Consider the following 288,358-nt stretch of genomic DNA (forward strand, 5'->3'; position numbering starts at 1 on the left):
ATAACCAACCTGTTTCCTCAATGATAGTGGAAGCGAAAGATGACTTTAAAGAGTAACTTTAATCCAGGAATAAACATCTATCCAATAAGTAGCTGATAACCCCTTTCCCACAAGAAATCTTTACCTTTCCTCAAATAGATTATCAGGGACATATGTATGGCTGATATTGTGGTAAAACCACTCCTACAGTGTGATGTCAGGGCTATGGCCTTGACAGTTTGCTGTCTGTGAACCTTGTTGCACTGTGGGAAATAAATGTCTGTTTCAACTGCCAAGCTAGCAGTATCTCCTTCTGTGCATAGAACTCTCAGCAAACAAACATTCTGCATAGCAGGACTAAACAGGCCACCTGTGATAAATTTAAGAATATAAATCGTGGTAAGGAAAGATTTTACAATGGGCAAACACTGAGTAAATAATTTACATTATAAGTGAATATTGTAAAATATAAGCAATTTTATTAATTACATTATTTTCACTACAGTTCCTCTTTAAAGATTTAAATTAGAAATAAGCTGTGATGAAATGTTCCAGGTGTAGGTAAAGATTCAACATATTTTTCTAGATGATTCACTTTAATGACAGAACACATTTTTTAAAGGGGAACTTCAGCCTAAACAAACATACTGTCATTAAGTTACATTAGTTATGATTATTAAAATACATAGGTAATATAAACTCTTACCCACCCTGTTTTAAAAGAACAGGCAAATGTTTGTGATTTCATGGGGGCAGCCATCTTTGTCATGGGGACAGCCATCTTTTTGGTTGAAAGGAGGTGACAGGGAGCAGGAGACACAGTTCCAACTGTCCTGTGTCCTGATCACCCCTTAAAGCTGCGCACCCCAGGCTTGAAATGTCAAATTCAAAACGTAAAAAAAATAATATTGCACCAAAACAGCAGAACGAGAACAACAACATAAGAAATACCATCATGCTTTGCTCAGCATTAGGGGAAAAATGCCTAGGCAAAATGAGGCTTGTGTAAGAGAAACAAAGTTCTAATGCTGTGAAACTGTTAAAGAAACACCAGGACTTTTCAGTGCTGCTGAGTCGATTTTTAGTCTGGAGGTTTACTTTAAAGGGATACTGTAGGGGGGTCGGGGGACAATGAGTTGAACTTACTCGGGGCTTCTAACGGTCCCCCGCAGACATCCTGTGCCCACGCAGCCACTCACCGATGCTCCGGCCCCGCCTCCGGTTCACTTCTAGAATTTCAGACTTTAAAGGGACTCCGAGCAGTGCAGAAACCATGGAAAGATGCATATCATTTTAAAGCTCTCTTTCTCCTCTTTCCAATGATATACAAACCACCACCCTACGTCTTTTAGTTTTCGCTATTTTCGCGATTGAAATTGCCGCGACCGCGATTTCGATCGCGAAAATAGAGAAAACTAAAAGGTGTAGGGCAACGATTTAGGTGTCGTCAGAAAGAGGAGAAAGAGAGCTTTAAAATGATATCCATCAAGCCATAGTTATATTGTATTACACAGGACGACACTTTCCCCAGTGTCAGCAGCTCCATTCTGCTGAATGCAGCTGCTGACTTTGACAAAAAGTCGCCCTGTGTAATACAATATAACTATAGCTTGATGGATATCATTTTAAAGCTCTCTTTCTCCTCTTTCTGACGACACCTACATCGTTGCCCTACGCCTTTTAGTTTTCTCTATTTTCGCGATCGAAATCGCGGACGCGGCAATTTCAATCGCGAAAATAGCGAAAACTAAAAGGCGTAGGGTGGTGGTTTATATATCATTGGAAAGAGGAGAAAGAGAGCTTTAAAATGATGTGCATCTTTCCATAGTTTCTGCACTGCTCGGAGTCCCTTTAAAGAGAATCTGTATTGTTAAAATCGCACAAAAGTAAACATACCAGTGCGTTAGGGGACATCTCCTATTACCCTCTGTCACAATTTCGCTGCTCCCCGCCGCATTAAAAGTGGTTAAAAACTGTTTTTAAAAGTTTGTTTATAAACAAACAAAATGGCCACCAAAACAGGAAGTAGGTTGATGTACAGTATGTCCACACATAGAAAATACATCCATACACAAGCAGGCTGTATACAGCCTTCCTTTTTAATCTCAAGAGATTATTTGTGTGTTTCTTTCCCCCTGCAGCTATCTTCCACTGAAGTGTCAGGCTGTTTCTTCCTGCAGAGTGCAGACAGCTGTGCCTGTATGTAATTCCTCAGTATGTGAAAACCCAGCCAGCTCAGAGGAGGATTTATCCAGCTTGTAAAAGATAATAGAGCAGAGAGAAGCTGCACTAATCTAAAGAACACACAGGCAGTGTGCAGAGAGGGGCCTGGAGGGGGGAGATGCATCACAGAACCACAACACTGAAGAACTTGCCAGCCTTCCAGACACAGGCCGACAAGTCTGACAGGAGAGAGATAAGTTGATTTATTACAGAGATAGTGATAGTAGAACGTGCTGCAGTAAGCCAAAACACATTAGAATAGATTTTGGAACTTGTAGGATGGAAGAAAACCGGATGAAATTTTTGTTACGGAGTCTCTTTAAAGTCTGAAAGCCACTGTGCCTGCATTGCTGTGTCCTTGTTCCCGCTGATGTCACCAGGAGCGTACTGCGCAGTCACAGACCATACTAGGCCTGCGTAGTACGCTCCTTGTGACATCAGCGGGATCGAGGACACAGCAACGCAGGCGCAGTGGTTTTCAGACTTTAAGGTCTGAAATTCCGGAAGTGAACGGGAGGCGGGGCCGGAGCATTGGGGAGTGGCTCCGTGGGCAAAGGATGTCTTTGGGGGACCATTAGAAGCCCCGGGTAAGACCAACTCATTTTCCCCCGACCCCCCTACAGTATGGGCGGTATGGACGAGCCCAGCTCGTCCATTACCGCCAGAGGCTGCCGCTCAGGCCCTGCTGGGCCGATTTTAATGAAATAAAAAGGAGCACACGCAGCCGGCACTTTGCCAGCCACGTGTGCTACCTGATCGCCGAAAGAGGGTCCCCCCAGCCCAGCGCAGCCAGACCAAACAGTTCCGACCAGCGCGAAGTGCTGGATCGGAGGCGGCTGACATCAGGACCTCGGCTGACGTTCATGACGTCACTCTGCTCGTCGCCATGGCGATGAGGAAAGCATAACAAGAAGGGCCGCTCATCGCGGCCTTTCTTGTTACTTCTGATCGCCAGAGGCGATCAGAAGTACGCATTCGGAGCGCCCTCTAGTGGGCTTTCATGCAGCCAACTTTCAGTTGGCTGCATGCAATAGTTTTTTTTTATTCAAAAAAACCGTCCGGTCGCCAGCCTGGCGATCTTAATAGAACGCCAGGCTGGTTAAGCTATATCAAGAGATCAAAAGACAGTTAAAGAGGAACGGTTTTGAAAATAACATAATGAATACATCTCTTATTTTTTACAATATTCATTTTTAGATTTAGTCAGTGTTTGCCCTGTGTAAAAACTTTCCTTTCGCTGATTTACATTCTGAAATGTATCACTGATGGTGACATGTACAGAATGTTTGTTACTGAGAGTTCTATTCACAGAGGGAGATATGGCTTGTGTGGCAGTTGGAAAAATATGTTATCTCCCACAATTTAATGAGGTTCAAAGACAGCCAAATGTCAGGACCATGGTTATGACATCCCACTGTAAGAGGGGTTTCACTACAATATCAGCCACACAGACCCCCCTCATGATCTATTTGAGAAAAGGTAAAGATTTCTCATGGATTTCTCAGCTGCTAATTGGGATCAACTTCAATCCTTGGTTAATGTTCCTGTTTAAGAATCACATTTCATGCTACAGGATTTAAAGGACTGGGCATTTTCATGCCAAGTTACAATCTGATCTTACCACAATATGTACAAATATTTGACCTATGGTATGATGTAATTTATTTGTTTTCTGAGTTAGGTGATTAATCCAGCAAGCAATGCAAACATTTAACAACTCAGCTATATCAGAAAGAACAAGACAAAGGCCTGAAGAAATACTTTTACAGAAAAAAATCATTGCCCTGATTCAATGTTAAAGAACAACTGTAACAAGAGGGCTATGGAGGCTGCCATATTTATTTTCTTTTAACCACTTTGCCTCCAAGGGTTTTTACAAATAATGAAAATGTATTTAATTTTTCTATGGGAAGGTGTATAATAGGGTATTTGGATGTGTTTTTACTTTTTGGCCATAAGATGGAGATACAGAGTTAGGCTCCCTGCACACTGCAAATCCGTTTTCTGATTCCGATTCCGATTTTCAATTCCGATTATCCCTGATTGCAATCAACAGAAAAACGGAGTCAAAAACGTAGCATGTAGCAACGTTTAAAAATCGGAATCGGATGTAAAACCGATTAAAAATTGGAATCGGAATCGCATGCAGTGTGCAAGAGGCCTAAGCGTGTTCTAAAAATAGAGACAGAACCAAGTGTTTCTATTTGTTTCTATTTGTGTAAATACAGGGACGTAGATACTCTTACTGGTGGTGGTCAAGTAGTTAAACAATACCAGTTGCTTGGCAGCTATTTAGATCTGCTTGGCTGTAGTAGTAATGTCTGCATAATGCTGGGCATACATGGTGCAATTGTGCGCTGGGATCGAACCGCTGGCTGGATGCTGGCGCGTTCCCGCTCGTCCATGCGGGCGCGTGGATTGATTCCCGCTCGTCCCCGCGGGCACTTCCTTATCTCTGCTTCATTTCTTCCATTGTTCGCCCGCGGGGATCGAGCGCGGTATCGATCCGGCACGGTGATCGGACACGTCGGATATTATCAATCGAGCCATCAGCGGCTCAATTGATAATAAAAAACGAGCCGTGTATGCCCAGCATAACACTAGAAACAAGCATGCAGCTAATCTTGTCAGATCTGACAGTAATGTCCGAAACACCTAATTTGCTGCTTGCTTGTTCAGGGTATATGGCTAAAAGTATTAGAGGCAGAGGATCATTAGGATAGCCAGGCAACTGGCTATATGGCATCCACCATATCCCTCTCCTTACAGTTGTCCTTTAAATATAATTTTACCGCCTTTAAAACACAAGGTATATGCCATTATTCAGCTTTATGTGAGCAAGAAGGCACTCCCACAATGCAACACTTTTACTCAATGAATACTTTCCTGAAAAGTTAGACATGCATGTTGTGTTAGTATCCATATAGTCTATTAATCTTACAAAAAAAGAAGGTATGATTTTACAGACCTGCATAAATACATTTTAGTGCAATATTTCAAGTCACTTTTCTGATTGCTTGTTTCACAAATATGCCCCAAAATATAGTGTGTGTGTTAATAAAAGAAAGCTGTAATTTTCCAGATCTGCATAATACCCCTTAGACCTTGTTCACAGTGGTGCTTTGCAGTGCAGTAAAGCATATTTTTAATTGACTGTATGCTTCACTGTATGTGATGCAATGCAGCCATACCTATGACTTTTTCATTCCGTTGTGTTGTGCTCCTGTTATACCAGGAACACAATGCAACATTCCAATGTGAAAGTGGCCTTAGTGCAGGATAACGGCTTCTATTTTTAGCGCTACATGCTACATTAGTCTAATGATTGTCTTTCATAAAAAAAGAAATGGGCAGTTTCACGGATGAACTGCGAAGAAACACAATCAATCAGTTTTCTGTTTGTGATTCATGGTACAATCCAGATTGCATGTCTAGAAACAGGAGAAGGCAAAACCTGGGGGTCTGGTCTATTGCAGCTGGATAAAGCTGCTATTCTGTGGATTACAATATTTTTCTTTAATTACCGGGAACAAAATAATATTTCTTCAGCAGCCCACTAGCAGCTAGGTCCCTTTCATGGCAGAGGAAGCCTGAGCTCAGCAGGAGACCAGAGACAGAGGGGCCACTATGACCAGATTTAAAATAACTGTATTGTATGGTTTTTTTCTGTTTTAAGAGGTGAAATACTTATGATCTATATGAAAATGATATAATTTGATTGCTAAAGTCCGGCCGAGTATACTCATATTTCATTTATGGTATTAAACCTCTCAGGAAGGGAATGTCACACACTTTTCATGTCTGGTATTAATGTGTTCCATATTCTTTGGGGAATGTGAATTTGCTATTATTATTTGTGTGCAATGAATGTGCATTATATGAATATGGTATTTAAGTTCCCCCCAAATGTAAGGGGGTGATTCATCTCAAGGGCAGGGGCTGTAGCCTGGGTTCCACCCTCCAAAAATGTCTGTATAAAAGAAACAGCAATTTCAGCAAAGTGGTCCTTTAAGCACTGTAGAAAGAATCCTAGCCTTTCTGAAGATTCGCTACCTGAAATATTGCAACACCATTTGCACCATTTATGCAACTAAAACTATGTAACTTGTGTGAGTACTGGTAAAATGCCTAGATCGATGTATGCAGGAGGAAAGGGTCAATCAGAAAACCATTGTACAAGTTTATACAGTGTTCTTGCATGCCCAACCAATTGGAAAAATGATTATAATGAACCACTGCAAAAAGGTTGCCCATGGCTCAGCCCCATGTGTACAAGGCCTTAGACAATATGTGCAGGTTAAACATGCAATGAGACTATAATGACTCAATACTAAAATAAACAATGGTAGTATTTCAGAACAATGGACAATAAGTAAAGCTGACAATCCAAGGTGCATAAATGTCAAATGAAGATGAAAATAAAGCATTTTTCACTGTACTGATGGTCATTTTCTGAAAAGGAAGGTAAAAGAAAAGGTGACATTGATTTTCAGTTAGCTCGTACACTAGTGTTAGCCTACTGAAAACATTGCAGGTCACCAGAGCACACAGTGACCTCAACTTCTAACCGGCAAACTGCCAGCTACCAGCAATCTAGATAACATCTGCTCCAGACAGCAAATACACTGCAACAGACGAATCCAACAGTTAGTATAGTATTGAATTGTTGCCACATTTTCAAAGCTTGACTTTGAGGGCGTTTGTGCCAAAATAACATTCCTCAGACATTAAGATCTCAGTAAAACGTACAGTGCAGGAGTGCAACATGTGTAAAAGATTAAATGGAAACAGCAAAAATTAAGTAACAGAGGTAAGAGCAAACATTCTAATGCTCTTGCCTGTCACTCAGCAAGATTCATGTATACATGTCAGGAGAATGTAGAAAACTCGATAAAAAGATCAGGTCTGAGAGATGTCAAGAAATCATAATTATAGAGAAAAATCAGTCCATAAGGGACAAGTGTTTTTAAAATACCATAACAGTACAAAAAGCCAGTCATCATTACTTCAGTGCATTTATCTGCATAGCTGTTAAGATACAGCTGTCTACAGCTACTTCTCGTATGTCTGCATATTTAGCTATATTATACACGCGTGGTTCTGCCATATTTTTTGTTTTGTTGCTTGTGAGGCTCTGTAGGTTTTCAGAGCCATTTCTGGCGAAGCACTTGAACAATCCATTGGGTGCTTGTCACTTTCACATTACTCTTTAAAAGAGTAGCTGTTAAAGAGGAACTGTAAGAACATATGGTAGCAGAGTTAGCTCATCCACAAGGCAAACCTAGGCAGCTGCCTAGGGCCTAAGGAGAGTCTGGGGCCTGACAGATGCTTGCCCCCCCCCCCAGCAAATCTTATTAAAAAAGCCAGAAGACCATCAGCGGTGGGCAAATGCTGCTATCTTGCCTAGGGACCCATGTCATGTAAATCCTTTTCTGTATAGTAGAATGCAGTGAATTATTCAGGATACCCAGTTTTAAATTAAATATCAAGGACTCAGCATCAAAAACACTTCCTATATCTATATATAATGTTGTGTATTAGTATGAAGCCCCGCCCTCCCACTGAGACTTATCCTAGGATGTTTATTATGCACAGTCCCCTTCCCTCCAGCACTCTGGGAGATTACATTTATTTTTGCACTGGCTTTAGAACTCTCAGTAAACAAACATTACGCAGAAATCACTTGCCAGTACTAAAAATGTTGCCATCTGTGATAAATTTCAGAAAGTAAATCAGGGAGAAGAAAGATTTTACTATGGGCAAGCAGTGACTAAATAATGTATAAATTAATGTATGTTATTTTGGTTACAGTTCCTCTTTAACCACTTGAGGACCTAGGGCTTTCTACCCCTTAAAGAGAACCCGAGGTGGGTTTGAAGAATTTTATCTGCATACAGAGGCTGGATCTGCCTATACAGCCCAGCCTCTGTTGCTATCCCAAACCCCCCTAAGGTCCCCCTGTACTCTGCAATCCCTCATAAATCACAGCCATGCTGCTGACAAACAGCTTATCAGAGCTGGCTGTGTTTATCTCTATAGTGTCAGTCTGCTGCTCTCCCCGCCTCCTGCAGAACTCCAGTCCCCACCTGCATCCCTTCCCTCCCTGCTGATTGGAGGGAAGGGACGGGGGCAGGGACCGGAGCTATGCAGGAGGCGGGGGAGCAGCTGAGACTGACACTACAGATGTAAACACAGCCTCACAGCAGGGCTGTGATTTATGAGGGATTGCAGAGTGCAGGGGGACCTTAGTGGGGTTTGGGATAGCAACAGAGGCTGGGCTGTATAGGCAGATCCAGCCTATGTATGCAGATAACATTCTTTAAACACACCTCGGGTTCTCTTTAAGGACCGGCCACTTTTTTTCCATTCAGACCACTGCAGCTTTCACGGTTTATTGCTCGCTCATACAACCTACCACCTAAATGAATTTTGGCTTCTTTTCTTGTCACTAATAAAGCTTTCTTTTGGTGCTATTTGATTGCTCCTGCGATTTTTACTTTTTATTATATTCATCAAAAAAGACATGAATTTTGGCAAAAAAATGTTTTTTTTAACTTTCTGTGCTGACATTTTTCAAATAAAGTAAAATTTCTGTATACATGCAGCGCGAAAAATGTGGACAAACATGTTTTGGATAAAAAAAAACCATTCAGTGTATATTTATTGGTTTGGGTAAAAGTTATAGCGTTTACAAACTATGGTGCAAAAAGTGAATTTTCCCATTTTCAAGCATCTCTGACTTTTCTGACCACCTGTCATGTTTCATGAGGGGCTAGAATTCCAGGATAGTATAAATACCCCCCAAATGACCCCATTTTGGAAAGAAGACATCCCAAAGTATTTACTGAGAGGCATAATGAGTTCATAGAAGATATTATTTTTTGTCACAAGTAAGCGGTAAATGACACTTTGTGACCAAAAAAAAAAAAAAAAAGTTTCCATTTCTTCTAACTTGCGACAAAAAAAAATGAAATCTGCCACGGACTCACCATGCCCCTCTCTGAATACCTTGAAGGGTCTACTTTCCAAAATGGGTCATTTGTGGGGTGTGTTTACTGTCCTGACATTTTTGGGGGTGCTAAATTGTAAGCACCCCTGTAAAGCCTAAAGGTGCTCATTGAACTTTGGACCCCTTAGCGCAGTTAGGCTGCAAAAAAGTGCCACACATGTGGTATTGCCATACTCAGGAGAAGTAGTATAATGTGTTTTGGGGTGTATTTTTACACATACCCATGCTGGGTGGGAGAAATATCTCTGTAAATGACAATTTTTTAATTTTTTTTACACACAATTGTCCATTTACAGAGATCTTACACATACCCATGCTGAGTGGGAGAAATACCTCTGTAAATGGACAATTGTGTGTAAAAAAATCAAAAGATTGTCATTTACAGAGGTATTTCTCCCACCCAGCATGGGTATGTGTAAAAATACACCCCAAAACACATTATACTACTTCTCCCGAGTACGGCGATACCACATGTGTGGCACTTTTTTGCACCCTAACTGCACTAAGGGGCCCAAAGTCCAATGAGTACCTTTAGGATTTCACAGGTCATTTTTGTTTCAAGACTACTCCTCACGGTTTAGGGCCCCTAAAATGCCAGGGCAGTATAGGAACCCCACTAATGACCCCATTTTAGAAAGAAGACACCCCAAGGTATTCCGTTAGGAGTATGGTGAGTTCATAGAAGTTTTTATTTTTTTGTCACAAGTTAGCGGAAATTGATTTTAATTGTTTTTTTTCACAAAGTGTCATTTTCCGCTAACTTGTGACAAAAAATAAAATCTTCTATGAACTCACCATACTCCGTACGGAATACCTTTGGGTGTCTTCTTTCTAGAATGGGGTCATTTGTGGGGTTCCTATACTGCCCTGGCATTTTAGGGGCCCTAAACCGTGAGGAGTAGTCTTGAAACCAAATGTCGCAAAATGACCTGTGAAATCCTAAAGGTACTCATTGGACTTTGGGCCCCTTAGCGTACTTAGGGTGTAAAAAAGTGCCACACATGTGGTACCGCCGTACTCAGGAGAAGTAGTATAATGCGTTTTGGGGTGTATTTTTTACACATACCCATGCTAAGTGGGAGAAATATCTCTGTAAATGACAATTGTTTGATTTTTTTACACACAATTGTCCATTTACATAGAAATGTCTCCCACCCAGCATGGGTATGTGTAAAAATACACCCCAAAACACATTATACTACTTTTCCTGAGTACGGCGGTACCACATGTGTGACACTTTTTTGCAGCCTAGGTGCGCTAAGGGGCCCAACGTCCTATTCACAGGTCATTTTGAGGCATTTGTTTTCTAGACTACTCCTCGCGGTTTAGGGCCCCTAAAATGCCAGGGCAGTATAGGAACCCCACAAGTGACCCCATTTTAGAAAGAAGACACCCCAAGGTATTCCGTTAGGTGTATGGCGAGTTCATAGAAGATTTTATTTTTTGTCACAAGTTAGTGAAAAATGACACTTTGTGAAAAAAAAACCAATAAAAATCAATTTCCGCTAACTTTTGACAACAAAAAAAATCTTCTATGAACTCGTCATACACCTAACAGAATACCTTGAGGTGTCTTTTTTTCTAAAATGGGGTCACTTGTGGGGTTCCTATACCGCCCTGGCATTTTACGGGCCCAAAACCGTGAGTAGTCTGGAAACCAAATGTCTCAAAATGACTGTTCAGGGGTATAAGCATCTGCAAATTTTGATGACAGGTGGTCTATGAGGGGGCGAATTTTGTGGAACCCGTCATAAGCAGGGTGGCCTTTTAGATGACAGGTTGTATTGGGCCTGATCTGATGGATAGGAGTGCTAGGGGGGTGACAGGAGGTGATTGATGGGTGTCTCAGGGGGTGGTTAGAGGGGAAAATAGATGCAATCAATGCACTGGGGAGGTGATCGGAAGGGGGTCTGAGGGGGATCTGAGGGTTTGGCCGAGTGATCAGGAGCCCATACGGGGCAAATTAGGGCCTGATCTGATGGGTAGGTGTGCTAGGGGGTGACAGGAGGTGATTGATGGGTGTCTCAAGGTGTGATTAGAGGGGGGAATAGATGCAAGCAATGCACTGGCGAGATGATCAGGGCTGGGGTCTGAGGGCATTCTGAGGGTGTGGGCGGGTGATTGAGTGCCCTAGGGGCAGATAGGGGTCTAATCTGATAGGTAGCAGTGAAAGGGGGTGATTGATGGGTAATTAGTGGGTGTTTAGGGTAGAGAACAGATGTAAACACTGCACTTGGGAGGTGATCGGACGTCGGATCTGCGGGCGATCTATTGGTGTGGGTGGGTGATCAGATTGCCCGCAAGGGGCAGGTTAGGGGCTGATTGATGGGTGGCAGTGACAGCGGGTGATTGATGGGTGGCAGTGACAGGGGGTGATTGATGGGTGGCAGTGATGGGGTGATTGATGGGTGATTGATAGGTGATTGACAGGTAATCAGTGGGTTATTACAGGGGAGAACAGATGTAAATATTGCACTGGCGAATTGATAAGGGGGGGTCTGAAGGCAATCTGAGCGTGTAGGCGGGTGATTGGGTGCCCGCAAGGGGCAGATTAGGGTCTGATCTGATGGGTAACAGTGACAGGTGGTGATAGGGGGTGATTGATGGGTAATTAGTGGGTGTTTAGAGGAGAGAATAGATGGAAACACTGCGCTTGGGTGGTGATCTGATGTCAGATCTGCGGGCGATCTATTGGTGTGGGTGGGTGATCACTTTGCCCGCAAGGGGCAGGTCAGGTTAGGGGCTGATTGATGGGTGGCAGTGACAGGGGGTGATTGATGGGTGGCAGTGACAGGGGGTGATTGATGGGTGATTGACAGGTGATTGACAGGTGATCAGTGGGTTATTACAGGGAAGGACAGATGTAAATAATGCCCTGGCGAATTGATAAGGGGGGGGTCTGAGGGCAATCTGAGCGTGTAGGCGGGTGATTGGGTGCCCGCAAGGGGCAGATTAGGGTCTGATCTGATGGGTAACAGTAACAGGTGGTGATAGGGGGTGATTGATGGGTAATTAGTGGGTGTTTAGAGGAGAGAATAGATGTAAACGCTGCGCTTGGGTGGTGATCTGATGTCGGATCTGCGGGCGATCTATTGGTGTGGGTGGGTGATCAGATTGCCCGCAAGGGGCAGGTTAGGGGCTGATTGTTGGGTGGCAGTGACAGGGGGTGATTGATGGGTGATAGGTGATTGGCAGGTGATTGACAGGTGATCAGTGGGTTATTACAGGGAAGGACAGATGTAATTAATGCACTGGCGAATTGATAAGGGGGGGGGGTCTGAGGGCAATCTGAGCGTGTGGGCGGGTGATTGGGTGCCCGCAAGGGGCAGATTAGGGTCTGATCTGATAGGTAACAGTGACAGGTGGTGATAGGGGGTGATTGATGGGTGATTGATGGGTAATTAGTGGGTGTTTAGAGAAGATAACAGATGTAAACAATACATTTGGGAGGTAATCTGACGGCGGGTTTGCGTGCGATCTAATGGTGTGGGTGGGTGATCAGATTGCCCGCAAGGGGCAGGTTAGGGGCTGATTGATGGGTGGTAGTGACAGGGGGTGACAGGGGGTGATTGATGGGTGATAGGTGATTGGCAGGTGATTGACAGGTGATCAGTGGGTTATTACAGGGAAGAACAGATGTAATTAATGCACTGGTGAATTGATAAGGGGGGGGGGTCAGAGGGCAATCTGAGCGTGTGGGCGGGTGATTGGGTGCCCGCAAGGGGCAGATTAGGGTCTGATCTGATAGGTAAAAGTGACAGGTGGTGATAGGGGGTGATTGATGGGTAATTAGTGGGTGTTTAGAGGAGAGAATAGATGTAAACAATGGATTTGGGAGGTGATCTGATGTCGGATCTGCGGGCGATCTATTGGTGTGGGGGGGTGATCAGATTGCCCGCAAGGGGCAGGTTAGGGGCTGATTGATGGGTGGCAGTGACAGGGGGTGATTGGCGGGTGATTGGCGGGTGATTGACGGGTGATTGACAGGTGATTGACAGGTGATTGACAGGTGATCAGGGGGGATAGATGCATACAGTACATGGGGGTGGGGGGTCTGAGGGGGGGTCTGGGGAGAATCTGAGGGGTGGGGGGTGATCAGGAGGGAGCAGGGGGCAGGGGGGGGATAAAAAAAATTGTGTTGACAGATAGTGACAGGGAGTGATTGATGGGTGATTAGGGGGGTGATTGGGTGAAAACAGGGGTCTGGGGGGTGGGCAGGGGGGGGGTCTGATGGGTGCTGTGGGCGATCTGGGGCAGGGGGGGGGGAAATCAGTGTGCTTGGTGCAGACTAGGGTGGCTGCAGCCTGCCCTGGTGGTCCCTCGGACACTGGGACCACCAGGGCAGGAGGCAGCCTGTATAATACACTTTGTAAACATTACAAAGTGTATTATACACTTTGTATGCGGCGATCGTCGGGTTAACATCCCGCCGGCGCTTCCGTATGGCTGGCGGGATGTTGCGGCGGGTGAGCGGCGCCAGGCGGAGGCGGAGGATCGCGTCACGGATGACGCGATCGCTCCGCCCATGCCCCTACAAGGACCGCCGCCATTTGTCTATACGGCGGTCCTTGCGGCGTCCACTTCCCGGCCGCCTCTGTGCGTTAGGCGGTCGGGAAGTGGTTAAGCAATACCCCTTCACAGGAAAATATTGGAAACCACTCTCTCTTAAACTAAAGGATCATTTCCGTCCTACTTAAAGAAGAAAATCAAAGCAAAGGAGGGCTGGCGCTCCGGATATGTGATCGTGGAATGAAATGCAGCTGTCAACAGCAATGACTCCAGCAAATTTCTTGTGTTCAAGACAAAAAGTGTCTGGAATCATTTACACATGCAGTATAGGTCAGATCTTGATGTTTTATGTTCCGGTCAACTGGCAGGTTTTGTTTACTTATGTGTATGTGACAGGTGGCATGGGTGTGTAATCTTTTGACCAATGAGGTTCATATAGGGCGCGGTATAGGTTTACCCATGCCAGTTCCCCATCAGGTCGTCTATTTAACATACCTGTTAACTTTTTTTTATAATAAAATGGACAATTTACTGAATCTGTGCCGGATTACCTTTGGTGGATCTTCAAGACAAAACGACAGTACTGATGCAGACAATGGAGTGGAAGAAGTCTGGCACTATGAAGTTTTAATCAAATTTCAGTAAAGTGCAAGTGCATACAGTAACATGGGTCAATACATGATTTCAAAACTGTGCAAGTGCTTAAGTGGTTGTACCTATCATGGCAGGGATAAGCGCTGTTGGTTAAAAATGTATGTGCATAAAGCAGAAAATTCTTACATTACATTCTTATGTTAAGGTCCCCACTGACCCACTGAGTTAAAGAAATCTACAAATGACAGCCACTAGCAGCTGCCAGTAGCTGATGAACAGATCGTCTTCCATTTCTGGGTTAATTGATGTTTGCATGTTAAGAAAATGCTGTAGTCATCACTACTTATCGAGTGAAGAATATTATGCATTCCTCTAAGCTTCATACATACATAAAGCAAATTTAAATATATACTGGTAACAAAGAAAAATGTATTAGCTGAGTGGAAATCTTACTTCCTCAGCATCATAACAGTTCTGTAAATCTGCCTTATCAGAAAATTGTAGCCCTATAAGAACCTCATAGGACTGTTTCTTTTTTGTTTTCATTTTCAAAACATTTTATTGTGGTATAAACACAGATAAATGTGAAGTTAATCACCATTGGCATTACATATTGGTACATCTCTCAAGACCACATCTTTCAAACAATATTATTCTATTCAAATCTTAGCACTATGTTTGGACATAAAGTATATAGATTCTTGTATAATAGATGACAAATCAGATATTTTAGATATTGTGTAGCTTTAGCATAAACCAAAAATAAACAAAACAAAATCAAAATTGAAAATAAAAAGTAAAATGTAATATTAACAAGTTAACAGAGTAACAGATATACCAGTTTGATTTAGTTATAAGTAAGTTAGGAATACCTGACAAGTATGATCAGGAGGTACCCTGAATGAGTTTTAGTTATGGTATGTCTACAATTCAGTCTTGTCTATTAATCCATAAATCCCATCTCTCTTTAAAGCGGAATATAACCCTGCATTTCAACTTTGCTCTAAAACATTATTTACAGCATATTATATGCAAAAAGCATTTTTTTTTACTAGACCAGCATTGGAAGGGTTAAACACAGAGATTTTAAGTTCCGTGCAGACGTTCAGATAGTTACATTCTATTTAGTTATATGTATATATTTAGAAATGTTACACACTCTTTGGCTGTCCTCCAACTCCTTCTCAGTGAGAGAGATTAGTCACATTCAACACTTAGATACATTTATGTAAACAAAATGTATCTAACTCAAGTTCGGATGCGTCTGCAGAAATCTCCAGGGACTTTAACCACCCTGGCGTTCTATTGAGATCGCCAGGGCGGCTGCAGGAGGTTTTTTTTTTAATTAAAAAAAAACTATTTCATGCAGCCAACTGAAAGTTGGCTGCATGAAAGCCCACTAGAGGGCGCTCCGGAGGCGTTCTTCCGATTGCCTCCGGTAAGCAGAAGTAACAAGGAAGGCTGCAATGAGCAGCCTTCCTTGTTTGGCTTTCCTCGTTCCCATGGCGACGAGCGGAGTGACGTCATGGACGTCAGCCGACATCCTGACGTCAGCCGCCTCCGATCCAGCCCTTAGCGCTGGCCGGAACTATTTGTTCCGGCTGTGCAGGGCTCGGGCGGCTGGGGGGACCCTCTTTTGCCGCTGCTCGCGGCGGATCGCCGCAGAGCGGCGGCGATCAGGCAGCACACGCGGCTGACAAAGTGCCGGCTGCGTGTGCTGCTTTTTATTTCATCAAAATCGTCCCAGCAGGGCCTGAGCGACACCCTCTGGCGGTAATGTGGTTAAAGCCCTGTGTAACCCTTCCAATGCTGGTCTAGTAAAAAAAAAAATGCTGGTTGCATATAATATACTGTAAATAATGTTTTAGAGCAAAGTTGAAATGCAGGGTTATATTCCGCTTTAAATTTCTCAGTTGTACTGTTCACATTAGCATGTATTCGCTCATACTGGCAATTAGTATTACAGATTTGTAGGACTTCAGCCACATTGGGACGATTAGAGTCTCTACAATGTCTAGCATAATGTTGGCCATAGGAAACAGGTTGATAACAACCAAGGATTAATTTTACAACGATGACTTATAAATCTCTCTCAGGTGGAATGGGTCTACCAGACTTTTATAAATATTATTGTAACGATTGTGGAATTATCTCCGTGGTCAGCGCACAAGATGTGCGCTGACACTGCAGAAGTCCTCCACAAGCGTATAAAACGACAGAACCCAGCTTTGGTGCAATGCGCCTGTAGAGAGAAAGTGAGCACAGAGACAGAATGTATGTGTGTCCACCAATCTAGTCGCCACCTGGCGACGGTGAACACACAACAGCGGAAAGCAAGTGGGAACGCAATCGCAATAGTGGCGATTGCCAACAGTGACACAAGACCGAGTATAGACAGAGCACAAGTGTAGCGAGAAAGACACAGCAAACAACAATGATCAGAACGCCAAGGAAAATAACAAACGCACTCGGTAACCGAGGTCGCCGCACGAAAAGAGCAACAGCGACAAAACACGCTAATGGCGCGGTCTCCGCACGAAAAGCGCAACAGAGACAAAATGCGCCAACCCTAACTAACCAATGTAACATGAAAATGAATAGAGAACGCGAACGCTTGCTAAACGGTTACCTCACCGAGCCTACAGCAAGCATTCGTTCCAGACAAGACAGACAGAAGGAGTAACCAGTAGCAACCGCAGCTCTGGCCTACACTCCCAGACAGAGTACAGAAGGAACCACCGCCTCTACCGATAGGGCGAATGCGATCCCAACAGACAGAATGATTTCCTGTCGACCGCCGCTGGCAACAAGACAATCGCAACAGATAGACAGACAAGGCAATACAGATAATTACAACCTGACTACGCTAGAAGGAATGCTAGTGCACTCCCAAGGAATTACTCTAAGATAATCTTAGCAAACAATTAGCAAAGGCTGAGACTCCATGTAAGTTAGCAGGAACAAACCTATATGACCAGCAGGGAATTCTGGGAGCAAAAGGTATTTATACTGCAAGCCATCAAAGGAAGCAGCTAAGCAATTTGCATGACAAGTAGATGCAAATTCCTCACCAGCGGAGCAACTCTGAAACTTGCAGAGTGAAGACAGGTCTCCTTTCCAGGGACCTGCAGAACTCAGACCTACAAAATGGTCAAAAAGATGTCTGTCTGTGCAGACAGCAGAGCGGACCATTACAATTATCTCACATCGGCACTAGGTCACTCCAGGAACTATTTCATAAGCTCCTCAGATAAACATTGGCCAAAACTAGAAAACCAAGCTACTTCATACTCTATTACAAGCTTAATTATACAACAAATACTTGGTAAAAATGACCCCCTGGCACAATTTTTAACTCAAAAAAAGCTCTCTCCTTGCATGGAAACAATTACATAACACACTTGTAGATAGATGCGCCATAGACTCTATATTAGTACCCATACAGTGGCTGGAACTCATAACCCCAAATATCAAAATCCAGGCTTGGAAAAATGCCAGTATTAAATGCATACACGATATACAGTACTGTCAGGTGGTGTTATCAAACAATTTGAAAAACTAGTAAAAAAACATCTTCCAAACACTGAATATTTTAACTACCTGAAAATCTATCACATCTTGAATAAGTCTTCACTTCTTAAAGGGAACCTTAAGCCTAAGTCAGTTTTACTCACCTGGGGCTTCTAGCAGCCCCCTGCAGCTGTCCCGTGCCCTCGCAAGCACTCTCCGATCTTCCTGTCCCCCATCGCCAGCTTTCGTTTTTGGCCAACAGGTTTACTGCACCTGCGCAGGCTTGGCCACGTGTCTCCTTCTACGTGTTCCCATCCGCAATAGCATCCTGCACAGGCGCAGGATGCTATTGCCACATAGAAGGCTGGGCTACACATGGCCAGGCCTGTAGGGCCTGTCGGCAAACCAAAAGTAGCTGGCGGTGGGGGACAGGAGGATCCGATAGTGACATTGAGGGCACGGGACAGCTGCAGGGGGCTGGTAGAAGCCCCAGGTGAGTAAAACAATTTTTTTCCCCTAGCTTAAGTGCCTCTTTAAGCATAGAATACATTAAGACATAGTCAACTTCCTGTTGCCTAGATTCTATCACTTACTCAACAAATCAGGCTTTAGAAAAACTGCTGCTATTAGATCATGGGAAGATGAAATATCCTCCACATATTCAACAACCCAATTGTCTAAAGCCATCGCAATCTCAATCAATCTCATCCAATGTGTCAACCACAAAGTATTATACTACAAGCTTCTGTCGAGGTGGTATTACACTCCCAAAATGGCTTTATTCTGCAATAGTGACTCAGATAGGTGTTGGAGAAACTACTCGAAAAAGAGATCACTCTTTCACATATGGTGGAGTTGTCAATACATTAAAAAACTGTGGCACTAAACTTTTTCACTTATCTCCCATATATCAGAATTAAACCTAACCCAGGTCTAGCACTTTTTAATGTGGATTGTTTCTGTTTGAAAGGAAAACTTGAGCATCCAGTGTTTTGAGTACAGTTATGCATACATTATATAACAGTTGGGTTATATCAATGGTGTTACCACTGTGTATCACTTGAAATGGAACACAGTTTAGCAGAAATATGTTCAGAATATATCAAGAGTCGTAAGGAGTGCAAAATCAAGTACAAAAGAGTACAAATCATGAGGCCCAGCAGCAAAACTGTTCCCTCAATGTTACCCCCCACCTTCCCTGTTGTGACCCCCATGGTCAGAAGGCCTGTTTTCCAGTAATCATGTATTAAGCGTGATCACCATGAAAACCCAAACCCCCATAACAACACCTGCTCTGGATTGGTGGAGCCTGTATTGGAAGGAAGTAGGATAAGAAGCTGGGGGAACCTCCAGTCTTGGGCTCCTCTGTGACAGCAGGGACTGCACCCCTATAGTGGCACCTCTGCAGATATCCACCATAACTCCTCCATAGCTAACCCTGAAGTGATGGAAACAGTACAAAACTATGCAGATGCCAATCTCCAACTGCTTCAATTTGTGCTTTATAGATAAAAGGAGCAGAAATGTCTGATCAATATGTTATCAATACAACAATCAAAACTCAGTCAAGAGGTCCCTAGTTTTTAACAGATAGTTGTTCGACTCCGTATTTTTATATATTTTAATTGGAACAGATGTCTAAATGTATATAAGCTTTGCATAGTGTATGCCTAGCTGAAGGTAAGCATGACAATTGATTTATCCTTGACTGTTACATAAGACTGTTCCTTTTATATCCAGTGTGGGCACCAGGTTAGCAGCTGATTCTAGAACTATCGTATGTTAGCTGGAGAATGCTGGGTTCAGACTGAGGTAAGGAGAAGGAGGAAGAGGGCAATAACGGCACAACTACAGCAAGGAGGCCAGCACCATTCAATCACCGCACCAGGCACTCCACTTTTTCTTTATTCCAAAAAAACTAAAACATTTTATATAATTTTACTTGCACAATGGCATAATGGTTTGGCACTCTTACCTTGCAGGTTCAATTCCTGGCCTTGACACTAACTTTGTATGTTCTCTCTGTGCTTTGTGTGGGATTTCCCTAAGCCCCACATACCAAAAACTCCAGATAAGCTTTAGACTATGAACATTAAATTCTTAAACCTACCTATTGAAGGTTTTACATAGTGATCTTCTTGGAGGGGCAATCAGTGACTTGGCTATTTTCTCTTCAAAGTGCTCTGGAATATGTCAACACTATATAAGTGTATAATAATAATAATAATATACTCAAAGCAGAGGAGGATTAAGATAAAATGAAGCCCTAGGCAAGGAAGTAATTTAGGCTGCCCTTTTTGATCCTTTGGTAAGCTGTGGTGGGATATGGGCCAGAGAAGCTAGCCTTTGGACCCCTTGACACCCTTTAAGCCTCAGGCACTTGCCTAGGTTGCCTTGTGGAGGATCCTGCTCGCCTCAAAGTATGAAATATGTTTCTAAACATTTGTTTAAAAAAAGGACCCGGAACTTGGGCTCTTAAGTAAATATCTGCAGATCCAACTACTCAACCAAGCATGCAAAATGAGAGCTGAATGCACTTTATGGTCTTTTAGCATTTTATCTTCTGATAAAGACATAATTGCAGTAACAGAGGAGTACATTATATCATTCACCTTAATGCACTATGTAAGGTTATGTGCTTAGGAGATCAAGGCTAAGTCCACAGTTCCAAGCAGATGCAGACGTTTTATTACTGGCAAGAGGCTGATAATAGCAGTCAGACAGAAAATGAGGCAATAAAATGTGACCAAACAAAAGTTAAACAAACTATGTAAAAAAAAAACTAGAATTAGTTTAACATGGAAATAGTTATAATATTGGTTAAAGGGTTTAGTAACATCATGTGAAGTAATTTTTCTGTCGTGATATTTTTTTTTTTACTTTACAAATTTGGACCCACCGGTTACAACTCTAAACCAATGAAAAGGAAAGCAACTGTTGTATTGTTGCCATTTCTTGTGTTTTTGCTTATTTCTGCACTCACCTTTCAACACACACATATATCAGTTACAGAGGCAAACCTACAGTATACCTTATACAGTATAATCTCATTATAGTCAACTCCGAACGACCAGGAAAAGTGGTTTACTATATCAGAAGTTTACTTCTAGAAATAGCCCAGCATGCCCTGGTATGTTCTCTACTGCTAAGAACCAACTCTGTCCTCCCATTAGAGGTACAGTACAAGCACTTGCACATTTGGTGGACTACAAGGTTAAGTATACCTTAGGGCTGCATAGACAGGCTACACAAATCACTAGTACAGTATCCAGGGCTCCTTTAAAATTGCAACCATCACTGATTAGAGTTAGCCACTCACTTCCTGTGGCTCCGATACCTCACATTTAAGCTAATCATGAAGCCTCTCTTCAAAATGCAGCCAATCATAATAAGACACTCACATCTGTAATACTAGTGGCTCTGATACCTCTGTGGGCGGGACTTAACTCTCTACTCTCCACTCTCCTTAGATTTGCAGCTAATAGACATTCTTTGATCTGCACTACAAAGGAAAGTAGCCTGTACTGTGCTCCACACACTACCCGGAGCATCATTGCTAACAGGGGAAGAGATACCCAGGAGTATGTACAAGCCCGTGGGAAGACTGTGACAATACTTTTATCAGTGATTGAAAAGTGGAAGTGGTAACGCTGCACCCTCTTTGTCTATGTTCACATTGTTCCTCATTTTCCCCAGGCTGTTTATTTGTACAGTACTACATATCTAGCGCCGGTGCCATTCTTCTTGTCTCACAAATGTTTTCAGCAGGGTCGTAACTAGAAATCACTGGGCCCCCCTGCGAATATTTGGATGGGGCCCCCCCATAGGTGCCAAATAATCGTAATGGGGCAGCGTTTCACTGTAAATTAATTGTAAAGTGGGCAGCATTTTACCAGACAATCGTAATGTGGGCCAGAAAATCGTAATGTGGGCAGAGTTCACCAGAAAATCGTAATGTGGGCCTTTAGAAAATCATAATGTGGGCAGAGTTCACCAGAAAATCGTAATGTGGGCAGAGTTCACCAGAAAATCGAAATGTGGGCAGAGTTCACCAGAAAATCGTAATGTGGGCCTTTAGAAAATCATAATGTGGGCAGAGTTCACCAGAAAATCGTAATGTGGGCAGAGTTCACCAGAAAATCGTAATGTGGGCAGCGTTCACCAGAAAATTGTAACATGGACATCATTCACCAGACAATCGTAACGTGGGCAGTGTTCACCAGAAAATCGTAATGTGGGCCAGAAAATCGTAATGTGGGCAGCGTTCACCAGAAAATCGTAACGTGGACAGCATTCACCAGACAATCGTAACGTGGGCAGTGTTCACCAGAAAATCGTAATGTGGGCCAGAAAATCGCAATGTGGGCAGCAGTCACCAGAAAATCGCCATGTGGGCAGCAGTCACCAGAAAATCGCAATGTGGGCATCAGTCACCAGAAAATCCTAATGTGGGCAGCAGTCACCAGAATATCGTAATGTGGGCAGCAGTCACCAGAAAATCCTAATGTGGGCAGTAGTCAGTCACCAGAATATCATAATGTGGGCAGCACACACCAGAAAATCCTAATGTGGGCAGAAGTCACCAGAAAATCCTTATGTGGGCAGCAGTCACCAGAAAATCCTTATGTGGGCAGCAGTCACCAGAAAATCGCAATGTGGGCAGCAGTCACCAGAAAATCGCAATGTGGGCAGCAGTCACCAGAAAATCGCAATGTGGGCAGCAGTCACCAGAAAATCGTAATGTGGGCAGCATACACCAGAAAATCGTAATGTGGGCAGAGTTCACCAGAAAATCGTAATGTGGGCAGAGTTCACCAGAAAATCGTAATGTGGGCAGAGTTCACCAGAAAATCGTAATGTGGGCAGAGTTCACCAGAAAATCGTAATGTGGGCCTTTAGAAAATCATAATGTGGGCAGAGTTCACCAGAAAATCGTAATGTGGGCAGAGTTCACCAGAAAATCGTAATGTGGGCAGCGTTCACCAGAAAATTGTAACATGGACAGCATTCACCAGACAATCGTAACGTGGGCAGTGTTCACCAGAAAATCGTAATGTGGGCCAGAAAATCGTAATGTGGGCAGCGTTCACCAGAAAATCGTAACGTGGACAGCATTCACCAGACAATCGTAACGTGGGCAGTGTTCACCAGAAAATCGTAATGTGGGCCAGAAAATCGCAATGTGGGCAGCAGTCACCAGAAAATCGCCATGTGGGCAGCAGTCACCAGAAAATCGCAATGTGGGCATCAGTCACCGGAAAATCCTAATGTTGGCAGCAGTCACCAGAATATCGTTATGTGGGCAGCAGTCACCAGAAAATCCTAATGTGGGCAGTAGTCAGTCACCAGAATATCATAATGTGGGCAGCACACACCAGAAAATCCTAATGTGGGCAGAAGTCACCAGAAAATCCTTATGTGGGCAGCAGTCACCAGAAAATCCTTATGTGGGCAGCAGTCACCAGAAAATCCTAATGTGGGCAGAAGTCACCAGAAAATCCTTATGTGGGCAGCAGTCACCAGAAAATCCTTATGTGGGCAGCAGTCACCAGAAAATCGCAATGTGGGCAGCAGTCACCATAAAATCGCAATGTGGGCAGCAGTCACCAGAAAATCGCAATGTGGGCAGCAGTCACCAGAAAATCGTAATGTGGGCAGCATACACCAGAAAATCGTAATGTGGGCAGCAGACACCAGAAAATCGCAATGTGGGCAGCAGACACCTGAAAATCGCAATGTGGGCAGCAGACACCTGAAAATCGTAATGTGGGCAGCAGACACCTGAAAATCGTAATGTGGGCAGCAGATACCTGAAAATCGTAATGTGGGCAGCAGACACCTGAAAATCGTAATGTGGGCAGCAGACACCTGAAAATCGTAATGTGGGCAGCAGACACCTGAAAATCGTAATGTGGGCAGCAGACACATGAAAATCGCAATGTGGGCAGCAGTGACCAGAAAATCGCAATGAGGGCAGCAGTGACCAGAAAATCGTAATGTGGGCAGCAGACACCTGAAAATCCCAATGTGGGCAGCAGACACCTGAAAATCCCAATGTGGGCAGCAGACACCAGAAAATCGTAATGTGGGCAGCAGACACCAGAAAATCGCAATGTGGACAGCAGACACCAGAAAATCATAATGTGGGCAGCAGACACCTGAAAATCGTAATGTGGGCAGCAGGCACCTAAAAAATCATAATGTGGGCAGCAGACACCAGAAAATCGCAATGTGGGCAGCAGTGACCAGAAAATCGCAATGAGGGCAGCAGTGACCAGAAAATCGTAATGTGGGCAGCAGACACCTGAAAATCACAATGTAGGCAGCAGACACTAGAAAAAAAATGCACCTGTGAACAAAAAACAATTCACTTACCTGACAGAAGTCTTCTCCTCTCCCGGCATCTGGCTCGCAGCTCCCCGAGTCCTCTTGCAGCACATCTCCCGCGCTGACAGGCAGAGTGCAGGGCTACGGCAAGATGGCTGCCGAAGCCCTGTACTACAGACACAAATAGTCTCCAGTGTAGGGCTTCTTCGGCGGCCATCTTGCCGTAGCCCTGCTCTGCCTGCCGGAGACTATGCAGGCTGCTGGAGCGGGGCTGCGGGGAATGAACTGGCAATAGACGCTGCGGCCAGTTGAGCACCTTGCTGGGGGGTCCAGAGCAGCGCTCCCCCCACGCACAGTGAGCAGGCCCCAGAGCAGCCCCGGGCCCCCCTGCGGCTGAGGGGGTCGCATCCCCGATAGGTACGCCGGTGGTTTTCAGGCATCAACTCACCGGCAGCCAGCCTGAATAGAGCAGCCGACCATGGGTTTCACACTGACATATGACACATGCGCCGCTCACTTTTCACTATATCCAGAGTCAGAGTCACGTAGGGGCCAAAAACATGTTTACTATAACATAAGATAATTATATCAGAGTTTACTATACCAGGCATTGCTCCCACAGACTTATAATGGAGATTGGCCGGGACCTGGAGAGGTAGTTTACACCCAAATGTTTACTAAACCAGAGTTTTTTATAACAAGATTACACTGTACACTGACAGGTAGAGGTACCCATGGGTGATAAAGTACTTACGGTAGATTTAGCAAAAAAAAATATTGAATATATTTCACCAGCAGAATTATAAATACAAAGTACAATAGTACTATGCTAAACCTCACCCACTGTTGAAAGTGTCTGATAAGTGGGTTTCTGTATCAAATGAAGCTTACCACCATCTTGTAAAACGCAAACGCAGCCTGCAAAACACAAAATTATTCTGAGAGAGGTGCTCCCATAAACACTTGCGATCTTGGAACCAGGAGATAGGTGAGGGGAGAGGCTAATTAAATTAGAGGGCAATAGGAGAGAGGAAGGGGAAAAACATATTTTACAGGGAAATCTTTAATATATCTGAGAAAGCCATTAGTGATGACCCCTCATTTCATCTCGTATCCACTTTAAAAAGGACAGGCAGAAGTTTGCTTACCTCTCCCGACAATGCATTTTGTGGGAATAGCCGGCTTCCTCAGGTGAATATAAACATTATTTTTTCTTTTGCTGAAGTGAAAAAGAAGTGACTTAACTGCTGTCCCTATATTTCTCTGGTTCTGAGCTTCTGTGCCATGCTACCTTCCATGATGGGAACGGGAACCTTCTGTGACTCCACACTCATCACCACCACTAGAACTCTGTATCTTATGGACCCCAGTGCAACCACTTGTGATTTCTTCTGATGGGCTCTCTTTTTCTTACTTCAAGTTTAATCAGCCTAATTTTATTTAGTTCATTAACATTAACAAAGTTGTTTCATCAGATTGCACCTTTTATTTTTTTTATACGTACGGTATACAGTACAGGCCTGTTTATGTGTACACAACTGTTCCCATTTAAAATGAATGCTCTGCACTGGAACTAAATTAGTGTTTATCAGCCATGGCCAGCTTCCTCTTACAAAGGAAATTATGAGTGTGTCAAACCAGTGTTCAGGGTAAAGAGCGGAAAAGCACAGTTGAGTAAGAAAATGACACAACAGAGTTTAACGTGTTAAGAAAAAAGAGAGTAGAACGTATTTGTTTCACATATCCGAAGGGCTGCAGATTTAAACCGTCACGTATTTCACGCTTCATCTTAATAAGGTATGTTACGTGCATTTGTTTGATTGATGTAACTAGCCTGAATGTGAATTGTGGTCTTTCAGACAATGCTTATTATATTTTTGTACAAGTACAGCCCTGGAATGAACAAGATTTTCGTCTGAATATATTAACAGAGAAATAATGCAACATGTTCTGTAGGTGAAGTTGGCTAGGCACGAAACAAGCAAATAAGGAAGTTATAATTGTATGTGGCCTTTGGTGCAACCTATGAATAAGCAATGAACAGGCTATTCTAACATGGAGAGTGCACAGATGGCCAATCAGAATTACGTTTACAAACATCAGCGTTAAAAATTAATTATCATTGGTTGGTTGGGGTTTCTGCTCCCTGTAATTGACTTTCTACCTCACTGAGTAAGGGCTGGGTCAGATAGACCGCCCCGGAGGCTTGTTTTGTCATGCTCAAACGCTTTTCTGCTGCTGCCCAGGGAGTACAATGCAGCCGATCCCAGAAGCGGTATGAAGCATCTGGGAAAACTCGATCTACCGCGGTGCTTAACTAAATTACGGTAAACGTTGTTAGACAAGCGGTCTGATTCCTCTCAATTGCGTGGCGGTGGAAGCACCAGGGACATTCGCCGGCAACTGCAACTTGCTGTTGTTACCAAAAGGGCCTATTTCCACTACAAGTGTTTCAATGAAGACTTTACAACACACGCATTTTACAAACTGCAAGGACAATTTGCACATTTTTTAGAATGTAAATCGAGGTGCTGCTTTCCCAGTAGTGTGATCTGATTATTTGCAAAATACTGCATGTTGCATTTTAGTGCATTTGCATCTGCAATAGAAACATACAAGAGAAAAATGTGTTTGTTCGTGATTTGCTTTTTCTGGTGGGAAACAGCCTTTACCCCGTTTCCTCTAGAGGTTTTTGCTCCCGATTGCACACACACAAATCCGGATCGGGAAATGCAGAAAAATGGGCATGCCCATGACATGGTGTGGGCGGAGCAAACTCTAATGTAACTCTGAGGCAGTGGGCCAGAGTTTCCTCCCAAAACACAGATAGGCAAAGTGACCCTAAAGGTAATTAGGCAATGTTCCCCAAACACATAAGAAAGCAGTGTTCCCACAATGATGTGGTGAAATGGGAGATTTGCATCATGGATGTCAGTCCATGACATGACTATGTACTCTGTAAAGTGCTGCAGAAGATGCAACAGCTACATAAATACATAATAATGATATGGCGGGACATAAGACTTTGACTATGGCCGGGATTAGATTGTGAGCTCCGCCAAGGACATGACTACATTCTCTGCAAAGTGCTGCCTTAGATGCCAGTGCTGTATAAATACATAATAATATCATAGGACATTAGATTATAACTATGGTGGGATTAGATTGTGTGCAAAATCTGCAGGAGCTGCTGATGCTACAGTATTAGCATACCATTTAATAACCATTAGCCCCTAAAATGACAAATGCTGCAACAATAACCTCAAGGTAGCAAATGCAGTCTCTATGAACATCAAATAATAACTGCAGCAACCGCTACCTCCGACACATGAATTGCAATAACAGTTACCTCCGACAAATGAAATGCAACTACCGTTACCCCTGACACATGAAATGCAGCAGAAAATGATTTCTCAGACTCTGCAAATGGTAAGTGAGGCAAACATTATTTCATGCGGCCACAGAGTCCCATGGCTGGGACACTCAGCGGCCAAAAGTGGGACATAACCTGGGAAACATTGCAGCCTGGGACAGGGGACCCTGAACCTGGGACATGTCCCAGGTAAAATGGGACGTCTGGTCGGGTTATCATAAGGGAAAGTCTTTCTAGACACAGGAACACAAGGAACACACAGAACCTGAAGTGATGCTCAGGTGGCGACCATCAAATAAAAAAATCCTTATAAAACTTGCAATGCAAGAAGTGAGCTCCACTGCTCACATGCAAACAGGGATTCATAGCAATATGCAAACAGGGATTCATAGCAGATTCCAGCCACTAAATGGTACGGGAATGTCTAAAGGTCCTAGAAGGAAAAACAGTTCTGCAGTCAGAGTCTTGAGCTGGTGGGTTGCCATGGGCACCCACTTGCTGAGGTGTGACATATAATATTTTCTGATTTAGAGGTTTTCTTACCTATAGTATCTAAGTATTGCCACAAGGTGTTCGGCCCTTTGCACAGAAGCTGTGCTTCAGTTCTGCCTCAGAATAATTTGCCTTCAAAGCCTTAGTCCTCTTTTCCACGAACATTTGAACTGTGTGCTTAGCAAGCCGTTACCATGCAGCAGTGAGCAGTTACCTGGCAGTAGTGATCAGTTACCAGGCAGCAGCAAGTAGTTGCCAGGCAGCAGCAAGCAGTTGTGAGCGTTTCAGAGGCATTTCACTGCCTATCAACTTTCCTTGAAAAAGAGGCCTAATTTACCTGAGGTGTCTATGTGTTTCTATAGAGCACAGGTGTTGAACTCCAGTGCTCAAGGGCTATATCCATGTATATAGGATGAACTGAGAAATGGAGAAATGTGCTCTACTTGATGAACCATACTTTTTCTGATTCAGCCCCATCAATTAATTTAAGCTGTATCACAAATGTGTGAGGACATCGGCCTTTAAGGATTGGAATTTCAACATCCCTGGTATAGAGTGTCTGGTTTATTGACCATGGTTTGTGCCTCAAAATTGCCTCAAAGTCTTGGAGACAATTCATTGTACAAACATAAAAAGTTGCTGTGCTGGCAACATTGAGATTGATTGTCCATCTAATTAGTACATAAAGTACTGAATATGCATCATTACAGCATAAATTAATGTTCTGCTAAGTGATTCACCTAATGTTTACTACCACTGTTAATGTATGGCTTAGGGCCCGTTTCCACTAGGAGCGGTGCGATGCGGCTACATAGCCACATCGCACTGCAGGTGCCCTGAAACACATGCACAGCAATGGAGGAGTTTCCACTGCATGCATGTTGTGCAGAGCAATCCGAGAATCTGCAGCATGCTGGAGATTCTCGCACAGCCGCATCTGCCCGCAGCCGCGTCCCATCTCCTCCAAAACACTTCCGCATCGGGAAATACGGAAGTGATGCGGCCGGCAGCAGAAGTGATGCGATGTGGCTAGGTAGCCGCATTCGCATCACTTTGTAGTGGAAACCAGCCCTTAGGCCTCTTTTCCACAGACAGTTGAACTGTGTGCTCAGCAAGAAGTTACCAGGCAGCAGAAAGCAGTTGTGAGAATTTGAGAGGCATTTCACTGCCTATCAACTGTCCATGGAAAAGAGGCCTTAAAAGGGAACCTGAACTGAGTAAAATTATTTAAAATAAAGACATATCATAGCTTCAAATGAATATTACATACTTACCTCACCATCAGTTCCTCTCAGAAGCTCACCATTTTCTTCTTACAGTGATTAGTGATGATCGTAATCAACAAATTACGATTTTGCTACATTTCGCAATTAAACTTATACGTAATTACGTTTTGCAAATTAAATTGATTTTGTGTAGTCATTTGTAATTTCGCATAAAATTTCTTGAAATTTCTTGCCGACTTTAGCATGAATAGCAAAGCCCCCATACATGCTATTGACACCAAAATTGCAACATATGTTAAGGAGAATCGTGGGTACAAGTCAAAACATTGCAAAAAGACCTTATAGTTTTTGAGAAACTTGATTTTAAAAATGCAAGTAAAAAATGGTTTTTAAATTTAGAAAAATTACATTTAAAAAACATTTTTCTTAGCATTTTCAAAATCGAGTTTCTGCAAGGTCTTTTTGAAAAATTATTTTTGTGACTTATACCCACTATTCTACTTAACATATGTAGCAATGTTGGTAGCAATAGCCTGTATGGGGGCTTTGCTATTAACCTCTAAAGCAGTGGTCCTCAAACTAAGGCCCGCAGGCCGAATGCGGCCCCCTGAGGCTTTTTTACCGGCCCCCCCCACACAAATTGTATTACTTATAGATGCGGTCTGCTGCATCTTTAAATATTGGTGGTTCACATTAGAATAGCAGTGCTGGCACCACCCATCCACATGGAGGCCAGAAAGCAGTAACTCACTGGTTTCCAATCAAATTCCACATCAGGTGACACTGCTGTCCAATTGGACTTCACGTTGTCACCTGGGTATGCTTCACTGTCTGGCCCGCAAAGACATCATTTTATGTATACTCTGGCCCCCAGCAGTCTTAAGTATGTTGACCCGGCCCTCGACCCAAAACGTTTGGGGACTCCTGCTCTAAAGACGGCACAAAATTATGCGAATTTTCGCAAAAAGGACACGAAAAATTACGCAAAATTTTGAAATACTACTATTGCATACGAAATTAATTACGATTTTCTCAGAAATTTCGCATTACGATTACGATGCGTAATTGCGAATTTCGCATATGCAAAATTTCGGCCCACCACTGACAGTGATCCCTTCCAGTTCTGACAAGATTTTGTCAGAACTGAAATATACCAGTTGCTGTCAGTTCTATATCAGCTGCTATCAGTTACAACTGAATGTGCAAGGTAATGTCCATGTTTCCCTATGGCTCAAATGGGCGATATAACCAGGAAGCTGTTATGGGGTAATAGCCATTTTCAAAACGGAGGACAGAAAATTCAATCGATCACAGTGGACAAACAGGACGCAGGAAAGGAGAAAGAGATTGATGAGCAGACTACATTCGAGGTAAGTATGACCTGTGTAGGTTTATTTTGACTTTTTATTTTCAATTCAGGTTCTCTTTAAGGAGTGAGTTAAAGCCTGCACAGAATAGGCATTCAGGCCTCTTTTCCACGAGCAGTTGATAGGCAGTGAAAAGCCTTCTTAAACTCTCACAACTGCTTGCTGCTGCCTGGCAACTGTTTGCTGCTGCCTGGTAACTGCTTGCCGAGCACACAGATCAACTGCACATGGAAATGGGCCCTCAGTCATATTGTACAGCAGAACAGCACTTTTGTCATTTAAAATAAACCTCCCTGTTGTATGGATTTTTATATTAAGATATATAAAAAGCATCATGGTAGATTTAGCACAGTAGGTTTTCTCCCAGAAGAGAGGATTCTAATTTTTAACCACTTAAGTACCAGCGGTCTCTGCCCCTTTAAAGGGAACCTGTACTGAGTAAAATTATTTAAAATAAACACATGAGGTAACTTCAAATGAACATTACATAGTTACCTTGCCATAAGTTCCTCTCAGAAGCGCATCATTTTCTTCTGGCAATGATCTCTTCCAGTTCTGACAACATTTTGTCAGAACTGAAATACATAAGTTGCTGTCAGTTATTTATCAGTTGCTGTCAGTTATAGCTGAGAGGACAACTGATGTGCCAAGTAATGTCTATGTTTCCCTATGGCTCATGTGGGCGATGTTACAGTTTAACAGTGTGCTGAACAGGAAGCTACGGCCATTTTCAAAATGGAGGACGGAGAATTCCCTTGATCATAGTGGACAAACAGGACGCAGGAAAGGAGACAGAGATTGAGGAGTAGACTACACGGGAGGTAAGTATGACTTGTGTATGTTTATTTTGACTTTTAATTTTCAGTTCAGGTTTTCTTTAAGGACCAGAGACTGCTAGTACAAGAAACGGCGGAAAACTGACGAATTGCTGCACATACCCACCACAACCACGTCCACACCGCACGACAGGGAACCTCAGGTCACCCAGCACTGTGAGCCAGTCAGGAGCCACTTTCATTGGCTCCTGACCGTGTCTATCAATGTAAGCCAATGGGAGCTGCTTACATTGATAGACAGGGTCAGGAGCCAATGAAATCGGCTCCTGCCCGGCTCACAGGGCTCTGCCGTTATAGAGACGGTGAAACACAGAAACAAGCCCCCAGACTTGTTTTATACTGTCAATAGGTGACCCTTTCTCCAACCCCCTTCCCTCTCACCTGCCTGGCTGCCGGTGCTTACTCTCTGTTCACCACTCCACCAGATATGAAACAATCAAAAAGTTAAAACGAGGGAAGCACTCTTGCTTGGCAATACAGTATATGTACTGTTGTGTACAATGTAAGACATATTGCCAAGCAAGAGTGCTTCCCTCGTTTTAACTTTTTGTTAATTTTATTTTTTGATTGTTTCACATTGTCCTTGTCCTAGAAGGCATAGGCACCTATTACCTTTCCCATGTATATGTACATATAAATGTACCTCACTTCAAAGAAAACATAAAGGTTTCCTAAAAGAGGCAAAGCAATCAATAGCGTATATTCACTAACCAGCGGTACAGTTTTATCAGACATTACGCAAACTACATAACATGCTACACACTTTGCGTGAGGGCTCAATCCCACTACAAGCCTTTTCTAAGCGCTATTTGAAAATGACTTGCTAATGCAATGCTATGGGGGATTTTTCTAAAATCACATCGCCCACGTCGGATCACACCCATAGCATTACATTTGCAAGAACTTTTCAAATCACAAAGCGCTCACAAAAGTGCTCCTCTACATTTTACACACAATGCACCCATTGGGTATAATACGCATAACATTGTTTGCCTAACATTATGCAGTTTGCATAACACCAAGTAAAATGTGTGCGTGCTATGTACGCACATAAATTTCACTGCTAATTAGTGAATATACCTTCATGTCCCTTCAGAGAGTCCCAGAATTGACCTTAAAGAGAACCAGAGACGAAGAACATAAGAGATTTATACATACATGGGGCTTCCTCCAGCCCCATCAGCCTGGATCGCTCCCACACCGGCCTTCTCCACTGCCTCTGTCCGCGGGTACCGGGTCCCATCATTTTAGCCAGTCGACACAAGTGCAGTGCGCTCCCTCCGTACTGCGTAGGCGCATGCGTAAAGAGCCGGAGGGAGCCCCTGCGCATGCGGAAAACTGGTCGCGTCCGGCAGAAGTGACGGGACCCAGTACCGGCGAAAGAGGCAGTGGAGGACAGCGGCGTGGGAGCCTAGGCTGATGGGACTGGAGGAAGCCGCAGGTATGTGTAAAATCTTTTTTCATTTTTTAGACAGTCTTCGTCTCTGGTTCCCTTTAAGGGCTTGTTTCCTTTAGGAGTGATTCGTTGCATTTCCCAGAATGCAAATTTGGATGGGGGAAATGTAGCCTATTGAAGTCAATTCATCATGCATCTGAATCCATATAGCCGTGCATGGTGCAGCCAGAGGAATTCGGATGCATCAGGCATCAAAGCTTTGCTGGCATCGTGTCTCGCAAGACTCCTGAACAGTGGAAATGGGCCCTTAGTGATCCCATAAATGTGTGTACAGAATCAAGGGACCCCACAAGGCTGTCAATTGAAGGATTTGCATATTTCACCATTTTTTTCTCCAGACATGTGGTATGCTTTCCATGATGTTGTTGTATCTGGCTGCTTTAGTTGCCCTCAGAGGCCAGAAGCAATCACCAAAATGTTTCCCCATTGACTGCAATGGTGTTCGGCTTCAAAGCCTTTAGAGCTGTGAACATTTTTACCTTGTCAGGTGAACTGTCCTCAAACCAGACAGAGGCAAAATAACACAACATTGGCTTACTTCTGTAAGTAAGTAGCTGTTCTGTAGCAGTTGAGTATTGTAGACAGTGTTAGCAAACAGTAAAAGCAGGAAGTTTTGGATGATGCCATTTATTGGCTAATTTAAAAGTTAGCCAATAAATGGTAAGGTTAGCCAATAAATGGTATCATCCTGATCAAGAACTTCCTGGATTGGTTACAGAGTGCTGAAATTGGAAATGTAAAATACTGACAGACCAGTACCCCTGGCTAATCACTCCAGGCTGCTTCCTTGGTATAAATGCAGTGGTGGCACAAGGATTAAATGTAGCCAGAGGTTAGCTTAGAAGTGGCTGGGACAAACTGCTCAATTCTACGCATGAACAAACAGGGGTGCTCGGATACCCCTTTTCAAAATGGCCTTTAAATTGCTTTAAAAATGTTTTTTTTAGGGTAAATGAGGCATGTAGCATCATTATTTTTTAAAGGGGAACACTAATTGATGATGTGGGGACTTAAAATCCCCCCCCCCCCGGCTGTCAATTAACATCAGGCCTAGGTTCCAGACAGCGGTCGTGCAGCCCACATTGTGTCCAAAGTCCAGCCGCACAACTGGGACATGACAGTTTTCAGCCAAGACACCTCCCAAAAATTTTGCAGCAGTTGTGTTTTGGGTTAAATATAGGTGGTATCAGCACAGCAGCAGTGGCCTGTGGTACCCTGGCGGTGTGAGCAGCACAGGCAGCAGGAGCAGGGCAATGTAGCAGCAGCAAGTGTAACGTGTGCCAGGAGCATGCCGGATGTGTCATGTGGCACGTGTCACGTGCCAAATGCCAGGTGACACTTGCCAAGTGCCACATGATACGTGCCAAGTGCCACGTGACACGTGCCGAGTGACAGTCAGACAGCAGAGGAGAAGACACTAGTGCACACTAACTGTCACACTGGTATTGCTCACAGCACAGCAGTTCTGTAGAAAGCTAACACGGTAGTACTGCTACTCTAACAACTACTAGCACTGACTGCAGTACTACAGTACTAACTACACAATAACACAGTAAACCTCCTATCCCCTAATCCCTAACCTAAGCTATACTGTAGCTAGCTAAGGCTAATAGCTGGCCAGCAGGCAGCAGCTGGCCTGGTCTGTGCACTGTACAGCACACACACAGACACATAGCAGCTGCCTGCAGCCCTGCAGCACAGCACACACTCTGACTGTCACACAATGCCATCAAGCTAATTAACGATTTAACAATAGTGTAGTGAATGATAGTGAAGGGGTTAATCACTGAACAGCTTTAGGTTTATAACTGTGTACAGCCCTTGCTAGGCCACCAGCACTGGATCATGTCTCTCAGTGAGCATTCATCAAGACGATATATCTCATCATGGCAGCCCTCCTTATCCAGCCCCCCTGCTGGCCAGTGTTCCTTTCTGTGATCGGGTGCCAGGGTTTAGGCTGGGAGCCCTCTGATTGGCTCAATAAGGTCAGGTGGGGCTGGCCAGGGTTCCCCTCTGTGATTGGTGGCTAGGGCTTCTGCTGGGAGCCCTCTGATTGGCTCCAGGACATCATCTCCTTAGTTACAATATTTTGGATCCGGATATCCACGGATATCCACGGTATGTGTCCAAATATCCGCAGATAGCTATCTGGATTTCTACAGAAATCCGTAATCTTGAAACAGAATCGGATAGCTGAAATAAGTTTGTATATCCGGGTTACCCGGATATCCGGAATCGGGATGAGCACCCCTGTGAACAAGTATGTCAAAATAATTTTTGTACATTTTTTATGAAGATCCTATAATTTCGAAAACTGTCTCTGAAAGTGTTATGTACATAAATAGCTTTTTTGTTATAGCTTGTGAAAATATGTTCACGTGAAACCAATCGACTATCTTATGGGCTCACAAAAATACATTCCCATGAAACTAACTGCTTTTCTTATGGGCTTTTTCACGCATGGGGAATTTAGGCAGCAAACTCCTGAAAATCTCACCATATACGCAATTGCCATTTACGCAGCAAAAACTCACTTGTGTAATTTGCTTACTCAGTTTCCTACTACTTCCAGTTGTTCTGCTGCACAGTACATACATATTCTGCAGCCTACTAAACCCATATTTTACCTGTGCATTATATATCACACCATTTATTCAGCTGCTATTTAAGGTAGTATCAACCATTGAACCATTGTTTATGTGTTGGGGTGGGAATGCAGAAGGTATAGTTCTAGCTTCCAGACTAGGCAAAGGGGGTCAATTTATAGACTCCTGTAGAGGTATAATTTCAGCAATTGTAAATATGTTCCTTTTTTCATCTTTTGTTGTTGTTTTTATGTTTGCTTGATTTTATTTCTTTTGTTTTTTTTTTACAAAATGTGCTACACTTTAACAAAGAAAAAACAAACAAATTAATTAAAAAAATGTTCTTTTTGTTACTCATCTCCAATTGCCACTTCTGTTGGGCAACAGATCAACCATACAGCCTGACCAATCCATATTTTAGTTACCAGATTCTTCTATTACGTCATTTAAATTATGTGGCAATACTTTATAAGCAACTACTACATAGTGATGAGACAAAATTTTGCATATGCAGAATTTTGCATTGTAGTTTGCAATTACGATGCAAAATCGTAATTCTTAATTTTTGCTAAATTTGTAATGTCGCATTGTAATTTCACATTAACTTGTACGTGTTTCATTTTGCATTTACTTTTAATTATGCATATACTCGTAATTACACACAGTTTCATGTTATTAATTTTAATTTCATGAAAATTAAGATGTTGCGTAATTACAAATTAGCTATTAAAATTGTAATTGTAACGATTTTTGCTGTTACGATTTAAATTATAAATATTATGCGTGAGCAAAATGTAGCAATTATGATCATTACTACTACTGTTTATTTGGTCAGTTATGATCTACTCTTTATTCGATCAATTATGATCATCGCTATTACAGCAGAACAACCCACTCCCACTCATTATGCCTGAGTGACATTTGTACAGAAAATGAGCAATATTTTGGTATAACTGATTTTCACCACTCTTTTTATAACTGTGTCCAATGTTATAGCTCAATCACCACGTTTTTATTTGTACATAATATTAATACAAAATGCCGACTTTTTTTATCATGAATTGTTAATGGTAACTGAGTATGTTGGGTTGAGATTGTGGCGTAGTGATTAGCACTCTCGCCTTGCAGCGCTGGGTCCCCGTTTTGAATCCTAGCCAGGGCACTATCTGCACAGAGTTTATATATTCTCCCTGTGTCTGTGTGGATTTCCTATGGGCACTCCGATTTCCTCCCATATTCCAAAAACATACAGATAAGTTTGGCTTCCCTCTAAATTGGCCCTAGACTACGATTCGTGATGGTCAATGAGATGCAAATTATTTTAAGTTGCAGGATTTTATGTAGCTTGAAAATGGACCAATCAAATGTTACCTCTGCAGGATATGATTGATTCATTTTCAAGCTACATACATTTGCATACAAAATTTGCATAATGCTGCATCAACTCAAAATTATTTGCATCTCATTGACCATCGCTAACTACGATACATACACGACACGATACATACATAGACATATGACTATCGTAGGGATTAGTAGTGATGTTCGGATACCCCAATCACAAATTCCAAGTAAATACGTCCAAGGCAGAATCGAAATCTGCATATGCCATAATCGTGGTCGATTTGAATCATAGCGTAGGATTAGACTCAGATTTTAGCCGTGACTACATGTAGCCTGTGATCACGGATTTGACTTTAACATTAATAGCAAAGCCCCCATACATGCTACAATCACCAAAATTGCATGGATTATAAAGGTGATCAGTGGATACAACGTAAAAGGCCTAATAGTTTTGGAGAAAATTAATTTTAAATTTTCAAATGAAAAAGTATTCGTGATTAAAAAAACGCCAAAACCCGACAACTTTAGCGGTTAATAGCAAAGTCCCCTTACTTGCTAGAAACACCAAATTTGCAGGATATGTTAAGTAGAACAGTGGGAACAAGGAGACTTTTTTTTTTTCAAAAAGACCTTATAGTGTTTGAGAAAATCGATGTTAAAGTTTCAAAGGAAGTTTCAAAGGAAAAAAGTAGACATGTAAATGCGGTAAATACATTAACTGTCATTTACCGCTATTACCGCATTTCAATGTATACTATTTTCCTTTGAAACGTTAAATTCGATTTTGTCTAAAACTGTAAGGTCTTTTTAAAAAAATGTTTCCTCTTGTGCCCACTATTCTTCTTAACATATCCTGCAAATTTGGTGTTTCTACCATGTAAGGGGGCTTTGCTATTCACCGCTAGAGTCAGGTAATAATCACGGATATTTTTCCTGTGATCACAGCCGTGATCACGGGCGAATACTTGGAATAATGGCTGAATTTGTGATTGACTGCCGTGATCGAATCCCGATCACTGATTCTGATCACGATGTCGGATAGTGAAAAAAAGCTTGTGAATTATGGCTATGCCGTGATTATGGATTGTATCCGAGCAACACTGGGGATTAGACAATATACTCTGTATTACAGTGTTCCCCAACCCTGTCCTCAAGGCCCACCAACAGTACATGTTTTGTAGAAATCCACAGAGGTAGTTAATCAGCTCTGCAGTGAAACTAATTACCTCACCTGTGAATGTTTGTGCTTTTCCACAAAAGATGTACTGTTGGTGGGCCTTGAGGACAGGGTTGGGGAACTCTGCTGTACAGCACTGCGGAAGATGTCAGCGTTATATAAATAGTAAATAATAATAATAATAATAATAATTATATTCCTGATATTCATGGATTTCTTCATAATGTTTACAGGAACCATGGACCGGAAGAGGTCAAAGGGTAGAAAACTGGGTTCCTCTAGAAGGCATTTGACGAGCAACATGGAGGACCAGCTTGATACCAATCCAAAACCTGAAGATGATCCTATCTTTAATGAGATTACAGAAAAGATTAAAAATCTATTATCAGAAGAAGAGATTGCTAGTAATATGTTTATCACACGTAATGACATGGAGGTACAGTGATTTCAGTAAAGCTATTAGCATGGGAAAATAAACCATACATTTTGTATTTAAATATAGCTATTTTGAATCACCATAAAAGTTCCCATTGATGGTACAATTTCAATCAAATTTTTCAGATTGTATTGAACTATCTTAATTGTTCTTTTTCATTGATGATCATCTTCTCAATAAGCTTGAGTAAACAGAATTTCTATTTCGTTGATGATCATCTTCTCAATAAGCTTGAGTAAACAGAAAACAGAGAATCTGGTGGACACAATTGATCCGGAATGATCATATTATGGATTGTTTCCTTAGAGAACAACCATCAGGGCTGAAACCCACTAGCAGCCTTTTCTAGGCTCTAGTGATTTGAAAAAGCTCTTGCTAATGCAATACTATGGGGGATTTTTATAAAATCACATCGCTCAAGTGGGATCACACCTATAGCATTACATTAGCAAGAGCTTTCAAATCACAAAGCACTCAGAAATGTGCTCCTAGTGGGTGCCAGGCTTCAAAGAAACTGTTTTTCTGTAAACCCCACATACCTATAGAGCTTTTAGCCAGCAACGCTAGAATGCTTTTCAGAGGTCTCTCTCAGCACAGCTTGTGCCAAAACAAAAGCCTTGTTTACCAGCTGTTTTGTAACAATTTTGTGTCAGCATGGGGTGGAGAGGCAGAGCTAAACTGTAACCTGGCTGCAAACCAGAGGTGCCTGTTTACTTTACACTGTGTGGCAGAGAGAGACGTACATTTTTACATTGATTATATACACACATTTGAAGCTCTAGTTCTTCTTTCTATCATTCTGAACAGATTCCAGTCAAAGTATTAGAGCCAGTGAAGATTGTTTCTGTATGTTGGATGTGCTGGACACAGTCCTTCACAGTAATGCTCACAGTGAGAACTGTTCTCTGTAAATGTTATTTTCTTCATATAAAACATGAAAAATGAAAACAAACATTTGTATTGCTATTTGCTAATAATTACTGGAAATATATGAGGCATTTAGAATTGTAGTTAAAGGGACTCCGAGCTCAAGTAAAAAAAGAAAGTTGTACTCACCCGGGGCTTTCTCCAGCCCAGTGCTGGTCGGGAGGTCCCACGCCGGCGTCCTGGCTCCTCTCCTAGTCCCCGCTCCGGAATGGCTGACCGGCCGCAGCCCGGGCGACACTCTGCTGAGTGTCGGGCTGTTCCTTCCGCGTATGACGCGGCTGACGTCACACGCCGGCCGCCTCGCGTCATCACGGTGGCCGGCGTGGCAGTACGGCGCATGCGCGCTTTAATCGCGCATGCGCAGTACTTTCACGCCGGCCGCCGTGATGACGTGAGGCGGCCGGCGTGTGACGTCAGCCGCGTCATACGCGGAAGGAACAGCCCGACACTCAGCAGAGTGTCGCCCGGGCTGTGGCCGGTCAGCCATTCCGGAGCGGGGACTAAGAGAGGAGCCAGGACGCCGTCGTGGGACCTCCCGACCAGCACTGGGCTGGAAAAAGCCCCGGGTGAGTACAACTTTTTTTTTTTTCCTTGAGCTCGGAGTCTCTTTAACTTTGATAGTTGTCCTTTAAAGAAATAAGGTGCCCACTGTACAATGTAACCACTTCTATGTAATATGAGGGACTTCCGAAAGTATCCATTCCTGTGTATATTCACTTAGTTTACCCCTCTACTACATAGACTTGTTAAAATTGTACAAAATTGTACTATTAGTGGGCACTTAAAGACAATTGGCATGGCTGATTTTTTTTTACATAGATACAATTGTAACTGGTTTAGATACAATCACAAGTTAAATGCTGTGAATCGGTGAAATACATTTTTTTTTCTTATCCAAAATAAAAATGATCAATAAAAAAATCCCACTGGTTATAGGAACCTTAAAACATATGGGATCCAATTCACTGTAGCAAAGAGCATTGTATAAGGTGGAGTATGCCACAGCAACCAGTATTGTAAAGTATCCATCGAGAGTAAAGCTGCACGCTGTTGAGATTGCAATCCCCCCTTCTGTGTTGATTTGTAAATATGAGTTTACAGTGAGCTGTACCAGGACTTTGTATTTTGGTGCTTCCTGGTAAAATAGGAGTGTAGCCATGCCAACCACCCATCCGGCCCATACAAGCCTCTACACTGAATGTCAGTCTTGCGGGTGGCACCTACCAGAATTGAAACCAGCCTTTTGCAGTAAAATGAGTTGATAGCAGCACAGTGGTTTGTGGCACATACAGCGCCCCTCCCATAGACATTTTTGTGGAACAGTAGTCCTTTTGGTGGACCTTCAGAATTAAGTAGACTTCTGACTGGCTATCCCATTGGCGGGAATATTGGTATCTTTCACTCACAGTGGCGTAACTATAAATCATGGGCCCCACCCAGCACAACTTTGGTGACACCCCCCCATGTTCTCACCCTTCCCATTGCCAACCCCTTTTGACCCTTACAGCCTTTGGGGCCATCTTAGAAGGGTCATAAAACATGTGATGGCACTGAAATCTTCACACCCATAACAAGTGTAGCCACACCTGATCTGGAGCAGCAGGAGTGAAGAAGTAGGTGCTGTTTTTTATTTGTTTATTGAGCAGTCATCAGCTGCACTTAATTTGACCTGGACTCAAATATGATAGAGAGTTTTGTGTTCAGGTCACAGGTAACATGGTGGTATCAATGCGCAATGTCTGAAGTAGATATGGCCTGAACGGTTCGCCGGCGAACGGTTCCCGGCAAACTTCCGGGGGTTCGTGATCGCAGAGAACCGCGAACTTTTGCGGAAGTTCGGTTCGCCCCCATAATGCACCATTAGGGTCAACTTTGACCCTCTACATCACAGTCAGCATGCACATTGTAGCCAATCAGGCTACACTCCCTCCTGGAGCCACTCCCCCCCTTATAAAAGGCTGGCATCGTCTGCCATTTTACTCACTCGTGTGCCTGCAGTAAATAGAGAAGGAAAAAACACACGATTGGTTCGCACGATGGCCAGGGGCCCCGGACCTCTCTCACTGGCCGGGGCCCCAAGGCCGGCATGCGATACCTGGAGGGGAGTGCAGGTGGGCCTGGACCTCTCACACCCAGGCTCTGGACCTCTCACATCCAGAAAACCCGCCAACACTGCCTCCATACTGAATGCTAAATTCAACACACACAAGCAATAAAACACAGCAGTACATGCATCCAGCTACATTTAAGTGGTCAGCAGGTGCTCGTCAGCCATTGCTTGTGTGTGGTAAATAGAGAAGGGACAGCTGCTGCTGCTGCTGCAGACTCTCATAGGGAAAGATTAGTTAGGCTCTTGTAGGCTTGTTAGCTTGCTCCTTGCTGATTCTTATTGCTAAAATAGCACCCCACAACAGCTCTTTTGAGAGCTAATTTTGTTCTTGTGATCTATATTTTTTTCTGTTTGTCCCACTGACACTTGTGTTGCATAGTTGCATAGACAGCCTTGCTAATTCATACTGTGTGTGTGCCACTGCCAGGCCCAGCACATTCAGTGACTACCTGTGTGCGACAGGTGCACATTGTAATACCCATTACTGCATATACCTACCTACCTGTTGTTCACAGTGCACCCACCTACCTACATGAGTTGAGCGCATGCAGTGTCACTGTGCCTGTCCGCTACCTGTCTGTGTGTGACAGGTGCACATTGTAATACCAATTACTGCATATACCTACCTACCTGTTGTTCACAGTGCACCCACTTACCTACGTGAGTTGAGCGCACACAGTGTCACTGTGCCTGTCCGCTACCTGTCTGTGAGTGACAGGTGCACATTGTAATACCCATCACTTCGTATACCTACCTGTTGTGTTCAGTGCACCCACCTCATCACTACATATACCTACCCGTTGTGTTCAGTGCACCCACCTACCTACGTGAGTGCACACAGTGTTATATACCACTCCGTGCATACCTGTTAACTGCACCTGTGTGACTGCACATTGTATTAGTCAAGTCAGTGCATACCTTTCACTTCATCCCCCTGATATGGACACAATGGACAAAACAGGCAGAGGTAGAGGCAGACCCAGAGGAAGGCCACCCGGAAGGTCTGTGCAAGGTCATGTTGATGTGATTTCATGCGGCCCTCAACCAAAGTACAGTGCTCAGAAGAAGGCACGTCCCATCAACTCCCAAGATTGTCAGGACGTGGTTGACTATTTAACACAGAACACCTCATCTTCCACAGCCACCAGCGCTACTACAAGCACCACATCCATTGCATTTGACACTTCGCAGGAGTTAATTGGTGGGGAATTAACTGATTCACAGCCATTATTGTTACAACCAGATGAAGGCGCTAAGCAAGTTACACCACCTCATATGTCTGAGTTAGGCGGCGACACTATGGACGTAATGTGTGAGGAGGAGGATGATGAAGTACCTGCTGTTGGTGCAGTTTTGGAGGTGTCTGAGGCAAGCGAAGCTGGGCAGGATGATTATGATGATTATGATGATACGGATCCCACATGGGTTCCTAATAGACAAGATGACCAAGGGGACAGTTCAGAGGGGGAGTCAGAGAGGAGTAGGAGACGAGTTCCTGAAAGAAGCAGGGGGAGCTCGTCATCAGAAACAGCTGGTGGCAGTGTCCGGCGCCATGTATCGCCACCTATGTACAGCCAGCCAACATGCCCTTCAACGTCAGCTGCTGATGCAACCATAGTGCCATCACCCCAAGGGGGCCCAGCGGTTTGGAAATTTTTTAATGTGTCTGCCTCAGATCGGAGCAATGCCATCTGTTCTCTCTGCCTCCAAAAATTGAGCCGTGGAAAGGCCAACACTCACGTAGGGACAAGTGCCTTACGAAGGCACATGGAGAAAAGACACAAACTGCAATGGGAAGAGCACCTGAGCAAAAGCAACACACAAAAGAAAAGCCACCCTACTTCTCCTCTTCCTCCTTCAGGTGCAGCATCTTCAGCCGCTTTCTCCCTTGCAACTTCACAGCCACCCTCCTCCACTCTGCCTCTGCCCTTGAGCCGTTCCTGCTCCTCTGCCTACAGCAGCCAGGTGTCTGTGAAGGAAATCTTTGAGTGGAAGAAGCCAATTTCTGCCAGTCACCCCCTTGCCCGGCGTCTGACAGCTGGTGTGGTGGAACTGTTAGCTCGCCAGCTGTTACCATACAAGCTGGTGGACTCTGAGGCCATCCGTAAATTTGTGGCCATTGGGACACTGCAGTGGAAGATACCAGACCGCAATTATTTTTCTAAAAAGGCGATACGCAAACTGTACCGTGAAGTTGAGAGGCAAGTGGTGTCATCTCTGGCACACAGCGTCGGGTCAAGGGTCCACCTGACCACGGATGCCTGGTCTGCCAAGCACGGTCACAGCAGGTACATAACTTACACAGCCCATTGGGTCAACCTGGTAACCGATGGCAAGCCGGGAGTACGTGGCTATGCAGCAGACCAACCTGTGACACCTCCACGGCTTGCAGGCAGGCCTCCTGCCACCTCCTCTCCTCCTGCTACATCCTCTTCACTGTCGTCCTCCTCCTCCTCCTTGGCTGAGTGGCACTTCAACTCTACTGGTGCTGGGATCTCCTCTCCAGCTACACAGCCCCATCTCCCCAGGGCCTATGCTGCATGCCAGGTACGACGGTGTCACGCCATATTAGACATGTCTTGCCTTAAAGCAGAGAGAGTCACACTGGACCAGCTCTCCTGGCTGCCCTTAACAAACAGGTGGATCAGTGGCTGACCCGCACCAGCGTGAGATTGGCAACGTGGTGTGTGACAACGGCAGCAATCTCATTTCCGCGTTAAATCTGGGAAAGCTGACACATGTACTCTGCATGGCACATGTGCTGAATCTAGTCATTCAAAGATTTGTGTCAAAGTACCCAGGCTTAGCGGACGTCCTGAAGCAGTCCAGGAAGTTGTGTGGGCATTTCAGACGGTCTTACACGGCCATGGCACGCTTTGTGGACATTCAGTGGAAAAACAACTTGCCGGTGAGACGCTTGATATGTGATAGCCCGACTCGCTGGGTTTCGACCCTGGTCATGTTCTCTCGCCTGCTAGAACAGGATAAAGCCGTCACCCAGTACCTGTACAATTACAGTAGAAGGACACAATCTGGGGAGATGGGGATGTTCTGGCCCCCGAACTGGACACTGATGCGAAATTCATGCAGGCTCATGCGGCCGTTTGAGGAGGTGACCAACCTGGTGAGTCGCATCGAAGGCACCATCAGCGACTTGATCCTATACGCTTACTTCCTGGAGCGTGCCATGCGTAGAGTGGTGGATCAAGCTGTGGAGGAGAATGAAGAGGAACAGTTACAGCACGAACAGTTGTGGGAGCAATTTACATCAGAATCAGATGTTTCCTCAACACCTGCGGCAGCACAGAGGGGGGAGGAGGAGGAAGAGTCGTGTGGGGAAGAGGAGTCAGACTCGGATGATGAAGAAGGTGTTTCTTTGGAGGAGGAGGCGGAGGCAACAACCGCAGCAGGCGTCGCAGGGGGCTTGTGCTGCTTGAAGGTCCCGTGGTATTGCTCGTGGCTGGGGGGAGGAGGAGGACTTACGTACGTCTGCATCCAACTTTGTGCAGATGTCATCTTTCATGCTGTCCAGCCTGTTGAGGGACCCCCGTATAAAAAAACTCAAGAGGAATGAGCTGTACTGGGAGGCCACGCTACTAGACCCTCGGTATAGGCACAAAGTCCCGGACATGTTACCAACTCATCAGAAGGCAGAAAGGATGCACCACTTGCCTCTCAACTTCACGGTGCAGTTGGGGTATGGCCTTTCTCGAAAAATAAGTGCGGCCTGGCATCTTCCACTGCGGTGTTCCGATGGCCACAAATTTATGGAAGGCCTCAGAGTCTAACAGTTCCGCCACGCCAGCTGTCAGACGCCGGGCAAGGGGGTGACTGGCCGAAATTGGCTTCTTCCGCTCAAACATTTCCTTCACGGACACCTGACTGCTGCTGTGGGCAGAGGAGCAGGAAGCGCTCAAGGGCAGAGGCGGAGTGGAGGAGGGTGCCTGTGAAGGTGGAAGGGAGAAAGCGGCAGAAGCAGATAATGCACCTGATGGAGGAGGAAGAGGAGAAGGAGGGTGGCTTTGCTTTTGTGTGCTGCTGCTGCTTTTGCTCAGGTGGCCATCCCATTGCTGTTTGTGCCTTTTCTCCAGGTGCCTTCGTAAGGCACTTGTCCCTACGTGAGTGTTGGCCTTTCCACGGCTCAATTTTTGTTGGCAGAGCGAACAGATGGCTTTGGTCCGATCTGAGGCACACACATTAAAAAATTTCCACACCGCTGAGCCACCCTGGGATGTGGGCACTATGGGGACCTCAGCAGCTGATGCTGAAGGGCAAGTTGGCTGGCTGTACATAGGTGGCGATACATGGTGCCGGACTCTGCCACCAGCTGTTTCTGACGAAGAGCTGCCCCAGCTTCTTTCAGCAACTTCTCTCCTCCTACTACTCTCTGACTCCCCCTCTGAACTGTCCCCCTCTTCATCTCCTCTATTGGGAACATACAGAGGATCCCTATTACCGTCATCATCGTAGTCATCCTGCCCAGCTTCGCTTGCCTCAGACAAATCCAAACTTGCACCATCAGTAGGTCCTTCATCCTCCTGACACGTTACATCCATAGTGTTGCCGCGTAACTCAGACATATGAGCTGGTGAAAATTCATCTGGCTGTAACAACAATGGCTGTGCATCAGTGATTTCACCACTAAATAATTCTTGCGAAGTGTCAAATGCAGCGGAAGTGGTGCTAGTAGTAGCGCTGGTGGCTGAGCAAGATGAGGTGTTCTGTGTCGCTAAATACTCAACCACGTCCTGACAATCTTGGGAGGTGATGGGACGTGCCTTCTTCCGAGCACTGTACTGTGGGCCAGGTCCACACGAAATTACATTTACACGACCTCGCGCAGACCTGCCGGGTGGCCTTCCTCTGGCTCTGGCACTACCTCTTCCTCTACCTGTTTTGTCCATATCGGGTATGCACGGAGTGGTATATCACACTGCGTGCACTCACGTAGGTAGGTGGGTTCACTTAACTGCACAGGTATGCGCACTGATGCGGTGGGTTCACTGAACAGAACAGGTATACAGTGGCGGGTTCACAGAACAGGTATGCAGTGGCAGGTTCACTGAACACAACAGGTATGCAGTGGCGGGTTCACTGAACAGAACAGGTATGCAGTGGTGGGTTCACTAAACAGAACAGGTATACAGTGGCGGGTTCACTAAACAGAACAGGTATACAGTGGCGGGTTCACAGAACAGGTATGCAGTGGCAGGTTCACTGAACACAACAGGTATGCAGTGGCGGGTTCACTGAACAGGTATACAGTGGCGGGTCCACTGAACAGAACAGGTATGCAGTGGCGGGTTCACTAAACAGAACAGGTATACAGTGGCTGGTTCACTAAACAGAACAGGTATACAGTGGCGGGTTCACAGAACAGGTATGCAGTGGCAGGTTCACTGAACACAACAGGGATGCAGTGGCGGGTTCACTGAACAGGTATACAGTGGCGGGTCCACTGAACAGAACAGGTATGCAGTGGCGGGTTCACTAAACAGAACAGGTATACAGTGGCGGGTTCACTAAACAGAACAGGTATACAGTGGCGGGTTCACAGAACAGGTATGCAGTGGCAGGTTCACTGAACACAACAGGTATGCAGTGGCGGGTTCACTGAACAGGTATACAGTGGCGGGTCCACTGAACAGAACAGGTATGCAGTGGCGGGTTCACTAAACAGAACAGGTATACAGTGGCGGGTTCACTAAACAGAACAGGTATACAGTGGCGGGTTCACAGAACAGGTATGCAGTGGCAGGTTCACTGAACACAACAGGTATGCAGTGGCGGGTTCACTGAACAGAACAGGTATGCAGTGGCGGGTTCACTGAACAGGTATACAGTGGCGGGTCCACTGAACAGAACAGGTATGCAGTGGCGGGTTCACTGAACAGGTATACAGTGGCGGGTCCACTGAACAGAACAGGTATGCAGTGGCGGGTTCACTAAACAGAACAGGTATACAGTGGCGGGTCCACTGAACAGAACAGGTATGCAGTGGCGGGTTCACTAAACAGGTATACAGTGGTGGGTCCACTGAACAGAACAGGTATGCAGTGGCGGGTTCACTAAACAGAACAGGTATACAGTGACGGGTTCACTAAACAGAACAGGTATACAGTGGCGGGTTCACAGAACAGGTATGCAGTGGCAGGTTCACTGAACACAACAGGTATGCAGTGGCGGGTTCACTGAACAGGTATACAGTGGCGGGTCCACTGAACAGAACAGGTATGCAGTGGCGGGTTCACTGAACAGGTATACAGTGGTGGGTCCACTGAACAGAACAGGTATGCAGTGGCGGGTTCACTAAACAGAACAGGTATACAGTGGTGGGTTCACTAAACAGAACAGGTATACAGTGGCGGGTTCACAGAACAGGTATGCAGTGGCAGGTTCACTGAACACAACAGGTATGCAGTGGCGGGTTCACTGAACAGGTATACAGTGGCGGGTCCACTGAACAGAACAGGTATGCAGTGGCGGGTTCACTGAACAGGTATACAGTGGCGGGTCCACTGAACAGAACAGGTATGCAGTGGCAGGTTCACTGAACAGGTATGCAGTGGTGGGTTCACAGCACAGGTATGCAGTGGTGGGTTCACAGAACAGGTATGCAGTGGTGGGTTCAATGAACAGGTATACAGTGGCGGGTCCACTGAACAGAACAGGTATGCAGTGGCAGGTTCACTGAACAGGTATGCAGTGGTGGGTTCACAGCACAGGTATGCAGTGGTGGGTTCACAGCACAGGTATGCAGTGGTGGGTTCAATGAACAGGTATACAGTGGCGGGTTCACAGCACAGGTATGCAGTGGTGGGTTCACAGCACATGTATGCAGTGGTGGGTTCACAGCACAGGTATGCAGCCAGACAGGAACAAGTTAAGCCTAACTAATCTTTCCCTGAGAGACAGTCTGCAGCAGCTCGCCCTACTCTCACTAACGCAGGCAGCACACGAGTGACCGTAATGGCCGCCGCTGCCTGCCTTATATAAGGGGGGGTGGGGCTCCAGGGGCTAGTGTAGCCTAATTGGCTACACTGGGCCTGCTGACTGTGATGTAGAGGGTCAAAGTTGACCCTCCATGTGCATTATGGGGCGAACCGAACTTCCGAAAAGGTTCGCCTGCGGGACGCGAACGCGAACCACTGAAGTTCGCATGGAACCGTTCACATGGAACCGTTCGGCCCAACTCTATTCCTGAATTTTTAAGGCCGCTGCTAGCAGCGGCCGCTATACTGATTTTTCTGGTGCATGTACATGCCTGCCTAATTTTTCTGACTGCACTACAGCTGCAACAACAAAACAAAAGGCATGTACATGTGCCCATTCCCCTTCGTGATCATTATCTTGCCGCGGTGAAGAGTCTTGCGTATCACAATGAAGCAATGACCGCTGGCTATATGAGTGTCTCGGGGGGTGGCACACCAAAGATAATAAGGTTGTTGCTTCATTGTGGACAGACCAAATTTGATCAGCTGGACAGTCACTGTTGTTCTATCATTGAGCTACCACAGCCTGGCGACCATATGGGCTTGAAAACCACCACGGCCTGCGCTCTGGCCATGGTGCGCTTCAGTCCAGCATGGCCGTCACTGTGCAAACAGCTGTTTGCGGTGCGTTACACAGTGAGTTTGGTGTGTCAGTGTGAAGCAGTACTCTAATTACACTCCCTGAATGATGTATACACATGCAAGATGTTTTAAAGCACTTTAGGCCTGCAATTTAGCATTCAAGGTGATTTCTGTTCTTAAAACATTGCTTTGTGTCCAATCTGGATTTTTCCCGGGGACTTTTGGCGTGTATCCCACTCCGCCATTCCCACCTCCAGGTGTTAGACCCCTTGAAACATCTTTTCCATTACCTTTGTGGTCAGTATAAGTGTTTCTAGATTTCAAAGTTCACCTCCCCATTGAAGTCTATTGCGGTTCGCTAAAGTTCGCACGAAACAAACTTTTGTGGAAGTTCGTGAACCCGGTTCGCGAACCAAAAATCGGAGGTTCGGGCCATCTCTAATCTGGAGTCCTTATGTGTACTCTTTTTTTCTGGAAATGTTGTTCCCCCTATCGACTTTGGCGCATTCCATTGCAAACTTTTTTCCATCACTGGCATTATGAATCTACTGTTTAAAACTTATCGTTTACCAGCTTAGAGCTAGTTTTATTTGTCTTGTGATTTAAAACACGCTTGAAGCCTCAAAAATGATAAGAATTAGATAGTGACCTCATTAGTACAAAGCAGCCCACTGATCCAGTGCTGGGTCCCTCTTTGTCTTCTGGCTGGGAGCATGAGTGTGAACAAGCTCTGCACTGAGCATGTGTGGGTGTGGTCTGAGCATGCCCAGTAGCACAAAACCACTGGTGCATGGCTTTTTTCCTTGGTGCACGAAAGCTTTAATCTACTGTGCATGCAGGAGCCTTACAAGCTAATGCAGGCCTTACTTGCACAAGCCAATGAACATTAGCTTGTTCATGACTACGCTCCCTGCCAGAAAAAAACATATTCGACCCGCTGGGTAACATATGATTTGAGGGACCCAGGGCTACATCAGTGGGCTGGAATAACCTCTGGACTATCCATTGCACTGGGAAATGTATGCATCATGCATAAATATGTTCCCAACCATGTGACAACACATCGCATGGCAATGCACAGCAAGCTAATATGAATGTCATTGGACATTTATACCACCCTGCATATTGCACACAATGTGCAGTAGGTTAAAGTTGACAGCAGAGCACTAGTGTACACGGGTCTATATCACACCTTTTAACCCATGCATCCAAGGCTACCTCCCAGTGTACACTTATTATGATTCACTGTGGTGTGGACTTCAGTTGCTCTTGCTGATTTGACTACAAAGTGAATTATTTCTTGCAGAAGATCAGTGGAATTGTTTTCTGTGAAGTTGAAGATTTGGAGCTTCTCTTTGATGAGTTAAATACAGAAGGGAAAGGCTACTTGACGCACGAAGAATTCTTTGCAGGACTGAGTAAGTGAGAATTATTAACCACTTTCTACTCAATTCTGCACACTGTAAAGCAACACTTTCTTGTTTTTTTTTTATATCTTCATGTGCCTGGTTAACCTCTTAGTAACTGTTGCACGCAGGGACTTATCTTGGTGTGACACACAGTTCAATATTATATTGAACTAGTGAAAAGGCCCACCCGTTAAAAAACAGGCATGAGGCCACGGCCGTGACCCCTCCCCCGGCAATGCATGCACCGACGCAACTTTTGTGACCGTCCCTTACTGCTGTCTGAAGTCTGCTGGCATGGTGAGCATGTCCACGCAGGTACAATGGATGCATGGACACAGGGACACAGGAGGACGCAGAGACAGGGGTTTTATTGTATAGAATTTAGTCAGTGTTTGCCCATTGTAAAGTCTTTCCTCTCCCTGATTTACATTCTGGAACTCATCACTGGTGACATCTTTAGTTCCACCAGATGATCAGTATGGAATGTTAGTTACTGAGAGTTCTACTTACAGAGGGAGATGCTGCTTGCTTGGCAGTTGGAAAAAGCTGGCATTTCACACAATGCAATGAGGTTCACAGACAGCAAACTGTCAGGGCCAGACACATGGACACAGGAGGGTGCATGGACAGGGGTTTTATTATATAGGACTAGGCGACCTAAGCTCGTTTAATAACGGGCTCTAGGTCTTTCACTGCCGCCCCTGTAGCGGCCACGCGCACACACACATGCCCGCCCGGCCCGCCTCCTGACCCGTCCTGCATCCTGTTCCAACGGCTGTCAGTGCAGGAAATGCACAGTAGCGCAAAGCACTGACACAGGGACATGGGATGCAGAGACACTTGGATATTATTATATAGGACAGGCACTGAAAGGAAAGTGTTTCTATACCATTATGCTGAAATGCACATGCAGAGATGTGAATATGAACCGGCTCTAATAAACAAAAGAAGCCTTAAAGGACAACTGAAGTGAGAAGAATATGGAGGCTGCCTTATTTATTTCCTTTTAAACAATACCAGTTGCCTGGCTGTCTTGCTGATCTATTTGACTGCAGCAGTGTTTGAATTACACCAGAAACAAGCATACAGCTAATCATGTCAGATCTGACAATAATGTCAGAAACACCTGATCTGCTGCATGCATGTTCAGGGTCCATGGCTAAAGGTATTAGAGGCAGAGGATCAGCAGGATGCCAGGCAACTAGTATTGCTTAAAAGGAAATACATATGGCAGCCTTCATATCCCTCTCACTTCAGGTGTACTTTAAGGTGGCCATACACAGTTCAACCAAATCCATCCCATTTTCTCTATAAGAATGACCATTTTTTTCTTCATTGAGGAACAACGATCAATCTTTTGGAATTATTCAGTAAATATTTGATCAGATGTGTTGGACAAATATGTTTTTTTCTCTTTTTTTTTTCTTCTCAATTTTGTAAAGGAATGATCACACTTGTGTGGTATATTGCTTTTGATCGTTCAAATTATCTGATCAAGCTGGAGAATCGATCACATTTTTCTGGTTGAAAAAGAAAAAACATTTAATTATATATGGGTTTAATAACTCCTTAGGGCCTGTACACACTGCTGCGTTGGTGTTGCGTTTTTTTTTTAAATCGCATACAATTTTATTAAAACAATTTTTTATTGTCCTGGTTATGAACACATAAGGATACAGTACAGGAATACATGCAATGCAGATATAAATCATTAGTGAATAAATCACAGCTGTACTATCTGAGTAGACATACACCAGAACCGTTTTCTTAATATTACCTATTCATGGCAAGACCTCAATATGAGGAAGCCACAACAAAAAATAACCAAACTGTGCATTACTGCAGGCACTCAACAACATCTCAGATTGGAATTGAACAAGACCAAGTCCCCTAGACTTAAAACACATGATTTGAAACCTAATTACCCCCCGAAATCTATTGTGGTATAGGGATACAGAGAGGTGAGTTTTATTTAGTCTCCCACATCAAATGCTCCTAAAGTTCCATCTATGTGGCCTAACAAATACCATCTTGTCCATTTGAAAGCTTCCATTATGTTATATTAGCTCCGTTTTTGGAGTATAACGCTTAATAAACTGACCCCATAATTTGAAAAATGTTGCTGTGGACTTGGTCTTATACTGTTCCGTATCAAACTTGGCAATATACATTAAAGTATGCATGGTGTCTACTAATTGTTTTTGTGATGGTGGAAGGGTATAGACCCATAGTCTTAAAATACATTTTTTAGCAGCTGCGAATATAAAATGCTTTATTGGCATAATGCCTTTTTCTCCTGCCTTTTTTTAAGGGATTATTAGTATGAAATAAAGCCTGCCATTGTGTCAATATTCTTTGTTTCGAAGTCGCCATTGAGCACATTTTCTCAACTTTCTTCCAGAATTTATCTATCTGTGGGCACCGCCATATCAAATGAGCCAAATCAGGCGATTGCATCTCACACTTTGGGCATGAGGTTAGATAATTAGAACCTGGGAGGAAATGCTTAAAATCAACAGATAATAGCCTTTTGTGATAATTTTCAATTGCATCTCCCTCCATGTTTCCCCCCGTATGAATTTTCTCATTTCTGTCCAACTTGTCTCCATTGCGGGGGTCACGTTCTCTATTGTACATCCTAAAGATTCTGCCCAGTACCATAAATGCCTTATTGGGGGTGTCTTGGATCTGAAGAATCGCAGATCATTATAAAGTTCTGATATTGACCTATGACTTTCTAGATCCCCCAGGACTTTCTGTAACTTACTATCATCAGGTAAAGGAGACCCTCCCAAAGTGTGAGAAACGTAAGTTCTGATTTGATGGTGGAGAAATCTGTGTGATTCTGCCAAATTAAATCGTGATTTTAGAGATTCAAAACCACAGACTCTGCCATTGTCTTCCAAAATTTTGGCTAAACGGTCTATGCCTTTGAATCTACAGTTAATGGCCATAAAATTCCATTTACCTCTCGGAAAATTTGGGGAAGACCAAAGATGCATGAGAGGGGATAAAAGTCCAGCTAGGCCTAAAAATTTGCTGAGTTCACTTCACGCAATACTGTACATGTATCACTGAGTCATATATTACTTTTAATATGCCACAGAAGGTTAGATAATTTAACATGTAGGATACCAGCAAGAGACCATGGCTTAACCAATTCCTGTTCCAATTGTGTGTTGGTTACTGTTTCTCTACCGCCTATCCAATCTCTAGAGTGTTGCAGGATAGCTGCTAGGTTATAGGCACGTAAATTAGGAAAATTGACTCCCATCTGTTCTGTAGGGTTTTGTAATAGTCTAAGTGGGATTCTGGCTCTTTCCCTGCCACAAAAATGTTTGAAAGGCTTTTGTCAGTCTCTGGTGATGTTTATGTTTTATTAGTAAAGGTAATGTTTGTATGGGGTATAGCAACCTACCAAAGCTAATCATCTTTATTAAGTGACATCTCCCCAGCATGCAATTTTTAAATCGCAAAGCCTTCATGAAAATAGAAAAATCGCATCGCACCAGTGTGTACAGGTTTTCACGATTTTCATGATTTTTCAAAAGTCCTTGCGATTAAAAAACGCATGTGATTTTAAAAGCGCAGCACAAGTGCAGCAGTGTGTACAGGCCCTAAGACTAAAGCCAATTCCTGTTTGTCTCAAGACTGAATACAAGGCTTTAGCCAGGTACACACAATACTTCTACTCTTTCATCACCACTTCTTCACTACATCGTACCGTACTGGCATATTATTACTCTAAGCCACCTGCCATTGTTCTGCCCATTCTCTGACAGTCCTGGCTTAGAGAAAGTATTCATGTGACCAGTCAGAGTCGGGACAAGGTCCTCCAGCACTCAAGGCTGAGAGACCAAAGTGCGCCCCTCCATCCCTCCCACCCCAGCCGTCACACACTGATTGCTATTAGACTAAGAGGCGCCCCAGGCCAGGGCCCCCAACACCTTAATCTCCAGTTATCTGGCTTGAAGTCACTGCTTTGTATACACTTTTCTTATTTCTCTCTGCTTCAAACACAAATAGGGGAACGATAGCAGAGTGAGTTGTGCGCCCCCTCCTACACTGTGTCCTGAGACTGGAGCCTCTCTTGTCTCTGCCTCGGCCCTGTTCACAGGAGAGCTAATTAGCTACCTCTGTAGATTTCTCCAAAACATGCATTGATGGCCGGATTTACCATAAGGTCCTGATGATAGAAAGGCGCCTCACTCCTCACCTCAACATCTGTGCCTATAGGCTCCTGTGATGTAAATCCGGGCCTGACTAATGGGGTACTTGAGGACTAAATGGAGAAATCCTATCATAGAATATAGTAACAATACAGAACACACTACGGCTTGACTGACCAACCTAAACAAAACATGCAGACAAGGTCTCTGGTGGGAGCTAAGCCAGAATAAAGTGGTAACCACTGTGTGTGAGCATTCATGGAAGACAAACAGCAGATCGCTGTTCATTGTTAAAAAATGTATTGTAGTCCTGCTATACTGAAAAATTCTTAAATTATTTCCTTTCTTGTAGATGTTTTATGTCTCTTCTCATCCTACACGTTTGATCTTTCTAAAGTTATTACATACACAGGACATATACAAATTTTATCATAACACGCATATACAAAAATGCTGAATCCATGAGGTCATTAGATAGTATTGAAGTTTTCTTTATTATGCCATGCTGTACTGCTGTCTAAATTCTCCTCATTGTTAGGGGGAATGTACACTATATATTTTCTCTGTTGCAGAAAACGTAATTGGTTCGGGCAACAGTCAATGGGATCAAAAACGTAAAAGAAAATCCACTAAGAGGATCTCAGAGTTTCCTGATAGACAATCACTGGAGGAAGCAGACGCAGAAGAAAGAAAACAATTTAAGTCCTTTATGGAACAACTAGGAGCAAAAAACATATTTGAAGAGTATGAAATTTGATGTAGTTTCAGTTACAGTGATTATTTACTCTGTACATGTCTGCTTCTTTAAATGGAATATATAGTTTTTTTTCAGAATATATGTTCTAGTTATACAGAATATAGCAGTAAAAATATATAATTTTTTTTAGAACCATGAAATATTACAAATAAATGTTTAGGGTTTGTTTGGTGCTGAAAAAGGAGCAATGTCACAGTACACAGCCCATTAAATGTTACAGGTGCTTTTAGCGTCGGTAAAACTTAACATCCTTTTGTGAATACTCCCTAAGATATTATGAATGGACTACATGTCTAAAGCCTTCTACTAACACCAGATTAAAGGAGTACTCTAGGGGGAGGGGGAAAAAGAGTTGAACTTACCTGGGGCTTGTAATAGTCCCCCGCAGACGTCCTGTGCCACTCACCAATGCTCCTGTCCCTGCCTCAGGTTCACTTCTGGAATTTCCAACTTTAAAGCCGGAAAACCACTGCGCCTGCATAGCCGTGTCCTCGCTCCTGCTGACGTCAGCAGGAGCGTACTGTGCAGGTGCAGACCGTACTGGGCCTGCACAATACACTCCTGGTGACGTCAGTGGGAGCGAGGACACGGACGCGCAGGTGCAGTCGTTTTCTGACTTTAAAGACGGAAATTCCAGAAGTGAACCGGAGGCGGGGACCGGAGCATCGGTGAGTGGCTGCTCGGGCACAGGACGTCTGCGGGGGACTAGTAGAAGCCCCAGGTAAGTTCAACTCTCCCCCTACCCCCCTACAGTACTCCTTTAAGCTCTCTGCTGAGAATTTAGCATGTGTACAGTGGTCCCCAATCCCCCACAGCATGTCATGGAGCGATTCGCCTGGTGGATAGACTTGGCTGAGCGCTGGCCAAGGACATTGCTCTCCCACCCCCCCCTGCCAGCTAAGTGACACTCCTCACATGTTTCTACATAGGCTTTCCTAGCCTGGAGGGTAGTGAAACGTCCAAATGACCGAGTCCTGATCCCTCTCTTGCAACATACCTCGTACAGGTGTATGAGGCTTAAGCCAGGTACACACATCCAATTTTGATTGGCCAATGACTGGCCAATTCTACCACCTCCATGTAGTATGAAGGGTCATACACACGTCCAACATGCACACAACCACATGGCCAACATGACAAACCACACAACCTGAAGACTACATGACCTGTACATACACACACCAAGATGGCTAAACAACCAACTCAACAACATACTGCGCACGCAAGAGGATTGACAGACTACACATTCAAAACAAGTACCAGTCTTTCAAACAACTTGTACACACACACAAACTGCGCACCAAATGCACGATACATAGATCCGGCAGTTGGATTGATCAAACCGCCTGTTATCAGTTTCTCATCAAGTTGTTTGCATGCGTACACATGCCTGATTAGCATCCAACAGACTGAAGTCAGATGATAATCAGGCTGCAGGTTGGTCCATGTGTACTTAAGGGCACCTTAACCAAGGGGAAAAAAAAGTTTCACTTACCTGGGGCTACCCCAAGCCCCCTGCAGCCATACACATTGCCGGGTGCCGACTCTCAGTCAGCCGAAAACGAAACTAACCTGCGGGGACCGGAGGACACTCGATGAGCTGCGTGGGCATAAAACTGCTGCAGGGGGCTTGGGGAGGCCCCAGCTAAGTTAAACTTTTTTCCCCCTGAGTTAAGGTTCCCTTTAGCATAAGCTAAATACAAGTTGTGTGTACAAGTAGTATGAAAGACCTGTACTTGTTTTGAATGTGTAGTCCGTCAGTCCTCTTTCATGCGCAGTATGTTAATTGATTTGGTTGTTTAGCCATCTAGGCGTGTGTACATATAGGTCATGTGGTTTGTCAGGTTGTGTGGTTTGTCATGTTGGTCTTGTGGTTGTGTGCATGTTGGACGTGTGGATGAGCCTTAAGGGCCAGCAGATTTTGAATACAATGAACAGATTGTGTATGTAAAGGACACCTGAACTGAAGAGGGATAAGGAGGCTGCTATATTTATTTCCTTCTAAACAATATTAGTTTCCTGGCAGTCCTGTTGATCTTTGTATGCACTAGTATCTGGATCACACACCTGAAACAAGCATGGGGCTAATCCAGTCAGACTTAAAGCAGACCTGAACAGGCTCAGACTGAGCCACCGGGGAGATGGGAATTTCCCCGGTGGGCCCTTCCCCCCTGACCTGGCCTCTTAAGGGGGCCCCTGTATGCCCAAGATCATATAATTCTTTTGCTGCCTCCTCCTTCTCAGGTCTTGTTATTGGCAGCATGCACACAGGGTCCTCCGGTGTAATGTCTGATTGCGCTGCCCGGAAGCTCCCTTCCACACTGAGTAGCACGCATGCTCAGTGTGAAGTTAATTATGCTGCTGATGGTAAAATAATAAATATCTCCGCTTCCACACATCATACACTCCTCAAATTTTCAGGGTAGGGAGAGGATCCCCCGAACGACCTCTATGCCAAATTGCAGCCCCCGAGCCCCGTTGGTTCAGGAGATAGATAAGAGAAACCTATCTTGGGAATCAGTGGGGTCTGGGGGCTGCAATTTGGCATAGAGGTAGTTTGGGGGGTCCCCTCCCTACCCTGAAAATGTGGGGAGTGTAGGATGTGAGGAAGCGGAGATATTTAGTATTTTACCACCAGCAGCATAATTAAATAGGAACTGTGGCAGCACAGTCTCCTACTGCGCATGCGGGGCAGCGCAAATTAACAGGCAAGGTAATCAGACACAACACTGGCAAAACAAATGGCTACTTCCTGAGCTGGAAAAAGAGCTGCTTTAAAGGGATACTGTAGGGGGTCAGGGGAAAATGAGTTGAAGTTACCCGGGGCTTCTAATGGTCCCCCGCAGGCATCCTGTGCCGATGCAGCCACTCACCGATGCTCTGGCCCCGCCTCCAGTTCATTTCTTGAATTTCAGACTTAAAAGTCTGAAAACCACTGTGCCTGCGTTGCCGTGTCCTCGCTTCCCCTGATGTCACCAGGAGCGCACAGCGCAGGCACAGACCATACTGGGCCTGCTCAGTACCCTCTGGGGGGGGGGGGCATTTGTGTAATAAAGGAGGGGGACAGAGGCGAACAGGGGGAGCAGTGGGTATGAGGAGGACTACATCATATACATTCCTGCCCATTTTTATTTTTTAATTCAACTCTGGTATCATTTAAATTAAATAAAATTGGACACTGGGCAAATGTTATCGGGGCATTCTCCCACCCTCCAAATTGGCGGTAAAAGGGGCCACCCGCACCAATCTCTCCTCCAGTGCATACAGCATAGCATTCTCGCCTGTCCTGCAGGCGTGCTACCTGCTCCTCCTTCCTTCAGCGTCCTCCTGTCTCAGTTCCCGTGTTGTCTCTGTCCCTGTGGCCCACCAAGAAGTTGCATACATGCCACCGGGTCACATAGACACCGCAGGGATGAAGGAAGACAGGTGAGAATGCTCCGCTGTGTGCACTCTGCAACAAAAACAGGGGCAGTGGTGCGTTCGCCAAACTAAATTGTAAGGGAATTGCCACCAGGGTGGGGGTGGGGGGGCCATGTCTAAGTTCCACTCAGGGGCCCACTGATCTGTAGCTATGCCACTGCCCTCGCCTCTTTCGCTTTAAAAATGGCATGGCGCCGAGCAGGAGGAGGTAGCAGCGCAGGAAGGGGGAGCTCATGGGCACACAATGGTGGAGAGGGGCCCAACTCTCCGTCTCTCTCACCTGGAGCCCCTCCTTACACAACCCCCCCCCCCCCTCCAGAATTTAGCACAGTGGCAGTGACTGGGCAGGGAACGACTCACCTCTTCTGCATTCCAGGCGCAGGAGATCTGCATGTCACTGGTCTTCTGTCTCCAATGCTGCTCATTGAAGTTTATCTGGGCAGACTCACTCTCTATGAATAACACTGCTACTTATTTTGTGTACTTTTGGATCTGCCTATGACCCATCATGACCACGCCCATGTTCCAGTGCATGGCCACACCCATGTAACCATCTCTCAGGCAGTGAATCCAGCACCTGCATAGCCCTGTCGTAGACTGTCCTCAGAAGAGCTCACAATCTATTCCCTACCATAGTCTAATGTCCTACTGAATCATTATGTATTTATATAACACTGACATCTGTGCTAGATTTCTAGAGCATACTTATGTGAGCTCAACAGTGTATATATATAAATCCTGCAATAAATCTGCAGTGTGTCTACTTCCTGCTTTCATGGAAGGAGACACATTGTTAACATCCTGTGTTTACCAATTAGCTGCTCTGCCATGGCAGCCAGCTGACACAGCTGCAAGATCAAATTACAACTTGTGATTAGTCACAGATGAGGGGGAATTAGAGAGGCTAAACTCTCTAATTAAATATAATGTGCATTTCTCTATGCTTTCCTTCTGTCCTGTGCAAGAGTTCAGGTCAACTTTAAGTCAGAAACATCTGATCTGCATGCTTGTTCAGGGTCTCTGGCTAAAAGTATTAGAGGCAGAGGATCAGCAGGATAGCCAGGCAACTTTTATTGTTTAGAAGGAAATACATTTGGAAGCTTCCATATCATTCTCAGTTCAGGCTTCCTTTAAGCATTCATACTACATGGAAGTGGTAAAATTTCCCGATAATTGACCAACCAAAATAGATTTACACAGTTCAAATGATGTCACTTGGCGTGATCCCTAGGGTGACATTTTGTGGACAAGGCTGTACAGACACACGCCACTAGCCTGAGTTCTGCTGCTATGGCGGGTGGCCAATGTGCAGCGCAGGATGGATGGGGTGGAGCGCAGGAGAAAACAATGCAGCCAGGTAGTGTTTGGGTAAGAGGATTTGGCATAATGGATCTCTCACTGACGTGTTGGAGCCACCATACACATACTAGATTCTTGGCACACTCGGTCTTTAGCGACTGTATCAGTGAGTTTAGTCTAGTGTGTACAGACCTTTAGAATGCAGACTAATCTTGACAAACAGTTTACGCAAGGTGGTGCCATCGATCCTAAAAATACACTTAAAACAGCAGCTACTATTAGCAGGCCATATACTAAATGAATGTGAAATTCACTAAATATCGCAGCTTTATGGAAATACTACATACTCTATGTTGGTGGAGCATTGTTCTTCTATATTTACAATGTTTATTTTGATTACTTAAGTGAAACAGAAATCTGGAAGCTGTGGACCAAGCTCAGTCATGAAGAACCGCGCTTACTGGAGAATCTGGAAGAGTTCCTGGCCAAAGTCACAAGTCAAATCAAACAAGCAAGAAATGAAAAGGAAACACTGGAAATAATGTTAAAAAGGTGAGTCTTCTCCACAAAGAATGACCCTTTCTGATGGATTGCATCTAAACTGAGGAATGTGAGGGTGCAGGCTAGTGTTGTACCTTATTTCCTGGTTGAACTTGAATGTCTTTTTTCAACCCAACTAACTATATGTAACTATGCATACACCTCAAGAGAAGCGCAGGCAATGGGGATGACTTCCTGAGTTTAAAGAGCAGTGGAGACTGCTGGAGAATATACTGTACATGATCCAGCAAATCTAGATTAAGCATTTGAATTAAAGCGGAGCTGAACTCAGAACTTGCTCTCTGCTCTAAAATATAAGCAACAGCATAATAACCTTAAGGGTGTGTTTCCACTGGCATGGTTTCCACGCCAAATCCGCAGAGTCCCCCCCCCCCCCCATGAGAAGATGGGCTAGACCAAAGTCTGTTGGTAATGTCAGATTTCTACTACTTACTGTAAGTGACAACAACTTAGGAGAAAAGTAATTTATGGCTAATTTTACTCTAGAAGAAATGTACTTCTTATTTGTATGTTGTACTGGTCGTACAAGCCCTATCCCAAACAGCCATATCAATCCCTGCCATGTACTGATGAGGGCCAAAAGCCAGAAACAGGCTGTCTACATGTGGGGTTGATGTGGCTGTGTTATATTTAAAGCTATAGGCTTGCTATACACCAGCGGTTCTGGATGCTTGCCTTGCTTACAAGGGCGAAAAGGGATAATTTGCATATTCAGTAGTGGAGCATTGTGGGTAACCACCAATGTTCACTTATAGCTGAATTATTGCAAATTTCCTTCTGTTTTAAGAAGGCAAATTTCACCTAGCATTGATTATTAGTAGGAGAGTTTTTTGGCCTCTTTTATCCCCCTATTCCTTCCTAGTGGTTTGGGTCACCCTTAGCTGCTTGGTTATTCTTTCGCGACAGTTCATCTTTAAGGAATATAGGTTCCGCTGGCTGCTGTGGGTGCATGTAAATAGTACAAATTCTAATTCACTAACCTCAATGGTCTCTTTTGCTATATTCTGACTTAAGAAGATTGCATTATTTGTTGTCTAATAGCAGGCACTTTAAAAAAAAATATGGTCCACAATTGTAGGATTATATCTATGTTCACCACTGCATCTTTAGTAAATTGACCCCATTGCTACCTCTAAGATTGTGTTCAAACAGCAGTAACTTATGGGGACTCATTGTGAACATAAACATCAATAATGTTCAAACCTTTAGTTCAGTAGTTCAGTTACTAAAAAAAAACACTCTTCTCTGTCAATGCCTCTGTAGGAGACCATCCACTTCCTGTCCTTATGATAGGGATAGTTATTGGGACAGATGAGGGAGGTCCAGTTGATCTGGGTGATGAACCTCAGGAACCCGGAGAGGAAAATGGAATCAGAAAACTCCTAGGAGTGCCATGGCCTCAATTCAGTAAACTTTATCAAACACTTTATCAAACGTTTGATAATTTACATCTTGGGTAAAATCTAATTTTTAATTCACTAAGGTGTTATATATTTATCAAATGTTTTATCAATAAAACGTTCAATAAATCTATAACACCTTAATGAATTCAAAATTCGATTTTACCCATGAAGTAAATTATCAAACGTTTGAATAAGTGTTTGATAAAGCTTAGTGAATTGTAGTGTAGTATTTCCAGGCAATGAATTAAGGTGTGAAATAAATACCACTTACAAACTTGGGTTGCTATTAGGCAACCACACTATCAGGCAGGAGGAGAATTCTGTCTTCGGATTGGGTATCCTCTTCAGGATAAGTTGGGTCACATTCCAGAAAAATACCGCGGGGGTGGGGTGGAAGGAAGTGCCTCAGTTTGGTATGCAATGGGTAAACTTGGGTAATGAAAGTCTTACCTCAGGTAGGAGGTTTAAAGATAATGATTTTATAGGACACAGGAAAAGTCATTGGGACAGGAAGTGAGGAGAATTCTGCCCAGTGGAGATGAAAAAGTTCTGACTGTAACTTGCTCTATCTACTACTGGGAACTTGATGTGAGAGGAATTTGGAGGCTGCAATCTTCCTTCCCATATAAATTATGCCAGTTTCCTGGCTGTCATGCTGAGCTTTGGCTTTAATTGTTTGAGTCACACACTCAAACAACTATTAGAGGTAGAGAAGTCATGGTTTACAAGAGAATGAAGAGGGCAAACTCTGTATTCCTCTCACTTCAGGTTCCCTTTAAGAATATAGAGTTCTGTGGGGGGTTTTAACATTAGGATTATGACAATGAGATCAATAGTAGTTCAATTTTTATAATTGATGGTAATAATACCAATGATAATTGATAATGTTGATATTTATAAAAATTATTATAGTTACAACAAAAAATATTGATTACGGTGATAATAATAAGATTTATTTAGATGGCTAGAACTTGGTGTAGGAAAATGTCACTTTCACCTGCATACACACATCCAATTGTGATTGGCCAATCATTGGCCAATTTTTCCTCCTCCATGTAGTATGAGGGCCAACAGACTTTTAATACTATGAACAGAAATTGAGTAGGTAGGCTCTCATACCATATGGTTAAGTTAGCTAATCTAAACTGGATGTGTGTATGCAGTCTGCTTAAAAACAAGAAGAGAATCGAGAGCCCAATATGGTGCAGTATTGTCAGGTAAAATGAAGAGTTCAATACAATTTTATGTGTATATACTCACAAACACAGGTTACCCATAGGCAACCACTTTAAATGCAGGTGGGGAGCATTAAGGACCTGACCCCACTCAGGTTAAGAAGTCGCTCTCTATAGATAGTAGATGGGGATGCACCCCTCCACCCAGGGTGGACTAGAGGATCAGCAAATGCTCGGTATACAGAGGCGCCAGAGTAGAGTAAAACGTTTTAAAAACCGTTTAAAAGCAGAGGTGGATGTTAGGGTGGACTTACCTCCCTCTTACAAAAAAGAAAACTCACTCGAGTCTCGATAAAACAGAATTGACAAATAATTTATTCAACTCCACAAATGCAACGCTTTTTGCGGGCGTGACCCCGCTTCCTCAGGCAAAAATGGGAGCACAACTCTGTGGGTCAAGCAATAGGGCAAACTCTGTATTCCTCTCACTTTAGGTTCCCTTTAAGAATATAGAGTTCTGTGGGGGGTTTTCACATTAGGATTATGACAATGAGATCAATAGTAGCATAATTTTTATAATTGATGGTAATAATAACAATGATAATTGATAATGTTGATATGTATAAAAATAATTATAGTTACAACAAAAAATATTGATTATGGTGATAATAATAAGATTTATTTAGATGGCTAGAACTTGGTGTAGGAAAATGTCACTTTCACCTGCATACACACATCCAATTGTGATTGGCCAATCATTGGCCAATTTTTCCTCCTCCATGTAGTATGAGGGCCAACAGACTTTCAATACTTTGAACAGAAATTGAGTAGGTAGGCTCTCATACCATATGGTTAAGTTAGCTAATCTAAACTGGATGTGTGTATGCAGTCTGCACCTCACATGACCTGAAGTAGAAGAGACAGCAGCTCTGGCAAGTGAAAACAGCTGCAGCAGTGTCACCTGTAACTGGGGATCTTGGTGGAACTTGTACATCATACACCCAGAACCACACATACCAGCTGCAATAAAACTGTATAACTGGAAAGTACCAACATTTTTCACTGATATGCATCACAGGTCTTTAGGAAGGATATTTTATTTATATATTTCGTATTTATATAGAGCTGACATCTTCTGCAGCACTTCACACAGATTGAAGATATGAACATTTATAGGCAATCAGGAATGTGTGCTGCTGGGTAGCATATGCGACAAATGCAATACTGAAGCTGGTGTTATTTTTGTCAATTTATCCCATAATCAAAGCTTATTGGAATCAACTTTGGAATCAACTTTATTGGCCAAGTACTATGATTATGGTACTCAGAATTGTTTATGGATCACAAGCCATTGGAGTTCAGCAGGAGGACAGCTTGAGGGAAGAATGTGCTCCTACACCTGGTAATTCTGGAGGGGGTGGACCTATAACGGCAGCCTGATGGGAAGAGCTCAAAAAAGAGGCTGCCCGGTCATGAGGGATCGCATGAGATCTTAGGGGCCCTCATCTTCATTCTTGCAATATGGAGGAGATCGAGAGGTGGCAGGGATGATCTAATGATCTTTTCCACCACACTGATCATGCTTTGGAATTTATACCTGTCCCTTGCGGTTGCACCTGCATACCAAACGATGATGGATGAGCAGAGGATGGATACGATGGTAGCAGTGTAAAAGCTGGTCTGCAGCTCACGTGGCATACCAAATTTCTTCAGTTGTTGCAGGAACAATAACCTCTGCTGTACCCTCTTCTGAATTTTGGTAGTGTTCTGTCCCCATCTTAGGTTGTTAGTAATACTCTGGAAACTTTGGTCTCATCGATGAGAACAGGATAGAGTGTGGAAGGATGTTTCCAGAAGTCTATAGTTCAATAGTTTTAGTCGTGTTGAGAACAAGCTTATTGTCCTTGCACCAGCTGCAGATTCTCTCAATCTCGCATTCAAAAGTCATTCGGTCTAAGTCCAGTTAGTTCCCCCCCATTTCTGGGTGGTTCAATACAGCCGGTCACTGAAACATTTACTTTATTTCCTCTCACTGTCATTGGTTACCCACAGCTACTTGCCTGAGTGTGATATCAGCTGCAAGGAGATGTACGTCTCCACATCTGTATATTCCCATTAAAGGTTGTCACACGTGATATGATATAATGCAATTTTCCTGCATTTTTTTTATTAAAGAGGAACTGTAACGTCAAAACGTCCCCTGGGGGGTACTCACCTCGGGTGGGGGAAGCCTCCGGATCCTAATGAGGCTTCCTACGCCGTCCTCCGTCCCTCAGGGGTCTCGCTGCAGCCCTTCGTGCAGCGGTGACGTCAATATTTACCTTCCCGGCTCCTGCGCAGGCGCTCTGATGGCTGTCGGCTCCGAAGTAGGCGGAAATACCCGATCGCCGTCGGGTCTGCTCTACTGCGCAGGCGCAAGTTTCCGGCGCCTGCGCAGTAGAGTGGACCCGATGGAGATCGGGTATTTCTGTCTATTTCCGAGCCGAAAGCAGCCACAGCGCCCCCGCTGGAGCCAGCAAAGGTAAATATTGAATCTACAGTCGGGTCTGTCGCCGGCTGTTCGGAGGGCTGCAGCAAGACCCCCGTGGGACAGAGGACGGCGTGGGAAGCCTCATTAGGATCCGGAGGCTTCCCCCACCTGAGGTGAGTACCCCCCAGGGGAGGTTTTTGATGTTACAGAGTCTCTTTAAATAATTGATTGTACAAGAAATTAAAAATAATTGTTTGTTGATCGAGGAAATAAAAAACTGATTTTTTTTCCATTTTTCACAATTAAAATGTGTGAAAAATCAGATACAAAAATACAAAAACAGGCAGTTTTATTCTCTCCTTTTTTTTAATTTCCAGAAAAATCAATCATGAGGGCTTGTTCACACCTAGGGCAGTTTTGCCTTTTTATAATCACCCTAAAAGCACTTGTGCAATGATTCCATATGAGAGTGTTCACATCTGAGCGGTTCGATTCCGATCCACTCACTAAAGCGCTGCCTGTACCATTTTTAGGGCGATTTGCCTCAATGGAAGGTATAGAGAAAATGCAAAGTGCTTGAAAAAATGCTTTGTATAGCGATTTTCCCAGCACTTTCATAAATAAATACATTGGCCTCAATTCACTAAGCTTATCTCCTGTCTTTAATAACTCTTCTAGAGTTGTTACCATGGTGATAAGGCATGTAGTATTCAGGAAACATTGTACCTCAGGCAAACCTAAAGTTAACTCTTCTGTCTTTAAGTTAACTCTTTAATCCTTAAAATAACTCAAGAGTTAAAGACAGGCTGTTCATTAACTGCGTGTGAAAATAACTACAGAGGAGGTAAATTAACTACAGAGGAGCTAAATTAACTACAGAAGAGGTAACGTAAAGAATGAAGAGATAAGATAACTCTCTTACTATGTGGAGGTAAGTTTTCTCTTGCCTTATTATCTCCAGCATGATCTTAGTGAATTGAGGCCAATGTATTTATTCATTTCCGGGTCAAAGAGTTCAGTCAGTCAGGAAGTGAAAAAACAGAATCGCTCTGCAAAAGCGCCTAGAAAAGCGCTTTATAAAACATCACAGCATGCAGGTAACCGCCGGAAGGTGCTTAAAAAAAAAAGTGTAAAAAAATCGAAAACGCTGACATCAGCACATTTTAGATGTGAACAAAGCCTAAGTGTATATTGGGTTTGATATTTAAAAATATTAGATGAAGTGCAAAAATTGTTCAGATTTCTCTGGTCGAACACCCCTCCCTCCCTCCAAAAATGAAACGTGTATAGCCACCTCAAGAGAAACCGTAACCAAGAATTGAACTTCATCCCAATCAGTAGTTGAAACCCCTTTCCCATGAGAAATCTTTTCCTATTCTCAAACAGATCATAAGGAGGCTCTGTATGGCTGAAACCCCTCCCACAAATGATGTCAGCGCATCGCAGCACTGAGGTACTGACATCACACTGTGGGGGCCTTGTTGCATTGTGGGAAACAATAGCTGTTTACAACTGCCAAAAAAACAAGCAGCATTTCCTTCCAGTGACACCACTTGCCAGCAGTAAAAATGTCACCATGTGATAAATGTCAGAATGTAAATCAGGGAGAGGAAATATTTTACAATAGGCAACACTGAATAAATCATTTATACATAATTATTGTAAAAATGAAGCAATTTTTTTCATTGGAGTTTCTCTTTAAGGAGTACCTGAATTCAATTCAGGGCCGTTTTACACTGATTGCACTGTGCTACATGTTATGCAGTAGACACCTGGCAGACAATGGACAGGATGAGCAGATTCATGCCTGGGTGTTTTGTTTTTATTCTTTTACATGTCTATTGTAGTTCTGTCTGCTGCATTAGAGTTACTATAAGATGGTGGCTTACATTACATGACACCAACCACACAAGAGGATGCAGTTCTGGGAGCATAGTCTGCTGTTGCATAGCTGGGATTTGGTGGCAGCACATAATCAGATGAAGTGCCACAGAAGATGGTGATTCAAATTTATGAAAGTGTAACAACAGGTAAAAAAAAACTTATTGTTGAACCCCTCCCTGCTGCATCTTAATAGCATCTCATATCTCAAGAGCTAGGCCTCAAAAGAAGTCAAAGTAACATAAGATATCTGCATCCAAAGTTTACTTCTTAAAGGGACTTGCGTATTAAATAATTAAAGAAAAAAAATAGATTCTCTCTCTGTTCCTATAAATGTTCCTCATTTATTTCGCTTGGCAGCAGTCAAGTGTGTGTACAGAGCTTTAGATTTGTTACATTTTAAAGAAGTAAATTTGATCTGCCAAAAACTGTTCCTGAATTATATTTAAATACAAAACACCTTCTCATTTCAATTTGCCAGTGTGTAACTAGATGTATCTTCTTATAAGCTGGAGAAGTTATTGACATTGAAGTTCTAGGGAAAATGTTATCTCCAGTTCAAAGATGCCTTATGTTTGATGCACATGCCAAAGTAAATAAGTCGTACCCAGCCCGGAGGGAAAACTTGAGATATCTGGTGAAGAATGAGCAAAGACAAATAAGAGTTAAGTAAATAAGAGAGCATGTTATTCTGACATGAATTATTTCATACAACTCTCCATACATTACTGTGCTGATTCAGTTACTCTACATCAGGGGTGTCGAACTCAATCAGAGAAGGGGCCGAAATCTAAAACCCAGCCTAAATCGCGGGCCGAATGGTTTACTGAACAGTCATAAACTGACAATGTTAACCAGAAATGTGAATTTAAAATGAGTGGAACAATCTTTTTCCTTAACAGGGCTGTCAAACCAACTCACATGCTATCAAGCAAAACAGTAATATTGGTATCAAGCAAAACAGTAATATTGGAATGTACCTGAAATGCTCATTGCTATGCTCGCACTGTAGGCCAGGAACTGGCAGTTTCTGCTGTGTATTTGTTATGCCCGCACTGTAGGCCAGGAACTGGCAGCTTCTGCTGTGTATTTGTTATGCCCGCACTGTAGGCCAGGAACTGGCAGTTTCTGCTGTGTATTTGTTATGCTCGCACTGTAGGCCAGGAACTGGCAGTTTCTGCTGTGTATTTGTTATGCCCGCACTGTAGGCCAGGAACTGGCAGCTTCTGCTGTGTATTTGTTATCAGGGCCGGTCCTGGACTTTCTGCTGCCTGAGGCAAAGATCGTAAAGGCGCCCCCCCCCCCCCCCCCAATATTTCTACAAAACATGAGCGGCGGCAGCCGGCGGCAGCCAGCCAGCCTTATCATCATTATCGACACGTCGGCGGCGCTCGCTGCTCAGTGACTGACCGTGACAATCAGCCGCAGCCAGGGCAGCAGAGCGGGCGGCAGCCGCCGCCATCAAATCAGCAGGCTTAGGCACTAGGCAGCGTCACCAGCATGCAGCCTTGGAGGAGACAGGAGAGGCCGCAGAGCTCAGAGTCATCGGACTCGGAGGCCGGCGGCAACAGTGCAGTTTCTAGGCTAAAATGCACCCAGGGCGAGGGTGTAAAAATTGCGCCCCCCCCCCCGGTATAGGTAACCAGCTATAGGTCCCCCCAGAGTATAGGTGGCCAGGCATGGGTGAGCCAGTAAAGTTGCCCCCAGTATAGGTTAGCCAGGTAGTTGCCTCCAGTATAGGTAGCCAGTATAGTTGCCCCCAGTATGTTAGATAGGCAGGCACCCCCCCCCCCCCCGGTATAAGTTAGATAAGTAGGTGCCCCCAGTACAGGTTAGCTAGGTAGGTGCCTCCAATATAGGTAGCCAGTATAGTTGCCCCCAGCATAGGTTAGATAGGTAGGTACCCCCAGTATAGGTTAGTTAGGTAGGTGCCCCCAGTATAGGTAGCCAGTATAGTTGCCACCTGTATAGGCTAGCTAGGTAGGTAGGTGCCCCCAATACAGGTTAGATAAGTGCCCCCAGTATAGGTTAGATAGGTAGCTTCCCCCCAGTATAGGTTAGATTAGGTCGCTGCCCTTCAGTATAGGTTAGATTAGGTAGGTGCCCCCAGTACAGGTTAGATTAGGTAGGTGCCCCCAGTATAGATTAGATAGGTAGCTGCCCCCAGCATAGGTTAGACAGGTAGCTGCCCCCCAGCATAGGTTAGACAGGTAGCTGCCCCCCAGCATAGGTTAGATAGGTAGCTGCCCCCCAGCATAGGTTAGATAGGTAGCTGCCCCCCAGTACAGGTTAGATTAGGTAGGTGCCCCCCAGTATAGGATAGATAGGTAGCTGCCCCCAGTACAGGTTAGATTAGGTAGGTGCCCCCCAGTATAGGATAGATAGGTAGCTGCCCCCAGTATAGGTTAGATAGGTAGCTGCCCCCCAGTATAGGTTAGATAGGTAGCTGCCCCCCAGTACAGGTTAGATTAGGTAGGTGCCCCCCAGTATAGGATAGATAGGTAGCTGCCCCCAGTACAGGTTAGATTAGGTAGGTGCCCCCCAGTATAGGATAGATAGGTAGCTGCCCCCAGTATAGGTTAGATAGGTAGGTGCCCCCCAGTGTAGGTTAGATAGGTAGGTGCCCCCCAGTGTAGGTTAGATAGGTAGCTGCCCCCCAGTATAGGATAGATAGGTAGCTGCCCCCCAGTATAGGTTAGATAGGTAGCTGCCCCCCAGTATAGGTTAGATAGGTAGCTGCCCCCCAGTATAGGTTAGATAGGTAGCTGCCCCCCAGTATAGGTTAGATAGGTAGCTGCCCCCCAGTATAGGTTAGATTAGGTAGGTGCCCCCCAGTATAGGATAGATAGGTAGCTGCCCCTAGTACAGGTTAGATTAGGTAGGTGCCCCCCAGTATAGGATAGATAGGTAGCTGCCCCCAAAACAGGTTAGATTAGGTAGGTGCCCCCCAGTATAGGATAGATAGGTAGCTGCCCCCCAGTATAGGTTAGATAGGTAGCTGCCCCCCAGTATAGGATAGATAGGTAGCTGGCCCCCAGTATAGGTTAGATTAGGTAGGTGCCCCCCAGTATAGGATAGATAGGTAGCTGGCCCCCAGTACAGGTTAGATTAGGTAGGTGCCCCCCAGTATAGGATAGATAGGTAGCTGCCCCCCCAGTATAGGTTAGATTAGGTAGGTGCCCCCCAGTATAGGATAGATAGGTAGCTGCCCCAGTACAGGTTAGATTAGATAGGTGCCCCCCAGTATAGGATAGATAGGTAGCTGCCCCCAAAACAGGTTAGATTAGGTAGGTGCCCCCCAGTATAGGATAGATAGGTAGCTTGCCCAGGTAGGTGCCCCCTCATAATGGCGGAGGGGGGAGCCGGAGCCGCGGTGAGGGCAGCCCGACCTCTCCCTCCCTCTCCCCGGGCCGCCCTCCATGCTCCCCCCTCGGACTTTAGGCAGCAGAGTTAGCGCGCAGGGAAGCGCTGCTGTACACAGTCACAGCCTGTTACTCACCTCCCTGGATCCGATCGCCGCTCCCGCCCTGCTGGTCTCCTCTCTGCCTAGCCGGCTGATACACACGCGGCTGCTTCCTGTGTAAACAGGAAGCAGCCGCGTGTGTAATGTATCAGCGGCTACATTGCAGAGAGGAGACCAGCAGGGCGGGAGCGGCGATCGGATCCAGGGAGGTGAGTAACAGGCTGTGACTGTGTACAGCAGCGCTTCCCTGTGCGCTAACTCTGCTGCCTAAAGTTCGAGGGGGGAGCATGGAGGGCGGCCCGGGGAGAGGGAGGGAGAGGTCGGGCTGCCCTCACCGCGGCTCTGGCTCCCCCCCCCCCCCCGCTCAGTCACAGCCATTCATCTGGTGCCGCCCCTCCACTTCCTGCCGCCTGAGGAACCCGCCTCACCCCGCCTCATGGGCGGGCCGGCCCTGTTTGTTATGCCCGCACTGTAGGCCAGGAACTGGCAGTTTCTGCTGTGTATTTGTTATGCCCGCACTGTAGGCCAGGAACTGGCAGTTTCTGCTGTGTATTTGTTATACCCGCACTGTAGGCCAGGAACTGGCAGTTTCTGCTGTGTATTTGTTATGCCCGCACTGTAGGCCAGGAACTGGCAGTTTCTGCTGTGTATTTGTTATGCCCGCACTGTAGGCCAGGAACTGGCAGTTTCTGCTGTGTATTTGTTATGCCCGCACTGTAGGCCAGGAACTGGCAGTTTCTGTTGTGTATTTTTTATGCCCACACTGTAGGCCAGGAACTGGCAGCTTCTGCGGTGTATTTGTTATACCCGCACTGTAGGCCAGAAACTGACAGCTTCTGCTGTGTGTTTTTTATGCCCGCACACTCACTCTCCCCTCTGCTCTGCCACCCGCACAACCACCTGTGGAGCAGACATTCTTTCCTTCTACCTCACCCGCACAACCACATCGGATGCCGGACTATAGGTCACGCCTCCTGAATCTCGCGTGACTGGTTATCTATGCGCATGCGAGAGATCACAAGCCACCGTGCGTCATCCTGATGGAACGCAGCGGCGTGCAGTGATGACAGCGCGGTGCGGGCCAAATTGCGTGGCGGCGCTGTGCACTCGTGACAGCGTGGGGCGGGCCAAATTGCGTGGCGGCGATGTGTAGGCAGGACAGCGTGGTGCGGGCCACATTGCAAGGCCTCGCGGGCCGGATTTGGCCCACGGGCCTTGTGTTTGACACCTGTGCTCTACATCATTCCAAATGTAAAATTTGCTCTGGAAACAAACTACCATATTGTCAACTCTTTTGCTTTAGTAACATCTTACCATATCCACATTCAGGACTTTTCATCAGCCTTTCCTCATGAGTTTTCTCTTATAAGTGTTTTGGCAATATTCTACCCTTAGGCTGCTTTCACAGTGGGACGTTACAGGCGCATGTTAGAGCAGCCTGTAACGCAGCCCAACTCACAGTAATGAAAAATCAATGGGCTGTTCACAGTGCCCACGTTGCGTTACAGTGTAATGCTGCACGTTCAATGAAGGCGCAGCATGCTGTGTGTTATAGGTGGTTTTAGCTGCGACTGTTTGCACATGCTCAGTAAGGGTAGAGTCCACTATTGTTCCTAGCAACATGGCTAATTAATATTCACTGCACTGTAGTGTTGTCCAGATTATGAACAATTTGGATCTTTGGATCTTTTTTGTGAGTTGAATCATCCGGATCATCACAATGAAGGATTCGGTTCACAGTGGATGTCTGGAAGAAACAGCAACTGCAGCTTCTGTGCACAAGCACAATCTTCCTGCTGCATCTCTCCCTTCCCCATTAGCACCCTCAATCTGCCTTCATTCTCCTGCACCTCTCACTCTGCTGCACCCCTGCATCCTGCTTCCCTAGTAAAATGATTCAAAGATTCGGTTCAAAGATCCGGATCTTTTCAATGATCCGATTCAAATCATCCGAATCATTGAAAAGATCCGGACTTCGCAGGATAGCACCAAGAGCCTCATAACGCCGCTCAATCTGACGTCCAACTTCAACACCACCATTCGTTGCGTTAGGGGCACGTTATGCGACCTTAACGTCCCCTAAAACGCAACGTCTTGGTGTGAAAGAGGCCTAAAGTGATATGAAACTCTTAATTTTGCTAGAAAACCGTAAACACAGGAAAAAATGAATATAAAACATAAAAAGACTGGTCTAATGTCACTTGAAGTCATGTTTACACCTCATTGAAGTTAACTGATTTAATTGCCGTTTTGTAAGACGGTTTGACTTGTAATTAAAGGAATTCTATGAAAGTTGTACTATTTTCTGGCACCAGCATGAATCAATATGGCAAAAACAGTATGAATGGTTGCAGCATATGTTTTTACTGTGCAGTGCTGGTTTTTTTTAATCTACCTTCCTGACGCCGTCCCCTTAAGAAACTGACGGCGACGGATCATGGGCGAGTTAATTATTTGAGGTGATTCCTCTTTTTTAGTGAGGCAGTGAAATCACCAGAGCGCGTTATACAGCGCGTGTCCCTCCGAACTAATAAGTTGCTATGAGGAGCTCTCGCTCTTAATCCTTGTTGTGAAAGGAACTTCTGTGTGCCGCTGCTTCATTGGTTAAGCAACGGCAAACGAATGAGCTGGAAGTGGGCGCGTTATTGCTCCGAATGGAGCAGAATGAAGCAGCGGGCCAGCGGCACACAGAAGTTCCTTTCACAACAAGGATTAAGAGCGAGAGCTCCTCATAGCAACTTATTAGTTCGGAGGGACACGCGCTGTATAACGCGCTCTGGTGATTTCACTGGCTCACTAAAAAAGAGGAATCACCTCAAATAATGAACTCGCCCATGCTCCATCGCCGTCAGCTTCTTAAGGGGACGGCGTCAGGAAGGTAGATTAAAAAAAAAACTGCACTGCACAGTAAAAACATATGCTGCAACCATTCATACTGTTTTTGCCATATTGATTCATGCTGGTGCCAGAAAATAGTACAACTTTCATAGAATTCCTTTAAGTAATTCCTGCGCCAACTGCCAAGAAAACAGGTAACGTTTTCTGCCTTCCCCCGGATATCGCAGAAGGTTTTCTACATTATTTACACAGCTTAGTACACTTCAACACAATCTGATAATTTTGGCTGGCAACACCATTCTTAACAATTAGTTACTAGGTAAAATTGAGGTTTGAAAGAATAACCCTTCCAGTAACTTGGAAACCAGTAATATGTTTTTTCCTATTAGTTTTATGCTGTGTTAAATGCTTTATACCATAGATGAACTTAGAGTTTTCTTACATTTTAAAGCCCATCTCTTTAGTCAAACATATAATCTGACCCAAGACGTGTTCTAGCTATGGGCCCAGCTTGATCACATCCTCTTCTATTCTGGGAAGACACCACTGCAGGCTTAAATACAGTTTATGTACAGCCAATCTCTCTGTACCATATGTCTTAACCTTTAAGTCTGCATTAGCCCAACCCTTATAATGAGTCCAGGGGCATAACAATAGACCATGCAAGGGATGTAGCTGCAGGGGGGCCCAGAAGCCATGGGGGGCCCAAGGGTGGAGAAGTTTATTTTCTCTGTTATGAGAGATTGACAACTAAGGACACGGAGAGAAAAAAACACATTCTGCTCTCTACACAATTGTTCTAATGACTGCATCTGCTCAGCCACTGATAAGGAATCATACAAAGTTTTGCAGACAAAGAGTTGTAGACAGTCCCTATTCAGTGTTTAGCATGGTCTTGTATACAACGCCAAGCCCCCAACCTCTCTATCCCTCCCCAAGTGTTGTATACTGTAGTGATGCTGGAGAAGTCTGTAGAGCCAGTTTTGCTCCATCAGAGATGGGCAGAGTGAGTGTAATAAGCTGAGGCTGGGAGCACATTCGTCTGTCGATTTCCTGTATGGGTTTTCTGCACACCATGTGTGTCTGAACGTGTGAAAACTGAATGGGGAAAACACAAAGTGTGCACTGGCCAATTAAATAACATTGGTTCTCGGTTTACCTATGTGATTTCTAGTTATGCCCCTCAATGAGTCACAGTATTCCTAAATGTATTACCTTGCCATTTCAGCTACAGTATATACCCCTTACTATGTACTGTAGGAGTGTATATTATCTAGCTTGAGATTTGTATGTGTAGATATTTTGTATCACTATAATTTTTATTAAAGTGATTTTATAAAGTGATTTTCTCCTGTAGGACTCAAAGTGCATAAGACCAGTAACTGGTTGAATGGTAAATTGTGGTACACAAAAGGATGAAGTACTACAAAAGATGCTGACATGATTAATAATCATGATTTCTCACATATCTATGTGCCAAGTACAACATCCTGGCAGTTCTGATTCCTTATCACATAACTGGCCACCCTGTAACATACATCTGTAAACATCTGATCTCACTTATCACCTATTTATGCCTGTATTTTACATTTGCTTTATATACTGTAAAAACTTCTACGCACCTTACGATTTTTCTGACGATTTAACCGACAACTGGCGATTGACAAAAAAAAAGTTTACACAATCTCACAATGTGAGTACAGGTGTACAATCATGTAAAAGTCGCTTAGCGATAACGTTAACAACCATCATGGCTCATAGATCATAGGATCTTTAAGAACCCTAACGACTCCTGCACAAAGTACCGCAATTGTTTGAAGACTTGTCACGTCTATTGTGTAACATCATGCATACCCGCCGGCTGGAAGATGGATCAGGAAGTGCTTGTCGTCATGGAGACGTAGCTGGATCCATCTTCCTGCATCGCGAGGTGAGTACTTAGATTTTGAGTTTGAAAAAACAGATGATGTCTTGTTCTGAAAATGTCAGCCCATTGTTTCAAGATTGAGCCAAGTTTAGTGGTTTTCTTACCTCTATTTGTATATGTTACAGAATGTATACCTGCCACAGTATGAAAGTGCCCGAACCAGGGAAGAATGTTGTAAGTGATTCAGGAAAACAGCAGTGGGGATTTGAACATTTCTAATGAGTTCTAAAACCAGACATTATCTTGTCACTACATGTGCCGCTGCTTTTGGCATTTTCTCATAGCTGAATATTTATAACCTGCTTCAGTTCTAATCCAATGAACCTGTACATGTTTTTATACCTAGGAGGATTGGAGAACATAATGAAGAAGTGCAGCGTCTTTATGAAGAGATGGAGCAGCAAATGCGAGAGGAGATAAAGAAAGCCACTCATGAGGTAACTGTTTCTTAAATTGTGGCCCAAGACCAAGAACATTTTGTGATAGTTTTTTTGCTGTAATAAGATGCAGACCAATGGCAGTATTTGGCAACACCACACGTGTCCCGTTTGACATACAGTGACATTACCTGGCAGCATAAGACTTGTCTCTGTCTCAGATGCAACCCCATAGGTGGCTGTCTGTTCACCTCCTGTGCTGAGTGATAGCAAGGGTCTGGCTGCTGAATTGGAGCAGCTGACAGGTGGTGAATTCATCGCCTTTAGCTGCTCATGGAAAAGAGGTCTTTAACTGTCCTATTGACTTCAGCAGCCAATATTTCTGGAATCTGTGGTTACTATGGAAGGCAGCTTTTATTGATTAACTTCTTTTCTCCATCATATACTCAATGTATAATACCAGGGTTTGTGGCAAGGTTATACTTAAATTACCCTGGTGTTTAATATTTTGCATACTGTTTATAGCATTTGAGTTCTTTGAAGTTTGAAGTCATATTATTTTTTTCTTAATTCAGACTGTCCACTTTGATGAGCTGCAGATCTCTCATATGTTTTTGAGAATAAACAAATACAAAGATTATTTTGCATATACCACCTCATATTATTAACATCTGCCAAAAAGTCTAATAAGTTATTCATGTTTTTTTTTTTTTTTTTTTTTTGGGGCCAGCGTGATGCAAGAAGCAGTATCCATAATCAAGAGATGAAAAATGTGATTGAGATGAAGAACAGAGAAGTGCAGCAACTAGTATCTGTTCAAGAAGATGTAAGATATTTGTTTAGAATAAAGGCATAGTATGATTTACCAGCATTGCTAATGCAAATGGAATCCAATGAGCAAATAAATATTCATCAAAACAGTAAACAAAAGGGGGATGCTAGGAGTTCAATAGAAAAGTGAGCAGAAAACTAAATCTCTAAATAATTTCCATCATTATTCAGATGTTGTGTTGTCCTGAGAACATCCAGGTAAATATAATAAAGCAATGTTGTGAATATTCTTTGACATACTGCCAATAGCCTTCTCCATCCTTCTTGCAAAATAGTTTTCTTCTCTGCCCAAAATGTGCACCTCACCATTCTCCTTAGATTCTCCTTTCTCCTTAAAGCATACTGTAGGTAGATAACGCCTGCAAGGCTCTGTGGTGTACTTATGCCTCAAAGAGAGTGGACACTCTTTGTAGGTTCTGAGGTACACATTTTGGACAGAGAAGAGAACTAGTTTACAAGAAGGGTGAAAGAGGTCATCTATGTCAAAACACAAAAAAATCCGCCAAGAAAGCAAATTAACACCCTTGACATTCATCATGCAACTTTATGTACAACATGCACTATTCAAATCAACATATTGAGAGTTAGTTATCTAGCCTTTTGGCTGGAGTAAGTGAGGTATCCATCTAGGTTTACTTTTTTAAACAACCCAAAGTGCAGATTGGTGAGGTATCCATCTATGTTAGGACCTTTTCACACAGCCCACAGTGTAGAGTTTTGCACTACCTCTCACCACCACTACTGCCCAGGGATCTCATATACCATATATATATATATATATGTGTCTGGAGTGTAACATTAGCCTTCACTAAGGTGGGGAGGCCTGGGGCTTTGGGGCCCTGGTCCTCTTCCCATCCATTTCTCAGAGTATTTGCATAGCGGCGCTATGTGTCTATATTTAGCTGATCCTGCTACGTCGAGCATATCCTATATCTCCCGATAGCCTGATCCACTCGCTCTGTGCTGCATACAGGGCTTACACCTATGCGACATCAAGAGTCGTGTATGCATAGTTACATAGTTATTTGGGTTTAAAAAGGACATACGTCCATCGAGTTCAACCAGAGAACAAAGTACAACGCCAGCCTGCTCCCTCACATATCCTTGTTGATCCAGAGGAAGGCAAAAAACCTTACAAGGCATGGTCCAATTAGCCCCAAAAGGGAAAAAATTTCTTCCCGACTCCAGATGGCAATCAGATAAAATCCCTGGATCAACACCACTGGGCATTACCTAGTAATTGTAGCCATGGATGTCTTTCAATGCAAGGAAAGCATCTAAGCCCCCTTTAAATGCAGGTATAGAATTTGCCATAACTACTTCCTATGACAATTCCACATCTTAATCACTCTTACTGTAAAGAACCCTTTCCTAAATAAATGGCTAAAACGTTTTTCCTCCATGCGCAGATCATGTCCTCTAGTCCTTTGAGAAGACCTAGGAACAAAAAGCTCATCCACCAAGCTTTTATATTGCCCTCTGATGTATTTATACATGTTAATTAGATCCCCTCTAAGGTGTATTTTCTCTAGAATAAATAAACCCAGTTTATCTAACCTTTCTTGGTAAGTGAAACCTTCCATCCCTCGTATTAATTTTGTTGCTTGTCTCTGCACCTGCTCCAAAACTGCAATATCTTTCCTGTAATGTGGTGCCCAGAACTGAATTCCATATTCCAGATGTGGCCTTACTAGAGAGTTAAACAGGGACAATATTATGCTAGCATCTCGAGTTTTTATTTCCCTTTTAATGCATCCCAAAATTGTATTAGATTTAGCTGCAGCGGCTTGGCATTGAATACGATTATCTAACTTGTTATCAATGAGTACTCCTAAATCCTTCTCCAAGTTTGATGTCCCCAACTGTATCCCATTTATTTTTTATGGTGCTAGATCATTGGTACGTCCAAAATGCATGACTTTACATTTTTCAAAAATGAATTTCATCTGCCATGTATGTGCCCATATAGCCATCCTATCCAGATCCTGTTGCAATATGTCATTATCCTCCTGAGAGTTGATGATTCTGCACAATTTTCTATCATCTACAAAAATAGCAACATTGCTTTCTACTGCATCTACTAGTTCATTAATAAATAAATTGAAGAGCACTGGACCCAGTACAGACCCCTGTGGGACCCCACTGACAGTCTCCCATTTTGAGTACGATCCATTGACCACAACTCTTTGTTTTCTGTCCATTAGCTAGTTCCCTATCCATGCACACAGACTCTTCCCCAGTCCTTGCATCCTCAACTTTTGCACCAGACTTTTGTGGGGAACAGTGTTGAAGGCCTTAGCAAAGTCCAAGTATATCACATCTACAGCATTCCCACTATCCACATTATCATTCACTACCTCGTAAAAGCTGAGCATGTTAGTCAAACAAGACCTGTCTTTAGTAAACCCATGCTGATGCTGAGAAATAAGATTATTTTCTACTATGAAGTCATGTATAGTATCTCTTAGTAATCCCTCAAATAGTTTGCATACAACTGATGTTAAGCTTACAGGTCTGTAATTTCCTGGATCTGATTTTTTGCCCTTCTTAAATAATGGGAAAACGTGGGCTGTACGCCAATCTATTGAGAGCGAGTGGTTATGGCTGCTGGGAGCAAGAGGAGATGTGAGGCTGGATCAAGTAAATATAGATACAGCTCCACTGCACTCTGCTGGGTGGTGGTGGGGATTTTGTAGGATCGGTGTGTTTGGGGCGCGAGGCATGCAGGGAGGACAGAAGTGTCCCTCGTTATGCCCCTGGTCTGTATGAATTTTGATGTGATAGATTGGCAACACCCATTTACTTTTAATTGAATGGGGCCACATCACTGCTGATAGGCAGAGGAGCTTATCAGACACCTCCTGGCATGATGATCTGTCCAGTAATAAAGGGGTTTATGGTGCTATCTGATCATTCCAATAATGGAGTGATCAGATAAGCATACTCTGGCTAATAAGTACAGCAGTCTTTCAGCAGCAAATATTTTATCCATTTGCCAGGAGAAGCTGGATTTATATTTTTTTCTGCCCCTACACCAACTTTGTTGGATCTCCCCATTCTTGTGTAGCCACCTCTTCCATGTGTAGCATCCATATACATCAGTCCCCAGCAGCTGCCCACGGCCAGGGCCTATGTGGCCTTTCCAGGAATTATTATTATTTAGTATTTACATAGTGCAAACATCTTCCACAGGGCTGTACATAGTATATTGTCTTGTCACTTAACTGTCCCTCAGAGGGGTTCACAATCTTTTCTGATCATTTCGGGTGGCTTTTTTTTGAATGAGCACTGAATAGACACAGTCTTTGGTTTCTGGCCATACTAATTTTTGTTTTCTTAATGGAGAAGGAAAAGTATGAGCAGTACCATCCTCCAGAAACTTCCTTCGGAATCCCCAAAGGAAAAGCAGAAATCAGGAAACAGGAATCTGAGGGGTGGATCACCATAGATCAACTATGTTTGGAGACTCCTGTACATATTTGCTCAAAATGGTCAAGGATGATCACTTTGGCCATGGAAAAACCCTATATTGTACATACTGAGGGTGACATGCCAATATTATAAAATAGAGCTAAAATCAGTAATGGAAGTCAACTGCTTTATTAACCAAGGCAGTATTTCTAAGATGCTTTCATTATATACTGTATAAGTACATTAACTGTTTAAAAGTACAATGATCTTTTGATTGACTGTAAGGAATACTTACTTCTCCTCTTGAAGAATGTGATGATGTTTCAGGTTACTCAATGCTCTCCTGTTCTCAATAGTTGGAATATCAGCTTCACAAGCTTCGCAGCACACAACAAGTTACAAAATCAGAAAATGAGAAGCTAAAGCGTACAAACCAAGACTTGGAGCTTCACTTGGAGAAGATAAGAGATCAGCTGTCTGAAGCCCAGGGATGCTTGAGTGAAATGAAGGAAAGAATGATTCAGATTGAAACTGAAAAGTAAGAACATTTTCATGATAAGTGTTTGACCCTACTTTGGCTTCAATTCACTATGATCATGCTGGAGATAATAAGGCAAGCGAAAACTTACCTCCACACAGTAATGCTGGGAATACACGTTTCGTTTTTGCCTTCGTTTTAGCCTTCGATTCGTTCGGTAAACGAATCGAGTGTTAAAAACGTATGTGAAAATAGTCATAATCTCATTATAGTTTCGATTAATAGACCCCAAAAACGAACGACTAGTGTTCGAACATGTTTGATATTATCTCTCTTTATCCATCTAATCGAGCCATTGGTAGGCTTGATGGCTGTTCAGATCGATTATATATTCGTTTATGTTAGTCCGTCCCTGTAAAAAGGGATTTTCGTTTCGTTTCTTTGCAGCCTTCGATCATTGGAAAAACGAAACCATCAGAATCGGAAAAAAAAACGAAACCGTGGGTGGTGATATTAACCGTATGATCGATTATTTCGGGATCGAGAAGGACAAAAGGCACAATCGAAACGAAGGTTTAAACGAAGGCAAAAACGAATCGTGTATTCCCAGCATAAGAGAGTTATCTTATCTCTTCATTCCTTAAGTTACCGCCTCTGTAGTTAATTTACCTCCTTTGTAGTTAATTTACCTTCTGTGTAGTTAATTTACCTCCTCTGTAGTTATTTTCACACGCAGTTAATAAACAGCCTGTCTTTAACTGTGGAGTTATTTTAAGGATTGAAGAGTTCAGTTAACTTAAAGACAGAAGAGTTAACTTTAGGTTTGCCTGAGGTAAAATGTTTCCTGAATACGACATGCCTCATCACCATGGTGACCACTCTGGAAACGTTATTAAAGACAGGAGATAAGCTTAGTGAATTGAGGCCTTTGTGGTCTTAATAAATAGTGATTCACCATTATGCTGGGCTTCAATATAAGGAGTTGGCACTGATAGTTCTTGGCACAAGAAGTTGGGCATGAGAAACAAGTAAAAATACAGCATGTAGCAAATTCACTTGTAAGCAATTGTTATCTTGAATAATTATAATCAAATGGACATGCGCTGTCTATAAAGAAATGATTTAATCATTGATTTTCTTCACATTTACATAAAAAACTTCATAAAAATTCTGTGCTAAAAGTGATTACTCTACACGCAGCAAAAAACTTCACAATCAATCGCTCAGAACACCATGCATACATTAAAAATAACGCATACTTATGTAAACACAGGAACTGCACGCTACAGATTAGTATTCCCCTCTACCCATAATAGGCAAGGCAAAGATTATGAATATTGATTCCAGCAACCCCCTCAAAAAATAGATCGTTATGTAGGATCCTACTTCAAGAAAAAATGCTGGCCAGCCTCTTAATACAAGGAATACTTCCACTTCCTGAAAGTAGATGCGTCCGTTGTTAATGGTTTTATCCAATACAATGCACGCTGACAGTCACATTAATATGCACCTGTTTGTAGCTTGGTTTCAGAGCAGGCTATATCTACTATGGATACCTCTGAATCTTAGGGGCTCCTCTCACGAACTTCCAAGATGTGGAGTTGTGTACTCAGCCCGATACTGCAGGGCCTCTTTCTCCAGTCAGCTCATGGCGTTGCTCGGCGGCCTGCGTCACTTCCTGCTGGCAAGTCCAGTGTGACGCTCGCTCGCTTACCCTGCAAGCCCGGAGCAGTCTCTATGGGTGACGTCACCTTAAAGCAATAGGACCTTAATTCCAGGGATGGTCGTTTCAGCGCTACTGCGGCCAACCAGGTTCCTATACTTCAGAAACAACTTATCTTCAGCTTCTCCTGAAGATAAGTTGTTTCTGAAGTATAGGAACCTGGTTGGCCGCAGTAGCGCTGAAACGACCATCCCTGGAATTAAGGTCCTATTGCTTTAAGGTGACGTCACCCATAGAGACTGCTCCGGGCTTGCAGGGTAAGCGAGCGAGCGTCACACTGGACTTGCCAGCAGGAAGTGACGCAGGCCGCCGAGCAACGCCGTGAGCTGACTGGAGAAAGAGGCCCTGCAGTATCGGGCTGAGTACACAACTCCACATCTTGGAAGTTCGTGAGAGGAGCCCCTAAGATTCAGAGGTATCCATAGTAGATATAGCCTGCTCTGAAACCAAGCTACAAAGAGGTGCATATTAATGTGACTGTCAGCGTGCATTGTATTGGATAAAACCATTAACAACGGACGCATCTACTTTCAGGAAGTGGAAGTATTCCTTGTATTAAGAGGCTGGCCAGCATTTTTTCTTGAAGTAGGATCCTACATAACGATCTATTTTTTGAGGGGGTTGCTGGAATCAATATTCATAATCTTTGCCTTGCCTATTATGGGTAGAGGGGAATACTAATCTGTAGCGTGCAGTTCCTGTGTTTACATAAGTATGCGTTATTTTTAATGTATGCATGGTGTTCTGAGCGATTGATTGTGAAGTTTTTTGCTGCGTGTAGAGTAATCACTTTTAGCACAGAATTTTTATGAAGTTTTTTATGTAAATGTGAAGAAAATCAATGATTAAATCATTTCTTTATAGACAGCGCATGTCCATTTGATTATAATTATTTTTAATTCTCTGAGGGTTCAGGGATCACCCTTTTTTTGGAAACGTGCAGCTCAATAGATATAAGTCCTCCCAGCGCCTACTCTTACTGTTATATTTAATTGTTATCTTGAGCCATGTGCTTAACAGTAATCTTTCCACAAATCCTTACTCATAATCTGACTCTTAAAGCTCAATTTCAGACACAAGTATAAACGCGTAGCTCCACCACCTTGCAGAAAATGGTATTGGCCTTCTCTCTATTTCAGCATAGGAGACAGAGAAAATGTCCAGGCCTTTCGCTGCAGTGGGACGGAGCTATGTCCCAGAGCCTGGCTGATATGGGCTCTGGTGAGGATTATTATACACAAAACATGCAAGGCCATTATAGCTTTGCAGCATTAGTGCTCCTCTTGGGTTTTAGGTACACCACAGGTATGCTTTAATAAGGGAATGTATACACAGATGAAAACCAGCTCTGCAACTGAGTACCCACCCAAGACATCATTTATGCCTGCATAGATGCTATAACATTAAACCCTAAAGATTAACAACATTTTTATTATAAACTTCCTATAAAGATATATAAGTGTGACACAAGAGTTTTGTAATATGCTTATAATAAAGTATTTCCATTTAACCACTTCGCCGACTGGGTACAGTATATCTACACTCCTTTGGACTTCAGTTCCCCGCCAGGATCGTAGATACACGCACCCCCCGCCGCCCGTGCTCCCGCTCGCACGTGCTTCCGCCATCGTGCACGCCACCGCCCGCTCGTCCTGAGATCAATGAATGGGAAAAACCATTCCCGTTTGTTGATCTTTGCCCCCCAGCAATGATCGGCTGCTTCTATGAGAAGCAGCGCGATCATTTTGAAAAAAAAATCAGTTTCCCAGCCTCCCTGAACTTCCGGCAAGCGTACTTCCTACGCTTGCAGGACGCATTTACAAAAAATTACTGTGGCCATCTTGTGGCCAAAAAGTAATACTACACCCAAAAACATTTTTCACATACAAATACATTATTTTCCAATATACAATTAACTCATTAACTCCCACACTCCCCAATTGTTACCAATTTTTTTTTTTGCAATAAAAAAATATATTAAAAAAACATAAATAGTTACCTTAGGGACTGAAATATTTAAATATTTATATCAAGAGGGTATAACACTGTTACTTTATAAATTATGGGCTTGTAATTAGGGATGGATGCAAAACTTAAAAAAATGCACCTTTATTTGCAAATAAAATATTGGCGCCAAACATTGTGATTGGGACATAATTTAAACGGTGTAATAACCGGGATAAATCGGCAAATAAGTTACATGGATTTTAATTACAGTAGCATGCATTATTTAAGAACTATAATGGCCGAAAACTGAAAAGTAATGATTTTTTTTCAAAATGTTTTCCTATTTTCCCATTACAACACATTTACAATAAAATAATTCTTGGCATAATGTCCCACCTAAAGAAAGCCCAATTGGTGGCAAAAAAAAACCAAGATATAGTTCATTTCATTGCGATAAGTAATGATAAAGTTATAGGCGAATGAATGTAAGGAGTGCTGAAAGGTGAAAATTGCTTGGATGCTGAAGGGGTAAAACTCCTCAGTGGTGAAGCGGTTAAATTTACAATCATGTATGGATTTCCAAAGCTGACTGCAAGCTCAAATTCCACTAACTTGCAAGCCCGGAAAAAGGACTGTTTTCGTACCTTCCTGAATGAATAATCATGTACAGAGATCATTTTAAAGATGCCAATTAATGATACAATCCTGCAGATGATTGATCGTCTAATATGATCATTGTGATAGATCTGAGACAATCAGTCATGTCCACTAATGGACGAAAAACTGTTAATTAATTTGATTAGATTGATGGGGGATTGATCTATTTTTGAGATTTGTCCCATAATTCTGAGCAAATTGGTTAGTAGGTTTTCATCCGTTAGTTGGCACGCCTGATCTTCTCTGATCAATTATAACGATTGAATTGGATGATCGATCGTACCTGGGATTTTACTGTATCATTAATGGATGCCCTAACGCCTTTATCCAGCAGCAGCTCATATATGACAGCCTCTATTTATTAGCAACACCATGGACTGGTTGTTTTTGTGCACACACTCAAGGTAAAGCACGCTGAAATAATGTTTGCTAGTAATGCTTTAAATGTATAGTGGTGAAATGAAAAGATTGCTTTTTACTTAACAAAGGTGTAGTGTAATATCTGAGGCAGCTGCGGCGAACAGCACCGCCGCCGCAGCTGCCTCCATGCGGCCATCCGTCTGCTTGGCGTCCAGGACGCCGAGGACGGAACGTTGTTTCAGTCAGGAGCTCGCCTTACCGCGCGGGCGCGCGCACAGACGGGACCTTTATGCGGGGAGGAAGCCAGTCAGCTGACCTACTGGTCGGCTGATGTCAGGGGAGTCCCACGGCGCCCAGGATTGGCTGATGCGGAGGGGCGTGCCAGTGGGATCTCCTCTGCTCCATAAGCCTCCGGGCTTCATTGTTGCCTTGTCTGTTGTCGTGAATACTTGCGTGTGAGCGCGCAGACCTTAGATAGTTCCCTGGTGTTGATGCTACGGATTTCACACCAAGTTTAGGAATTACAGTCTTGCTATTGTTATTGTGTTTAGACTAGTTCCAGGGTGTTGATGCCAAGGATTTCACACCCAGGCTAGGATATTACTTTTGTATAGATCTCCTGTGTACGACTCTGGCTAGCACTCTGACTCTAAATCTGGTTTCTGATCTTGTACTTCTGCCCATCTGTCTACCTGTTGCTGAACCTCTGCCTGATTACCGATTACTCTCCTGTCTCACGATTCTGTACCGATACATACCTTCCTGTTGCTGAACCTCTGCCTGATTTCCGATTACTCTCTCATCTCACGATTTTGTACCAATACGTACCTTCCTGTTGCTGAACCTCTGCCTGATTACTGATTACTCTCTTGTCTCACGATCTTGAACCTATACTTGCCTCTCTGTTGCCAAACCTTGCCTGCCTGACCATTCTACTCACCAGTGGGCCCTCGCCACTGGTGAGGTACTAGTTACACCAGCTCCTCTGGTGGAACAGTTTTTTAAAGTTGCAGTACAGCCTTGTTACCTGCTCTTATAGGGTATCTGTCATTGTAGTATTATTGTGTCTCTTAGCCTACGGTACAGTCTGAGTCACCCGCCCCACGGGTGGTCTCGTGCCTGCAGTATTATCTGACTCACCCGCTCCTCGGGAGATTCAGCCTCTTCGTTATTGTACTCTCCAGCCTGCAGGAGCTTGTACGCTAGTGCACGCATAGGGACAACAGACCGTAAAGTATCATGGAGGCACTCTGCCAACGGGTCGACATGTTAACTGCCACCGTTAATGAACTCATTAAAACGGTGAATGCTCAACAGACTCAGATTGACCAACTAGCTGAGTCAGTTAACCGTCTATTAGACCCTAATACCCGAGCGTCTCCCCCTTCTGTGATCGAGCCGGGGGTATCCCCACCAGAAAAATTCTCAGGGCATCGCTCGGACTTTAGTAATTTCAACCATAGATGCTTGTCCTATTTTGAATTACGTCCCATTTCCTCAGGTACAGAAGCTCAATGGGTTACATTCATTAAGACTCTTTTGTGTGGAGATTACCAGTCATGGGCATATAGTCTCCCTACAGGACATGAAGGCTTGGCCTAGGTAGAGGAGTTCTTTAAAGCCATGGCCGTGATTTATGACGACCCTGATTTGGCAGTGACATCTGAGAGGAAGTTAAAAACCCTCAGACAGCGTCAGAGTTCTGTTGAGATTTATGCGGCAGAGTTCAGGAGATGGGCCGTTTCAGCCAGGTGGGGGCAGTACGCACTCCTGGACTGTTTCTTGTCCGGATTGTCTGACGCAGTATCTGATCTAATGTTGGGCCATCCAGAACCCAAAACTCTGGATGAGGCCATTTCTTTGGCTATCAAGATTGATAGACGAGTTCGTTATCAAAAACAAACTCGGGCTAAGCCCCCAAGAAAGTTCGCTTCATGTACTTTCTCAGCTCCTTCGCCTTTCTCTCCACCATCTGACGAGCCAATGCAAATTGGGCAGGCTAAGCTCTCAGAGGTAGAGAAAAATCGAAGGCGAGTCGAGAAGTTATGCCTATACTGTGCCGACAAAGGGCATATGGTTTCTGCTTGTCCTAAAAAGACGGAAAACGCTATCGCCTAGGAGTAGCTGGAGGTACTACCCTAGGCGATATCGCTATACCTCTAAGTAATAAACGTGTATTGCTCCCTTGTACAATCTCCTGGAAGGGACAGGTTCACACTACTGAAGCTTTTATAGATTCTGGATCTGCAGTTAATGTTATGGCGACAAGCTTCGCCAATCAATTTGGTTTTACATTGCTTCCACTGGGGGAGCAGATTAAAATTACGGCGGTGGATGATTCTCCACTGCCTGTCACCATAACTCAGACCCCTGAATTGGTATGCCAGCTTGGAGCCCTACATAGAGAATTAATGCAGTTCTTGGTCTTAGAGATTTCCACATCCACGGTCATCTTAGGCATGCCTTGGTTAAAGAAGCATTCCCCAGATATTGACTGGCATACCAGACAGCTGATAAGCTGGTCCCCCTTCTATCATGACCACTGTTTGAACCAGGTTCCCATTGCGGTAAATGAGGCCCAAGTGCTAGGAACCAGTGAACAGGATCCAGAACCCTCTGGGGGGCAGGTTGACTTGGATTGGGCGTCAGAGCTGGGGTTTTTTCAACAAGAAGTCTCGGAGGGTAAACCAGAGGGGATTCTTTTTGTTCCTCTCCATTTGAGATTTAAAGTTTTGGAGGCATTTCATGCCCATAAAAATGTGGGTCACCCGGGAGTGGCTGGCACCTTAGATTTATTAAATCGAAGTGTCTGGTGGCCCTCCGTCACTTCTGATTGCAAGGAGTTCGTGGGAAGCTGTGCGGTTTGTGCCAGGAGCAAAACTTCTAGGCGAGCACCTGCCGACACTTTACAGCCTCTTCCCGTGCCAGAGGAGCCTTGGACCCATGTGTCCATGGAGTTTGTGGGCGAACTGCTTCTCTCTGAGGGCAAGACGGTCATTTGGGTGGTGGTCGACCGGTTCAGTAAAATGGCACACTCCATCCCCTTGAACGGACTCCCCTCTGCCCAGGAATTGGCAGAGCTGTTTATCCTCCACATCTTCAGGCTGCATGGGATCCCACAGGATGTGGTGTCAGATAGGGGAGTCCAGTTCACTTCGCGTTTCTGGAAGGCATTTTGTCAGCAATTGGGAATGAAGTTGTCATTTTCGACCGGCTACCACCCACAGACCAATGGTCAGACCGAGAGGGTAAACCAGGCTCTGGAGCAGTTCCTCAGGTGCTATGTGGCTGATGCCCAGACCGATTGGGTCAGATTCTTACCATATGCCGAATTCGCCCACAATAATTTGAGGTCTGCCTCATCAGGATTTTCCCCGTTCCAGGTTGTTACGGGGAGATCACCCAAATTTTCACCCTTGCCAGTGGTAGCTTCGCCTTTCCCTGCTCTAGAAAACTGGTCTGAGACTATGAGAGACGTTTGGAATAAGGTGAAGTAAAATTTGAGAAAGGCTTTTTTGACCCAAAAGAGGCAAGCCGACAAAAGACGGTTGGTGGAATGAAGGTTCACACCAGGAGATTTGGTGTGGATTTCCACACGACACTTGTCCTTAAGGCAGCCCTCTGTAAAACTGGGTCCCAAGTTCATAGGGCCCTATCCCATTTCCAAGAAAATAAATAATGTTACCTACAAAGTGTCACTTCCCCCCAGTTTCAGGGGTGGTAGGACATTCCATGTTTCGCTTTTGAAGCCTGCAGTGTATGTGGATGCCACTCCTCCCCCTCCTGTGGTGGTCAATGGAGAACCGGAATACAAAATAGAAAAAAATTAGATTTCCGGCGAGTACGTAGATCTTTACAGTATCTGGTCCACTGGCGAGGGTATGGTCCGGAAGAGAGGTCCTGGGTACCACTCTCTCGCATGCATGCAGAAGAGCTCAGGAGCGAGTTCCAAAGAATGCACCCTGATAGGCCGGGTGGTGCGTGTTCGGAGCCCACGCCTAGAAGGGGGGGTACTGTAATATCTGAGACAGCTGGGGTGAACAGCACCACCGCCGCAGCTGCCTCCATGCGGCCATCCATCTGCTCGGCGTCCAGGACGCCGAGGACGGAACGTTGTTTCAGTCAGGAGCTCGCCTTACCGCGCGGGCGCGCGTACAGACGGGACCTTTATGCGGGGAGGAAGCCAGTCAGCTGACCTACTGGTTGGCTGACGTCAGGGGAGTCCCATGGCACCCAGGATTGGATGATGCGGCGGGGCGTGCCAGTGGGATCTCCTCTGCTTCATAAGCCTCCGGGCTTCATTGTTGCCTTGTCTGTTGTCGTGAATACTTGCGTGTGAGCATGCAGACCTTAGGTAGTTCCCTGGTGTTGATGCTACGGATTTCACACCAAGTTTAGGAATTACAGTCTTGCTATTGTTATTGTGTTTAGACTAGTTCCAGGGTGTTGATGCCAAGGATTTCACACCCAGGCTAGGATATTACTTTTGTATTGAGCTCCTGTGTACGACTGTGGCTAGCACTCTGACTCTGAATCTGTTTTCTGATCTTGTACTTCTGTCTACCTGTTGCTGAACCTCTGCCTGATTACCGATTACTCTCTTGTCTCACGATTCTGTACCGATACGTACCTTCCTGTTGCTGAACCTCTGCCTGATTACTGATTACTCTCTTGTCTCACGATCTTGAACCTATACTTGCCTCTCTGTTGCCAAACCTTGCCTGCCTGACCATTCTACTCACCAGTGGGCCCTCACCACTGGTGAGGTACTAGTTACACCAGCTCCTCTGGTGGAACAGTTTTTTAAAGTTGCAGTACAGCCTTGTTACCTGCTCTTATAGGGTATCTGTCATTGTAGTATTATTGTGTCTCTTAGCCTACGGTACAGTCTGAGTCACCCGCCCCACGGGTGGTCTCGTGCCTGCAGTATTATCTGACTCATCCGCTCCTCAGGAGATTCAGCCTCTTCGTTATTGTACTCTCCAGCCTGCAGGAGCTTGTACGCTAGTGCACGCATAGGGTACTGATTGTACCTCACCAGCCCCTCTGGTGAGGTCTCGTCAAACTATTAAAAGTTACTGTTGCACCCAAACACTTACACTTTGGTAGGTGTCCAGAGGTTAGTCATACTTGTATTATTGGTGATTCTGCAGATCACTAATAATCAGGTATACGTCTGTATTGTTGGTGATACTGCAGATCATCAATAATCAGATACTCTCTGTGTGCTGACACCGCCGTTACATGTAGTTTCCCTTTAAAGAACAAGCGACACCTATGCTAACCTAGAAATAAAAAACACATATATAAGTAGATAAATACTACTTCTACTTACATAACAGATGTATTGTGCTATCCACATAGTGACTCCTGTGAATTTTATAAAGGAAAAGCAGAAAATCCTATTCTAGGCAGTGGCCATCTTGCTAAGCTAATGCTGACATCATATCCTCCCTGACTCTTGTTTTCCCACCTCCCTTCTCTTGCTCACTGTGTATTCATTAGCTGCCCTCCTCCCAGAGTCTTCAGACACTCCTACTGAGGTGTATACAAACAACTGCGCTGTCTTTTGTTTTATTTACTCATCCAATGACTGAGTCACCTCAGCCTTGCTTGTAAACACAAGTAATCAGAGGGTGTTTCTGATAAGCAGCTAAGCAGGGAAATAAATGGAAGAGGAGGAATATATTATAGATAAAAATAACTCCCAGCATTCAACTCTTTGGCACCGTTTGGCACTAGGGCCAGTGCTCCTAAAGTATGTGATAACTCCAAACCATAACAGCAGAAAAAGTTTTGCAAGTTTTGAATGCAGGATTAGCATCTTTATCACTTAATACACGCAGACGAGTTGCTGTTGAAATTAGATTTTTATGGTGACAATACCGCTTTAAGCTAACACCAACCATTGACAAAAAAGGACTTTGATCCTCACCTGAACTTTAGCATACTTCCCAACTTTTTAAGCTAAGAAAAAGGGGCACTTTTAAGACTAACCCACACTACAGCTAAAGCCATGCCACCTATTGGACATGGGAAAAAATATGCGTGCAGTGGCCTGACACGTTTTCCAACTATCACCTTTGTTTCATCAGAGGCAGTGATCATTGCCAAACTGCCTCTAATGAAACAAGGGCGATCCTTGAAAAATGCGTTAGGCGGCTGCCTGCATTTTATGAGTTTTTCCCTGTCCAATAAATGTTTATTACTTACCTATTGGAGCAAATAGCCTGTGATTTACAAATGTCACTGTCCGGCCGAGGACTTACCTGGAGAGCTTCCATATTGGGTCCATGGACGATGCTTCCACACAGATGGGACAATCAAGGACAGATCAACTGTGGATTATCCACTTATGTACTTGTATGCTGAACTGTCAATATTGGCATGCACAGAAGGCACCGACTGACGTGACTGAGCCAGTTCCCGGGGCTGATAGTGGCTGAACGGCAGACCGTGGGAGGACGGCCAGGGACTCACACGTGCTTATGGGGTTGTAGGAACCCCTGGGGAAGTATCAATTCTTGCAATTATTTCAGCTCTGGTATACTTTAACACAAGGAGCACTTCTTATCTCTTTTACAGTCTCCCACCAAAAATAAAAGTGGCTACAGCAACAAAGAAGGGCAAATCTTTAAAGTAGAAGGAGCGAGAATAAGAAAGTGGCCCTGGTCACAACCCTGAACCCTCCTGGTCTGCCCCCCTCCACCCAATAATTATACCTCTGAATCAATAACTTACATTTTTAGAAGAAAGCTGTTTTGCTGTGAGGCAAAAAGGGGGGAGACACACGAGAGCCCCCGATTGTGTAGTATGTGAAGTGACACAATCTCCAATATTAACATAGTGAATTAATACTCACAAAGGTAGGCTACCACCAAGGTAAACACTGTATTGACAGGTGGGGAGATTAGACCCAACCCTACATGGGCTAAGATGTCGCTCTCCGTAGATGTTTGAAAAACAATGAAAAAGGGGTAACATACCTCCACCAAGGGTGGACTAATAGTGAAAAAGGAAGGTAGTGGTGGACTTACCTCCCCAAAACATAGACTCAGAAAGTCACGATTCAGTGTAAATCAGACTTCCTCAGTCTTCTCCCTCTTCGGTACCGGGTCCATTAACTTCCTCCAGTCGCGGCCAGTGTGTGCAAGTTAAGTGCGCCCTCTACGTATCTCTCCAGCCGGTGCCAGAGAGATACGTAGAGGGCGCACTGTTCTTGCGCAGACTGGCTGCGACTGGTACCGGTACCGAAGAGGGAGAAGACTGAGGAGGGTGGCCTAGGAGTGATCCCTGCACATGGGGCTGGAGGAAGCCCCAGGTATGTATAAAACGTTTATTTTAGCTCAGCTCTGGTACACGGTAAGTACATTTTATTCTATTTTGGCGCCTTTCTACTGTGTTCCTGTGGCATGCACAGTATACATACATATAAGGAATTTTCACTTAAATTCATGCCAAAAATTGCAAGCTCACTTTTGCCAGTTTCAGTGTAAATGGGCACCATATTTGTTAGGCAATATAGTTAATACAAATTGTAGTAAAAGCATGTGCTTCTGTGCATACAATACCCCCACCTCTCCCCATGTTGTGCTATTATGTGCTAGCCAGCATCTTATAATGGGTGTTCCTTCAGGGGTAAACTAACTTCTTATTGGCAACCCTGAATATGATTTAGGCAATTTTACTAGCTAGGATAAACTGACCAAACACAGCTTTTATCATCATTTGGGCAGCCAAATGAAGGGCTATTTAGCTTTCAAAGCAAAACTCACAGTAAACTGTGCTTAGAGGGCAACTTGTTTCCTGATTCAGGTCTGAGGAGAAATACATGAATTCAGGGAACCTTTGCTCCAGAGTCAGGCCCGGATTTACATCATAGGAGCCTATAGGCTCAGATGTCCTGGCACCTTAGACCCTCCATGAACCTATAAACCCCAACCGAACTGCACCTCAAATGTGCTGGCTAGCCCAACTGTCACTTCTCCTTGACTTCCCTTGGCCCTCATAGCTACAGGTGTCCCAGTGTCCCTTAGCATTAGGTAGCCAGAGGTGCCCTCAGTATTAAGCAGCTAGTGGGGAACCCACTAAAATAATTCCTTTTTTTGAATAGCGCCTTTCTCCTGTCGGACTCAAAGCGCTTGCGAGGCAGCCACTAGAGCGCACTCAGTAGGCAGTAGCAGTGTTAGGGAGACTTGCCCAATGAACTCCTTACTGAATAGGTGCTGGCTTACCGAGTCGGAAGAGCCACTAAAAGGAGGTCACATTAGTAGAATGTCAAGAGCAGGGTGAGTAACCTCTTGTTTACGCTCTGCTCAGGACTCTGCATAGGGAAGGAGGGAGGGAGGCAAAAGCGGAGGGGAGTGAGCTGCCTTATCATCATCAGATGCTTGCAGGCATGTGCCTACAGTGCCTTATCGTAATTCTGGCCCTGTCCAGAGTACAGCAATGGATGGTCAGTCTTTCCAGAATGACATGACAAACTAAATACTGGTTTATGATATTATAATAAAAGACACATCTAGAATATACAGTAAGTATACCTGATTCACCATAGCAGCAATGAGCAGCGCCAGCAACCATCCTTAATGTGGGTAAATCCCACCAGCAATATTAACCAAATAAAAAAATCCCCTATGGCACACACAGATTCCTGATGTCACATTGCTGATTTATTGGCTGTGGTTTATTTGCCTTAGGTGATGCCTACAGGGATCACCAGCAATTAGCAGCCGGTTCTAGTTTAGAATTATAGGTATTGACAAGCTGAACAAGTTGATGAAACAGCAGCATCAAAAATATAATAATAATAATAATGCCTGCAATTGTTTTCCTATTTGTAAAAACAAAATAGTAAACAATACCTTTTTCAGCCATTCTCAACGTGTGGTACGCGTACCACAGGGGGTACTTCTGAGGGTTGCAGGGGGTACTCGGGCTTGACATACTTAACCAAGAATAACAAATTTAGAGTTTTAAAAAAATTATAAATCTTATTTAAAGACCACCAAATTAGCATTTTAACTAATTAAAAAGCAACAGTAAAAGCTTGGAAATTGTTAAGAACCAATTATCATGTACTATGATCACATATATATTTGTCAAGGGATACTTGTGATAATGTTTACTATGCTAGGAGGTACTTGGTGAGTACAGGGTTTTAAAAGGGGTACATACCAATAAAATGTTGAGAAACACTAGGATAAAGGACAAGGCCTTTGACCAGACAGTGCTTTATAAATACATTTTGAAAATGAGGCTAGAGGCCATAATCCTAAATACATGTAGTTAAAGCAAGTTATTTACCATGGGTTTCCTTCTGTGTCACTGTGCACGCCAGTCAAAAAGAAAAAAAGGCTCATTTCACAAACTCAAGCTTCTATCCTGCATACGAGGAGCTCAAAGGACAGGGCAATCAGTCACACACAGCAACAATAAAATAACTCCAGCTCAACTCACATGAAGCCAGTGGACACACATATCATCTCCAATAAAACAGAGATTGTTGGTTCCATACATCCATAGACATCAGGGTGAGCCCTAGAGCCATGACAACGAAGGCCCAACAGACAACCTCGGGTAGATTTACTCTCAAGCTTTTTGCCCATTCAGCTGCCTGGATGCTTTTATTTATGTAGGATGCGTTTGCACAGTTATCCAGAACTTAATCTCTTGTTTGTCTGTACTGTCACCTAGATTATAACCCTTTCCTTGCCGGCGCATTCAGTGACAGCTCTTCATAGATTTTACTAAACATGCTGCCCCAGTGTAATCCCATTGTGGGCAGCACGGTGGCGTAGTGGTTAGCTCTCTCGCCTTGCAGCGCTGGGTCCCCGGTTCGAATCCCAGCCAGGGCACTATCTGCAAAGAGTTTGTATGTTCTCTCTGTGTCTGCATGGGTTTCCTCCGGGCACTCCGGTTTCCTCCCACATTCCAAAAACATACGGATAAGTTAATTGGCTCCCCCTAAAAAAAAAATTGGCCCTAGACTACAGTACTTACACTACATAATATAGACATATGGCATTGGTAGGGATTAGATTGTGAGCTCCTTTGAGGGACAGTTAGTGACAAGATATATATATATATATATATATATATATATATATATATATATATGTATATACACTGTACAGCGCTGCGTAATATGTCTGCGCTATATACCGTAAATACTAAATAATAATAATAATAATAATGCTGCTGAGGGCAAAAGTTTGAATGAGACATTGACCTCAATTCACTAAGATCATGCTATAGATAATAAGGCAAGAGAAAACTTACCTCCACACGTGAGAGCGTTATCTTACCTCTTCATTCCTTAAGTTACCTCTCCTGTAGTTAATTTACCTCCTCTGTAGTTAATTTACCTCCTCTGTAGTTAATTTACCTCCTCTGTAGTTATTTTCACATGCAGCTAATTAACAGCCTGTCTTTAACTCTGGAGTTATTTTAAGGATTGGAGAGTTAATTTAAAGACAGAAGAGTTAACTTTAGGCTTGCCTGAGGTAAAATGTTTCCTGAATACTACATGCCTTATCACCATGGTAACAACTCTAGAAGAGTTATTAAAGACAGGAGATAAGTTTAGTGAATTGAGGCCATTGGCCTCAATTCACTAAGATCACGCTGGAGATAATAAGGCAAGAGAAAACGTACCACCACACAGTAACAGAGTTATCTTATCTCTTCATTCCTTAAGTTACCTCCTCTGTAGTTAATTTACCTCCTCTGTCGTTATTTTCACACGCAGTTAATAAACAGCCTGTCTTTAACTTTGGAGTTATTTTAAGGATTGAAGAGTTAACTTAAAGACAGAAGAGGTAACTTTAGGTTTGCCTGAGGTAAAATGTTTCCTGAATACGACATGCCTCATCACCATGGTGATCACTCTAGAAATGTTATTAAAGACAGGAGATAAGCTAAGCATTAAGGTTATCTCCTGTCTGTAATAACGTTTCTAGAGTTATCACCATGGTGATGAGGCATGTAGTATTCAGGAAACATTTTACCTCAGGCAAACCTAAAGTTAACTCTTCTGTCTTTAAGTGTGCAGCAGTGTGTGGTAGCAACTATGACTGCAGTGAAAAATATCTTGTTCCACCTTATCCAATGACAAAATTACCTCCAGCTCTTGGGACTTGAGAGGCACATACTACAAAATAAAAACATTGATAATAAAACCCAACACACACCATCAATGGATGCAAATTGGCCGTAGACACTGTTTATTGCGGTTTTCAAATTAAAGTTGTTAGATAATTTAATTAAATACTTTCAATATTAATTTAACACTTCAACATTAACTTTATTAAAACTGTAAAAAATATAAATAATCCAAAAACCAAGCATATCAAATAACCAATCAGGGTCAAACAACTTCTAAAGTACTTTGCCCGCCCACCACTGTGGGCAACTTTTACCGACAATAAAGGCAATAGCCTACAACAGTTCGACGATCCGAAAAGAGGGAGGGTGGGAGGGGGATCGCAGCTTGTCCTGGCAGACACTGAAGGGAAAATACAGCAATCACTGAGCGTGACAGGAGATCAAAGATCATTGGCTGCCGATAACCCCACTCCTTCTGACAGCTGCCAATCAGGATCATAACATAGATGTTCTTTGCCCAGATACAGCAGCCTCAGTAATCACCAGCCAGCCCCTGAAAGAAAGGAGGGAAAAGCAGTACCACAGGAAGACACAGAGTGTATGTATATAATAGAATACCAGTAAACCTGTATTTTGTATGGCCTAAGTCCCAAGAGGCCCTTGCTTCCAAAATGTCGCTCAGGCCTTTCAGAACAACACAAATGACATTATTTCAGGCTAGTAATTCAGATGAAAAGCATTTCAAGCATTACTATTACAAGGGCTACTTCATAATTTTTTACATCTATGAAGTTATGTCATATTATCTTCTCGTGTCTAAATATAGATATTGTTTTGGCTTGCACTTCCTCAACAAATAGTTATTTACATCCTCTGGAAAATTTGGTTGAAGCAACAAATGTATTTGTCTATTGTTGGGTTTTACATTTGCATTTCATCAAAGTGAAAGAGGCTGTTTGTTGTGTTCAGATAGTATCCACTTACATGCTTTAATCAAGGCAATGCTATAGACCTGAATGCATTTTCCTGTTGACGCTTGGAAATATCTGACTTAGTTACAAACAACAAAGTGGTTGATTTTCGAAGGTTGGAGAACAGTGGACCACATGTTCGGTTCTGCAACCCTTACCTAGTTGTCATTTCCAAACTTAATGGGCTGCTGAAACCTTAGTAAATTAGCAGATGTGTGGCTACAGACATGTGCAGCACCTACAGTAACATTTCATAAATAAAGACAGTCTCTTGAGTTTATTGAAAAAAAGTGACAGGCATTTGTTGTGTCTTCCTTGCCAGCCCAGGCATGAGACTTGCGATAGTGACTGCAGAAAGTCTGCTGGCCTAATTTACTAGGCGTCTCCAGAGATCTCTGGTGGTGATATTGTAAGTGGTTACTGCTATTAAAGGGAACCTGAAGTAAGAGGAATTTGGATGAAGGCATCATTATTCTCTAATAAACAATGCCAGTTGACTGACTTCTGTGCTGATGTTCTGCCTCTAATAATATATCACTGGCCCAGAATGAGCATGCAGATCTGATGCTTTGACTCCATTCGGATCCACTGGCTGCATGCTTGTTGAGGGTGTGTGATTCAAACAACTAAAGCCAAAAGCTCAGCATGACAGCCAGGCAACTGATAACAGCCTCTATTCCTCTCACTTCAGGTTCCCTTTAAATAGTTAGAATCTTCCTCCATCATGCAGACCATATTAGATCATAGTGGGGGTTTCTCAAAGATTTGTGAATTAGTTTTTGTCTTCTTGTTGGTGTATACAGCATCCACAGGAATTTGTTGTCATACAGGACTGTCTGTTCTCACTGTAGATGCACACCTGTGTAAGTCTGCAGTCATACAACTAATTTACTAGCAGTGGCGTAGCTAAGTAGCTGTGGGCCCCAATGCAAGTTTTACAATGGGGCCCCCCAAGGACTCTATACATAACAATTGATACGGTGCACCAAAACCTGCCAATGGCAACTACAGTGTCAGAGGTGCAAGAAGGGGATGGGGAACAGCTTGTTAATGATTACCACTATTCAAAGTATCTATAGAAGTGATTATTTTGAGCACAGGACCAGTAGAGAGCTAATTCTATAGTTGAGGGAGAGCCCCTCTGGCCCAAGGGCCCCGATGCGGTCGCAACCTCTGCAACCCTTATTGCTACGCCCCTGTTTACTAGCCATTCACCAACCCTTATTATGTTTAATAGTATCCCCAAGTTGGTTGATCCTTTTACCACCCAATAGCAGACAATTAAAAAATAGAGTTTATGTTTGCTAGATCACTTACAATATTCATCTGGAGATGCTCAGAGATATCTAGAGATGCCTTAATAAATCAGGGCCTCAGAGTATCAGGATGTCTATATTTGGGCTGTGTGCATGGTGAAGATATCCTATTCTTATTACCAATATGGACAGTATGTTATAGACTCAGAGGAAGGAACCGAAGCATTTTTAACAATTAGTCAAAGTGATAGAAGATTACATAGTCTAATTATTAAAAATATAGTTTGTTTTTCTTTGGCGATTCTTGTAAGTGCCAAGACTACCTAGGTGAGAAGTAGGGAGAGACTGGGCACTCAGACCAAAGGGGGCTGAATAATTATGCACACACCATTTTGCAGTTATTTATTTGTAAAAAATGTTTGGAATCATGTATGATTTTCGTTCCACTTCTCACGTGTACACCACTTTGTGTTGGTCTTTCATGTGGAATTCCACTAAATTTGATTCATGTTTGTGGCAGTGATATGACAAAATGTGGAAAACTTCAAGGGGGCCGAATACTTTTGCAAGCCACTGTACTCACAAAGATGGATTGCAGTTCCTGCAACCACCATATAGGCCAGCAGGGAATTAACCGTCCCTGCTCAGCACTCCAGGTCCTGCTGGATACTGGATGGTCGCTCTCCTGTAGTAAGATAGACTTCCCAGAAAAACTGCAAAGCTATTACCTCCAAAGGGGTTCTGACTGGTAATGGGTAGGATGGAGGCATCCAATGTGTGTTCTATTTAAGTATTTTAAAATACAAATAAAAAGGTTTTTATTAAAAAAGCAATCTGACAACGCATTTCATGAGTCATGGCCCCCTTCCTTAGGTCAATACAAAATGCCTTGATAGCATAGAGGATAGAGTGTAGGTGCCTCTACACTCTATCCCCTATGCTCGAGGGGATAGCTGCGACCAGCAAGTCCAATCCTTAGGAATCTATCACCTGATTACGTTGACACACCACACTAATCCACGACTCCCTTACTGCAACACACCAGCAACTAATAAATATACTAATAAAGTCAAATCCAATCTAACATATTATTATGGTTATTTGGTTTTGTACAGGGAGGCAGCAGGAAATGAAGCATCCATGAATATTCCAAGTGCTCAGGTAAAATAATCCTGTATTGAAAACGTTTACGTCTGTCCATGTTCTGTTTATTTTTATCAGTTTAAAAAATACAAAGCGGGTAATTTATTAAACCTACCACCCACAAACAGTGCGGGATAATAACGCTGTGCACAGTCCTGTCAGAACTCTTAACATACGTGCGATGCTTCTAACTGCCGTGTGATATGCTCATAGCATGACTGCAATACTTAACTAGTGCCACGGCGGGTCTATTCCACACAAAGATTTCAAAGCATACTGGGTTTCAAAATGTGCTCTTTACAAGAAATAGGCATCTTTTAGGATCATTGCATTGTTAATTGATAAGAAACAAACTACCCAAACCTCTATTTAAAAAAGCATTTTTAATGTATAGCTTTTTTCACACCTGTGTAGTACTTTTGTACAGTACTGTAGTTCTGCGTAATATCCTTGGCTTGCTGATGAGAGTAGCACATATATCGCTTCTGTAGAGTTGGCAAAGCAAACCAGCATTTAGAACCAAATGATGATTTTTTCAAATACTTCCAAAGGTTCCACATTGATTAAAGTAGCGACTTAATCCGTGCAGACTGCAATACCTTCCTTGTGGTTTTGGGTCACCCGAGCTGTTTGGTTACTGTGTCAAAAACAAACAAACCCTTGAATCTAGAATATGGGTATTAATCTACATGACTATTGACATGATTTAAATGAAATTGCACTTTAGGCTAGATACAGATGTTAGACGATTCCCTCCCGTTGCAGTCAGAACTGGAAAATGCAGATTATGTCACTATTATAAACAGTGGTGAAGTGGCGAAGGGTAAAGCAATTCATTTGGATGCCATGGGATCTTAAAGTAAAGGAAAAGTGAATGACCAAGATTTCACATCCTGGGAAGAATTGCTTGTTTTAGGATTCAAGAAAGCTGAGGTAGATTACAAAAGTTATTGGGAGAGTTTCTGCTCAGCGTGAGGGTCAGTGTAGAGTTTTTTTTATCTACATGTATGTAAGTGCTCTAGGTCAGGTAAGAGTTAACAATTGCAATATAATAAACAGAGCCTGCAACCTGTTCACAAAGATACTATGGTCCTATTAGGGCTGGAATGTTATCCTTATCTCTAACTGTAGAATGTTACAACATCAGGGTCGCTCAAACGGTCTATTCGAATTATTCAGACATAGAGCCCTATACACCCCAAAGACAATACACCGGGGAATCCATGTACACTTTACATCCAACCTATACCTGGATCTCCATAACATTATTGTCACATATAGATTGGTATGGGTGACAGTAGTATTGAATAATACTGCAACTGCATCCCAGTGGATGTGCAGTGTATTCTCCATAACACCCAGTATGAAGTGCAGTGTATTCTCCATAACACCCAGTATGAAGTGCAGTGTATTCTCCATAACACCCAGTATGGAGTGCTGCAGCGCTATACCATATTTTTTAGATGATAAGATACTCCTGACCATAAGATACACTTAGGTTTACAGGACAAAAACCAAGGGAAAAAATACACTAAACCTGGTTCATATATGGTGCAGGGGCGTCTTGTGGATGTTCTACGCACCCAATTATTATGTCCCGCTTGTACCTGTTATGTCCCTATGTGTCCTCCCCTGTCTACCTTGTGTCCTCCTGTGTCCTCTATTGTCCACTGTGTCCTCCATTGTCCCCCTTGTGTCCTCCTTCATGCCTCTTTGTGTCCTCTATTGCCCTCCTTTGTCCTCTATTATCCCCCTTGTCTCCTCCTTCGTGCCCCTTTGTGTCCTTCTGTGTCCTCTATTGTCCCCCATGTCCTCCAATGTCCCCTTGTGTCCACATCTGGACTTATCTACTGAATGACAGAAAACTTTGACACTCATACATCCCAACATTGAGACAGAGAAAGAGAGACAAACCAGGAGGGATAGAGTGTGCAGAGCCCTTAGAACAGTGAAGGTGGATGTGGCCAAATAGGCACAAGTTTAACGATGTGGCTAATATATAAACAATAGATGCACACAGCATATGATGTGATATTTACCGGGGCATAATCAGGATTTGTGAGTGTCCGTCATTAGTCTTCCTTCATTATAGTATCCCCATTTGTGTACTACCTCCATTATAATGACCCCAATAGTGTTCTGGTATAGTTTCTGTGAGAGAACGCGGAAAAGCCGCCGCGTGTGCTGCTAAGGAGGCGGCTGATTCCGCGTCCAATGCGGCGGTTTGCACGCGGAAGCGTGCGTCTGGTAACAGGGCAGAACGCGGAAAAGCCGCCGCATGTAACAACAGTAAGGCGGCTGGTTCCACGTCCAGCGCGGCGGTTTGCACGCGGCAGCGTGTGTCTGGTGTGGCTGAGTCTGTTAGTGCACACAGGCTTAGGAATACGCATGCGCGCGCTGAGAGGCAGAACTCTTATACTGGGCAAGGAGAGATCAGCTGATCACGCCGATCAGCTGACTCCAGAGCAGCTTACTATTGGTTGATCAATTAGGGGTGGTGCTGGAGAGCACTACTCCATATATAGTTACTGCTGGCCAGTCTCAAGTTGTCTGCCGTTGCGAACACTACGTGGAAGCACTCAGACCTTAGTCAGATCCTACAGTGCGTTTAAACCAGGTGGACCTGGGAATTCCCACTGAGCCAGATTACTTGTACTGTTTGTCTGTTTATGCTTAGACTAGTTCCAAGGTGTAGAGACCACGGACCTCACACCCAGACTAGGGAACTTGTGTTATCCATCTGTTATACTTCAGACTAGTTCCAGGGTGTAGAGACCACGGACCTCACACCCAGACTAGGGAACTTGTGTTATCCATCTGTTATACTTCAGACTAGTTCCAGGGTGTAGAGACCATGGACCTCACACCCAGACTAGGGAACTTGCGTTATCTATCTGTTATTCGTCAGACTAGTTCCAGGGTGTAGAGACCAAGGACCTCACACCCAGACTAGGCATTGTTGATATCTGTTATGACTTACTGCTTTCCTGACTATCCCTTTGATCTCTGATTCGGTACCTTGCATATCTGATATTCCGTTGCCAGACCCTGCTTGCCTTGGATACCGAATCAGCCTTCTGTCTTTGTACTTTATCTGTCCGTGTGTTGCCGACCAGACGTGCCCGACCTCGAGAGCTATCTCTCCTCTTAAGAGATAGTCTCCAGATCAGATAGTGACATCCACCTTCAGGTGTCACTCACTCTCTGGTCCTTCCTATCTCCAGCCTGATTCCACCCCTTGGAGAGTCTCAGGCTGCTGGAAGGTTCCTGTGCCCTCAAGAGCAGTATTCCTTTACTGCCTATGATCACCTGCTCTGCAGGTGCATTACTCAAAGTATTACTGTTACACCAAACACTCACATACCTATAGGTGTCCAGAGGTTAGCAATATATCTGTATTATCGGTGATTCTGCAGATCATCAATAATCAGGTATTTATCTGCATTCTTGGTGATACTGCAGATCACCAATAATCAGATTCTCTCTGCGTGCTGACACCAATCGTTACAGTTTCCCCAATAGCAGGACAGTGCAGGGAAAAAAAGGCAGTCCCGGGATACCATAAGGACCCCTGAGAGTTGGGGCAATTCCAGTAGAACTGAAACAATTGGTTTGCAAAAGTAACTGGACTGTTCATACATACTACAGAGAACATTGTAACATACATAACATACAAGGGACAATGGAACCATGGGACATAGCTGAGACACACTGTGAGGAGCAACAATGGAACTCTGGCGAACACTATGAGAACAGAATTGGAATAGTAGGGCATATCATGAATGGGGACACTGAAATGGTAGGACACACTACAAGGAGGGCATCCATTTTTAGCTGTTAGTTACGGACCTATCAAAAATAAGGACAAGTACAATGTATTACACTATTTATATGCACTAAGGCTACATCCACTCTTGTTAATGCTTTCAAAGCAGCAATACAATACATCTTAAAAATGCAGCCAATGTTATGTGCTGATTAAAATGTGGATGTGCAAACACAATAGATATACAGTAAATCAGCCTATTAAATACCATGTGTTGTCAGAATCCGTTCTAAAGTAATTCAACATTGCAGGAAAATGTAGGTGGAGTGAATGAACTCTAAAGCCTGGTATACACCATGCAATTTCCCCCCAGATACACGGGTCAACTAGATAATTTCTGACAGGTCCAATCTGATTTCCGATCATTTTTCTGATCAATTTCTGTAGAAGTGATCAGAAAAACAATCAGAAATCCGATCGGATCTATCAGAAATTATCTATCGACCCATCCACCTGATGGGAAATTGCATGGTGTATACCAGGCATTAGATCTGGCATGCAGATCAGGTCATCTAAGCTTTGCCTGACTGCATTGGCTGCATGCTTGTTGCAGGTAGATACTACTGAAGCAAAAACATTGTCATGACAGCAAAGAAAACAACATTCTTAAAGTAAAATAGAGATGCCATCCTTTATGTCTTTCTCAGTATACATTTCCTTTAACTTCAAAAGTATTAAATTATTGTTTTACACAGTTCTACCAGATTTTCTTCCAGGACCAAACTCAGAAGGCTCAGCAGAGAGAACCAGAGCCTGAAGCAAGCAGCCTGCAGGAATCTGAAAGCCAGTGAGTATGACTGATGTTTTTTTGTGATAATGGGGACCATTCAGAAGAATGTCAATTAGCTACAGTACCATAGCGGGGTTGGGGGGGTATTTCGGCTGACAGCTCCAACATGCATTCCGCACTCTCTCATGATGGTGCACAGCAGCCATGGCTGAGAGCGGCCTTTGCATGTGCGATTCAGAAATATTACAAATCGTGCATGCTCAGTACGCCCCCGGAAGTGGCTGCTACACACAGCTGTGTGGGAGTGCACAAAGAGCGCATGTAGAGAGAACAGAATGGGGGTACAGCAGTGGCAGGGAAAGGAAAACTTTTTTTAAACTTTAGATGTAAGTACAGTAGAATCTCATTATAGTAAACTCTGATATAGTAAGCCTCTGGATATAATGTACTCAGTAAATTGAAACCTGTTGAAACCAGAGAGGAAAGTTAGATTTAGGCATTGGGCAAGGGTAGATGTTAGTATTAGATGTACAAGAGAGATAGAGGTTAGGCATCAGAAAGAGGTAGGTTAGTTTTAAAGCACTTATGAAACTCATTGTAAATTTTATGCACTCAAAACACCTTTTTTCAATAGACTGGTCCAAATTTTTCAAGAGAGGTTTATAAGATCAACAGCTTTATTGTGGCTGGTTCACACGGACGGCAGGCGGCACTGGGGCGGCCGGAAGCCGCGTCGACCTGTGACGTCTCATTCTGGGGCGGCGGTACAGAGATTGTCAGCTTCCAGTCACGATCAGCGTTTTCCATCCCCACAGGGAGACATGAAGCCGCGGCGGCTAGGCAACCCTGGACGGCGCATGCGGCTTCTAGGGCCAGCCGAAACGATGTGTTAAATTGGGATCGGAATGCTGCGTCTGCGCAAACGACTATAATCGCTGTAATCGCTGGTAACCGCGCAATGCCAAACGCTCCCATTCACTTGAATGGGAGCGTTTAGCTGACGAGTCCCGAACACTTGGCGGTAAATGTCGCCAAGCATCCATGTAAACCAGCCCTTATCCTATCTTACCTCCATCCCTGTTTTAAGTGTCTTGTCATACCTCTTTAGAGGTGATAGTTTTTTTTAGTTTGTCATAAAGAACATTCGGTATGCAACCAGAAACAGTTCCTGACACAGACCTGGAAAACTGAGAGAGGATGGTTAATTTCCCGTCTGCTCTGACGGTGGTTGGAAGGATTTGCAACCCACCTTTGTGAGCATATACATCCGTAGCATTTTGCACTGTCCGTACACAATTCTGCACCATTGGGCTTCTGGTCTCCTTCTGTCTTTTAGATGAGCCTGGGGTTGTTACATTCACAGGAACCAACGACACAACGTATCGTCTGACTCGCCAGCAAAGAGTTAATGCCACAATTGGAAAAGGCTCCCATGTGGGCCCCACAGGTCTAGAAACAGTGGTGTGCTCACAGCCTCACAATCCTCTACTGCCACTGCGGAAGTGACGCAGTTTCCCTCTTATCTCAGATGCGTGAAGCACACTCCATCTGAGACTGGTTTTACTTTAATGACAAATCTTTGATGTCTGAGTAAATCAAAGATACTTCAAATGAACTATAAGAATGATATAATTGTACATACAACACTGAGGAAAGAAAGTATTTTTAGATGATGCTGTAACAGTTTCAGTTCCCTTAATTCATAGCTCATCCTGTAACGTCACTGACAGTTTAATGAAAGGTAGACTAACCTGCTTTGCAAGAAAATGTCATAGGAAAGTAAAAATAACAGTTATATAAAGTCAAACCATTAAGGGTCTTCAGTACAAGCAGGATATGAGTAATACAAGGTAGCAGCAAGTCAGAATCTGCTATTCTGAGGTAAGACAAGCAGGATGAATGATGTGAGATGATCACTCCAGGCAGTAAAACACTATAACATACTCTGAGGTAACCTTCAACAACCAAAATATGCATTACCATACAGGTCATCCATTAGATTACAACAGTGTTTTGTAAGGAAAAAGCTTAAAGGGACTCAGAGTAGTGCAGTAACTATGGAAAGATGCATACCATTTTGAAGCTCTCTTTCTCCACTTTCCAACGACACATAAACCACCACCGTACGCCTTTTAGTTTTTGTTATTTTCGCGATCGAAATCGCGTTTGCCACGATTTGGATCGCAAAAAAAGCGAAAACTAAAAGGCGTAGGGTGGCGGTTTATATATTGTTGGAAAGAGGAGAAAGAGAGCTTCAAAATGGTATGCATCTTTCCATAGTTACTGCACTGCTCGGAGTCCCTTTAAGGAAAACAGTCACATTTTATTGAATTGTTAATGGAAAAACAATATCATATATGTAATTCTGGCATTTGTCATTTTTTGTACTTTTAGAATTAATAGTGAATACTTCCTACGTTGACTGTCTAGCCAGTTGACTGAAAACATAACCCCTATGGCTATACCACTGGAAAACATAGTGAAAGAAAACAAAACCCAGAAAAGGGCACTGATTGTACTTACAGGCAGTATCTACTCTAAAATTTAGCAGGCAAAACTACCTGCCTGTTCTAAAATGGGAGAAATGATGTAGGATAAACTCCAAGGCACAGTGCAATGATCAGTTACATTATTATTATTGTGTATTTATGGTGCTGACATGTTCCACAGCACTTTACAAAGTCTGTAGTCATTTCACTAACTGTCCCTCAGAGGAGAGCACAGTCTAATCCCTATTATATTCACAGGCATCCAGAGCAGGGACAAGGTCCTCCAGCACCCAAGGCAGAGACACCAAATTGCGCCCCTCCATACCTCCCATCCCAGCTGTCACACACTGATTGCTATTAGACTAAGAGGGCCACAGGGCCCACAACCTCCCCAACACCTTAATATCTAGTTATCTGGCTTGCAGTCACTGCTATGTATCCCCTTCTCTTATTTCTTTCTGCTTAATGCACAGCTGAATGAATTGTGCGCCCCCTCCTACACTGCGCCCTGAGGCTGGAGCCTCTCCAGCCTATGCCTCGGCCCGGCCCTGCAGGCATCTGTCCCTATTGTAGATTAAAGGGGCACTATGGCGAAAAATTGTAAAATGTAAAATATGTGCAAAAATATACAAATAAGAAGTATGTTTTTTCCAGAGTAGAATGAGCCATAAATTACTTTTCTCCTATGTTGCTGTCACTTACAGTAGGTAGTAAAAATCTGACAGAAGCGACAGCAAGTTCAATGTAGCCCCTTTCCTGAATCAATTCAGGCCATCCTGAAGACAGGGCTGATTCTAAACCCCATGGAGCCCGGGCAAAAATGACATGGGGCACCCTGAACCCCCATTAGGGGCAGTAGGTGGCCCCTTTGTTTCTGACCCTCCCCCCCCTTTGCAGAAAGTATTAGGTGTTCCCCTGGTCCCCAGAGACAGCTAGCACATTCCCCAGCAGGCTCCCACCAACTGAATAGTGGTCCTGACCCTGGGGCCCCTACAGATTATATGACGGCATAGCAAACTCACCTCTCCATCCGGTGCACTTCTCCATCATTCTGCGTGCTTCCGTTTTCATCCTTGCATGAGTACATACATGCCACCAAGTCACTGACAAGAGGCGGACAACTGGGATAAAGACGGAAACACACAGACTGATAGAGGAGCAAGTCGGCAGGACAGGTACGTTTATTCTGCTGCTGAATACTCTTCAGGGGCCCCAGGCGACCATTATTTGCTTGAAGGGAACACTTGAGGAGCCAGCTTGGCGGCCCTAGGCAATTCCTCAGTTTGCCCCTATAGAAGCACTGGCTACTGTGCAGACGTGAGCCGCCCCGTGCCTCACACCTGGATCGGTGGCCAGGAAGAGGATGTGGGAAGCCTCTGGAGGATCCAGAGACTTCCCTCTACCCATGTAAGTATCTATCGTTTACACCTGTGGATCAGTTTGCTTTCAGTGCTGCTCATCCAGATTCCGGATATTCGGGTAACCCGGATATCCGACCTTTTTTCAGCTATCCGATTTGGATTCAGCTTCCGGATTTCTGTGGAAATCCGGATAGCTATCTGCGGTTAGTTGGCTGGCAATGCGGATATCCGCAGAAATCCGACTATTGAGATACTGTAACTAAGTAGATGATGTCCAACCAATCACAGAGGGGAACCCTGGCCAGCCCCACCTGACCTCATTGAGCCAACCAGAGGGCTCCCAGCCTAAGCTCTGGCACCCAATCACAGAAAGGAACCATGGCCAGCCCCCCCCCCCCTTCCTGTATAATACGGAGGGCTGCCATGATGAGAAATCCCGTCCTTGCTTGTGAATGCTCACTGAGAGACATGCTCCAGTGCTGCTGGCCTAGAAAGTGCTGTACACAGTGATAAACCTAAAGCTGTTCAGTGATTAACCCCTTCACTATCACTACACTATTGTTGTATTGTTAATTAGCTTTATTTCATTGTGTGATAGTCAGAGTGTGTGCTGCAGGGCTGCTGCAGCTGCTATGTGTCTGTGTGTGTGCTGTGCACAGACCAGGCCAGCTGCTGCCTGCTGGCCAGCTATTAGCCTTAGCTAGCTACAGTATAGGTTAGGTTAGGGATTAGGGAATAGGATTACTGTGTTATTGTGTAGTTAGTACTGTAGTGCTAGTCAGTGCTAGTAGTTGTTAGAGTAGTAGTACTACTGTGTTAGCTTACTACAGAACTGCTGTGCTGCTGAGCAGTGCCAGTGTGACAGTTAGTGTCTTCTCCTCTTACTGTCACTCGGCATGTGGTACTTGGCACGTGGCCCTTGTCACTTGTAATGTGGCACTTGGCATGTGCCACTTTGCACTTGGCACTTTGCACAGTGCAAAGTGACACATGGAAAGTGCCACGTGCCAAGGGCAAAGTGCCACGTGCCACATGCCAAGGCAAAGTGCCATGTGCAAAGAGCCACGTGCAAAGTGCCATGTGCCAAGTGCAAAGTGCCAAGTGCCACTGCCAAGTGCCACGTCCAGCATGCTCCTGGCAGACGTTACACCTGCTGCTTCTGCTGCATTGCCCTGCTCCTGCTGCCTCTGCTGCTCCCACCGCCAGGGTGACACAAGCCACTGCTGCTGTGCTGATACCACCTATATTTAACCAAAAACACAATTACTGCATAATTTTTTGGAGGTGTCTGTGCTGAAAACTGCCATGTCCCAGTTGTGCGGATGGACTTTGGACACAATGTGGGCTGCACGACCGCTGTCTGGAACCTAGTCCTGATGTTAATTGACAGCCATTTTTTTTTTGGGGGGGGGGGGGGGGATTTTAAGTCCACACATCATCAATTATTGTTTCCCTTTAAAAAATAATGATGCTACATGCCTCATTTACCCTAAAAAAAGGTTTTTAAAGCAATTTAAAGGCCACTTCTGGTTTTTCTATCCATATGTTCGAATCCACCCGGATACCCTGGATACTGAGGTCGAATATCCGATTCGGATCAGAAAATTTTGAACTCGGATATCCGACACGAATCGGATATCTGGGTATCCGGATCCAAATCCATTGTGGATTTTGAAAAAGGGGTATCCAAGCAGCACTATTTGCTTCAACATCTCAAAATGAAAATCGGAATATGAGACTGCAGTTTTATGTAATAATACTAATATACATACAATGAATTATCTCAGAAGTTTATTTTTAGTTCAGGTTTGCTCCCAGTTGGTTGCTTGCAATGCTCCTTAGGGTTTGGGATGATTTGCTGCACTTGCAAATAATCTTGTACAATAAGACTTGCAAATAATCTTGTATAGTAGTAAGCCCTACTGATAGAACAAATCGATTCTGATGAGCAGTTAAAAATATTTAGGGCTGTAATGTGCAGACTTGTAGCAGTAAGTCCCACTGACAGCAGAAAACAATGATGATGGTGATGAGCGCATTATAACACAGCTATAGTCACAGACCCTCCTTGTAATATTGTGCAAGTGCATTAACAATAAGTCCCCCATAACAACAGAAATCAGTTCTTGGCCCAGCCCTCAATATGTCCTAGCTATATATCTTCTCAGCACCACTGATCTAATTACTAGAATATAACCCAGTAAATGCTTCCTAGATGCAGGTGCGTACCTACAAATCATGCCCCCCCAGCAAAACTTTGATAGGGCCCCCCAATGTTCCCACCCTTTTCCTTGCCTTCCCTTGTGACCCTCCCAGCCTGGGAATCCATCTTGCAGGACACATAAAACAACTGTGGCTAATGGCCATCATAATCTTCACACCCATAACAACTGAAGTGACAAAAACACTTGATCTGAAGGATGGACGCCTTTATTGGAGAAAGGGAAGGTTAGGAGTTGGGGCCCTCTCACAGCTCTGGGCCCTCTGCAGTTGCACGGGCTGCTCTGCTGTAGCTATGCCTCTGCTTAGATGACATGCCTGCTGCTGGTACATATATTAGGCAATATGAACATCAAACAAGATGCTTGTCTTCAGCAACATGGGCCTCGATTCATCAAGACTTATCGAATCAATTACGGTAAAATACCGAACTCAATAAGCTGATTTCAGGATTCATCAACGTTATCTACAGCTGTTAGCGAGCATTCAGTAATCATTCAGTAATGATGCGATACAACAGAAGAAAGTGCAATTTATGAAAATGAAAGTGGGCGTGGTTTATTGTTACATTTAGGATTAGTTATCTCCTTCACTGCGCTGTCGTTATTCCTGCCAGATCATTGCTGACAGAGAAGATGGAGCCATTTGAAGTGGTTATGTATCAGCTGAGATTGATTCAAAGGCGCAGAAGGGCAAGAATAAGGTCTAAAACTACATTAATTTGCAAGAGAATAGATTTATTTGCTATACCAGGACATCGGCATTTCTCTTGAATCATCTTGTAAGAAAACACAGGCAGTGCCAGGGTTAACTAAATTGCTATCTGCACTACATTTTTTCAGAAAAGGCTCCTATCAAGCCGTAGCTGGTGAAATTGTAGGATTGTCCCAAGCCACTTCCAGAATCCTGGTCCAGGTGTTAAGCCCTATTCAGAATGTTGCTTTGTGGTGTTCAAAGGACTGCCTTTTTACCCACAATTCCACAGGAATTTTATGGCCTTGTGTTAAATTACCGCTGTAAAATGGAAATATTGACACATTACCGAATGGTTACCGCATTGTTATCGAATTCACACCGAATGCGGAAAAACCTTGATGAATACAACTAGAAATCGATAAACTTTGAATTCGGTAATTTAACGAACCGGAAAAAGCTATCGCAAAGACAATGATGAATCGAGGCCATGGTTTCCCCAGTCCCCTACTCTTCCCCATCTGTTGATTGGTGGATCAGGGCATTGTAGGATAGCCTGTTGAACTGTATTTTTTCAAGCATCACTGATATTTGAACTGAATGTCAGACATTTGTGAAAAAATGTACTTTAACCAGAATCCCAACAGCAATACCACTTTCAGCTGTATATATTTTACCAGTTGCTTTGATGTTGTGACATAATTGTGTGAAGAAACACATCTTGAGATTTTGCAGCTCATACAGTATGCCCCACCTTCCAGTATCATACCTGCATCAAAGCAAGAGCTACTTTAAAACAACTAGATTTAATTGCAAGCTTTGAAAGGTAGTCCTGAAAGGTGTGGCAATATTAAGATAATAGTTCAGGTTTGTTTTATTTTTGTCAGACAATAGATGTGTGTTTATTGTTTCAGTTTTACCTAGTCAAATAATGTACCTTTCTTCTTGAGTAGCTGACAAGTCATTTGAAGCAAATTATATTTGACTGAAGTTTTGACTACTTAAATACTAATGTGAGTTCAGATGTCCACTAACACTATTGACATTGTTGCTAGTTATCTATTGAGCTGGATCCATTAAAGGGAACCCGAGGTGGCACATTAAAGTAAAAAAACATACTACCAGATCCGGGGAGATAGCCGGATCAGGTAGAATCACTCACAGCTGCACCCCCATGCTTCTATGTGCTTTTTTAATTAGTTTCTATTTGTCAGAAAAAAAAATGATTGCGACCCCAGGGTCATCATAACGCTGCAGAGCCTCAGCTCTCTGCTTCCAAGCAGAGAAGGGCACAACACTTCCTCCCACATACACTAATGCTTGCTGCCTGTCGGAGAGCTCCCTCAGCCACTGGCTTGCTCATCTGCCCTCCAGCCAGCTGCAGCTGAAGGAGCTGAGACCAGGACGAGCTACAGACATCGCTGGTGGAGCTAGAGGTAGGCAAGTGATAACTATATTAATGGCACCCAGACACCTATACTTAGCTACCTATACTGGAGGCCCCTATACTTAGCTACTTATACTGGAGGCACCTATATTTAGCTTTCTAAACTGGAGGCACTTATACTTAGCTACCTATACTGGAGGCACCTATATTTAGCTACCTATACTGGTGGCACCTATACTTAGGTTTCTATACTAAAGGCACCTATACTTAGCTACCTAACCTATACTTACTACCTATACTGGAGGCACCTATACTTAGCTACCTATACTGGAGGCACCTATACTTAGGTTTCTATACTACAACAACAACAAATAACATTTGTAAAGCGATTTTCTCCCATAGGACTCAAAGTGCGTAAGCATGGCTCAGACCAATAATTGGTTGATTGGTAAGTCGTGGAACAGAGGAAGAATTCTATAAGTCTGGAAATGCCAGGCTAAACAGGTGGCTTTTCAGTCTTGATTTGAATAGCTCCAGGGATGGAGCTGTCTTTACTGAGTGTGGTAGGGAGTTCCAAAGAGTAGGGGCAGCATGACAGAAAGCTCTGTCTCCAAAGGTTTTGAGGTACACTCTGGGAGTGACCAAGTTTATAGAACCTGCTGATCTGAGGTTGTGAGAGGTGTGGTGCAGCTTCAGCAAGTCCTTCATGTATCCAGGGCCCAAATTGTGCAGGGATTTGAATGTCAGCAGTCCAATCTTGAAGCATATTCTCCATTCTACTGGTAGCCAGTGCAGTGAGCAAAGGATTGGTGTCATGTGACAGTGGCGAGGCTGGTATGTTAGCAATCTGGCAGCAACATTCTGCACTAATTGCAGGCGACACAGGTCCTTTTTGGGGAGGCCAGCATAAAGGGCATTGCAGTAGTCCAGCCGTGATGTGATGAAGGCGTGAACTAGGGTTAGAAGATCCTCTGGGGGAATCAGATGTTTAATTTTTGCAATGTTCTTCAGATAAAAGTAGGAAATTTGATTTCTGAAACTCAATTCGCCATCGATTAGCGCACAAGGTTGGAGCTGTTTATGTCTGAATTCCCAATCCTGATTGGTGTTGCTTTAGGATAGAGCTGTTTTGATGGCAAGCACTAGCTTTGGACAACAAGGACCTCAGTTTTGTCAGCATTCAGTTTTAACCAGTTATCATTCATCCATGCCTATAGCTCAGCTAAGAATTTATTTTTGGAGTAGAGTCTGTTCCACCAGGCTTGAAGTACAGGTATAGCTGCGTGTCATCGGCATAGCAGTGGTACATCAGGCCATGTTGTTGGATAATTGTATTGAGTGGTAACATGTAGATTGCAAACAGCAGAGGGGATAGGATTGATCCTTGTGGCACTCCAAATTTTAGAGATGCAGGGTTGGACATGATAGGTCCTAGGGATACTCTCTGTGTTCTGTCAGTCAGGAATGATCTGAACCACTGGATGACTGATCCATTGATGCCACAGTACTCCTGCAGTCTGTTAAGCAGGATTTCATGGTCAACTGTATCATAAGCCGCTGAGAGATCCAACCGGATTAGGATGCAAAAATTCCCCTCTGTCCCTCGCCATGAGCAAATCGTTGCAGCCTTGAATGAGGGCTGCTCACAGCTGTGGTGTTTCTTAAAGCCAGATTGTAGAGGGTCCAGGATGTTGTTTGCTGAGAGCCTGGCTTCAGGTTGCACATAGAAAGCCTTTTCAATAACTTTACCTAGGAAGGGGTTGGAGACAGGTCTGTAGCTGCTCATTGCATCTGGATCCATGGAAGGTTTTTAAGAAGGGGCTTGATGATTTCTTCTTTTAGAGAGGTAGGAAACCTCCCTGCTTGCAGCGGCCAGCGAGCAATTTACTATTTTGTGAAATGCTGGGCCAAACAGGTCAGGGCATTTCAGCATATGTTTAGTTGGTCCAGGATCCAGGTTGTCTGGAATAGGCGACAGAGGATGTCTGAGATCTCTTTCTCATTAATGGTTTTGAAGTCAGTCCAGGGTGTTAGGTTGTTCTTGAAACTATTAACAAGAGGTGAATAAGTCTTAGGTGCTGTGGACTGAATGAGAGACCGAATAGAGGACACTTTGTCAGAAAAGTAGCAAGCAAATTTCTCACATAGCTCCTTTGAGGGATTTATAGTAGGATTTTGACAGGATGGATTCCAGAGGCTATCAACTGTGCAGAATAATTGGGCTGGCCTGTTTGTGGCCTTTGCGATCTCCTGTCATCGGTAGGAGAAGGATTTTGCAGCTATTTGCTAAGCTTAACTTTTGAAATTGGTAGATCTCCTTGACTCTGCAAATTTTAAAGTAGCTTGCAAGCTGAAAAAGTGTGGGCACCCCTGTTCTAAGCCCTACAATATTTATGCGAAAGCACAATATTTATGTGATGTGCCATAATATGACAAGGCTACCTTATAGCTGAAGGCATAGCCTTCCTGAGGTCTGCACAAGACTTCCTGGAATGCTATCTATCCTCAACCTCCTGAATGAATCCCAAGTCTAATAATAAGGAAGAATCCTAATTTGGAAATTCATATGATTTAGGAGCTAAGTCTGACATACCTGCAGAAGTAAGCCATCAAGCTCTACTGACATTAAAAGTGTAATTAAAGGATAGAACAATAATTAAAACCGCTAAGTAAAATTATTTCAGATGAAAGCAGAGAATTAAGTTGAGATAATATGCAGCAATATCTCCATAATTGGCAAGGAGCATGCTGCATCTGATATTGTAAATTAAATATTCTTAAAATGTAACTGTCGGGCATAAAAAAAAAAAAAAAATCTTTATTTTTATCTGGTTAACAAGTAATAAGGAAGCTAACCAGGCAATCAACAAGTTAAAATCACTATTACTTTTCTTGTCCTTTATTGCTTCTCTATTTCCCCTTAGATTTAACTAATGCAGCCTGATTGGCTGAAGCCTCTTTCCCTCCTGTTTTCCCCTCCCACCCCTCTGTTCCTCTCTGATTGGCCAATATTTCTCATGCTGAGACAATGCACTTTCTATAGTGAAAGGCAGGCAAATCAGCAGAGGAGATTAAGGGTGGAAATTACATCAGGACTGGCTTCAAAATAGCCACACTTAAATAGGAAATGCTGCAAAGGAGTTCTTTTTTTGTACTGTAGAAAAATCACTAATATCAGTGGACAGTGCAATACATATGTTATGTAAGTAGAGCAAGTGTTTATCTACTTATATATGTGGGTTTTTTTCTGAGATAGTATGGCTGACAGCTCCTCTTTAAGAGTTTGCTTTATTCATTTGCTTAAAGGGAAGGTTCAGGGACTGTTTCAAAAAAATAAAAATCCGCATCCACTTACCTGGGGCTTCCTCCAGCCCGTGGCAGGCAGGAGGTGCCCTCGGCACCGCTCCGCAGGCTGCCGGTGGTCTCCGGTGGCCGACCCGACCTGGCCAGGACAGCGGCCAGGTCGGGCTCCTTCCGCGTTCCAAAGTGCGCCTCACGGCGTCGCGCTGACGTCATCGGACGTCCTCCGGGCTTTACTGCGCAGACTCAGTAGTTCTGAGCCTGCGCAGTAAAGCCCGGAGGACGTCCGATGATGTCAGCGCGCCGCCGTGAGGCGCATTTTGGAACGCGGAAGGAGCCCGACCTGGCCGCCGGCCTGGCCAGGTCGGGTCGGCCACCGGAGACCACCGGCAGCCTGCGGAGCAGCGCCGAGGGCACCTCCTGCCTGCCACGGGCTGGAGGAAGCCCCAGGTAAGTGGATGCGGATTTTTATTTTTTTGAAACAGTCCCTGAACCTTCCCTTTAACTAAGCAGAAGTGCCCACAATATATTCTTATTGTGCTTACATACAGTAATCCCTTTGGGAAGGTGCCTGAGTTTGTTTCATCTCACCAACCTAGAGACACACATAAGTGGGCTGAAACTACAGCAAGCCCGGCTGGTGGAGAAAGGAGAGAGAGGAGTCCTAGTGCAGAGATATCAAGGGAGGTTTGGAGGAAAGGAGGGGTCACATACAGCAGTGCCTCCCCCTGTAGGTGAGGAGGAGCTCCAATTGATCTGTTTAGACAGGTTCTTCAAAAAGACAGGACAGTACAATCACATATGTGGATCAATGAGAAATGTAATTTTGCTGCAGACATACTATAGGCTTTGATATAATATTCTTTCAATATAAATAATTCAATTTATTTGCATATGTGATAAAGATGGCCACCTTCACAATCCTCTAAGCCACAGGAGTCGAACTTCAGTCCTTGATGGCCATATCCATGTAGTGTTTAGTATGGATTGAAAAATTAAGAAATGTGAATTACTTGATGAACCACACTAGGCATAACCAGAAATCACTGGCCCCCCCTGCAAAACTTTGGATGGGGCCCCCTCCTCCCACTTTCTGCACAGGTAAAATGAGAACCGCATTCACACATACAGACACGTATGGTGTGCAGAAAACGCATACAGAAAACCGACAGACGAGTGTGCTCCCAGCTTATTACACTCACTCTGTCCATCTCTGATGGAACAGAACTGGCTCTGCAGACTCCTGCAGCATTACTACGGTACACAGCACTTGAGGAGAGATAGCGAGGTTGGGGGCTGGGCTTTGTACAAAAGAGCCTGCTGCACACCGAATAGGGACTGTCTACAAATTTTTGTCTACAAAACTTTGTATGATTTATTATCAGGGGCTGAGCAGATGCAGCCATTAGAACAATTGGTGACAATAGGTGTCAGTCTCTTAGGACAGGGCCTCCTGTGGCTTCTGGGCCCCGCTGCGGATGCATCCAGGGTCTATTGTTATGCCACCGCACCTTTTCTGATTCAGTCCCATCAAATCATTTGAGCTGTGCCAAAAATCTGTGATGACCTTGGCCATTGAGAACTGGAGTTTGACATCCCTGCTCTAATGTAGCCTGTAAAAAAAGTTATTTTATACAAAATGACTACCTTCTGTTATCTTTGGCTTACACAATATTTCAGCTTTAGGTGGGCATGGCGAGTTAAAAGACAACTGAAGTGAGAGGTATATGGGGGCTGCCATATTGAATTCCTTTTAAACAATACCAGTTGCCTGGCAGCCCTGCTGATCTATGTGTCTACAGTAGTGTCGGCATAACACACCAGAAACAAGTATGCATCTAATCTTGTCGAATCTGATAATAATGTCAGAAACACCTGATCTGCTGCATGCTTGTTTAGGGTCTATGGCTAAAAGTATTAGAGGCAGGGAATCAGCAGAATAGTCAGGCAACTGGTATTGCTTAAAAGGAAATAAATTTGGCAACATACATATACCTTTCACTTTAGTTGTCCTTTAACTTAGGTGGTGAGATGTTCACTTTACACCATAAATCCCAGCTCTGCCATCATGAAGCAAGAAAGAACATTTCATTCTACCTGCTGAACTAGGATTAGCAGACAATTCTCCTCACAATCTCCTCTGACCCAGAAGTTGGCAGATAGTGAAAGGCAATAGGTGCAGACAGTGAAATGATCAGTGACTGCTGGTTTGAAACGTGACAAGGCTATCTTTTACAATTATGTGCTCTGCAGCTTTAATAGCTCGCTGCAGAGCCATACGATGCAGAACACACACACATTTTATTTATTCCCCCCCCCCACCAGTCAGTCAGGGCAATCCTCTCTCATAGGCATCAGCGTATGAGAGGGGATCGCTATCGGAGCCTCTCTAGGGGACAGCCGTGTCACTCAGCTGTCCTCAGTACAGCGCTGCATTAGATTGCAGTGCTGTACAAACAAAAGAAACAGCCATTTCTTTTTTTCTTGAGTCTGCTAACGGTGATCGCTCCGTCACTCAAGCGGCGATGCGCGCGCATCGCGCACGCAATCCCTGCTAATCTCCGCCCACCGCAGTGAAACAAAAAAGAAAATAGATAAAGGCAACATGTTGTAAAATACATTTTGTTGTTGCTGACTACTGAATATTTCAATAAAGAGATGTTTGAAACTAAAAATACATTGTTTATATCCCCTCTCGTAATAATAACAAAATAGTTATAGTGGTAGTGGTAGTCAGAACATAACCCAGGCGCATCGCTAACCCCATAGATCCGTAGCAAGTGCCACAGATATTTATTCTGGGGTGCCCTGAACACTCTCCCCGACAGAGTTGTGCAGTGGGCGGCACAGTACTCCTCTCCAGCCGCTTGGTCTCAGAGTCTGCAGACATCTTCACTTCTGAGCTTTTCCCCCTACTGTCTGAGAATGATTCAGATGCTAGAGCTCCAGACTCTAGCGGGGAAAGCCCGGAAGTGAAGATGTCTTTCACAGACAGAGGAGGGGAACACATTACCGGTCACTGTGCTACTGTGCCAGGGTGGTCTGAGTGGCATCCGGGGCCTGGGCAGAGCTGGCACTGTTGTATGTGTCCTCTGCCAGCTATGTCCTCCTTCTCTTTAATCTGCAAGGCTGGAGACAGACACACATACAACGGCGCCTAGAATGCACCTCCATTGATGCACCTCAGCTACTAGCATACCCTACATTGAGGCACCAAAGCTCCCTGCATGTCGCCATAGAGGCACTACAGCTCCCAGCATACCCCCATAATGTTGTGGTGTTTCTATGGTGGGAGCTGTGGTTCCTCTATGGGGGCATGTGGGGGTATCATCCTCAGCCAACCATGATCACCGCCAGCCAGCATTACAGCCAGCCAGCATCATGGCCAGCCACCCAACATCACTGCCAGCCAGCCAGCATCATGGCCAGCCAGCATCACAGCCAGCCAGCATCATGGCCTGCCAACCAGCATCACAGCCAGCCAGCCCAGCACACATTACTGCCAGGCCAGCCAGCACAACATCACCACCAGGCCATCCGAGCACAGCACCTAGGCCAATACAGAAGCCAGGTTAGGGGACTCTCTACCTATTATTGTGAAATTCTGCCTATTTCTATGAGGAACACACCTGCTGCACTGTGATTGTCCCTACAAGTGGTGCATTGCAGTGCAGCAAACCGTGTTACAAAGCAGCTGTTATGCCATAACACAACGTACCACTGTGAATGTATCCTAGGTTAGGGCCTGTCTCCACTCATCAGTTTTTCTGTGCAATTTCTGCCACTGTTAATCAGTGGGCTAGTTCCCACTTGGATGCATTTTTCAAATGCAGAAAAACAATTGACAGCAATGCAAAACTGTCAGCCAACTTATGCAGAAAAACTGACACACAGAAAAACTAACGAGTGGAGACAGGCCCTTAGGGCTTGTTCACACTTAGGATGTTTTCGCCTTTTTTTTAAGCGCCAACAATTTTCAAAATCGCCCTAAAAGCGCTTGTGCAATGATTCCCTATGAGAGTGTTCACATCTGAGCGGTTCGATTCTGATCCACTCACCAAAGCATTCCCTGTACCATTTTGGGGTGATTTGCCTCAATGGAAGATATAGGGAAATCGCAAAACGCTTGAAAATGCAATTTCGGGACCCTAGCAATGCCTCTGACATAACCACAGCAATGTTTGTATAAGTCATATATGCACAATAATATGATGGTACATTTCTGTCATTGAGATAACCATGCCGCCTACAGAAATTAGTTTTATCCAAATCTTAGGTGAAAATATGCTCGCTGAAAGATTAGGTTGAAGGCTGTAATTGAAATTAATAAATTATGCTTACCTCACCACTCCACACCAGTAAAGTCAACATGTATTTTCTTATTTTCGCATAATGATGCAAGGTGGAATTAGAAAGTGCTTCTTTAAACTGCTGAGTCCTGGCCAGTAACAAGGAGCACGGTTTATGATTTGGATGAAAAGAGTCTTCTATGATAGTCCTGAGACATCAGAGTAGATATCTTTGATTTCCTGTTGATTACACCCAGTGATGACTAGTTTTGCTTTCACTTCTTACTGCAAAGCTATTTGACGCCTCTTGCATACTATATGCGATTCCGATTTTTAATCGATTTTCGCATGTGATTCCGATTTTTAAATCGGTACTGCATGCTATGTTTTTTATGCATTTTTCTTTTGATAGCATCCAGGGAAAATCGGAATCGCAAATTGGAATCGGAATCGCACATCGGATTTACAGTGTACAGGGAGCCTGATAAGGGATGGAGCAGTTCCTGTAGCAGAAACGTATTCCACCTGCCAGGAATAAGGATACTCTCAATAATGCACCTGTTAAAGTAACTAAGATATGTTAGAGCATTCTAAACTCCTGTAGCCTTTGAGAAAAGAGCAGCCATTGTGTTGCTTTTCTGACCATGATGTAAGCATGCTGAGACAAGGATCGTGATGGTTATTCCCAAGAACTTAACCACTTGCCGACCACACACTCATACCGCGCGTCGGCAAAGTGGCAGCTGCAGGACCTGCGACGCAGTTCTGCGTCGCCGGCTGCAGGCTAATTAATCAGGAAGCAGCCGCTCGCGCGAGCGGCTGCTTCCTGCCAATTCACGGCGGGGGGCTCCGTGAATAGCCTGCGGGCCGCCGATCGCGGCTCGCAGGCTAAATGTAAACAGAAGCGGAAATAATCCGCTTTGTTTACATTCGTACAACGCTGCTAACAGTAGCAGCGTTGTACCAGATCAGCGATCCCCGGCCAATCAGCGGCCAGGGATCGCTGTCACATGACAGGCAGGAGCCTGTTAGAGGCTGCACAGGACAGATCCGTTCCTGTGCAGCCTCGGATCTCCGGGTAAGGGAGGGAGGAGAGGGAGGGGGGAATTTCACTGCGGAGGGGGGCTTTGAGGTGCCCCCCCCCCGCAACACCCAGGCAGGCAGGAGCGATCAGACCCCCCCAGCACATCATCCCCCCAGTGGGGAAAAAAGGGGGGCGATCTGGTCGCTCTGCCTGCACCCTGATCTGTGCTGGGGGCTGCACAGCTTACCCAGCACAGATCAGCTAAAACAGCGCTGGTCCTTAGGGGGGGGGGGGGGGGGGTGTAAAGGGTGGGTCCTCAAGTGGTTAAAAGACCTCACTCTTTGCACTGATAATCCTTTAATATAAATAAATGGTGGGGGTTTACACTGTTGTTCCCTGTAATTTATAATCAGATCCTTAGCTTTATCAGTATTCTAGGAGAGAACATTGTATTGACATCATATTGTCAAGGTCTCAACCTTCTCTCTCTATGTAGACCTGACCTCATTGCTAATTAAGCCGTGATTCTTGTAACCTCTGCAAACTTAATTATGGAGTTTGACATAAGCCTAGCAATGCAGTAATCATGACACAGCCTTGTGGGGTTCCAGAGGTAAGAATGAGAGCACAAGACACACAGGTGCTCACTCTTAATGGACAAATGTAGCGAGAGGGATACGTAGGCTGCCATATTTTTTTTCCTTTTAAGCAATACCAGTTGCCTGGCTATCCTGCTGATCCTCTGCCTCTAATACATTTATCCATAGACCCTGAACAAGCATGCAGCAGATCAGGAGTTTTTTTTACAAGATTGCAAGTTCTGAAAAGATTAGCCACATACTTGTTTCAGGTGTTATTCAGACACTACTGCAGCCAAATAGATCAGCAGGGCTGCCAGGCAACTGGTATTATTTAGAAGGAAATATGGCAGCCTCCATATTCTTCTCACTTCAGTTGTCCTTTAAGTTGTGTCAAAAAGTCTAGGATGCAGTTATGAAGCAGGATGCTTAATATCAAGCTCTGGCAGCTATAGACTACACAACACAAGGTTTGAAAAGATTGATATATCACAACAAAATGCTGCATCTTGATGCACTGTTTAAACTACTATAAACTATGGGCTTATTCAATAAGGAAAGAAAAGAACATCTCATTTATTATTATTATTTATTGTATTTATAAAGCGCCAACACATTACGCAGCACTGCACAATAGATACATGGGTTAATATACAAGGTAGGACATACAGGAAACTCACGACAAAACAAGATCATGCAAATGATTAGATAACAGTACGGTGTCATATGTCAAAATAGAGACTGTTCTAGTCTACGAGAGGGGTGATTGTCAGTAAGATTGCATAATCAAGCTGGAAACACTAGGGAGGAGAGCCCTGCCAGAGGCTTACAATCTAAAGGGTGGGGGTGGAGACAATAGGTGCATCTTTTGAGAGGGTGTCTAACAGAACATATTATGGTGCTGGTGTAGGGGGGAATGCGAGCATGAAAAGATGAGTCTTGAGAGCTTGTTTGAAGGTATTAAAGGTGGGGGCGAGTCTGATGGCTGGTGGGAGTGAATTCCAGAGAGTTGGTGCAGCCCTGGTGAAGTCCTGTAATCGTGCATGCAACTGAGATATGCGTAGTGCGACTAGGCGCAGGTCATTGGAGGATTGGAGGGGGCAGGCTGGTATGTGCCTGTGGGCCAGATCAGAGATGTAGGTCAGGCAGGTCTTGTGCACTGATTTGTAGGCCAAGCACAGGATTTTGAAATTGATCCTAAAGCTGATGGGGAGCCAGTGCAGGGCTTTACAGAGCGGAGTTGTAGAGGCGCTGTGATGAGAATGAATGTATCAGTCTGGCTGCTGCATTCATTACCAATTGAAGTGGGCAGTACGGTTAGAGGGGAGGCCAGACAAAAGAGAATTGCAGTAGTGTAGGCGGGAGATGACAAGGTCGTGGATAAGGAGTTTAGTGGTGTCAGGGGACAGATAGGAGCGGATCTTGGAGATGTTGGGGAGGTGGAAGTTGCAGGATCGGGCAATACCTTGGATGTGGGGTGTAAAGGAGAGTTCAGAGTCCAGAGTAACGCCTAGACAGCGGGCTTGGGAGGTAGGGCGGATGGTAGTATTTTCGATAGTGATATGCAGATCTGGGAGGGGTGCAGCTGTGCGGGGTGGGAATATTAGAAGCTAAATCTTGTCCAAATTAAGCTTCAGGTACCTGGCGGTCATCCAGGAGGAAATGGATGTTAGGCAGGCGGAGACTTTGTCCATGGTAGAGGAGGAGAGATCTGGGGGATGGAGGTATATCTGGGTGTCATCTGCATTATTGGGTGGAGTCTTCTTCTACAGGCTGCACTGCCATTTCCAAGCAATTCACAGTGTCTAGAACTGCTGTACATTGCATCATGTCCAAGCAGGGCCGGCCCTAGACTTTTTGCCGCCTGAGGCAAATTTTGAAAAAATTATTGCTGCCGCCCCCCCCCCCCCGCCGCCGAGCTGGAGGGGTAGCGGGCAGGACGGGGGTATTGGGCCTAGCGGCGGGGAGGGGGGGTCGGACCCCCCCCCTTCCTCGCCTGGGTCCCCCGTCCTCCGCTCCCCTCCAGCCTTAAATAGATCAGAAGCGCTACTCGTAAGAGGTAGTGGGCGGGGAGGACTCACCTCTTCCTTGCTCGATCCAGCGTGCGCTCCACTGACGTCAGTTCCTGCAACGCTGTCCACAGTGGGCGGCGTTGCAGGAAGTGACGTCAGTGGAGCGCACGCTGGATCGAGGAAGAGGCGAGTCCTCCCCGCCCACTGCCTCTTACGAGGAGCGCTTCTGATCTATTTAAGGCTGGAGGGGAGCGGAGGACAGGGGACCCAGGCGAGGGGACCCCGCCGTTAGGCCCAATACCCCCGTCCTGCCCGCTACCTCTCCAGTCGGCGGCCGGCTCCCCGCACCCACCGACGGGCGTATGCCGCCCCTAGAAATGTGCCGCCTGAGGCAAAAGTTTCACCCCGCCTCATGAGCGGGCCGGCCCTGTGTCCAAGTACAAGGAGTTACATTCTGTAAGAAACAAACCTAGCCATGGATATAAGCGCACTATTTCTAGAACTATGGAGAGGAAAATAGAGATGTCAGCAAGGAGTCCAGGACATCTGCCAAGATGATTGCTGCTGACCTGTCCTGCACTGGAGTTGATGTTTCAAGGAACACAGTTGTGAGGGCTCTTCGTCATGTTGGGCTGTAGAGCCATAGTTCCCAAAGAATCCCTTCACTCAAAGAGCAGCACATCACAGCCTGACTGAGGTTTGCCTGTGAACATTTGAAAGTTAAAGGGATACTGTAGGGGGGTCGGGGGAAAATGAGTTGAAGTTACCCAGGGCTTCTAATGGTCCCCCGCAGACATCCTGTGCCCGCGCAGCCACTCACAGATGCTCCGGCCCCGCCTCCAGTTCACTTCTGGAATTTCTGACTTTGAAGTCAGAAAACCACTGCGCCTGCATTGCCGTGTCCTCGCTCCCGCTGATGGCACCAGGAGCATACTGCGCAGACCAAAGACCATACTGGACTTGTGCAATACACTCCTGGTGACATCAGCGGGAGCGAGGACACGGCAACGCAGGCACAGTGGTTTTCAGACTTTAAAGTCTGAAATTCCAGAAGTGAACTGGAGGCGGGGCCGGAGCATTGGGGAGTGGCTGTGTGGGTACAGGATGTCTGCGGGGGGCCATTAGAAGCCCCGGGTAAGTTCAACTCATTTTCCCCCGACCCCCTACAGTATTCCTTTAAAGATCAGCACCAGGACTCGCCCTACATGACACAACAGTACTGTATGCAGGTGACCTCTTATTGCTATTGCCAATAGAGAGCAGTCTACAAGACAGCCTGAAAATCCTGGAGAAATTTAGCACAACATGGCACTCCCCATTAATCTAAAGAAAACCAAAACCATGGTGTTCCAGATGAAAAAAAAGGTCAGACCAGGTTTACACTCACTGGGGCATATGCAATTAACTTTTTCACCTGAGTTTTCTCCAGGGAGATATTTTTACAACTTGAACATAAAATGCCTTTTAAAACACCAACAAGCAAACAAATACTCAAAATAATTTTGACAGCACTTTTTTCACCTACTTTTTGGTACTTTCTCCATTATAATGTGCTACAAAGTTATTTTAAATCAATGATGAAAAATTATCTCCTATGAGAAAACTCAAGAGTGATAGGCATATGGCCCACTGACTGTGAAATCAGCAGAACTGATAAATATACCTACCTTGGTCTGCAAATCAACCAATCTGGAAGCCTTAAAGGGAACCAGAGAGGAATGCATTGTTAAAATAGAAAAAGCTTTTATACATACCTGGGGCTTCTTCCAGCCCCATATGCCTGGATCGCTCCCTTGACTCCATACTGTGTATCACTCCAGTTGTGTATTGCCTGAGGAAGTGGGATTTTGCCTGCGAAACGCATTGCAACCCTTGTTTGGAGTATATGACTAAATTGTTATTGCATCAGATTGACGGTATACGTGTCGGTTTTGGGTTGGCTGGTCCACCATCGCAGCCCGAATATTTTAACGTTTTTAGTGTCTTTTATCCTACTGGCGCCTCTGTACAACTTTGCATACACCTTCAAATAAAGTTTGGGAGACACAGACAGACGTTCAAACGCAGGGAGGAGAGACTACGCCAACACTGTGAGCAGAAGACTCTTGAGGATGAAAGCCACTTCCTGCTGCACTGACCCAAATATATTGCAACCAGGGACACTTACTTTAAGAAATTGATGGACCTATTCCCAGACTTTCTCACATTAGAAGATGAGAGAAAAACATAGATCTTACTGGGAGAAGAGGAATCCACAGTGACAATCGCTGCACACTATGTCACAGCATGCCACAGACTAAGGCCTCGTTCACATCAGGGATGTTTCTGTGCGCTTTTCACAGTGCATTGTCCTGTGCGTTCTGCAAGGTATTGATTTTCCCATGTAATTAAATGTACCTCGTTCACATCTACGTGCTGCGCATCGTTACAAAAACGTAGTGTTGCATGCATTTCTGTGCGTTGAGCTGTAAAGCGCTCATCAATGCAAGTGAATGGGCTAAAAAACAGTGGCGTAGCTAAGGAGCTGTGGGCCCCGATGCAAGTTTTACAATGGGGCCCCCCAAGCACTCTATACATAGCAATTGATACGGTGCACCAAAACCTGCCAATGGCAACTACAGAGTCAGAGGTGCAAGGAAGGGATGGGAAACAGTTTGTTAATGATTACCACTATTCAAAGTATCTATAGAAGTGATTATTATGAGTACAGGACCAATAGAGAGCTAATACTGTAGTTGAGGGAGGGCCCTTCGGGGCCCCTCTGGCCTAAGGGCCCCGATGCGGTCGCTACCGCTGCACCCTCTATTGCTACGCCCCTGCTAAAAAAGCACAGCGCAACGCACTGAAGCGTGCACTAAAGCGCATCCATTTTTTAACATGCGCTTTTACACGTTTCTCAGGGCACCTAGGGCTTGATACACGGCAGTTTGCACGCGTAAAGGATTACATTCGCATGTAAACGAACGTTTGCACGCGATCATGTGCGTTCGCACGCAAACCTTCGTTTATCACGCAGTGTAATCCTTTACGCGCGCAAACCTTCGCGTGCGGCAGATCGCGTGATAACTGCCGTGATAGCAGTTATCATGCTTTTGTGAATCAAGCACCTAATGTGAACGAGGCCTTAGAGTAGTATAATGCAACTGTAAACCTAAATATGTCCACAAACTGCTTAGCCAGTTCCTCAAGGATGCCAAAACCAAGATCCTGGTGTCGCTCGCACAGAGGCTAGACCTCAATTCTATTGAGAATCTGTGTGCTCATAGTGAGTGTTCAAACTTGGAAACCATGCAATTTGGACCAGGCAGCTATAACAGTTTGCAATGGCAGAATGGGCCACAATGCCTTAGGAGACCTGTGCCAACCTAGTAAAGAACTACTCTAAGATTGTTGTTACTTGTGGCTCAGAAAGGCCTTACAGTTCTTTTTATTGTATGTCTTTTTAAGCATTTAATATTTATTTATTTTAAGTATTTATATAGCGCCAACATATTATGCAGCGCTGTACAGAGTATATTGTCTTGTCACATAGGCCTAGTGCACACCAGAGCGGTTCTGCTGCGGTTTGCGATCCGCTTGCGGGTGCGGATCCGCTAGGGTAATGTATTTCAATGGGCTGGTGCACACCAGAGCGGGAGGCGTTTTGCAGAAACGCATACTCCCGGGCTGCTGCAGATTTTGGATTGCAGATGCGTTTCTGCCTCAATGTTAAGTATAGGAAAAACGCAAACCGCTCTGAAAAACGGCACTTCAGAGCGGTTTGCCAGGCGTTTTTTGTTACAGTAGCTGTTCAGTAACAGCTTTACTGTAACAATACATGAAATCTACTACACCAAAAACGCTTCACAAAACCGCAAAATGCTAGCTGAAACGCTACAAAAAAAAGAAGAAAAAGCGTTTCAAAATCTGCTAGCATTTTGCGGATCTGCTAGCGGTTTTTGGTGTGCACCAGGCCTAACTGTCCCTCAGAGGGGCTCACAATCTAGTTCCTACCAAAGTTTTGTATGTATCATAGTCTAGGGCCAATTTAGGCGGAAGCCAATTAACTTAGCTGTATGTTTTTGGGGTGTGGAAAGAAACCAGAGTGCCCGGAGGAAACCCACGCAGACACGGGGAGAACATACAAACCCCTTGCAGAGGTTGACCTGGCTGGGATTCAAACCAGTAACCCAGCACTGCAAGGAAAGAGCACTAACCACTACGCCACTGTAAACTAAGATTAACATTGAAGCAGTGCGGATCTCCTCAAATCGATTTCTAATCCCGACCATTGGCATATGTCTATGTATGTATAGTGGAGTGTTTGGATCATAGTCTAGGGACAATTTGGGGGAATCAAAAAAATATTATTTTTTTTTACAAAAATGATGCTTTTTTTCATTAATAAAAAAATAAATTAAAAATAGCTGCAGTAATCAAATAGCACCAAAAGAAAGCTCTATTTGTGAGAAGAAAAGGAGGTAAAATTCATTTTGGTGCTAAGTTGTATGACCGAGCAATAAACCGTTAAAGTTGTGAAGTGCTGAATTGTAAAAAATGGCCTGGTCACTAGGGGGTATAAACCTCTGGTCCTCGAGTGGTTAAAGAAAATAATTTCTTTGTTACAGCTGATACAAATCCTGCCATAAATCTGCAGTTTGTCTACTTCCAGCTTTCATGGAAACAGACTTATTGTTAACATCCTGTGTTTACAAATGATCTCTCTGCCGTGGCAGTCAGCTGACACAGCTAAGGGATCAAATTATAACTTGTGCTTAGTCACAGATGAGGGGGAATGAGGCCTGGAACACACTAGGTATGGCTGCAGCACTTTAAAATGGCTGCAGTACTGTGTGCAGCGATTCCTAGTGCAATTGCGATAGTGATTCCCCGGCGCTTGGGAGCGATTGTGTAGCGATTAGCGTTTTTAATTCTGATTGGTCTTTTCAATTAACATTAATTTTGTTACAGTGTGCAGTAATGTAAAACCGCTAGCAAAATCGCCCTGTGTAGGTTTTGACAAGCAATTATGCCAGTGTTTATATACTTTACATTGCAGAAACGCTAATCACTAAACGCTAAAAATGCTGCATGTCCTGCGTTTGTGATTTTGATAATAGCAATCGCTCCAGTGGAATTTGGCCCATCCATTAACATTAGCTGAGCGTTTAGGGAAATCGCAAGTGTTTGAATCGCTCCCTAATCGCTCACAAAATCACTCTAGTAGGTTTGAGCCCTTAGGGATTATTCTCACTGCAGTGTTTGCGATTTGCATAAACAACAAACTTTGCATAAGCATGCTGCATGCAGCGCTTTAGGGGCGATTGCGATGTGATTCTCTTTCTATTGAATGGGAATCACAACGCAAATCATGGCAAAATTGCAATGCAAAAACGTGATCGTGGATCGCGGTTTGCATTTGGATTGCGACCTTGACCTGAAACGGATTCTTAATATTTAAAGCAACAGATGTCTCTTCAAAAACTTCTGATCACATCAATTCTCAATTGTTTTAGATGATCATAGCTTTTGAGACATCGCAATGGGCTATAGTTTCTTGTACAATACATTGCTACAAGCCTCAGTAGATAACTGCTAAGATCTAATGTTTATTATGTTGTTGAGGATTTATGTCGTTTATACGCGTGCTCTATGTCTATCATTTCATATTTGGATCCACTAAAATTAAGTGGTTTATCTTGTAGTGTACTGAATCCTTCCAACTACACAGATGACATAAAAACTTCAAGGTCAAGAGTTATTTCTATAGAAGAAGACCCTATAGCAGAGTGCATATTAAAAGACTACAAACGTCTTGAAGAGAGTATTCAAGAAGAGCAGTCAGATCACCATTTTCACAGTATGTCATTATTCAGTCAAAAAGGACAATTTTTTACTCTGGAAGATTCTGCCATTCCTGAATCACCTGGAGATACTTCATCTACATTAGCCAAATCACCTGAACTCCAATTACTGCCTCAGTCTTCAGCCCCACACTTTAAAAGTCCAGAGGAAACTAGGCAAGTGGAACAGACAGGCTCACAGCTGCACAGTAGTATTTCCACCAAGCAAAGGACAGTAACAGGAGGCATGTCTGAAGATATTGCGCACCATTCCATAAACCATGATAGTCTAAAGGAGATACCACTAAGGGCTGAAGACAATCACACAAACCAAGAAAGAGAGATTTTAAAAAATAAAGATCTGCAACATGAAAATTCAAGGCCTCCTCAATTAGTGTGTGAAAAGCCCACCCATGTCTATAAGATTATGTTTGTTGGAAATGCAGGTGTTGGAAAAACCTCCTTTTTACAGACCGTGCATGATGGATCTTCTAAACCAAACCCATCTTCTACTGTAGGTAAGATTTCATAGGTGTAATACTGACTTGTTCTTAAAGCCCATCTCTATCTAGAAATATCTAACACCAATCGCAGTGAGGATGTTGTTTCTGTATTTAAGGCCTGGTGCACACCAAAAACCGCTAGCATATCTGCAAAATGCTAGCAGATTTTGAAACACTCTTTCTTATTATTCTGTAGCGTTTCAGCTAGCATTTTGCGGTTTTGGGAAGCGGTTTTGGTGTAGATTTCATATATTATTACAGTAAAGCTGTTACTGAACAGCTTCTGTAACAAAAACGCCGGCAAAACCACTCTGAACAGGCGTTTTTCAGAGCGGTTTGCGTTTTTCCTATACTTTACATTGGAGGCAGAAACGCCTCCGCAATCCAAAATCTGCAGCAGCCCGGGAGTATGCGTTTCTGCAAAACGCCTCCCGCTCTGGTGTGCACCACCCCATTGAAATACATTACCCTAGCGCAGCTGCAAGCGGATCGCAAAACGCAGCCGAACCGCTCTGCTGTGCACTAGGCCTATGTGTGGATTTATTAGACCAGAGACACTGAGTCCAGCTGGTAAATTTTCAAGCACTGTAGAGTTGCTTTTGATGCCTTGATTGCATTGGCCTTACTGTTCAAACTGGAAGGGGAAAGGTACAGTGTGTATCTGCATAAGAGGCCTTATTGATGATGATTATTGCTGAGGTTGGTCAATGAGATTCTGCAATTCTGTATGCAGCCTGAAAATGGACCAGTTGTAATCCACCTTAACAGGATTTATTTGGGCCATGTTCAAGCTGCATACATTTGCATTCAGAATTTGAATAAACTCAGTAAGTCGCACTTGCATGACAGAAAATCCATGTGTTTTTATGCTATGGGCTCTATTTACTTAGGCCCTTAGGCCTGGTGCACACCAAAACCCGCTAGCAGATCCGCAAAATGCTAGCAGATTTTGAAACTCCTCCCCCCCTTTTTTTTTTTTTTGCGTTTTTGCTAGCATTTTGCGGATTGCTGCTGTGGATTTCAGTGTAGCATATTCATATATTGTACAGCTTCTGTAACACAACCGCCTGGCAAACCGCTCTGATCTGCCGATTTTCAGAGCGGTTTGCATTTTTCCTATACTTAACATTGAGGCAGAAACGCCTCCGCAATCCAAAAAATGCCTCACCCCGGGAGGATTCGTTTCTGCAAAACGCCTCCCGCTCTGGTGTGCGCACCCCCATTGAAATACATTACCCTAGCGTATCCGCGGCTGCAAAAACTCTCAAAAGAAAAAAAAAAAAAAGCCGCTCGGTGTGCCCCAGCCCTCAGACGTAGGTCCACACTAGTTCCGCGACAGATTGGATAAACTGATCTATTTTGGTATTTCTCGGAGGGTGACATTGCAGGACGTCAGGATGTGTTTCTAATCCCTAGATAGGTTTGATGCAATGAATGTTTGCATTTCTGCACAATGCATGTTACAGGGCCAGAGTTAGGACACCTATGTTTACCTGGGTACTTCCGCGCAGTATAGGAGACTAAGCATAAGAATGCATTCTTCTGTGAGCTAATACCCCGGCTTTTAACTTAGCTGTAGGGATAACAGTTGTGCCTGGATGAGTGAATCTGTGAATGCATTTGTTTGAACATTTGCGAGAGTGCGAAGGGTTAATAGATTATTGCATGAAGTGACGTGGAAGAAGTAGGTTATCTTCCCGCTCACTGTGAACATTATATAACAATTTGCGCAAATAGCTGCCACTCCCGTCCTGGCTGCTTCCCCCTCCAGCATGGCAGATCCGTTTGTGTCCAAATCTGCCTGTGTAGAGGGGGATCCTTTCTATTGCCTGCCACTACCCCTGCGTGTATTAGGATCCATATGCCTTGCGTGAAAATGCAGCAGATCCGGACCTTCTGTTCAAGTTTTGAAAACGGGTCCTCGCAAACGCGGCTGGATACGTTTCTTGTTTGGGTCGAGACGGCTGCTACTTTTAAACATTGCTATCCATGGCTCCGGTTTTCATCAGGTTTTAAAAACTGAGCCACGGATATGTTCCCGGACCTCCCCGCCCCCAAATTCATGAAAGATCTTCGACATGAGGCTGAAGTTCTGTAATTTACTGAACAAACATGCCTCAATTCCCTAAGCCCTGCTCAGTGTCACTTACCAGCTGTAGAGCAAGTCATGAGTAAGGCAAGGAGCGGTGTATGAGTTAGGGTTTTCTGTGCAGTGCATCCCTGACATCCCTTTAGATGTGCTGCAGCCAGGGGGAGCGCTTCTGCATGCTAGAGTACAGGGATCTAGAGGGATGCAGAAAAGCCGAAAAAGTCCCTTCTCTGCTCTGGGCTCTATTCATAAAACCTTACCGCAAGTTTTCCGCTCAAAACAGCGGATTTTCCTGTCCATTTAGCAAAGTGGGCATTCATAAGAGCTGTTCCCGCATGAAAATCTACAATCCCCCAGCAGAGCGAGAAATTTCCGCCTTCTCCAGTGTTTTTCTAGATTTATCTAGAAAAAAGTAACAAAATGGCCATTCATAAAGATTAGAGGAAGCGGTATGTGGACGGGAAATACCGCTTCCTCTGATTTTGCGGATTACATACAAGTGAATGGGACAGACCTCCCAGAGAGAACAGTGCACGGAGGGACTCTGCCGGCTGAAGTGTTTCCGCATGCCTTCCGACAGCTTACCGCCAGCTTTCAGCGGGAGATCTCCGCTCTTGCATCGCAGCTTTCAAGATTTTTTTGAATGACCACCCAGAAGTGTAAAATACCGCTGCGGTATTTTACCTCTACGAGTATTTACGCCACAAGTTTTTTATGAATAGAGCAGTCTGTGAGTGAAGAGCCACCTGATACCCTATCGCATCAAATGAGCAGGGCTGTGTGTCTCTCCCTATTGCCTGCTTGGCTCTCCCTAAAGGCTGTCTGTCAAATCTACCACACAGAGAGTTATCGGCTGCTATGAGCTGGAGAAAAATGCCAACCACTTTTGCCCAGTTTACTGAATGTGAAAATCTTTGTGAATTGCAATTTCTTGACCTTTCCCAAGTCATTTACCACACAAGTTGGTAACTTACCTCACAAGTTGGATATGGAGATAACAGGCAGTAACAGGTTTAGTTAATTGTAATTTGGGAAGGTGACTGGTAAAATCGTCTGTTTTTAATTATTACCAAATGTGATAATGCTTAGTGAATAGAGCCCATTGTGCCTTCTGCTGCATATGCACTTTTTCCCATTTTGATGCTTTGTGGGATTGACAAGGAAGAGGGGGGCATCTGGATGTCTTATCTCCTCCACCATGCCCCTCCCCCTTCCTGTGCTTCCCTGTCTGTTTACACTCAATCTTCCTTTAAGGCTGCATTTCCACTTGTGCGGTGCGAATCGCCGTGGTAAAAATTTGCATGCGGATACGAATTTTGCATCCGGGTCTATGGGAATTCGCATGGATGACGATGTATGCGAATTGAACCATGGCAGTGCTGGTGTGCTTTTCCATTGTTTCTATGTGAATTCGCATGAGAATTTGCATACCCAAACCTCATGCGAATTTCCTACATTGCATGCGTTTCGCATAGCGGTATGCGAATTCTGATGGCTCTGCAATGCAAATTTTTGTTTTCTGCACAGAAACGCAAAGGAATCCTGACAAGTGGAAACAGTCCCATTCACTTGTATTGCTATGCGAATTTGCATGCGAAAAAAAGCATGCAAATTCGTGATAGTGGAAATGGGCCCTAAAAGACCCACATACCACTGTGAAAACAGTGACTGGGCTTACATCTTCCACTGTTGGGTCTCTCTGGTGGGCTCTTCCGCTGCACTGCAGCCACAAGGGTGTGTATATATATATATATATATATATATATATATATATATATATATATATATATATATATATATATATATATATATATATATATATATATATATGTATGTATATATGTATGTATATTTTTTGTATTTATAAAGTGCCAACATATTAACCACCTGCGGACCGTGCGAGTATAAATCTACGGCAGGCAGGGGGCGCTGCGGTCCTGACAGACAGCCTGTCCCCGTCGCTCGGTCCGCTCTGCCCCTGCCGCAATGTGATGCCCTGCCGCCTCTATGACGGCAGAGCACTGTGAGCCGGGCAGGAGCTGTTTTCATTGGCTCCTGGCCCTGTCATTCATGTAAGCAGCTCCCATTGGCTTACATGGAATGACAGGGTCAGGAGCCAATGAAAGCGGCTCCTGACCGGCGCACGGCGCTCTGCCGTCATAGCGACGGCAGAGAGAGCAGCCTGCGGCAGGGACAGAGCGGCGTGTCCGGCGGGAGTGACGGTAACTTGCGGCGGTTTGCTGGTCCAGCACCCTCTGGTCCTTAAGGGGGCAGAGGGTGCTGGTCCAGAAAGGGTTAAGCAGCGCTATTTATTCACAAAGCATTACTGCATTCAGTAATCCTGAAAACAGCTCATTTTACTGATTACTTTCCCTAATTACTATTCACTAAACCTGTTACTGCACAGAAAATTAAACTTTTTTTTTTTTAACACATGAGGTGTAGAAAAACTCAGACCAAGAAGTCAGAGGACACTTGGTGACTACAGTGGGAGCGGCAGAGAGACCTGATGGTGGAAGATGTGGCAGCACTGTGGGTCTGTAAAGGGTGTGGCATCTGATTCTGAAGGAAGGGGGCCAATAATTTTCATAGTAAGCACCATGAACTGTAGTTATGCCCCCGTGTGAGAGCTTATGTTTTTGCTGCCAAGTGATGGGGGTATCATTTTAAGGGTCTCATGTGACCGTGGTTCCTCCAAAGAACATTCCAAAGTTGTATCTCAGATTTGGAATAAACACTATGCAGCTTGAACTGTCCCCCCTCCCTAGATACATTTGTAAAAACTGGCTATAGTTTATGAATATATTTTTTGTTAAAATGCTCCCTTTTTTATGGTGGTAAACGAATTCTCACTACAGGAATAGACTATCGCATCAAGACTATGACTTTGGACAACAAGCAATATATTCTTCAACTCTGGGACACAGCTGGACAAGAGAGGTAGGAAACATTTATAGTAGTCACTAGACAATATTGCATTTTAGTTAGCTTCCAATGTTCACAACAGCACACATGGGTTGTAAAGACTGATTTGTAAAATGCAGCTTAGATGGATTACTGTTATCTATAACATTTATTTTCAAGGAATGAGTGCTTATATTCCCCCCCCCCCCCTTCCTGCATCCAGAGGTAGAAGCTGAAACATGCATGACTTGCCTTAGCAATTCTCATGAGTTAATTTAACCTTCTGGGCCTGGTGCCTGTAGTCCTCACACTAACTAAATGTGTAGGGGAAAAAGTGGAAGAATCACTTTGGCCTAGTGCACACCAGAGCGGTTCGGCTACGGTTTGCGATCCGCTTGCGGGTGCGGATCCGCTTGGGTAATGTATTTCAATGGGCTGGTGCACACCAGAGCGGGAGGCGTTTTGCAGAAACGCATACTCCCGGGCTGCTGCAGATTTTGGATTGCGGATGCGTTTCTGCCTCAATGTTAAGTATAGGAAAAACGCAAACCGCTCTGAAAAACGGCACTTCAGAGCGGTTTGCCAGGTGTTTTTTGTTACAGTAGCTGTTCAGTAACAGCTTACTGTAACAATACATGAAATCTACTACACCAAAAACGCTTCACAAAACCGCAAAATGCTAGCTGAAAAGCTACAGAAAAAGAAGAAAAAGCGTTTCAAAATCTGCTAGCATTTTGCGGATCTGCTAGCGGTTTTTGGTGTGCACCAGGCCTTTGAGGCCCCATTCACACTTAGAAGCGCAAATCACCCAAGTAAGAACGGGCCCATAGGGTTCAATTACACTAGTGCTTTCAAAAGTGCTAGCGTTTGAGCATTTTGCTGAAATTGCCTGCAAAACGCTCAAGTGTGAATGGGCCCTTAGGGCTGGAACTCACTAGAGCTTTTTTTTTTTTTTTTTTTTTTGCGCCAATGTAAATAGATGGGACAGATTCCACTAAAGCGATTTTAATTAGGCCAATCGCAGAACATGCAGCATTTTGGGAGCATTTCCATTCTAATTGTATATGAGCAGTGAAATCACTTGCAAAGTGCTAACACAAATCCTCTAGCAATTTTGTGAATAGTGCTTTGTAGTGGGTCTCAGGCCTTAAAGCAGTTTAGAGTATCTGTTTACAAGATGACAAATGTGGAAAGACAAATGGTTTAAAGCACACCTGAAATGACATGAGAAGAAGTACATATGGTCCAAATCCTCCGCAGCCCTGACTTGGGCTACATGCTACAGACGGCTGTTTTGATGTCATTTGGGGGATTTGATAGGGCTGGTTCACACTGGGTGCTTTTGCAGCGCTTTGCTGATTGCCAGCGATCAGCAAAGTGCTGCTGCTAATATATCACTATTAATGCATTCTCACTGCAGCAATTGTAGTCAATAGCAATGTGCTGCATGCAGCGCTTTGGGGGCTATCATGTTGTGTTTCCCGTTAAATGGAAAGAGAATCACAAGTGCAAATCGTGGTAAAATGTGTTTTTGTTTTGTTTTTTGCAGTCCAAATGTGAACTAGCCCTTGCTGTATATATTGCAGATAACGCTTATACCCTGTATAGTACGCCTGACAAAACCCTTCAGGGTAAATCATGTCACTGGTGATTGTGTCACTGTATATAGATATGAGCACATTTTGTAGATTCCAGTTGCATCCTGTGCCCTGTTTACATGTTTGAAACTTGATAACTGGCAGTAGGGGTTACTTGCCTTATTTGATGGACACTGAGATACTCAATTAAAGAGGAACTCCAGTGAAAATAATTTAATTAAAAAAAGCGCTTCATTTTTACAATAATTATGTATAAATGATTTAGTCAGTGTTTGCTCATTGTAAAATCTTTCCTCTCCCAGATTCACATTCTGACATGTATTACATGGTGACATTGTTACTGTGGGCAAGTTATGTAGCTGTTTCTAGATGCTCTGGCTGTTACAGACAGCTTTAAACAGCTAATTCCTGTCTGTGAACATTGTTACATTGTGGCAGTTTGCCCAGAGTACCGCGGTATTCAGAGCCTCTTGTGGGAGGGGTTTCAGCACAAAATTAGTCACACAGCGCCCCCTGATGGTCTGTTTGTGAAAATCATTCTATTTCTCATGTAAAAGGGGGTATCAGCTACTGATTGGGATAAAGTTCAATTCTTGGTTGGAGTTTCTCTTTAAAGAGAACCTGTACTGAGTAAAAATATTTAAAATAAACACATGAGATAACTTCAAATGAACATTGAATAGTTACCTTGCCTTCAGTTCCTCTCAGAAGCTCACCATTTTCTTCTGACAATAATCCCATCCAGTTCTGACAATATTTTGTCAGATCTGAAATATATCAGTTGCTGTCAGTAAAATATGAGTTGCTGTCAGTTATAGCTGAGAGGAAAACAGATGTACCAGGAAATGTCCATGTTTCCCTATGGCTCAAGTGGGCGATGTTACAGTTCAACTGTGTGCTGACCAGAAAGCTGTTATGGGGTAATAGCCATTTTCAAAATGGAGGACGGAAAAATCCCTTGATCATAGTGAACAAATAGGACACGGGACAGGAGAAAGGCACTGAGGAGTAGACTACATGGAAGGCAAGTATGACTTGTGTATGCTTATTTTGACTTTTATTTTCAGTACAGGTTTTCTTTAAGCTTGGTTCACATTAGTGTGGTTACAGATCGGATCTGTTCTTTCTGAATAACTGATTAGTCTTTCAAAATGTCCTTTTGTAGCATACCTTTTCAGTACAGAAAAATGTCTGCCAAAAATGTCCTGGGTGGCCAGGGCCCTGGGGCAAAGTTACATTGGGGGGCGGGGGGGGGGCTACACCCACCCCAAAAGTCAGCCCCCTGAGCTAGCTGCTGCCTCCCCCAATGGGAAGTGAGAACTGTGAGGTGGTGGGCCAGCAGTCAGTGAAGGGAGGAAGAAATACAAACTTTACCAGCTTCCACTGGCATCATGGTTACCATAGTTCCCTTCCTGTCTACTGGACCGCAGCAGCACTCTCCCTGATGTGATGTCACATGCCTGAGCCATGTTGGGAAGAGTCCAGCAGAGGGGTAGATACACCATGGCTGCATCGCCTTGATCTGCCATACCACCACCATCCTAGTGTAAGGATGCTGCAGGCTACAATGGGGGGGGGGGGGGGGGGGGTGCACCCAGGGGCTGACCTGTTGGACTGGGTGTAGGGAGGCCTCCAATTTGCCTTTGCCCCAGGGCCCCCATGCCTCTTCCAGCATTCTTGGCCAATAGGATGCAAGCAGGCAATCCATTTTGGCATCTGGCTTCTTTGCAAAGTTCTGTGTGTAAAGGGAGGTCTATTTTTGTATTGCCTTTCAATTGCCTCCATGGGGATCCGTGCTACAGAAAACGGTGCCAATTGCAGACTCTCCTTTTAATTTTTCTTGCACGGAGCCCACAGATCAGTTTTTCTGTACAAGTGAAGACGGTCAATATTTTTCGCAGTGTGTGTGTGTGTGTGTGTGTGAACTGACCCTTATGCTATAGCCACTGCAGTCTTTGTCCCGGCATCCAGCCACTTCACCTTCTTTAAACAGTGAGGTGTTCTATAAGAACCTGGGGATAATCACACCCCACTCCATGCATTCCTATAGGAGTTGTGGAGGATAAATAAAGACCCTCCCAGGGCACCCTTAGCCCACTTTATACACCCACACTGCAACACTAGTTTTTAACCAATAAAGGGAATTACTTTTACTGTACCCTTACAGGGCTTTGTACTGTAAGACTCTGTGTATGATGCAAATCCTACTAAGAAATCATCACATGCCTCATTCCATTTTTCTGCCCTGCAAGTGTGACGCCTCTTTCACTGTGGCATTGCTTTGGGCTGTTTCTTACCACAGACCAGCGATACGCTTATGAAAGTCTATGGGGCCTTTCATACCTATGTGATGTGCCGTATCGTTTTTGACGCTCAGACGCTGTGACTGCATTATTGTGTTGACATGCATCTAACCAGACATCATGTAAGTATGGCAGCGCAGATATTTCAGCGGCTGTTGCGTCCATGCATTCGCGACGTGAATATGTGCATGTTTTGTCAATACACTTCCGTGCAATTCATTTTTCTTTTGGACACAGGAAGTGAGTGCCAGAAAGCCCCACTTTGTGCTTGGCCTGATGCCAGAACAGGGATTAGTGTATTAAAACGAAAATCCCCAAAGGTTGTTCTTGGTGGGGCAATCTGGTTTGCAGTGTGAAATCAGCATTGAGTTAGTTTCACGCTGGGGCGTTGCTTTGCACAACCTGTGTGTGTATTAAAAAAAACAAAAAAAAAACTGCCCTATCCTGTGCTGCTACTGCTGCTTCCTTGTCTCCGCCTGCTGTCTCATCCTTGCTGTCTATCATGTAATGAGGTCTGACATCACAGTGAGTGGAGTGGGAGTCTGTCACTACCTAAACTGAGGGAGAGGAGCCGCTTTTTACACTGGGGTACTGGTCATTTCCTAAACTTGGGGGATATTTACACTGGGGACACCTCCTCACCAGAGCCGGGACAAGGTCCTTCAGCACCCAAGGCTGAGACAGCAAAGTGCGCCCCTCCATCCCTCCGCCCCAGCCGTCACACACTAATTGCTATTAGACTAAGAGGTGCCCCAGGGCCCTCAACATCCCCAACACCTTAATCTCTAGTTATCTGGCTTGCAGTCACTGCCATGTATCCCCTTTTCTTATTTCTTTCTGCTTCAAACACAATTAGGAATGACAGCTGAATGAATTGTGCGCCCCCTGCTACACTGCGCCCTGAGGCTGGAGCCTCTTCAGCCTCTGCCTCGGCCCGGCCCTGCTCCTCACTACCTAAACTGGGGGGCTGCAATGGGGACACCTATTGCTATATAATACTGGGGTATCACTAGGGCATGCTTGGTTACTTTTATCTTGCTGCATCTGACTTTTCAATTTGTTTATCTTGAAGCGCCTGGCTGCTTTAATATTCTATCTGGAGGTGCGTGACTACTTTATTTTATCTGGTCTGTATGCTTGTTACTACTTAAAGAAAATCTGTAGCGAAAAAAAACTCCCATAGGGGGTACTCTCCTCAGGTGGGGGAAGCCTCCGGATCCTATTGAGGCTTCCCCTGTCCTCCTCGGTCCCACGGTGGCGGAGAAAATCGTCCCGGAGCAGAAGCGATGTAAATATTTACCTTTTGGCTCCTGCGCAGTAGAGCGGACCCTACGGAGATCGGCTATTTCCGCCTCTCTCCGTCAGAGCCGCAACAGCGCCCCCGCTGGAGCCTCGAAAGGTAAATATTGAACAGGCTGTCGGGCTGCAGCAAGACCCCATGGGACAGAGGACAGGGGGAGCCTCATTAGGATCCGGAGGCTTCCCCACCTGAGGTGAGTACCCGCCAGGGGATGGTTTTCTTTTTAGTGTCTATTACATTTTGTTGTGCGGCATGTGACTACATGTTGAATTATCTGGAGGCATGGAACGATTTGGTTCCTTCATCTGGGAGCATGTGACTATGTATTTAATTTTGAGGCACATGGCTACTTAATTGTAACATAATATAGGCATTTCTGAAAAATGGGTTGTGGGAGGGAGGTAGGTAGTTTCAGTTTGCCATAGGCGTCATATTACCCAGATACACTTCTGGGCAGAACATGTTTTAAATTTAGCTAAACTGAATCATAATGTAAGTTTATCATGTGAGATGACATAAATGGCTTGCAGCAAAGATATCTTGTAGTCTTACTGGTGACTCATTGCTTGGTGGTGCAATTCTTCCCCTTTAAGCAAAATAATTTAGTTTGAGGCCAGCAAACCATTATATTCCTGTCTTCACATGCCTCCTTAACTGCTGTGCTTGTTTACAAATTGGAAGTGACCACACTTGCCTCACAGGACAAACTGCAAAATATATGTACAGACCAAAAGTTTGGACACACCCTCTCATTCAGAGTTTTTTTTTTTTTTTTCCTTTCTTTTCATGACTATGAACATTGTAGATTCACACTGAAGGCATCCAAATTATGAATGAACACATGTGGAAGTATAGTACATAACCAAAATGTGTGAAACAACTGAAAATGTCATTCTAGGTTCTTCAAAGTAGCCACCTTTTTGCTTTGATTACTGCTTTGCACACTCTTGGCACTCTCCTAATGAGCTTCAAGAGGTAGTCACCTGAAATGGTTTTCCAACAGTCTTGAAGGAGTTCCCGGAGATGCTTAGTACTTGTTGGCCCTTTTTGCCTTCACTCTGCGGTCCAGCTCACCCCAAACCATCTCAATTGGGTTCAGGTCTGGTGACTGTAGGCCAGGTCATCTGGTGCAGCACCCCATCACTCTCCTTCCTGGTCAAATAGCCCTTACACAGCCTGGAGGTGTGTTTGGGGTCATTGTCCTGTTGAAAACTAAATTATGATCCAACTAAATGTGTGGTTTACTTATTTTTTTCGTTTTGAAATTTCACTTGGAGCTTTTACTTTTTCTGTGTGGGTTTTTTTTTTTTTTAATTTTTTTTCTTTCAGGGCTGTAACAAGTAAATTATAGTTTACACTTATTTTATCATTTAAAATTCGTTTTCATACGTATAATGCTTAAATATCGTCTTCAACCTTGTTCTATTGGAAATACATTGCTTTTGGTATTCACTTTGGTTTTTTACACTTATAATGCGTTGATTTGTTTTCTAATCTATCGCTTTTAATATCACCATTATTTTAAGATTTTTTAATGCGTCCGTGATTGTAAGGCTATCTATTCTAAACGTATTACACACCTTTGTTTTCTATTTATAATATTGTGTATGTGATTTTACCGCTATTTATTCTATTACAAATATTCTATTCATGTTTATAGTGAAGTATATTAAGGATTAAATATAGTGTGTGTGTGTGTGTGTGTATAGTGGGGAAGGTAAGGGTTAGGCACCACCAGGGAGGTCTTAGGGTTAGGCACCACTGGGGGGGGGGGGTCTAGGGGCTAGGGATAGGTACAGGGAGGGTTCTGTGTGAGTAGGGATAGGTATAGTTACAGTACAATATGTGTAATATACACAAGTTGTTAAATTATCTAGATGTATATAAAAGGGGGGGGGGTGGTCTAGGGGTTAGGGAGAGCCTACACAGGGCAGTTTCTAAGCTAAATGGCTCCCAGGGCGAGGGTATAAAAAAATCACAATCTAATCCCTACCATAGTACTAGTAGGATTAATATTACCCATTGCAGTCTAAAGCCAATTTTGGGGGAAGCCAATAAACTTATTTGTATGTTTTTGGGGTGTCAGTGGAAACTGGAGTGCCTGGAGGAAACTCAAGCAAACAGGGAGAACATACAAATTTTTGTGCCAATAGTGCTGGGATTCAAACCAGGAAGCCAGCGCTGTAAGGCAAACAGACTAACCACTACATCACTGTGCTGTTCATGTGTTTTGAGTGTCTGCATCATGTGGAAATCTGTGACAACACTGTAAGAGATGTACCTACAGACATGAAATAAGTTTTAAGGTACACTTGCTATGCAATGTTTGCTGTGCTTGCCTGTTCCCATTTAATTATAATAAAATGGAATAACAAAAAAACACACACATGCATGGGCTGAAGCAAAAACACGCATACACACTTGCTGATACACACTGTACGCAAACGCTCACACACAAAAGCAAGCAGGGTCATGAACTGAAGCAAAACGCACACGCACACACACACTGTACGCGCACACACAAGCAGGGACATGGACTGAAGAAAAATGCATGCACACATAAAAAAACACATGCATACACACACGCAAGAAGGGACATGAATTGAAGTAAAATGCATTCACACAAATAAAAACGCACATCTTTCACACAACCTAGACAGCAGGTTGGATGGGCATAGATAGGAACATTGCTGCAAACTTTACACACATTCTTCAAATGCCCGAGACCTGACCTCTGGCTGCAGCTAAATTTCTTTCTCACCCAGCCAGCCGGCGCTTCTTTGCCTCTAACTTGCACGGACTGTCCTTCTGCGCACACAGATGGTTCGCGTCTGTCTGCAGGTCTTTGATCTTAAGCTCCGTGGCACGCACCGTGGGGGGGGGGCGAAACTCTCACTCAGTGATGGAGGCAGCTATGGGACAATTGAGGGGCAGACTGCTGCGGACATCGGAACGTAATTGGAGCTCCCTGAGCTTAGAGTAAAGGTGGACTGTGCTGTGCCCCCTCCAGCCCTGCACCCCGTGCAGTCGCCCGCCCTGCACGGATGTAGAAACGGCCGTGAGCCTACAGTTGGGTATGATTGCAGTAAAATACCTGTAAAATCTACCATTGTATTACTATGCTTAATACAATTGTAAATATTAATTTTTTTTGTTAGATGGTATTTTGGCGGCTTTTTATTGAACCGATTTAACACTATTTTCGTTTATAATTGAAAAATATTATTTTACATTAATTTCGGCTATAGCCTGCGCCCTTTTTTGATACACGCATTTTTTTTTTCTTGCCATAATACAAATGCTAACAATCTATTCAGTAGGACTATCAGCTGTGTATCCACTGGACTTCTCCACAATGCAACTGATGGTCCCAACCCCATTTATAAGGCAAGAAATCCCACTTATTAAACCTGACAGGGCACACCTGTGAAGTGAAAACAATTTCAGGTGACTACCTCTTGAAGCTCATCAAGAGTGTGCAAAGCAGTAATCAAAGCATAAGGTGGCTACTTTGAAGAACCTAGAACGACATTTTCAGTTTCACACTTTTTGGTTATGTACTACCCACATGTTAGTTCATAGTTTAGTAGCATTCAGTGTGAATCTACAATGTTCATAGTCATGAAAATAAAGAAAACTCTTCGAATGAGGTGTCCAAACTTTTTGCTGGTACTGTGTATGTGTATTCTATTCCTAGTATAATGTATGGCGTCAATATATTATGTGGAAATGTGTGGTGTGTTTTACGTTCTTACCTATAAATTGACATGGCCACTGATCGGGGACATGTCCATTCATTCCAGGCACTGCAATTTGTTTGGGGGAAGCCTTGCTTCCTTCCCCAACCGCTGACATGGAAATACCACTGCTTACTGCGGTGGGCACATGTGCGTGCTTGCACCACCGCTTAAACACTGGACGCGGATATGCATCCAATTAGACTTGAGCAGCGTCTACCTGGACGAGACTAGTTAAAGGGAACCTTAACTGAACGGGGGGTATAGAGTTTTACTTACCTGGGGCTATTACCAGCCCCCTGCAGCAGTCCTGTGCCCTCGGCGCCGCTCTGGAATCCTCTGGTCCCCCGCTGTCACTTAGTTTCGTTTTTGACGACTCACCAGTCGCCGGCCGCTATGCTTATTATTGGACGCATTCACCAATGCAATTAGCGCTATTGCGGACCGCAACGCGTACAAAAATATGCGTTGCCGCATTCCGCACGCGTAGATATGCGGCAAAGCGTATTTTTGTACGCGTTGCGGTCCGCAATAGCGCTAATTGCATTGGTGAATGCGTCCAATAATACGCATGGCGGCCGGCGACCGGTGAGTCGTCAAAAACGAAACTAAGTGACAGTGGGGGACCAGAGGATTCCAGCGCGGCGCCGAGGGCACAGGACTGCTGCAGGGGGCTGGTAATAGCCCCAGGTAAGTAAAACTCTATACCCCCCGTTCAGTTAAGGTTCACTTTAAACTGGCCAAATGTACCTTCTTGGGTTAGTGATGAAAATTGGTTTATTCTTTACAGTAACCACTTCCCTACATCCAAAATCATACAGACAGGTCAATTCCCCCCCCCAGAATTGGCCATAACATGAACTTCAGAAAATGACTATGGTGGGTATTAGGTTATGTAGCCTCCCCGTGGATATTGACAGATACTCTGTACACTATGTAATAAAGGGAGAGGTCGTCATAATACAAAAACACATTTGCTGAATTTAACCAATCCCTTTCCAACAGATTTCAGAGCATCACAGAACAATTCTTTCGGAAAGCAGATGGCATGGTGATCATGTATGACGTTACACGAAGGGACACATTCGCGGGTGCACGCTACTGGCTGCATCGCATACAAGTGAGTAAGATGGTATTTTATCTTGCCTGTCCTAGCTTCATTTTCTTAACTATAAAAATAAAACTGTTTGATAGGCACCCTTTACAGCGCAACTGCAGAGGAATTTAAAACGGTTTCCCTTACCTGGGGCTTCTGCAAGCCCCCAGCAGCCATCCTGTCCCACACTGGTCCTCCATGATTCTCCAGTCTCCCGCTGCCGATCCATTTTGTTCCTTGACTTGTATGTTGAGTGGCCACAAGTGTATTCTTTTTACACTTTCCTGTCTGCAATAGCACTATTGCAGACTGGAACGCGAGGATACGCGTGGCCAGAGCCGTGTAGGCGCAGTGGCCCGGTGGTGAAACCGAAAGTAGCTGGCGGCGGAAGACTAGAGGACCAGTGTGGGACAGGACGGCTGCGGGGGGCTTGCAGAAGCCCCAGGTAAGTGAAACAGTTTGTTTTAAATTCCTCTGCAGTTGTGCTCTAAGGTTGCCATATTTTCAGGGAGTACTATTTTTGTGTGCGGGGAAAAAAAATGTATGCTGTGCATTTTTAAGCATCCATGTTTTAAATGCTGTGTATGCGTGATCCTCTCTATTTTATGATTTTTTGAGTGGACTGAAATCAGCCAGCCTCTGCAAGAACCATCAAATGGCATTCTCACCAGATTCTGTTCAGTCTGTGCGTCTGTTGGTTCCATTTAGACTTAGTTATATATGCAATGGTACTGTAAATGACTGCCTAAAATATATTGCTAAAGGCTTAATGCACTGAAAAGCTAATGCGGTGTGTTTGTACTTTTTTTTTATTATTTATTTTGCACTAACTGCACTCTGTGGTCTGGCTTTTAGTATTGCATGACAACTGTTGACATCTTCTCACTACAGGAAAAATGTGTTGATGACATTGTCGTCTTACTTATTGGGAATAAAGCCGACCAAAATGCTGAAAGGAGAGTGACCTACCAAGAGGCAAACTGGTGGGCTCAGGTATGTAGATGTAGAGGTGCACTGATGGCCAGCTACAGGAACTTCATCCTGATGAGATGGTAAATAAGAGATTACTCAACCTGCTCTTGTCATTCAACTGATGAGATCTCCCTTCAGCCAGGGGCACCTCTAGCTACCTAATACTTGGGGACACCTCTAGCTACTTCATATTGAGGTTCCTTTAGCTACTTTAATACTTGGGGCAACTCTAGCTACTCAGTATTAGGTAGCCAGACATATCCTCAACATTAAGTGGCATCTGTAGCTACCTAGGATCGGTAAGGAAGGGACAGCCAGCTCACTTGTGGTGCGGTTCAGTGGGGGTTTGTAGATTCCTAGAGGAGCAGTGTCTAAGGTGCCAGGGCATCTGTGCCTATAGGCTGAGGTAAATCCCAGCCTGTGTATCACCCAATTCATGCACCCAAAGCTGCAAAAGTAGCATTGTAGTCTATTGTGGGTACCTGATGTAATGTGGTGCTGCACTTAAGTCACCTGATCTGCTCATTCCTTGGTAGTATTGTGGTGACATTACCTCTGCATATTTGTGCTCCCAAGTCAGAGCTGATCTGGATGCAGTGCTAGCCACCTTTCTTCCCTTCATTGGGCAGCATTTCAAACAGCTCGATGGTCTGCTTTTACAAGAGGGGATACCACAGCAATATTTAGTATGGCTGAAGGTCTGCCAGGTCAGCATTCCCAATAGCCACACTTCTACTCAATTCTGTACTCCACTTTAGGCAGGCATCTATCAAAACCCTTGAAACCACTGAAACCAGTGTGTGTGTGTGTGTGTGTGTATTTTAAGGTGCTAGTCCGTGCAATCCTCCCCCCCCCCCCCCCCCCCCCCAACTTCTTGCAATTCTTCCTAAATCTTGCTTATATTGTGACTGAAAACCTGCAAGATTAAAAAGCATTTGTACTAATGGATTGACTGACTGCAGACACAAGCTCGCACTGCAAAATCTGTAGATGGATTACAGATGGAAATTGAGTGCCTTTGATTTGCTTATCAACAGACCGTTTTATTTCCTATACATCTGTTGGGGCTTTTTTTTTTTTTTGCCTGATCAATTATCTGATTTGATATTCCTTGAACTGGCTGAAAATCAGTCCCACAACTATCTGACCAATTTCAGACCGAAATTGATAAAATGTAACATTCGATCGGATGTGCGGTGATATTCGTGTCTCACATTGCTGTGGCATAGTACGTGGAGCATGTCATATCACACAGGCCACGTGCTGTATGTGGGATGCAAATGGGGAAGCAGGTGCAGCTGGATGCTAGCAGCAGCTGGAACTGGCACATTAACATTTGGGGAGACAGCAGTGGATGTGGTGTCACACAGGCTGACTCCAGAGACTCTGTGCTGAAATCAATCGGTGATTGGCCTGTGTATGGGCAGCCAACAGATCGGAAATTTTTTGTTGGTCAGCCTGCCCATACATCACTAGATGTAAGGACACCTTCAAACAGCTGCAGACGTACCGTAGATGTTCTGTGTTTTACACCCCCCCCCCCCCCTCTAAAGGCATTTTGGTACAAAACGAAATGCACTGACAGCAGACTATATAGGCATTTGCTTCCCAATATTCCTTTGCCACAGACATCTTAAGCCTCATCTACACAGTTTTCTGTCAGATCAGATCTATTAGATGGGTCTCTTCGATAACGTCCAATCAGATTGCATTAGATTTCACTATAGATTTTGGGTACTTAGCAAAGCAAAATTGATCTGACACATGATGCAATTTCTTATTAGATCTGTCTATCTGATGGAAAATGTAGATGAGGCTTAAGCTGAGTACACACGTACGATAACTATCGTTCAAAAACGAACGATAACGACAATTAGACCAATAATCGTGCGCTCCAAATTTTCCAACGATCGTTTTTTGGGACGATAACGACCGTTATCGTTCAATCCGACCGATCCAACCCGGCGGATTTTTTCGAAAGATAAATTGTTCAATCGTTGCAGTGTGTACAAAGATCGTCCGATAACGCATGTTCTTATTGCCTCTCATAACGTCACTTCCGTTTGCGCACGCATTTTTTAATCGTTCGTCGTTCAGTACTTTATACTTATATCGTTCACGTGTGTACACAATCGTTCATTACGAACGATCTTTTCCGTCTAATTTGAATATCGTGTAAACGTCACGAATCGTTCGTAACGAACGATCTTTATCGGACGTGTATACGAACCTTTAAAAGGAGTTTAGTACAAAGGTTTTGGTTCAGTGCCAACTTTCCACTTGAAACATGTAAATCATTCTATGATGCAGAATTATTAAAATGTTACTGCAAATCTATGCAGCTTGAAAATGGACCAATCAAATGCTTTCACTGCAAGATTTGATCACTCCATTTTACAATAGATAAATCATAATTTGCATAAGTCTTAATCCCAAATTTTATCCTCCATTACATCCCAGTTGACTAAATATGGACTCTGGTTAATGTAGATTTGGATAAGACATTTGAGATAAACACAGTTCAAACATAAATGACACTGGCCAAAAAGCAGTCTAGTAGATGGTATGCCAGTACACTCGCTCACACAATTTATGCAGAAGGGTCCTTTCACTTGCTGAAAAGTTGCATTGCCTTGTACTGTGAAACATACAGTACAATGAAGATATGCCTCACTGCCACTGTAAACACACAGAAAATCCAATTTTGTTAGAGGTTTGTTACTCTAAAATTGTAATCTGATTCTTGTATGAATGTCTTCAGTATTGTCTCACCTTTCTACAAATGTGATTTTCATACTAGGAGTACCAGCTTTTGTTCTCAGAATGCAGTGCAGCAACTGGAGAGAATGTTATGGAATCCCTTCATGAGATAATTGGGTAAATAACTGCTTCCAACTTAGAAACTTAAAGTGTCAAATCTTAATTAAAAAAAAAAAGTTTAACATGCTAGCCCTACTTAAAACTCCACATCCCTGCGGCTGTAATCTAACCAAATCCCCTCCCTCCTTCCCCCGCAAAATCCACGACTTTCTTAGTTGTGGATTTTGCTGCTGTTGGAGGCAGAGCTTTCAGCCGCAGCTCTGCCTCCATTCGCGTCGATCAGCGGTGGATCTCAGCCTCTCCCCGCCCCTCTCAGTGAAGGAAGACTGAGGGGCAGGGGAGAGGCGGCAATTCAGGCTGATGGACGCGCTGAGAGGCAGAGCTGCGGCTCATAGCTCTGCCTCTCACGGAAGCGCTGCCTGGATTGGTACTTTTGGTATCTGGGAAAATACAGCGCAGCCTGCAGATAAAAACTGAGCTGCTCCTATTGTATAATTTGAGGTCTCATTAACTGTTGGACTTAGAATTTCAAATTTGCCTGGGCGCCCTCTCAATACCAAATGGAGAGGCTGGGAGCCCAAATTCATTCCTCTGCAAGAAGACCCATACGAGTATCCGCAGGGCTGGTGCACACCAGAGCGGTTCTGGAGCGTTTTTAAAAACTAGCTGTTTGAAATCCGCTTGGCTAATGTATTTCAATGGGCTTGTGCACACCAGAGCAGTTCGTTTTTTTTCCACAAACGCAAACTCTGGGGCTGCAGTTTTTTTTTTTTTTCTGCCTCAATGTTAAAGTATAGGAAAGTGGAAAATTGCTCTGAAAGACGCTAAATCAGAGCGGTTTTCCAGGCGGTTTGTTGCAGAAGCTGTTCAGTAACCACTTTACTGTAACAATATATGAAATCTGCTACACAAAAAATGCTAAAACGCTAGGCATGTTTAGAAATCATCTCTAAACATGCCTAGGAATCACACTGAAAATCTTCTTCAAAAACATGTAGCGTTAGCAGGTCTGCTAGAGGTTTTTTTGTGTGGCCCTTAATCTGGCTCCGTCTCAATAGGAGTATGATAATGTGGTGTTTGTTTTGCAGGTCTCTGAAAGAGAATGAGGAAGACTTGAGAAATAATGTTATAAAACTAAAGAGACCTGAATGTCAGATGGAGAAGGAGAGAAGGTGCTGTGTATGAAGACTTGCGCTCATGAATGGCTACAAAACATTGTGCACATAAGAAATATACAGCACATCACTGCCACTTTATTTGTAACAAACTAATGAGCAGCCCTATTTTTTATTTCAGTAAAAGGGGTAGACTCCTTTCTGATTTTACATAAATTTGGATTTTATTGGTCAAGTAAGTTCACACATACAAGGAATCTGACTTGGCAGTTGCTCAGACAAGATACCAAAATGCAGTTTTGTAATAAAGTTAGCACTATAGAATCATAAGTCAGATTCTGGTTCTGTATACAATTTTTTTTTTTACCTGTTAGTACCCTTAGCAGTATAAAAGCAGCTGTGTTTGGCCACACGGAGGACTTCTTGCCACACAAGGCTACAAGGTGCCCAGTCAGGTCCTAGTAGCTATGTTTTTACAGTTTGGTGAATACAATTCAGCTCAGCTCCCCCCCCCCCCCCGAAATGTGCTTGGATTACAAATTAACAGAATAAAATGTAATGTTTTATGAGTTTTTATTGCTACTTCTGATGTGCAAATAAATTTTGTTATAAAGTTAGTCGGCCTGTGTTTTTTGAGTAACTTGTGATAAGTGGGCCATGTAAGGGCTCGTTTCCACTATCGCGAATCCGCATGTGTCCAACAGCGGTAAAAAAACGCACAAAAGAGTCAACGAATTCGCCTGCGAGTGGAATGCATGCGAATCGCCGCTAATGTATTTAATAGGGAAATCGCATGCGGCTTTGTCATGCGGATTTCCCCGCGATTTCGCATGAAAGCCAATGGAACTTAACACAGGCAGTGACATGGTTAAATTCGCATGGCTCCTTCCCATGCGAAATCGCGGGGAAATCCGCATGGGAAAACGCAGCCGCATGCGATTTCTTCAGCGGTGGAATCCAGGCGATTCCGCACCGCTACAGTGGAAACAAGCCCTTAAGCTGATATACAGAAATTATGGTGGAGGGGCTTTTTAAAGGGAACCTAAACTGAGAGGGCTATGGCTGTTTCCTTTTAAACAATACGGTACCAGTTGCTTGTCAGTCCTGCTGACCTCTGTGGCTGCAGTGGTGGCTGAATCACACCTGAAACAAGCATGCAGTTAATCCAGTCTGACTTCAGTCATAGCACCTGATGTGCATGCTTGTTGAGGGGCTGTGGCTAAAAGTATTAGGGACACAGGATCAGCAGGAGAGTCAGGCAACTGGTAATATTTTAAAAGGAAAAATCCATATCCTTCTCAGTTTAGGTTCCCTTTAAGACCCTTTTACTGTGTGCTGAGAATGGGGTATAACTCTTCCCAGTAAAAACCAATCTGCAGTGTGTAAAATGGGTCTACTTGAATCAACTGCTACAGTACCTGCATATCTCCAACTGTAACCAAGCACTGATTTTTCTAAATGGCTAGTGGTTAGAGATGGCTCGGTTTGTGCAAACTTTTTGAGCCGCAATAGACTTCAATGGGGAGGCGAACTTCGAATATTAGAAACATTTATGCTGGCCACAAAAGTGATGGAAAAGATGTTTCAAAGGGGTCTAACATCTGAGTTTTTGCATGGAGTGGGATACACGCCAAAAGTCTTGGGGAAAAATTTTGATTTGATGCACAGCAGCGTTTTTAAGGGCAGAAATCACATTGCATGCTAAATTGGAGGCCTAAAGTGCTTTAAATCATCTTGCATGTGTATATGTTATGGCCAGAACCTGAAGTCTGGCCACTTCAGGTTCTGGCCAGTCAGAACGAGAAGTGGCCGACCTAATGCGGCCAATATGCGAAACGAGCGTTAATTGCAGACTTTGGCCGGCCAGAACGCGATGTGACTAAATGTGGCCGGCCAAGATCCGAAGTCCTGTGCAGCTCACCGCTTCCCGCCTCCTTCTACATGGCGGCTTCTGACTGCACCATGGCCAGCCAAGTCCTGATCAGCTCACTGCTTCCTGCTTCCTTCTGACTGTAGTTTCCCATGGCTTATTTGAAAGCACAGGATGTCAGCACTTCAACATTACGCCTGCTTTCAAGGAACACTGCAGAATTATTGCAGGATTGGTATAACTAAGAACTAAGAAATGCTATAACTGTAACTAAGAAATGCTTTTCTTTAAAAATATGATTATGCTGTATCTTTCAGAGCAGAGAAGGAAGTTCCGAGTGCCATTCATGGTGCTGGACAGGACCTGGAATGTTCTGGGATTTGTGTGTTTTGCACTTTGGCCGACTGACATTGGCTGTTTCTAGAACTGGCCGGCCAATGTCAGAAATTCCCAGCGTTTTGGACTTTGGCCGACGTCAAATCGGCCAGTTCTAGAAACGGCCGGCCAATTCTAGAATTGGCCGATTTTCTAGTTTTGGCTGTAACATATACATCAATCAGGTAGTGTAATTGGTGTACTGCTTCACACTGACCAAACTCAGTTTGTGTAGTGACGGCTGTGCTGGACTGGTGCGCACCATGGCGAGAGTGTAGGCCGTGGCGGCTTTCCAGCTCATATGGTCGCCGGGCTGTTGTAGCTCGATGACAGAACAGTGACTGTCCAGCTGATAGCATTTGGTCTGTCCACAATGAAGCAACAACTTTATTCTCTTGTGTGCCCCCATCCCATTGCAGCTTTGTCATCATGTGCCTTCATAAGGAAGTTGTCCCTACGTGGGTCTTGGTCTTTCCACGGCTCAATTTTTGGTGGCAGATAGTACAGATGGCATTGCTCTCATCTGAGGCACAAAAAAAAAAGTCGACACTGCTGAGCCCTGGGGTGATGGCACTTTGGTGGCGGCTGACTGAGTGTTAAGTGGGGTGCCAGAATCAGAGCAGGAGCAGGAAGATATGTCACGCTTCCGTGCGGAAGCTGAGGTGTTCTGTGTTAAATAGTCAACTATGTCCTGACAATCTTGGGGGTTGATGGCACGCGCTTTCTGAACACTGTACTTTGGTCCAGGGCCGCACAAAATCACAACAGCACGACCTCGAACAAACCTGCTGGGTGGCCTGCCTCTGCCTGTTTTGCCCATATTGGTGGGGATGAAGTGAAAGGTATGTGCACTGACTTGACTAATACAATGTGCAGTGACTGGTATCAATACAATGTGCAGCTGTTACACATAGGTACCATGAACAGGTGCAGTGACACTGCGTGCGCTCACATAGGAAAGTGCACTGAACAGGTGGGTATGCAGTGATTGGTATTAAAAATGTGCCTCACTCAATGTGCTGGGCCTGGCAGTGGCACAGTAGGAATTACCAAGGATCCAAGGTCCCACCAGCAGCTGCGACTGACGTGGCTGTATATGCAACACAAGTGTCTGTGGGGCCCAAAAAAAATCACAAGAACATTAGCTCTCAAAAGAGCTGTTGAGGATGAGGAGTGCTTTTAGCAATAAGGTCAGCAAGAAGGAGCAACCTAACAAGCCTAACTAAGCTTTCCCTATGTCAGCAGGTTCTCTCCCTTCTCTAATTACTGCAGCCACACAAGTGAATGAAAAGGCTGATGCTGCCTGTGTTTTATAAGGGTAGGGGGACCTCCAGGAGGGAGTGTAGTCTGATTGGCTACCCTGTGTCTGCTGACTGTGATGTAAAGGGTCAAGGTTGACCCTAATGATGTAGTATAGGGGGTGGGTTAAACCTGCATATAGTTCACTGCAAACCACTGAAGTTCAAACGAATAAGTTCACGGGCGACCTGTTCGGGCCATCTCTACTAGTGGTATGCTTAAGTGGCACCCAGAGCAAAACTATTTTGGTCCATTAATTTTTTTTTTTTGTTCTTGAGATTGTATGCCTGAAAATGTGAAATCTGACATATCACTGTATGATGTATATTTGATATTTTGCTGGAGGAACATGTAAAATGCAGCAGATGGAAGATTCTTGCTGCACTGTCTTAGGCCCAGTGCACACCAAAAACCTCTAGCAGATCTGCAAAACGCGAGGTTTTTGAAGATTTCAGAGCGATCCTAGGCATGTTTAGAGACTTTCTAAACATGCCTAGCGTTTTTGGAACGTTTTGTGTAGCAGATTACAAATATTACAGTAAAAGCTGTTACTGAACAGCTTCTGTAACAAAAATACCTGAAAACCGTTCTGATCTAGCAACTTTCCACTTTCCTATACTTTAACAATGAGCCAGAAACTCCTCACAAATCTAAAAAATGCTGCAGCCCCCGAGTTTGCATTTGTGGAAAAAATGAGCCGCTCTGGTGTGCACCAGCCCATTCACTTTTATTAGCCAAGCGCAGTGGCGTAGCTAAGGAGCTGTGGGCCCTGATGCAAGTCTTACAATGGGGCCCCCCAAGCACTCTATACATAACAATTGATACGGCGCACCAAAACCTGCCAATAGCAACTACAGTGTCAGAGGTGCAAGAAGGGGATGGAGAACAGCCTGCTGATGATTACCACTATTCAAAGTGATTATTATTATTATGAGCACAGGACTAATAAAGAGCTAATACTGTAGTTGAGGGAGGGCCCCTCTGGCCCAAGGGCCCCGATGCGGTCGCTACCGCTGCACCCCCTATTGCTACGCCCCTGCGGTTTCCCCTCTGCAAGCGGTTTAAAAGATGCATCACAACCGCTCTGGTGTGCACCAGCCCTTAAACATTTCACAAGTGTGTGCATCAACATCAAGTGAAGCCTGATCTATCTGGCTTTGCAAACTTGGCCTAATTGGCTCAGGCATTGCTCATGCAAATTTGCATTTGCTTGCCAAAATATGCAGGATCTTATAACTAATTACATGGCAAAATTTTGCCCTGCGGAGATTACTCTGCAATATTTAGCACTTTAACAGGGGTGCTGCGGGTAGGTCCCCATGAAACGAGGAGCAGCATAAACAGAACTCCAAGGCCACTCACTGCTCAGAGAACCTGTAGCTGCACCCTGGAGGGAGGCTGAGAAGTGCAGGTGAACACTCCCCCCCACCATGCCACTCCCCATTTTATGCCCTGGCGTTTGCTCTCCGTTGCTGTCAAAATGTTGCAGGTTGGAACTTTGTATTCTGTTGAGAACGCAAGTGGAAGTGGACCCTATTTTTTACATTATATCTGTTTGCAGGTAAGTACTCTGTGCAAGTGGGAACCAAGCATACCATGCATAGGGTCACAAACTGTCATTTCCTGCATTAAATTGAAGCCAGAAGACATTCTGTGGCTGACAAGAGTGCAGTTCTGCTCAAATGGTATAGGAGGTTGTTTCGATGATGAACCCCCTCCACATAACCAGGTATGTGAGAAAACAAAACACACCTGGTATTGCTACCTTGCTGCATAAAAAAATGTTGCTTCAGCCAATAAATTGGTGCCTTACTGCAACCTCCACAACGTTTTGGATGAGATGCCCTTTGTCATGTCACTTGCATTTATGTATTTAGCCATGCTCTTTTGCAGTCCTTCATTTTAATTCATCATACATGTAATAGATGTAACAAATTTTGCAAGCTGGATAATTATATAGTATATAACATTTTACCAAAAAAATCTAATTAGCGTATGGACAGTTCTGTAATATATAGGAAGTATTCAAGTAAATCCAATAAGTATTATAACTCAGGGCCTGTTTCCACTTGTGCGGTGGCAATCGCACGGTAAAAATTCGGATGGGAATTTTGCATGCAGCTATATGTGAATTTTCATGCGAATTCGCATGGATGACGATGTATGCGAATTTAACCATGGCAGTGACTGTGCGTTTCAATCGATTTGATGTGAAATCGTATGCAAATTCCCTATTAAATACATTGTATGCGAATCGCATAGCAGTATGCGAATTCTGATGGCTCTGCCGTGCAGATTTTTTTCTGCACAGAAAAACGCAAAGGATTCCTGACAAGTGGAAACAGTCCCATCCACTTGTATTGGCTATGCAAATTCGCATGTGGCAAACGCATGCGAATTCGCGATAGTGGAAACGGGCCCTCAGTGAATCTATTACAACGGTATCTTTGTGTAAACAATATTTTCAGATTTTATTACATGAAGAAATGATAGTTATACACAATATTATACATATAATATTTTCAATGTTATAAACAATATTTTCAGATATTTTTTTAATTACAAGAAACTGTAAAATATGGTTGACAATATCATTAAATTTTGGCTGCACCACGTGCCCTTTTTTCCCAGGCACCCTTTTTTGATGTAGGTTTTCAGATAACTAAATTGCTAGTCTATTTCTTATTCTATACCATTGGTTATATACTACCATCTAGTGGTCAAAATTGTCTTCATTCATGCTTCATTATGTACAGTATATTAAAGTGGACCTGTGCACTCTTGCACAGGACAGAAGGAAAACCAAGAAAATGCAACCCGTATGAATTTAGAGTTTAGCCTGTGTAACTCCCCCCTCATTTGTGTCTAATCACAAGTTGTAATCTGATCTCTCCCCCCTGTGTAATATGACTGGAAAAGTCATGCAAGGCAAGAATTTGCATTCCACTACCGTACAGTGAAAATGATGAATAAAAGCTATATTTACTTGCAATAAAGTCTCCAAAAACTTGGAGATGACATATGGAGCAATGAGATTTTAAATTTGAGCATTAAAAAAGCCCAAAATATTTGGCATTTAATTTGGCAAACCTGAGGTTTGTACTTAATGCTTTTCTTGGTATTGGCAATTCTCTGGCACTGTAATGGGGTTATCTGTAGCATGTACTTATGCCAATTTGTATACTCAAAGGAAAATGCGCAATACAGACAATCCATGTAGAGGCTACATAAGTGAGTGATCCTGGTATGCAAACAGTTTTTTGATCTGGGACTTGTGAATCTTTTATAGAATTCACGCAGTATTTGATCTGCAACCCAGTGAACATGTCCTCTGTAGCTGCCCGCCCAAGCCAATCTAACAACTGAACAGCATAATCTATAGTTACTGTTAATATAAGAAAAGTTGATAACAATTTAGGGCAAGTTTGCAGTACAGAACAAAGCACGCACACACACACACACACACACACACACACACAACCCCTCACTGATTTTGTAAGTTTGTCCAATGACAAAGAAATGAAAAGTCTCAGAACAGTATCATTTCAATGGTGGGTTTATTTTAACAGTGGCAGATAGCACATCAAAAGGAAAATCGAAAAAATAACCTTAAATAAAAGATAGCAACTGATTTGCATTTCATTGAGTGAAATAAGTTTTTGAACCCCTACCAACCATTAAGAGTTCTGGCTCCCACAGAGTGGTTAGACACTTCTACTCAATTAGTCACCCTCATTAAGGACACCTGTCTTAACTAGTCACCTGTATAAAAGACACCTGTCCACAGAATCAATCAATCAAGCAGACTCCAAACTCTCCAACATGGGAAAGACCAAAGAGCTGTCCAAGGATGTCAGAGACAAAATTGTAGACCTGCACAAGGCTGGAATGGGCTACAAAACCATTAGCAAGAAGCTGGGAGAGAAGGTGACAACTGTTGGTGCGATTGTTCGAAAATGGAAGGAGCACAAAATGACCATCAATCGACCTCGCTCTGGGGCTCCACGCAAGATCTCACCTCGTGGGGTGTCAATGGTTCTGAGAAAGGTGAAAAAGCATCCTAGAACTACATGGGAGGAGTTAGTGAATGACCTCAAATTAGCAGGGACCACAGTCACCAAGAAAACCATTGGAAACACATTACACCGCAATGGATTAAAATCCTGCAGGGCTTGCAAGGTCCCCCTGCTCAAGAAGGCACATGTGCAGGCCCGTCTGAAGTTTGCCAATGAACACCTGAATGATTCTGTGAGTGACTGGGAGAAGGTGCTGTGGTCTGATGAGACCAAAATAGAGCTCTTTGGCATTAACTCAACTCGCTGTGTTTGGAGGAAGAAAAATGCTGCCTATGACCCCCAAAACACCGTCCCCACTGTCAAGCATGGGGGTGGAAACATTTTGCTTTGGGGGTGTCTTTCTGCTAAGGGCACAGGACAACTTAATCGCATTAACGGGAAAATGGACGGAGCCATGTATCGTGAAATCCTGAACGACAACCTCCTTCCCTCTGCCAGGAAACTGAAAATGGGTCGTGGATGGGTGTTCCAGCACGACAATGACCCAAAACATACAGCAAAGGCAACAAAGGAGTGGCTCAAGAAGAAGCACATTAAGGTCATGGAGTGCCCTAGTCAGTCTCCGGACCTTAATCCAATAGAAAACCTATGTAGGGAGCTCAAGCTCAGAGTTGCACAGAGACAGCCTCGAAACCTTAGGGATTTAGAGATGATCTGCAAAGAGGAGTGGACCAACAGTCCTCCTAAAATGTGTGCAAACTTGGTCATCAATTACAAGAAACGTTTGACCTCTGTGCTTGCAAACAAGGGTTTTTTTCCCACAATCCTTCAGGGCAAGGTGAGACGTCGCCCCTCCCAGACGCAGGAACAGACAGCACTTCCCCTATAAAACATTGAAACCGTTAGTCCACCCTCAGTGCTGTTTGTTCCTGCGTCCAGGCAGGTCGGCATCTCCCCTAGGGATTGAGCCTGTGTGCTGGGCTGCAGGTTTTAATTCCGTGGGCAGCTGAGATGGTGGTACCGAGGCCATCTAGCCTGCGCTTCACGCTGGACACCCGAGTGAAGTTTGCCTACCTTTCCGCTCCTGAATGTAGGAGGGCAAGTGTGGAGGGCATGGCGTTCTTTCCCGCTCTGAATGAGGTGGGTTCCGGAGGTCAGGTAAGCTGCTGGCGTGCTGTTGCTGGCTGGGCGTGGGGAGGTGCATAGCGCATGATGGACGATGGTCCGAGTGGTTCCCCTGTGATGCGTACCTTCCGGCGGGTATGCCGGAAGACGCGCTTTAGCCTGTCGGGCTTTCTCTCCGTCACTTCCGGTCCCGCCTCCGTGAGTTCTAGGTGGAGGGATAAGAGAACGCTGTGCGTGGCTGGCGGGCATTGCTGTTGCTCTGCAGTGGAGAGACTGCTGTCTTGGCTGCTGGATTCCTCCAGGATGTCGGTGCCGGATAAGGCAGAGAGTAACCCAGCTGCTCAGAAGGTGAGAGTATGGGATCTCATTCTGAGCCATACGCTAATGTGCATTGGGTTATGCTTATATCTGCTTTTTTGTTTGTATATTTTGCAGGCTAAACAAGCTGATGCAGGAGATAAGGCGAGGCCTCCTCCTACCTATAAGCGATGCCCTATGTGTAGCGTTAAGATGCCATTGCCATACTCCAAAACTTTGTGTCAACAGTGTATGGATAAAGTTTTGGGAGAGCAGTCAGGTCCCTCTGTACAGGAGACTTTGCAGGCTTTCAGGGAGGAGATTAACTCTTCATTGGCTTCATTTAAATCATCTTTAACAGTAGCAGGTGCCTCTACTTCTCAGGTTGCAACTGTTTCTGTTCCTGTTTCGAATCCTATCTCAGAAAGTGAGAATCAGGATCAAGGGGAGACAGGGGTTAGGTCAGCAGAGTCTGATTCTAGAGAGATTGAAATTGATACATCTTCTAGGTTTTAAATTCCATGTGGAAGATACTGAAGCCTTGATTGCAGCTATTAATGATACGCTAGGATTAAATAAGGATACGGTCTCTGGGTTATCCATACATGATCAATTATATAAGGGGATGGAGGAGAAGGAAGGTCTGACTTTTCCTGGTAACAATGCTATTAAGCAGTCTATTCTCAGAGAGTGGAAAGATCCTGAGAAAAGGCTGTTTATTTCTAAATCAGTGAAACGCAGATTTCCTTTCACCGTTGAAGATTCGGCTCTTTGGGACAAATGTCCAAAATTGGACGCTCCTTTTTCTCAGGTCTCCAAACCAGGTGATTTGGCATTTGAGGATCTAGGGGATCTTAAAGATCCTGTAGATAGGAAAATTGATGCTTATCTCAAGAGATCCTGGGAGGCAACGGCAGCCTCCTTTAGGCCTGTGGTAGCTTCTACATGTGTAGCCAGAACACTTGAGTTATGGGTCAATCAACTAAAAGCTAGCATTCTTGCAGGTGCTTCAGTTGAGCAATTGTTGGAATCTATCACGGTTCTAAATAAGGCGGCTAATTATTTGGCAGATGCTTCTGCAGAAGCGGTTAGGTTTACCGCTAGGGCAACGGCTCTGGTGAATGTGGCACGCAGGGCTCTGTGGTTGAAAACTTGGGATGGTAATTTGCATCCAAAAACAGACTGTGTGGAGTTTCTTTTTCTGGAGATTTGCTGTTTGGTCCAGATTTGGACTTGGCTCTAGAAAGGACTTCTAATAAAAGAAAGACCTTTCCTAGGAAGCAAAAAACAGCGAGTAAACGGTTTTTTCGTAGACCAAAAGCTGATCAAAAAGAACCTGCTAGGGAGCAAAAAGGAGTCAAAAGATGGTTCTCTGACAAATCCAGAAGGGGGGGTTTAGATCTAAGCCCTCGGAATCTCAAACGAAACCACAATGACTCGTTTGTGGCGGTGGGGGGGAAGACTAAAGTACTTTGCCCACAAGTGGTCAACAATGACAAAGAGTCCATTCATTCGGCAGGCAATCAAATTCGGTTATCAGATAGAGTTTGCTTTACCCCCTCCGTCAAGATTCATAGTGTCGGGACACCCAAAGGATCCGGCTCTTTTACCCAAGATCTTACAAATATTAAAAAGCATGTTAGATCAAAATGTGGTTGGCAATGTTCCAAGGAAGGAACAAAAAGAAGGTTTCTATTCAACAATATTTCTAGTAAAGAAACAATCGGGAAGGTTCCGATTGATTCTAAATTTAAAGAAACTAAATCCATACATGAGAAAGAAAAGATTTCGTATGGAAACGATTTTTACAGTAAGAGATCTGTTATTTCCCGGAGCTTTTATGGCATCTCTAGACCTCAGAGATGCCTATTGGCACGTTCCAATTCACAAAAGGTCACAGAAATTCTTAAGATTTGCTCTCCAGATAGACGGGAAGGTGAGGCACTTTCAGTTCCTATGCCTCCCATTTGGGATCACTTCCGCACCAAGGATATTCACAAAGATCCTAGGGGAAGCTCTAATGCCATTAAGAGAGGAGTCAGTCCTTGTTGTGCCTTATCTGGACGACCTGCTGATACTGGGAAGTTCGGAGGCACAGGTAAGACATCATCTGCAGATGGTGTCAACTCATTTGCAATCCTTGGGCTGGATTATAAATCGAGAAAAATCATGCCTAGATCCAAGCCAAAATATGGTGTTTCTGGGTATTTTGATAGATTCTGTAAGTCAAAAGTTGTTTCTTCCACAGTAAAAAGTGGAAAGGGTGAAATTGGCAGTTCAAAAATTGCAGGAGGAATTACGGCCTACGCTGAGATTGGTCTCTCGAGTGTTGGGGTTGATGTCCTCAACAATGGTGGCAGTGCCATGGGCATTGTCTCATATAAGGAGACTCCAGCGGGTATTCCTGGAAAATTGGGACGGTCAGCCTCAAAGTCTGGAGATTCGTGTGAGAATTCCAGCGTCAGCCTCTTTTTCCCTTCAATGGTGGTTGAAAGAAGTCAACTTGGTGAAGGGAAAACTGTGGAGGGAGCCGGTAGATCAAATTTTAACCACAGATGCAAGTTCGTGGGGTTGGGGGGCTCATGTGGGACATGTAGCCTTCCAGGGCAAATGGTCAAAAACAGAGTCCCAAATGTCCTCGAATTGGAGAGAATTGAGAGCTGTGAAAATGGCTTTGATTCAAGCAAAGTCCATTCTGTGTCAATCGCACGTCCTGGTTCAGTCAGACAACATTACAACTGTGGCGTTCCTAAACAAACAGGGAGGCACGAAATCCCTGTTATTGCAGGAAGAAGCGGAAGAGATTTTATTTTGGGCAGAAGAGAATGTGTTGTCCTTGAGAGCAGTCCATCTGAAGGGCACATTGAACATAGATGCAGACAAATTGAGCAGAAATGCAATTCTGACTTCAGAATGGTCCTTAAACAAGAAAATATTTTTACAGATTGTAGACAGATGGGGAACACCATCGGTGGATCTGTTGGCAACACAGGAGAATGCGCAGGTACAAAGGTATTATTCTTTGAACCCGAGAGACGATGCGATTGGAGTAAATGCATTCAATCACCAATGGAACTTTCATTTGATGAATGTGTTTCCACCTCTAAACATGATCCCGGCTGTTCTCAGGAAATGGAGAGATCTGAGAGGACACATGATTCTGATTGCGCCTCGCTGGGCCAGAAGGAGCTGGTTTGCAATGATGAAGTCATTTACAGTCGAGGAGCCTTGGATGCTTCCTCTGACACCGGATCTGCTAGTGCAGGGAAATCTATGGCACCCGCATCCAGAGTGCCTGAATCTGGCAGCTTGGATCCTGAATTAGACTGGTTAAGGGGGTTGGGAGTGTCCAAGAAAGCAGCGTTGACATTGATCGGAAGTCGAAAAGAGGTTACGAGAAAGATCTATTTAAAATACTGGAAGACTTTTCACCTTTGGTTGGAAAAGTCAAAGTTTTTAATAACCTATCTATCCCAGCAGTTTTGGATTTTCTCCAGGATGGATGGGATAAAAAGTTGTCGGTCAGTACATTAAGAGTTCAGATGGCAGCCCTTTCGGCTCTGTCGGGTCTTCCGATTTCTTCATCTCCTCTAATTTTAAGATTCATGAAAGCTGTATCAAGGAAATCTCCGGTGTTTAAACCGTATGTGTCTCCATGGAATTTATCCATAGTGTTGCAGGGTTTATCTAGAAGGCCGTTTGAGCCATTGACAGATTGTTCCCTTAAGAATCTCACGCTTAAGGTAGTTTTTTTGATTGCAATAACTTCAGCAAGAAGGGTAAGCGAATTGCAGGCTTTATCAGTTAAAAATCCCTATTTTCAGGACTTTCAGGATAGGTTGGTGCTGCAGACTGACCCAAAATTCTGTCCAAAGGTAATGTCTAAATTTCATAGATCACAGGATATAGTCTTGCCTACATTCTGTGTAAATCCAAGTTGTGAGAAAGAAAGAGTATTTCACACATTGGATGTTAGAAGATCAGTGTTGGAATATTTAGCCAGGACGGCTAGGTTTAGGAAATCAGATTCATTATTTTTATTATTTTCAGGCAAGAATGCAGGACAGGCTGCATCTAATGCTGCATACACACTTGAGATAAAAGTCTCTGGAAAAGGCAAGATCACAGACCAATTATACCCCATTCCATGTAGTATGAGAGCCATACTCTACACAGTGTTTTCTATGGAGCTGAACTCCCCATCAGATAAAATCTTTGCAAGATGCTGCACACAAAGATGCCCGTACACATTCAAAGATCATTATCTGCAAAAGATCTCTTCCTGCAATAGATCCATTCCTGCAAAATGCATTCATAGTCTATGAGATCTGCAGATCATCATACACACCTTGTTTAACAGGCAATCATCTGCAGATCATCTGCAGATCAGATCCACCAGGATGGATTTTCAGATCTGCAGATGATTGCCATATATGCAGATGAAGTCTGTTAAACAAGGTGTGTATGAGGATCTGCAGATCTCATAGACTATGAATGCATTTTGCAGGAATGGATCTATTGCAGGAAGAGATCTTTTGCAGATAATGATCTTTTGAATGTGTACGGGCATCTTTGTGTGCAGCATCTTGCAAAGATTTTATCTGATGGGGAGTGCAGCTCCATAGAATAGACTGTGTAGAGTATGGCTCTCATACTACATGAAATGGGGTAAAATTGGTCTGTGATCTTGCCTTTTCCAGAGACTTTTATCTCAAGTGTGTATGCAGCATTAGTCTACAATTGCAAATTGGATCAGGTCAGCTATTATTGAGGCTTACAGAGTAATGAAGGTAGACCCTCCAGCTTCTTTTAAAGCTCATTCTACAAGGGCCATGGCAGCTTCATGGGCCAATAGGGCAGGAGCTTCTCCGGAGCAGATCTGCAAGGCAGCGACATGGTCGACCTTTTCTACATTCATTCGCCATTATCGAGTGGATGCATTGTCGGCTCATGACCAAGCGTTTGGAAGGAAGATTCTCCAAGCAGTGGTCCCACCCTGAGGTTGTATTACTTGTTAATCGTCTCACCTTGCCCTGAAGGATTGTGGGAAAAAAGCAGAGTTAGTACCTGCTAACGATGTTTTGAACAATCCTTCAGGGCAACGATCCCACCCGGGTGTTTTGTCCTTGTCTGATAATTGCACTTTGTGTGGGTTAGTTGGTTGTTCACCTGTCGGTACTTGTCTAAACGCACTGAGGGTGGACTAACGGTTTCAATGTTTTATAGGGGAATTGCTGTCTGTTCCTGCGTCTGGGAGGGGCGACGTCTCACCTTGCCCTGAAGGATTGTTCAAAACATCGTTAGCAGGTACTAACTCTGCTTTTCCACTAAGTATTAAGTCTTTTATTGTTAGAGGGTTTAAAAACTTATTTCACTCAATGAAATGCAAATCAGTTGCTATCTTTTATTTAAGGTTATTTTTTCGATTTTCCTTTTGATGTGCTATCTGCCACTGTTAAAATAAACCTACCATTGAAATGATACTGTTCTGAGACTTTTCATTTCTTTGTCATTGGACAAACTTACAAAATCAGTGAGGGGTCAAATAATTATTTCCTCCACTGTACATACACACACACACATACACACATACACACACATATACACACACACACATACACACACATATACACACATACACACATACCTATATCGGTCTGTTGTATGATAAGCAGAAAAGTTAGCCTGCTGTTAAAGTTTATTTGTGTGTAGAGTAACAGCCTGCAGCATCAGCTATAAATTAGCTAGCTAAGCACAGGACATTACATAATTAATATGAGTACTCCAGTCACCTGACAGTCTAGTCCAATAAGAACCCAGCCTCAGGCCTGGTACACACTAGAGAAGTTTTTCTGAGCGTTTGAGTTTTTAAATCTGCTGCTAATGTTATCCTATGTGTCTGTGCACACTGGAGCAATGAGGTTTTGTAAAAAAAAAAAAACCATAGCATTACATTGGAAAGAGCTTTTGAAACCTCTAAAGGCTCTTCCCAATGTAATGCTATGGTTTTTTTTTTTACAAAACCTCATTGCTCCAGTGTGCACAGACACATAGGATAACATTAGCAGCAGATTTAAAAACTCAAAACGCTCAGAAAAACTCCTCTGGTGTGCACCAGGCCTCACTCTCTAAGATCTTCTAGAATCTAGCCAGACATGCCAGCAGCCATCTTAGAGCCAGAATCTTCAGAGCTTATGAGAGAGACATAGCAGAGAAACTGCCCTTAAGATCCTATGAGGCGAAAATAGGTGAGCTATCTTGGTTTATGTGTACTGATTCATGCTGCTAATGACAATGTTAGTGGTGTTATGTTAGTCTATACTGAATACTGTTTTTGTATGTTTGCCTCTAGTTCTACCACTTTCTATGCTTGAAATCGCTTTCTACCACTTGAAACTGCTAAGATCGTATTCTACCATGTTCAGCCACCAGGGCCGGATTTACAGCTCAGGAGCCTATAGGCACATAAGCTGTGGTGCCCTAAACTGCACCTCTTATTACAGGCCACACCCCCTAATGCCACACCCCCTTTTCTTATTTAATAAAACCGCACAATGTAATGTAGATATCCAGATAGGTAGGTGGTAAAGTGCAGCAGGTAGGTATAAAGGGCATAGAAAGAAGTCAGTCGGGGTAGGTAGGTGGTAGAGTACAGAGAGGAGTCAGTAGGGGTAGATAGGTGGGAGAGTACAGCAGGCCAGGTAGGTAAAGAGAGCACATGCAGAGAGCAGTCAGTGGAAGGGTTAAAGTGGTCCTGAACACAGAACTTCCGCTCTGCTCTAAAAGATACACAACAGCATAATAACCTTTACAGATTTGTTACAGCTGATACAAATCCTGCAATCAATCTGCATTGTGTCTACTTCCTTCTTTCATGGTAGCAGAAATAGGGTTTACATTCTGTGCTTTCAAATGAGCTTAAAGAGAACCTGAGGCGGGGGGAGCGGCGCTGACAGACAGCGCTTAGGTAAACATTGTGCTGGCGACACGCTGCGTGTCGCCAGCACTGCGGGGGTATAGCGGCACGCAGGGGGATCTTGGAGGCACACCATGGGGCAACAGAGGCTGGTGTTAGTGTGCACAACCAGTCTCTGTGCCCCAGTAACATAATTAAATCCCACCTCGGGTTCTCTTCAAAGGAGTCCTCAATCAGATAATGCTACCCCCAGTACTACTTACCTGGGGCTTCTGACAGCCTCTTGCAGCCAACGTGTCCCGCGCTGGTCCTCAACGATCCTCCGTTCCCCTGCCGTCAGCTAGTTTTGGTGTCACCGACAGGCCACAGCTCTGGCCATGTGTATCGTTGGGACGCGAACAAGGCTACACATGGCAGGGCCGCGCAGGCACAGTGTCCCATCAACTTACAAGTCGACCAAACCGGAACTAGCTGGCAGCAGGAGAACGGAGAATGGTGGAGGGCCGCGCGAGACAGGATGGCTGCACGGGCTGGCAGAAGACCCAGATAAGTAAAACAAGTGCCTGCCATTGCCTACAGAGAGACAGACAGTACAGCCATTATGGGCAATCAAATCTGAGGACACTACCATGACATGCCAAACAACAAACAGTGTCACTGACTGTCACTTACTTTGTGAGTTTCTGCCTCTCTCTCTGGTCTGTGTCCTGTCGCCTGAGGGCTGCTGCCACAGCAAGTCAGTCTCACTCTCCAGGGACCACCACGGCACTTTGTCACACACTGCTGTCTGTCACACTGTCTATGTCTCACGTGTGCAGACAGCTTCAAGCCCCCAATAAAATACAGATGGGGCGGGGGGCGGAGCTGTAAGGTAAACAGTGCAGCCAGGGCCGGGCTATCTCCTACTACCTACAGGGACAGAGCCGCAGAGCTGTTTCGCCCCGCCTCTCACTCATACACATGCTGGTGGTTGGCTGATTTAGGACAAGACAGGTGAGGGAGGCGGGGCGGACCGGACCTTTTTGCCTACCTGTGCTGTGCGGCTCCGCCGCTTGATTCGTCCTGGCTCCACCTCCTCTCCGATTCTCCCCCTCCATCATGGCTCTGGGGTTGGGCGCATCGGCGCAGGCAGGGCAGGCTAAGTTCGCTGTCCGACTTGCCGCCAGTAAGTGATGCCATGCCCGCTTCGCCTTGGCCGCCCACGTGGTTGCTCAACTCCCATTCAGCAGCAGACGGACAATTGCGCCGCCTATGCACGCAGCTTGTTTGCAGCGCTGCGGCAGGCATGGAAACGGCGGATGATGGGCGGGGAGAGCGGCTTAATGAATGAATGAATGTGTGTGGTCATCACTAGCCGCCGCCCGCCCCTCACACTTCACTGCAGTAGCAGCCGCCCGCCGCATTATCATGTAAATAAGGGCACGAGTGGCCACTATTGCGTATTCACTAATTTAAATTTAAAGGGGACATATAAGAAATGCCGCCTTTGACCAATCAGGCGCCTGTAGGCACGTGCCTAGTGTGCCTTATGGTAAGTCCGGCCCTGTCAGCCCCCAATAATACTAAAACTGTGATCATCTTTATTCCTTATTCCCTAACCTGATGATGTTACCAATAAAGAAAAGTATTTTTGTACCAGCAGTATGTTCTTAAAGTCTTTTAAGGATCCGAGGACAGTTACATCCTCCTCATTATTATTGAAAGTGGTACCTTGGACCTTTGTTAAATGAGCCATCACAATGAACTGCCTTGCTTTTTAGAAAGGTAAACTAACTAAAGCATTACTGACATCTATATATTTTTCTTAGTTCTGTATTAACAGTAGGCACCAAGCGACTACCTTAGTCTTTGTTTGCGGGTTGTGCTCTATTAGAATGCCTGCGTATAAGACTTCTTTTTAACCCTTGAAAATCTTCTGAAAAGTTGGGGGGGTCGTCTTATGTCATTGATGCCGGGTGATACGCCCTATCTTGTTACCGCCTCTCAGATCTCCCTGCTGAGGGATCTATTCTTCCATACCGCTCTGATAAACAGGTAGACAAGGAGAGCTGACCAGTCTACTTAAGGAGAGTGGACCAATGCAACAAGTCAATTGACTATATACTGTTACATACTGGGTAACACATACAGTACAGCACCAGTATCTGTTCATACACAGCACCAGTACATGATATTTTTATTTTAATTTGGTGTGCGTTGGAAGAGGGGTAGTCTTATACGGCGAGTATATCCCAAACTCTATATTTTAACTGGAAAAGTTGGGGGGTTGTCTTATACGCCGGAATATATGGTATGCCAGTTTTAGCCTCCATTGTTATGTCTCCTTTTTTTTCCCCCCCTAAAGCCATGGAAGTTTGTCACTGAACACTTCAATGAGCATTTTCTCTCTTTTCTCTCTTTTTTTGTTTTATCACTTTCTTCCCTTTCTTTTTTTTCTTTTTTTTCTTTTTTTTCCCAACCCTGTTCTCACTTCCCAGTGAATACCAGTGTTGACATCCAAGAATTGGTATGAGCCTTAATAGGAGCATAGAGCAGGGTAAATAAACCAGCATTAATGCACTAGATACTCTGCTCTTGACGGTGCTGTATGTGCCTCAGCCATTGGATTCATTTGGAAGCGGGAAAGGTATATCTATGGCTACCAAGGGGCAATGCCAGTTCCGTTGTGAGAGGAAGGGCTCTAGACCATGTTATGCTGTAGCGCCAACACTTAATTCCCCGCTGTGTTTACACCTAGTGACACAGCTTTAGAAGCACTTGACTAAGCAAAATGGCCATAAGGCTGCTCTAACCTTGTGCCCACTGTTCACTACTCCAGCCCGTTACGCCTGTAATAATATCTTTACATGCAACTTGCGAACATGGAGCAGAGATGTATTGACTAATTATATGAATGCAGCAGTGCCGGAAGCTTTGCTTTCTACATATACAATACCTATACTTGCTTTTCTGATACCCAAAGCATGCTGCTTATCCTAGCACCGGGGACAGTTATGTCAAGCCTGATCTTAGTCTGCATTGGAATTGTGGTGCAGACCGAGTGATTTTTCCAATGCACACTTATTTATAAGATACTTTCTCAGCAACCAGCAAGCACAGACATACTATAGCTTGTTATTACTTTTTCACAAGGTAACTTTGGTCCCTCTTCATTCCTGTTCCCTCTTTAGAAATCTGAACTCGGCCTCCTCCATTCATATGGTAACCAAACTTTCACTATGGAAAAGTAATAACAGACTGAAGTCAATCAGGGAGGGGTAATGAAGAGACGCCTGTCTGTCAGTGGTAAGAAGCTAGCAATCTGTGATCTGCTGAAGCAAGTAATCTAACCATTTCATTTAAAAATTAAAAAACATTTTTTCAATGAACCATTTAGTGGAGTTGTATGTTGGTTTTATTATAGCCAGTCATTTCAGGCCACTGCAGCAACCTCATTTCTCAAACATAACTGCATAACCACTGATTAGGAGCACAACCTGTAGATATACTTTATTATTATTTTTTATTTATATAGCACCAGCATATTCCGCAACACTTTACAAAGCACAATAAGACGACAAGGGGAACATGGGTACAACCAAAAAATGTACAGCAGTTTCAAGCCGCACAAGTATTGCAACAAAAACAGTAAACATTAGGAGGATGACCCTTCCCTTGCGAGCTTACAATCTAAAGGGTAGGGACACACTAGGTAAGGAGACGTGGGGGTGACTGGGGCAGATGGATGAGGTGGTGAGCCTTTGCCTCCGATTACATTGTGAGAAGATATGTAAATATGCGCTATAAAATGTTACAGGCTTGTCTGAACATGTGTGTTTTAAGAGTGCGTTTAAAGATGTCCAGGATTGGAGCATGACGTACAGGCTGTGGAAGAGAGTTCCAGGTGAGGGATGATGCTCGTGTGAAGTCCTGGATGCGAGCATGAGAGGAGGTAATCAGCTGAGAGGCCAGGGAATTTCTTGGGAGGAGCACAGGACGCGAGAGGGACGGTATCTAGAGATTAATGAGATGTATGGAGGGACAATTTGTGAAGGGCTTTGCATGTTTATATTCAGGAGTTTGAACTGGATACTCTGGGTAATTGGCAGCCAGTAGAGAGAACAGCACAGTGGGGCTGCATCAGAAGAGTGGGTGGAGAGGTGAATGAGATGGGCAGCTGAGTTTAGAAGGGATTGGAGAGGTGCCAGCCTGTTCTTTGGTAGACCCCAGAGCAGGGTGTTGCAGTAGTCTAGGCCAAGGCTTTTCAACCTGTGGTACGCTGATGTAGGCCAGGTGGTATACACCAGGTTTGCCTGCCACTTTATTGCCTGCATGCCACTTGTCCAGAACTACTTGCTAGCCAGGGCTAAGGCTACAGGTACATCTGTAGTTAATTTTTCTTCCATGATAGCATCATCATTTACCCTTAGTTTTATCACCCCAGTTATACCTGAGTGGCCACAGCCATGCTCAGATGTGAATCTTGTTCGTTTGGCATGCTGTGGCATTAACCAGCAGCTAAAAAGGTGCAATTTGCAGTGTGTGAGCAGAGGGGAGCAAAGTATCTATTACAGGGGAGAAGGGGGGAGATTTACCCCCAGACCACCTTTTATTCAGTGATTTAGGGCTGGTCAAGCATCTGGTGTATTCAGACTTGTTGTTGTAAGACAATGTGAAGCACTAGGCTAGCTGATAAAAGTGCAGTTAGAGGGCAGGCAAGCTGGTAAATATACACAGCATGATGCAGAGCTTTCCTGGAGGGTCTGTGGGAAAATATCTGTCTGGTCTCTCCCCATTGTTATAATGACTGCATGTGTGGATAAGGTGTTAAACAAGTTGAAAAGTTTTTGACCGTCCCCAGACTCCAGGAAGGCTGCTTACTGACTTGTGTGAGAGACCAGCAGGGACAGGAGTCCTATTACAGGCAAGTAGCCTCTGTGTGATGTGGGACTGCAATACAGAGAAGCTTTCTGCTCCATCTCAGGCTATTCTCAATTTCTCTCCACTCCTCCTCTCTCTGGGCTAGTGCACCCCAAAATCGCAATAGCAATCGCTAGCAATTTGGGAGTGCGATTTTGTGAAGTGATTTTCAGAGCGATTTTTGAATGAATTGCTCCAAAAAATGCTACATGCAGCATGGTTGCGATTTTGAAAAAATCACAATGCCGCTGTGGGAACACTCTCATAGGGTAACATTAGCCAAGCGCTTTTCAAATCGCTCTTGGTGTGCACCAGCCCTCCCTCATTCACCTTTGTTTCCCTGTTCCCCTAGTGCTGGGTGTTTGTGTCTTCTTGTGCTGTACAGGAAAGCTAAATAAAAGTACAATTCTGGTGAGGCAAATATCTTCTTCCCTCTCAGCTTTTCTCTCCTCACTGTTTCTCCCCTTCTCTGCATAAGGGCTCAGACACATTTTTCAGCCTTAGTTCTTCTATCCTATAAGTTCCTATGCCTTTTCTAATCTGCTCTGGCTTACTGCAGTCTTTCCTAACTGCACTGTCTCTGTAATAAATCAATGTATCTTTCCTCTGTCCTGTTTGTCGGGCTAAGGCTTGATTGTGTGGAATGTGCAGGGCTGCTTGTGATTGGTAGAAGCGATACACACCCTCTGCAGGCCCCCTGCACACTCTGAATGACTCACACACTATGCTTAGCTGAGCCTATTAGAAGCTGTCAAACACTGGGTCCGTACGGACAAGCCCTAAAAGTACATGTAAATGCAAGCGTATCACTTGCTTAAATTCAAGTTCTGAAGTAGAATATAATATGAAATCACATAGTGGTATGATTCCTCAAATGGGGTCTCTGATATGAGTGAGCAGTGAGAGCTGCTAAATATGGAGGTCCTTGCTGATCTCCCACACTCCTGGCGCTGCCTATCGGAGTCTGGTGTAGCTATTCCATATAAAATATACAATCAGGCCCCATAGACACTGGATGGTGCACTCCAACAACACTCCTTATCATATTAGGGGAAGCAATGACCCAGATAAGGAGTTGTCAGTGAGTAACAGAACATCCATCCAGGTAAAAAAGGAGGTATATACAAAGTGGATCGTGCTCTATAATACAAGTGCTGTAATATGGTACTCTGACATGTTTCACCTCACGGCTTTTTCAAAAAGATGCTATACATATTTACAGTAAAAAGTGTGGTCATATATATACACAGTGCACCCCCCACCAGCAGTATAACCCCCAGCAAATGCCCCAGTCAGAGCTGTGTGCCCGCGTTCGGCAAGGGATTATATACTATCAGGAAATGAAAAGGACGCCCACCAAGGGCGTGGAGTGTAGAATCCGTATACCTGTTCCGGGGTGGATGCGGAGTATACTGCATAGTCGGCTCTGCCATGCTTGTGTCCCGGTATCTGTGTAGATACACAATGTTGGGACAGCAAATAGCGCGAGACCGATGTCCATAGCGGTGACGTCGCCTCCGCGGACGTCATTTCCGAGTCTCGTGTTCGGCTACTTCCTAGTACGAAGCGTTGGCATGGTAACCATACGCTCCTTCTCCTCTGCATATCAGCAAAATGATTACACATGTTGGCATAGTAACGGTGGCCATATTAGATGTATGTTTACATCTTCAAATATATATATATAACGCGCTTGTATGTAGCGTATGCACGTAAGTATTAACCTTAGTTATACAATAAAGCAGCAGTGCCGTAGGTCCATCATAGGAGGAGAAGATTTAAAATTTATTTTATTTAATAAGGGGGAGGACGCGATCACTCTCCGCAGGTTTATAGCAGCCTACTATGCACATCTAGTTTCAGAAAACAGGTAATGACAGCTAGTCAGAAATGGTGCAGATACAATAGTGAATCATAGTATCAAAAGAAAAATTATTAAATACAGTATGTTGGTACGAGGAATTGAATGATGGAGAAATGCACAATGGACATAGAACATAAATGTCCTGAAAACGTCATACTTAGTATAGACTAAAGCACCTACTGTCTCGGGTATATGAAGACATGACAGCTGTCCCTGTCAGGTGAGAGGGCATATCACCTGCATATAGTATAATAAAGCTAGTAATAGACACATGGTATAGATACAAGTGTACCAGTTGCTGCATTAGCAAGGTTCATCACAGATACCCGGGGTGTCCTCAACACAGTGTATCGATAAGAATATATTTGCATATATAGATTCTATTCCAAGAGGTCCATGATCTATTCTTCACAAAAAACAGGCTAAGTTGAAATCCTCATTAAGACCATGGGGTGCTACTGTATTTAAACGAAAAATCCATTGGGACTCAACTTGTGTTAATTTTTTGTCCTGATTGCCTCCTCTGATATGCCTTCTCCATTGCTGGATGCCCCAGAAACATAAGTCAAACCTTGACTGTGGATGGACCTGATTCATGTGCCTGGCTAACGGGGTGTCATTTTTGTGCTTAATATCTCCAATGTGTTCAAGCACTCTTTCAAAGCCCGTGTTGTCTTACCTACATACCAAAGATTGCACTTACATCTTGCTCCGTACACAACAGATTTAGTATTACAGGTGATAAATGAGAGTATCTTATACGATCGACCATTGTGTGGGCAGATAAATTGCTTGGTTGTTGGCATATATTTACAGGCCTTACACCTGCCACAGTGAAAAGATCCATTGGGTTTAGATGGTAGCCAGGTTGGGGTCTGGGGTGGATTGTTGGAGAAAGTGCTATGCACAAGTAGGTCCCTTAGGTTGGCTGATCTTCTATATGTCACCATTGGATTGGAAGGTAAAAATTTGGACAGATCTTTATCTTTCTGTAAGATAGGCCAGTAGTGTTTGAGAATCCCAAAAACTGCATGAGATTGTAGTGTGTATGTACCGACCAGGCGGGGGACCGTTCGGGTTTGATTGACTGGGTCAATGGAATTATTAGTACCATTCCTCTTTCTGGGGTTCTCTTTTAATGTATCTACACGAGGAGTATTTTTTGCTCTAGTGTAGGCTCTATCAATCACTCCCTGAGGTAAACCTCTCTGTAAAAATCTACTGTTTAGAGTTGCACATTCTTTTTCAAAGGTCTGCTCGTTGGAGCAGTTCCTCCGTGCTCTGAGAAACTGGCCAGTAGGGATGCTTTTACGTAAGGATAAGGAATGGGAGCTTTCCCATTTCAATAGGGAATTAGTCGAGGTTGGTTTACGAAAAATTTCAGTTTCCAGTTTTCCGGTGTCACTGATCGAGATAGTCAAATCAAGAAAGTTAATCTGTCTGTCACCAACTTCAGATGTGAATCTCATTCCTATTTCATTCCTATTAAGTAATAGCATAAAATCGTCAAAAAGTTCCCTAGGGCCTTCCCATAAGATAATGATGTCGTCAATAAAACGCCCCCAAAAGGTAATGTGGGAGGTATAAAATTCCAAGTCTTCAGAGAATACAATTGTATCCTCCCACCAGCCCAGGAAAAGATTAGCATAGGATGGGGCACAGGCCGTCCCCATCGCGCTACCCCTGAGCTGGCGGTACATCTTACCCCCAAAAAGGAAAATGTTATGTGTCAGTACAAAACGTAGTAGTTGTACTAATGTAGAATTGTGTTTTTCCAGGTGTTGTCCCCTTGTGCGTGGGAAGTATTGTATTGCCTTGATCCCTATATCATGCTGTATATTACTATACAGGGATTCAACATCTATACTGGCTAGTAAAGTGTTAGCTGGGACCTCGACATCCTGTAGCCGTACAAGAACATCCTTTGTATCTTTCAGATATGATGGTAGGGATTCCACAAAGGGGCGTAAGAACTTATCAATGTATTTGCTGATTTCATCGGTCAGGTTCTCACATCCTGACACGATGGGGCATCCAGGTGGTGGCGTCCTATTCTTGTGTATCTTTGGTAAAGCATAAAAAACTGCTAGAACTGGATGGTCAGTGGCGCGTTTCAGTCTATCATAATCGCCCGGATCCAATCCCCCATTATCAAGGCATGCTTTCAAAAGGGACTGTAGTTGTGTCTGATGTTCTCTCAGTGGGTTACGGGGTAAAACTGCATATTGGTTCAGATCATTTAAAAGTTCCATACACATGTCCTTGTACATATTCACATTCATTATCACTATGTTGCCCCCCTTGTCAGCTGGTTTTATAATTATTTCATCATTCTTTTTAAGTGCATCAAGAGCTAGTCTTTCTTCTTTGTTAAGGTTGTCATGCATCTGAACCCTTGTGGTGTCACACTCAAGTTTCCTGAGGGCACGTGTGACCATATCCACAAATGCGTGGATCTGGGGGTATTGTGTCAGTGAGGGACAAAATGTGCTTTTACTCTGCATACCACTAGGTGGGGCCAGTTCGTGTGTGCCCTCTAGATTTTCCTTAATTAGGTCTTCTAATGCTTCTAACGCCTCTTTTTCATTACGATTTGTTTTTTTTATCTTTGGCTTCTTTTGATTCAAACATTTTCAAAAGTGCCAGTTTCCTGGCAAAAAGATTCACATCTTTGACCCATTCAAATGCATTGTACTTAGCTGTGGGTACAAATGACAGGCCCTTAACAAGTAAAGAGGATTGGACCTTAGACAGGGGGTATGATGACAGGTTAATGACAGCATTGGTACTTTCATTCTCAGCTTTATTAATTACCATTGGTGATTGGATCGCCCTCGTTTGTGACCCGTGTACCCCCAGTGTTTCCTGTCTCTCAGGTTTTTTCTGGGCTGGGTTTGGGTTTCTTCCTCCGTGTCTACACATTGTGAACTTGGAATTCTTGGGGCCATGTCTAAAAAACCTTCCTGAGGGTTTGGCCGTGTATATCTTTTATTTGGTGGTCTTTTGGGCAGATTTTTTCTATACTTTTTTTGGCCTCTCGGGACAGTCGGTTCAACTGATGTGTTGGATTCACTGCCTGACTGTGTTTCAGTATCAGAGGGATGGATGGGTTGTTGATCGTTAGGACCTTTGGGGTGAGTTTTTTCTGCCCATGTGTAGACTTTATTATACTTGAAATCAAGACAGTCTCTTTGAAACTTTTTTTTTGCTTTCTGGTCTTAATCTCTTCAGTGTACGCATGTACTTTTCTTTCTAATTTGGCCTCAAACTTTTCAAAGTCTGGGTGCCCGGATAGCTCAAGAAGAACCTTCTGTTCACCTAAAAGCTTCTCTCGAATTTTTTCGGAGTACTTTAGTTCATAATCATGCAAATATTTGATTTGTTCTAATGTTTGTCTGGTTTTCAGTTCTTCCCACCCGGTCATAAATGTTGTATCATCAGTGTGTGAATGGGGTCTGGTTAAATTGCGTAGGCCCCTAACTGTGATGTTTTCTTTTAGATACACACTAAAACTGGCCACCTCCCAGGATGATCTGGTGAAGTCCTTGTATGTCTTGAAAATGTCTTTGAATACTGGTTCAACATCTGTATCTGCACTGTAAGTCTCGATATCATTATCCTCCACAGTATTAATACCTGTAAAAGTATCCCTTGCTACATTTTTTAGGGATTCAATGGTGGGTAGGCTTTCAGATAGATAGGCCATCCCACAGAGATCGGTGCTCGGTACACCTATTAATGAAATAGACAAGCAAACACTAGCCGAGAAGGTACAAGGGGAATATGTGTCAAACACTGGGTCCGTACGGACAAGCCCTAAAAGTACATGTAAATGCAAGCGTATCACTTGCTTAAATTCAAGTTCTGAAGTAGAATATAATATGCAATCACATAGTGGTATGATTCCTCAAATGGGGTCTCTGATATGAGTGAGCAGTGAGAGCTGCTAAATATGGAGGTCCTTGCTGATCCCCCACACTCCTGGCGCTGCCTATCGGAGTCTGGTGTAGCTATTCCATATAAAATATACAATCAGGCCCCATAGACACTGGATGGTGCACTCCAACAACACTCCTTATCATATTAGGGGAAGCAATGACCCAGATAAGGAGTTGCCTATTAGAAGCTGGTTAGTTTGTTTGTAAACACTGCCTAAAACTGTTAATTACAAGCCAGGATTGCAGCAGAGAGTGGCAGAAACAGCACAGAGGGGCACAGGAGAAAATAATAAAATAATGAATAGAATGGTATGCTTTTTATTGTAAGAATATTAGAGTACAGATTCTCTTTAAGCACTTTTCTGAGCAATTTTACCAAAATCGTGATTTTATCGCGATTTTACCATGATTTTAATGTAAGTCAATTTGAGCGTTTTTTAAAAAGCTCTCAGAAAGCTCTGATGGCTAAAAGCGCTCAGAAAATCGCTTATAGTGTGTCTGAGCCCTGAGTATTTGTACGCTGTAGGTGAGTTGGGCGCCAGGAGCGCTGAATGACGGCTTTTCCTGCTGCCAATAATCTCCCCGGTGGTCATAAATACCATTCTCCCTCCAAGTCGTCGCAACTCTGAGGGAGGTGTAATTTGGGGTACGGCGATCACCGGAGCCCCGAATTTCCCTTACGCGTCCCGCACAGCATATTATTGCTGCTATGGGGCTCCTGGTTTGGGTAACCGGTGCTGAGCGCCGTGCACCAAAACCACCTGCTTTGCCTTCTCTCTCCTCTCTCCAATCTTATTAGAAACCATATTCTAAAGCTGGCCATACATGCATCAATCGTTACTGACAGATTATTTCACTATCATCGAATCACCTGTCAGTACTGAGTATGGATGTGGCCTATAGGGTTTCATACTATAGTAAAGTGGGTTGTGTGTGGGCAGTGATGCATTGCCACTGACCACCAAAAAGGCATGGATGTTGGGGGGGGGGGGTTAGTGAAAACAGTGATAGAAGTAGGGGTACCGAAACTTCGGAAATTAGCACGAGGCTACTAACACAGTAGGACGTTGTGTTTGATGCAACGTTAAGGTCGCACAACGCGGCGCTAACGCAACGCATATACACTTTTACAGTGTGGCGTTAAAGTCGCACGTTACAAAATGTATTTACAATAGAACGAAAACGGCGCATGAGGAACATTTTAAAAAAGGAAAAAAAACATTACTGAGCAAGTGCAACACACATAATGCAGCAGATTCATTGTTAAACGCACAGCATGCAGCTCTTTTTCATAACGCTACACGTTACACACTAACGCAACTGTGCACTGTGAATGTCGCACAGACTTTGTAGTGCTTTGCGTTACTCTGCGTTAAAGTTTTTTATTACGTGCGACTTTAACGTCGCACTGTGAAAGAGCCCTCAGTGAGCCAGGGATCATGGTTCCAGGAGGGAGATCAGTAAAGATGTGTGGCCTGACAGAGGGAGATGGTGCCAAAGGGGAGGACATACAGTAAGTGAGTGGGGGGAGGAATAAGCCTTGGGGAATTAAAGTGGCCATACATCTGTTGACATCTGGCTACCTATGGTGGGGGGTCACTTGGCTACCTATACTGGGGGAACATCTGGCTACTTTTACTGGGGAGTTGTCTTGCTATCTATTCTGGGGGGGACATCTGGCTACTACCTATAGTAGGGGGACAGCCAACTACCTATACTGCAGAGACATCTGGTCACCTATACTGGGGGGGGGGGGGGTATCCTTTCAACAGGGTGGCTGAGGAGGGGGGCCCCAAATTTATTGCTCTGCTTAGGGCCCTGTGTGGTCTTAATCTGGCTCTGCCTGGTGGGCAGTTCATATGTATGCGGGGGAGGGGAGAGGAACTTGCAAGACTACCTATATTGGCAATACTGACAATATGTAGGCTTGCAATCTAATTGTAGTCGTTTTCCCCTCCAATACCTCCTACTTTTCCCCTCCCATATACCCTCTTATTTTATTAAAGTGTACCTGTAAGAAAAAAGTGCCCCGGGGGGGCACTTACCTCAGGGAAGGGGAGGCCTTTGTATCCTAAAGAGGTTTCCCCTTTCCTCCACAGTAGAAGGGATCCAGCTCTGGGAGCCCCAAAGTTCTCCTTGTCGGTGTGTGCGCATGCGCAGTAGTATTTTTTCTTGACTGCAGTGCTTCAGTTTAGATCTTCTTTAAACAGGTTCTGTGGGATTCTAAAATCAATCAAGCAAGCTGACACTTATCTGGGGCTTCTATCGGCCCCCTGCAGCTGTAATGTCCCGTACCGTCCTCCTACGATGCTCCGTTTCCCGCCGCCGGTCCCGGTTTAATTTTCGTCTAAACAGACGAATAATGTTAGCTCCTGCTCGCGTCATCGGGAGCTTACTGCACAGCTGCAGTGTAATAACTCGTGTGATTACACCGGGACTGGTGTCAGGGAACGGAGCATCGAAAGAGGACGGCGTGGGACATTACCGCTGCAGGGGGCCGATAGAAGCTCCAGGTAAGTGTCAGCTTGTTTGATTCTTAGGATGCAAAAGAACTCCTTTAAAGGCAACTTAAATGAGAAGAATACGGTGGCTGCTATATTAATTTCCTTTTAGGCCTTTTACACAGTAAGACGTTGCGTTTGGTGGGACGTTAAGGTCGCATAATGTGCCTCCAATGCAACGCATTGAAAGACTATAACTTTGACATTATTTAGCCCTGTGTTTGGTGCGCCATTTTCGTCGCACAGTGATAGAACGAAAATGGCGCATGCGTAAAAAAAAAGAAAACGTTACTGAGCATGTGCAAACAGTCTAACGCAGCTAAAAACGTGTATAACGCATAGCATGCAGGACTTTCATTTAACGTGCAACGTTAGACACCAGCGCAACATCTGCACTGTAAACAGCCCATTGATTTTTCATTGCTGTAAGTTACTGTGCGTTACATGTTGTTGTAACGTGTGACTTTAACATCGCACTGTGAAAGAGCCCTTAAACTGTATGAGTTGACTGGCAGCCCTGCTGATCTATGTCTCTGCAGAAGTGTTTGAATCACACCAGAAACAAGCATGCAGCTAACCTTGTCAGATCTGACAATAATGTCAGAAACATCAGAAGTGCTTGTTCAGGAGCTATGGCTAAAAGTATTAGAGGCAGAGGATCAGCATGATAGTCAGGTAACTGGCATTGCTTAAAAGGAAATAAATATGGCAGCCTCAATATGCCTCTCACTTAATTTCTCCTTCAACTGCTCACTTTTTTCACCGTAGTAGTGGTAAACAGTTGAAATTTGACAGTTGGAAAATTACCGTTTAAATAAGACAGTTAGAAAAGGGCAGTTGAAATTTGGCAGTTGAAAAATGACAGAAAATGGCAGTTGGAAAATGACAGTTGGAAATTAGCAGTTAAAATTTGACAGTTGAAAAATGACAGTTAGAAAATGGCAGTTGGAAAATGACAGTTGGGAAATGGCAGTTGGAAAATGACAGTTAGAAAATGTCAGTTGGAAAATGGCAGTTGAAAAATGACAGTTGGAAAATGACAGTTGGAAAATGACTGTCATTTTCCAACTGTCATTTTTCAACTGCCATTTTCCAACTGTCAAATTTTAACTGCCATTTTCCAACTGCCATTTTCTAACTGTCATTTTTCAACTGTCAAATTTTAACTGCCATTTTCCAACTGTCATTTTTCAACTGCCATTTTCCAACTGCCATTTTCCAACTGTCAAATTTTAACTGCCATTTTCCAACTGTCATTTTTCAACTGTCATTTTCCAACTGTCATTTTCCAACTGTCATTTTTCAACTGCCATTTTCCAACTGTCAAATTTTAACTGCCATTTTCCAACTGCAATTTTCCAACTGTCATTTTTCAACTGCCATTTTCCAACTGTCACATTTTAACTGCCATTTTCCAACTGTCATTTTCCAACTGCCATTTTCCAACTGCCATTTTCCAACTGTCATTTTTCAGCTGCTATATTCCAACTGCCATTTTCCAACTGTCAAATTTTAACTGCCATTTGCCAACTGTCATTTTTCAACTGTCATTTTTTAACTGCCATTTTCCAACTGTCATGTTTTAACTGTCATTTTTCAACTGCCATTTTCCAACTGCCATTTTCCAACTGTCATTTTTCAACTGCCATTTTCCAACTGTCAAATTTTAACTGCCATTTTCCAAATGTCATTTTTCAACTGTTGTTTTTTAACTGCCATTTTCCAACTGTCAAATTTTAACTGTCATTTTCCAACTGCCAAATTTTAACTGTTGATTTTCAACTGTCATCTTTAAACTGCCATTTCTCAACTGTCATTTTCCAACAGCCAAATTTCAACTGTTTTTCAACTGCCATTATTTTCCAACTGTCATTTTTCAACTTCCATTTTTCGACTATCCTTTTCCAATTGTTTCCTTTATTTATTCTGCAAACACATGCCTTGATATCCTTAATGTTGAATGTTGATTTGCCACCTCATTTTGTATTTTGGAGGCTAGATTTGCGTGATGCTTTGTGATGATTTGCACAATTTAAAACTGGCTATCTCTAAAAACAGTGACAGGTGTCAGATACTGTATAGTGGCTGGTTAGGGACTCTGCCTCTGACGTAGGAGACCTGGGTTCAAATCTTGGCTCTTCCTATTCAGTAAGCCAGCATCTATTCCGTAAGGAGTTCTTTGGGCAAGACACTTTAAAGGTGCATACACACATCAGACTATAGTCTTTGGAAAATGAAAGATCACAGACCAATCTTACCACCCTTCATGCAAATTGCAATGATAGTCTATGAGATCTGCAGATCATTATACACACATGATTTAATTGACATTCATCTGCAGATCAAATCCACCAGGATGGATTTTCAGATCTGTGGATGATTGCTTGATCTGCAGATGAATGTCAGTTAAATCATGTGTGTATGATGATCTTCAGAACTCATAGACTATCATTGCAATTTGCAGGAATGGATTTTTGGCAGGAACAGATCTTTTGCAAATACTGATCTTTTGTGTCTGTACAGCATCTGTGTGTGCAGCATCTTGCCAAGATTTTTTCTGATGTAGAGTTCAGCTCCATAGAAAAGACTGTGTAGAGTATGGCTCTCATACTACATGAAGGGTGGTAAGATTGGTCTGTGATCTTTCATTTTCCAAAGACTATAGTCTGATGTGTGTATGAGCCTTTACACTGCTACTGCCTACTGAGTAGTGGCTGCCTCACAAGAGCTTTGAGTCCGACAGGAGAAAAGCGCTATTAAAAAAAAGGAATTATTATATGGATAACTGTAAGGGCTCGTTTCCACTATAGGGAATCCGCATGCGGGTGCGGGGGAAATCTGCACGTCAGAGCCGTCAAATTTCGCGTGCGGCTGGAATGCGGGCGAATCGCCCGCAATGCTTTTAATAGGGAAATCGCATGCGGCTTTGTCATGCGGTTTTCCCTGCGATTTCGCATGTAATGTTATGGAAATTTACACAGGCAGTGACATGGTTAAATTCGCCTGCTTCTTAGCCATGCAAAATCGCATGCAAAATCGCGGGGAAAACAGCACGCGGAAACGCATCCGCATGCGATTTCGTCCGCGGTGGAATCTAGGCGATTCCGCACTGCAACAGTGGAAATGAGCCCTAAATAGGGAGTGGAGGAAAAAGCCTATGTTGGCTTTTTCTCTTCCTAGCTCCCAGTCTAATGACCCATTTATTGGCTTCAACTTTCATAGTGGTTCTCTTTCCAGGCTAGCACTTTTAGCCATCTTTGAAACTTGTCCACACATTCTCTACCTTAGTGCTTGGTACTTGCGTTCCTCTACGATGGTGACCCTTTTTTTCTTGGGCTACTTCAAATGTATTTATTTCTTGTGCAATATGGTGATTAAGGGCCCGTTTCCACTAGTGCGGTGCGAATCGCTGGGATTCCACCGCTGACAAAATCGCATGCGGATGCGATTCCGCATGCGATTTTTGCCGCGATTTCGCATGCGATTTCGCATAGGCAGGCTATCAGCGATTTTAACCATGTCACTGCCTGGCTCAATGTACATTCGTTTTAGTGCAAAAAACGCATGTGCATTTCCCCCTATTAAATACATTGCCTGCGAATCGCCTGCATTCCACACGCAGGCGAATTCTGCAGGCCCTACCGTGCAGAAAAATCCTGCACAGAAAAACGCACCAAAAAACTGACAAGTGGAAACAGTCTCATCCACTTGTATTAGTTATGCGAATCCGCATGCAGACAACGCATGCGGATTCGCTCTAGTGGAAACGGGCCCTTATTGTTGCAGAGTTGTTTTTCATATTAACTTGCACTGTTTTTTCTTGATAAAGAGGTACTTTGTTGCTTTGGAATTTTGGATTATCTTCATTACAGGATGAATCTTTCTGTACCAATTTTTTGGAGTGCCAACCATTTTTCTCTTTACAAAAATGTATGGCACGTGTTTTGCTCTGCATGGCAGTATTAATTGAACTGAGACAGCAGTGTGTTGGCACAGAGATGCACCAGCAGTTTATTGTCAGAACACAGCACAGCACATGAGAGTCTGAGACACATTACTGAAGTAAGCTCAGCAATGCAGCAGTGCATCCTGACCTTCACGGTTGTTATCAAATGAACATTTTAAAGGACCACTATACTGAAAAAGTAAGCAGTTAACCCTCCTGGCGGTCTATTAAAAACCTTCAGGGGGCAGCGCAGCAGTTATTTTTTTATTTTTTAAATCATGTAGCGAGCCCGGGCTCGCTACATGATAGCCGCTGTGCCTCCGGCGATCTGCAATCAGGAAATCCCGTTCAAAGAACGTGATTTGGGGGGCGGCGAGCGGCGGCTAATCGGCGCGGAGCGGTGGCGATCGGAGTGCACACGCAGCTAGCAAAGTGCTAGTTGTGTGTTGCAAAAAAAAAAAATGATGCAAATCGGCCCAGCAGGGCCTGAGAAATCCTCCTGCGTGGCTTACCCTCCCGTGCGGCTTACTACGTTCGGGGTTACCGCCAGGAGGGTTAAAATCTTTCAGAACCAATATGTTTTGTACTAGTCGAGTTCCTCATTGGGGATACAAAGGGTTTTCTTTGTGTTTTCTTTGTGTCCTAAATGGCAGTTGCTAAGTCTAACTGCCAAAATAGGACCAGCCAGCATCCCTACTCGCACACTATTTTGGCAGTCAGTCTTAACAATGGCCGTTCAGCAAATGCTTTTGAAAACAAAGGGAAACCCTGAGACTCCATCGTGAGGAGATAGACTAGTCCAAAACCTGTTGGTTCTGTCAGATTTTGAAGCGGACCTAAACTGAGAGCTTCCTCTCTGCTCTAAGGAGATAAGCAACAGCATCATAACTTTAAAGAAAAACATTTCTTTGTTACAACTTACAGAAATCTTACAAAAACCCTGCAGTGTTTACTTTCTGGTGTCCTAGGAACACAAAGGGGTTAACCTCCTGTGTTTACATATTAGCCCAAACTATGGCATATTGTGGCACACCTGACAGCCCTAATTTACACTTGCTGTTTACTTGTTGATAAGGCCTAATTAGACAGGCTAATCTCTCTAGACCAGGGCTTTGCACCTGTGGTACGCTTGCCACCTGTGGTACTTTGCTGTTGGCTAGGTGGTACACACCAGATTTGCCTGCCACTTTTTTGTCCACCAGCAACTTGTCCTGGTCCTGTCCTGCCTCCACAAAGTTTGTCTCCTCCTCCCTCGCTCCTTGCTGTGCTGCTCTGCAGCATACTTCAGACCTCAGATTAGTGTGGAGGAGACAGCCAGGCCAACGGTGCACAGTGATGGCGCAGATACAGAAAGTGACATCACTGCTCATTTGAGGTATACACAACGTCACTGTCCACCGCTTGCCTGGCTGTCTCTTTACTGCGGCTGGCTTACCAATGATCTGAGGTGTGAACTATTCCGCAGGGCAGCACAGCAAGGAGTGAGCAAGGGGGGATCCGAACTTTGTGGTGAGTCACTGCCTAGCTCTCAGCTCTCTGGTGGTTGGGCCAGGCTACCTATAATTAAGCGCGTGGGGGGGGGGGGGGGGGGTGGAACTTGTATGGCTACCTATATTGGCAATCTACCTCTAGATTGCCAATACTGATAATGTGTAGGCTTGCAATCTAATTGTAATCTTTTTTCCCCACCAATGCCTCCTACTTTTCCCCTCCCAAATGCCTTTTTTTCTTAAAGTGTACCTTGTAAGAAAAAAGTGCCCCAGGGGGTAGGTACTTACCTCGGAAGGGGAGGCCTTTGTATCCTAAAGAGGTTTCCCCCTTCCTCCTCAGTAGAGGGGATCCAGTGCTGGGAGCCCAATAGTTCTCCTCATCGGTGTGTGCGCATGCGCAGTAGCTGCTCTCTGTTCAGGCTCCAGCAGAAACAGCCATGCCTGGTCGCATCCAATCTACTGTGCAGGCACACTGGAGGTACTTGAAAGTTTTCAGGCAATAAAAGTGGTACAATTAGTGGAAAGGTTGAAAAGCTCTGATCTAGGCGGTAGATGATTAAAGGGAACCTAAACTGAGAAGGATATGGATTTTTCCTTTTAAAATAATACCAGTTTCCGGACTCTCCTGCTGATTCTGTGTCTCTAATAATTTTAGCCACAGCCCCTCAACAAGCATGCAGATCAGGTGCTCTGACTAAAGTCAGATTGGATTATCTGGATGCATGTTTCAGGTGTGTGATTCAGCCACAGCTTCAATCAAAGAGATCAACAGGACTGCCAAGCAGCTGGTATTGTTTAAAAGGAAACATCCATATCCGTCTCAGTTAAGGTTCCCTTTAAGGCGTGTACAAGCATTTTGGTGGCCTCTTTTTGTAAGGAAGGGATGAATATGGAATATATTTTCGAGCTGGATATAGCAGACAATAGTTAATGAGGCAATGTGAGGTTTAAAGGAGAGCTCTGAGTCCAGTACAATTCTCAAGCAGCGGTCCTTAGAGGTTGAGGTTATTGGGGTTTTGTCTACAATTATAGTCGCAATTGGTGGGGGGCATAGATAGTGATGGTGGAAAAATTAAAATTTCTGTTTCAGTCATGTTGAGTTTGAGGAAGCAGGAGGACTTGAATGCAGAAACGGCACATAGACAGTCGGGGACTCTAGATGGTAGTGAGGACAGGTCAGGGGCTCAGAGATGGATTTGGGTGTCCTACAAACAAACCAAATGGGGCAAGCACCAGTACAATTATAATTATATAAGCTTATTAAGTAACTTCATCATAAATGTGTATGCAGAAAGGGGTCCCAAAAAAATCATGTACAAAAGCAAACAAGCAAGATCCACAATTATACCGCACCACACAAAAAGTAGGGAATATACAAATAAGCTTTATTATCATATATAGTCACACATCGTAAAATCAATTAAAATCACAATGAATCCAGGGTATACAAAATAAACAATAATGATATAAATATCACAATGTATAACCCATCCGCTTCCTCAACCCAAAAATATTGCCCAATGGTATGGTATAAGGAGAGAAAAAAGTGCTCGTGCTAGTAAACATTAGAATCAAAAAGAAGGTAAATGCAATAGATCTGCAAAGGGTGCTGTGTATAAAGTGCAAATAGTGAAAAGACCAAGCCACCAACCGCTGAGAATAACAAGGTCCCATAGGACCAATAGAGAAAAAGGACAGTGCCACCGTAGAAGTGTGAAGCTCACCATATACACGGGAGGGAGGAGGAGGCGCAGTATCCCCTGGACGGAGCCTTCACCATTCACCGCCGACTGCGGCTTCTGCTTGCCCGCGGTCGGCGGCTTGTTTGCTTTTATAGTTTTGGGTGTCATCTGCAGAAAGGTGATACTGGAAACCAAAAGAGTCAATTAGTTGTCCCAAGCCATGAGTGTAGATTGAGAAAAGAAGTGTCCCAAGAACCGAGCCTTGAGGTACACCAACAGACAGTGGGCGTGGGGAGGAATTAGTGTTAGAGAAGGAGAAAGTGTAAGAGCGTCCAGACAGATGAGAGGAAATCCAGGAATGTGCTAGGCCCTTGATTCCTAAAAATGACTGCGTCTGAAGAAGAAGAGCATGATCAACCGTGTATAAGGCAGAGGAAAGGTCACGGAGTATTAGAATGGAGAACTGGCCTTTGAATCTAGCTACCAGTAGGTCATTAGCAACTTAAGTGAGGACAGTTTCAGTGGAATGGTGTGTGCGGAATCCAGATTGAAGGTGGTCAAGTAAGGAGTTGGTCAAAAGAAAGGCAGACAATTCTGAATGGATGTGACGTTAGAGCAGTTTAGAAGCAAAGGGGAGGAGCAAGACAGGTTGGTAATTGGATAGAGATGTTTGGTCTAGAGATGTTTTTTGATAAGTGGTGTAATGATAGCTTGTTTGAATAAGGAAGGGAAAGTACCAGTGGAGATAGAAAGGTTGAATAGAGTTGTCAGAGTGGGGTTAAATGAGGAGGAAAGCTGGGGGATAAGATGAGGGAATGGGGTCCAGGGCACAGGTAGTGACTGAGATGTGCTTTGGAGATTAGCGAGGAAAGATGCTGTTCAGTGAGGTGAAAGATGTTGGAGTGGGAAAGTGGTCTTGTGGATGGGGTGTAGGCAGACAGAAGGAATTTACAGGTAGACCATGCAACGGTTTGCATCACTATAGACCACTCCATCGTAATTGTTGAGGTGGTAAAAAGGGTTGCGTGTTGAAGTTATTACGTATTGAATCATTCTTGCTGGTGAAATATGATGCAAAGTCATCGGCTGACAGACATGTGGTGGTGGGGGGGGCGAAGTCAGGACTTAAAGGTGTTAAACAATTGTTTTGGGTTGTGGGACTGTGAGGAAATGAGCAAGGAGAAATAAGACTGCTTGGCAGAGGTGAGGGCGTCCCTGAGCTCCTGCATTGTTTATTTGGAGCCAGTTTTGGCACTCTGTTTGCATTTCTTTTTGCTAGGGACAGTGGAGGTGGCAGATGAGGCATCTCCCCTACTGTCATGGAAACATTAATGACAGCATTTTGATGCAAACTAGGACTACCTTTTTCAAAAAAGTAATGTCTGATGGGAACTTTCCACCTGGGACTCACACATGGGGTTCTGAAGGGATGCTGTTTGTAAGGCAACAGACACAATGCCATCAGTATGGCTACACATTAATTTAATTTTTGGACCTATGGGAGGCTAGGAGACAGAGCATTTTGGGGAAATAATTCTGGATAGGAGAACTGGACTGGGGAGGTGAATGGATTAATGGATTGCTGGAATAGTCTGCAGGTGAGATACAGCACTTCATGCTATGGCAGCTGCTGGAAGAATGTGCAACTTCCTCACTGACTCTCAGGGTAATTGTTCCCAATTGAGAACCAGGCTACCCTCGCATCATCTGCTTACACTGTAAAGAATTGCCCAGACTAGAGAGGTATGTACAACCAGTCTGTTTTTCTTGACTAGCTGTTGCGACACCTTATTACCTTTTCTGACTGTCACTTGCTGTAAACTGCCTGTGCCTGTAATCCCATATTTGCCATTTTAGAGTAGACAGCCTGGTGACTTAGTATTTACATTATTCCTTTCCATGCTGCTTCACTTCCAACAGGTCACCTTCAGAGCTATGTCTGCCCCTATGCACCGGTGGTCTTCAGGTCCTAATCATCAGCCCCCCGTTCACATAGGCAGCCACCACATAAGTAGAAGAGGACTCAGCTTCTTGGGTACACTGCGAGCCTTCCAGTTGTGTACCCTTTGCTGGTTTATGATGGATTAGTCCAGTAATCTGAAAACTTGGCCCTCCAGCTGTTAAGGAACTGCAAGTCCCACAATGCATTGTGGGAGTCTGACAGCCACAGTCATGATTCATAAAGGCAAATGCATTGTGAGACTTGAAGTTCCTTGACAGCTGGAGAGCCAAGTTTGCAGATCACTGGACTAGTATTTGGGCTCCAGTACTGCACTTAAATGTGTGGCCCAATGATGATTCCTCCTCGTCTGGTGGCAGACTTCCTAGATCTTGTATTTAATTAACTCCTGGGCACATGAAACAAGATCACCCTCTAGCTCAGGCATGTACAAACTATGGCTCAAGGGCCATATCTGGCCAGTTTATATCTTTTTTATCCAGCCCACCGATGTCTAAATCATTTCAGTAGCAGGGCCCCCAAATGCAGAGTCAGCAGGGAAGGGTCACTCACCTCTCCAGCTGGTGCTTCCTCCTCTGTGCATCCCAGCATTTCCATGTCTCCCATCACAGCTGCTCACATGACCCGTCAGTTGTCAACATAGAGTTATAAGAGGTGGGGAATGCAGGGAGTGTGGCAAAAGCACAATGGAGTGCCTCCACCAAGCTCCTCTCCTTTGTGCTAATTCTGCATTGGGGAGAAGGTGAGGACATGGGCTGCCCTCTGGGGGGAGACTACCTACTGTTGCTTGGGAAAAGAGAATTGGGTGGAACATGCCTACTTAATATTATCTGTGGTGAGAGGAGGAACACATTGCTGCCTAGTAGAGATGGCCCGAACCTCTGATTTTAGGTTCGCGAACCTTCCACGAAAGTTCGGTTCGTGCAAACTTTAGCAAACCGCAATAGACTTCAATGGGGAGGCGAACTTTGAAAACTAGAAAAACTTATGCTGGCCACAAAAGTGATGGAAAAGATGTTTCAAGGGGTCTAACACCTGGAATGGGGCATGGCGGAGTGGGATACACGCCAAAAGTCCAGGGGAAAAATCTGGATTGGACGCAAAGCAGCATTTTAAGGGCAGAAATCACATTGAATGCTAAATTGCAGGCCTAAAGTGCTTTTAAACATCTTGCATGTGTATACATCAATCAGGGAGTGTAATTAGAGTACTGCTTCACACTGACACACCAAACTCACTGTGTAACGCACCGCAAACAGCCGAGTGCAGGCCGTGGCAGTTTTCAAGCCCATATGGTCGCCAGGCTGTGGTAGCTCAATGATAGAACAACAGTGACTGCCCAGCTGATCAAATTTGGTCTGTCCACAATGAATCAACGACCTTATTTTTGCCACCCCCCGAGACACTCATATAGCCGTCGGTCATTGCTTCATTGTGATACACAAGCCCCTTCACCGTGGCAAGGTAATGATCACAAAGGGGAATGGGCACATGTACATGCCTTTTGTTTTGTTGTTGCAACTGCAGTGCAGCCAGAAAAATTAGGCAGGCATGTACATGCACCATAAAAATTATTATAGCGGCCGCTGCTAGCAGCGGCCTAAAAAATTCAGGAATCCGCCTGGAGTCCTGGACCCTGTTGGTGGTGGAGGAGAAGGCAGTCAAGCGGCCTGCGGGCAGAGGTGCTGTGTGGGGAGTGACTTAGTCTTGGGGCAGGCAGCCAGTGACTCGGCATGCAGGCAGAGATGCTGTGTGTGGGGACTGACTTAGCCTTCGGGCGGGCAGTAGCCCTCCGGGATCCATGCCTCATTAATTTTGATAAAGGTGAGGTACTGAAGACTTTTGTGACTTAGGCGACTTCTCTTCTCAGTGACAATGCCTCCAGCTGCGCTGAAGGTCCTTTCTGACAGGACGCTTGAGGCAGGGCAAGACAGAAGTTGGATGGCAAATTGGGACAGCTCTGGCCACAGGTCAAGCCTGCGCACAGGAGTTCACGGGTTCATCGCTGCTCACAGTGTCTACATCCACACTTAAGGCCAGATAGTCGGCTACCTGCCGGTCCAGGCGTTGGTGGAGGGTGGATCCGGAAGCGCTAAGTCGAGGCGTTGGACTAAAGGATGTCCACATGTCCGACATCACCATGAGATCGCTGAAACGTCCTGTCCTTGCCTGCGTGGACATGGGAGGAGGATTACTGGTAGTGGTACCTGTATTGCTTTGTGCTGTGACATCACCCTTAACCACTTGAGGACCCACCCTTTACCCCCCCTTAAGGACCAGCGCTGGTTTGAGTGATCTGTGCTGGGTGGGCTCTGCAGCCCCCAGCACAGATCAGGGTGCAGGCAGGGAGATCAGATTGCCCCCCTTTTTTCCCCCCTATGGGGATGATGTGCTGGGGGGGTCTGATCTCTCCTGCCTGCTGTGGGTGGCGGGGGGGGCACCTCAAAGCCCCCCTCCGCGGCGAAATCCTCCCCCTCCCTCTCCTACCTGGCCAACCTCCTGGAGATCCGGCTGCACAGGACGCTATCCGTCCTGTGCAGCCAGTGACAGGCTGTCTCCTGTCACATGGCGGCGATCCCCGGCCGCTGATTGGCCGGGGATCGCCGATCTGCCTTACGGCGCTGCTGCGCAGCAGCGCCGTACAAATGTAAACAAAGCGGATTATTTCCGCTTGTGTTTACATCTAGCCTGCGAGCCGCCATCGGCGGCCCGCAGGCTATTCACGGAGCCCCCCGCCGTGATTTGACAGGAAGCAGCCGCTCGTACGAGCGGCTGCTTCCTGATTAATTAGGCTGCAGCTGGCGACGCAGTACTGCGTCGCTGGTCCTGCAGCTGCCACTTTGCCGACGCACGTTATGAGTGTGCGGTCGGCAAGTGGTTAAACGCATTGTAAAGCATAGTTCACAGCTCGTTCTGCTTGTGCTGCATCATTTCTGCCTTCTGGTGAGTTGTTAACATGTCCGCCACTTTGTGCCTATACCGAGGGTCTAGTAGCGTGGCCACCCAGTACAGCGCATTCCCCTTGAGTTTTTTTATATGGGGGTCCCTCAACAGGCTGGGCAGCATGAAAGATGCCATCTGCACAAAGTTGGATGCAGACTTACTATCCATCTCCTCTTGCTCTTCCTCAGTGAAGTCAGGTAAGTCCTCCTCCTCCCCCCAGCCACGAACAATAGCACGGGAACGTTGAGCAGCACAAGCCTTCTGTGATGCCTGCTGCGGTTGTTGTTCTTCTGCCACCGCCTCCTCTTCCTCCTCCTCCAAAGAAACACCTTCCTTATCATCCGAGTCTGACTCCTCTTCCCCACACGACTCTTCCTCCTCCTCCTCCCCCCTCTGTGCTGCCACAGGTGTTGAGGAAACATCTGATTCTGATATAAATCTCTCCCACAACTGTTCCTGCCATAACTGTTCCTCTTCACGCTCCTCCACAGCTTGATCCACCACTCTACGCACGGCACGCTCCAGGAGGTAAGCATATGGGATCAAGTCGCTGATGAGGCCTTCTCTGCGACTCACCAGGTTCGTCACCTCCTCAAACGGCCGCATGAGTCTGCATGCATTTCGCATCAGTGTCCAGTTGTTGGGCCAGAACATCCCCATCTCCCCAGATTGTGTCCTTCTACTGAAATTGTAGAGGTACTGGGTGAAGGCTTTCTCCTGTTCTAGCAGGCGAGAGAACATGACCAGGGTCGAAATCCAGCGATCACATATGAAGCGTCTCACAGGCAACTTGTTTCTCCGCTGAATGTCCGCAAAGCATGCCATGGCCGTGTAAGACCACCTGAAATGCCCACACAACTTCCTGGCCTGCTTCAGGATGTCCTCTAAGCCTGGGTACTTTGACACAAATCTTTGAATGACTAGATTCAGCACATGTGCCATGCAGGATACATGTGTCAGCTTTCCCAAATTCAAAGCGGAAAGTTGATTGCTGCCGTTGTCACACACCACGTTCCCAATCTCCAGCTGGTGCGGGGTCAGCCACTGATCCACCTGTTTGTTAAGAGCAGCCAGGAGAGCTTCTCTAGTGTGACTCTCCGCTTTGAGGCAAGACATGTCTAAGATGGCATGACACCGTCGTACCTGGCATGCAGCATAGGCCCTGGGGAGATAGGGCTGTGTAGCTGGAGAGGAGATTGCAGCACCAGTAGAGTTGAACTGCCACTCAGCCAAGGAGGAGGAGGAGGACGACAGCAAAGAGGATGTAGCAGGAGGAGAGGAGGTGGCAGGAGGCCTGCCTGCAAGCCATGGAGTTGTCACAAGTTGGTCCGCTGCACAGCCACATACTCCCTGCTTGCCATCGGTCGCCTGGTTGACCCAATGGGCTGTGTAAGTTATGTACCTGCCCTGACCGTGCTTGGCAGACCAGGCATCCGTGGTCAGGTGGACCCTTGACCCAACGCCTAGGTAGGTGGGTGCACTGACCACAACAGGTAGGTATATCCAGTGATGAGGTGGGTGCACTGAACACAACAGGCAGGTATATGCAGTGATGGGTATTACAGTGTGCACCTGTCACACACAGACCAGTAGCGGACAGGCACAATGACACTGTGTGCGCTCACGTAGGTAGGTGGGTGCACTGTGAACAACAGGTAGGTAGGTAGGTATATGCAGTGCTGGGTATTACAATGTCCACCTGTCACACACAGACAGGTAGCAGACAGGCACAATGACACTGCGTGCGCTCAACTCGCGTAGGTAGGTGGGTGCACTGTGAACAACAGGTAGGTAGGTAGGTATATGCAGTACTGGGTATTACAATGTGCACCTGTCACACACAGACAGGTAGCAGACAGCCACAGTGACACTGCGTGCGCTCAACTCACGTAGGTAGGTGGGTGCACTGTGAACAACAGGTAGGTAGGTAGGTATATGCAGTACTGGGTATTACAATGTACACCTGTCACAGACAGACAGGTAGCAGACAGGCACAATGACACTGCGTGCACTCACGTAGGTAGGTGGGTGCACTGTGAACAACAGGTAGGTAGGTAGTTAGGTATATGCAGTGCTGGTTATTACAATGTGCACCTGTCACACACAGACATGTAGCGGACAGGCACAGTGACACTGCGTGCGCTCACGTAGTAATTCCAAGAGGGAGAGAAAATCCAGGAGCAGCTCATCATCAGTTAAAACATACCTTTAATCCAACGTCTTAAAAAAGCAGCAATAAAATTAATGCCAGTAATACTTATCAGGCACATGAGGTATTGAAGAGGTGCAGAGGAAGAGTCAACGGCCGTTTCGCCCCCAAATTAGGGCTTTCTCGAGACCTGGATATACTATGTAATCATCTCTGGATGTTACACCACCGATGTGAATGTCACAATGTCTGTGCAGTGAATTTCTAAGTGTGCACTCGCCATAATCTTTCTCCATACAAAAAGTGCGCTCACGTAGGTAGGTGGGTGCACTGTGAACAACAGGTAGGTAGGTAGGTAGGTAGGTATATGCAGTGCTGGTTATTACAATGTGCACCTGTCACACACAGACAGGTAGCGGACAGGCATAGTGACACTGTGTACGCTCACGTAGGTGGGTGGGTGCACAGTGAACAACAGGTAGGTATATGCAGTGATGGGTAATGTGCACCTGTCACACACACAGGTAGTCACTAATTGTACTGGGCCTGGCAGTGCCACACACAGTATGAATTATCAATGGTGTCTATGTGGGACACACAGAAAAAAAGTCAGTGGGACACACAGGAAAAAAAAATAGATCACAAGAACAAGATTAGCTCACAAAATAGCTGTTGTGGGGTGCTATTTTAGCAATAAGAATCAACAAGGCGCAAGCTAAGAAGCCTACAAGAGCCTAACTAATCTTTCCCTATGAGAGAGTCTACAGCAGCTGTCCCTTCTCTATTTACTGCAGGCACACGAGTGAGTGTAGATATGGATAGTAGTTGTGCCAATAGTCCATACACAAATGTTCCAATCTGTGGACCCTTAAAAATAAAAACACAGCAGAGCAAGCCTCCTCAACAAATCCGTGCTGCATATAACCTAAAAACACCAAAAGACCTCTCATCGCATAAAACCGCTTTAATAGGCGTCCAATGGCCCCCGAGTTAAAACTGCGTACATAAAAAATACTTTCACCATAGCATATCACAATACCACATCGCCGCCGGCGCCGGTCACCTCTCACATGCCCAGGCTGCGTCTCTCTCGGTGGTTGAACAGCGTGCGTACTCCAAGCTCCGCCCTACGCGTTTTGTCACGTGGGTTGTGACTCATCAGGGGCTGGAGTGCGCACGTTCCCTGTTGCACTATGTATGCACGGACCCCGCCTCCTCCCTCCCCTCCCCGGCAAGCCTCTAGGGTGTAAGAGAACTGGGCGGGACATCATGGGGGGTCGGGCGGCGCCGTTTACATCATTAGAACCTAAAATGGAAAAAGTTTATTTGTAAAACACATTCAATAAAATTCCCCAATCCCTTTATAGTCTATATGCACTGTCACTTGTAGCGCATCAATGTTGTTATACTTCTCTTGCTGCAGACTGTTTACGTAGACATTCACAAATACATCCAAATACTACACTACCCAAAATGCTTCACTTCATATTTCCTTTCACCATATATGCAAATTTCGCTTACCCCATCCGGTCCCGAATAGCTACTATTTCCTCACCACACATGTGGCAAAAACCAGGGTTCTATCCTTGCAGAACCTGCCAAGGGTGCAAATTAAATAATGATAACAGGAAAACAAGACAAGTGTTCGAATCAAATGTGACAAAACATCAGTATAAAATAAGATCATTTATTACATGCACAACAAAATATGTGGTGTACTTATATGGTGCAGATGCGGATTTCAATGACAATACGTGGGAAGAACTACAAGAATGCTAAAAGAACGCATTGATGAACACCTATATAAGGTTAAAAAGGGACACGAAAACCACAGTGTGCCAGCTCACTTTAAGAAACAGAATAACTGATCCAGCACAAATGCATTTCTGTGCGATTGAAAAACTGAATCCGCAGTGGAGAGGGTGTAACAGAGAGTGTGAATTATCTAAAATGAAAACACGCTGGATTTACAATCTCCATATAATGAAACTAGAAGGTCTAAACATCGAGATTGACCTAAATTGCTTTATTTCTAATGACTAAAAAATATTTTATAGGTTAAGATTGTAATATATAATTCCAACACTAGGTGGCAGAAATTAGATGTTCATTAGTATAATTGTATGTGTATGGGGGGTGGTAGGAATTGAAATAGGGTCATGTGTAGGTATGAAAGGGGAGGGGGAATTGAGGTATTCACGGGGAATTGAATGAGAGGTGTTATGCACAGTCATAAGTGGGAATATACAGATATGAATCTCTGTACATATGAGGGGTTAGTTATGTAGTGATTAGTATTCCTGGAATTAGTGAAGGGGCTAATATGTGCACTAAGATGTATGAGAGTGCAGGTACTGCACCAAAGGGGATATGTTAGGTTGATGAATTTAATATGCACGATAGGAGGGATAAATATATTTGCACTTTATTGTAGTTTCATGTACGGTTAGAGGGATGGTACACTTCACTATGTAATGCATATCAGCATCCTAATTTTGAAGATTTTGATTGATTATGTAAGCACTGTGTGGTGAGGAAATAGTAGCTATTCGGGACGGGATGGGGTAAGCGAAATTTGCATATATGGTGAAAGAAAATATGAAGTGAAGCATTTTGGGTAGTGTAGTATTTGGACGTATTTGTGAATGTCTACGTAAACAGTCTGCAGCAAGAGAAGTATAACAACATTGATGCGCTACAAGTGACAGTGCATATAGACTATAACGGGATTGGGGAATTTTATTGAATGTGTTTTACAAATAAACTTTTTCCATTTTAGGTGTAATAATAATAATAATAATTGCAGTATTTGTATAGCTCCTTTCTCCTGTCGGACTCAAAGCGCTTGCGCGGCAGCCACTAGAGAGCACTCAGTAGGCAGTAGCAGTGTTAAGGAGATTTGCCCAAGAAACTCCTTACTGAAATAGGTGCTGGCTTACTGAACAGGCAGAGCCGAGATTTGAACCTAGGTCTCCTGTGTCAGAGGCAGAGCCCTTAACCATTACACTATCCAGCCACTGCCACTGTAATGATGTAAACGGCGCCGACTCGACCCCCCATGATGTCCCGCCCAGTTCTCTTACACCCTAGAGGCTTGCCGGGGAGGGGAGGGAGGAGGCGGGGTCTGTGCATACATAGTGCAACAGGGAACGTGCGCACCTCAGCCCCTGATAAGTCACAACCCACGTGATGAAACGCGTAGGGCAGAGCTTGGAGTACGCACGCTGTTCAACCATTGACCGAGAGAGACGCAGCCTGGGCATGTGAGAGGTGACGATGTGGTATTGTGATATGCTATGGTGAAAATATTTTTTATGTATGCAGTTTTTAACTTGGGAGCCATTGGGTGCCTATTAAAGCGGTTTTATGCAATGAGAGGTCTTTTGGTGTTTTTAGGTTATATGCAGCACGGATTTGTTTGATATGCAGAACTGAAAAGAATTCATCCGGTGAGCAGGGGCACAAACGGGGTGTGTGATCCCCATAAACCCTTGGTGACCGTTCATATTCCCTCACGCAGTCTGTGTAAGCACAAGGGTGTACTGTTGAGGTAATACTCACCATGAGGAGGCCTGCTCTGCTGTGTTTTTATTTTTAAGGGTCCACAGATTGGAACGTATGTGTATGGACTATTGGCGCGATTACTATCCATTTCTGCAATTGTGACTGGGACTTGTCTCTGTGTATAGTCAGCAGCCTGATAAGAAATTGAGGACTGAGCGCAACATCATGGTGAAAACACAAGTGAGTGTAATGGCCGGCAGTGGGTGCCTTTTTTAAGAGGGGGAGTGGCTCCAGGAGGGAGTGTAGCCTAATTGGCTACAATGTGCCTGCTGACTGTGATGTAGAGGGTCAAAGTTGACCCTAATGGTGCATTATGGGGGTGAACCGATCTTCCGGAAAAGTTTGCAGTTCTCTGCGATCGTGAACCACTGGAAGTTCGCCAGCGAACCGTTCGGGCCATCTCTACTGCCTAGTGTGGAGCAGGTAACTTTGACGCACGGTGCTGAGCACTGAAGCTGGGCGCCTTCATAGCAGCAAAGCTATGATGTGCGCCCCACACGAGTAATTTGGGGATAACGCGATCGCCAGACCTTGAATTACATCTCCTTCCGAGTTGCTACAACCCGGAGGGGGAATAGTAATTAATGTTGCCGGGAGTTTAGCGGCAGCTGGGAGAGCCGTCATTCGGCTCGCCCTGTGCCCAACTCACCAGTGGCCAACCAACACGTACGTCGCCTAGTACTAATACCTGAGGTGGGGATGGGGGTACACATGCCTACCTAATACTATTATATGAAATGGGAGGGGGCACACATGGCTACCCGGTAGGGGGCACGGTGGTGTCAGGGGGGGGGGGACAGGTCAAAGTTTGGCACCAGAACTCAGAGCTCTGTAGCTGCGCCACTGTGTCTGACTTTGCTACTCCAATGATTTGGGTAACCAGATTTGAATCTTCAGGGTTTCCTCAGGTTTACTGTAAAGGACTCCATCCATCTGCTCTTGAGAGCAGGTAGCACATGGCAATTTTACCATTACTAATGCCAGGGGAGCACCGCCCCTTAACCCATTAGCACCACATCGCAAGTTAACATAGCAAAGCACATGTTATTCTGGTAACATGGGTAATGCTAATGGGTTAACAGGCAGTGCTCCCTCAGTGTGAGTACCGGGAACTGCCTGCGCACAGCAACTTTACCTCTGTTTAAACTCTATTTTGAGATGTAGGGCTTGATGCACTAAAGGACAAGTGTAGCTAGCGGTATGTGGAGGCTGCCATATTCATTTCCTTGTAAGCAATACCAGGTGCCTGACTGTCCTGCTAATCAGTGTTGCGAGCAAATTTTTGCCAAAGTCATTTTCACATCAAAAATGCTATTTTCGATTTCAAGAACTTTCCACAAAAGACAGGCTTGTAATTTCCTGTTTATCAAAAAAAAAGTGCACATCGTTATTTTTACCACGAAAATACAATATTTTTACCGTGAAAATTTTTAAAAAGCGCAAAACCGCAGAAAAACTATACTTTTACTGTGACAATTATTACCGTGAAAACTCAATATTTTTAACGTGAAATTTTGCAAAATTGAAACGAGTTTCGATGGAATTTTCACTTGAAAATCAAATTTTACCTTTTCGTGAAAATAAACGCAAAAATAATATTGGCATTTTCTAACATAGACATTGCCTCTAACATTTTCTGCCATAGACCCCAAACCAGCATGCAGCAGGCGTTTCTGACATTACTGTCAGATCTGAAAAATTTAGCTGCATGCTTGTAACTGGTGTTATTGCTTTAATACCGCTTGCTCTATTTTTACCTTTATTACGGAAATGATACAATTTGCTGAACGATCATCTACGAACGATTATTCCAATCAGATTGATGGGATCGATCAGAAAAACGGATCATTTTCATTAATCTGATTGGTTTGGTTAGGACATTTTTGTTTGTTAGTGGTTCCAAATGTCTATTTCCGATCATAAAATCATTTGAAAATGATCGTTCAGCAAATTGTATAATTAGTGGCCACCTTTAGGCTACTGTGAGGGAAAATACATAGGGCCTGTGGATGTTTTCTGCGGCCAGAAACAAGTTATAATGAAGTGACAGCTGAGATAATTTGTTTCGTTTTTATAAAGTGTTGGTAATCACCTCAGTTGCCCAATGAGACCACGCTGAAAATCATTCCTGTTTCTTATATAGAAAGACTCTTGTTATCTACTTCCTCTTCACACATCAAGACTTCTCTTTCTTAAGAAACACGTACACACTAGAGCAGTGGTAAATACACCCTGTGAGAAGTCTGACAGTGCATCAGCAATCTGATACTGAATAAGAAAAGGTAGGATTATGATTATTTAGACTGCTATTTTAATGCATGGACATTAAACAGTATTCATTGAACATAGGTGTGATATTTCTGTGTGCTCTTTCTAATGCTGTTATCTGCAAAATGTATAACTGTTCGCTTGTTTGTTTCTTGTGCTCTCCTGACACTCAGAGAGATTAATGGGTTTTAGTAAATATATAATAATTATCACAACTTTGAAAAAACATTATACACTAGGTACTATTACTGTAAATATACCAACCAGACTACTAATTATAGTAATGGTGTAATATTTAAAATAGGTTTTCCTTTTTATAATGTTGTATTATTTATAAAACTTCAGGTAAAATATGTGTATTTGGATACTGTTGAGTGAGTTTGTTAGTATGGCACTAATAAAGCATTTGCTTTTACAATGACATGTCTATCCTGAGAAGATTCTTTTATGATGTTACTTCTATATTTGAAATAATCATTTGTTAATTATTACTCAGAAAGATGAGATGTAGATGTCTAAATTTTCAGCTTAAATTGGACATCCTCTTTGAGGTTTCAGTGAGTGAGGGTAACTTCCTGTAGACTTCAGTCAGAACAGCCAATAGGTGGAAAAACATCCTGTTTTTATGACTTCCTGTTTCTCACTACCTGTATGTTTACGTTAAAGCTTAGTAGCTTCTCAAGCAGTTCAGTTTTAAAACTTTTCAACCGCTTTCATGTTCAAATGCGTGACTGTTTCTTGGGGTGGGCAGCACAGAGCTTCGCCCAAGGTGCAGCTGCGAGGGGGGGGGGAGGGTGTATGCAGATAGTGCTCAGTGGGAGCATGACTCACCTAGCCGGGATTCAATGCAGCAAAATGTAACACTATATTGCATCTCCTTCCTGGTCTTTGGCTTTCTAACACACTGGAAGCAGCCGCCCCCCCCCCCATGATGTCATCATAAGGGGTGCTGTTACCAATGCAACAGAACATCAAAGACCAGGAAGGAGATCTCGTGTAGTGGTACACTTTGCTGTGCTGGATCCCGGCTAGGTGAGTCACTGTGCACTATATGCATGAACCTCCCCCCGGCACTCTGGTTACCTTACGGGGACACTCTTGCTACCTTGGGGGGGGCACTCTGGCTATAGCAGCAATGTTATGCTGTGTGGGGCGTATAAGAGTAATTCGGGGCTCCAGCAATCACCGGACCCCAAATTACACCTCCCTCCGAGCTCGGAGGGGGAATAGTATTTAACGTCGCCGGGGAGTTTAGCAGCAGCAGGGGGAGCCGTCTTTCGGGTTGCCCTTCACCCCAACTCACTGACGGCGTACTAATGCGTTTGCAATAAATGCATCCATCCAATGACATAAATAGGCCTAGCAAAGCTTGAAACAATATAAAGCTTGTATTTTCTTTTAGGCGACAACACCGGCTTGTTTTGAGTTAGGTAACCCTTCTTATAAAGGCTTATAAATACAACATAGTGTACATCTAAAAACAAACACTCATTACAATAATATACCGTATTTTTAGGCATATAAGACACACTTTTTCTCTCCCAAACATGGGATGCAATTTATACACCCTTGCCCTGTGAGCTCTATAGCCTGGAGCTGGGAAAAAAGGGCGCAGGCAGCTAGTGGACAAAAAGGGCGCCGCCATTCACTCCCATAATAAATAACGTTTAATGGGCGCCGAGCAGGAAAAAAGGGCGCCGGAGCTAAATAAAGTTTACAAACGGCGCCCGGAGCTAAATAAAGTTTACAAACGGCGCCCGGAGCTGTTTAATGATTTATAACTGAGCTTGTGTTGATTTACGTTTATAAAATGCACCCGTGCCGAATAACGTTTATGAAAATACTAAATATATTTATCTTATTTAAATAATTAAAACATTATTTAAAGTTTTATCCCTTACTGTTTTTAAAACATTATTCACAAAATAAAGCGATCAGTACGTAATGTAAATTGCAATATATTTTTTTATTTAAAGTTTTATCCCTTACTGTTTTTAAAACATTATTCACAAAATAAAGCGATCAGTACGTAATGTAAATTGGAATATATTTTTTGGAGTCACAATTTGTAAAACATTATTATCCACATAATAAAAAACATTATTATTCACAAAATAAAGCGATCAGTACGTTACGTAAATTGCAAAATATTTTTTGCATCCATAATTAGTAAAACATTATTATCCACATAATAAAGGGGGGTCTTAGGTTTAGGCACCACCAGGGGGGTCTTAGGTTTAGGCACTAACAGGGGGGTCTTAGGTTTAGGCACCACCAGGGGGGGTCTTAGGTTTAGGCACCACCAGGGGGGGTCTTAGGTTTAGGCACCAACAGGGGGGTCTTAGGTTTAGGCACCAACAGGGGGGTCTTAGGTTTAGGCACCAACAGGGGGGTCTTAGGTTTAGGCACCAACAGGGGGGTCTAGGGGTTAGGGGTAGGTACAGGGAGGGTTACTTAGGCACCAACAGGGGGGGTCTTAGGTTTAGGCACCAACAGGGGGGTCTTAGGTTTAGGCACCAACAGGGGGGTCTAGGGGTTAGTGGTAGGTACAGGGAGGGTTACTTAGGCACCAACAGGGGGGGTCTTAGGTTTAGGCACCAACAGGGGGGTCTTAGGTTTAGGCACCAACAGGGGGGTCTTAGGTTTAGGCACCAACAGGGGGGTCTAGGGGTTAGGGGTAGGTACAGGGAGGGTTACTTAGGCACCAACAGGGGGGGTCTTAGGTTTAGGCACCAACAGGGGGGTCTTAGGTTTAGGCACCAACAGGGGGGTCTTAGGTTTAGGCACCAACAGGGGGGTCTAGGGGTTAGGGGTAGGTACAGGGAGGGTTACTTAGGCACCAACAGGGGGGGTCTTAGGTTTAGGCACCAACAGGGGGGTCTTAGGTTTAGGCACCAACAGGGGGGTCTTAGGTTTAGGCACCAACAGGGGGGTCTAGGGGTTAGGGATAGGTACAGGGAGGGTTCTGTGTAAGAGTAGGCTTAGGTATAGTTTTAGTAAAATTTTAGTAATAATTACTAATGTTTTACAACACTTATTACGAACATACTTATATTTATATCATCGTTATAAAGAATATTTTCAGATTTTATTATAAGAACAAACCATAAATGAAGCTTATTCACAATAATATACAATTATAACAATTAAACATATATTATTGTTTTTTTAATAAACGTAATTATAAGTTTAACTTTACAAATAGGGAAGATTAACGTTTTCACAATTTCCGATTTTATAAACATTATTTAATGATTTATAATTTTGTTAAACTTTATTTGTAAACGAAATATAGCACACTATTTTTATAAACCCTATTAATGATTAATTATTATTTAGAGTTTACACCCCGCGCCCTTTTTGTCCAGGCGCCCTTTTTGTACGTACGCCTATAGCCTACAAACTGCCCTGTTCAAATGGTCCTTCAAAACTTAAAGGACACCTGAAGTGAGAGGGATATGGAGGCTACCAAAATGTATTTCTTTTTAAATTAGGCCTGCTGATCTCTCTAACCACATACCTAGTGTATCCTTTTTTACTTACCTCATAATATATAATAATCCTAATCCAGTGTCGTTTTTTGGGCGATTATTTTGTTACATATCTATTCTACACAAGTGTGTAATATGGTGGTGCTTTATACATGCAATATAACAATCATGATAAGTTTCATAATAGTTCAGCCATTCAGTTGCCAGTGCCATGTTTATTCTCATGAAAGCTGACATAATTAACAGGTACCTGAAATGACGTTTTTCATGATATGATGGGCAGCATGGTGGCGTAGAGGAGTTTGTATGGTTTCCCCGTCTCTGTGTGGGTTTCCTCCAGGCACTCCGTTTTCCTCCCACATCCCAAAAACATACAGATAAGTTAAATGGCTTCCGCTAAAAAAAACCTGGCCCTAGACTATGATACATGCACTACACGACACATACATAGACATATGACTATGGTAGGGACTAGATTGTGATTTACAAAAGATATAGGGAGCACTATCAATAATATTCACCTTTAATCATTAATCATTATAAACAAAACAAAAATCCAACAGTAAAAACAACCCCTATTAAAAACCATGTGGTTTTAGATAATGGTACCACAAGTCCTGATTGGAGTGCACTTCTTTTTATCCAGATACTTGAAAACACAGTTATTTCTTTCAGGCCCAAATATAAAATCTAAATGTTCCACAGATAACAACTGTATACACAGACAGATCGAGCAACAATATAGGTCAACCCTGTGTGATTCAGAACGCACGCTTCTATGCCAAACGCATGTACGCACTCATTACAAACAATTCTCCTTTTTGTCTAACCTCCGCATAACAACCCGCAACCATGCCTCTATTATTGTGCAATGCACTCACGTGACCTTGCTGAAACGATAATCCGGCTGTATACTCTCGTAACTTTGCCTGAATGTTTTAAGGATTTGTGGGTCACTCTAAATGGCGCTAGGAGGATCACCTCCTCCACGATGAGCACACCAGTTTCCACCGGTGAGAGGAAGGAAGAGAGCGAAGGCACAGGGGACGCTATACTCGTCCACTTCCGGTTATCGGCGTCACATAGCACGTGACGCGTTTCATCACAATAGACTTCCTCAGATGTACTGAGATTGTGAGCCCCTCTGAGGGACAGTTAGTGACAAGACAATATATACTCTGTACAGTGCTGTGTAATATGCTATATAAATACTTAAATAAATATGATAAAAATGTGCATTACAGCCCCAGTCCTGCATAAAACTAGTATTTCTTAATTTTAATTCTTAAATTAATTATTTTTCTTTTTGTAAGGGTTAAAGTGTACCTGAAGCATCTTTAAGGGTCCAAACATATGCATAGGCAAGTACCCTGCTCCATGACATGCCTCTTCGTTCTCCTGGTGCCACTCTCTGCCCTCCCCCCCTCCCGCTTTGTTCTTCTCATTCCCCGCCTCTCTGAAGCCTCTTCCCCACCCTTTCTCTGTCTCTCTGATGAGAAGCATAGAGCTGAACGCTGCAACATTGTGGCCTGGCCTAAATGCACGGAAACAGGGACACAGGAGGGTGCAGGGACACGGGCAGATTATTATATAGGATTGATAAACATTAACCCTGCATGGATGTACACTGCATGTGCAAGCAGATAGGGAATGCTCTAGACTTTTTGCCACCCGAAGCCCTTTGGAAAGCATGCAGTATGTGTTTATAAGTATGTGTTTATAAGTATGTGTGGATAAGCGGATAATGCCTTAACACGAAGACTGTTATCTGCTGGAATCATAACTCAACCCCTCAGGTGAGAGGGGCAAAGCCTAGAGGCAACAATGCATCTGTTACTATTGAGTGAGGAGGAGGGACAACACACAGCGCACTATAGAGTGGCTACCGGCGGCCTGGGTGAGTTTGAGAACGAAGTTCTTGGGGGTCAGTCAGATGTTGCTTACGATCTCCGCTGAATTTAATACAGCGTGTGTACCTAATTTAAAGGCCTGTACACATGCTAGATTAATGTCAGATGAGGTGGCTGATAAATCCGCCTTGCCTTTTTGCCCGGCATCTGTACAGCAGCTCCGACTGCTGCCCATCCAGCTATCCACCGGGTATATCAATTCGGCTGAGCGACGTCCGATAGCTTTGTTCTCCATGTTCACCCTGCCTGCCGCATGACGTCACGTCTGCACTGCTCCCGCATCGCAATAGAACGTGTCCTTAGCCTGCAGGTTAACTATGTGTCTGCAGACTGGGAGACAAGAAAAGTCTGGCACTATGGTTTATTCGTGCAGCAAGTGGCAAAAAAAGTAATCACTTTTTTTGCCACTTGCTACACGAATAAACCATAGTGCCAGACTTTTCTTGTCTCCCAGTCTGCTTGCATTCACTTTACCTATGTCTTGAGCACATGGTTTACTGGGTGTTTTCATATCCATGCCAGCTAATTGCAGCTTATCCCGAGTGCCTGCCAGCTCTCCCACAAGTAACTACGTGTCTGTACATTCCCGTTGGGGGACATCCATCTAGGTTGTGTATGGGCCTTAAAGAGACACTGAAGCGAAAAAAAAATGATGATATTATGATTTGTATGTGTAGTACAGCTAAGAAATAAAACATTAAGATCAGATACATCAGTCTAATTGTTTCCAGTACAGGAAGAGTTAAGAAACTCCAGTTGTTATCTCTATGCAATAAAGCCATTAAGCTCTACGACTTTGAAAGTCGTGGAGAGGGCTGTCTTCTGACTTTTATTATCTCAACTGTTTTCTTTTTATCTGCCAGAGGAGAGGTCATTAGTTCACAGACTGCTCTGAAAGAATCATTTTTAATGCTGAGTGTTGTGTAATCTGCACATATTAGTGAATGATGCAATGTTAGAAAAAACACTATATACCTGAAAATAAAAATATGAGAATATTTTCTTTGCTGCTAATCTTCTACTAATTATTCATAGTACACAACTGTCACAGACTGCAAGGCCGGTCTGCGGGTAGGTCAGTCGATCAGCGTCAGAAATCCTCTCACACGGTCATTTGTTCATCACGAAGGGTAACCCGCGTTCGCAATTTGATGAACTGACTCGCGAAGGGAGCGTTCTGATACCAACCGATTCACCACACACATACAATTCAAAGATCTGCCACCAAGCGAGTTACACAGCCTGCTACTGTAATTTTACTAGGACTTGGAGAATGCTTTATTAACCCTTAGCAGTATGCAGGAACCTGGGTCAGATCGTTATATCTGGGCCGGGTTCTCGCATACGGGTTATAAGTGTATACTTCTATTAAACACAGGAGAATAGGTACGATTGTGTATGTTCAGCAACAGGTCATAACCGCTAAACGATTTTTAAACGTTTAATAACAAAAATGCATTACATACAGTTATATACACCTATTAACACATAAACACAGAGCTTAAAAATAAAAAGGAATGAAATCAGAAAGTTCTTACTTAGTTAGCTGAGCAGTCCATTTGAAACATGAAGAAAAATAGTCCAGTTTAAAGGTAGGCATTCAGGTTAAAAGTCCTTTGTACACAACATGCGCCCGGTTCTCCTTGAGCACATGTCTGGACCTCCCTGGTCGATGGAAATTGAAGAACTGGGCAGGTTTGGTCCCGCCTCCCTTTTATAGGACCTGAGTTTGGGGCTGTCACTACCTGGAAAGTAGGTGTGTTTAAGCCAGGGTTATTTCCTGGAAGCCAGGTTGCCACCCTCAGACTTAGAGCAAGAAATGTACCAATTTATTAATAATTTGTGTGACTCGGCCCAAGATTAGTGTATCGCAAATTCGAGACTATATTCGTAAACGGCTCGCGACCCTCTATTAAACGAGGCTATGCATGCCTAGTCTGTCACATTCGCCCTACGCAGGCTGGATAAAGTGGTTTCTATATGGATTCCTGATAGCTAGAAACGTGCACTTTAGGTGAACGATAGAACTGTTTCCTAGGTATCAGAAAATGTAATTTTGGTCTTGCTGTGCCAAACCTATTTTGAATTAGTAATAAAGTAAATGTTCCCATTGTGTGAAGCTATGAGCTTGGAGGGAAATTTGAATCTCAACCAGTTTGAGCTGGTTTGGTGGAGATGAGCTGAGTGACCACATGGCTGCTCCCCAGGGAAACGAGCCACTTGTGAAATTCTTTCCTGACACAGGATGTGGGGGGAAGGTTACTGTACTCAGTAAGAGAGAGGGAAATTGACATCTATTGTGCATTTACCCAGGACTGACAGGAACTGTGCACGACCATGCGAAAGTCGATGGCGCTAGCTCACGACTTTTCCGTAATGTTCGTCACAGCAACCAATTCATTATATCATATTTTTTTTTCCGCTTCAGTGTCTCTTTAAGGGTACAGAGGGTATGAGTGTAGATTGATTATGCATACAGTAACTGAAGCTGTGATAGAGATGTTGTTCTATGTGCATATTGATATCTACTTTCTTGTAAACACATGGTACACACTCCAAGGAATGCAATGCTGTATTTTTTACAGGAATCAAGTCTGTGATAATTTAGTGTTTTTATGTATATGAATGTCGGTCTTGCCAATAGCCGAGTTAAAGTTACGTTTTAACCACACTGTTGTCTTTTGTTAGAAAGAAAAGCTGCTGTGTTCTTAGATTTACTATGATGATTAATAGCATTTTGTGTGACTTTTATAGGAAGTTGAGATATCTTCCAGAACATGTATGCAATTCTGCAGGAGAAAGTCCAGTACTAATTACAGGAATGGAGTGACATGGACAATACGTGGGCATCAACTGATCTCTAAGAAAATATTAGTTTAAGGAATTCCCCACAAAACGACAAAAACTTGCTGGCAAGGATTGTACAGTCTTGTTCTAACAAGACTAAGGCCTCGATTCATCAAGACTTATCGAATCTATTACCGACAGCTTGGTAAAATACCGAACTCGATAAGTTGATTTCAGGATTCATCTACAGCTGTTAGCGAGCATTCGGTAATCATTGAGTAATAATGCGATAAAACGGAAGAAAGGGCAATTCATGAAAATGAAAGTGGGCGTGGTTTAGTGTTAAATTTAGGATTAGTTATCTCCTTCACTGCTCTGTCGTTATTCCTGTCAGATCATTGATGACAGAGGAGATGGAGCCATTTGAAGTGGTTATGTATCAGCTGAGAGTGATTCAAAGGTGCAGAAGGGCAAGAATAAGGTCTAGAACCATATCAATTTGCAAGAGAATGGATTTATTTGCTATACCAGGACATCAGCATTTCTCTTGAGGCAGGGAACACACTTGTCTTTCAGTTTTCTGCGCGCATTTTTCTGCATACTTTTTCTGCACACCAAGTGTGTTTCCATGCAGGATAACGCGCTCGTTTTTTCACAGCAGCTGATGTAATTGATAGAGAAAACTGCCAAAACGTGCAGAGTCAGGATGCAGAATGTCAGTTTTTTTTTCTGCGCACGAACAACACAGTAAGTGTGTACTAGCACATTGATTAACTTGAGTTCTCAGTTTTTCTGTGCAGAAATTAGAAACGCGCACGAAAACAGTCAATTGTGTTCCCTGCCTGAATCATCTTGTAAGAGAACACAGGCAGTGCCAGGGTTAACTAAATTGCTAGCTGCACAACATTTTTTTCAGAAAAGGCTCCTATCAAGCCGTAGCTGGCAAAATTGTGGGATTGTCCCAAGCCACTTCCAGAATCCTGGTCCAGGTGTTAAGCGCTATTCGGAATGTTGCTACGTGGTGTTCTGTTCACAGGACTGCCTTTTTACCCACAATTCCACGGGAATCTTATGGCCTTGTGTTAAATTACTGTTGTAAAATGGAAATATCGACAAGTTACAAAATGGTTACCGCATTGTTATCGATATTTTATCGAAGTCACACCGAATGCGGAAAAACCTTGATGAATTCAACTAGAAATCGATAAACTTCGAATTTGGTAATTTAACGAACTGGAAAAAGTTATCGCAAAGACAATGATGAATCGAGGCCTATGGCTGGGTTCACAGTGGTCAGTTGCATAACTCACGCGTTATGAGTGTGAACTGCAATGGAGACTGGCCATAGACTTCAATACAGAGCCTGCAGGAAGCGAATTAGAATAGCGCAATCCATTACTGTGAACAGGCCCATAGACTTGTATGGGCAGTGAGTGGACATGCAGAATTATTCTGCCACGCAACTGACCACTGTGAACAGGGCCTAAAGCTAACGTTTTATATATTTATTATGCTTAAAGAGAATCTGTACTCTAATATTCTTACAATAAAAAGCATACCATTCTATTCATTATTTTCTCCTGTGCCCCTCTGTGCTGTTTCTGCCACTCTCTGCTGCAATCCTGGCTTGTAATTAACAGTTTTAGGCAGTGTTTACAAACAAACTAACCAGCTTCTAATAGGCTCAGCTAAGCATAGTGTATGAGTCATTCAGAGTATGCAGGGGGCCTGCAGAGGGTGTGTATCGCTTCTACCAATCACAAGCAGCCCTGCACATTCCACACAATCAAGCTTTAGCCCGACAAACAGGACAGAGGAAAGATACATTGATTTATTACAGAGACAGTGCAGTTAGGAAAGACTGCAGTAAGCCAGAGCACATTAGAACAGGCAAAGGAACTTATAGGATAGAAGAACTAAGGCTGAAAAATTTGTTACAGAGTCTCTTTAAGGCTGGGTTCACAGTGGTCAGTTGCATAACTCACGCGTTATGAGTGAGAACTGCAATAGAGACTGGAAAAATTGTACATAACGCTTTTAAATGGTGACGCGCTCGTTCATTTTCCGGGTCGCAATTCGCGTGAGTATAAAAACTGATTCCCTGCCGCATGAAATCAAAACGCACATGCAGTTGCCATAGACTGCTAGCGCGGCAGTCTATGGTGGATGACGCATGCGCAACAACGTGAAAAGGAGGTAAAAATTGACCGTAGGAAAATCCCAGTGTTTTTCACAGAGAAAAGTGTGACCTCTCTCTAACTGTGCCTCTCTCACAGCCATTCTCTGTCACCTCACATCTGTGTTCTGAGGTGGCAGGAGCTGGGAATGTGCTTGTGCGCACATTCGTGTGAGTGCAGATGATCGCAGTTTTCCAGCCCCTATGATCGAGTTGAGGTAGTTCAATTACATGTAGAGTGCCCATTTCAGAGGATGAGGATGTTGTGGCAAGGTTCCTAGCAGAAGCGGTAGAAGATGGGGTGTGCTGCTGTGTAAGCCAGTGAAGTACTTCTGTGGCATTTTGTGAGTTCAAGGTACGTGGCCTCTGAACACTGGGCAATATGCTAGGGCCACAGGAAATCACTGCAGCATGTCCCCTGCGGTGTGGCCTGCCCGTGCCTGTCATATATATATATTTTTTTTTACAATATTACAATATTAAAAAAAAGGAAACATTCTGCCAGGGAGGAACTGTTTGTCACTTCAGGCAGGTCAGATGACAGGTTTATGCCATGTGCAACAATCACCTCCAAATATAGGCCCTGCCAGTGAGGCCTTATGCAGGGCAGTAGTGGATATTAGGTGCCAGTAGTGGTGGCGATGGATTATTGGGTTATCTAGTCAGTGCACTACTAGGACCAGCAGACCTGTCTCCAACAGCTAAATTGTGCACTGGACACACAGAACAGCAATGCAATAGCAAGAAAAACAAAGTATCAGCCCTAAAAAGAGCTATTAGCTGTTCAGGAAAACTGTGGTAGCAGAAAGAATCTGCACTGAGGACACAGAACACAGGCCTAACTAAGGCTATCCCTGTCACACTCTCCCTTATCTGCCTAGCACAGAAGCCAGACACAGACAGCAAAATGGCTGCCTTGCTGGCTTTCTGATAGGTGGGAGGGCGGTCCAGGTGGGAGGGATAGCTGATTGGCTGCCATTTGTCTGCTGACTCTGGGGTGAGGGGTACATTTTTGGCTCCATTATACTGTATAGAGGGTGGGTTGAATGTCATATGTTCGCAAACAGACGCAAACGTGAACAGCCGATTTCCCCGGGATACTGTCCACCAATGAACAGTTTTGGCCATCTCTAGACATTTGTAGCCTTTTTCTGATGGCCTGACTCTTCTGGGGCAATGCAAACAGAGAATGGCACTATAACAATTAGTGCAAAAAACATTGCCTACAAAAAAACCATAGGTGCACCTTGAGAATAATGGATTGCTGTGCATCCAGTTTACTAGCAAATAATGTGTATATGACCTAGTTTTAATCATAATGAGTTGTACAATACATTTTGATGTGTCTTATAGCTTGGACCCCTGTTACCTAAAAATTAGGTAGGGTCTGTGAGAGATCACGGAAAAGCCGCCGCGAGTGCTAATGAGCAGGCGGCTGATTCCGCATCCAGTGCGGCGGTTTGCACGCGGAAGCGTGTGTCTGGCGGCAGAGCGGAACGTGGAAAAGCCGCCACATGCAACAACAGTCAGGCGGCTGATTCCACGTCCAGCGCGGCGGTTTGCACGCAGAAGCATGCAGCTGGTGTGGCTGAGCCTGTTAGTTCACACAGGTTTAGGGCTACGCACGCGCGCGCCAGAAGTCAGGACCTTTATGCCAGCAGGAGATGTGTAAGCTGATCAGGATGATCAGCTGATTCCTGCTGGACTCCTGATTGGCTGAGTGGTTCGGGCGGGGCGGCAGAGTCCTGCAACTATATATACAGCTTGCTTGTCAGTTGCTGGTTGTCTGCCATTGCGATCACTACGTGGAAGCACTCAGACCTACAGTGTGTTAGAACCAGGTGGACCTGGGAATTCACACTTAGCCAGTTTACTTGTACTGTTAATCTGTATTATTATTCAGACTAGTTCCAGGGTGCTGAGACCAAGGACCTCGCACTCAGACTAGGCATTATTTGATATCTGTTATGACTTATTGCTTTTCTGACTACTCCTCTGTCTTCTGATTCGGTACCTCGCATCAGGGGCGCCTCTAGCCTTCTTGTCACTTCAGGCAAGAAATCCTGTGGCGCCCCCCCCCCCCCCCCATAAAAATAAAACAAAAATCATATACATTATAGAACACTTCACACATGATATAAGCCATCAGAGAGGGATAACTATGAAATGGGGCCCTGGGCAAGATAACACTTTGCCCTCCACTGATGGTCACCTGGCTTATTTAGTTAGATTTGGTGGGGACTAGCAACCACCAGGCCCCTAAACTTTCTCTAGACCCTAGGCAGCTGCCTAAGTTTGCCTTGTGGATGATCAGCATTGTATGCCATACAGCACATGCTGCCAGTATGCACCTCAAATAAATACAGCATCCACACTACAAGTTCCAATGTCAGTCACATTGCAAGATTGGATTATCAAGCAAGACATTCTTACTTTCAGAATAATTTTTCACAAACATTATGAGATATGCAGATATGTTACCACCTGTTAGGGTAGGACTGGAGTGGGTATATCATGACATTGAAGGGCTGATATGGTAAGGTGGTTTAAGGCACAGTGCACACCGAGCGGTTTTAGCAGCGATCCGCCAACCGCATCTGTCTGTGAAAACGCTTGGCTAATGTATTTCAATGGGATGGTGCACACCAGCGGTTTGAGGTTTTTTAGCAAACTGCAAACGTGCCTCCTGCTGCACATTTGCGGTTTGTAGAAGCGATTCTGCCTCAATATAAAGTATAGGAAAAATGCAAAACGCTCTGAAAAACGCTAGATCAGAGCGGTTTTCCAGGCGTTTTTGTTACAGAAGCTGTTCAGTAACAGCTTTTACTGTAACAGTATTTGTAATCTGCTTCGGCATGTTTAGAAAATGTCTCTAAACATGCCTAGAATCGCTCTGAAATCTGCTCCAAAAACCGCTAGCGTTTTGAGGATCTGCTAGTGGTTTTGGTGTGCACTGGGCCTAATAGTTTGATTCATAATCCATTCTAGAGATAAGCACAGTGTGTTTGTAGTGTAAGTGATACAAGAGAAGAGAAGTAGAATGGAGGGAGGAAGGGTAGTAGAGGGTCAGAATTGATGACATGGATGAGCAGATATCTATGAGTAGAATAGAGGCTCAGTGGGTAGCACTACTGCAGAGTCCTAGGCTTGAACATTGGCCAGGGCAAAATCTGCATGGAGTTTCTGTCTTCAGACACTTCAGACATTTCCTGCATCCTAAAAAACATACTAATAAGTCAACTGGTTTACCCCAAAACAATCCTATATTGAAAATATTAGACTATAACTGTGGTAGGGATATTAGATTGTGAGCTCCTCTGAGGACAGTCAGTGACATGACTATGTACTCTGTAAAGTGCTTCAGGAGATGTCAGTGCTATATAAATAAATAATAATAATATGGTAGGACATTATACTATGATTATGGTAGGGTTAGATTGTAAGCTCCTCTGAGGACAGTCAGTGACATGACTATGTACTCTGTAAAGTGCTGCAGAATATGTCAGTGCTATATGAATGCATAATAATAATATGGTAGGACATTAGACTATGACTATGGTTGGATTAGATTGTGAGCTCCTCTGGGGACAGTCAGTGACATGACTATGTACTCTGTAAAGTACTGCAGAAGATGTCAGTGCTATATAAATATATGATAATAATATATATGGTCGGACATTACAGTTTGACTATGGTAGGGATGAAATTGTAAGCTCCAGTGAGCAGTCAGTGACATGACTATGTACTCTGTAAAGTGCTGAAGATGTCAGTGCTACATAAATACACAATAATAGTTCCAAATGCTACTGGCTCCCCTGAAGAGTGCTCAGACTAGTGTACATAGTTGTGCACATTGTTCCCCAAGTAGCAGTTGTTTGGTCAGAGAGACAGTGGGAGAGGGAGCATGAGCAGAGGGTGTGGGCGAGCAAAGTTAAGCTCCACACTCACCACAGTGACTGCAACAACACAGGAAGATGGATCCAGCGAGGTGTCCCTTATGACAAGCGTCCAGCGATTCATCTTCCTGCCAGCGGGTATGCAAGATGTCACGTGACATTACAGGACGGGTGCAAACGAGAAGTCAAGCGACCGCAGTACTTTATGGGGTGTCGTCAAGGATCTTAAAGATCCGATCCTCAGTGACGGTCACTTATCACCACACAATGCTAAGCGATGTCACGACATTGTGTAAATGACTACTTGTCGCTCAAAAAAAAAAATTGATGGACATCGGGAAAATCGTTGGAAAAATCGTGAGGTGGTAAATAGCATTAGAGAGAGGGCAAACAGACAGCATTAATGGAAATACATTATTATGCCAGCTTCAATTATAAGTAGTGATGGATGTAATTACACACATTGCTTACATGTCCATTATCATTATTTGAGCATTTAGATGCTGCCCTCCTATTCACTTGCTCACAATGAAAGACAAAACCTGCAACCCCCAGGGCCGGGCCGAGGCATAGGCTGGAGAGGCTCCAGCCTCAGGGCGCAGTGTAGGAGGGGGCGCAGAATTCATTCAGCTGTCATTCCTAATTGTGTTTGAAGCAGAAAGAAATAAGAAAATGGGATACATGACAGTGACTGCAAGCCAGATAACTAGAAATTAAGGTGTTGGGGAGGTTGGGGGCCCTGGGGCACCTATTAGTCTAATAGCAATCAGTGTGTGACGGCTGGGGTGGGAGGGATGGAGGGGCGCACTTTGGTGTCTCAGCCTTGGGTGCTGGAGGACCTTGTCCCGCCTCTGACCCCCACTGTGTCCATTACACACTTCAAACACTGTCCTTGTGAATTCAAGGAGAAGTGCAGGCTGTGTGTCCCAATGGGGAGAGCATCAGATGATCCTACCGCTCCATAGCTAGTCATGGCAATCGTCCTGACATCTAGACATGCCAGACATTCTAGCAGAGCACAGTGTTGTCTGCAGAGTTTACTGTTTGTTTGTTTGTCTCACTCTCTCTGCAGACTCAGTAACATTTGGCTGTAGGGCGCTGTCGCCTCTGTACACTGAATAGTGAGGGACTGTCTCAAATCTTTCTATGAATCCTTATTAGATGCAGGGGCAAACGCAGGATTTTTAAGGGGGGAATTCCTGAAAGGTCCAGAAGCATGTATGTCCCCGAGTGCTTCCGAATACAGGTGGCTCCATACTGCCCATGCACAAAAGTGCGCTGGCGTATTACGGAGCTGCCTATCTTTGGAAGTACTCAAGGACACGAGTGTTTCTGAGTGCTTCTGGTAGCAGCAAATTTGAACGGGGTACAGCGCTGGCACAACCCCCCCGAGAGAGGAACGGGAGATAGACTTAGTTTGGACAATTGGAATATGCCACCTAGTGTCACATAGCGCAAGCGATACCCATATGATGCAGGGATATATGCATCTGCGGAAAATGGCGGCGCTATATAAATACTAAATAATAATATTTTGCCTCACCAGGATTGCACTTTTATTTAGCTTTCCTGTATGACAGCCAGCTCTAGGGGAAGAGGGAAACAAAGGTGAATAAAGGAGGCTGGTGCACACCAAGAGTGCTTCTGAGCGTTTTTCAAATCAACAGTGATTTGAAAAGCGCTTGGCTAATGTTACCCTATGACGGTGGTCCCACAGCAGCGTTGTGACTTTTTCAAAATCGCAGGTATGCTGCATGTAGCATGTTTTTGAGCGATTCATTCAAAAATCGCTGTAAAAATCGCTTCACAAAATCACACTCACAAATTGCTAGCGATTGTCATTTTGGCGTGCACTAGCCCAGAGAGAGGAGTGGAGAAATTGAGAATAGCCTGAGATGGAGCAGAGAACTTATCTGTATTCACACAGGCTACTTGCCTGTAATCGGACTCCTGTCCCTGTCAGCCTCTCACACAAGTCTGAAAGCAGCCCTCCTGGAGTCTAGGGACTGTCAAAAACTTTTCAACTTGTATTTACCAGCTTGCCTGCCCTCTAATTGCATCATGTCTGACACTTCTGTGCTGTGGAGAGTGGGGGACTCCAGAATCAACATTCTCTCACTGCAGGCTGCATCTTCTTGTGTGGGAAGCTTGGCTGCCTCTCTCATTCTATTAGCTGGAGGGAGGCACCAGAAGTAAGAAGGGAGGGAGAATGAGGCTGTTTATATTATGCGGGCTTGGCTGGCTGAATACACAGCTCAGTGCAGGGGGGAGGTTCCAGACACCCGGAATAGCCCCCTGAGTTCCCCAGTGAGATGCATTCCTAAAAACACTTGTGAGAGTAGAAAACTTTCACTACATACTCTTAAATGTCAGTCAGTCAGTCAGGCTCAGGGTGGACTCATGGAGGGGCAGAGAACAGCTATAAACCAGACACATTCTTCTTACGGAGTTTCTATAAATCTGAACTCTGAATGATTCTTTACCAGTGACTTAGCAGAAGGCTATTTGTGAAAAGAGCAGAGTAACCAAGCAGCTCAGGGTGACCCAAGCTACTAGGAATGTATAGGGGGATAAAAGGTACCAAAATGCCCTCCTACTAAAAAAGCAAAGCTTGGTGTAATTTGCCTTCTTAAAACAGAAGGAAATCTATTTCTCTCCAGTCCCTTACAAACTTCTTTCAGGACAGGAATTTTTATTTCCCCTTGGACTGACAGTAATTTATTGCGCCTTCCCCATCAAAGCGCTCCAAGCCTCTGCCTGGGTGGTCAGTAGGTTAAGGCGCCCCTGCCTCGCATATCTGATATACCGTTGCCAGACCCTGCTTGCCTTGGATACCGAATCAGCCTTCCGTCTTTGTACTTTATCTGTCATCTCTGTTGCCGAACCTCTGCCTGTCTGACCATTCTCCCTTCAGTGGAACGTCTCCCACTGGAGGGTTATCTCTGAGGCTTGCCTCTCCGAGACGCCTGCCCCAAGCAGACGATTACTGCTAGTGGTCGAGATTCCTCACTCTGCCTGGTTAGAGGATCTCACGCACGGGGTTCCCATTCAGAGGTAACCACACCTCTGAGGAATTGCCGTGTGGTGGATATTTCCACACTTCTGTGATTTATATTACTGTCTTTATTGTGTTCTTTTGCTGGTGCCCAGAGGTTAGCAATATATCGGATTATCGGTGATACTGCAGATCATCAATAATCGGGTATATATCTGCATTCTTGGTGATACTGCAGATCGCCGATAATCAGATCCTCTCTGCGTGCTGATACCGATCGTTACAGGGTCAAACTCAATACGTCATTTAAAAAAAATGTAATTTTCAAAATTATGAAACTTAGGAAAGTTTCATCAAAACTACACGAGTCGGTAGCTTACAAAATACCTACTTTTGAATATCTCTGATTGTTGCCTTTCCACAATGGTGACATTTGTAGCCTTTTTCTTATTGTATTGTATTATTGTCTTATTATTATTGTATTGTATTATTGTGTTTTCTGATGTCAGGATTATTCTGGGGCTATGCAAACAAAGAATGGCGATTTAGTGCAAAACAATGGCTTGCAAAAAAGTCATAGGTGCATCTTGACAATATTGGATTGTTGTGCATCCAATTTGTTATCAAATTGATGTATATGTGACCTCATTGTAATCATAATGAGTTGTAGAATACATTTTGAAGCGTCTTATAACTTGAACCGATCACATAAAAAATAGGTAGTGACAAACAATCTATTATGAAAAAAATATATATTTTTTAAAGTTATGATCAAACTGGGGAAAGTGTTAGCAGAATTACACAAGACGGTAGCTTATTAAACACCCACTCTTGAATAGCCCTGGTTGTTATCTTTCATAATGGTGACATTTGCTGCCTTTTTCTGCTGTCCAGACTCTTCTGGGACTATGCAAAGAAAGTATGTCGCTAAAATACTCTGTGAAAAAGAATTTGCCTGTGCAAAGACACATGGACACTTCATCATTAATGGCATGCTAGATGCCCAGATAGTTATCAGACGGCATAGATGGGGTATCCTATTAACTGTGACAAGTGGTAGAATAGATTTTTTGTTTTTTTGGGGTAAGTTAAGGCCTATGTCTTATGAATTACTTCTAATGACAAACTGAATCAACAGCAAAACATTTTTTTGTTTTCATATTTTCAGTACCAAAATAAAAAGCTTGTAAAAAGTAACATAATTTAAAACAGAATACATAAATTGTTACCTTAGGGACTCAGTTTTTTTATATGTATGTCATGAGGGTATATTACTGCTATTTTTGCAAATGAGGGCTTGTAATCATATCTAGGGTACAATGTGAAAACAAGAAACACAAGACAGAAAATGCACCTCTATTTCCAAATAATATATTTGTAACGATTGGGTGCTGCAACTCAGACGTCTGATTATTTGTGATCTGCAGAATCACCAATAATACAGACGCTATACCTGATTATGTGGTGATCTGCAGTATCACCAATAATACTAGTATAGCTAGCAGAGAGTAAGGTGTGGTGTTTGGTGCAACAGTATAGACTTCTCCAGAGGAGCTGGAGAGTCTACCAACACAAATAACAATAGACCTTTACCAGAGGAGCTGGCAAAGTACTAATAATGAGAGAATTAAAGAAGTTTGGCTAAACCTTACCAGAGGAGCTGGTAAGGTACTAACAGTACAAATGACTGAATAGTTTAACTAGACCTTGCCAGAGGAGCTGGCAAGGTACTAACAGTACAAATGACTAAATAGTTTAACTATACCTTGCCAGAGGAGCTGGTAAGGTACTAACAGTAGAAATGACTGAATAGTTTAACTAGACCTTGCCAGAGGAGCTGGTAAGGCACTAACAGTACAAATGACTAAATAATTTAACTAGACCTTGCCAGAGGAGCTGGCAAGGTGCTAACAGCACAAATGACTGAATAGTTTAACTAGACCTTGCCAGAGGAGCAGGGCCGGTTTAAGCAACAATGGGGCCCCAGGGCAAAATAAACCTGGCCCCCCCCCCCCCCCAACAGATACTCCGGAGCAAAAATTGGTATTAAGGGACCTTTTTTGCAGCTGGTATAGTCAGGGTGTAAAGCCCCAATCGGTCGGAGCTCCACATTCTGGCTATCCCAGCCTGCATGGGGGACAAGGGGTTAAAAAGTTTCAGGAGGGAGGACCCCACATAATTTAAAAAAAACAAATTCCCACACTCTAAAACATAAAATTTTTTTGGGGGGAAAATAGGAAAAAAAATGCCAGGGATCTTCATACAGCCATATTGCGGCTGTATAGCGATCCCTGGCCAAACCGCTGCGGCTGCGTATGGACCCCCTGGAAACCCTGTCAGGAAATTTATTGCTCTTTCTTTTGATACATGTAAAATTACACTACCGTTAGGTACTAAAAGTGACATTTACCACATTTAAAAGTATACTTTTTTCCTTCGAAACTTTAAAATCGATTTTCTCAAAAACTAAGGTCTTTTTGAAAAATTGTTTTTTTCCTCTTATTCCCAATGATCTCCTTAACATATCCTGCAAATTTAGGGTTTCTAGAATTTAAGGTGGATTTGCTATTAACCATTAAAGTCGGCTGGTTTTTAAATGTGTATTTTTTTTCCTTTGAAACTTTAAAATCGATTTTCTCAGGAACTATAAGGTCGATTTGAAAAAAATGTTTTTCCTCTTGTAGCCACTGGGGGCCCCTACAAGCCCTGGGGCCCTGGGGCAGCTGCCTCCTTTGCCTAAATGGTAGCGCCGGCCCTGCAGAGGAGCTAGCAAGATACTATCAGTCACTGTAGCTATGTAAGTAAGTCTGAACCTCACCAGAGGGGCTGGTAGGTTCTAATAGCTAGAGCACCTCACCAGTGGCTAGGGCCCACTGGTGAGTAGAGTAGTCAGACAGGCAAGGTTCGATAACAGGCAGGCAGACATAGTATAAAATCGACAGGCGAGAGAGTAGTAAATATCAGGCAGAGGTTCAGCAACTTAAGTCAGAAAGGTAGAGGTACAGAATTGTTTAGCAATAGCAAGGTCAGAGAGTAGCCAGAATCATACACAGGTTATCAGAATACAATGTAATAATAACTAACTATAGATAGATGTATATCGCAAACACTGCATATACATCTATCATCAACAGGAACCTCACTAGGTCTGAGCGCTAACACGAGTGTATTCACAACAGCAGACAAGCTGCCAATGATCTGTGAAGGCTTAAGAAGCCGAGGAGAGCCCAGTGCCACGCCCCCTAGCAATGAGCCAATCCGAGCGGCGCGAGTCACTCCTGACATAAGGTCCTGTCTCCGCGCGCACCCGCGCGATACAGAGACCCTATGAGCAAGAGACAATGCCGTTCCCGGCGTGCTGGATGCCGCCGGGACGGACAAGGAACGTGAACAGGGAACAAAGGTGGCTGCGGGTATAGCCTGCGTATCCGCAGCCGCCACAGTTTTAGATGTTACAATATTATCCCCATAAATTGCACTAGGTACATAATCTAAATGTTGGGATTACGAGGATAAATGGGCAAATAAAATGCGTGGGTTTTATGTATGGTAGCATTGTTTATTTTAAAACCCTAGTGGATAGAAATGAAGAAATAGTGTATCAGTGTATTTTTTTCTTTTCTTTTTTCTATTTTTTTACTTTATAATGCATCGAGAATAACATAATTACAATAAAAAATAACACCCACAAAAAGCATCATTACTGCTAAAAAAAACCAAGATATAGATCATTTAGATGTGATCAGTAGTGAGCAAGTTATTGGCAAATGAATGGGAGGAGCTCTGAAATGAAAACCTTGATCGAATGCATAAGGTGAAAATACACTAAAGGCTGAAGTGCTTAAATAAATGTGTGGCAGCCAGGCAATGAAACGGATGGCAATGCCACTTTAGACAGCATTGTTCATGTGATTTTTATTATAATGTTTTGTATTTTATTAATGAAGAAAACAAATGTACATTTTCTGTAGATCTTCATAATTCTTCTTACATACAAGAAAAAAAATGCCCCTATTCGGGAAAGCCAGTTAATTAAATAAGTCCACTTTTGGGGCGAGAAAAAGTGCATTTCATAGTCTGAAAAATACGGTATTAATTAGATTTATGGCTTTAAAGTAAGCCTGAAGAGTAAACTCCCTTCAGGTTTGATACTTACCACAGTAAATGGAAGGGTCTTGATAGTATACAGCATTACCTTTCCTCTGCCTGACCTGTCATTCCTCCGCTGTTTGCTGATAAAGCCATTTTAGCAGGCACAGTCTAACAGCTCTTTGAAACTACTTGTGTCCTCAAGTAGTTCTGAGGACCAGTGCATCACTACTGAGCATGCATAAGTCCGGACTCATTCATGCACAGTAGCAATGCACTCATCGTCGAAACTACTCTGGGACATAAACAGTTAACAAGAACTGCCGTTGTGTTGTGCGGGCGTGCATGCGTAGTGGGCGCATACGCGTAGCGGCCATGCGCATGCACGCTGACCATGGGGGCGATGTTGCGGTGGCGTTGGCAGAGGCGATGGGGGGAGAGGGTTGTGAGGGGGGTAGCGGCCAAGACCTTGCATCGGTTATTGTAAGGGGCCTAAGGTCTAGTAGTGTAATTAAACACATTGGCCTCAATTTATCATTGTCTTTGCGATAACTTTTTCCAGTTTGTTAAATTACCGAATTCGAAGTTTATTGATTCCTAGTTGTATTCATCAAGGTTTTTCCGCATTCGGTGTGACTTCGTTAAAATATCGATAACAATGCAGTAACCATTCAGTAACCTGTTGATATTTCCATGTTACAGCGGTAATTTAACACAAAGCCATAAGATTCCCGTGGAATTGTGGGTAAAAAGGCAGTCCTGAACACCATGTAGCAACTTTCCGAATAGGGCTTAACACCTGGACCAGGATTCTGGAAGTGGCTTGGGACAATCCCACAATTTCGCCAGCTAGGGCTTGATAGGAGGATTTTCTGAAAAAATGTAGTGCATCTAGCAATTTAGTTAACCCTGGAACTGCCTGTGTTCTATTACAAGATGATTCAACATAAAAGCCGATGTCCTGGTATAGCAAATAAATCTATTCTCTTGCAAATTGATATAGTTCTAGACCTTATTCTTGCCCTTCTGCGCCTTTGAATCACTCTCAGCTGATACATAACCACTTCAAATGGCTCCATCTTCTCTGTCATCAATGATCTGACAGGAATAACGTCAGAACAGTGAAGGAGATAACTAATCCTAAATTTAATGCTAAACCACGCCCACTTTCATTTTCATGAATTGCACTTTCTTATTTTTTTATCGCATCATTACCGAATGATTACCGAATGTTCGCTAACAGCTGTAGATAACTTTGATGAATCCTGAATTTTACTGAGCTGTCGGTAATTGATTCGATAAGTCTTGATGAATCGAGGCCAATGTGTTCTTGGGCAGCAGCTGTGTCCTGGTGTTCTGTGGTCCCATCCTGCACACTGGTGCAAACATCTTACTTATAGGCATTAGCTGTTTTGTCTGCTCACAATACGGCAATATTATGATTCCGGAACTTTCTCCACTACAATCTTGTCCTGGTTCATGTACAATTATGAAATGCATGTCAGGTGTAATTTCATCTTGACTGAAACTGTGAAAGAGATTATCAATTCACTAAAATCATGCAAGTAATAATAAGGCAAGAGAAACCTTACCACCACACATCGATAGGTATTTTCAGTGTTAATTCACTAAAGCAGCTTGCCTTATTAAGGTGTAGAGATAAGTTTTCACAGATAGGGCTGAGACACACCAGAAAAGCTCCCCAAACGCTAGAGGTTTCAAAAGCTCTTCCCAATGTAATGCTATGTTGTTTTTTTTACAAAACCTCATTGCGCCAGTGTGCATAGACACATAGGATAACATTAGCAGGAGGTTTCAAAAACTCAAAACGCTCAGAAAAACTCCTCTGGTGTGCACCAGACCTAAGAGAGCGGCCGCCGGAGAGATACGAAGACCTTCCTCTTGTGCAGACTGGAGGAAGTTACAGGACCCAATACCGGAGCTGCAGGCAGCGGAGGACGGCAGCGCAGGAGCGATCCTTGCGCATGGGGCTGGAGGAAGCCCCAGGTATGTATAAAACTTTTTTTCGCCGTCTCTGGTTTCAGAATAGTTAACTTTAGGTTTGCCTAAGGTAAATTGTTTAGTGAATACTACATGCCTTATTACAATGGTGATAACCCTAGAAACAGCTCAGAAACATTATTAAAGACAGGAGATGAGCTTAGTGAATTGAGGCCAACCTCTTAATGGGACATGAAGGCTGCCATCTTTATTCCTTTTTATAAATGATACCACATGCCTAGTTGTCATGCTCAGCATCTGCCTCTTAACACTGTGAGCCACTGCCCATAATGACTATGTAAGTCAGGATAATGACTCAAAGAGGAACTCTAGTGAAAATAATGTAATGAATGAAATAGCTTTTTTTTTTTTTTTACAATATGCTTGTATTCAACAAAAATCGAGTCATCTTTGTAGAGCTTACTCCACCACTACCTCACTTTCTAAACTGTTTTTAGCATATATATTCCTGTTGCTGGCGCTCTGTTTAAATATTATCTGCCAACTTTTGTCCACCCTTGGTGAAGGGGTGCAGTTCCATTTTTTTCCTTTCTATCTACAGAGAGCAACTTCTTAACCTGAGTGGGGCCAGTTTTGATCTCCCCACCTTCCTATACATTGGTAGCAGTAACCCTTGTTTGTGATTATCATCTTCATAAATAGTACTTCTATACATAAACGTAAGCATACTACACTATTGGTGGCTCTTGATTTTCCTTTTGTCTTTCTATAAATTATTTACTCAGTATTTGCATATTTTAAAAAAAGCTCAATATCAGTGATAGTCATTGAGATGCAGCGGTTTTTGATTAATCCATTTTCAAGTTACATAAATTTCCATAAATTAGCCTACAAATTGGCATCAATTTAGAATTATTTGTATCTCATGGATTAGTTTTCTCTGATCAGCATGAGTTGTCATGTTTCCTTGAGTATAAGAATAGCGGTGGTACAGCAAAACAGCCAGCACAACGTTTCAAGCCAGTCACCCTTTGACAAGAGCACCAGAGTAATTGCAGAGTTGTCCCCCACCCCTGTACAATCCACAAAGACCAAAGGACTCGAGCTCTATCGCCAATACGTAAGGATTTTCCTATTTGTTTTGCAGAGTGCAAAGTACATACAGCACAGCACAGTTCACGCATGCCCAGTAGAACGTAGTTGCTCATGCATTGAGGAAAAATCCATGCCCAGTCTGGACACGCTTGTACAGGGATGGAAGCATGTCCATGAGGGCCATTTACTAGCGGTGGTACAGTATATTAGCCAGCACAACGTTTCGGGCCAGTCACCCTTTGTGTAGAGCACTTGACAAAGGGCGACTGACCAGAAACGTTGTGCTGGTTGTTATGATGTACCACCGCTAGTAAATGCAATAAAAACAGTTGGATATATATCCGTGGAGGGTTGAGTTCTCTATGGGAAACTTTGTGCATGCTGTAGATTGTCTTTGAGAGGCTTATATACACTACCCCTGGGGCTGGTGGGCTATTGGTCTACAGATTGGTTTCACTCTTCTTGCTCACTTTGCTACCAAAAACCACCACCTCCTTTTCCCACCAGCATAAAAGTATATTAACAAATGAGTGGCCCACCATTGTACTCTAGAGATGTAGGTAACACTGACCACAAAGGAGGAAAGTGCTGTAACTGAGAATTAACCACAACAACTGTAAGAGCAGTCTGCACATGACTATGTATAATTAACTATATATTTTAGTCTCAAAATTTATATTTTTCTTACTGAGATAACTATATATTTGAATTTAATAATTTAGTGTCAAGCAAATGATAAAAGTCAGTGCTTGTTTAATTCGTTTTTTGCACATATTTACTATTACTATGCTTTGTTTATACAGTATAAGTAGATATACTGCGTTGTCAGGGGCAGATCTAGACACACACACGCACACGCACACGCACACACACACACACTTCCTTTATGGACAATGCCATTTTCCTGGCTCCCATACTGAACGTTTCACTTTTGTGTTTTTGAGTCACCTGCAACAAGCATGTATCCAGTGCAGTCAGGTCAGAGTTAAACCATCTGATCTGCAAGCTTATTAGCACATACAGTAATTCAGGCAACTGGCAGCGTTTAAAGTGTACCAGAAAGTTAATATTAATTACAAAATTAGATACCTACCTCAGTAATGGCAAGCTTCGGGTAGCCCAGAGGCTTTCTGGATCCTCCTGGTACCCAACGTTTCAGTGCTGAAGCCCTCTGAACATATTCGACGAGGAATTCTCGAATATGCCCTTGTGGCCACGCTCCCATCCGTGTACAAGCACCTCCAGCCTAGGCATGCACGAGAACAGATTTTTCCTCAATGCACAAGCAACTACATTCTACTGGGTATGCATGGACTGTGCTGTGCATATTTTTTACTATGTACTCTGCAAAATAAATAGGAAATTCCTTCCGTATTGGTGGTAGAGCTCGACTCCTTTGGTCTTTGCTGGATTGTACTGGGGTGGGGGACAACCCTGCATTACTCTGGAGCTCCCACAATGAACTTTACATTCTGTGTAGCATGCAAGATAGCTGCATAATTTCATGCGTGGACTGTACTCGCACATGCACTGTATGGATACACTCATACACAGAGAGGAGTGGAGCAATAAAAAAGAGGTTTCTGGGTAGAAGCAGTGGGCTCCAGGAGGATCTGGGAAGGCTCTGGACTAACGAGGTTCCCTTCAAGATGAGCACTTACCTCCCTACTTTTGAAGATGAGAAAGAGGGACACTTAAACCACACCCCTGTGCGGCCTTAAAGAGGACCCGAGGCGGTTTGTGGGGGGGAGGGGCAGGTGGGACCCATAGGCATGCTCTCTGCCTCATGACATGCCTCTGTGTCCCCACACCTCCACACTCTGCCCCTCCCACCACTGTGATATCAACACCCCCCCCCCCCCCCCCAAAAAATAAAAATAAATTAGCAACAATATTTGTCGCTATCTCGGAGGGTAAACATGTGGGAGAAGGATTCCCTGTTCAAAACGCCCGCCAGGGGCGTTCCTGCAGGGTTTCCAGAGCTGCCATTGGGCAGCTCTCCTCGGCCGCACCCACTGCTGCTCCCTTGCCTCCCTGCACGCTGGGGGAGAGAATCAATCTCTTTTTCCAGCGTCGTGACCTAGAAGTCATGAAACTGAAACTGGGCCACTGCGGCCCACAGGAACGGTTGACAGCTGCGGTTTTGGCGGCTACCTGATCCACTCAGCCCCCTGGATCAGGTTTTTTTTTAATTTTATGAGTCCACCTCAGGCTCTCTATAAGCCACATCCCCACTTTTACAGGAGGGTGCCAGTGGGTGGGAGGGGGTAATACTGGGTGGGGAGGAGGGTGATGAGGAGTTTGCCACTAGGTGCCACTAGGTGGGAGGAGGGTGCCAATTGGGGGGAGGGGGGGTGCCAGTCAGTGGGAAAGGGTGACACTGGGTGGGAGAAGGGTGTCACTTGGTAGGGAGGAGGGAGCCAGTGGGTAGAAGTAGAGTGCCACTGGGTGATGAGGAGGGTGCTACTGGGAGCAGAGGAAGGTGCCAGTGGATAGGAGGAGGGTGCTACTGGGTGCAGAGAAAGGTGCCAGTGGATAGGAGGAGGGTGCCAGTGGGTAGGGAGGAGGGTGCCATTGGGTGAGGAGGAGGATGCCACTGGGTGGGGAGGAGGTTACCAGTGGGTAGGGAGGAGGTTGCCAGTGGGTAGGAGAAGGATGCCAGTGGCTAGGGTGGAGGATGCCACTGGGCAAGGAGGAGGTTGCTACTGGGAGGGGAGGAAAGTGGCAGTGGGTAAGAGGAGGGTGCCATTGGATGGGGAGGAAGGTGCCAGTGGGTACAAAGAGGGTGCCATTGGATGAGGAGGAAGGTGCTAGTGGGTAGGAGGAGGGTACCAGTGGGTAAGGATGAGGGTGCCACTGGGTGAGGAGGAGGGTGCAAATGGGTGGGGGAAAAGGTGCCAGTGGGTTAGAGGAGGGTGCCATTGTGTGGCAAGGAGGGTGCCAGTGAGTAGGAGGGGGTGCCACTCTGGGTGGGAAGGAGGGTGCCACTGGGTGGGTCCCGGTGCCAGTGATGAGTAATGCGGGTATGCAGGGAGGGGGTCAACATTCCTCCCTCCCTCTCCTTGGGCCTCCTCCTGTGTCCCCTTGTAGAGTATTGGTGCAGCGGTGCGGGCATTTATCTCACCTGTCCATGTGTTCTGGCGGCCGGCTTCTCTCTACTTCCTGTTTCTCAGCATGGCGTCATAGGAAGTCAGGTGAGATAAACAACCGCACTGCTGCGCCAATACTCTGCAGGAGACACAGGATGCATCCATGCGCAGCTGGTGCCTTGATCATTTTTTCCTCCTCTGCCCTCGGGACACAAGGGGGGTGCCGAGGGACAGTGGGACAGACCCCCCAACGTGGGGCAGTCCTGCTAAATTTGGGATGGTTGGGGGGGGGGGGGTCTGGGATCATACTCTGTAAACCAACTGTCATTCCATTCCTATAGTGTTCAGTAAATGTGCATATTTAATTGTCCTTATTTCTCCTCCTAAAGTTGTATATAGAAAACTCAGGTCACATGACCCCCTTTTCTATGTTAATTTTGAAGCATTTGTGCATACAGTATGGTATTCCAAAGACAGCAAGATTCACACTGCTGTAGCATAATTAAGCAGCTTACCCAAGCTTTAATGCCTGCCCTAAAGCTTAAAGCAAACCTGAACTGACAATTAAAAGTCAAAATAAACATACACACATATTTACCTCCTGTGTAGTCTGCTCATCAATCTCTTTCTCCTCTCCTGCTTCCTGCTTGTCCACTGTGATCGATGGAATTCTCCATCCTCCATTTTGACCCTGTACCTACTTCTGGGTCATGACTCTTTTAATCAGTAATATCAGTTGAACCATAGGGATACATGGACATTACCCTGCACATCAGTTGTCCTTTCAGTTATTACTGACAGGAACTGATATAGTGAAAAAAAACCCTAAGGGCCCGTTCACACTGCACGCGTTTCCAGCCGCATTTTGGAAACGCGTGCAGGTGGCCGACACGCAGGACATCAGACATTGCATAGAGTGCAATGTCTGATGTTCACACTGCATGTGTTCCGGACCTGTGCGATCCGGGAACGCATGCTGCACGCAGATTTTACAAAAACGCGCGGCTGTCCCATTCACTTTTCAGTGATGGGATCAGCCACGCAATGCATACGAACGCGGATGGCGTGCGTTGGTATGCGTTGCGGTCCGCATGCGTGGCCGTCCGCATTTTGCAGTCTGAACGGGCCCTAAGGCTTTTAGCTTCCAGAGAGACAAGTCTGATTAGATCTTGTCAGAATTGGAAGGAATCATTGTTAGAAGAAAATGGTGAGCTTCTGAGAGGAACTGACGGCGAAGTAAGTATGTAATATTCATTTGCAGGTACATTGTGTTTATTTTAAATGATTATACTCGGTTCAGGTCCACTTTAACTCCATCCAAAACCTTTTTTTCTCTTTAGTTTGGCACTGAGGGAGTACAAGTTAGAACCTCTTCCAGTTAGTAACTGCTGTCTACCTTGCCCTTACTTACTTAACCTGTGGAAATCTACCAAGGAGGCGTATTAATAGTAATATAAGCCAAGTGTTTGTAACTTTTTCTAAATGTACCAGTAAAAATGTTTGAACACAAAAAAAAATCTTTTGACCTAGCATAGATCACATGAGAGTGTAGTAATAAATATGGCAATGGCCATGTTGCCAGGCTGCTAGTGGGCCCTGGAGGAGCAGGGAAGGCGATCCCTGCATTCAATATTTAATATTTTTGTTTTTCTCCACTGTGTCTGTGTGTGACAATCATGTGACTGTCACCAGCATAAAGTATAAGGTGATTCTCAGGAAAGGTTGTTTGGGGTGTATGCAGTGTGGGGGAACTAAAACCATCACTGAAAGGATTGAAATTGCTGCATGCACTCACTAGAGAATGGAGATGGGGTCTCCTGGTGTGCCTAGACTGAGAAGCCACATCCCAATTTTGCTGTGGGCCCCCATGATTTGTAGTTATGCCTCTGCACATCAAAATGATTTCATGTATGTAAGCCAGTAAAGATGTTTCCAAAAGACTGCTTGTATAAACATTCTCAACATTTCTTTTTACCTTCTGTATGTAAGCAATCACCATAAACGTAGCACTACTATTTTCTAATCTGTATAATTCAGTTAAAAATGTCATTTTTAAATGAGAGTCATGCCTGGATAAAGCTAGCAGGAGCTCAGTCGCTATCTGCAGTGAGCCTTGCCTCACATGAAGCTGGAAGTGACTGGGGGAGTCCTCTGAGGTCAGCCTTGGTCTCTGTGACCGAGAACATTGGCTCTGTTAGCTCTGAGTAGAATCTTCATTTGTTCTTGTTCCTGTTTTATGTTCCTGTTTTACCACACAGCTTCTAATAACACTTATTGTGAAAAATTATTTCACAATAAACACATTTTTTAAACCATCCAGGGGATTTCTGTTTATTCCCATAAATATAGTGCAGGACTCATTTAAATTTCCCAGGGGAAGTTCATAACAGTCAATCTGTGTGGGCCAGGAATATTCAAAGAAAGGCCTAGCAAAATAGAATTTTAAAATTTGCATGCTCAGGTGTAAATCTAAAAACTGAACTTTCTCTTGTGGGATTATTAGAATTTTCCCACCAAGTCCCTTGTCCACACAAATGGATCAATTGCAAGTCCCGGTAACAAATTCAAATGAACCACCAACAGGGCTTCTGATCGGTGGAATTTGACAGCAATGGATGATGAACAGACAGCAATTAAGGTCAATCAAGAAAGATAATTGCATTTAGCTTCCATTTTCGCTCTGCTGGGCTCAGAAGTCCAGAAAAATTGAACGGACAGATGTGAACTGATCCATAGGTTCTCATTGGATCCATTTACATCCGTTAGAATCTGTTCCGATCTGCAAACGGACTGTTTTTTAACTCCAGTGTAAACCGGGCCTTAAGTGTTTCTGACCGCTGCAGGTCTTGCTTTTGATGCATTGTGTATGGACACATAAACAATGTGTTACTAAAACGTATAGGATGCGGTACATATCCGCAGAACAAGTTAGAAAAGGAAAGGAAGCGTTCTCTGGCAAATTATCTAGGGTTTGATGAAGAAAAGAAAGTATTGCAGTTACAACAATGAAGAAGTGTATCGCTTAAAACCTTTATTTTCTTCATTGTTGTAAGTGCAATGCTTTATTTTCTTCATTAAACTCTAGATAATGCACGAGAGAACGCTTCCTTTCCTTTTCTAGCTTGTCCTGTAGATATGTACCTCATCCTATAAGTTTTAGTAGGACATCTGTGGGAAAGTTCAAAGTTCTATACCATTCCAAATAGTCCAAGTTGTTCTAAAGCATCCTAATTACCCTGATTAATTGGGAACAGCTGTTTTAACCAACTCAAAGGGTGAAAAACAGCAGCTCTCTGCAGTTGGTTTGTGGACAGTCATGGCTAAGACAAAGGAGCTCAATGAGGACCTGCGGCTGCACATTGTGGCTGCTCACAAGTCAGGAAAGGGATACAAGGCCATTTCTCAATGTTTTCAAGTTGCAGTGGCTACAATGCAAAGTATTATTAAAAATACAGGGTGTTCCGCACTGTGGAAAAGAGGACATGGTCTGAAGCCAAAAGTGACACCTGTGCTGGCCAGGATTATAGTGAGAGAGGTGAAAAAGAATCCAAGGATCACCACCAAGGCCATCCTGGTGATTTTGGGCTCTGCTGGAGGCAATGTCTCAAAGAAGACAATCCAACAGACACTGCACACTGCTGGGTTCCACGGATACATGACTAGAGATGGCCCAAACATTTTGCCTGACGGGTAGTACATGCGGATTTCAGCTGTCCGCGTCCAGTAGCGAACACATAGCGTGTTTGACCCACCCCCTATACCTCATCTTTGGGCTAAACTTTGAACCTCTACATCACAGTCAGCAGACACATGGCAGCCAATCAGGCTGCACTCCCTCCTGGACCTCTGCCCCTCCAATAAAAACGCAGAAGTGTCGGCCATGTTCTCACTCTCTGTCTGCTGTTGTAGTGAGAGGAAGGAAGAGACATTGCTTGAGATAGGGAAAGCGTTAATTAGGCTCTTGTTAGCTTGCTCCTCGCTGAAATTTCTTGCTGAAAGCACCCCAAAACAGCTCTTTTGAGGGCTCATATTCTTCTAATGTGTTTTTTTGTGTGTGTGAGACACTGACACTGCGTAGATACAGCCCTGTCGCAGCTGGCCCTTGCTGTACTGTGCCAGGCCCAGAACACTGTATTACCACCAGTGCATATGTACTCACTGTATTTGTGTGATTTCACTTACTATACCATAGCTCTCTTTGTGGATGACACTGCATAGATACAGCCCTGTCGCAGCTGGCCCTTGCTGTACTGTGCCAGGCCCAGCACACTGCCTTACCAGTGCATATCTTTCCACTGCATTTATGTGATTTAACTTACTATCCCATAGTTCTCTTTGGGGGTGACATTGCATAGATACAGCCCACAGTTCCAACTGCTATTTGTAGTCCGCCGCCAGCACACTATATTACTAGTGCATATCTTTCCACTGTATTTGTGTGACAGCACACTGTATTATACCAATGTATACTGTATTTGTGTAACAGCACACTGTATTAGACCAGTGCATATCTTTTCACTGTATTTGTGTGACAGCACGCTGTATTATACCAGTGCATATCTTTCCACTGTATTTGTGTGACAGCACACTGTATTATACCAGTGCATATCTTTCCACTGTATTTGTGATTTAACTTACTATACGATAGCTCTCTTTGTGGGTGACAGCACACTGTATTATACCAGTGCATATCTTTCCACTGTAGTTGTGTGATTGAACTTACTAAAGCATAGCTCTCTTTGTGGGTGACACACTGCATACAGCCCACAGAGAGACAAGGACAGTTAGCTAGGCTGTTACTTATTGCTGAAAGCACCCCAAAACAAAAGCCCTTTTGAGGGCTCATATTGTTCTGTGTGTGTGTATGTGTGTGTGGAGGTGTGGGGACACAGAGGCATGTCATGAGGCAGAGAGCATGCCTCTGGGTCCCACCTGCCCCTCCCCCCCACAAACCGCCTCGGGTTCTCTTTAAGGCCGCACAGGGGTGTGGTTTAAGTGTCCCTCTTTCTCATCTTCAAAAGTAGGGAGGTAAGTGCTCATCTTGAAGGGAACCTCGTTAGTCCAGAGCCTTCCCAGATCCTCCTGGAGCCCACTGCTTCTACCCAGAAACCTCTTTTTTATTGCTCCACTCCTCTCTGTGTATGGGTGTATCCATACAGTGCATGTGCGAGTACAGTCCACGCATGAAATTATGCAGCTATCTTGCACGCTACACAGAATGTAAAGTTCATTGTGGGAGCTCCAGAGTAATGCAGGGTTGTCCCCCACCCCAGTACAATCCAGCAAAGACCAAAGGAGTCGAGCTCTACCACCAATACGGAAGGAATTTCCTATTTATTTTGCAGAGTACATAGTAAAAAATATGCACAGCACAGTCCATGCATACCCAGTAGAATGTAGTTGCTTGTGCATTGAGGAAAAATCTGTTCTCGTGCATGCCTAGGCTGGAGGTGCTTGTACACGGATGGGAGCGTGGCCACAAGGGCATATTCGAGAATTCCTCGTCGAATATGTTCAGAGGGCTTCAGCACTGAAACGTTGGGTACCAGGAGGATCCAGAAAGCCTCTGGGCTACCCGAAGCTTGCCATTACTGAGGTAGGTATCTAATTTTGTAATTAATATTAACTTTCTGGTACACTTTAAACGCTGCCAGTTGCCTGACTTACTGTATGTGCTAATAAGCTTGCAGATCAGATGGTTTAACTCTGACCTGACTGCACAGGATACATGCTTGTTGCAGGTGACTCAAAAACACAAAAGTAAAACGTTCAGTATGGGAGCCAGGAAAATGGCATTGTCCATAAAGGAAGTGTGTGTGTGTGTGTGTGTGTGTGTGTGTGTGTGTGTGTGTGTGTGTGTGTCACTGCATACGGGCCAGGCCACAGTCATTGCTGGGCCTTGCAGTTATACTATCCTCTTCTATCTATTACAAGCCAGCACACTATCATCATAAGCTGTGCTTAGCTTCCAACTGTATCTGCTATTGATATCTGTGTAGGTTACACACTGCATACACACCACAGTCATTTGCTGGCACTTAAAGTTCTACTATACTCTTCTAACTATTGCAAGCAAGCCAGCACACTGTGTATCGTAAGCAGTGCTCAGCTTGCAACTGTATTTATGATTGAAAGTACTATAGGATATCTGTGTGTGTGTGTGTGTTAAAGTACACAGCCCTGTGATACACACATACACACACGCACGCACGCACGCACACACACACACACACACACACACACAGCTGCAGTGTATTTGACACTGATTGTGGGCCTTTTTGCGAATACACACACTGTCTACCACTATTGAATATTGTTAGTAGTACTGCATACCCCAATATGAAAAAATAACAGGCAGAGGCAGGCCATCCCCCAGGTATTTTCGAGGTCATGCTGACTTGATTTTGTGCGGCCCTCGACCAAAGTACAATGTTTAGAAGACACGTACCCTCAACCCCCAAGATTCTGAGGGCGTGGTTGACTGGCTTAAACAGCGCGCCAGAGCATGCGCTGCTTCTTTGTCCTCTGTAAGACTGGCTGCAGTCAGAGCCACAAACAGGTGGCAGGGCAGTGCAATGGAGAGAAGCCCATACAAAGCAGAGAACAGTTAAGTAGCAAACATCCTGTCAGGACCCACTTTGGATGTACGGTTGTAATTACAGTGGACATGAACTCAGAACTTCTTCTCTGCTCTAAAAGATATGCAACAACATATCCTTTAAAGAAAAACATTTCTTTGTTACAGCTGATATAAATCCTGCAATAAATCTGCAGTGTGTCTACTTCCTGCTTTCATGGAAGCAGACATATCGTTAACATTCTGTGCTTTCAAATGAGCTTAGATGTTGTGGCAGTCAGGTGACACAGTGTAGAGATCAAATTACAATGTGTGATTAGACACAGATGAGGGGGAATTAGACAGGCTCTCTAACTACATACAGGGTACATTTCTCTGTTTTCCTTCTGTCCTGTGCAAGAGTTCAGCTCCACTTTAAAGCATCTGAAAGACATTTATTTATATTTGCTGAAAAATCTATGTATCTCTTTTGAATGCTGAATGTACATATGGTGGTGTGCTCTAACATATTGACAGCAACAAAGTCTGAAGAAGGCTTATTAGCAGAAAGATTACTCTTTTTCTTTGAAGCCAATAAATGGTATCATCCTGATTCAAAACTCTCTGCTTTCGCTGATGGCTAAGATGGTCCAATGCTCTACTGCTACAGGAAAGCAGAAGGATGCAAAACCATACACACTAGCATAGAGGTAGTAACAGCTAAGGTGACAGTGACAGTGTAGCAATGAAAGGAAAGCAAACAGCATTTGTATTCCTCCAGTTCTAGTGATGGTAGGAGCTGAAGGACAGAAAATGAGTCGGGAAAGAGTTAACTGAGACCACTGCTGGCTAGGAAGAAAAAAACAAAAGCGGAAACCCTCATAAATTAGGGTTAGATAAGAGTGTAATTAACTGCTTCTGGGGTCAGTGTCACAGCTGTAAAAGAGAAAGTGATGAAACTAGCAGACCTCACTGATGTTTGTGAATTCCTGCATTAAAACTCAGCTGAACTTAGTTCTATCTGCTTTGTAATGTAAATCACTTTTATTTCTCACATCCACTTGTATGTCCATCACCAGGAATGGATCATCAGGTGGCAGTTATGATTGATCTTAATTGTTATAACACATCAAGAAGTGTGAGAGAGAGAGAGAAGCAGGGATTGGGGAACTCTGAAATTCAGCTATTAGTGCAGAGCAGAGCGCTGGCTGGCTGCACTGCGGGACCAGAAGAGATGATTTACTTTGACATATAACCTCTTCTCTCTCCAAGTCATGCCGCCCTTCTGATCTTATCTGATTTTATCGCCCTAGGCCATGGCCTCTGTGGCCTTCCCGTGGGATGCCCAACACCCAACTAGGGGCAACTGTTTTGCAAAGGCACCTAATCACAAAATACAAACACCAATGGTATACACACATTAATAAAAGCAGTACACAAATATAATGTTAGAATTATTTTTTTTTATAAATTTGACAAACATGCTTTAAGAAAAATAAAAGAAAATAATAGGTTGTACAGTGAGCCAGTCTGCTTGCTACCATCATAAAGTTCTATAATTAACTTCCCATGCCATCTAGGCCTCTGGTGCACGTGACATCATGACGCTACGCTGGTCCATTTACTTGAGCATAACGCACTAACCTAATTAAGCATACTGTAATGGCCAAGATGTCAAACATGGTGGTGGGAAGCTAATGCTTTGGGGGTGTTTTTCAGCCAGGGAACCTAATCACAGTAAACTGCACCATGAAGAAAGAGCAATACATCAGGATTGTCAATGACAACATCAGGCAGTCTGCAGAGAAACTTGGCCTTGAGGACCAGTGGACAATTCATCATGACAATGACCCAAAACACACAGCAAAAGTGGTGAAGAAATGGTTAGCAGACAACAACATTAACGTTTTGGAGTGGCCCAGCCAGAGTCCTGATTCGAATTCAATTAAGAATCTGTGGAGGGAGCTAAAGATCAGGGTGATGGAAAGAAGACTTTCCAACATGAAAGATTTAAAACTCATTGCTATTTTCTAAAGATTAATGGGCAAAAGTACCTGTGGAGACATGCAAAAAGCTGGTCTGCAATTATAGGAAGTGTTTGATTGCTGTAATAGCCAATAAAGTCTTTTCTATTGATTATTGAGAAGGGTATGAATAATTTTGGACTGGACACTTTTTGCTCAAATGTAAATAAAAGCTGAGATGTATATATTTTTTTCCACAATAATGCCACTTGTACATCGTCTTATTATCTGTTGGGAGACACCAATGTCATTTCCAGTCAAAAAATTGCTTGCAGGTTGAATAACAGTAACTTTAACCACTTGAGGACCGCCCCCAGCCGATGGGCGGCGGCAAAGTCCGGGCCCAAACGACCGCAATACGCCCATCGGCGGGGGCGGCTGTGGGAGTGGCTATGCGGCGATCGCGTCATTCGTGACGCGATCAGCCGCCGGGGACTGGCTCCGCCCACCGTTCGCTGTAACCCGCCGGCCGTTCGGAAGCGCCGGTGGGGTACTAGCACCCGGATCGCGCTGCACGCATGTATAATAGGCTTTGTAATGTATACAAAGCCTATTATACTGGCTGCTTCCTGCCCTGGTGGTCCCAGTGTCCGAGGGACCACCAGGGCAGGCTGCAGCCACCCTAGTCTGCACCCAAGCACACTGATTCCCCCCCCTGCCCCCTGATCGCCCACAGCACCCCTCAGACCCCCCCCTGCCCACCCCCCAGACCACTGTTTGCACCCAGTCACCCCCCTAATCACCCATCAATCACTCCCTGTCACTATCTGTCAACGCTATTTTTTTTTTAGTCCCTAATCTGCCCCCTACTCCCTCCTGATCACCCCCCCACCCCTCAGATTCTCCCCAGACCCCCCCCCCCTGTGTACTGTATGCATCTATCCCCCCTGATCACCTGTCAATCACCTGTCAATCACCCGCCAATCACCCGTCAACCACCCGTCAATCACCCCCTGTCACTGCTACCCATCAATCAGCCCCTAACCTGCCCCTTGCGGGCAATCTGATCACCCACCCACACCAATAGATCGCCCGCAGATCCGACATCAGATCACCTCCCAAGTGCAGTGTTTACATCTCTTCTCTCCTCTAAACACCCACTAATTACCCATCAATCACCCCCTATCACCACCTGTCACTGTTACCCATCAGATTAGACCCTAATCTGCCCCTTGCGGGCACCCAATCACCCGCCCACACGCTCAGATTGCCCTCAGACCCCCCCTTATCAATTCGCCAGTGCAATATTTACATCTGTTATTCCCTGTAATAACCCACTGATCACCTGTCAATCACCTATCAATCACCCATAAATCACCCCCTGTCACTGCCACCCATCAATCACCCCCTATCACTGCCACCAATCAATCAGCCCCTAACCTGCCCCTTGCGGGCAATCTGATCACCCACCCACACACACCAATAGATCGCCCGCAGATCCGACATCAGATCACCTCCCAAGTGCAGTGTTTACATCTCTTCTCTCCTCTAAACACCCACTAATTACCCATCAATCACCCCCTATCACCACCTGTCACTGTTACCCATCAGATTAGACCCTAATCTGCCCCTTGCGGGCACCCAATCACCCGCCCACACGCTCAGATTGCCCTCAGACCCCCCCTTATCAATTCGCCAGTGCAATATTTACATCTGTTATTCCCTGTAATAACCCACTGATCACCTGTCAATCACCTATAATTCACCCCCTTTCACTGCCTCCCATCAATCACCCCCTGTCACTGCCACCCATCAATCAGCCCCTAACCTGCCCCTTGCGGGCAATCTGATCACCCACCCACACCAATAGATCGCCCGCAGATCCGACATCAGATCACCTCCCAAGTGCAGTGTTTACATCTCTTCTCTCCTCTAAACACCCACTAATTACCCATCAATCACCCCCTATCACCACCTGTCACTGTTACCCATCAGATTAGACCCTAATCTGCCCCTTGCGGGCACCCAATCACACGCCCACACCTCAGAACGCCCTCAGACCCCAGCCCTGATCACCTCGCTAGTGCATTGCTTGCATCTATTTCCCCCCTCTAATCACACCTTGAGACACCCATCAATCACCTCCTGTCACCCCCTAGCACACCTACCCATCAGATCAGGCCCTAATTTGTCCCGTGTGGGCTCCTGATCACTCGGCCAAACCCTCAGATCCCCCTCAGACCCCCTTCCGATCACCTCCCCAGTGCATTGATTGCATCTATTTTCCCCTCTAACCGCCCCCTGAGACACCCATCAATCAACTCCTGTCACCCCCCTAGCACTCCTATCCATCAGATCAGGCCCAAAACATCCTGTCATCTAAGAGGCCACCCTGCTTATGACCGGTTCCACAAAATTTGCCCCCTCATAGACCACCTGTCATCAAAATTTGCAGATGCTTATACCCCTGAACAGTCATTTTGAGAAATTTGGTTTCCAGACTACTCACAGTTTTGGGCCCGTAAAATGCCAGGGCAGTATAGGAACCCCACAAGTGACTCCATTTTAGAAAGAAGACACCCCAAGGTATTCCGTTAGGGGTATGGTGAGTTCATAGAAGATTTTATTTTTTGTCAAAAGTTAGCGGAAATTGGATTTTTATAGTTTTTTTCACAAAGTGTCATTTTTCACTAACTTGTGACAAAAAATAAAATCTTCTATGAACTCACCATACCCCTAACGGAATACCTTGGGGTGTCTTCTTTCTAAAATGGAGTCACTTGTGGGGTTCCTATACTGCCCTGGCATTTTAGGGGCCCTAAACCGTGAGGAGTAGTCTAGAAAACAAATGCCTCAAAATGACCTGTGAATAGGACGTTGGGCCCCTTAGCGCACCTAGGCTGCAAAAAAGTGTCACACATGTGGTATCGCCATACTCAGGAGAAGTAGTATAATGTGTTTTGTGGTGTATTTTTACACATACCCATGCTGGGTGGGAGAAATCTCTCTGTAAATGGACAATTGTGTGTAAAAAAAATCAAAAATGTGTCATTTACAGAGATATTTCTCCCACCCAGCATGGTTATATGTAAAAATACACCACAAAACACATTATACTACTTCTTCTGAGTACGGCGATACCACATGTGTGACACTTTTTTGCAGCCTAACTGTGCTAAAGGGCCCAAAGTCCAATGAGTACCTTTAGGATTTCACAGGTCATTTTGAGACATTTGGGTTCAAGACTACTCCTCACGGTTTAGGGCCCCTAAAATGCCAGGGCAGTATAGGAACCCCACAAGTGACCCCATTTTAGAAAGAAGACACCCCAAGGTATTCCGTTAGGAGTATGGTGAGTTCATAGAAGATTTTATTTTTTGTTACAAGTTAGCGGAAAATGACACTTTGTGAAAAAAAAAACAATTAAAATCAATTTCCACTAACTTGTGACAAAAAAAAAATCTTCTATGAACTCACCATCCTCCTAACGGAATACCTTGGAGTGTCTTCTTTCTAAAATGGGGTAATTTGTGGGGTTCCTATACTGTCCTGGCATTTTAGGGGCCCTAAACCGTGAGGAGTAGTCTTGAAACGAAATTTCTCAAAATGACCTGTGAAATCCTAAAGGTACTCATTGAACTTTGGGCCCCTTAGCGCAGTTAGGGTGCAAAAAAGTGCCACACATGTGGTATCGCCGTACTCAGGAGAAGTAGTATAATGTGTTTTGGGGTGTATTTTTCCACATACCCATGCTGAGTGGGAGAAATATCTCTATAAATAGACAATTGTGTGTAAAAAAAATAAAACAATTGTCATTTACGGAGATATTTCTCCCACCCAGCATGGGTATGTGTAAAAATACACCCCAAAACACATTATACTACTTCTCCTGAGTACGGCAATACCACATGTGTGGCACTTTTTTGCAGCCTAACTGCGCTAAGGGGCCCAAAGTCCAATGAGCATCTTTAGGCTTTACAGCGGTGCTTACAGTTAGGCATCCCCCAAAATGCCAGGACAGTGAACACACCCCACAAATGACCCCATTTTGGAAAGTAGACACTTCAAGGTATTCAGAGAGGAGCATAGTGAGTCCGTGGCAGATTTAATTTTTTTTGTCGCAAGTTAGAAGAAATGGAAACTTTTTTTTTTTTTTTGTCACAAAGTGTCATTTTCCGCTAACTTGTGACAAAAAATAAAATCTTCTATGAACTCACCATGCCTCTCACTGAATACTTTGGGATGTCTTCTTTCCAAAATGGGGTCATTTGGGGGGTATTTGTACTATCCTGGAATTTTAGCCCCTAATGAAACCTGACAGGTGCGCAGAAAAGTCAGAGATGCTTGAAAATGGGAAAAATCACTTTTGGCACCATAGTTTGTAAACGCTATAACTTTTACCCAATCCAATAAATATACACTGAATGTTTTTTTTTTTTATCAAAGACATGTAGCAGAATAACTTTCGCACTCAAATGTATAGGAAATTTTACTTTATTTGAAAAATGTCAGCACAGCAAGTTAAAAAAGTCATTTTTTTGCCAAAATTCATGTCTTTTTTGATGAATATAATAAAAACTAAAACTCGCAGCAGCAATCAAATAGCAGCAAAAGAAAGCTGTATTAGTGACAAGAAAAGGAGGTAAAATTCCTTTAGGTGGTAGGTTGTATGACCGAGCAATAAACCGTGAAAGCTGCAGTGGTCTGAATGGAGAAAAAGGCTCTGGTCCTTAAAGAGAATCTGTATTGTTAAAATCGCACAAAAGTAAACATACCAGTGTGTTAGGGGACATCTCCTATTACCCTCTGTCACAATTTCGCCGCTCCCCGCCGCATTAAAAGTAGTCAAAAACAGTTTTAAAAAGTTTGTTTATAAACAAACAAAATGGCCACCAAAACAGGAAGTAGATTGATGTACAATATGTCCACACATAGAAAATACATCCATACACAAGCAGGCTGTATACAGCTTTCCTTTTGAATCTCAAAAGATCATTTGTGTGTTTACCTTCTGTCCCCTTCTTCTCTCATGCACTGAACATTACAGGCTTCCTGCAGACAGCTCTGCATGTGCCTGTGTTTGTAATTCCTCAGTATGTGTCAGCCAGCTACTTTCACAGCCTAACAGAGGAGGATTTTTATCCAGCTCTCTTCTATCACTGATAAGATAGCAGAGAAGCTGCTGGCTTATGTAAATAAAACACACACTGGAGTGTGCATAGAGGAACAGACCAGCACAGAAGAGTTGGCAGCCTTCCAGACACAGGCCGACAAGTCTGACAAGGGAAAGATACATTGATTTATTACAGAGACCATGATAGTACAAAGTGCTGCAGTGAGCCAGAACAGATTAGAATAGGTTTAGGAACTTGTAGGATGGTAGAAAAAACGTTGTAATTTTTGTTACAGAGTCACTTTAAGGGGCGAAAAGACTGTGGTCCTTAAGTGGTTAAGTCAAAATTTGCCAGGAGTATGGAGTATTCTTTTGCCTTAACATGAGCCTCTTTAAAATGACTGTATGATAGAAGCAAACTTGTCTGCACTGCAGCAATGCAAAGATCTCTCAGTTTCCTGTCTGCAAAATATTACAGTGAGTTCCGACTGAGATGGTTGATTGTGGGTGTTTTAGCCATATCATGACTATAAAATAGAAGCAAACGAGTCTACAGCCACACAAATAAAAATACTCAGTTTCCGTTTGCACATGTACTTTTCTGGTTTTGGGTGTGTTTCACTATGAGTCGTGCCTCAGATCAGTCAGTTCAGCTGAGTGGAAATCCTGCAGCTCCTCATATGTAGGCAGCATGTGTTGATAGCGCAGGATGTTGATGAAAAGGGTAAAGAACACAAAGATGATTTAATAAATATGCGAGGATGCTTGTATGCAGGTGTGTGCTTGAGAAATATGCTCTTGTTTGCACTATACATGACACTAGCAGACTGCAGTCTCTAGGCAGTAAGTCATTATGCATCATTTTTGAAAACGGAAATGTTATACTTATGACTGCACTGGCAAAGCTAGTATGCATTGTAAAATAACATGTTGTTTTTTTAGTATGTCTACATTTCATAGGGTACTGTAAGTATACAAATGATGCTTTTCACTCTGTAATATACTGTATTTAAATGGAATCTTAAGTGACATGTGACATGATTGATGAGATAGACATGTTTATGTTGTACAGTGCATAGCACACAAATACATTGGTGATGATTTTCTTCTTTCTCTGCCTGAAAGAATTAATATTTTACTATACAACTAAAGATGGCCATACATCAGGTGACTTGGCGGCCCATTGACCATCCAATTGATTATTATAATGGAATAGGATGAAAATCAGTGTCACCAAGTGCATGCCCGACCGACAAAGCGACTAATTTCGTGATGAAAATGTGTGGCATTGTCGATCGTGCATGCTGCTAGATGTCGGGATGAAGTTGGTTGGTCGGGTGTGCAGCGCTACGGCAGACGATTTTGGAACGAGTGAAGTAACAATGAAACCCCCGCCGCTGCTACCACAATGTATAAGTATGCCCCTGTGTGTGCATTTATACATTACCTGTTCTGTAGCAGCCTCTGCACGGTGCTCGTCCATCTCGCCAAGTTCCGCATCCACGCTTGTGCCAGTGTGTACGCAGCTGTTAGAACCTGGCGAGATGGACGGATACTGCTCGTAGGCTGCTACAGGAGAGGTAATGTATAAATGCACACACTGGGGGGGCACATTTATACATTAGGGAGGCAGCGGCGGGGCAGATGTGGCGGGCTCAGACGATTGCCTGAAGATTTCAGGCTAAAATCATATGGGAATCGGCCTGTAGTATATGGGCAGCTTCGACAGAGAGACAAATTTATCTCTAATCAGATTTGATTAGAGATAAATTTGTCTCTTTGTCAAATCTGTCCATAATTGTCTGGTGTATAGCTACCTTAAGGTAGCCATACACTGGTCAATTTGCCATCAAATCGACCAACAGATAGATCCCTCTCTGATCGAATCTGATCAGAGAGGGATCATATGGCTGCCTTTACTGCAAACAGATTGTAAATCGATTTCAGCATGAAACCGATCACAATCTGTGAAGCTGACACTGACGCCCCTTTCCCCTCCCATACATTTCCTGATCCGGCCGGTGCGACTAGCCCGGTCTCTGCTGTCTTCTTCTCCGCGCTGGTCTCCGGGTCCGGCTGGCTTCACTGAACTTCCTGCCAGGGGAAGTTTAAACAGTAGAGGGCGCTCTACTGTTTGAACTTCCTGCCAGGACAGGAAGTTCAGTGAAGCCAAGCTAGTCGGACCCAGAGACCAGCGCGGAGAACAAGACAGCGGAGACCGGGGGAGTCGTGCCGGCCGGAGCAGGTAATGTTTTGCCGCTAGCGTCGGTTGTCGGGCATTCGAACGGCGCTATCGACGCACTACCGACCCTCTGGCGATCAAGCAAAATCTTCCACACGGACGAATCGATGGGAATCGACGGGAACAATTGATTTCGATCGTTCTGTCAGTGTTTGCGCAACGATTTCACAGCAGATTTGATCACAGTGATCGAATCTGCTGTATATCGGCGGGAAAATCGTTAAGTGTATGGGCCCCTTTAACAGTTTTTCTCCAGTAGGGACCCAGTTGGACTACTGATAAGGAATTACAGCCATAAAATGCTTTGCTCTAGGAAGCCCAGTTCTCTGCCAGGAGATAATAGATCAAAAAGTAAATAATTCATTTACTGTATTTGAGCACTCTGAGGCACAGAGACAGACTGTTACGGTCAGCTGAGACAAAACAATAAATCTGTTTTGTTTTTGTTTTTTAAGCTTTTAAACCTAACATAAAACTGTGGGATAGCTAAAAATAATTTTAAGGAGTAGGAGGATAGATACAATTGTTTATCTCTTGCCATATAACTAGAAAAATAACTTTAATTGGGGTCCAATTCTGCAATTCCCCATGGGTAGGTGGACATGATTGCACACTATTATATCCCCCCCCCACCCCCCCTTCTTTCACAAGTACAATACATTGGCACCGAGGTGCATAGACTCAGCCACGCCTGATGTGATGTTTCATTACCAGTAGTATAATATGAGATAGTATGTGCAAAGGGTAGTAACATTTTGGTGAGGAACTGGTGCCCCTAGACCTGAAAGCAGCTGCTCTTTAGCTGCTACTATTCCCCAATCCCGATGTTTTACCTGATATTATTATATGCTTTATTTCAAATGAATTCCTAAACATAGTATGTTGTATGTTTTTCAGGCTGATAAACGTTTAGGATGAGTAAATGTATCAAAGTTCTCAAGTATTTGCTATTCTGCTTCAATCTGCTATTTTGGGTAAGTTCACTGGTATATTATGTTTTTACTTGCAGTCAATCCCACCACCCTACAGCCCCACACAAGCAATGCTCATATTTTATAGAGAAAAAGTCCCAATATGTACTTTGAAACTTCGGAAACTAATGCTAGGTACACACGATACAATTTTCTGACAGATTTACTTTCAGAACGATTGTTTCTAACAGGTCCAATGTGATTTCCGATCAATTTTCTGTTCACTTCTATGGAAAATCAATCGGAAATCAGATCGGACCTATTGGAAATAATGGAAAATTGGAATCTGTCAGAAAATTGTGTGTACCCAGCATTAAGAAGAATGCCCCTGCTATCTATGAGGTCTGAAGCGAGATTTATTCTCGCTTCAGACTCTCTTTAAGTAACGGCACAAATAGCAGTTACTTTCTTGTTCAATTCTTCTTAATGCTGGGTACACACAATTTTCTGACAGATTCCAATTTTCCATTATTTCCAATAGGTCCGATCTGATTTCCGATTGATTTTCCATAGAAGTGAACAGAAAATTGATCGAAAATCACGAGATTTATTCTCGCTTCAGAGTCTCTTTAATTGCATTATTGTTCTAGTCTTTACCTTTTGTGAAGCTGAATGGCTTCTCTTCCATGAACAATTTGGGTTTCTCCATTTCACACTAATTGCATTACTGATGGAAAACAAATGCCCCAGGGACCTATAGGTCCTTAGCCTGGATAAGGTTATTTGTTCCTCCTTTCAGTTAGCATGCACTGGAAAATTACCATAGGCATTAACCACTTCACCACTGAGGGGTTTTACCCCTTGAGCACCAGAGCAATTTTCACCTTTCAGCGCTCCTTCCATTCATTCGTCTATAACTTTATCATTACTTATCACAATGAAATGAACTGTATCTTGTTTTTTCCACCACCAATTAGGCTTTCTTTAGGTAGGACATTATGCCAAGAATCATTTTATTCTAAATATGTTTGAATGGGAAAATAGGAAAAATGTGGGAAAAATCATTATTTTTCAGTTTTTGGCCATTATAGTTTTTAAATAATGCATGCTACTGTAATTAAAACCAATGAAATTTATTTGCCTATTTGTCCGTTTAAATTATGTCCCTATCACAATGTTTGGCACCAATATTTTATTTGGAAATAAAGGTGCATTTTTTTCAGTTTTGCGTCCATCCCTAATTACAAGCCCATAGTTTATAAAGTAACAGTGTTGTACCCTCCTGACATAAATATTTAAAAAGTTCAGTCCCTAAGGTAACTATTTATGTATTTTTTTTAATTGTAATTTTTTTTTATTTTTACAAAAAAAAAATTGGGGAGTGTGGGAGGTAATGAGTTAATTTTTTTGTGTAAAAGTAATTTGTAAAAGTATTTGTATGTGAAAAATGCTTTAGGGTGTAGTTTTACTATTTGGCCACAAGATGGCCACAGTAACATTTTGTTTATGTGACCTGCAAGCGTCCGGAAGGAAGCTTGCAGGAAGTACAAAGAGGCTGGGAACTTTTTTTTCTCTTCACAATGATCGCGCTGCTTCTCGTAGAAGCAGCGGATTATTGCAGGGCTTAGCTCAACGAACGGAAATGGATTTTCCCGTTCATTGATCTCCGCGCGAGCGGGCGGTGGCGTGCATGCGAGCAGGAGTGTGCGCATGAGCGAGCGGGAGCGGGGGCAGCGGCGGGAGCATGGGAAGTACGGATTTCTCTGTCCCTGGTGGTAAAAGGATGGAAAAAGGGATGGAGAAATCCATACGGCTGGGGGTAAAGTGGTTAAAGCGGACCTGAACTCAGAACTTCCTCTCTGCTCTAAACGATACGCAACAGCATAATAACCTTTAAAGAAAAACATTTCTATGTTTCAGCTGATACAAAACCTGCAATACATCTGCAATATGTCTACTTCCTGCTTTCATGGAAGCAGACATATTGTTAATATCCTGTATTTACTAATTAGCTTCTCTATTGTGACAGTCAGCTGACACAGGTGAGCAATCAAATTACAACTTGTGATTAGTTACAGATGAGGGGAATTGGACGGCCTAAACTCCCTAAATACATACAGGGTGCATTTCTCTATGTTTTCCTTCTGTTCTATGCAAGAGTTCAGGTCCACTTTAAACGCCTCCTAAATGTTGCTCAGTTGTGTAAAATTGTGGCTTAACATTTTTGAGTGTTCAGAATCAAAAGATACATCTTAGGTGGTACTTCCCAGGGCTGTGGAGTCGGTACAAAAATTATCCAACTCTGACTCCTCAGCTTATGAAATCTACAACTTTAGGTACCCAAAATTGTTCCGCCTCCTAATACTAGGGCTGTAGAATTGATACAAAAAGCATCCGTCTCTGACTCCCCAGTTTTTGAAACCTCCGACTCCAGGTACCCAAAAATTGATCCAACTCCTCGACTCCGACTCCACTTACCATGGAAATAACTCACAAGGGCCCGGATTTACTGTATTTAGGGCACTTATAGCTGGCTACCTGGGGGCACCTATGCCTGGCTACCTATGCTACGGGCACCTATACCAAGCTACCTATACTGGGGGATTCTATAGCTGGCTACCTATACTGGGTGCATCTATAGCTGGCTACCTACTCTGGGGGCAACTATAGCTGGTTACCTATACTGGGGGAAACTAATGCTGGCTACCTATACTTGGGGGCCAGAGGTGTCACTAGCTTTGGTGTCACCCTGTACGGAAACTCATGGTGTCACCCCTCTGTTACCCCATGAACCTCCAACCTCACCAGGCTAAACACAACCAATAATACCTTTTTTGTATATTTACATAGCCTTACCCCACTGTCCCTTAGCCTGGAGCTTGATGTCACCTCCTTTGATGGTGACACCTGGTGCAGTACGCACCCCCCTAGTGACGCTACTGCTGGGGGCAACCATACTTGGCTATCTGTTAAAAAATACAGGTTGCCTGGCTGTCCTGCTTATTCTCTGCTTCTAATACGTTTAGCCAGACACTGAACAAGCATGCAGATCGGCTGTTTTTGACAAAAATCTGCTTGGATTAGCTGCATGCTTGTTTCAGGTATGTGATTCAGATCCTACTGACCAGTGGGAGGATTGTCCTCAGCCCTGCAGACCAGCAACACAGGAAGAGAGGGGGCACATTAAAGTGAAAGACATATTGATGTTATTAGAGTTTAAAGTAAATGGGAATCAGATACCTACCTAAGGAGAGGGAAGACTCTGGGTCCTATATAACCTTCCCTCTCCTCTCTCATTGTAGCAGCAGCTCCTCTGTTTTAATCCCCTGTTGTGGGGGACTTCGGAAGTCTTTGGGAGCCGAGTTCTCCCAAAGACAGACGGTTCCATACTGCGCACGCATGAGAGCACGAGAGAGGGCGCTCGCGCATGTGCAGTGTGGAGCGTCCTGTCCTCGGCAGCACCCGGGCTCCTGAAGACTTCCAAAGCCTCCCTTCGGCACCAGACACAGCAGTATTTGACCAAATTGGTCAAATACTGCTCTGGAACGGGGACCAGGAGAGGAGAGGGAAGGCTCTATTGCAGCCTTTCTCAACCTTTCTACTCTGGAGGAACCCTGAAAATAACTTTTTGATCTCAAGGAACCCCTGCAAACAATTTTTTGATCTCGAGGAACCCCTGCATTTGTTTTGCAGGAGGCATGGTCTTAAAAACCTGTGTGGCTGTTTATTTCACTACCCCCTATTACACTGCCACTCATTATACTGTCTCCTGGCCCCCCAATGTAGTGCTTCTTGTTACAGTACCATCTATTATAGTGCGCTCTCTTATACTTCCTCCACGATGGGAAAAATGCCAAGGAACCCCTGCAGAGTACTCAAGGAACCCTGGTTGAGAAAGCCTGCTCTAGGTAAGTATCTGGCCTTTTCTTTTATAATGGTTCCCATTGACTTTAAGTGCAACGCAAAATCACAAGGATATTGTCCAAAAACCTCGATCATCCCCGCACATCACAAAAAAATGGGACTACTTTGATTCCTAAACCAAAACATTTCCCAATGGGCTACAAAAAGATTAGCATAGGTACAACATACCAAAGTACCCATTGTGGTACCTGGTAGCTGGCTCCATCAAATAGGAAGGTATTTTGGATCAGTACAAGGCTGTTAGTTGCTCCGTTTTTTTCCCCGGGCACTCACCTTGCTGTCACTCCATGTGTTGCACACACTTCGTTTTCGTTTTAGATTGCCTGATGAACTTTTAATGTGGAATAAAGCCTTCTGCGATTTCATGAAGTCCAGCAGTGCCGTCACACACACACACACACACACACACATATATATATATATATATATATATATATATATATATATATATATATATATATATATATATATATATATACGTGTTCACCATGTTTGCAGGGAGCATGGAACCCCTTTGGACATTCCAGATTATTTCCATATTCAGAAAACAACATACTGCTAATTGTCCCAATACCTCTGTGATCTCCTCTGAGAGACAGTCACATGAAATGCCTAATGTGCCAAGTGCCTGGAAATAATATGTCATTGGGAGGAGTGGAAAAGATCCATCTTTACTAACCAAAACCTTCATGTGACCCACATTTCTAAGGCCTTTTTTTTGAAATGACACCTGTGCATACAATGTGCACTAGGCTACTTTATAACCACTATAGTATATCTTTGAAATGGAAATGTTTAGGTGTCGTCTGTAGGGGTTTGTGTTATCCTATGTATTTTTTTATTTTTCAGGCTATAGGATGCTCCATTATAGCCATTGGAATTTACTTTGTGGTTCATAATATCTACGGATCCATGTTCCCAAATGCTCCCTCCCTCACAGTTGGGAATGTCTTGATTTTATTTGGCTGTGTTATAATGGTATTTGGATTTGTCGGATGCATGGGAGCAATTAAAGAAAACAAGTGCTTACTACTTACTGTGAGTATTGAATGAGCTGATTAGAACGAAGGGGAGGGAGGTGCTGGATGGTCTGGGGATTTCTGTCATGCTGTTGCTGTGTAAGTGTGATTGCAGTTGGGTGTTAGTGTGGTCACTAGTTGTGCACCTCTGATAAAAATAAAGTAAATATAAAGATTTACTAAAGGCTCTCAACAGATCTGCAAGTATGTCCAGTGCGGATATCATAAGTCATCAGCAAACCAGGACGGGATTTGTTTTAGTTGTCTGCTATTATGTGGTACAGCATACCTCACCTGGGTCACACTGGAACATAGAGGGGCTTAGTTTGTAGTCTCTTGGTGCATGCAAATGCAAAAGAACGCAACCAACAATTCACACACCCATCTGCATCCTATCCTATGACCCCAATATCACAATAGCTGACAATGTTTAATCAGTCCAGTGCAGGTTTATTGGATCACTTATGTAGAGTCAGGCCTAGAACCCACTAGGAATTGCTGCAGTGCTTTAAAGTTGCCACATCACTGTGTGCAGCGATTCCTAGGGCATTTACGATCGTGATTACTTGACACTTGGAAGTGATGTACAGTAACCTGTACAACGCTTTTGATTTGTGATTTGAGTGGTTTTTTTTAAATAAAACTTTATTACACTTACCAGGCGACCTTCTTTTGTCTTTAGCCCCGCCCCTAAAGGAAGAGGTCATAGGTGCTTCTCTATGTCCAATCAGAGAAGCACCTGTGACCTCTTCCTTTAGGGGACAGGGTTATGGACAGAAGAAGGAAATACAGAGACCTGGTAAGTTTAATAAAGTTTTTAAAAAGCTAACCTCTCGGCCCCCCAAAGTGAAGCATAATCGCTTTGATAAGCGATTTATGCAGCGCTTATATACTTTGCATTGAGTGCTCAAAATACTGCATGTTCCGCCACTGCCATTATCCCTAATCGCAATGGCCCTAATGGGTTCACTCCCACTCACTTTCATTGGCAAAGTGTTTTTGGGAGTCGGCGATCCCAAAACACTGCCAAAAACACCCTAGTGGGTTCCTACTCAACTTTTCACTGGAACAAATTCTGCTTAAAATCATGTTGCATCAGAAAGAATAAAAGGTGTAAAGTTTCAGAGATCTTGTTAGCAGATATAGAGCATACTGGATTTAAGAAACATACTGCTGCAATTACAAACATATCTCAGCCACAAATACCTGCCAAGTAACAAGGCCCCATCATGGCACCTCTGTATTATGTCAAACTAATCATTGAGAGTTCCACATTGGGGCATAATGTGCATAACAAATGACAAACTTGGAGCAAACGGCCCTGGTTGCTGAGGCAATGTATGAAAGCAGAGCAGACATGCCCAACCCTCTGCGAATGTATCCTGTCACAGCAGCCTACAAAACTATTTACAAAGGCCCTTTCCACTTCTTCTTTATTCTATATAAATGATCAAAATGGATGTTGTGTGACTACAATACAATTAAAAAAGTTGGGGTTTTATATATTTATATATCATATTTATGGACCACTTTCGGCTAAATAATGCTGCCTAATTGCGACAGCCCTTCCCTACTAGTGGTTGCCATCAGAGTGATTGATAAATGTCCTTTTTAACCAGGAAGTATCCATCCAGAGGTATCAAAAGCCTGTGGGTGACATTTATCAAGAGTGTCTGAGACAAAATATTGGTAGGTTTTTAGAAATCCATGCAGAATTGTCTCAGACATATTAAGAAATCACCAAATAATAGGAGGCGTTAGGAATGCTTTTCAGACAGTGCAGTGTGTGAGGGAAATTGCTATTACTGAGATAAGCAATACATCTGCTGTATTACATCAATGCCCAGCACTGGAAGGGTTAAGCACAGAACAGCTTCACAGGATTCAGCAGGAAGGAGGAGCACTTCGCAAATCATGTCTAAGCTACACTGCACAATCTGTAGAAGTGCTATTGAGCACTTCTCAATCTGCTGCAGTTTATGAATGGATTTGCATTTTTCTTAACTGTAGTGCAGTTCTAGAAATTTACATTAAACTGCTGCTATTAAGTAGGATTTAAGAATTTTCTTATTAGCATGCAGAACTGTGCCTCCTGTTGGTTATAACTGTTTAACCCCGGTGCAGCACTTTAAAAAAAAAAAAAATTAAATCATGGAGCTAGCCTATCGCTAGCTACATGATAGCCGCTGTGCAGCGGCATCCCCCCATCCAATCCAATCGCCTCCGGTGATCAGCGCAAACAGGAAATCCCGTTCAGAAGGGGACTTCCTGTTTGGCTTCCCCCGTTGCCATGGTGATGATCGGGATGACGTCATGGCGCACAGGGGAGTCCCGATCCACCCCTTAGCGCTGCCTGGCACTGATTGGCCAGGCTGCGCAAGAGGTCTGGGGGGGTGATCGGATGTTACACGCAGCTAGCGAAGTGCTAGCTGCGTGTAACAAAACAAAAATTATGCAAATCGGCCCACCAGGGCCTGAGAAATCCTCCGCGGCGGCTTACACCGAATTGAGTTCGGGATAACCGCCAAGGAGGTTAAGAAAAAAAAAAAACTGTTGGTAATGCTTTGATTACTCTGTTCCTGTGACTGTCCAGATGTCAGATGGGAAGAGCTAATGCCCACATGACCAAGGGCCATAGCCTCATCTACCATTAAAAAATTCTCCCCCATATGCTTCTTCCCTGCTAGATTTATACTGCTTGAGCATCTGCAAACTTGTCTATTATCTTGTTTAAACTGGGACAGTGTGGTGGGTGAAATCAGCTGAGGTATTAGTAGCTCACTGCACCTTGGGAGGTTTTGGTATAGCCTCCAAGTAGATGTGCACTCCATTTATCTATTACCCTATTATACCTATGCAATTGTCTTGGATTAGAGTGGGACAGCCAGATACAGAGACACCCTGACAAGGCCTTGCCTCTTCTCATGTATTTGCTTATGTGAAAGGTGGAGATCTGCATTTAATTATAATTACAGCAATACGGTAGGTTAGCCAAGAGTGAGAGAGGAAATTATTTTTACATTGCAAAATAATGAAAAGGAACTATATAGATAATGTATAGTTATTTGAAAAGTGCAATGTTGTCCTAATGGTAACAGTGCTGCTAGTTTCAGATTGATGAACACAGCAGGGTGATAGTTCTCTTTTTATCTCTTATAGTTCTTCATATTGCTCCTGCTGATTCTACTGGCTGAAGTTATCATGGCTATCATTCTTTTTGTTTATGAAAAAGAGGTAAGATATATGATATACATTTAAAGTTTATTGTTTCTCATGTTTACCTTACATTTGCATGATTCTTTTTGGTGCTATAGGAGACAGACTGTAAATCCTTATGCAGGAATTAAAGGAACACTATCAATTAACATGTTTTTTTTCAATTGAGATAGGAACTGTTTGGTAAGTGCTGCTAAGTACTGGTGTGTACATTTGAATCCTTATCTTTTTGTTTACTGCTATCTAACTCCTTTCACATTTTTCTGAGGCAGTTTGCTGTAGAAGAGGGAGAATGAGCCATGAGGGGGAATTCCCTCGCAGCGCATCTGTTACCTCTGTGTGTGCAGAGAGCTCAGTCAGAGACAGGCAGAGCTTTCTCTCGCAGAGAGCAGAGGAAATGTATCTTATGTGCAACATACACAACTGTAATTGTGTGTGTGAAACCTGATAGGCTTTTGTTTTCATATAACTGCAATATTACACTGTCATGTCAGACTGCAGAGATTCACCTATGCAAATGAGACATTCCAAACGTAGCTAAAATCTACACACAATGAATTAAAGGTTTTGCCTCTGATATTTAACATGAAAAGTAGGCAAATGTTTACACCGCTACTTAGACATTATTTGTACAATGCCATCTTAGAATACTTGGGCATTGATAAATGTCCTTTAATGATGCAAACGTGTAATTAATTACCATTATTTATAGGACAGAAATACTGACAAATGCTGCATACAGAGTACAGTAGTGTACAAGGTGCTATAACTCATCATAAGCCTTGCACTGCCAGATGCTATAGAACAGAGATGGATTAAGATATATTGGGGCCCTAGGCAAGATAGCAGATTTGGGGTCCCTTTGTGGTACTTATGATAAGCTAAAGTAGAGAGGGCTCAAATAAGGTGGCAGGTGGGGCCCTATGACACCCACCAGGCCCCAAGTACCTGCCTAGATTGCCTGGGGAATGATCCTGTTCTGCTATACAACAAAGGTTTCCAACCTATGCATTTATCAAATTCTACTCCTTGCAAACACTGTAAGTACATGTAATGTGCTGTCAGATCACTGGCATGAAGTTTCTGCATTTCATCAGTTCTTCCACAACTATAGCAACCATTAAAGGGATACTGTAGGGGGTCTGGGGAAAATGAGTTGAACTTACCCGGGGCTTCTAACGGTCCCCCGCAGACATCCTGTGCCCGCGAAGCCGCTTACCGATGCTTCGGCCCCGCCTCCGGTTCACTTCTAGAATTTCACACTTTAAAGTCTGAAAACCACTTTGCCTGCATTGCCGTGCCCTCAATCCCGCTGATGTCACCAGGAGCGTACTGCGCAGACACAGACCATACTGGGCCTGTGCAGTATGCTCCTGGTGCCATCAGCGGGATCGAGGACACGGCAATGCAGGCGCATTGGTTTTCAGACTTTAAAGTCTGAAATTCCAGAAGTGAACCGAGCCGGGGCCGGAGCATCGGTGAGTGGCAGCGTGGGCACAGGATGTCTGCGGGGGACCATTAGAAGCCCCGGGTAAGTTCAACTCATTTTCCCCTGACCCCCCCTACAGTGTCCCTTTAATCTTGGTGGCATACTGTGACTGTGCTTGCACTAGCAGCATATGGGGGCATCCCCAGGGCCCATCAGCAAGATTAGGTTGACTGCTGATCTGCTGACACAGCTGTCCTTCTACTCTTCCCAAATGATGTTGTATGCTGTTGTAGCAACTGCATTAAGTGGAACATGATGTAAGAGGAATATGAAGCTACCATCTTCATTGTCTAACAAACACTGCCGGTTGCCTGACTTTTGTGCTGATGCTCTGCCTCTAAAGGTAGCCATACACCCGACAATTATGGGCAGATTTGACAAAGAGACAAGTTTATCTCTAATCGAATCTGATTAGAAATTTGTCTATTTGTCAAAGATGCCCATATTCTACAGGCCGAATCTCGTCCGATTTCAGCATAAAATCTTCAGGGAATCGGCCACATCCACACCACCGCTGCCCCCAATGTATAAATGTGCCCCCCCCAGTGTGTGCATTTATACATTACCTGTCCTGCGGCAACCTACGTGCGGCGTCCATCTATCTCGCCAAGTTCCGCATACACGCGTGCACACTGGCGGCGCATAGCGTCTGACGTCAGGCTCTATGCGCGTATGAGCAACCCGGAGAGATGAACGGACACCGCGCGTAGGCTGCTACACAACAGGTAATGTATAAATGCACAAAGGGAGGGGTAAAAACACATTTATACATTACAAAAATAAAAGAGAGTGAAAAGAGTCTGGCACTATAGTTTAATGGCAGCGTATGGAGCAGTGCAAAATCATATCCATTGAAGCAAAAACAACACATTGCTGATTGCTAACATGTGGTAAAAATGACAGAAGCAGATTGCTAGTGCTCAAAAGGCTGTACCTGGATGGTGGGAGGTGGCAGGTGTGGGCGCCGGTAAGCCTTGGACCTTAAAGTGAACCTTAAGTCTAAAATAAAAAAAATGAGTTTTACTCACCTGGGGCTTCCCTCAGGCTCAGCCTCCCGCTATTGCGGCCTTCCTTGCCGCAATAGCAGTATAGGGGGCGATATTGTGGCTGGGAACGCGAAGAATCACTCGCGTTCCCAGCCTGTCGGGTCCTGATGGCGAAACCGGAAGTGGTCGCTGGCGGGGGCGGGAGGATCGGTGAGACACGGCGAGGGCACCGATTAGCTGCAGGGGGCTGAGGGAAGCGCCAGGTGAGTAAAACTCATTTTTTTTTAGACTTAAGTGCCTCTTAAAACAAGCATGCAGATTTATGACAAATCTGACAGGATTAGCTGCATGCTTGTTTCAGGTATGTGATTTAGACCCTACTGACCAGAAAGATCAGCAGGACTGCCAGTCAACTGGTATTGTTTAAAAGGAAATACATATGGCAGCTTCCATAGGTCTCACACCTGACACTTCAGGTTCCTTTTAGGAAAAACATGCAAAAGATGACAGGCATTGCCACATATACATTGTCATTATAAAGATCAGTTCACTTTTTTATTTCTTTCAGGTGGAACCGTATGTTACAAAACACGTGACAAACAGTTTTGAAGAGTTCAAAACACAAAATAAGAAGAATGAAACGATATGGCATGAGATACAGCGTAGTGTGAGTAAAACACGCATAGGAACTAATGCTTCTGGCTGGGTTCACATATGACAAAGCGTGAAAGGCTGCGTTTTGTGTCATGTTTTATGTTAATGTTGTGTTTTGGTGCGTTTGCGATGCATTTTTCATGCGTTTGCGGTTCGCATATACAAAACGCATATGCATTTTGGGCTGATTCACACTATGAGAGCTTTTTAAACGCCAGAGATTTTAAAAGCTCTTGCTAATGCAATCCTATGGGGGATTTTTACAAAATCACATCGCTCCAGTGTGAACACTCACATAGGATAACATCAGAATCAGAATCAATTTATTTTTGCCAAGTAAGTTTGCACCTACAAGGAATTTGTCTTGGCAGTTGCTTAACACACACAAACAAAAACAATACAAGGACAGACAGTGTGAATATTACAAGTCAAGGACATTATGCAAGTATAGTGGCAGTAAGCAAGCTGACAAGCAGGAGCTTTTAAAATCACAAGCCCTTAGAAAAGCTCTTGTAGTGTGAATGAGCCCTTTGTATGTGTTTTCGTTGCGTTTTTATATTTCCATTTATGCAAATCACTTGGAAGACAACAGGAAGCAGAAATACAGCAAAAAAAATATTTTTGGGTAAAAATGCATATAAACACACATGAAAAACGTATACTATTGCACTCCCATTTACTTTCATTATGTGCGTTTTTGATGCGTTCATAAATATTATGCAACAAAACCAGTGTTTTTAAAAATGCATAGAAAATGCTTATGCGTTTTTAATGCGTTTATTCCTGCGGCCTGTAGACTTCCATTAGTGGCAAAAACGCAGCGTTTTCCGCAACGCTAGCATTTATGTTATGTGTGCACCCAGCCTCTATCTTATGGAAATTTGGCTGCTAACAGCTTAATAACATAATGGCTGATATAATAACACTGATTCAATATGATATGAATATACTTTAATGCAGACAACGCTGCCTTCAAGCTACGTACATACATCCTCAGAATAAATCTCACCAGTAATGATTCAGTTGACTGTTTAGGAATGACTGTTATACAGACAGTCCAAGTAGCCTGTTCTGTTCTATGGAGAGGGAAGAGATAGCACAAGTGGGAGGTGCCCCGACTTTGGGGCAACAATAACTTCAGTCAAGGATTTTCCAGCCTGGCTGACTGCAGAAGAGGAAGCTACCAATGTCTGGGGACACCTGAACACATGCTAGATTTTCACTGCAAACAATTAAAAACAATCATTTCAGGCGAGGAAAATAATACAATCAGGATCCCCAGTATCTGGCACAATGCAAATCGGGAATGTAGACAGTTCCCTGTTGGTGCGATCTGGCAATCCTCCTTAGGCAGCTCTCAGTATCCACTAGAGAAAGTAAAAACATGCAAAAGAGAGAGCGCTCTAAGTGACAAATAAATAAGAGCATCCACCCTGCCAAGGACAGGTCTCACCTGTTCAGAAATGGCTGCTCGTAGGACACAGCCTCTGATAGCGTTTGTCCCTTTAGGGGCCAGGGACCAGGCTCACGATCCAGCTCCAGGCGTCTGTTTAGCCTGATGAAACAGAGAACGTTTTCTCTGAGAAACGCGTTGTTTTTACTAATAAATAAGCCCCCCTTTTACACCCCACTACCTCACCACTCTCTATTTTATTTGCGGCAAGTCAGCGGTTATATATGCTAGCCGCACAATACTACTCAGTACGCTACTGACATCGCATAGACGCCGCTCACTCCCGTTTGGTCTCGCAAGGTGAGCGTGCGCCAGGATCTAACGTTTGGCCTGCCTACAGCCTCCCTGGAAGTGTCCAAACTGAGACCGTGACTCCCTGGTGGCCCTCCGGATTCCCCGCCTGGAGCTGGATCGTGAGCCTGGTCCCTGGCCCCTAAAGGGACAAACGCTATCAGAGGCTGTGTCCTACGAGCAGCCATTTCTGAACAGGTGAGACCTGTCCTTGGCAGGGTGGATGCTCTTATTTATTTGTCACTCAGAGCGCTCTCTCTTTTGCATGTTTTTACAGAATCTGGCACAGGCAGGGATTGCCTGATGCCGAAAACATGTGCTTGCTGGTTGCTTCAGCATCTGGTGGAAAATAACACTGACCTCCTCCTTTGCAGAGTTTTCCGCAGCAGAAGCGTGCCCTCTTCTATACTTCCTGTACATCCCAGCTGCTTTCATGCGCCCTCTGAGTACGGCTCCTCAAGCAAGCATGTAACACCCCAGGACCCGTACATGGATGTCGGAAGGCCCCGGGAGCTGCAGCATGTATAGAAGATGGCGTCTGAAAAACTGCACAACTGCAAAAGTACTACCTCATCCTACCGCTCAGGCATGCCGTTAGTTGAGAGACTTCTGGATGCCTGAGCTCTGGATAGCGGGGGTTTCGTACATAGCTTTTGGCTTGTGAGACTGGTGTGGTCATATTCAACTGTTAGATTAGGGTGTCTGACTGTCTTTATTTGCCTGAATCAGTGCACATTAGAGCTTTCGAGACAGTGACAAAAGTACTAGCAAATGGATGTGAACTGCTATAAAATTAATAAAATATGTTTAAAAAAACAGAAAACATTACTATGATAGGCTCTGACTTCTGGATTTACATTTCCAATGGGGAGGGCAGGGGCCGCAGGGCTCTTTGTCTCCTCCCCTATTTACAGAGTACATCTTACAAAGCCCTCCCAGTATGTGCACAAGGCAATATTGGGCAGGCTCACTACTGAATGACATACAGACATTTTAAAAAAGAGCCAAGGTTCTTTACGCCAACTGCTGATAGGCTTTCAGGCAAATGGAAGTCAACCCATTGTTGTGCAGCTGCTAGCGTGTGAATTGCGCAAAAAGTGGGATCAGCGCATCACCAGGCCGCCTCCGAATGGCCTCCGATCAGAGATGCGCTGAGCCCCCCCAGAGACTGCAAACGCACCTTGAACCCAAACAGAGGCTCTGCATATACACCAAAAGCAAAGCTGTTAAGTGGGAGCGGCTGACCAAAAATGAATTAAATTAGTACATAGCAAGGAAATTAACAGCGCTACTTAACCACTTGAGGACCTAGCGCTAACCTTAAGGACCAGCGCTGTTTTTTCAGATCTGTGCTGGGTGGGCTCTACAGCCCCCAGCACAGATCGAATGACAGGCAGAGTGACCAGATCGCCCCCCTTTTTTCCCCACTAGGAGGATGATGTGCTGGGGGGGTTTGATCGCTCCTGCATGCTGTGGGTGGCGGGGGAGGGGCACCTCAAAGCCCCCTCCACCGCAAGATTCCCCCTCTCCCTCTTCTCCCTCCCTGCCCGAGAGATCGGAGGCTGCACAGGAACGGATCTGTCCTGTGCAGCCTCTAACAGGCTCCCCGCTGTCATGTGACAGCGATCCCCGGCCGCTGATTGGCCGGGGATCGCTGATCTAGTACAATTGGCGATTGGCAGCCCGCAGGCTATTCACGGAGCCCCTCCCCTCCCCCGCCGTGAAATGACAGGAAACAGCCGCTCACACGAGCGGCTGTTTCCTGATTAATTAGCCTGCAGCCGGCGACGCAGATCTGCGTCGCTGGTCCTGCAGCTACCACTTTGCCGACGCGCGTTATGAGTGCGCGGTCGACAAGTGGTTAAAAACAGATGAGTGCCTACCTGCAAAAGAGTGCAAGCCCCACTTATGGGATAAAATACACACTGAGCATACACATGACCTGTCTACCACTGGAGGATGTTGGTTTCCTGTAACAGCTTGCATGCAACTTGTTAAGTACTCGTCCCTCCCACTGCGAAGAAGTCAATCCTCCATGGGAGGGGACCTAACACTAACTAAATCCTACCTATGCATATGCATAGCCTGGGCGCGCTACCAAGTAAAATTAAAAATTGTGCAAAAAGTGGGATCAGCGCATCACCAGGCCGCCTCCGAATGGCCTCCGATCAGAGATGCACTGAGCCCCCCCAGAGACTGCAAACGCACCTTGAACCCAAACAGAGGCTCTGCATATACACCAAAAGCAAAGCTGTTAAGTGGGAGCGGCTGACCAAAAATGAATTAAATTAGTACATAGCAAGGAAATGAACAGCGCTACTTAAAAACAGATGAGTGCCTACCTGCAAAAGAGTGCAAGCCCCACTTATGGGATAAAATACACACTGAGCATACACATGACCTGTCTACCACTGGAGGATGTTGGTTTCCTGTAACAGCTTGCATGCAACTTGTTAAGTACTCGTCCCTCCCACTGCGAAGAAGTCAATCCTCCATGGGAGGGGACCTAACACTAACTAAATCCTACCTATGCATATGCATAGCCTGGGCGCGCTACCAAGTAAAATTAAAAATTGCGCAAAAAGTGGGATCAGCCCATCACCAGGCCGCCTCCGAATGGCCTCCGATCAGAGATGCGCTGAGCCCCCCCAGAGACTGCAAACGCACCTTGAACCCAAACAGAGGCTCTGCATATACACCAAAAGCAAAGCTGTTAAGTGGGAGCGGCTGACAAAAATGAATTAAATTAGTACATAACAAGGAAATGAACAGCGCTACTTAAAAACAGATGAGTGCCTACCTGCAAAAGAGTGCAAGCCCCACTTATGGGATAAAATACACACTGAGCATACACATGACCTGTTTACCACTGGAGGATGTTGGTTTCCTGTAACAGCTTGCATGCAACTTGTTAAGTACTTGTCCCTCCCACTGCGAAGAAGTCAATCCTCCATGGGAGAGGACCTAACACTAACTAAATCCTACCTATGCATATGCATAGCCTGGGCGCACTACCAAGTAAAATTAAAAATTGTGCAAAAAGTGGGATTTTATCCCATAAGTGGGGCTTGCACTCTTTTGCAGGTAGGCACTCATCTGTTTTTAAGTAGCGCTGTTCATTTCCTTGCTATGCTACCGTGTGAATGTTCTGTAACTAAATATTTTAGTTTTAAAAACCATTTTATTGGGTAGCACATAAGTACATACAGGCCCGGATTCACCTCACAGGAGCCTATAGGCACAGATGTCCTGGCACCTTAGATTTCGCCCTCCATGAACCTACAAACCCCAGACGAATTATATGGTAGAGGAAGAAAGCCCTTAAAAAATAGCACCTCCCACAGCAAAATTTGAAAAAGTATAACAAAAATCTTTATTCAACATTGGGTATATTAATTATCGCAGTACTGATTGTTATAAACTGTTCTTATCACCTTGCTTCGACACCATCGTCTCACAGACTGTGAGATCACTTGACTCTCCACACAGCAAACAGGAGATAGACTTTCTCAGGCTTCTTCAATGTTTACGTTATTTATTCAAGTCACAGAAAGACAGATAGATACAGTCATCATATCCTAGCTATGCCAATCTTCATGTTGCGTTACAAGCTTGTGATGAGACTCCCTGCTGAAGTCTATCAGGTACCTTCTTCCTAACTACGTTACACTAAACTACCTATGTACAGCATACATTATATCAGATTACAGAAAGGAAGAACATGCTTAGAGGTCCCAGTCGGCCTTGCGAGCTAGTGCGGAAGGAAGAAGCAGAAGTGAGCTCTCATAGCTCCCTCAGCCTTTAATACTGACTAGGAAAGAGTTAAATATGACATCATCTTCGCCACCCCCTAGATTAGTCTATTGGTGGACCCACTTGTGGTGTCATCATACACACCTACTTGATTAATAATCAATGAGGCATTTGGCCTATATGCAGGACCGTGGATGTTTAGTAAATATGGCCAATGTTTTCTGTTCCTGTGGTTGAGGTCAGAGTAGTCCGATGGCCTTCTTTTAGGAACATGTTCTCAGTATCTGCGTGTATCCTCTGCTACACGCAGACCCTGAGATGCCTCTGCCTGCATTACAAAACCTCTATTTATTTTAAAGGCATACACTGCGGACAAGCCTTTTACATAAAACTCAGGCCAAGTAAATGAGGCCTACTTAAATTATAACACTGATGATTCAATTAAGAATAAAACCATTTAAAAACCAAGCAAATATTCCAACATGATCCCTGCTGCATATGAAACAATCACTCTAAATGCAATATATTGTATAATGACACAATGCTGCTGTCAGATATAAAACCCCACAGTAGGCTCAATATTGAGCCCAACAGGGGGAGAACCTGTGTTCAGTATACAACCTAGTGTGATGCAAGACCAATAAACAACACCTGTGCAATTAAAAAAAAAAAACCCCACACGAATAATCATCGCATATATAAGATTATGAAATAAAATGCACAATTGCTATCCAGATATACAGTATTAATAGTGATAAGACGCCTAGTAAAAAATTAAGGCAAAGGAGCAGCCCATAGGAAAAAGAGCATAAAGTGGAGTAGTGCAAAAAATAGGAGATACTTAGCCCAGAAATGGTGAAGTCAATCTCAGCAGCACAGCCGGGAACAAGGAATCCCCTCAGAGGACAAGTCCCACTAGTTCCGCAAGAGTCACCTCGCTTTAACAAGATCCCACTAGTTCCGCGAGAGTCACCTCGCTTTATCAAGGAGAGAGGATCCTCTCTCCTTGATAAAGCGAGGTGACTCTCGCGGAACTAGTGGGATCTTGTCCTCTGAGGGGATTCCTTGTTCCCGGCTGTGCTGCTGACATTGACTTCACCATTTCTGGGCTATGTATCTCCTATTTTTTGCACTACTCCACTTTATGCTCTTTTTCCTATGGGCTGCTCCTTTGCCTTAATTTTTTACTAGGCATCTTATCACTAGTAATACTGTATACTTGGATAGCAATTGTGCATTTTATTTCATAATCTTATATATGCGATGATTATTCGTGTGGGTTTTTTTTTTTTTATTGCACAGGTGTTTATTGGTCTTGCATCACACTAGGTTGTATACTGAACACAGGTTCTCCCCCTGTTGGGCTCAATATTGAGCCTACTGTGGGGTTTTCTTATCTGACAGCAGCATTATGTCATTGTACAATATATTGCATTTAGAGTGATTGTTTCATATGCAGCAGGGATCATGTTGGAATATTTGCTTGGTTTTTAAATGGTTTTATTCTTAATTGAATCATCAGTACTGCGATTATTAATATACCCAATGTTGAATAAAGATTTTTGTTATACTTTTTCAAATTTTGCTGTGGGAGGTGCTATTTTTAAGGGCTTTCTTCCTCTACCATATAATTGCTCTTGTTTGGAGCCCTAGCACACACAGTTATTTGGTTGAGGTGTTGCAGACACTCCCTAGAAACTATCTACAAACCCCAGACGAACTGCACCGCAAGTGTGCTGACTATCCCAGCTGTTATAGTACTTCTCCTTTACTTCCTTTGCCAGTCATAGGCAGCTACAGGTGTCCTTTAGAATTAGGCAGACAGAGGTATCCTCAGTATTAGGTAGCTAGAGGTTCTCTCAGCGTTAAGTAGCTAGAGTTGCCCCCAACTGAGGGAGATCTTGGCAGTGGAATACCGAAAGCCGGATGAGTGACCTCTCATTTACATTCTACTCGGGATTCTGAATAGTGAAGGAGGGAGAGAGGCACTAGGGGAGGGAATGAGCCGCCTTCCCATCATCAGGCACAAGTAGGCACATGCCTACAGTGCCTTATGGTAAATCCGGCCCTGAGTACATACAAAAACAGTGCTGTACAGTAGGCCCATCGGCCTTAAGGTTTAATTGAAGCAAACTTTTCCAGAAATTGTAAACAGAATTTTAAAGGTAAAATTATGTTACAATGAGGTATAGCTACATAATAGTATCAAAGATTAAGACAAGGTACAAACGGCAAATTTGGGTCGGCTATAGCGGTGCTAAGACAGTATTTTGCGCTCCATCTTCTAATTACCTCCCTGGCTTTATGATTATTTGCAGATTTAGCGTCTAAAAGCCGTGCAATTTTTTCACAAGCTTTTAGACCAGCGCTGGGCAAACTACAGCCCGCATGTCGAATCCGTCGATATCCGCCTATCTGCCGATAGGTGGCCGGCTTCATCTCTTTCCCCCTCCCTCCCTGCATAGTCACGAGTGGGCGATTAGTGGGAGTTAACTCATCTACATATCGCTTCCTGCGCCGCGTCTCTATAGTGACAGGCCGTCACATGACACGCATCACATGATACGTCAGCGTATTACACACTGGCTGCCAGCGTGTGGTATTCTGGCGTGTCATGTGATGCATGTCATGTGATGGCCTGTTACTATGGAGACGCGACGCAGGAAGCGCTATGTAGGTGAGTAAACCCTCACTAATTGCCCACTCGTGACTTTGCAGGAAGGGAGGGGGGAAAGAGAGAGGTGGAGGCCAGGCATGTTAGAAATGCAGCCCACGTTCCACAGAATGCAGCCTGTTTTAAACCCTAATAACAAGAAAAAAAAAACATACCACAGAGAGATCTGCAGCAGATCCTGCATATACCTCACTCAGGCACGGGATTACTGATCTGAGCTGCGTATTTCCATCCCAAGCCTGACTTGGAAATACCGCTAAGTATGTTAAAAACGGGGTCCGTTAAAAATGGCGCCAGTTATCGTAATTAAAAAACGGCGCCCCATAGAGAACCACTATCGCTAGTTATTTTTCGTTTTTGACAGCTAAAAAACGGCGCCGGCTTTAAAAACGATATTTATCGTTTATATTTATATTTGTATTGCTCCCAAACGATATTTTTCGTGTTAACCCTTGCTTTGCTGCCGTTTGGAAAATATCTGCCCGCCGGCTTTAATGTTTAATAGCAAAAAACACCAAATTTGCAGGGATTGTTAAGAAGAAAATTGTGAACAAGAGGAAAACATTTTTTTTCAAAAAGACCTTATAGTTTTTGAGAAAATCGATTTTGAATATTCTTCTTCTGACCGTGGGTAAATTAAACGCCCGCCGACTTTAGCGGTTAATAGCAAAGCCCCTTTAAATGCCAGAAACACCAAATATGTAGGGAATGTTAAGAAGAATAGTGGGAACACGAAGAAAAAAAATTGTTCAAAAAGACCTTATAGTTTTTGAGAAAATCGATTTTAAATCTTCAAAGAGGAAAATGTATCTATTTAAATCGCGTACTGACATTTCCGCAGCGGAAACAATTCCCGCCGACTTTAGCAGTTAATAGCAAAGTCCCCTTAAATCCTAGCAACACCAAATTTGCAGGATATGTTCAAAAGATACTGGGAAACAGTATTTAAAAAAAAATTGAAAAATTGTATTTTTTTTTTTTTTTATTTAAATTTTTGGGTTATGTTCAGAGTGTGGGAAATTTTTTGAAAAAAATGACGTGGGGTCCCCCCTCCCGAGCCTCTGTAACCCCTTGTCTCCCATGCAGGCTGGGATAGCCAGAATGTGGAGCCCCGGCCGACTGGGGCTTCGCACCCTGAGCTATACCAGCCCGCATGGTCCATGGTATGGGGGGGGCTCTGGGGGGGAGCCAAGCTTCCCCCTCCCCCCCGGAGCCCTTGTCCAATTCATGGACAAGGGGCTCTTCCCCACCTCCGGTGCCCCAGGAGGAGGTGGGGGCGACGACTCCCTGGGGGGGTTCATGGTGGCATCTGGGAGTCCCCTTTAAGAAGGGGACCCCCAGATGCCCACCGCCCTCCCAGGAGAAATGAGTATAGGGGTGCAAAGTACCCCTTCCCCATTTCAACAAAGGGTTAAATGAAATAAAAACACAACCACGAGAAAAGTATTTTTAATAATCTTAATTAACCACAAATACTTCCCTGTACCTTTAAAAAACTGTTTCCCACACCAATATATCCTTGGAAATGATCCAACGAATAACAATATCCTCTTATCTTGCGATCTTCAATAAACTTGATTGAAGATCTCCCACGCCAATTAGAATACTATACCTTACAATGCGTCCTGCGTAGGGACGCATAGCACGGCTCCCGCTGTCCTCCCTGCCTCCTCACCTGTCACCCTCACCTAGCCTGGCACCTGGTGCACCCATGGGTGCCACCCTAGGTGAGGGTGACAGGTGCAGGCAGACGGGGAGAGAGCTGGCAGCTATACGTCCGCACAGGACACATCCTAAGGTATAGTAACCGGCTCTTTAGTAGCCGGTTCTTTTTGTATTGAATCAAATGAATAGATTCATTTGATTCAATACAAAAAGAACCGGCTACTAAAGAGCCGGTTACTATCCTAAGGCCTAGGTTCTCAACGTGCGATACGCGTACCCCAGGGGGAACTTCTGATGGTTCCAGGGGGTACGCAGACTTGCTATACTTAACCAAGAATAACAAATTTAGAGTTTTTTGAAAATGATACATCCCATTTAAACAACACCAAATTAGTAATTTAGCTAAATAAAAGCAATAGTAAATGCTTGGAAATTGTTTAGAACCAATTATCATGTAATATGATCCATACATACATTTGTCAAGGGGTACTTGCGATAATGTTTACTATGCTAGAGGGTACTTGGCGAGTACAGGGTTTTAAAAGGGGTACATACCAATAAAATGTTGAGAAACACTGTCCAAAGGTATAGTAATCGATTCATTTGATTCAATACAAAAAGAATCGGCTCATTTATGAGCCGGTTACTATACCTTAGGATGCGTCCTGTGCGGACATATAGCTGCCAGCTCCACTGTCTCTCCCCGTCTGCCTGCACCTGTCACCCTCTCCTAGGGTGGCATCCATGGGTGCACCAGGTGCCAGGCTAGGTGAGGGTGACAGGTGAGGAGGCGGGGAGGACAGCGGGAGCCGTGCTATGCGTCCCTACGCAGGACGCATTGTAAGGTACAGTATTCTTATTGGCGTGGGAGATCTGCAATCAAGTTAATTGAAGATCGCAAGATAAGAGGATATTGTTATTCGTTGGATCATTTCCGAGGATATATTGGCTTGGGAACATTTTTTTAAAGGTACAGGTAAGTATTTGTGGTTAATTAAGATTATTAAAATACTTTTCTCGTGGTTGTGTTTTTATTTCGTTTAACCCTTTGTTGAAATGGGGAAGGGGTACTTTGTACCCCTATACTCATTTCTCCTGGGAGGGGGGTGGGCATCTGGGGGTCCCCTTCTTAAAGGGGACTCCCAGATGCCAGCATGAACCCCCCCCAGGGAGTCGTCGCCCCCACCTCCTCCTGGGGCACCGGAGGTGGGGAAGAGCCCCTTGTCCATGGATTGGACAAGGGCTCCGGGGGGGAGGGGGAGGCTTGGCCGCCCCTCCCCCCCAGAGCCCCCCCATACCATGGACCATGCGGGCTGGTATAGCTCAGGGTGCGAAGCCCCAGTCGGCCGGGGCTCCGCATTCTGGCTATCCCAGCCTGCATGGGGGACAAGGGGTTACAGAGGCTCGGGAGGGGGGACCCCACGTTGTTGTTTTTTTAAATTTATTTCCCACACTCAGAATATTAAAAAAATAAAAATTGATACCAAATTTAAAGAAGGGGACCCCCAGATGCCCACCCCCCTCCCAGGAGAAATGAGTATAGAGGTACAAAGTACCCCTTACCCATTTCCACAAAGGGTTAAATGAAATAAAAACACAACCACGAGAAAAGTCCTTTAATGTTCTAAATTAACCACAAATACTTACCTGTACCTTTAAGAAAAAAATCCCACGCCAATCAGGTCACACGACAGTATCCTCTATCTTGCGATCTTCTGATACATCTTGATTGAAGACTTCCGCCGCCCCAACGCCACACACGCCGCCTCCCCCGCACTGCTCTCAGCTATACTAAGTATAGCTGAGAGTGCGTCTATACAGACGCATTAGCGCTAGCTGCCGCTGCCCTCCCTGCCTCCCCCCCACCTGTCACCCTCACCCATGCTGGCACCCAATGCACCCATGGGTGCCAGCATGGGTGAGGGTGACAGGTGGGGGGAGGCAGGGAGAGCAGCGGCAGCCAGTGGTAATGCGTCTATGTAGATGCACTCTCAGCTATACCTTGTATAGCTGAGAACAAAAAGCATCTTTAAATTTTTACTCCAAGGCTCCCCATTGGTTCCTTATCGACCAATGGGGATCCTCCTAATCAGGGGAGGACTGGGACCTTTTGGCCTGGGGGGACAACACAAACTAGAGGCCCGTTTCACGGCATCCCCAGCCCAAAGCCATATCTTTCTTGTGTGCAAATCTTCAAATTGTGATGACTAACAGCCCTAGACACACACACACACACACACACACACTACACACACACTACACACACACACCACACACACATACACACACACACACACACACACACCCTGATGCCTAACCCCATTTCTACGCACAATCTACCTGTCTGTGTCTGATGCCTAACCTTAAAGGAGTTATCAGGCTTTTTTTTTTTTTTATGAAACTAAGTGCTACTTACCCAGGGCTCGTCCAGCCCCAAGCTCCCAGCATGTCCCTTGCCGCAGCTCTGCAGTCATCTGTTCGCTGCCGCTGCCTCCCAGCCCCCAGCGATTACGTCAGGCCGACTGTGTCTGTGCGAGCGGCACTGTCAATCACCGCCACATGGACCAGAGCATACTGTGCAGACGCAGAACTACTGCGCCTGCGCAGTACACTCCGGTCCACGTGGCGGTGATTGACAGTGCTGCTCACACAGGCGCAGTACAGGCCGACATCCAGGTCGGACTGGTACCATCGCCGGGGACTGGGAGGCAGCGGCAGCGAATGGCTGACTGCAGAGCTGCGGCAAGGGACATGCTGGGAGCGTGGGGCTGGAGGAAGCCCGGGTAAGTAGCACTTATTTCATTAAAAATGCCTGATAACTCCTTTAAACAACCCCCCCCCCCCCCACACACACACACACAAACCTACCTACCTGGTGATGCCTAACCCCACTCCTGCCCACCCTCCCACCATACAAACTACTTGTCTGACACCTCCCCCCCCCCCCCCCCCCTCCAACTACCTGTTTGACAGTGCCTAACTGCCTGCCTCCCCCCTCCCCTGCCGCCAATCACACCACAAGAAGAAAAAGCGTTTCCCCTCAGGCCAGGGTCAGAATGGGGATGATTATCGCACAAAAAAAAAACTCAGAGGGCACTGGCCTGGGCAGAGAATTGAATTTGACAGCAGTAGCAGGCAGGCAGCAAAGTGTGAGTAACTCAGTGACAAGAAGGGAGAAGAAGTACAGAAACAAAATTTATAAAAACCACCTTCTCCTCTGACCTCCTCTATCCTTCTGTCTCCTCAGTCCTACACCTCCTCCTCCTCCACAGCAGCAAGCAGCTATAGGTGGCATCTCCGACTCCCAGCCCCCAGAGTGTCCGACTCCTCCAGCCAGGACAGCCAGGACAGCCACTCGTAGCCGCAGCTCCAGGCCCCCAGCCCCCCCAGCACAGAAAGCTGAAGAGTGAGACAGCTCACTCCGATGACACTGCAGGCACAGCAGCACGTTGCGGGCGGCAATGGCTCCAGGCGGGGGGCGGAGTCAAGCAGGGTCAACCCACCTGGCCGGAGAGGACCTAAGCTATTTGTGTCCTTGTGCCGCTCACAACCACCGCAGGCGCAGCCACGCACAAGGGCACACCACGGCCGGCCGCCTCAGCCCCTTCTTTGATTGGATACTTCAACTTGCCGGGAAATATCGCGCGAGGTTGCGATCCCCACTGCGAACCTGTCACCTGTGGTATGTCTGCGGCCGCTGCGTATAGCAGCGGCCGGCCCTAATTACTTAAGATTCGGGCGGCCCGGGGGGCAATTGCCCCCCGTCCCCCTGGGCCAGTCCTCCCCTGCTCCTAATCCCCATTGGTCTGTTAAGGAGCCAATGGGGACCATTGGAGCTAAAATTTAAAGATGCTTTTTGCTCTTAGCTATACTAAGTATAGCTGAGAGCAGTTCGGCGGAGGCGGCGTGTGGCGTCGGGGCGGCGGAGATCTTCAATCAACATGTATCAGAAGGTCACAAGATAGAGGATACTGTCGTGGGACCTGATTGGCGTGGGATTTTTTTCTTAAAGGTACAGGTAAGTATTTCTGAAGATTGCAAGACAGAGGATACTGTCGTCGTGGGACATAACAGATTATAGCGTGGGACCTTTTCCGAGGATAATGGCGTGTGATTTTTTTTTAAAGGTACAGGTAAGTATTTCTGAAGATCGCAAAATGGAGGATACTGTCGTGGGACCTAATTGGCTTCGGATTTTTTTCTTAAAGGTACAGGTAAGTATTTCTGGTTAATTTAGAACATTAAAGGACTTTTCTCGTTGTTGCGTTTTTATTTCATTTAACCCTTTATGGAAATGGGTAAGGGGTGCACCCCTATACTCATTTCTCCTGGGAGGGGGGCAGGCATCTGGGTTCCCCTTTTTAAAGGGGACTCCCAGATGCCACCATGAACCCCCCCCCCCAGGGAGTCGTCGCCCCCACCTCCTCCTGGGGCAACGGAGGTGGGAAGGAGCCCCTTGTCCATGGATTGGACAAGGGCTCCGGGGGGGGAGGGGAAAGCTTAGCCGCCCCTCCCCCCCCGAAGCCCCCCCATACCATGGACCATGCGGGCTGGTATAGCTCAGGGTGCGAAGCCCCAGTCGGCCGGGGCTCTGCATTCTGGCTATCCCAGCCTGCATGGGGGACAAGGGGTTACAGAGGCTCGGGAGGGGGGACCCCACGTCATTTTTTTCAAAAAAATTCCCACACTCTGAACATAACCCAAAAATTAAAATAAAAAAATAAATAAATAAAATTTTTCAATTTTTTTTTTAAATATTGTTTCCCAGTATCTTTTGAACATATCCTGCAAATTTGGTGTTGCTAGGATTTAAGGGGACTTTGCTATTAACTGCTAAAGTTGGCGGGTATTGTTTCCGCCGCGGAAATGTCAGTACGCTATTAAAATAGATACATTTTCCTCTTTGAAGATTTAACCCTCCTGGCGGTTTGCTAAAAATCCGCCAGGGGGCAGCAAATGCTGTTTTTAAAAAAAAAAAATTTCTTTTTCATGTAGCGAGACAAAGTGTCGCTACATGATAGCCGCTGCTCAGCGGAATCCCCCCAGCCTCAAAAGCCTCAAAATCCCCCCCAGCCTTCAAAGAACGGGATCTCCTGGAGGGCTTCCCCCGTCGCCATGGCGACGGGGCGGGATGACGTCACCGACATCATCGACGTCGTGACATCAAGGGGGACTCCGATCCACCCCACGGCCCTGCCTGGCACTGATTGGCCAGGCAGCGCACGGGGTCTGGGGGGGGGGGGCGGCTGCGGCGCGACAGATAGCGGCGGATCGGCGGGTAGCGGCGGGTATCGGGCACTGCACGCACCTAGCAAAGTGCTAGCTGCGTGCAGCAAAAAAAAAAATTATGCAAATCGGCCCAGCGGGGCCTGAGCGGTGTCTCCCGGCGGCATAGCCCGTGCTCGGCACGGGCTTACCGCCAGGGAGGTTAAAATTGATTTTCTCAAAAACTATAAGGTCTTTTTGAAAAAAAAAATGTTTCCTCTTGTTCACAATTTTCTTCTTAACATTCCCTACACATAGTTACATAGTTACATAGTTATTTTGGTTGAAAAAAAGACATACGTCCATCGAGTTCAACCAGTACAAAGTACAACTCCAGCCTGCTCCCTCACATATCCCTGTTGATCCAGAGGAAGGCGAAAAAAGCCTTACAAGGCATGGTCCAATTGGCCCCAAAAGGGAAAAATTCCTTCCCGACTCCAGATGGCAATCAGATAAAATCCCTGGATCAACATCATTAGGCCTTACCTAGTAATTGTAGCCATGGATGTCATTCAACCCAAGGAAAGCATCTAAGCCCCTTTAAATGCAGGTATAGAGTTTGCCATAACGACTTCCTGTGGCAATTCATTCCACATCTTAATCACTCTTACTGTAAAGAACCCTTTCCTAAATAAGTGGCTAAAACGTTTTTCCTCCATGCACAGATCATGTCCTCTAGTCCTTTGAGAAGGCCTAGGGACAAAAAGCTCATCCGCCAAGCTATTATATTGCCCTCTGATGTATTTATACATGTTAATTAGATCTCTTCTAAGGCGTCTTTTCTCTAGACTAAATAAACCCAGTTTATCTAACCTTTCTTGTTAAGTGAGACCTTCCATCCCACGTATCAATTTTGTTGCTCGTCTCTGCACCTGCTCTAAAACTGCAATATCTTTTTTGTAATGTGGTGCCCAGAACTGAATTCCATATTCCAGATGTGGCCTTACTAGAGAGTTAAACAGGGGCAATATTATGCTCGCATCTCGAGTTTTTATTTCCCTTTTAATGCATCCCAAAATTTTGTTATCTTTAGCTGCAGCGGCTTGGCATTGAGTACGATTATTTAACTTGTTGTCGTTGAGTACTCCTAAGTCCTTCTCCAAGTTTGATGTCCCCAACTGTCTCCCATTTATTTTGTATCGTGCTAGACCATTGGTACGACCAAAATGCATGACTTTACATTTTTAAACATTGAATTTCATCTGCCATTTATGTGCCCATATAGCCATCCTATCCAGATCCTGTTGCAATATGACACTATCTTCCTGAGAGTTGATGATTCTGCACAATTTTGTATCATCTGCAAAAATAGCAACATTGCTCACTACTGCATCCACTAGGTCATTAATAAATAAATTGAAGAGCACTGGACCCAGTACAGACCCCTGTGGGACCCCACTGCTAACAGTCTCCCATTTTGAGTATGATCCATTGACCACAACTCTTTGTTTTCTGTCCATTAGCCAGTTCCCTATCCAAGCACACAGACTCTTCCCCAGTCCTTGCATCCTCAACTTTTGCACCAGACTTTTGTGGGGAACAGTGTCGAAGGCCTTAGCAAAGTCCAAGTATATCACATCTACAGCATTCCCAATATCCATATTAGCATTCACTACCTCATAAAAGCTGAGCATGTTAGTCAAACAGGGCCTGTCTTTAGTAAACCCATGTTGATGCTGAGAAATACGATTATTTTCTACTATGAAGTCATGTATAGTATCTCTTAGTAACCCCTCAAATAGTTTGCATACAACTGATGTTAAGCTTACAGGTCTATAATTTCCTGGATCTGATTTTTTGCCCTTCTTAAATAATGGGAAAACGTGGGCTGTACGCCAATCCACTGGGACTCTGCCATTTGAAAGAGAGTCACAAAAGATAAGATAAAGGGGTTTATCTATAACTGAACTTAATTCCCTTAGGACCCGAGGATGCATGCCATCCGGGCCAGGTGCCTTGTCTATTTTTAATTTATTTAGTCTTGCCTTTACTTCTTCCTGCATTAAGTATTTAATATTACAGTTTGAAGATTGAGACTCTTCTGCCTCTGTAATTTGCCACAGTGCTGTTTCCTTTGTGAAGACAGAAGCAAAGAAAGCATTTAATAACTCTGCCTTACCTTGGTCATCCACCATTGAGTTCCCACCCTCATCCTTTAGGAGTCCTATACAGTCAACCTTTCTTTTTTTAGAGTTGATGTACTTGTAAAACTTTTTTGGGTTAGATTTGATATCCCTAGCGATTTGATTTTCAGCTTCGATCTTTGCCAGCCTAATTTCTTTTTTACAATTTTTATTGCACTCCTTATACTTGCTTAGTGCAGCCTCGGTCCCCTCCTGTTTTAGGAGCTTATAGGCATTCTTTTTCCTCTTCATTTTATCTCTAGCCTTTCTATTCATCCATAGAGGCCTTTTTTTATTCCTAGACATTTTGTTTCCATATGGGATATACATACTACAATATTGATTGAGAATACGTTTAAAAGCTTGCCATTTCCCTTTAGTGTCCTCCCCTTGTAGTACATTATCTTATCCCAGTTCACCAAACTTAGTGCCTGCCTAATTTGATTGAACTTTGCTTTTCTAAAATTCATAGTTTTAGTGGTCCCGCTGCCCCGTGGCCTATCAGTCACCAGATCAAACGTTATCATGTTGTGATCACTATTTCCCAAATGTTCTTGAACCTGCACATTTGATACATTATCTGGTTTATTAGAAATGATCAGATCCAGTAACGCATTTCCCCTAGTTGGTTCCGTTACCATTTGAGTCAAGTAATTGTCCTGTAGTGCTGCCAGAAATCTGCTGCTTTTACCAGAATGGGTAGCCTCAATACCCCAGTCAATGTCTGGAAAGTTGAAGTCGCCCATAACTATTACCTCATTTTTACTTGCAGCTTTTTCAATATGCTGTAGTAATCGCAGTTCTGCAGCTTCATTAATATGAGGTGGTCTGTAGCATACCCCAATAAGCAATTGGCAACTTTTATTTCCACCATGAATATTTACCCAAACGGACTCCACATCTTCGCAATCTTCCTCCATCTCATCGTTGAGGACAGCTGTAAGAGAATTCTTAACAAAGAGACAAACCCCTCCACCTTTTTTCCCTGTTCTATCCCTCCTAAACACATTGTATCCTTTTAAATTAGCTATCCAGTCATGGCTTTCATCCATCCATGTCTCGGTTATTCCCACAATGTCATAGCCTTTGTCATTCAGAATGAACTCTAGTTCGTCTATTTTATTTGCAAGGCTCCGAGCATTGGTTACCATGCACTTTATATTTTTACCACCACATTTACCAATTTTGTTTACCTGAAATGGGCTACTTGAAGTTTTACCAACCTCCTTAATCTTTACACTGTCCCCACCCCCCTCTCCACCCCCCATAATGTTAGGCTCCCACTGTCTTTTTACCTTATCTTGTCTACACATTTGGTGTTTCTGGCATTTAAAGGGACTTAATTTTCCCACGGTCAGAAAAAGAATATTCAAAATCGATTTTCTCAAAAACTATAAGGTCTTTTTGAAAAAAAAATGTTTCCTCTTGTTCACAATTTTCTTCTTAACATTCCCTGCAAATTTGGTGTTTTTAACTTTTAAGGGGGCTTTGCTATTAAAGGGACTCCGAGCTCATCTAAAAAATAAAAGTTGTACTCACCCGGGGCTTTTTCCAGCCCAGTGCTGGTCGGGAGGTCCCATGACGGCGTCCTGGCTCCTCTCCTACTCCCCGCTCCGGAATGGCTGACCGGCCGCAGCCCGGGCGACACTCCGCGTATGACGCGGCTGACGTCACACGCCGGCCGCCTCGCGTCATCACGGCGGCCGGCGTGAAAGTACTGCGCATGCGCGATTAAAGCCCGCATGCGCGGTACTGCCACGCCGGCCGCCGTGATGACGCGAGGCGGCTGGCGTGTGACGTCAGCCGCGTCATACGCGGAAGGAGCAGCCCGACACTCGGGCGAGTGCCGCCCGGGCTGCGGCCGGTCAGCTATTCCGGAGCGGGGAGTAGGAGAGGAGCCAGGACGCCGTCGTGGGACCTCCCGACCAGCACTGGGCTGGAAAAAGCCCCGGGTGAGTACAACTTTTATTTTTTAGATGAGCTTGGAGTCCCTTTAAACATTAAAGCCGGCGGGCAGATATTTTCCAAACGGCAGCAAAGCAGGGGTTAAAACGATAAATATCTTTCAGGCAGGACAAAAAAAAAGTTTTAAAACGATAATTTTTGTTTTTAAAGGTCTGCACTATTTTAACCTTTAAAACGATAAACATCGTTTTAAACATATATCGGGCAGAAGGGGGCGCCATTATTTTGCCGGCACCATTTTTCACTAGACGCGTTAAAAACAGTGTAATTCAGCAGTAGTTGGCAGCTGAATTACATCTTTCCCCTGACTCCATGGCAGCCTGGAGGGGGAATAGTAATAAACCCCGCCAGGACTTTTGCGGGAGCAGGGTGAGACGTTGTTCAGCTTTGCCCTGTGCCTAAATTTCCCGACGCCGTTTTTGCATGTATTCATCAAAGACACATGTTCTCCCATTTAGATCAGAGAAAAAGAACATATGTGCAATTTAATGACTCAAACGTCATATTCAGAATCAGAATCAGAATTTATTTCGCCAAGTACAATGTGAGTCGTACCCGGAATTGGTTTTGGCACAACAGGGTCGGTGGTGGTACATACAGTAGTAGATACATACAGCATATACAGGCATATACAGTAGATACATACAGTAGGAACAGTGAAAACACAGGCATAGAAATAAAGCATAGAGAGACGCATACATAAAAAAGGAACCCCGGGGAAAGGACCAGGGGGGCAATCCGCTGCCGTCCAAGGCACTCAAAATGCTTTGCAGCGATACTTTGAATAAGATGCCCCCCAGTCTAACCCAGGGAGAGACACAGAGAGGAGAGGAAAGAGAAAGAGAGAAAGTGAAAAAGACAGTGAGAGGACAGTGATCAAGAGTCCCCCTAGGATTGCGGCGCAACCTGGTCAGTTGGTGTCCGTTATTGTCCCACTGGCTGGCTTTGTCCGCTGCAGAGCTTGGTACCCAAAGTGGCTGAGGTCGATGCATGGCTTCTGCGATGCAGCTCCATGACTTCTATGCAGGGCTGGGTTAGACCTAGTGCTGGATCTGTAGCTCGGTGGAGTGCTGCTTGGTGGAGTGCATTGGCCTAGCCCAGGGGAAGATCGAAGCTCCAGGCGGAAGACTCCAGGATTTTAACTGGGGAGTGTGCAGGCAGCAGCAGCATCTGATGGCCTGGAAGCGTGTGGCAGCTGTGGCAGCATCCGACTCACATATTCAGTGCAGTGCAAGCAGGCAGCCTAGAATCCTATATAATAAAACCCCTGTGTCTCTGCGTCCTGTCCCTGCATGCGTGTCTCTGCGTTTGCGCTACTGCGCATGTGCCGCAGGGACAGCCGTTGTTGGGACAGGAGCAGGACAGCCAGGGGTCGGGCGGGCTTGTGCGCAGCGGGTGGGGGGCCGTGCGGCGGGCGGGCGCACGGCGGGGGTGAAAGACCTAGAGCCCGTTATTAAACAGGCTAAGGTCACTAGAAAACATATAATAGCATACTTAAAAACTAGCCAGGACATTCCTAAGGCAGGGATCACACTTAGCAGAATTGCATGTGTTTTCCACTATGTGTTATGGGGAAAACGCATGCGATTCTGCAGTGTGTTCCCTGCCTAAAACCTAGGGATGATACATTCTATGTCCAAGGGGGGGTTATACTTTCTTGAAGTGGTGGTTTCTAGCTTTGATCTTTTCATTAATCATAGTATAATGTATGCGGCTAAGAATATAAGATACCGAATTTTGGAGCCACTGGGAAGCTATACACGTTTTAGTAGCACTCATAATGTATTGTATAAGCTTTAGATTGTAAGCCTCTGGCAGGGTCCTCCACTCCCTAGTGTAATCTACAGGATCATGTGCTCCTGTCCTATGACAGCCTGTACTTGTATTACTGGGCCTACCTAACCAGCCCATATTGCATGACCATGTATTTTGTACAATTTGTATGTATAACTTTGTTCTATGTGTATAACCCTATGTATGTCATCCTTGTAACATTGTATATATTTATTGTCCAGCGCTGCGTAATATGTTGGCGCTTTATAAATACAATAAATAATAATAATAATAACAATAAGCTAGTATTTTGCATGGGGCAGTTTTTCAGGTTGAAGACCCAATAGAAAATGGTCGGTTGTGACTATTTATTTTACAACATGGATTCTAGTGAACTGAGGAGAGCAAATGTGTGCACATACGTGTCTGTGGGTCCATGTGAACACGTGCCATTGCCTGGAATGAGTCTGCTGCTGACATATATGTGAACGGCCCCATAGCTTTCATTTTTCAGACATCAGTTTTAAACAGTGTAATTAATAACTTAAAGCACACCTGAACTGAGGTGCACGTCCAGGACAGCGCATGTGCCATAGCCTTGAATTTTTTAATTTTTCAATTTTTTTTCACCATAAGGCAGGGACCACACTTATGTTGGTACAAATCAATCATGGTTTTGTGCACATTATTTTGTATATGTATAATGCGTGCTTTAATACATGTGCCACCCACAATCAGTTGGCAGTAACTGATCTTCATCTATGGGAGTCGCATGCGGTGTGCAAAAAAAGTATTATGCTGAAGGGGACCTCCTTTTTTTCATGCCTTGAAAATCACATTGCAAGTGTGAGCTTGCCCATTGACTCACATTGCCCTGCGATTTCGGATGTGGAAGAACATGCACAATGTTTACAAGCGTTGTCCGTGCCACACATGATCAGCATTCTCATTGACGTGCATTGAAATACATATCACACATCCGAAATGCCATCCGAATTTTAAATGCAGAAAAATCCCAAACGCAGATTTGCAAACAATCTGAAACAAAATGCAGTGCCCTTGAAATACATTACACGCGCGGCGATCATGTGAACCCTGCCTCTCTTGGTAAATGCCCGAATGGAAATACTGTGCAGTTTTGATCTGTTTGGTTTTTTTTAGAGAAAATGTGAATGATATAGGCAGTGAATTTTAATTTCACCAGTTCTAATGTCAGGGGAACAGCGGACCTTACCATATAAGTACAATGCACATTACTAGGGTACTACGTGAGTTGCTGTGCGTTACCACAACAATGCACGTTACCCCAGTAATGCGTGTTGCACTACTAGGGTAATATACTCCGCTCCCCTGGCATTAGTACTAGTAAAATTTACCTCTGGTCCAATTATTTAGAGTAAGACCACCATTTAACACATCCTGTTCACTCATAAAACGAGTTACAAAGTTTTTCTCTAAGTATTGTTCCAATGTACTTAACAGATGCACTGCTGTGGAATTAATGGATCAGCGGACTGGGGAAATTCCATTCCAGCCTCGTGCTGTCCTACAGATGAAACGCCATGCTCACCCAGGACGGCATTTAAACTAGTAAGTAGCATGTCCAAGGTTAAAATCACAGAGGCATGTTCAGATGACTTCTTGAACTTCTGTAGCTTATGTTTACTTAAAGCAGCAGGGTGAGCCATACTATGCTAGGGAATAAAACACATATATATAAGCAAATAACTGCTTGTTTTAATTACATAATAGATGCATTGTATTGTCCACATTTTCAGTGAATTGTATATAGTAAATAAAGAGAATTCTGTTCCTGGCATTTACCATCGTGATTCCCTCTGACTGAAGCCAATCCTGATGTAATTACATTTTTTCTCCTAGAATCTGCTCTGTCATTGCTAGCTTGCTTTGTAAACATGTGAGCACAGCAAGATCTGGTTTCAGAAGCTTCATACTGAACTGCCCTCAGCCAATCATTGAGGAGCAGGAATGTGGGAGGAGTGATGACAAGCTTTCTTCTCTTTGCCAATGTACCAGATATAGCCAGTCTGGCTGAGACAAGATTTATTAGAGCACAAACATTTCTGAATAGATTGGAGCGCTTGCAATGCGGGATGAGGTGATCTTGTAGTGATAGGCATAAGGTGGTTGCCATGTTTAATTCCTCTTAAACAATGTCAGTCGACTGGCAGTTCTGCTGATCTATCTGGCTTTAGTAGAGCCTGCAGTAGAGAGGTGTACAACTTCTAGCATTGTTTAACCTCCCTGGCGGTAAGCCCCTGCTGAGCACGGGCTATGCCGCCGGAAGACACCGCTCAGGCCCCGCTGGGCCGATTTGCATAATTTATTTTTTTGCTACATGCAGCTAGCACTTTGCTAGCTGCGTGTGCATGACGATCGCCGCCGCTACTCGCCGATCCGCCGCTATTTGTCGCGCCACGGCCCCCCCCCAGACCCCGTGCACTGCCTGGCCAATCAGTGCCAGGCAGCGCTGTGGGGTGGATCGGAGTCCCCTTTGACGTCACGACGTCGATGACGTCGGTGACGTCATCCGGCCCGTCGCCATGGCGACGGGGGAAGTACTCCAGGAGATCCCGTTCTTTGAACGGGATCTCCTGATCTCCGATCGCCGGAGGCTATCATGTAGTGAGACCTTGTCTCGCTACATGAAAAAAAAAAATGACTTTGCTGCCCCCTGGCGGACTTTGATAAACCACTAGGAGGGTTAATGGTCCTTTCACACTGAATCTGCTTCATTCCATTGCAAACAACAATATCGGCAATGACATTTCTGTGGTACGTTCATACTGGGTGCAGTTCAGCAGGTCTTGTCATTTACAGAACAATGTGCACATTTACAGTGCCAGTAAAGCTTCCTTCCATTGTGTACTTCACTGATTGGTCGCACCGCATATTTAACGCACGTTGCAACTTTTCTGTACCATTGCACTGCAATGGTATTGTAAGTTAATGAAGCAGGCACACTAATCACGTTCTGGGTGCTTGATGAGGTAACTATGGCAAAGTCTCTCCTCCATAACAGTAGTGCGCACAGTTCATCAGCACTTCAGCAGTAGTTTTAAATGCAAAGCACTTTTATTGTAAATGGTACTTCATGTGGAAGAATTGCACAATAAAAAGGTGTTGCATTTGAAACTACTGCTAGTGTCCTGATGAACTGTGTGTACTACTGCAATGGTATTGCAACGCAACATGCAAAGTGTGAAAGGACGCTGAGGCTACTTTTATGCAGTGATCCGTTGCAGGGGGAGCCTGCCACGGGATCACCACACCCCACTGAACCATACTTCATATGACCCTGCGACAGAGTGCGCCATCAGGGTCACATGCATAGGTCCGCCCCGTTCATTGATGTACTCCTTGCCTGACAGGATCCCTGTTGGTCCAGACATGCGCACTGCATCGCGCTACGTCGTTTACACTTACTGCATCTCCATACACTTGCATTACTGCATGATCTGTGCGGTAGGCACGGATCAGGTTGTAACGCACTGTTAACATTGCAATGGGATTGCTGCAATTTGATTACTTCCAGGGCACCACGTTGCATGAAGTATGAAAGTGTCCATAGACTTTCATTTACTTAGCTTTGCTTACCGCAACTTTACAACAATACCATAGTCTACATGGGGCCTAAAGGAAAATAACTATGGCTTCCATATTCCTCTAACTACAGGGTGACTTTAAATTACCTAAGTAAGGTGTTTCTGCCGTTAAACTAATAATCCTTGAAATCAGCATGTAAAAATGCTTAAAGTGGGTTGGAACTGGTTTTATGAGACTTTGCTAGGCACAAGGGCAATAGTTTAACATATTTTCCCCCCTTTTTATATACAGGATCAACTAGATATATACAGTACTTATCTAATTGATCCTGCAGTGCCATGCTAGCGGAATGTACCTGCTTCTCTGCATGGCATACTGCATGGCATACTCTTAACTCCTATTGCTGCTGTGCTGCAGTTCTTTATGCTTTCCAAAGTCTTGAGACTTTGGCATTAACCTCTACCAGTACAGTACCTACCTGAAAACATAGTGGCATGTTTTTGTTTGTTTGTTTTTAACTCTTTTTATTGAGTGCAATCTCAAGTAAAAATATAGAACATTTACATTTGTTGTACAGTTCACTCATTTTATCATAGAGGAAGAGTTATAACTAAAGATAGGATAGTAGTAGGGAAATAGAATAAGGCACGGGCGGCAACATCAGACTTTTTAGCCCATTGGTAAATAAGGAGAGAAAGGAAAGGGGGAAGAATGGAAGGGTGAGAGTTGAAGAACAACAACAAGATTAACATTAAACAATGCTTATACATATCATAATGGTTTCTCAACTTATGCTATATAATCAATTATCCTTAATATGCAGTGATCACTAAGAAGTGATCTGTATCTCCTAAATTCGCTCAAGCTTTCAATATCCAATTTTTGGTATGCCCCCAGTATACATTTTTTATAATTCATTCTCTATATCTATGGTATTTCATCTATAGCTCTCGATCTGCGCAGGCAATTCAATTTTTATAATTATTGAAAATTTTTAAAGGTATCCCTGTCCCACCAATCCCAGTTTTGTTCAAACTTTTGGAGTGAACTATGTAGGTTTGCATACATTTTTTATAGTCATAATTGGTATTTATTATTTTTATGATCTCTTGGAATGTTTGGGATGCGGGATCATTCCAATGTCTGGATATCACTATCTTTGTTGCTAGGGTAATATTTAGAATTATTTTTTGTTGTGGGAGAGGAAATTTATCTATTCCTAGGTTTAAAAGGGCTAAGGCTGAATCTAGATCAATTTTTTTATTTATAATTTGGCTGATTAGATGGAAAGTTTTACGCCAGATTATGGAAATATAGGGACAACTCCACCAGACATGAATGAGTGAGCCTAGTTTTTTACAGTTTCTCCAACACCTATCAGTGTGAGAATGAAAGAATGAATGGAGTTTCTTCGGGGTATAGTACCACCTATATAATAATTTGTGGTTCAGCTCTCTATGATTTACGCATTGGGTAGTTGAGTTTAGAGATTTAATAGCTTTAATCCATTGCTTATCTGGAAATATAACCTCCAGATCTCTTTCCCATTTAGATATAAACCAATGCTTATTAAATGTATCACCCCAAATGATCTCATAGATAGTGGAGGTGCCCCTGATATTTTTAAAGTGAGGATTTAGTAGTCTGAATCATTCTTTATGCAGAGAGAAGTTTAGAATATTATACATTTGTTGTAACGATCGGTGTAACACAGAGAGGATCTGATTACCGGTCAACTGCAGTCTCACCAGGAATACAGAATATACTTGATTATTGGTGATCTGCAGTATCACCGACAGTGGTGCTCAGCAGAGCTCGAATATTCGAGTAGCTCGAATATTCGAGTAGCTCGAATATTCAAGCTCTTTTCCAGCTATTCGAGCTCGGTATTCGAGCTCCGAATAGCTGTAGCTATTCGAATGGGCTATTCGCGTACACTCGAATAGCCCATTCACTATTCGAGCTATTCGAGCAAACGGCGCTATTCGAGCTCGGTACCGAGCTCGAATAGCGTCATAGCCCAGATTGATGTCCTTAGAGCCAATCAGAGGGCTCCCAGGCCCTCTGACGGCAGCCAATCACAGAGGGGGACCCTGGCCAGCCCCTACCCTATAAATAGCGGCCGCCATGTTACGTTTCTCCGTCCTTGCCTGAGACTTGCATAGAGAGAGAGTTGCTCCTTTGTGCTTTGGCTTAGCAAGAGCTTTATTGTGGTCATTTACCTAGCGTTTTTGCTCACATACACCTCCTATACACACCTATATTGTTGTTAGTTAGTTAGACATTGTATTTTAGTTAGTAGCTTTTGTGTTACATAGAGACAGGCCAGCTGCTGCAGGCTTACAGCTTTAGGCCTCAGGGCCTGCCTGTGTGGGCAGCTGTCCTCCTGTCCTCTGTTTATTTCTCTCTATTCTATACCAGTATTTCTGCTGTCCTTTACTACTGATTGTATTAGTATTGTAGTTATATACTGTAACTGTACTAGGACACTCACTGTCACTGTTCATAGGCTACTAGCTGCTCCTGCGTGTGTGCACTCACTGTCTGTGTACACACTACACACACTCTATTTCCAAGTTCTGATAACTGATTGATTATTGTAATTGAATATTGTAATTAGTTAGTTGTACTCACTGTTACTACTTACTGTACTAGGAGTCTAGGACACTCAGTCACTGTTCATAGGCTATTAGCTCCTGCGTGTGTGCACTCACTGTCTGTGTACACACTACACACACTCTATTTCCTTCTGATAACTGATTGATTATTGTAATTAGTTAGTTGTACTTACTGTTACTACTTACTGTACTAGGAGTCTAGGACACTCAGTCACTGTTCATAGGCTACTAGCTCCTGCGTGTGTGCACTCACTGTCTGTGTACACACTACACACACTCTATTTCCTTCTGATAACTGATTGATTATTGTAATTAGTTAGTTGTACTTACTGTTACTACTTACTGTACTAGGAGTCTAGGACACTCAGTCACTGTTCATAGGCTACTAGCTCCTGCGTGTGTGCACTCACTGTCTGTGTACACACTACACACACTCTATTTCCTTCTGATAACTGATTGATTATTGTAATTAGTTAGTTGTACTTACTGACTGTTACTACTTACTTACTTACTGTACTAGGGACACTCACTCAGTCACTGTTCATAGGCTAGCTCCTGCGCGTGTTTGCGCGTGCGTACACTCACTGTCTGTAGTGTACACACACTAAATTTACTTGTGATTACTACTGATTATTGTAACTGCTAGTTGTACTTCCTGACTGTTACTACTTACTTACTGTACTAGGGACACTCACTCAGTCACCTCACCCACCAACCCACTCCATTAAAGTACCCCACTTTTCACCCGCCCTTTTAAAAAACTTTTGTCTATACGCCCAAAACATCGAAGATGTCTGGAAGTGGCAGCCAGCGCGGTTTGGGCAAGGGGAAGGGCAGCAAGGGAATCAGGAGGAGAGGGAGCAGCATTGTGGCAAGCCGCGGGCGCGGGCGCGCCACCATGCACAGTTCCGCAGCAGCAGCGTCAGTGGCTAACATTCCTCCCATAGCCACTGGCCGTGGACGCCTTGGGCGCCGCCCAGCAGGAGCATCTGCAACTCACGCTGCAGAGACACAGCAGCAGCAGCGTGTAGCACCTGCTCCGATTTTCCTCCAGCCGGGTCGGAAACGTCCCATTGAGGAAAAGCATGCAGACACTGTGGTGCAACTCATGACGGAGGATGAGCAGCCCGCCATCAGCTCTGCATCTGAGGCCTCCACCCTCACCACCACCACCACCACCCCTGTTCGCAGCAGCCGCCCAGCAGGGTCTGGGGAGGAGGTAGAGATGAGCTGAAATTTTCGAAATTTCGAACTGCTTTTATTACGAATGCGAAATTTAACATTACGACCCAAATTCGTAATTTCGTAATTAATTTTCAAATCGTAATTTACAATTTCGTAATCGAAATTTAACTCCCATAATTACGAATTTCGTGTGTCCAACCGAAATTTTACTTTTTCACGTTTGTAAGGATTTGTATCCCTCTAGATGCCTAAAATGAATAGCACAGCCAGCCAGCCTACACCTCCTCCTCCTCCTCCTCCTCCTCCTCCTCCTCCTCCTCCTCCTCCTCCTCCTCTCTCTCTCTCTCTCTCTCTCTCTCTCTCTCTCTCTCTCTCTCTCTCTCTCTCTCTCTCTCTCTCGAGATCTGTAGTATTTCAAAACCATACTCACATTCATGACATGTCCAGGGATCAAACCCAGGCCAACCACATGGAAGACAGCTATGCTCACCACCATACCACCAAACACACACTAAATAGACTGCTAACCTAAATCTTACTTGTAGACAGTCATATGAGACACATGCTGGGTGCAGGGCTTTGTGATTGGACCATGGACCATGCGATAGAGTGAGGTGCAAAAATGAAATCATGCCTAGCAGAGGATGGTTTCACAATGCTAAATGCTAGGCTGGCTGTGGTGCAATTGGTTAGTGCATCTGGCTGGTAACAGCAAGGTTACAGGTTCAATTCCATCCAGGCATGTCTTTTCCTTTTGCGTTCAACAGTTGTCCAAACAGAGCCAACAGAGCCCCAGATAGCCATGTAGAGTTAGGTCACAGCTAGCCTGGCTGTGGTGCAATTGGTTAGTGTGTCTGGCTGGTAACAGCAAGGTTACAGGTTCGATTCCATCCAGGCATGTCTTTTCCTTTTGAGTTCAACAGTTGTCCAAACACCGAGCACAAAGTTTTGCATGCGTAAAGTTTTACGCACGCAAAATACCCCATGGGGTTCAATGGCGCAGCGCGCGCGCACGCAAAAGGAAAAGACATGCCTGGATGGAATTGAACCTGTAACCTTGCTGTTACCAGCCAGACACACTAACCAATTGCACCACAGCCAGGCTAGCTGTGACCTAACTCTACATGGCTATCTGGGGCTCTGTTGGCTCTGTTTGGACAACTGTTGAACGCAAAAGGAAAAGACATGCCTGGATGGAATCGAACCTGTAACCTTGCTGTTACCAGCCAGACACACTAACCAATTGCACCACAGCCAGGCTAGCTGTGACCTAACTCTACATGGCTATCTGGGGCTCTGTTGGCTCTGTTTGGACAACTGTTGAACGCAAAAGGAAAAGACATGCCTGGATGGAATTGAACCTGTAACCTTGCTGTTACCAGCCAGATGCACTAACCAATTGCACCACAGCCAGCCTAGCATTTAGCATTGTGAAACCATCCTCTGCTAGGCATGATTTCATTTTTGCACCTCACTCTATCGCATGGTCCATGGTCCAATCACAAAGCCCTGCACCCAGCATGTGTCTCATATGACTGTCTACAAGTAAGATTTAGGTTAGCAGTCTATTTAGTGTGTGTTTGGTGGTATGGTGGTGAGCATAGCTGTCTTCCATGTGGTTGGCCTGGGTTTGATCCCTGGACATGACATGAATGTGAGTATGGTTTTGAAATACTACAGATCTCGAGAGAGAGAGAGAGAGAGAGAGAGAGAGAGAGAGAGAGAGAGAGAGAGAGAGAGGAGGAGGAGGAGGAGGAGGAGGAGGAGGAGGAGGAGGAGGAGGAGGAGGAGGAGGAGGAGGAGGAGGAGGAGGAGGAGGAGGAGGCTGGCTGTGCTATTCATTTTAGGCATCTAGAGGGATACAAACTTTAAAATACTAAATTTCGTAATCGTAATTACGAAAATTTGCGTAATTTGCAAAAATTACGAAATTCCGATTACTGTTAAAATCGTAATTGTAGTAATTTCGCGAAATTTTGGAAATTCGTAATTAGGTCATTACGCTCATCCCTAGGAGGAGGCCAGTTCACCGTCACTCGCCGACCTGTCATTCAGCAGTCTTTTGACCCCAGGCATCATGAGTAAATTGTCTGCTGTTGTTGGCGATCTTGAGGAGGAGATGCTGATGGGCACTTTGGGGGATGAGGGATTGGACAGCAAGACTGTGGCGACAGTCAAGCAGCCCATCCATGCATCAGGAGAGTTTTCAGGAGGGGGAGGATGTTGATGACCCGGTGACAGACAGAGACTGGGTGCCACCACCTCCAGGGGATGTCGTCCTCAGCAGCTCTGAGGAGGAGGAGGAGGATGCTCTTGTGGGCCTTGCAAGGAGGCGCATCATTGCAAGCATTGGCAGCAGCAGTAGGCAGGTCCCACAGCCTGCTGGTGTCTCAGGCTCAGCAGCAGCAGCAGCAGCATCTGCCAGTACCACCACCAGCCGCACCCAAGCCCCCCAAGCCCCTCCCCCCCCAACCACCACAGGGAGACAGGCAGCAGCGCTTCCATGCCGTAGGGGGATGTTTCTGTCACCAATCTGGCGCTTTTTCACCATGCCCACAGTGTACAGCAAGTACGCCACTTGCAACCACTGTCAGCGGAAGTTGAGCAGAGGTGCAGACCCCTTAAAGTTCTGCACCAGCTCGCTCATCAACCACCTTGCTGCGAAACATTTCCACCAGCATCAGGAGTTCCAGAGGCTGAAGGCATCTGGTGCTGGCAGTGGCACCACACCCATCACTGCACAGCCTTCAGCAGCAGCAGCAGCAACAGCAGCCACCCGCCCTCCTGCTCCTCCAGCAGCACCAGCAGGAGTGCGGAAACGCACTGCTCCTCCCCCCTCTGCAACTCCTGCCGCCGACACTGAGGCCTGTTCTGGCAGCCAGTCCTCAGTGGCCTCCTCCGCTGTGTCTGCTGATTCCCGTGCCAGCAAAAGGCCACGCCAGAGCCTTTTGAGCGAGTCCTTCCAGAAGGTGGTTAGGGCTCTGCCTCCCAGCAGCCGTCGCGTGCGGCAGCTGAACGGCTTGCTGGCACGGGCCATGTGCTCCCAACTCCTGCCGTACACGCTCGTGCAGGAGGGGAGCGACATTCGTGCGCTGCTTGCTTGCGCAGCCCCAGACTGGCAGCTCCCCAGCAGACACTTTTTCTCCCGCAAGGCCATTCCTGCACTGCACCGCTTTGTGATGGCCAATGTGGAGCGAGGGCTGGAGCACGCGGTTGGTGAAAGGGTCCACGTCACCATGGACTCCTGGAGCAGCCGCTTCGGGACAGGCCGCTACCTGTCCTTCACTGTCCACTGGGTCAGCTTGGTGGAAGGGGGTGAGGATGGGAGAGCAGCAGCGGGCACAGCAGCAGCAGCAACACAGTGGGTGGTGCCACCCCGCAGGGTCAGGGGAACTGCAGCAGGTTCCTCCGATCCTCTGCCATCCTCCGGCACACCTGGCCAAACCCCCCGCCTCAGCAGCAGCGTGAAGGCCCGCCACTGCCAAGCGCTGCTGCACTTGGTCAGCCTTGGGAAGACCAAGCTGACGGCAACCCATGTGTTGGCCAAACTCCAGGAGCAGGAGAGGATTTGGCTGACCCCCAGAGCCCTCAGAGTCGGAGAGGTGGTGGCCGACAATGGGGCCATTCTGGTTGCCGCAATAGACAGGGGAAACCTGACCCACATCCCCTGTCTTGCCCACGTGCTGAACCTGGTGGTGCAGAAGTTCTTGCGCACCTACCAGGGGATGGGCGAACTGCTGGAAACGGCAAGGAACGTTGTGCGTCACTTCCGGCGCTCGGCTGCAGCCTGTGCGAGCCTGGAAGACGTGCAAAAGGAGCTGGATCTGCCACGCCATCGGCTGATCCTTGACGTTCCGACTCGCTGGAACTCCACCCTGGCGATGTTGGAGCGACTGGTTGAACAGAAGCGCGCTGTCAAACAGTACCTTGCCCTGGCCACTGTTTCCGCCGCTCAGAGAAGGGACAAGACCAGCAACATCCCGTCCATCGTCCCCGATGATGACTGGAGGCACATGCAGCAGGTGTGCTTAGTGCTGGCTCCCTTTCTGCAGGCCACTAACATGGTGAGCAGGGACCATGCTATGGTCTGCGAGTGGGTGCCCCTGGTTTGTCTGCTGAACAGGGCCCTCGATGCTTTGCTGGAACAGGGAGCGGCAGCCTTGGACCAGCAGGAGCGGCAAGCAGCTGCACAGTCCACCTCTGAGGGGGAGGAGGACTTGGTGGAGGTCCCTGACCTTGCTGCTGATGAGGGGGAGCAGCACAGTGCAGCTGAGTTGGTGCGGGGGTGGAGAGAGGATGAGGCTGACGAGGCAGAGGAGGAGGATGAGGACAGCAGCACTGCCGTCGATGTGCCAGCAGACGTGGCCCGCCTCTTCCCAATGGCAGCGCACATGCTGACGTGCCTGCGCAGAGACCCCAGGGTGATCCAGATGAAGCAGAGGGAGGACATCTGGATCAGCATGATGTTGGACCCACGCCTCAAGGGGAAGTTGAGCCAGTTCCTGCCGCCTGCAGGAGGAGACCCAGCGCAACAAATAAGGAGCTTGCAGCAGGCCCTTGTTGAGCGCTTGGAGGAAGCCTTCCCCCAGCCTTCCACCCCCACTGTCCAGCAGCCAGCACAGAGGCAGCAGCAGGTGCCTGCATCCAGCAGCAAGCGCCCCACAGACCTGCTGTCTCTCAGCCACGAGCTCTACAGGACTGTAGAGGCTCCGGCAGCAGTGACTAGAGAGGAGGTGCATGCAGCAGCATCCTCCACCGGTCACAGCCAGCGCCTGACCCGCATGGTGGCTGACTACATGGGGTCCTACAGCGGGCTTGACAGCGATGCCCCTGTTGATCCCATGGAGTATTGGGTCAAGCGCCTGGAGATCTGGAGCGAGCTGGCGCAGTACGCCCTGGAAGTGCTGTCCTGCCCCCCTTCCAGCGTGCTGTCCGAGCGCTGCTTCAGTGCAGCTGGTGGTGTGGTCACCGAGAAACGCTCACGTCTGTCTCACAAGTCTGTGGACAGACTGACGTTTCTCAAGATGAACCAGGCGTGGGTGGAAGGCGAGTTCCTGGCCCCTGTTGTCGGCGAGAGGGGGACATGAACTGGCTAAGAACCATCGT

General features: G+C 44.5%; 2 protein-coding genes and 1 long non-coding RNA gene across 9 annotated transcripts in view; 2 read left to right on the top strand and 1 right to left on the bottom strand.

Annotated features, from left to right (window-relative positions):
- The first annotated feature begins 25,834 nt into the window (after positions 1-25,834).
- LOC137546793 (EF-hand calcium-binding domain-containing protein 4B-like) lies at positions 25,835-150,871 on the top strand. Of its 6 annotated transcripts, none has more exons than XM_068269645.1 (16): positions 25,835-25,948; positions 38,241-38,443; positions 50,361-50,472; positions 55,205-55,376; positions 60,514-60,660; positions 76,173-76,263; positions 76,934-77,029; positions 80,802-80,983; positions 100,059-100,104; positions 104,608-104,699; positions 129,680-130,335; positions 135,268-135,349; positions 145,257-145,371; positions 146,239-146,340; positions 149,120-149,196; positions 150,228-150,871. In XM_068269645.1, the coding sequence occupies exons 2-16, from the start codon at positions 38,246-38,248 to the stop codon at positions 150,322-150,324; spliced, it is 2,265 nt and encodes a 754-aa protein (XP_068125746.1). In that variant the 5' UTR covers positions 25,835-25,948; positions 38,241-38,245; the 3' UTR covers positions 150,325-150,871. The 6 variants fall into 6 exon arrangements, with proteins under 6 accessions (XP_068125746.1, XP_068125749.1, XP_068125750.1 ...); XM_068269648.1 differs by having other exon boundaries at positions 104,617-104,699; XM_068269649.1 differs by having other exon boundaries at positions 104,629-104,699.
- LOC137546796 (uncharacterized) lies at positions 67,940-95,151 on the bottom strand. The gene is made up of 3 exons (XR_011026374.1): positions 95,070-95,151; positions 80,741-80,938; positions 67,940-68,232 (listed from the first exon to the last, which is right to left on the bottom strand). It is a non-coding gene; the product is annotated as an uncharacterized lncRNA (long non-coding RNA).
- A 48,401-nt stretch (positions 150,872-199,272) lies between the features above and the next one.
- The window catches only part of CD53 (CD53 molecule), a 110,882-nt gene continuing 21,796 nt past the window's right edge, over positions 199,273-288,358 (top strand). For both annotated transcript variants that reach the window (XM_068269651.1, XM_068269652.1), the window contains exons 1-6: positions 199,273-199,370; positions 243,619-243,695; positions 248,406-248,594; positions 251,735-251,809; positions 254,835-254,933; positions 277,365-277,472. In XM_068269651.1, the coding sequence (XP_068125752.1) occupies positions 243,636-243,695; positions 248,406-248,594; positions 251,735-251,809; positions 254,835-254,933; positions 277,365-277,472 (531 nt within the window). In that variant the 5' untranslated portion in view covers positions 199,273-199,370; positions 243,619-243,635. The remainder of the gene's footprint in view (positions 199,371-243,618; positions 243,696-248,405; positions 248,595-251,734; positions 251,810-254,834; positions 254,934-277,364; positions 277,473-288,358) is intronic.

Source organism: Hyperolius riggenbachi, chromosome 2 (assembly GCF_040937935.1).
Source record: "Hyperolius riggenbachi isolate aHypRig1 chromosome 2, aHypRig1.pri, whole genome shotgun sequence".
Lineage (NCBI taxonomy): Eukaryota > Metazoa > Chordata > Amphibia > Anura > Hyperoliidae > Hyperolius > Hyperolius riggenbachi.

What these genes read in the sequence shown, in the direction of transcription:
- LOC137546793 (XM_068269645.1), top strand. Translation starts at nt 38,246, where the DNA reads ATGGACCGGAAGAGGTCAAAGGGTAGAAAACTGGGTTCCTCTAGAAGG. An exon ending in CTGGAAATAATGTTAAAAAG is followed by an intron (nt 60,661 to 76,172) that starts GTGAGTCTTCTC and finishes TTTTATACCTAG; the next exon opens with GAGGATTGGAGAACATAATG. An exon ending in CTGCAGGAATCTGAAAGCCA is followed by an intron (nt 104,700 to 129,679) that starts GTGAGTATGACT and finishes TTTATCTTGTAG; the next exon opens with TGTACTGAATCCTTCCAACT.